The sequence below is a fragment of the Haemaphysalis longicornis genome, unplaced genomic scaffold, assembly GCF_048455015.1.
Source record: "Haemaphysalis longicornis isolate Haplotype H1 unplaced genomic scaffold, Haemaphysalis longicornis Haplotype H1 scaffold_1, whole genome shotgun sequence".
Lineage (NCBI taxonomy): Eukaryota > Metazoa > Arthropoda > Arachnida > Ixodida > Ixodidae > Haemaphysalis > Haemaphysalis longicornis.
Window position 1 is genome coordinate 129666079 of NW_027526203.1, and position 257500 is coordinate 129923578.

Genomic DNA, 257500 nt, shown 5'->3' on the forward strand with positions numbered 1-257500 from the left:
TTCCCGCAACAGAACGTATGATGTCATACCAGCCAGCTCTGCGGTTGGCGGAGGCCGGCAAAAGCAACCGCAAATTAGGCAGAGCTTATAAGCTTGCTGAACGAGCTATTAGCGCTTAAATTTAGGGCACATTCTTTTTAAAGCAGTAAGAATGGTGGGACAAACAGTGGTAGTTACGAAAGCACACGTAAACATAGAAGTACCGATGCGTACTGCTGTTGGTACTGCGCACTACGCTTGGTTTAGCTGCACAGGACTGCTGGGCTTTGGGGTAGTCTCAGACGACACTGGCCGATTGACGCAAGCAACGGTGTCTTATGTGACCATATTTGTCGAGCGAGCGCTATGTTTCACGAAACGATTATTTTCTCCATGAACAAAAACGACCCAGGTTTAAATACGGTCAAAAGCAAACCAAAGCCAGAAAACGGCTTGCCACGGTATGGTGGCGCCATCTAGGTTCACTAACGGTAAACCAGGCTTCCCAATCGGCTGCAGAGCGGTCGGTTCCTGTGATGTCATTGCAGATCACGAAAACACACAATTGAGTGGGAAAATCAAAATTTTAACTTAAATTGAATAATTTCTCAGTGAATAAAACATCGTTTGCATCCGGACGAGCGCTGGGGACACTATAAAACACGAAATCTTTCGAATAAAAGAAACTTGTATTTTGTATGGCTCCTTTAAAGGAGCCAGGAAGAGAAAACACAAGTTTGGTTCATTCGAAAGATTGCCTCGTTAGAACCATAACGACACCACTTATAACGCAAACTTCGCTCAAATCAGTTACATAATTAGGAAAAAAGGAAATGACCATGCGACCCACCGGCTCATTTTCCGCGACAGAACCTATGATGTCACTCGAGAATGCTCTGCGATTGGCGGAGGCCGACAAAAGCAAACGCATGTTAGGCGGCGCTTACAGTTTGCATAGCGAGCTAAATGCCCGTGAAACATACTGCACATTCTTTTTATGACAAAGAACGGTGGAGTAAACGGTTGAAGTTCCGAACGAACACGCAAGCGTGTGCGCCAATGAGTACGAAACTACTGCCGGCCGAGCTCGACATCTCGCCGTCGCGCAGACGAATTTTCGGGTTCCAGGCTCTTAGGGGCCAACGAACCGTTCCAGCACGTACAGCCGCGACCTTGCTTGGTATCTTAATCCCTCGGCAGGAGGTTGGCCGTCATATCGCCAACCAGCAAAGGTAAAAATAGAAACGAGGGGAGTAAGGAACAGCAAGAAGCGACGAGATAGTGCCAGTCGTCGCAGAAGTTTCGAATGGTGTTGGCTAGCTGCAGTCGTTACGAGCTCGTTTCCAGTTTACAACCACTGAAAACTTCAGTTTGTTCGAGTACTTTACAATGAAATTTCGTTGCTGCGTTTTGAAATGCCCATGTAGTACGGGCAAATCGTCGAGGGAGTGCGACATCCCCGCCGGTGAGGAGATCTCCTTTCATGTGCTGCCCAACGACGAACCTCGGCGAAGCAAGTGGCTACGTTTTGTGAACTTTGCAAACGGAAGAGAAAGAGAGCTAAAGGAAGTACGAGTGTGCTGGCTTCATTTCCGAGGAAGTGATTACGGCAGGGACCCTTACGTTAGCTCACTCCTGGGACATGCTGGCGCTCGTGGCCGACTTCGTCAAATCGCTCTGACCTTGGGGAAAAAAATGCCGTAAACACCGCGCATTGACGCTCGTATCTTTTTGCTCGAAGCAGAGAGCTCGCGCGAACAGCTTTCCATACACGACACCGGCCAACTGGCATAAGCGATACTGCTACTGAAATTGAACTATTATTAACCGTAATAAAAATACGGCACATACGTACCAGTCTGTATTCGTCCGTCGCGACGCGGCTGACGAGGCAGCGGTGCCGACGGCAGGGCGTTCGTCTGTTGTGGCTATCGCGGAATGGTCGCTTTCCCGTCCACCGCGTATCCCACAACTCTTGCCGCTCGTGCACTTAGAAGCATTGAGCATTCAAGTGGTGTGAGGTTGTTAAATGCAAGCCCGAGCTCCTCGGCGAGAGTTTTGTTCTCCGGATCAGGCGATTCCATGACTAGGGCTGCAGGTGCGCTAGGTTTTACTAGTATTTTTAAAATGGCCGCCGTCTCGGTCGACTCCCGCGTGTGGGTGCTATATGGAGTCGACATACTAAGTGTCTGTTTCATGGACCGGCTCGTATGTTCACGTGACGAAATGGGCGATTTTAGCGGGAGATTTAAAATTTTGGCTTAAATTGCCTTATTTCTCAGTGAATAAAGCATCATTTGCTTCCGGGAAAGCGCTTGGGGTACTATGAAACACCTAATCTTTCGAATAAAACAAACTTTTGTTTTCTCTTCATGGCTCCTTTAAGGGGGACCTCCAGCTGTTGCTTTTGGCCTGTCGGCGAATGCATTTTCCCATGGCTTTGGTGCACTTGAACGCTACAAGCTTGTCCGCAGTTTGGTATCTGCGAAGAATGCCTCATGCCTTGTTCTGTGCCTGGCGCGCTTGTCGACACTCTTCATTCCACCAGGGCCGCTTTAGGTTACTTGTGTCCCGCACCGGCGAACCCCTGAATTCATATTATCCGATTCGAAAACGGCCATTCGAAATTTTGCTGCGGGTGCCATCTCAACCCAGGCCCTAAAACTTATGATGCAAAATCCACTCACCACGCAAGCAGAACTGATCTGGACTCCTGCCCACACTGGGCTTGGAGGCAATCAGGTGGCTCATGCAACGGCCCGAGCGCTCACCTCCCGGGAATACCCCAGCCCCATTTCTTCCCACGGAGCCAGGTCAGCTCGCGACAGCCTCTTGGGCTACCACTAGATGACCACGTATTACCGCCTCTGTCGCCTCCGATACCCTTCCCTCAGCTACACGGAAGAAGGGCTCTGAAGACTCTTACAAACAGAATCTTTACCCAACAGAGCTCTCCATCGCCGTATTCACTCCTCCCTATTCTTCTCTCCCAACTGCACATCATGCGGCACGAAGGCCACCGTACAGCAGCACATGGGCCAGTCCCGACGACCCCTTACCCCCAATCGCCACTCCGGAGATATGGGAGGCGGCGCTGGGCTGCTCTGACCTGAAGACGCAACAAGCCCTGACAAACAGAGCAGCCAAGGTCGCTGAGCAGCTGCGGCTGCTGGCCACCCGCCCCGCCTAGCAGGGCCCGATTTCAATAAAGTGTTTCTCTCTCTCTCTCTGTCTGTTCCAACGAACGATAGCGCGTGCCTCAGAAATAAAACAAAAAAAAAGTCCTCATCGCCAATGCGTTCTGGGTGCAAAAACATTACTGTTAGTTGAACGTAATTAGGATGATGCCGCTGAGTGAGGCCAGCACGTGCCTCTTCATTTTGAAGCTTCACGGCTTCTGTCACGAAGAGTGCTTGGTGTTTTTTTTCTTAGGTGCGTCCGCTTTGCCCTTGAATGGCGCGGGCTTAATGAGCCACATGACGCGTTGCAGCCAATGGGATGTAGGCGTCGTTTCTCTGCTACCGACGCTGAAGCCGGCCTTTGCGCAGAAGGGGTCATGTGCAAAGGCACGTTGAAAGCGAAGAGTGCGGTGGCTGCTGCAGCGGCCGCTGTCATCTCGTTCAACGCCGCCTATAAAACAGCGCCTATAGTTCACCCGCTTTCAAAAGGGAGCAGTAGAACCGCCTGCATGCCCGCCGGCGCACGCCACACCACGGATCACGGCCAATCTAGGCGTCCTAGCCAAGGACCCTAAGCATGGAGGCGTAGAACCGCTACCTTGTGAAGTCTGGACAAACCGTATGTATCGTTCCGTCTAATTTTCCTGAAGCGGCACTGTTTGTCGGGCCTTACCTAAGCCGGAGGCCGTATTCTTGACTCCGGGAATTTTCCGTGAATTCCCCATATTTCCGCAGGCAAAGCGAAAGCAATCAGTGACGTGTGCAAGTGTACTTTTGAAAAAATGCAGTTTGATTTTAGCTTACAAAGACTACTACCATGCATTCTGGTAGAAAAGTTAAAGAATGTAAAACACCCTACGTATTCTATAAATTAAGACAGCAGCTGAGGCTGCCAAAAGAAACACATTTCTTAAGGTTACAACCACAAGGCGATCAAGTAATGTTATCCAATTAAGAGCGAACGAAAAGCGCGTGTTAAGCTAAAGAACATTACACAATATTTTTTCCGTGTCTATTCATTCTTTTCCATCGCTTTTAGCAGCATAGTTGAGCTCGCTGCTTCAATGTTAACTTGCCAGTTGTCTGTTGCGTTATCACCTTCCCTGCAGTCACGGCCGCCATGGAATCGTCCGCTGCTATTTTACAAGTATTTAAAGTGAAGCTTTGGTGTTCTGACTGATGGCGTCTATGACGGAAAAACTCCGAACTGAAAGAAAAAATTAAAACCGTTCCACTCAAGTGCAGATCAGTGATTCGGAAGTGCAGAGCAGCGATTCGCCATAATGGGCTGTGCACGCCGTTATCCGCTCACTGCAACCACCCATCACGCTCTTCGCCTCCCTGTCTCACTCCTCTCTTGATAAATTGATCGGAGGTTTGTCCGATGCAATTCAAATTTCCCGCCTTCGCAGTGCTCGCGCGCCCCCATCCCGCGCGTACAGGAGCCTTACGGCGCAGTTTTGAACGCGTGTCTTCCGCGATCACTTTTTTCGCTTACTCTCGTAAAAACCAACACAATGGGCGTTCCTAACTAAATGAACGCGGGGGCTGCCGGTTAATTACACAGATTTTGCCTCAAATGTACCTATAGTTTTCTTTGCGCTAACAAAACGGGGAGATGTATGACAAGTGCCAACGCTTCAGGACTTTCGAACGCTTATGACTACATAAATAACTTGTTTTTCGAAGCCTCTGTCACGGGCTGTACTTGGGTCCGTTATCTCGCTCTGCCGCATGACTACGGCAGTCGCTTGACATTGGGACATTGAAGGAGCTACGACGACGACGTGAACCCCTAAAGTACCATGCACTTAAAACGCTTCCAGTGGCCGGAATCGAGCCTGGGTCCCTCGCGTTATGAAGCCGGCATCCATCCGATTGCTCCATTTCGACATGGTCGAAGCAGTTTGGAAAACTTAGAGGACAATCAAAGAATCCGCCACGAGAAAGCTTCGCGTGCAACCATCGTCGTCGTTTGATAGAGGGATGCATGATTTTTACACGTTTATCGCGTGACCACAGAAAAAGACAGCCGTGACCATCGGTTGTACGACGCGGTAAAGGACAGCGCAACGCAACGCCTGATGATGGCAGAGCGTACTGATGCCGCCGATTCACTCATTCGTCAAGTTCGAACTTAATTAGCGCAGTAATTAATAAAACAGTCAATTTTCTTTGTTTTTTTTAAATTAGATAACGCCCCCTACAGGGCACTGTTATGACTCACTGGCGCCATGTTTGCGCGGGTCAGTCGCCCGCCGGTCGACCACCCCACCGCTTGTCGACGGAAACGAAAAGAGGCCGACACGACGCCGCGGCAGCCACTGATTGACAGCGGCTTTTGAGCGGTGTTGAGTGTTGTTGCCCCAAAAGGGATTAAGGAGCCGCCGGTTCCCCCGGCCTAAGCAACTGAACGCGTGTGCGCGTGAAAGCCCAGACGGCGACGACCGGACAATGGGACCCAGTGGGGGCGGCAGCACAGCGAAGAAGGCAGTGGCAATGGTCAAGCCATTAACCCTTCCCGGAGTGATTCCACGAACCTTGTTAATCTGTGCTGTTAGGCTCCCTAGGAACACAGCGCGCGGCAGACACCAAAAGGATACGCGGCGCCCGCGCGTCTTCCGTTCTTCCCCTCTGCTACAGGCTCCTGACGAGTGGCAAGGGGGTGTGTGTGTGCGCGTGCTGTGCATCTGCCGACATACCTGAAAGGCGTGTCCCTACCCGAGGGCGGTGCTTCACAGCGAGGAACGTACATATCACCATTGGTCCGCATTGTTTTGTATGGGGATCCCTAACCTAGGGAACTAGGGATCGGGGGTCAACAAAAAGGGCGTGCTGCGGCCCGCCAAGATCGGTCTTCTGTCTCCATCTCGACAACTCACAGTAAAAATGTAAATAAACCCGTTGAGTTTGCTCTAAGCTCTCCCCTAGTCCTGGCTCGACGGAACGACGGCGACCGGCCCCGCTATCAGCAGACTGCGGTCGCTACAACTCGCTACAAGACGCAACAACTGGATGGCAAGAGGTTGGATCTGAGCCTGGAGGACGGAGAGTGATCAACACGCCGAGATCACGGAGACTGACAGCTGTGGACTGGTGAGTGCTGGCTTTGGTTTTTTGGTTGCCAGGCTGATAAGATAGAAGTGCAATCTTTTCGCTGGTAGAGGCTACCACAGAAGCAGTTGTTTCCGGAACTTCTGGGTAGAGAGTGAGCCGCACCACACTAGTTCTCTGTCATGGATTGGAAGCGTTTGTTGAAGAATCAGCTGTTGATTCTGGGGGAGGAGCTAGGAGCAGAAGTAGATTCAGGGATGAAGAACGACGCAATTGTTCGCGCTATCGAGGGCTTGAATCTGAGCAGTGAAGATATCAAAGAAACATGGAACGAGATTCAAAAGCAAGAGGAACAAGAGCGCGAGAAAAAGCGTGAGGAACAGGAGCGTCAGGAAAGGCGAGAGCAACATGAACGCCAAGAAAAACGGGAGCAACAGGAGTACCAGTTAAAGCAAAAAGAACTGGAGGTAGAACAGTTGCGCCTGGAAGTAGAAGCGAGGAAGATGGCTGAGGTTTCAGGAGTGGAGGTAGCAGGCAGACAAAATCTTTGTGATTTATCTAAGCTAATGCAACCCTTCAAAGTAGGGCAAGATGTGGGCCTCTTTCTTGTGAACTTCGAGAGAACCTGTGAAAAAGCGATGCTTGGCCGTAGCACATGGGCTCGAAACTTGTTAAGTTTGCTGCCATGTGAAGCAGCGGATGTGATCGCGCGGCTTCCGGTGGAGGAGGCGGACAATTTTGACAAAGTGAAGGATAGCCTCCTAAAGAGGTTCAGACTTTCGTCAGATGCGTTCCGGCAGCGGTTTCGCAATCTGACAAAGAAGCAGGGCCGCACGTATTCTGAGTTTGCCTACGAGTTGAAGGTCAACTTGGTAGAATGGATGAAGGGAGCCGGCGCTTTTGGCAACTTCGAAAAGGCTCTTGAAGTAGTGGCTCTCGAACAGTTTTTTTCTAAGCTTTCCGAGCCAATGAAGCTCTGGATCCAAGATAGAGCCGGAGTAGTAACAGTGCAGGCAGCTGCCGACTTGGCTGATGAGTACGCGTCACGCCGGGGAGAAAGGGACGAGGTTCCTCCAGCAAAAGCGGGAGATAGAGGAAAACCTTCGACAGGAAAGCAGGGGGCTGGCGCAGGTATGACGGCACAGAAAAAGGCGGACTTCGCTGCAAGTAGCCAAGGATCACAAAACAAATAGGAGGGAAAGGCTTCGGAGACTTCTTCCAAAAAGAGTCCTTTTGACGCGCGGCAACCACCTACCTGCTACAAATGCAAGGAGGTCGGTCACATTGCCATAGGCTGTCGTAGGCCCAGGCCAGCCCTTTCATACACTTGTGACTCTGCTACTAGCGAGGCGCTACTTAGTCCTTACCTTTTTAACCTAACAGTGAATGGGAAGCCATGCCGCGTCTTACGAGACAGTGGGGCAACCATTGATCTGGTGCACCCGGACTATGTGGCACAAGCAGATTACAACGGCAAGTGCGCATGGATTAAACCGGTTTTGCCCCCGCACGGGGCACCTTGAGCAATCTTGGTGACGGTACTGGCGATACCGCGGACCCCGAGCCCCCATACTCACGCTGTATCCTACCGTGGCTAGGAGTTTTAAGGTGAAGGGTAGAAACCACAAACGGTGGCTGTCGGAGCCGTGGTCAAGCTCCGGCGGATGGGCTCCCTGTCTGTTTACCAGGCAGGGAGCTCCGGGACCTCTCTCGGCATCAGGGTAAACCGAGCGAAGGAAGTACCCCCGTTCCCTGCTTTTTTTCCATGCTGCATGGTTCTTTCAAAATTTTCTAAACCCACTGATCGGCCCCCCAAAAGGGGCCGCACCGAAGCGAACTTTCCCCCATTGCCTGCCCTATCATTCCAAATACCTGACAACTTTCCCCGGTTCTTGATCATTGCATCCGAAGACAATACAAAGCCAGTGACATCTACATCCGTTTTCTTAATAGCTAAGTGCATTGAACGTGTTGTGGGAAAACACTACAAAGCCAAGAAACTGACCTCTGGAGAGATCCTTGTAGAAGTAAACAACCCGGCACAATCAAAAAAGCTTCTTGAACAAACCCTCATTGGCGACCTGAAAGTCAAAGTCACTCCCCACCGAACGCTAAATACATCCCAAGGTGTGATATCCGAATCTGATCTCTGCAATGAAACTGACTCTGACATCCTCGAGGGCCTGCGCGACCAGGGCGTCATTGCAGTAAGGAGGATCACTATGCGTCGAGAAAATCAGGAAATCAAAACCAAACATGTTGTCCTCACCTTTGACCGCAGTACCTTACCCGAATTTGTGAATGCAGGCTTTCTTCGATGTACTGTCCGACCATATATCCCCAACCCGCGTCGGTGCTTTAAGTGCCAACGTTATGGGCACAGTACTAACAACTGCCGTGGGCGTTTAACGTGTGCAAAGTGCTCAGAGCACGACCACGCCAAAGAGAATTGCAACAGCACTTTGATTAAGTGTCCGAACTGCAGTGGGCCGCACACAGCTTACTCAAGGACGTGTGAAACATTCAAACTTGAGAAGAAAATACTCAATCTTAAAGTCAGCGAGAACATCTCTTACTTAGAAGCGCGGAAAAGGCTCAGCGCCTTTGCTTCTGCGAAGTATGCCGACGCAGCTCGCCGGGGGGCGGAGCGGCGTCTTGTCACTGCGGCCACCCAGTACTGCGAAGCAGACTTGGTGCCGCCCCAGCCCCCCAAGGTGCTGCCTAAGGCAGCCCAACCAGCTGACGCAACACCTGTGGCACCCGCAAGTGTTGCGTCGGCCACGAACGCCAGGAGTGACGGCTCTGCCGTTGGTCCCCTTCTTCCGGCTACCAGACCTCAGGTGGCCATGGATGTAGATGTGGCGGGTCCTTCGACCGCCTCTGCGTCCAACACGCAACAAACGATGGTGGGAGGAAATCCTTCCACCACTTCGAACATATTCCGTGTCGGAGGCCGCAAGGACTCCATCTCGTCGCTGTCTCAGCACTCAGACGAGGACATGGACATGACACCGTCTCGGCCAGCACCAAAGGCGGTGAAAGAACAGCGCTCCATGGCGGGGCGGGGAAAAAAGCCAGCAGCCCCCCGTGTCACTGGCCCAGATCATACCTGAGTGTGGTAGGTGATACATCCATCCCTAGTCTTCACCAGCCAAAATCTTCTTTAAACATTTATGGTATCACAAATAGTTACGCAGTGGAACTGTAGAGGATTAATTAAAAACCTAGATGATATATATGAAATCCTACACAAAACTCAAACAACTGTCCTGTGTTTACAAGACTCACTTGAACTCTAAGCATACCAACTTCCTAAACCAATACTCAGTATTTAGAAAAGACAGAGACAGCTGCTCGCACTGCTCTGGTGGTGTGGCAATAGTTATACAAAAAGCTGTCCCTTGTCAATCTATCCATTTGCGCACCGGCCTAGAAGCGGTTGCTGTTCGGGCAATTATATTCAATAAGTTAACAACAATTTGCTCACTGTACATTCCCCCTGAATATCGTCTGTCCAGTTACGAATTTGAGTCCCTTATAGATCAACTGCCAGAACCGTTTTTACTAGTTGGTGACCTTAATGCGCACAGCCCACTATGGGGATCGGAACGCACAGATTCCCGGGGCCGGTTGATAGAAAACTTTCTCTTGTCATCCGGAGCTTGTCTCTTTAACAAAAAGCAGCCGACATACTACAATATAGCACACCACACATATTCACACATTGATCTTGCTATAGGCTCCCCCGTTCTTTTTCCATCCATCGAATGGGAAGTGGGTACGAATCTCTACGGGAGCGACCACTTCCCAGTCACCCTCAGATATTTAGAAAAATGCCCCTACAGTTACACTTCACATGAAAAGTTTAAAGAAGCTGGTGCCGACTGGGCAACGTTTAAAGAGATGTCGAAACTTACTTACACATCAATAACACACTTAGGTATTGATGAAGCGTGCTTCTTTATCACAGCACATATACTTGATGCTGCTAGCGTTTCTATTCCCCAGACCTCCGGTACCACACGTAATCTTCAGAGGCCCTGTTGGAATGACGATTGCAAGAAGGCCAGAAATGCTCAGAATAAGGCCTGGGGGGTCCTCCGCAGGTATCCTACTACAGAAAACCTAATTTCCTTCAAGCGCGCAAAAGCCATGGGACGGCGAATCCGACGTCAGGCAAAAACAGATAGTTGGAGGTCTTTTCTATCATCAATAAATTCCTATACAGATGCGCGCAAAGTTTGGAACAGGATACGGAAACTGCAGGGGCAGAAAACATATGTCACACCTCTTGTCAGCACCACTGGCGATACACTTGAAGACCAAGCAAACACCCTGGGACAGCACTTTTACATATTTCCAGCTCCTCCCACTACACTGAGACATTCCTGCGATACAAAGAATCTATTGAAAGAAAGCGTATTCGTGACCACAAGAAATCTAATGATGGGTATAACTCTCCTTTTTCGCTGCAGGAACTTATGGTAGCCCTCAACACATGCCGTGCTTCGGCGCCAGGAGCTGATAAAATAACATACACAATGATTCAGCACCTGCACATAGATACCCTCAATACTCTTCTCTTTTTGTACAACAAGATATGGTGTGCTGGGTACTTTCCTCATGCTTGGAAAGAGGCAATTGTGTTGGCTATATTGAAAAAGGGGAAAGATGCCTCTTCTGTGACAAGCTATCGCCCTATTGCTTTGACAAGCTGCTTGAGCAAGCTCTTTGAAAAGATGATCAATAGACGGCTTATCTATTTCTTGGAATATCATGGTGTCCTTGATAGCTGCCAGGCAGGCTTTCGCTTGGGCAGGTCAACAACTGACAATCTTATAGCTGTTGAATCTTATGTTAAAGAAGCTTTTGCCCATAAGCAGCACTGTATATCTGTATTTTTTGACATCGAAAAGGCCTATGACACCACTTGGCGGTATGGCATCCTGCATGACCTTAAATCTTTCGGCATTTGTGGAAACATGTTGAACACACTGGAAAGCTACTTATCAGATAGAACATTCCGGGTACGAGTTGGTGCAGCATTATCCAGGACGTATACACAAGAAAATGGCGTTCCCCAGGGTGGAGTACTTAGCTGCACACTTTTCATTGTAAAAATGAATACGTTAGGGAGAGCACTGCCACCCACCATTTTTTATTCAATCTATGTAGACGATGTTCACATCAGCTTCAGGTCATGCAACTCCTCTATCTGTGAACGGCAGATCCAAGTTGCTGTGAACAGACTAGCCAAGTGGGCAGACAAAAATGGTTTTATCCTAAATCCGCAGAAAAGCACTTGTGTTCTCTTTTCCAGGAAGCGTGGGATCCATCTGCAACCAACCATACAACTTAAGGGAGTTGACATACCCGTAAAAAGAGAACACAAGTTTCTTGGAGTAGTTTTAGATGATAAACTTACATTCATCCCACACATTAAACAACTTAAAATGAAATGCATGAAGACTATGAACATCTTAAAAGTCCTTTCCCGCCAGTCATACGGTGCAGATACAACATGCCTTTTACGTGTTTTTAACAGTCTTGTCAGGTCCCGTATAGACTATGGAAGTGTAGTGTATGGGTCTGCTTCAAAAACAGCTCTAAAAATGCTGGACGCAGTGCTGCACTTGGGGCTCCGCCTGGCGTCCGGGCTTTCCGGACGAGTCCTATTGAAAGCCTCTATGCAGAAACGGATCAGTGGTGCTTAGAGCACCAGCGTACATACATGGCACTTTTGTACTGCGTAAGGGCAACATCCTTAAATAGTCATCCGCTAAATGCTATTCTTGAAAACAAAGCGTCCGAAAGGCTGTTTTTGAGCCGTCCGTCGCTTCCTCTGCCTTTCTCTATCCGAGTGAAGGTGGATGCGGAGGAATTTGGGGTTATTTTATCAGAATCTTACAAAGCTGACTTCGTTGAGTTCATGCCGCCTTGGCAACTGCGCCCTGTCACCTGTGACATGTCGTTCAAGGAAATTTACAAAAAACATTCACCCACACAACTCATCCGACAACACTTCCTGCACTTGCAAAACAAATTCCCGTACACTGCCTTTTACACAGATGCCTCCAAAACTGCCACTGCTGTGGCATGTGCTGCACACGGTCCCAACTTTGCCAGCACAAGGACACTAAACAGAAACACAAGTATATTTACGGCTGAGGCACATGCTATATTAATTACGCTAGAACACATAATACAAACAAAGACACAACAATCCATTATATACACAGACTCATTGAGTGTTGTGACAGCACTGCATTATGGAAAACCAAGTAGGAACATTGTGCTGAACAGGTTAGTTAAAGAGATAATGGCAGCCTACGCTTTAAAACAGGTCATAGTCGTGTGTTGGGTGCCTGGACACAGTGGCATTCCTGGTAATGAACTCGCAGACCAGAGCGCCGCTGCGGCAGCACTTCGCTGCAGCGTCGACGTTCAGCAGCTTCCCTATCTTGACTGGAAACCATTCATTCGAAAGGCAATCCGACAACGCTGGCAGCAACACTGGGACACTCAGACAGATAACAAACTCTACACTATAAAACCCCAATTAGGCAGCTATTACACAGAAAAACACAACAGAACAACGGAAGTATACATGTGCAGATTACGAATAGGTCATACATACGCTACTCACTCGCACCTTCTGCAGGGCAAACCACCGCCACAATGCGACAGGTGCGGACATCGCCTATCCGTCAGCCATGTCTTAGTTGAGTGTGGGTACTTCCACAAGGCAAGGAAAAAGCACTTCCGGGAACTCTACACTCACATGATTCCTCTTCATCCCTCGTTGTTTTTAGCTGATCAACCCTTAATTCCAAGTAAACGCCTTTTTGCTTACCTGGGAGACATTGGCTTTTTAAACCGCATATCATACCATGTGTAACCTCGGGGCCCCTCAGAGTGGGAGGACGCTATGAGTGTCTATTTATTTTTTACATTCTTGCCCTGCCATTCCCATTTCCCCAATTTTATTGCTGTTTTAAATGAGGGGCTGTATACACCCCCCACACTAACCTCTCTTAAAATCGTCACATTTACAGCACCATTTTATTAAAACATCATTCAAAATGATCAACCATTGCATTGGCGCTCTTTGGCCATCGTTGCCCTTGCGCCATAAAACAAACAGATACTACTACTAAACCGGTTTTGCAAGAGGGAAGCATTTGTCTCCCGGTAGCTCGAGTAGTCATCACTGGGCCGTTCGGAGAAGTAGAGACGGAAGCGGCGGTGTCAGACAAGCTGCCCTCGCAGTACTCCTACTTGTTCTCGAATCAGACCGACCGTCTGCTTAGAGAACAAGGGAAAAGTTTTCAGGAGGGAACAGTCCAAGCCTTGACTAGAGCTAAAGCACGCACGCCAGCAGCCGAACTAGAGCGGAAAGAACCGAGTTTCACCGGAAGTACAGCAACACCAGCTGGAGTCAGCACAGCGGAGTCTACTATTCCGTCGCCTACTGAAAAAAAGAGAGAGGGGTCAGAGGAGGAGACTCGCGCTGATATAGCTGAAGGGGAATCGGAAGAGGGGCTGCTCGTGTTGCCTGTATCCAAATCACTAGGCAATGTACAGGGGAAAGTGACAGGAGACGAGCTCATCGAGCAGCAGAAAAGCGATCCCAGCCTTAAGGAGATTTGGAACACCGTCAGGGAAGGGGTGGCGAGGAAGAATATCAGTTTTCCCGTCAAAAACGGCATCTTGTACCGCCACTACCAGGATGCAAAAGGTCGCACGTTTGACCAGATTGTAGTTCCGACTAAGTATCGGCATTACATTGTTGATCTCTGTCACGGAGTTGGTCGGTTGGGGCATTTAGGAGCTCGGAAGAGCAAAGTTAGGCTCCTAGCGGAGTTTTATTGGCCAGGATGCTTCACCGAGGTTGAGAACCACGTAAGAGCGTGTGAAACCTGTCAGAGAGTGGGAAAACCGCACGAGAAGGGAAAGGCGCCACTTGAGCTCCTTCCGCTCATTTCAGGGCCCTTTCGCCGGCTGGTAATAGACGTTGTGGGACCACTCCCAGCGACAAAATCAGGCTACCGGTATTGGCTTACCGCTGTTTGTCCACCAGCGAAATGTCCAGAGGCGATCCTAATGAAGGAGCAGAGCTCGGTAGAAGTAGTCAACGCACTACTGTCTATTTTTTCTAGAGTGGCCTTACCTAAGGAGATACAGTGCTACCAGGGTTCAGTGTTCAGCAGCGTTCTGACTGCGGGCTTCCTGGAGAAGTGCGGGATAAGGCTGATGAACCGAGTTCTGCAGGGGGCTGAAGAATACGCTGTTCCCTACTTTGTCGACCTTGCTATGTACTACAATACATGGGAAGACCACCTGTACCATCTTAGCGATGTCCTTAGACGTTTGACACACGCTGGACTGACAGCGAAGCCGGCTAACTGCCAGCTAGCTCGCGCCGAAGTACGGTACCTAGGGCACGTGGTAAGGCACGGCAGGAGGCGACCTGACGAGTTGAAAGTAGAGGCGGTTAGCGAATTCCCGCAACCAGAAATGGAGGGTGCTTCCCAAGGCCTCAAAACGGCTCTTGTTAGCTCGCCCGTACGGCATGCACCGAACTATGATCGTCCCTTTACTGTGCAATGCGATGCCCGCAACAGAGGCTTAGGAGTAGTACTCTGCCAGGAGGATGACAACGGGAACGAGAACCCGGTGCTGTACGCCAGCAGGAAACTATCGGTTCGCGAGGAGGCCTACAGTGCGCCAGAAAAAGAATGTGCCTGCATTGTGTGGGCCACCAAAAAATTGGCCTGCTACCTTTACGGAACTTCTTTCGTCTTCGTCACTGACCACTGCCCGCTGACATGGCGGTCGCAAATGTCGGGAAAGAATCCGCGACTACTACGCTGGAGCCTTGCGCTTCAGGAGCTTAAAGGGACACTGAAGTGAATTTGTCAAGCTCCCGTTTTTGCTTGCACTGCGTAGACTGGCTCAAATTAGCACACTTTTCATCGTTTATCCGGTTGACAAATCGGTAATTATTTTACAAAGCGCGAAAGAAGAAAAACTACCATGCGCGGTTTGCGGCGGCCGCACCAACTAAGGCTGTGACGTTGGGAGGAGGGGCGCCGTGATTGGACGATGCCCAAGGTTAGCAATCACACAAGTTTCGGTTTCGGTTTCGGTTCTGTAAAACATAACCAATGGCGTTGTTGGATGGGCATTCTCAATATCTCAGTAATCATCGTACCGCGCTTCTGCCATGTTGTCGGCTGTAAAATGCACAAGATAAGCCTTCCAGGACGGCTTGTAGTCGTAGCATTCACTAGCCGAGACCTACGCAGTGCATGAACGCCCTCCGCGTACCCGCAGACGCCCAAATGTCATGCGCTTTTCCCCCATATTTGGAGCTTGCCTCCCTCATGCCTGTATCGTAAAAAGCGTGTTCGCACCAGGCCAAGGGTCTGTTCATTCTGGCCTGTGCCCACTGCCTGCAAGCAGTCGGTGCTTATGGCAACAGCACGCCAACGAGAACTCGCTAGCGCGCCAGTGCCAGCCTGCGCGCGTTTTGTGAACTAGTTCGTGTAGCCATGAACATTGCGGCCCAAAAAAAGGTGAACTCAATATAGAAAACATCGGCGGAAAACAAAAAAGTTAACTTACAAAAAAAAAGCACGCACCCGCGGGGATTCGAACTCGTGACTTGCAAAATACTTGCGGTAGCAGACCTAGCAACCCAGACCGCTCGGCCACGGAGGGGGCTCCGCCGGAATGGGTAATATAGGGTATATATTGTACAACCAGTTTACACTTTTATTTAGTTTTGGCATTTCAAGCAGCTTAGGTGACTATTTGTTGTACTGCGATCGTGCAGTAAGCATCGCCCGAGTTTCCACAGTAGCTCACGTCTAGCAATTGCATTTCGTAGACGGAAAAGCGTTCGCAGATGCGTAGTCGTGCTGCTGACCGCTGTGCTTGTTCGCCCAGCGCAAAAAAGTGCTTCCCGCGCCCTAGTTTTACGCTGTACGGTAAAAATATCAGTTGATTTTATTTCCTTAGTACCTATATTGACTTCGCTGACTCTTCTCCCGCCTTCAAGAGGCCTTATATTTTCCTACTGGCGTACCAGTCAGCGAAGCGTCGCATGTGCGCTTGTGCAGCGCTTGTGTGAAGCGACCTTGACTTGGAGCTAGATACAGTGTACAAACAAACCAAGTAAAGAAAGGCACATTCTTCCATTCACAAACGCGTCCTGGCTTCGTTTCAACTAAGCGAACGAATTGCGACCAAGCAATTTTTTTTAACCTCCTTGATTGCGACGACCCGCCGGCGGCCGGCGGACGAAACGCTGGGCCGACTGACTCTGTCGGCCGGGGAGCCGTGCAGTAGCGCAGCCAATTGCCAGCTCATCCCCTCCTGACGTCACACGAAAACGCCACAGAAAATGGGCGAGCGTAAAGAGAGGAGGACAGAATTTTCGAATTAGTTTTTCTACTAAATAAAATCGCGTAAACGCGCCTAGAGTGGTCGAAACATGGCCTGGGGACTCCGGACTACAATTTGCGCTAGTAATCCCGCAATGTTTACATATCACTTCAGTGTCCCTTTAACTTCACTGTGAAGTATAAGAAGGGTTCCGCCAACGCCAGTGTTGACACATTAAGCAGAGCCTTTTAGCTTTTTCGCTTTTGCTTTCTTTTGTTTTCAGTTGAACGTTTTTCTGTAGTGATTTTGAGTAGTATTTTAAGTAATTCAGCCTAAGTTTTTAGCTGTGAGCAAGAGTATTAGTGTGGTTGCCATATGTAAAAAAAAAGCGTAGGTGCATTGTAGCACCTTTGAAAGAGCAGCCTGGTTGCCGAAAACTCATTGCCGGCGCTTGCTGGTTCGGGGAGGTTGGTCTTTGTGGTTTCAATGGTGCTGGAAGAATGCTGCTACTGTGATCTCTCCCGTCGAGCAGCTGATACTACACGACGTCCGAGACGTCCGAGATCTTCCCGTCGGCGGAGGAGCTGTTATGACTCACTGGCGCCATGTTTGCGCGGGTCAGTCGCCCGCCGGTCGACCACCCCACCGCTTGTCGACGGAAACGAAAGGAGGCCGACACGACGCCGCGGCAGCCACTGATTGACAGCGGCTTTTGAGCGGTGTTGAGTGTTGTTGCCCCAAAAGGGATTAAGGAGCCACCGGTTCCCCCGGCCTAAGCAACTGAACGCGTGTGCGCGTGAAAGCCCAGACGGCGACGACCGGACAATGGGACCCAGTGGCGGCGGCAGCACAGCGAAGAAGGCAGTGGCAATGGCATAGGTCGGCAAAACAGAAAGAACTCACTCAAACCCAATCACATTTTTTTTATTTACGCTGTACTCAATCAAACTCAGACTCAAAAAGTTCGTCTGTTCACAAAATCACTCGTACTCACTCATCAAATACTCATTTGTAATCGTACTCACTTGTACTCAAACTCATTTGTCCTCACGAGTATTCGTACTCAATCTGTACTCATGAGTACTGAATCTGTACTCAGGAGTACTGAGTCTGTACTCATTAGTACTCAATGAGTACTACTGCTCATGAGTACTACTCATGAGTACTACTCATTCTGCACTCATGAGTACTACTCATTCTGCACTCATGAGTACTCAATCAGTACTCATGAGTACTCAATTTGTATTACTCACGAATAATCAACTTATCTGCACTGTTAGCTAGGTCGTAGCTCGAATGAAAGACTAAGTAGAAAAAATAAATTGTTTAATTGATTAGAAAAACACAGGTTACATATAAATCAGGACAGAGGAAGAAAACGTCTGACACGGTGCTTTGTCGTTGGGCGACTTACTGTGCGAAGGCAAGTACACTGTTGAGAAAGCGAAATGGAACGTAAGCACTCGCGTTGCGCCTGGCGTCTCGTCTTGTTCTCAGGCCGGGTCGGGCTCAGGGGAGCTCGGGGCTTGTCGGTGCGGCCGTGGCCTTCTGCGTGTCTTCGGGTGGCAGCTTTTGTCGTCCGTTTTCGTTTCCGGGTGCGCTGATACCTATCCTAATCATGCTCTGAATCCGAAATGCGCCTGCCCCCAGGCACAATGAAGTGTTCGCGTAGATTGACGTCCGTTCGTATCCAGATCACTGTCCGATTGTTCACAGATGCTCGATGCTGGCGTTTGTTTTTTGTTGTTCCAGATACTAGAAACTTTGTTAAGAGGGTGTTCGTCTCGTTGAGTTTCGGTGAATTTCAAATCTGCTTGATTTTATTGTGTGTGTGCCGTGGGATTCACTTCGTCAGACCTAAACTTGACAGTGTTTACGGCGTTGCGTTGGTTGCGCCGCTTCCGTCGGCGATTGTGTTCGTGTAGCTCGTCGCGTGCTTGATGCATGTGGGGGCGTAGACGTCTGGTTTGTCCTGTTGCGAGCTGCGCTGTGTAGGGATGGCATAGTTCGGCGCGTTGAGGACGTTGCTTGAATTGACGCGTGCGTTGCTTATGGTGCGGGAGCCGTTTGGCTTTTCGTTTAGTGTGTGGTAGTGGGGCGTTTTTGTAGGGTGGCATGGCTGATCGGTCAAAGTCGTTGCGGCTCCGTGCTCGGAGTCGCCGTGGTTGTTTCGGAAGTGAAACTGTTGTGGTGGGGAAGCGGGCGTAGTTCGTGCCGTCCGTTCGGTCCAACATTTCTCGGCGTCGCAAGCGTGACTTCATCGTCACGGCATTCGATGCTTCGTCTGGATTGGGTTCATTCGTTGCCGTTCTTGCCGTGTCCGTGTCGTCGCTCACGACCTCGTCTTTTGCCCGTTCTTTCGAGAATGCTATAATCGCTATCTCTCCCATACAAGCAGGCTCCGTTGCGAGTCCGCTTGCTCGCGGTTGCGTCCTCTTGTACGAAATGGTGTTTGTCGTGTGAGTCTCGATCGGAGCGCGGGTGCCGGTGATCTTGTTAGTTCTGGCTCGGACATGCCGCATGCGCTGGCCGTGTCGTTGCTCGTTGACGGACCTACTTGCACGAGTGTCATGTCGTTGGTCCGCTGGACTCGGGAGGGAGCAGCGGGTGTCGGAGAGCTCGTACTTTCCGGTAGGGTTGAACCGCGTGCGCTGGGTCTTTTGTTGCTTGTGGCCAGGTGATTTCTGCGGTTGTAACATTCGCTGGCCAAGTCCGGATAGCACCTGCAGTGGGAGCGGAGGATGTCGCGAACAGCAGTTTCCTCCGTGTGTGCTGGCTTGGTGGCGTTCCGTGCGTTGTGCATTTCGTTCTCCGTGGTCAGCTCCACTGGTTCAAGTTGGATGTCGTTCGTCACTTCTGGTGCGTTTCGTGCGCTCTGCGTCTCGTTTTATCTAGGAAACTCCCCTATAATTGGGGTGCGGTCGTTCGCCACGTATGGTGCATTTCGGGCGCCGTGCGTCTTACTCGCTTGTCGTGGCCATATCCACAAATCCGGATGTGATGTCGTTGGTTGCGTGGACCCGCGCCGGGACAGCACGTGCGGAAAATGTACGTACCGGCTCCGTTGCGTTCCGTGCTCTCAGCGTTCCGTTCGTGTACGTCTGTACCGGAAGAGCGGGTGCCAGGAACGTGGTGCCTTCTGGCTCTTACGCGCTGCATACGTTGCGCGTCTCGTTGCTCGTTGCTGGAATGACCTGCGCGTGGGCGATGTAGCTCGTGGGCGATGTAGCAGAGCAACGTGTGTTCGTGATCTCGCCAGAAATGCACTGACCTTCGATGCGTCTCCGTAATCGTGGCGATTACCTGGGAAAGGTCCGGTGAGCACGCAATCACAATTTTGCATGCGTCGTCTCGTTCATGTGCGTGCCGTCGTGCATTCTGCCTGTGCCCGATCTCGTGCAGTCCATGCACCGTGGAAAACGTGCGGCCGACTCTCGCCAGTTGTCTCAGAAAACTTTCTCGTTCATCGCGCAGCCTTCTGCTCTCAAACAGCGCCGCTTGCAGGGTCATCTGCCGTTTGTTGTCGGAGGCAGCCTGAAGTAGCGTTGGCACATTCGTTCGTTTGGAGAGATGGCGACGTTCTTCGTTGTCCTCTAGAAGACGCAAGATGATGTCGTCCTTACGGCCAGAGCAGGGTACCCCTCGTAATCGTAGTGCGCTCACGAACTGCTGTTTCTTCGTAGAGCATAGGACGTAGCGTTCCGTTGAAGTCAGCGCTGTGTCGACCACCGCTGGCGTGGAGTGCGTCGGTGCCCCATGTCTGCGTGCTGCACTCTCGTAGTCGTGGTGCGGTCCGTCCAGGTTGTTCGTCCGTTCGTCCTCCGCTCGGCCTTAAATCATGATCCTGTCGACTGCAACATCTTAGCTACGTCGTGGCTCGAATGAAAGGCTAAACAAAAAAAAATAAAATGTTTAACTAATTAGAAATACTGAGATTACATATACATCAGGACAGAGGAGCCCGAGAAGAAAACGTCTTACACGGTGCATTGTCGTAGGGCTTCCCACTGCGCGAAGGCACGTACACGGGAGAGAGCGAAACGGGACGTACGCACTCACGTTTTGGATCTCGGGCTGAATCGCGGCTGAATCGCGGGGCAGTTGGCCAGTTGTAGAGAGGGCGCATTATGTACATGAAGCTACTTAACGACGACCCCAGTAGCTCCCATGTGTACAGCGGGGCGTGATATTAAGTTTCAATAATGAATTATCTTTATGGCGGACACAGACAGACAGACTGACAGGCCAACATTGTCGCGCTCAAGTGGCCAAAGAAAGACTATCGTCTTTAAAACCATCTGGAAAGAGACGCTGCCGCCGCTGTTCCGAATTCTGCGAACATTGCGCAACCGTACCCCTCGCAACCGCCGGCAGCCCGCAAAGTAAGAGATAAACAGAAAGACGAAAACCGGCTAGCGCGCGAAAAGCCAAAGAGGGAGGTCCTGCCGCGAAAAAGGGACACGACGGGCGCTACGCGTCGTTGTGTCTATTTCCGTTAACAGCTAGGCCAAAACCCACACGGGTCTGATCTTACTCACTAATTTTTCTATGCGTGTGTGTGCGGTTAACCAGAGCGCCCGACACAAATTTGCTGCACCTGGCGACGCGCCGACGGTGGGCCCGATTCTCGCCTCGGTCAGCCAGCCCATGGCAGACGTGCCGCAACTGGCGGCACACGGCGCCGCCGAGTCTACTATTCTCTTCCCATCGAGACGGCCGCACCAAATCATGCTTGGGACGACCGGCCCGCAAAAGACACGCAGCGACGAGTAGGCTCTGGAGACGGCGCCGCTGAGTCGCCTCCCCTTTCCCATTCGTGGCTCGGCTGACGCAATCACTTCGCCTGCATTCGCCGGATTCAAACTGCGGCCAATGATAGTCCTGATTGGGAAGATTCGAACTGCACGCGGCTGCGGCGGAACCCCGGGGGTATAAAACCAGCCCTGAAGCAGCGGCTGTGCGGCGGCATTTCATCGGAGGCACTGAGTTGAGAAGTGCCTTTGTGCGAGCCATGTAACGCTCTTGCTACCTTTGTATATATTACCCGCCGCGGTGGCTCAGTGGCTAAGGCGTTGCGCTGCTGAGCACGAGGTCGCGGGTTCGATTCCCGGCCGCGGCGGCCGCTTTTCTGATGGAGGCGAAAAGCAAAAACGCCCGTGTGTACGAGATTTCGGGGCACGTTAAAGATCCCCAGGTGGTCAAAATTAACCCGGAGCCCTCCACTACGGCGCGCCTCATCGCCTGCGTTGCGTCGGCGCGTTAAACCCCACGATCATCATCACCTTTGTATATATTGTATATGAATGCAGCTTAAAATCACCGTCGGCTCAACAACTTCATCGCTCTCCTCTGCGCCGCGTCGATGGCGGACTGAGCAGGGCAACGTCGCAACATCTATGCATCTGTATTGTTAACCTGTGGCTTTTGTATCTATGTTGTACAACGCTTCCCTTATGTAACACCCCCCTGTGGGGTCTTTAAGGAAATAAAGTGAAGTGAATCGAACAGTGGTGACTGAGCTAGAATGGCCCAGTCCCAACAGTGTGTGTGTGTGTTCGGGGGGGGGGGGTACAGTACTCATGAGTACTGTACTCACGAGTAGTGGACTTACCCCTGTACTCACTCGTCATCGTACTCACTGTTTTTTTCTGGGTGTGTGATCACTCATCATCGTACTCACTCGTGAGTTTGAGTACAAATGAATACAAATGAGTGTACTCACGAGTGAGTATGCCGACCTATGGGCAATGGTCAAGCCATTAACCCTTCCCGGAGTGATTCCACGAACCTTGTTTATCTGTGCTGTTAGGCTCCCTGGGAACGCAGCGCGCGGCAGACACCAAAAGGATACGCGGCGCCCGCGCGTCTTCCGTTCTTTCCCTCTACTACAGGCTCCTGACGAGTGGCAAGGGGGTGTGTGTGTGCGTGTGCTGTGCATCTGCCGACATACCTGAAAGGCGTGTCCCTACCCGAGGGCGGTGCTTCACAGCGAGGAACGTACACATCACCATTGGTCCGCATTGTTTTGTATGGGGATCCCTAACCTAGGGAACTAGGGATCGGGGGTCAACAAAAAGGGCGTGCTGCGGCCCGCCAAGATCGGTCTTCTGTCTTCATCTCGACAACTCACTGTAAAAATGTAAATAAACCCGTTGAGTTTGCTCTAAGCTCTCCCCTAGTCCTGGCTCGACGGAACGACGGCGACCGGCCCCGCTACCAGCAGACTGCGGTCGCTACAACTCGCAACAGCACCTTGTGTTTTCAAGGTGACGGTATTGGCGACAACGCGGACCCCGAGCTCCCATACTCACGCTGCGACCAACCGTGGTAAATGAGTGGAAAGGCGGTGGGACAGAAGCCTTAAATGGGGGCCGTCGGAGCCCTAATCAAGCTCCGGCCGATTAGCTGCGTGTCTGTTTACCAGGCAGGGAGCTGGGTAACGTCAAAGAAGAAAGTACCCAGGTTCCCTGCTTTATACTTAGGGTTGTTCGTTTTCGGATAAAAGAAAAACGATTTTTACGCCCCCACACATGTTTGAGGAGAATCGGTTTCTCCCCGAATCTAGCTAATGGAATCTGTCAAGTCTAGATAACTTTTTCCCAACTGAGATACGTTCAACAACCGGACAGGTCTCGAACGGAGACCGACATGTTGCGGTTGCAGGTGATAATGTATGTAAACAAGGATTTGTAAAAAAATCCATTAAAACTTTTCGTGAATAAGATGTTTCTTATCTTAGAAGTTTCAATGCTCCTTACTGTCATCATTACTGATTCTTTTCCAAACAAACGCCAATTTTTCCGAGAGCATTTGCTGGAAAACTTTGATGCCCCCACGATTACCAGCTTGAAAGAAACCCCAATTTTAACTCGCTAGAAAAGCTCGTGACACCTTCTGATAACATAGACTGAATCTATTACATAGCTCATATGTAGATTTGACCCGAAAAAACCCGACATTTGGAATGCTTTAAAAAAACCTGATTTCTCCCTGATCATCAGTTTGAAAAATAGCATCCAATTTTTACCACTCGATTTAAAACAAATGCCAAACCAGAAAACAAACAACCCTATTTATATTATGGCGCATGCCCACTGTGGGTGGCTGTGGTTTTGCCGCCAGCCACTCCGGCCGATCGCCCACTTCTATGACCACCCGCCCGGCTGTGGTTTTGCCGCCAGCCACTCCGGCCGATCGCCCACTTCTATGACCACCCGCCCAGCACCGCACACTTCACTGCACTGCACTGGCGGACAACTTTCTGTGCCTATGCAGTGGAAGCCATGAGCGCGAGGGGCCCGCTTCCGTAAAGGCCTATAAACGGTACCTCCGGTGAGGTTGTTCCGTTCCGGCCAAAATCATTCCGGCGGCCGGAACGCCCGGCGGATGGCGGAAGGGGTTTAAACGGTCTCTCCGGCACACCGCGCACTCCGGCGCCGCTAGAGCCATCTTATTGGTCGGCGAGTCCAATGACGTGCATGCAATGCTTTTACTTTTTTTTTTATTAATGCGTGCTCGATTCGAAGACGTTTATTGTGTACTTTCGGCGTTGAGAGGCCGCGATACGGATTTACGCCAACTTCAGTAGTGTGAGAGCAGTCTGGAAAAACTAACCTGACCTGGGCAATGGTCGTGCTTGCGCGAGAAACGCGCAGTGCCCCGCGTCGTATGTTGCACCTGGGCGTCAATATTTGTGTAAAGCACAAAGCTACATAACAAGCTGCCAGCCGGCGCCCGCGCGACTGCACAAAAGCAATCGTAGGTAAAAACTTTTATTTGTTTAAAAATTTGTTAAAAAAAAAATTGTTTAGATACCCTTATTTATCATCGCTAGGTAGCTACTCCAGGATACTGATTATTAAAACCAAACAAGACGCGGATCTCGTTAGGGGCGAACGGATCTGATAGTACAGTGAAGCGAGAAGTGTCTAGTTCATATCGTAGCATCGCCCCCGCTCCCCCGCCGACCTCCCGCTTGTCATATTCGACCCATAGCCGTAGGACACCGCGGGACGCTGCCGCTTCCCATCATTTATTTAGCCTCCGCAGGAATTTAGATCAAGGGTCATAATATAGTTTTAAACCTACAATTTCATTACCCAACAGCGCTTGCGCAAGTTTATTCAGCTTAGATTTGAAGTGACCCCAGTTTGCGAACTGTAGTGAAGCAATATTCAGTCAACTGGGGTGGGTGGATCGCCATATCCCCCCCTTAACAACAAGTACCCATCTTCCAGCCTCTATTACGTCGAGTGATCAATCGCTCCCATCACAACCACTCTCCTCCCGACTTGATCCTAGCAGTTGACCTACGCAAGGCTTTTGATCGCGTTAACCAATCTGCCATACTAGAGGAACTGGCGCACGCCTACCCAAGCACCCGGGCACAAATCTGGATCCGCAATTTTTTGAACGCTCGGCCAATACGACTTCAAGGATCTCACCCAGGCTGGACTCCTCGCACTTACTACCTTGACCGCGGGGTACCTCAGGGATCCATACTTTCCCCGATACTATTTAATCTCGCCATGGTAAGGGTCGCTCGAAATCTCGAACGTGACTCTGCTGCACGATTCACAATATATGCAGACGATGTAACCATATGGACTGAATCAGCCGACTTTTAGTGCTACGAAGACATGCAAACCGAACTCCAAGCCGCCGCAAATAGCCTTGAATGCTCCTTGGCCTCTCTTGGTTTGGAATTAGCCCCCGAAAAAACCGAATTCTTACCTGTATTTGGCCACAAACCCCCTCCACACTATAACCTTCCAACTCTTCTTCTCGCCGGTACTCCTATAACAGCTAGTTTTCAACCCATACGACTACTCGGAATCCCAATCGGACACAAAAACAGCCCGTCAATATGGTTACAGCAGCTCAAAGCTAAATGGAAAACAATTCAACATGCCATACATCGCCTCTCGAACAAATTTGGTGGAGCAAGCCAGAAGGCAACCCAAACTTTAGCCCACGCCGTCGCAATTGGTACCATAACTTACGCAGCCCAAACCTACGACCTCAACAAAACGGCCATGAGAACGCTTCAACAGCTGCACCGAGCCACCCTTCGCACCATCAGCGGACTACCAAAACATACTCGTCTGGAGAACTTGCAAGCTGCAGTTGCTCTTCCCACACTGGAAAATATAATTAAAGAGCAAGTGAATCAATCCCTTCATAAGCGCACATTAACTCATCAAGGTGTCTCTATCATCGCCTGGGATAATCTGAAGCCGCCTGAACCCCCCGACATCCCATCGCCTCTCGCTCCGTGGAGCCGCCCTTCTGTCACGGACTCTACGGCCACACATCCCGTCCCGCGCAACGCCCGCCCCGTCCGCGCTGCCCGCATCAACGCTCTCCGAAACAGTAAACTCCCCAATGAAATCGACATTTACACCGACGCGAGCATTTCTCCTCCGCTAGTTGGCACCGCATGGGCTTCTCCTGACCTCCCTTGCATCCAAGGCAATCGATCCCTTAATATTCCATGTGCTACCATCCTCGAAGCGGAACTCCATGCTGTTGTTCAAGCCATAGACTACCTCATGTTTGACTTTCCCTCCTCCGTGCCTTCCCAGATACGCATCCTGACAGACTCTTTTGAAGCCCTACAGACTCTAAAATGTCCTACGTCGACCAATACCATCGCCAACAAAATCATTCATCAGATCTCCATCCTGAAATCTAGCGGCATTCATGTTCGCATCGACTGGTCACCTGGACACGAGGAGTCATCACCGGGGAACCAGGCAGCCCACTCGGCTGCGCGGGAGTGTATAACCTCTAGTTCTCCGCTGCTACCCGACTTGGCTCCTCCTCCTACTGAGACATTACCACCAGCGATACAGCTTCTACGTTACAAAAAGGGAAAAAAAGACCGCCTCAAGGCCCTGACTCCAACCGGCTTTTTATCCGCCCTGCCCCCGCTCCCAAAATCAGCCGAAATTTTTATAAACAAATATTTTGCTAATGCTAGCCTTACCCCTGAGACCTTCCGTAAATGGTACACCCCGTCTCTACCGCCTCGATGTCCCTTCTGTGCCTCCCCCATTCCCGCCAATCTCCAGCACCTAATTTGGCACTGCCCGAAGTTCGCGCGCTACAGAACCTTCAAGCCTCCTCCAAATACAGCCTCTCTTTACATCGACCCTCGTACACTGGAACCCTCCATGCTGGCTTTAATTGCACACTTTTCCCTAAAAAGCGGTCTAGCGCGAGCAGTCTAGAGTCGTGAGCCTGCTCTCCTCACCCCACGCGGCCTCTTCAGCATTCTTAAAGGAGCCATGAAGAGAAAACACAAGTTTGGTTCATTCAAAAGATTGTCTCGTTAGAATCATACTGACACCACTTTTAACGTAAACTTCGCTCAAATAAGCTACATAATTAGGAAAAACGGGAATGGTCATGCGACCCACCAGCTCATTTCCCGCAACAGAACCTGTGATGTCACATGGGCTAAGCTCTGCGATTGGCGGAGGCTGGCAGAAGCAGACGCAAATTAGGTAGAGCTTACAAACTAGACGAACGAGCGATTTGCGCTAAAATTTAGGGCACATTCTTTACAAAGCAATAGGAATGATGGGACAAACAGTGGAAGTTACGAAAGCACATGTAAACATAGAAGTACTGATGCGTTCTGCTGTTCGTACTGCGCACAGCATGCTTTGGTTTAGCTGCACAGTACTACGGGGCTTGGGGTTGTCTCAGACGACACTGGCCGATTGACGCAAGCAACGGTGTCTTACGTGACCCCATTTGTCGAGCGAGCACTGTTTCAGGGAACGAATATTTTCTCCCAGAACAAAAACAAGCCAGGTTTAAATGCGGGCAAAAACAAACCAAACGCTTGCCACGGTATGGTGGCGCCATCTAGGTTACGGAACGTAAAGAAACGCGGGAACAAACGAACAAACCAACACCGCTGTACAGGGTGGAGACAACCTTTGAACGGTCCCGTGCCGCCGCAATTGGGCCAACGGGCTCAACGCGTTATTCTTTTCGTTTCCCACGAGACCTAGCAATGCGAAACAGACAATATGATTCAAACTTCTTCAGTAAACCGCGTTGCGGCGATAATTTTAGCGCGGTTTTGACACAATGACTTGCTTCGGAGGCGAGCGAGCAACCGAACATGGCGGCGCCAGCGTTACGTGTCTCTACCCTGTACGGCGGATGCGTGAATGAAGGTATTCTAGGCTGCAGAGCGGTCGGTTCCCGTGATGTCACTTGGGACCACAAAAACGCACGATTGAGCGGGAAAATCAAAATTTTAACATAAATTGTTTAATTTCTTAGTGAATAAAGCACCGTTTGTATTCGGACAAGCGCTGGGGGCACTATAAAACACGAAATCTTTCGAATAAAACCAACTTGCATTTTCTCTTCATGGCTCCTTTAAGGAGCCCACCTGTTTTGGGTCGAACTGTACGCATTTAAGATGTCCCAAGTTACAACCCCCCCTTCCTCTACTTCCCCTTCCCCCACTTGACGTAGAGTCTTCCTACCACAATAAAGGCTACCTCCTCCGCCTCCCTCACACTAACCCCTAACAACTCCAAATTCCGTAAATATTTTAAAATGACTGCAAACCAAGCAGCCTCATCAAGAAATGAGCATGACTAAGCCCTAGGAATACCCATGTACGCTCCAAACGAAAAATATGACGCGTTGGGTGCGCGCAACACTTTCGAAGAACAAATCAAGGCGCAAGCCGTGCAACACACTGCGCACCTAGAGCACCTCACCAAGATAGCCGCGAGCAGACACCTATTAGACAGCCTGCGCATTTTATATGAGAAGACCGTCGGCGACAACATCTCCACCCCTGCGGAGAGAGCTGTGAGTCCAGGAACTTGAGGAAATCTGCACGTTGTTTGTATTGACACAGCCACGTGGAGCTATGGTTTCAGCCGCTACCGACTGCTCGAGCAAAGTTCTTGACCCCTGCTCCACCCAAACACCCGAAGGAGGACGAAGAACTGGCCTTTGCCCTAGCCCTATATAGCAGCTACCCAAGTGCGGAAAATGATTAGCGATTCCCATCAAGCGATCTGCAAAAGGAAGAATTTCCAGCGGAAGGCACAGGATCTTTACCCGCCACGAGACGAACCAAAACACCAGACCCCCACACATGTGGCACTACAAGGCAACGAACGGGCCAACGAGGCTGCTCGAGATCTCACCCACCGAGAGCCCCAGCACACATTCCATAGACAACTCCAAAGATCGCGTCTGTTCTCGCCGAGACGTGCTTGTTCACTACAAAGGGGAAAGACGAAGCCACCCGGCTGCTAGCCCATCGCTCACCAAGAAACAAGAAGTGGCGTGTAGACGTCTCCAGATGATCACTTATCCTAACCCAAGGCTCTACTGGCCCTTCCATTTGGAAATACACAACGCTGGATGTAAACAGTGGCCTAAGCTTGCGACCTTGGCTCGCATGCTATGGGAACGCCCCAGTATACAGAGACATGGGTTCGAAAATTCGAAAGGAACATTTATTATCACTAGTAAGGAGCAATGGGAAACAGTGCCGCAAAGCGAAAAGCCTGAAATCCAACAGTGGACCATCCAAAGGAAGACATCGCCAGGAGCCAAGGCATCTTGGCTGTCGTCTAGAACGCCACAGGCCTGAATAGGCTTCCCCTTTCGACCGAATAAAATTATTTTCTCCTCCTCCAGACCGATCGGAGTTCTAAATTTTCTAAACTAGCCATAGGATTTACTTGAAGTGAATTTAGTGCTGCAAAATATCATGAGCTAATTGCTAATTGGGCATATTTCAGAAAACTTCAGTGACAGAGAAGGATAATAGAACACTCGAAATAAATTCAGCAAAACCCAAATTTAATGTCCACATGTGCCCAAATGCCTAGCTGTCAGTTGTACCACTGATGACGGCCTTTGAAGGTTGGAATTCCAGAAATGCACCCAGCATTGTTTGCGAAACAGACTACAAGTTTATAGTGGTATGGGAGCACAAAGGGAAAGACACGTGAGCGTTGGGGTGCAAAAAAAAAAAACATCTCTTGGTGCAACATCATCCACCCACCAGTTACGTATGCAGGATTTCATTTCGGGGGAGGATTGGGGCCAAAAAAGGTAATGGAAGAGCATGAAAGGATGAAAGTGCACACAAAAAAAATACAAGCCAGAGCAAGGAATTCATTACAAAGAAAAACGGCTTTGTTATTTAACTCAACAGCCCGCACAAGCACTGTTTGAATTTCCTGCACAGTGGACGAGCAGATATCACCCTCATACCGAAGATACACAAACCTCCAAGGACTACGCCTGTGTACCTCTTCTGCTGGCAAAACATTTGAACACTTGGTACATACACCAATCACCACGCACCTTGAACAAGCGGACAGTGTCCCTATGCCATGTTTGGCTTTTGTACTGGACTGTTCGCTCAATGCGCGCTGTTACAGCCAAAAAAGGCGAAGAAAAAATTCTGGAGGCTCCGTTACATCACCTCTCTTTTGCAATGCTAATTACTCCACTCACCCATAAGACTTCACCAAATCTCAGACCTTCATTACACTCTCTATGCCGACAACATCATACTGTGGACAATTCAAGGTCAGTTGGAGCCGACACGACACCCTACAGCAAGCTATAGATACAATCAACACGTATCTCATACCAAAAGGGCTACGCTGCCAAGCCGAGAAGTCTGCACTACTGATGCTTCGCTTACGCACGCGAGAAAGACCTGCCGAAACCCCATCAAATTCTACTCTGGCGATTCAAGACACTCCTATCCCCCAATTTCTGTTCTGTGTAATCTTGGCGTTCCTTTATATCATGATGGCCCGAGTGCTGCCCTTTGCCTCCAACTCACTAAAGCACGTTCGGAACTTACTTGTCTCACTCAACGTCTAAGACACCAACACGCAGTACTCAGAGAGGATGAACCTTGCAAGCAAGCTCAAACAGGCCCTGCTGCTTAGTCGCATCACCTACAGGATGACTTATACTCCAGTTGAACCGCCTGAATTAAGAAAATTTGATATGTTAAGGGGGAACATGGGTCTTTGGGACAAAAAAATTTCCCAAAAAAGCATATTTTTAGGTATCACTAAATGCACAAAGGTGACTGATACGGGTAGGGCGACGGTGAACGGTTGAAGCGGGCTGGTCCTCGGTTGGTGTTGGAGAGGTATTCTTCGATCTCAGCAGGGCGCTGGCCGTATCGGGGGCGTGGGGCGTCGACGGAGAACCCTCGCAAACCGAGCCTCTTGTAGGGACAGCGACGGTAGATGTGGTCGGCCTCTCCGCAGTGGTAGCACAGCGGGCGATTATCGGGCGTTCGCCACACGTCGGTCTTCCTTGGCGTCTGGTATTGGTCTACAGGGCGTCGGGCGGGCGGCATTGGACGGCGGTATGGCTCGGCCTCTTGACGACGGGTTGGAGCAGGGCGGGGTTGACGAACAGCCGAGGAGTAGGTCATGGCTTGTGGTTCGCGGGGTGCTTCCGACGGCGTAGAAGTTCCCAGTGCGTTTTGGACTTCTTCTCGGATTACGTCGGTCAGGGAAGCCACTTGAGGTTGCGGCGTCGTTGGAAAAAGCTTCCGAAGCTCCTCCCTGACCACTGCGCGGATGGTCTCTCGCAATGTATCGGAGCTTCCATTTGCGGCACCGATGGTCTCCGAGAACAGCGCGTTGACAGGGCGGTCGTACTGCCTCGTTCGAATTTCTAGCGTCTTCTCCATCGCGGCCGCCTCAGACGCGAATTCCGCCACTGTCTTCGGAGGGTTACGGACTAGACAAGCAAAAAGCTTTTGCTTCACTCCTCGCATTAGAAACCTGAGCTTCTTTTCCTCGGTCATTTCAGGGTCCGCACGACGAAAAAGTCGCTTCATGTCCTCAACGAAAATCACGACTCCTTCGTTGGGGTGCTGCGTTCGAGTTTCAAGCAAAAGCGCAGCTCGCTCTTTCCTCACCACGGTAGTGAAAGTCTTAAGGAACTCCCTTTTGAATTGAGTCCAGTCGGTCAAAGAGCTCTCATGGTTCTCGAACCAAGTTCGAGCAGCATCTTCTAAGTAAAAGAAGACATGCCGGAAAGTTTCTTCGTCGTCCCACCTGTTGAAGATGCGAACGCGCTCCAGCTTCTCCAACCATTCTTCGGGGTCTTCAGCGGGGGCTCGCCGGAACGATGGTGGTTCCCGGGGCTGCTGCAGGATGATTGGCGACGTTGTTTCTTGCACCATGGTGTTGGTTGCAGCGTTCCTTCTCTTGGGCCCTTCTGGCAGAAGACCGAACTCGGGTAGCAATCCTTGCAGTCGGGGGCTTTCTCTGGTTGGACTGGCTTGGCGGCTTCGAGATGTCGTAGAGAGCATAAAGGCTTAGTACCCAGCACCTCCACCAGATGTCGCGAAGACAAGGACGATGCAGTTGTCTTGAATGAGAAACACGTTTATTGGAGCGAACTTGTGCTCCCCTAACAACTCAAAAGAATACAGAGGCGGCGAAGCAGCAGTCAACAAAGTGACTTGCACAGGCGAGTGTCGTCGAATCGAATGCTCCGGCGTCCGCACTGCAGGCTTTTTATCTTTCGGCGCGCGTGGTTCTCGAAACGTCGATTCACATCGAGAACATAGTAGATCCAAGAAGATTATTCTGGGCTGTTCACGTTAGATCGGAATGCTCTCCCTATCACGACAGATAACACATGCGGCACAGAAAGAAAGAATGGAACACGTGCTTCCCTTGGCGCAGAGATAACACAGACCGGCGCAGCCGGGCGGTAAAAGCAAAACACAAATAAACAAACCCAATGTATGGTTCGCGGCATTACCCCCCCCTCTAAGAGTGCATCGACCCGATGCTAACATAAGCGACAGTCCGAAAATAAAAATAAAATTCGTTATCGTTCGTAGAAAGGTTTTAAGCGAACCACGTGGACGACTTCGGGCCGCGTGCGTCGTCGTGATGTTCCGGAATCACCATCGGGGATCACCTCGTAGGTAAGTTGGCCGACACGTCGTAGAATCTGGTAGGGTCCGAAATACCGTCGCAGGAGCTTCTCACTGGTCCGCGTCGTCGGATGGGAGTCCAAACCCACACACGATCCCCTGGTTGGTACTCGGCGTCTCGGCGTCGGAGGTTGTAGCGGCCCGCATCCACCAGCTGCTGGTCCGTTATACGAACTCGAGCGAGCTGGCGGGCTTCCTCCGCACGTTAAAGATATCCGTGGACGTCGGCGTTGAGGTCGTCGTCTTCTACGTGCGGAAGCATGGCGTCGAGCATCGTAGTCGGCCTTCTACCGCAGACAAGCTCGAACGGCGTCAGCTGCGTCGTCTCCTGGATAGCCGTGTTGTACGCAAACGTGATATACGGGAGCACTTCGTCCCAAGTCTTATGTTCAACGTCAACGTACATTGACAGCATATCTGCGATTGTCTTGTTCAGACGTTCTGTTAGTCCGTTCGTTTGGGGGTGGTACGCCGTCGTTCTTCGGTGATCCGTGTTGCTGTAGCGTAATACTCCTTGCATCAGCTCCGCAGTAAATGCCGTTCCGCGGTCGGTTATTAGGACTTCCGGGGCTCCATGTCGCAGCACAACTTGGCTTATAAAGAACTTTGCCACTTCTTGTGCAGTCCCCCTCGGAAGAGCGGCGGTCTCTGCGTAGCGCGTCATGTAGTCTGTCGCTACGACAATCCACTTGTTCTGTGATCGTGACGTAGGGAACGGGCCAAAAAGGTCCATTCCAATCTGTTGAAATGGTCTCGATGGGACGGCGATCGGTTGCAGAAGTCCGGCGGGTCTTGTCGGCGGCGTTTTTCGTCGCTGGCAGTCACGGCAGCTCCGGACGTAGTGGGTGACGTCAGAGGTAAGGCCGGGCCAGTAGTACCTCGCCTTGATTTTTCCAATAGTGCGGGCTGGGCCGAGATGTCCGGAAGACGGGTCGTCGTGGCACGCTTCCAAAATTTCGTCACGAAGGTCCGCGGGGATGACGAGAAGGTAATTCGCTCTTGTTCCGGGGCTGAAATTCTTCTTCACAAGGACGGAGTTTCTCAGGCTGAATGCTGGTAAGCTGCGTTTGAAGGTCCTAGGAACGGCAACGTTGCATCCCTCGAGGTACTCGATTATGACGCGTAAGTCGGGGTCGGCACGCTGCTGGGCGGCTAGGTCGCTCTCCGTCACGATCCCGAAGAACGCGCTGTCTTCATCAGCGTCTTGTGGTGGTGGGTCGACGGGGGCGCGGGACAGGCAGTCGGCGTCGGAGTGTTTCCTGCCGGATTTATAAACGACTGTAACGTCGAACTCCTGCAGGCGCAAGCTCCACCGCCCAAGACGGCCAGAGGGGTCCTTCAAATTGGCGAGCCAACACAGCGCATGGTGGTCTGTTACAACCTTGAATGGCCTTCCATACACGTATGGGCGAAATTTTGAAATCGCCCATATAATAGCCAGGCACTCTTTCTCAGAGGCAGAATAGTTTTTATCCTCCTTCGACAGACCACGGCTGGCATAGGCGATTACCCTTTCGCAGCCGCTTTGCTTTTGGACAAGGACGGCACCCAGGCCTATATCACTGGCGTCCGTCTGCATTTCCGTTTCGGCATTTTCGTCGAAATGAGCGAGCACGGGCGGGCTTTGCAGGCGTTTTTGCAGCTCGCAGAATGCTTTTTCTTGGTCGTTTTCCCAGCTGAAAGGGGTGCTATCTTTCATCAAGCGCGTGAGTGGCTCTGCAATGCGTGCGAAGTTTGCGACGAAGCGCCGGTAGTATGCGCACAGCCCGAGAAATCTTCGCACGCCCTTCTTGTCTTTCGGCCTTGGGAAGTTCGCAATGGCTGAAGTTTTTGCCGGGTCAGGTAGGACTCCCGCGGCGTTGACGACGTGGCCCAAGAACTTGAGTCCCCCGTATGCGAAACGGCACTTTTCAGGCTTCAGCGTCAACCCCGACGTACGAATGGCCTCGAGTACAGACTCCAACCTTGCAAGGTGTTCGTCGAAATACCACTACGTCGTCGAGGTATACGAGGCAGGTGTGCCACTTAAGGCCAGCTAGCACAGTGTCCATGACTCTTTGAAACGTCGCTGGTGCTGTGCACAGCCCAAACGGCATCACCTTGAACTCGTATAGGCCGTCTGGAGTTATAAATGCAGTCTTCTCTCGGTCTCTCTCGGCCACTTCAATTTCCCAGTAGCCGGTCTTCAGGTCCATCGAAGAGAAGTACTTCGCGTGGCAGAGGTGGTCGAGGGCGTCGTCGATTCGGGGGAGGGGGTACACGTCCTTTTTCGTGATTTTGTTCAGTCGCCGGTAGTCAACACAAAACTTTAATGTGCCGTCTTTTTTCTTTACGAGTACGACGGGCGCAGCCCAGGGGCTTTTCAATGGCTTTATAATGTCGTCGCTGAGCATGTCGTCGACTTGAGTCCGGATGGCTTCCCGTTCGTGTGAAGAGACGCGGTACGGTGACTGTCGGGTAGGTCGGGCTCCATCTTCGGTTATTATTCGGTGTTTCGCTAGAGGGGTCTGACGTAGTTTTGCGCTCGACGAAAAACATTCGCTATAGCGACGCAGCAAAGCCAATAACTTGTTCCGTTGTTCTTGCGGTAGCGCCGGATTCACGTCGAAGGGCTGCGGGAGCTTGAAGGTTTCTACGGGTGTGCGTTCAAAGTCGGCGACCGCGATCACGTCACTTGCTTCTTGCGCTTCTTCGAGGAATGCAATCGCCGCGCCCTTGTTTAAATCCTGGTACTCCTCGGTGAAATTCGTAACCAAAATGTGGGATTGGTGTTCCTTGAAGCGCGCAATGCCTCTTGCGACCGACACACCACGGTCGAGAAGCACCCTTTGATCAGTGTCTACGATAGCGTCGACGTCAGGAGCAGCATCTTCACAGTAGACTGCGACCATCAAGTTTGCGCGGGGTGGCAGGGTGACATGATCATCGGCAATCCTTACAGCAGCACGTCGTTCGGGGTTCGGTTCCGGCGTCATGGAGTGATTGGGGGAAAAAGTTATTGACTTGGTCTGCAGATCGATTATTGCACCGTTGTCCATCAAAAAGTCCATTCCAAGAATTACTTCGCGGGAGCAGTTAGGCAGAATGACGAACGCCGCAGGGTACGTTGTGCCGTCTATGGTGACGCGCGATGTGCACGTTCCACTTGGCGTCACGAGGTGGCCTCCTGCTGTGCGTATGTGCGGACCGTCCCATCTGGTCATAACTTTCTTCAGTTTAGACGCAAATGGTCCGCTCATTACAGAATAGTCAGCTCCCGTGTCTACGAGGGCGACTACGTCAAAGCCGTCGATGGACACCTTGACGTCAGATGCAGTCTTCCTCGAGTTCCGGGTTCGTCGGGGCGTCGTATCTCTGCTTGTACGTGTTGACGGTCGGGCACTGTGCATCGTCGTTGTCGTCGTCTTCTCAACGGACGTCTCGGTCAGGTCGGGTACGCGTCGCGCCGTGTAGCTGTCGTCGTGTTCAGGAGTCTCGTTAGGGCTAGGTCGGGTCGTCGGGTTGAGGGCATGTCGTGAATGATGGTCTTCAGCGAGTCGCTGCGTCGTTGGAGGGTTTTCATTTTTCCGCCGTTGTGCAACTTTACCTCCCGAAGTTGCTGCTTTTAGTTTCCCCCGCGTGGGCTGGAGGACCTTCCACGTGAGAAGTCAGCAGTGCTGCGGCGGTTGGGTGACTGATACGGGTAGGGCGACGGTGAACGGTTGAAGCGGGCTGGTCCTCGGTTGGTGTTGGAGAGGTATTCTTCGATCTCAGCAGGGCGCTGGCCGTATCGGGGGCGTGGGGCGTCGACGGAGAACCCTCGCAAACCGAGCCTCTTGTAGGGACAGCGACGGTAGATGTGGTCGGCCTCTCCGCAGTGGTAGCACAGCGGGCGATTATCGGGCGTTCGCCACACGTCGGTCTTCCTTGGCGTCTGGTATTGGTCTACAGGGCGTCGGGCGGGCGGCATTGGACGGCGGTATGGCTCGGCCTCTTGACGACGGGTTGGAGCAGGGCGGGGTTGACGAACAGCCGAGGAGTAGGTCATGGCTTGTGGTTCGCGGGGTGCTTCCGACGGCGTAGAAGTTCCCAGTGCGTTTTGGACTTCTTCTCGGATTACGTCGGTCAGGGAAGCCACTTGAGGTTGCGGCGTCGTTGGAAAAAGCTTCCGAAGCTCCTCCCTGACCACTGCGCGGATGGTCTCTCGCAATGTATCGGAGCTTCCATTTGCGGCACCGATGGTCTCCGAGAACAGCGCGTTGACAGGGCGGTCGTACTGCCTCGTTCGAATTTCTAGCGTCTTCTCCATCGCGGCCGCCTCAGACGCGAATTCCGCCACTGTCTTCGGAGGGTTACGGACTAGACAAGCAAAAAGCTTTTGCTTCACTCCTCGCATTAGAAACCTGAGCTTCTTTTCCTCGGTCATTTCAGGGTCCGCACGACGAAAAAGTCGCTTCATGTCCTCAACGAAAATCACGACTCCTTCGTTGGGGTGCTGCGTTCGAGTTTCAAGCAAAAGCGCAGCTCGCTCTTTCCTCACCACGGTAGTGAAAGTCTTAAGGAACTCCCTTTTGAATTGAGTCCAGTCGGTCAAAGAGCTCTCATGGTTCTCGAACCAAGTTCGAGCAGCATCTTCTAAGTAAAAGAAGACATGCCGGAAAGTTTCTTCGTCGTCCCACCTGTTGAAGATGCGAACGCGCTCCAGCTTCTCCAACCATTCTTCGGGGTCTTCAGCGGGGGCTCGCCGGAACGATGGTGGTTCCCGGGGCTGCTGCAGGATGATTGGCGACGTTGTTTCTTGCACCATGGTGTTGGTTGCAGCGTTCCTTCTCTTGGGCCCTTCTGGCAGAAGACCGAACTCGGGTAGCAATCCTTGCAGTCGGGGGCTTTCTCTGGTTGGACTGGCTTGGCGGCTTCGAGATGTCGTAGAGAGCATAAAGGCTTAGTACCCAGCACCTCCACCAGATGTCGCGAAGACAAGGACGATGCAGTTGTCTTGAATGAGAAACACGTTTATTGGAGCGAACTTGTGCTCCCCTAACAACTCAAAAGAATACAGAGGCGGCGAAGCAGCAGTCAACAAAGTGACTTGCACAGGCGAGTGTCGTCGAATCGAATGCTCCGGCGTCCGCACTGCAGGCTTTTTATCTTTCGGCGCGCGTGGTTCTCGAAACGTCGATTCACATCGAGAACATAGTAGATCCAAGAAGATTATTCTGGGCTGTTCACGTTAGATCGGAATGCTCTCCCTATCACGACAGATAACACATGCGGCACAGAAAGGAAGATTGGAACACGCGCTTCCCTTGGCGCAGAGATAACACAGACCGGCGCAGCCGGGCGGTAAAAGCAAAACACAAATAAACAAACCCAATGTATGGTTCGCGGCAATATCATCGCAATCTTCGTACAAATAACGGAGATATTAAAGAAAACGTGTGAAGCAGTCGCGACCCCCTAGCCAATTTCCCGCAACTTTTCTATGACGTCACGGAACCTTGTTTGTGTGATTGGCAGCCGCCTAACTAACCTGTGGCGACGACACATGACTGGAAGTCTGTAATGGGGCCTCCAGTTACATTTGACTGCATCACTTGAATGCTAACGTGCAGTTAACGCACTGAAAATTATGTTTTATTGTTGGTCCGTATGACGTCATTCTTGCTCATAACACGTCACTGTGGCGCAAAATTTGGAAGTATTTAAATATTTCTTGCTTTTTTTCATTAAAAAACATCTTTTGTGGCTGTAATGAAGCTGAGTGAGATAGTGAATCCTAGTTCTTTCAAATTAAACGAAGTTGTATTTTCTCTTCATGGCTCCTTTAAGGTTGCTAAAAAATTTGATTTCAGAATAACGTCTCATTTTTTTTATGGAGGATAATTTTATGGTGAAAAGTGGACTGTAATAATCTGATTCAGCGTCCCATTGTACGTGAGTCGTTTATTGGTTGTACTGCTTGTACATAGTTCATTTGTCGATTTCACTGTCATTCCTCATACCTTCTATATTCATTCCGTTTTCTTTTTGTCCCCAGTTCCATTCCCCCAATGGGAAATAGCAGGCCCAAGTACAGTTTCTCAGGCCGGCCTCTTCTCCCTTTCAATAAACATTTACTCTCTCAAAAGGTGACAATGACAATGACCGCTGTTAGAAGCTCATGGCCAATTCCCTTACTCATAACAAACCAAATCTCACATACCGACAGAGTGGGACTGGCGACTGATGATGAAAGGTGCTGTTAAAATTGACAGTGAATTCCCCAGTTTCTATTGGCTGTGATGTGAACATACCCACTTGAAGGAACACTCTGTGGCATTCTTCTTATTTATTTATTGCACAATTTTGCCAAAGGGCATCAAAGTAACACAGGGATAAAAAAAAGGAAAGTGAGGGGATGCAAGCGGCTTCATGACCTGCAGAATAATGTATAGGCCAGTCTCGGCAAGAAGTTCCAACAGCTGCTTGTAGAGAAAACCATGCGTGCAATGGGATACTAGTGCTTTTGCATTACAAACCCATAAGAAATGCTTCGGTGTCCTCGAACTTCTTCTCCTGTCACTTACACAACATATAGGTGTGCACACTTTAACACATTTAAGCGAAACAAAATTTTTGTTCATTGACATACACTTACAGGGCAAAGTGGAGGTAACCTGTGGCATCACTACTAGTAACAGTTCTATGTGCACATACAAGTTTACCCCAGGGTAGTATTTTTGGGGAAAATCACAGGCCTATATGTTGTGGTGTACAGCTGACAATCAAACCGTTCAAACTGATGGCCTAGTTTCATCACTTTTGTGGCAAATAATTTCAAAGCAGAAGCTGTTTTAGCTTATCACTGGACATAACTGTAGCTCTTTTCAAATAGGTACTTCTCTGACAGAATCTCTTATGATGAAAACACTTGATAATTAGCTCAGTTGTGGAAGTTGAAGCTATTTGAATGACATCTGAATTCAGTATCGTGTTTATATCTGTCGCACAGTGATGCCAACAGTAGAAGCTTTCTACATGTTTTGCCCACAGGAAAGCCGGAATGGGATGTGCAGTATACACTGCAGGCAAACCGGGAATATTTTCCTGCTAGTGCTACTTTCTTTGTATGCCTTATTTTCCTCACAAGATATAACCAATTCTCAGGACTGATCTAGGCAAGCTAAAAAAGTACGCAGTGGAACAGCAGATAACCTGTTACATTCTTTACCACAGATCAACAAGAAAAATTTAAGCAATGGGGAAAAAATATGCTGCACTTGTTTAGGAGAAGCTAATGTATGTATGGCTATTCAAGACTTCATTCGGGTTCATGTTTAAGTGACACACAAGAACTAAGACCACAAATGTGACAATTAGCGCCCATAGATAGTGGGCTTGTAGTGTTGTGGTTGGCCTGCGGGGGGAAAAGTGCATGGGTGATTACCAGATTGAGGGCACCAAGTGACATTTACTGGGGATTACCAACAACAAATGTTCTGACTCCTTTGTCGTGAGCCAGTAAATGCTATTCTCTTTTTTTGGTTTAGTTCCAGTTCAGGTTCGACATGCTGGAAAATGTTTGGGTTGGGTTGAGTGAAAGCAATGTTTACTGCTGTACGGTCAGACCCAATCCTCCTGTGCTCACAATGGTCTGCAACACAAGAAGAGCTACTCGCCAACGGGATCCTGGCACCTCCTAGTGGTGCGAGAAAAATTGTTCTTCTGTAATTCATGCTATGCACGACTACGCCACATCTGGGCATCGGTACTGTTCATGCACTCTTCACCGCACACAACAACATTATTTTTGCCCGAAAATGTGACAGTCGACCGAGCTGTACGTGGTGAGTTGCCCCCAGTGTCAACGCAACAAATGCCTCACGACTGCTCAGCCGGGAAGACTCCACCCTGCGAATCCCCCTCCCCCTTTACCAGTTTAAAAAGTGGGCATAGATTTGATGGTCCCTTTACCTCGGTCAAAGAATGAGAACCATTGGATGATCATGTGCATCGACTACCTTTCACGCCATAATGAGACAGCTGCATTGTCATCTGCAACAGCTGCCAAAGTGACGAACTTCATTCTCAGTCGCCGTATACTCATACCTGCCAGGTTCTCGAGATGGCATTAAGGAGCTCTGACAGGGGAAGGGGGGGGAGGCTAAGGGATCGAAAAATTAGTAGCCGCAGAGTGCAATTATTTACACTGCTTCGTCCAAACAACTAATGAGGTATGCACCACTGGTCAGATGCTAAATCTTTGGCGGGGCTGACGCCACCTTTTTCAGGAAGTGCTGGTAATACTGTAGAGCGTAACAATGTTCGTACCTGTGACTCCTCGCCAAAAGAACGTGGCTGAGGGTTGTGTTAGACATGATGATGATGAAAAAACGTTCATTGCGCAGAGTGGAACGTGTTACGGCCGCTCGCTGGTAGGATGGGTGCTCGGAACTGGGTGCAATTTTGCTTTACTATACTGAACTGCCTCTCACATTTCGCGTTTCTGTGTTACTAAGCAGCTTAATTTGCACGCATGCCCGACTACGCTTTTTAAACTCCTCACTTATCACGATGTCAGTCGCTGTAGGATTGTATTAGACTGTCGGGTAGCTCCGGCGCAATGTGTCCAAACTGGGAGAAAGGTTTGGCCGGACACGGGTGTGTATTCGGGAGATTTTCGTTTCGGCCGTACAATCGTACCAAACCATCAAAATTCGGGAGTCTCTCGGACAATTCGGGAAACCTGGCAGGTATGGTATACTTCAACATGGCCCACCTCATCTCTTCATCAGTGACCGTGGGCGCCGCCAGTTCACTGCTGACGTCGTTAAGGAGCTACTTCATCTGTCTGATTCTCAATTCTGCCATTCAGTGCCATATCACAAACAAACAAACGGTCTCACTGAGCGGACCATCCGGACACTCACTAACATGAGTGTCATGCCTGTTGCTTCTGACCACAACTGGGACTACATCTTGCCGTTTATTACCCATGCTTACCACACTGCCAAGCATGAGACAATGGGTTATAGCCCATTCTACCCAGTTGACGCACGTGTTCCCCCAACTACCTCAACACCATCTTTCCCTTTTTTCACGACGAGGCCAGCCTATCAAACACCCTCTGCGTTGCTGAAGAAACTCGGAAACTCACTAGTCTCCACATACTGCCGTCACAAGACCGCTCGAAACTCCGCTACAACAGCTGACATCAGGAAATTCGTACTCGTGGGGAGACCTGGTTTGGCTCTGGACACCTCAGCGACTGCATCGACTGTGCAAAAAGCTGCTGTCACATTAAGTCAGCCCATTCGTGGTCCTTGACCGACTTAGTTGTCTGAACTATGTCATGTTCAGCTTACTGCTTGAGGACAGCGTAGTCACAGAACTCAAGTGGCTCGCATATCTTGCTTGAAACGCTTTGAACCACGTGACACTCACTGACTTGCAGAGAGGGCTGCATCTTCGATGGGGGAAATGTTATGGCCTCCAGGGCCTTGCGATATTGGCCGCCTTAAATTTTGACACCAGCGAGAAAGATGTCACTTTACAATACTGAGGAGGAAGACGGTGAAGCTGGCTGGTAGCGCAGTCCGCCATCTTGGCTCGCCACCCCTTTGTAAATAAACGAGTTTTTCACTGTAATGACATCGTGGTGGCTGAAGCAAGCTTTGACAAGTGGTCTTGGGCAAGCAAGAATGATCCAGCTTCGCACCAAGCACTAGCCGAGACAGCATTCCACTCTTAACAGTTATGCTGAAAACGATAATTGTTTCACCTCGAACCGCTGGGTACAACAGTGGGTGTGAGGGCCATCCTCAAAATATCACTCACCGAGTTTAAACAATAAATACGGCATAAAGCTGCATTATCGCAACTGACCATGCAACTGCCAAGTGCAATCAGCAGTGTTTGATTGACAAACCAAAGCAGAGCTTTATATTTATGAGCGACGGTATAGCTATTGCTGTTACATCAGCATAGCTATTGCTGTTACATCTGTCAGAAGTGCATTGTGCCACCACCACTCACATCACATGGAAAGTTGACAACTCAAAATTCAAGTCTGCTTTTATCAGGTTGTTGGCACTGCTTACGCACTTGTAACGCTCATTAATGTCCAGGTGGCAACCGAGGAGGAAACCACTTTTGCTGAAAAATGTTTCTCAGTAGGAGTGTGTTAAGACATGACGGCCAGAAGGCAGCCGAGCAATCATGATCCTAGTGAAAGGAGTCATGAGGACAAAACACAAGTTCGATTCATTCGAGAGAATGCCTCGTTGGAATCATAACGCCACCACTGTTAACGCACACTTCGCTTAAATAAGCTACATAATTAGGAAAAAACGGAATGGCCATGCGACCCACTAGCTCATTTCCCGCAACAGAACCTATGATGTCATATGAGTCCAGCTGTGCGTTTGGCCGAGGACGGAAAAAGCAAACGCAAATTATGCACGGCTTATAAGCTTTAGGAACGAACTATTTGCGCTTAAGTGTAATGCATATTCATTTTGCAGCAGTAAGAATGGTGCGGTTAACAATGGAAGTTACGAAAACGCATGTAAGCATAGAAGTACCGATGCGCACTGCTGTTGGTACTGGGCGCACTATGCTTGTTTTATGTGCACAGCACTCCGCCACTTTGAAGTTGTCTTACAGGACACTGGCCGATTGGCGTAAGCGGCGTTGTCTTACTTGACCCTGTTTGTCGAGGATACCCCAGGTTTCACGAGACGATAACTTTTTACGGTAACGAAAACAAGCCAGGTGCAAATACGCTCAAAAACAAAGCAACGGCGGACAACGGTTCGTGGATGACTATAGTAGCGCCACCTGGGAGGGCCGACGGACAGCAAGGCCGCAAACCCGAATGACGCAGTGGAATTTCGCTTGAATACACGCGCTTATGACGTCGTTGCTGAAATTACGAAAACCTACGATTTGGCGGGAGAATCAAAATTTCAAGCTGAATTGATCATTTTTCAGTCAATACGGCATCATTTGATGCCGGACAAGCGGTGGGGGCACTATGAAACACGAAATCTTTCGAATAAAACAAACTTGTATTCTGTCTTTATGGCTCCTTTGTGTATACAACGGCCGTTCCCTTAATTTGAAGTCAGAGAAAGAAGCCAAAGTGCCCACTCCTTCAATTAAGCACAGCAATCCCAAGGCAGACACAAAGCAGGAACACAGAAGACTACACGAGGTTGCAGCTGTGCTATGACGATTCCTAAATGGCAACAAGCCAACTTTTTCCATTTCATTAATGTCGGCAGCAAAAGTGTGGAGTCCACACAAGTGGCGGCCAAAGTGTATTGCAGGGCCATCATGCGAAAGAGCTTCTGCTGTCGACACACTGGTTGTTCGTTCCATTTTAACTGCATGCACCTTCGTTGGCTCGCCTGAGTTGATACGCTTTTAGTGCGAAAAAGGACTGAGCTGTTTCGCTTCAGTTGCCCATGTGTCACACCTTCCCTAAGTGTTCTCGCTCAGCAATGATGAACGATGTAATTAGCGTAGAATAATATGCTGTTACTGCTTATCACGAACTCAAGCACACGACATGCTTCATTCAAACAAGGCCAGAGTATGCATTACTTTACTCTTGAGTCCCAGATGTATAGGAAGTGCAACGATGACTGAAGAAGACGGAGTAACAATAAAGAACAAAAACACAGATGACATTTAATGCGCACACATATAGCAACTGCAAATTCAGCCACTCACTGGGGCCACCTTTGAAAAGAGGCACAACATGTGCAGCTGAAGCAACACTGTTCAGTCGCTCACTCTGCTTACCAACACTGCATCAACGCATAGGTGCAAACTATGATGCGTGCAGTTAAAATAAGCGACACAGCCTTTTTCTCGGCAGCAGTCGCCCTTCCGCAAGGTGGCACTGCAGTGTGTTTTGGTTGGTACTGGCGTGGAATCCAGACTTTAGCTCCCGACAGTACACATTCGGCCATGTGGAAAAGTTATCGATTGATTTCAAAGAATGAGTTAGTTTCACACAAACACCAGTATACTCAGCAGGTGACGAGCCTATTGTATACAGTGGGTGTACCCCAGAAGCAACACAGAACAGTACATCTGCTTTACCCCAACGAGCGTGCACTCTGACTGCTTGAACACTCCTGACGCAAACAAGAGCACACTCAATCAGCCTAGCACACACCCAACCCAGACAAATGAGTAGACTGAGTCACTCACTGATGCTTCAATACACGGCTCTCGAAACTCCTATTGTCAGCTGTTAAGAGAGGTTTTGCATAGTGTTGCTTCATTGAGTTGCTACAAAGCATGCTACGGTTGCTACATGGTGTTGCTACAAAGCATATCCCTGCCTATGAAAAGCACTGCCCGTAGGATTACACCACCAGCGCCCGCACGCAAAACAGAACCCCTGGTAGCGTCAAAAACAGACTTCGGCGCAAGCGTGCTGTTGAGCACTGTTTCGCAGTGTACATAGCGCTGTCGGCGTAAATAAATGCTGCCGGCTGCTGTCTGCAGCAATCTTCGTGGATGTCTAGCTTACTGCAATAAAATTTAAAATCGTGCGCGCTTACACGAAATCTCGCGGTCAATGCGGTGAACAGCATCACGGCAGCACATCACATACAACGTCCCACCGCAATAATTTCTTTGGCTCGCTTCAGGGTGTATCACGGTCGGAACTTTTAGAAACCAGTGGCACACAAAAGTCGCCCGTACACAGCGCATCGGCGCGAGACCCTGGCCGTAGTCGTTGCCACACCGCTAACCACGGACCACGGTCGGAACTTTTAGAAACCAGTGGCACACAAAAGTCGCCCGTACACAGCGCATCGGCGCGAGACCCTGGCCGTAGTCGTGCCGCACCGCGAACTCCCACGGACGCACACAGAACTGACCGCTTGCTGGTTTGTCACTCCTTGGTCCATTTTGGCCGATGGTGAGCACAAATGACGCTGTCAACTTCTTCAAACACACTCACGTACACCCAAAAACAAGGACAGGCCAGCCGTCACCAACATAAACATCGGGGTATGCTTGCTGCCGTAATATCGAGGCACTGCGGATCTCAAACTAAGCGCCGTGCAGGTATGCTTCCGTCGGCACAAACAAATGCTTCGTGGATTTATACCTCGATTCAAGCAGTCACAAAATAGCCGCGACGTACTATAAGCCAGTGCGACTATTTTCCTCCGCATCGCTTCGCTTGAGCAACGCCGCCATGTTGTTTAGCCTGAAACCTTCTGATAGCCCTGATTGGCCAGTAGGAGGTCGGTAGGAACCAATCAGGGTGTCGGATGATGGCTGGCGGAACGCGTCATCATCGCGGACCGGCAAAAAGTTGAAGTTGGCCAACTTCTGGCGGAGAGCGATTTTCGGCCGGAAGGCACCGCGTTCCGGCCGCCGGAATGATTTTGGCCGGGACGGAACGACCCTGCCGGAGGTACCGTTTATGGGCCTTAAGCGCGCTGTTGTGGGAAAGTACGGACGCCTGGAGGAAGCGGCTACACATACTCACGAGTCAGAAACCCAGTCCGTTAAGATGGCGGGAAACCAGGGCATCACTACCCGAAGAAGCATCATCAGACGCGATGGCAAGGAGGTAAAAACCAAACGTGTAATTTTGACTTTCACCGAATTGTCCCACCTGAGTCAGTGACTGCAGGCTTCCTTCACTGCAGTCCGACCTTACATACCGAACCCCCGCCGCTGCTTCAAGTGGCAATGGTATGGGCACAGTACCGTTAACTGTCGCTGCATGCTGACATGCGCCAAGTCCGCAGGACTTGACCACCCCTTTGAGAACTGTGCTACTAAGAGTAATGAAATAGGCTAAATGTGAACAACCACATCTTGCATACTCCCGGTCACGTGGTAAATTCGAAGCAGGGAAAGAGAACATAAACATGAAGGTCACCCAGAATATTACGTATGAAGAAGCACGACAAAAACACTCGATCTTTTCACAAAGGTATGCCGACGCAGCTTGCCGGGGGCGGAGCGAAGCAGACTTGATCTTAACCCCCCCAGGTGCTTCCCAAGACAGCCCAACCAGCCGACACCGCACCTCTGGCGCACGCAAGGGTTGTGTCAGCCGTGAACATCAGGAGTGACAGTTCTGCCGTCGGTCCTCCTCTTCCGGTGCCAGACCGCAGGCTGCAATAAACGTAGATGTGTTGGGTCCCACGACCACGTCTGCGTCCGACAAGCAGCAGTCGGTGGCGGCAGGGTTTCCTGCCTCAACTTCAAACATATACCAAGGTGGAAGGCGCAAGAACACCATCTTGACGCGGTCGCACTCAGATGATGACATGGCGGTGTAACACTGTCTCAGCCAGCGCCAAAGGCGGCAAAAGAACAGCGACATGGCGGGGCGGGCGAGGCAAAAAGCCACAAGTCGCCCGTGTCACAAGCCCAAGTCCAACTTAATGAGGTAGTTGATACATCCAGCCATAGTTCTCACCTACGCCAGCCAAAATGTTCTCTCTAAACATTTATGGTAGTAAAAATAATTGCACAGTTGAAGTGCACGGGTCTAATTAGAAACCTAGGCGATATATATGACATCCTTCACAAAACTCAATCAACCATCATGTGTTTACTATAACTATAAGCGCACCAACTTCCTGAACCAATATTCAATATTTAGGAGAGACATAGATAGCTGCACGCACTGCTCTGGTGGCATAGCTATAGGGACCGGGCGACAGTTGTATGGCACCACCGTCCTTTATAAGCGAACAGCGCCGCCCGTGGCGAACCGCTCGACAGTAGACAAAAAAATTCAGTCAACCATCATGTGTTTACTAGAACTATAAGCACACCAACTTCCTGAACCAATACTGAATACTTAGGAGAGACGTAGATAGCTGACAGTAGAATGCCAATGGCGGTGGGCGAGGCGTACTTGGTGTATGGTTTCCTGTCGTTTTGCTGCGGTGCGGCTTGCAAAGCCTATATAACTACAAAGGCTTTTCCAGATCGGTAAATCCTGAGAGTGGAGGCGACCTTTGCGAGGCATGCCGAGTCTATGATTTACGCCCACACTCAGTAATTGCAAATCGCTGACGACGCTCAATGAGCCAAGCTGGAAGTCGAGCTGGAAGTGCAAGTCCGTCCCTTCGTGCAAATTTTTCATGCGCTAGTTTTGCCTGCGCGCAGTTTGGCAAATCGGAGAACACATTGCAGCTCAATGATCGTGCAATGCCGGCATAGGCAGCCAATCCAAGTATGCGTCGGCGCGGCAGCTGTCGACACAGCGCGCCCGTGAAGGGGCGCGCTGTGTCGACGGGAAAACCTCGCCGTCCGAGGCGCTTGTAGAGCACTGCACGGGCCGATTTTTTCTTGCCTGGGCCCGGCCCGGCCCGAAAGCGCCATGCTCTGGCCCGCCCAAGCCCGTACCCGGTGTTTTCAAATACGGCCCGTACCCGGCCCAGGCCCGAAAGGTTTAGGCCCGGCCCGGCCCGGCCCGGCCCGTTTCACCCAATTATGTCTTGAGCATAAACGAGGCACTGTCCGATCAGCACGCAAGATATATTTTGGACAGTGCTGTGAGAACTTGAGACAACATCACGATTATCAGTGGTACTGCGTATACCTTCGGTTAATTATGCTTGTAACACTTTTGCAAAATGCTTGCAGGGCAATATTACAAGCGGAGGCATAGGTGGATGTCTCATGCACACACTGCGAACCACGCAATGTTGTTATTGCATTTAAAAGAATGAGTACAACATACAACGCCCACATAAAGTGGAAAAACGGTGGACATTTGTAGTTGAGTTTACATTAATTTCTGACAAGCTGGGACTGTTGAGTAACAACAGCAGAAAATTCTCCCGCAAACCTCGTTTATTCCACAATGCAACGAGACAGGAAAAAAAAAACGCGCTGTAACTGCTCCTGGTGGGATTACGCCAGGCTGAGTAGCTGAGACCGACAGCCAGCCGGGGCATATAAATCTACCGCGGGCCTGAAAGAGGTGGATCTTCTATATGCATTTCGCGGGAGGAGCCCGACGAGAGGAGAATGTGGCATCAGAGGAGGTTGGCTTGCCAAAGCTGGGCCGCCTAACTTCATGTACCCTCCTAAAATTTTTCTTCGTCTCTGCATATCACGCGTTCGCCGTTCGGCGCCGTTGCGGCTAGAGCACTGCACGGGCCCGGCCGGCCCGAAAGCACGGGCCCGGCTGGCCCGAAAGCACGGGCCCGGCCCGGATCGCGGGCCGGGTAAGGAATCGTTCGACCGGGCCTGGGCCGGGCTCGGGCCCTTGAGCTTCGGGCCCGGGCCGAGCCCGCGCTTGTACGGGCAGCGTCGGTAGGTGTGGTCGAGTTCGCCGCAGTGGTAGCACAGCGGACGATGGTCGGGGGTTCCACCTCACGCCGGTCTTACTCGGGGTGGGGGGTGTAGAACAGCCCGTAGGCCACGGCTTGCGGTTCGCGGTGTGCTTCCGGCGTCGTAGAAGTTTCAAGCACCTGCGGCACTTCTTCCCTAATGACGTCGGTAAGGAAAGTGACTTCGGGTTGCGGTGACGTAAGGAGAAGTTTCCGCAGCTCCTCCCTCACTACTGGGGATTGGTCTAGCGTAAGGTATCTGCCGGAATTCGCATGCTATCGATGTATTTCGCATTGGCCGTGCCAACAAAGTGGCGGTCATACTACTTATCACGCATTTGGAGGGCCTTCTCAATTGTGATGGCCTCGGTCACGAATTCTGCGACAGTTTTGGGCCGATTGCGGACAGGTCCAGCAAACAGTTCTTCCTTCACGCCGCGCATTAAGAAGGGTAGCTTCTTTTCTTCCGCCATTCCAGGGTCAGCACGCCTGAAAAGCCGCTTCATCTCTTCGACGTACGAACAACGCTTTGGTTAGGGTGTTGTGTCCGCGTCTGTAGCAAGACTTTGGCCGCTCTTTTCGCAACACCGTGGCGAACGTCGTTAAAAATTGGGTACTGAATTCGTTCCAGTACTCTAGGGAGCTCTCATGGTTTTTGAACCACGTGCGTGCTGAATCTTCAAGATAGAACACTTTCCTCAGTGTCTCCGCGTCGTCCCATCAGTTAAACAGCCTGACCCCTTCGACTTGCGTTAACCAGTCTTCGGGATCCTCTGAAGGTGACCCATGGAATGATGGACGCTGCCTGGGTTGCTGAATAACGACAGCAGACTTGGCAGTGCTGGTCATGGTGCCTCCGTTGATCATTGTGGCGGTCACGACGTCTTCTTTCTTCGATTTATTCGGAAGAAGTCTAAACTCCGGATGAAGATTTTGCTGTCGGCGGCTGACACGAGTTGGGCTTGCTTGTCGGCTTCCCGGGGCATGTACTCAGCACCTCTACCAGATGTAGCGTAGCCAAAGACGTAGCCTCCTTCCCCACAATTCGTCTGTTTGTAAACACAAGCCAACGCTTCGACTGGAGAACTCAGACCGACCACGGAACATACCGCACAACCCTGTATCGTTCAGAAGTGAATTGAATTTTGTCAGGGCGACAGTTTTGATGGCATGCACTGATTTGTAAACTTTTCTGGAGCTCACAACTGGGCAGCACTACCGACATGTGTAGCGTACTTGCATAGCGCGGGCGCAGTATACCGAAAGAGCCGCACGCACGCACACTGTTAGGCCGGGTTCAGACTGTTGCCGCTACTGTCGTAGTAACTTTAAAGAATAATGTCATTTCACGTCTCAGCCAACCGAACTGCATGATACGCCCTTTTTTTTGCATCCATAGATCCCTATATGGCTTTTGCGTCGGTAGTCTGAACATAGCATTGAACATTTTGCCGTAAAATTACGGTAACAATGACCGCTAACTGTTGATGGTGGTATGCATCCGTAAAACAAAACAAAAAGAAAACACTACTGAAGCTGTAGTTGCAAGAGACGGCACACTTACCGTAGCAAGTGCTACGGTGAGAAGCCGTACCACGCAAGAACAGCACGACGCCGTACTTGAACGTCACGGCAACAGTTTCGTACTAGCTTTTACAGGTAGAAAGCCATAGCACTAGCCTACAGAAACACTATCGTGGACTGACATGTACGGAGGCGTTACTATTAGCTATGTTAATGTCCCGGCATAAAAATTAGCGGTCTCTTTTACCATACATTTACGGGGCTTGTCATGTGTGGAAAAACAAGAACGGTCGCAACACCAAAAGAAAAGACAGTACGCAACTGCTAATCCGCAAGCCATTTCTTTTACTGTGAGTGAGTTCATGAGGCCTTTTTGCAGCAAAATAAATGAGTTGGTAGTCAGCACTTGTGTTCAGTCTTTTCTGTTCGTGCCGCAATCACTTTTGTGCTATTACACCACAAAGCTTAGAAAACGCACCTGGCATCCAGCCTATGAGAGATTTGTGTATTTGTGCGCTTGAAAGGATACATAAGACCAAATTATTTTTGATGTCGACTATATTGTAATAGAGCAAATATCAAATACAACGCTCCTCTTCGAATAAGGTAGGCAGCTGCAAAAGATAACATTTAGGTGACACACCACAGATTACAAAATAGAAATGAACTTTCGAGGAATTTGGTGTGGCGCCTTTTGTCTGATGAAATTGCTGCCATTCTTCCTCGTAATGAAAAATTAAAGCCTGAAAAACACAAAAGAATTTAATCACGCTCCGAAGAAGTTTACTGCTGGGACGTTATACTAAGGCATGCATTTATTTTATATACTACATTACAAACTGACCTTTACCGGTATCTCAAATTTACCGGAATTCAAAACGAATTCTACCATACATATTGCTTTTTAAGACTTTAGAATTGGTGGGAAACTCCCCCCTGCTTTTGGTCAGTGAGTTTTTTTTTTGCACAGTTCTACATTCAAAGCACAGAATGGATATCAAAGATATCTGGGGGGCTAGTTGGTCATTTGACATAATCAAACGGATGCGCTAACAAGGATGGGGGAAGTAAGAAGAACACAACACAGCGCACCACCAAGAAAGCAGAAAGACAAAACTGCGCTCTGTGGTGTCTTCCTTCCTTGTCCCATCCTTGTTAGCGTATTCTGTTTCATTATTGCAGAGGGTGGAAGAAGGGGAGAGTGGGTAAATTAAATATAGTTCGTCCGCCAAACTTTTCAAAACCAGTAGAATGTTAATTACATCACTCAGCAGTCTGCGGCAAATAGTTGTTTTTTCACTCCAGCATTACCTCTGGTTTCAGTTACTTTGCTAGTGTAAACACTTAAAAATGCTGTTTTTGTACTTCAGAATCATTCAGTCTTTTATACTGGATTCTAGTACATAAATGAGAATGATGTCTTTCCTAGCCTTCTAAGCCATGATTACAAACTGATTGCAGTACACCTTACAGACAGACAGACAGACAGACAGACAGACAGACAGACATATCCATGTAAAGTACACGAAGGAGGAGGTTGGCTGGTTAGTAACATTCAAAGCATTCCACTTCGGAGAAATTTCCAGTTAAACAAGCTTGATGTAACAAAGTCAGACTGGTTTCGTGGTCTTGCAGACCAATGGCTCACATATACGGGCACACAAAGGTATTCAAGAGGTCTGCGAAGCCAACTCGGCAAGGTTAACACCCCACTCTTTACACTCCTTGCACAACAGCGTTGTGTTGCCTTTACTCCGTCAAGCATGATGTTGCTGCAAAAAGTTGTCGCCGCAAATTATGTCCAGTTCCTACATTCCTTTGTACAGCTGATCCTTTTGTGGAGTGCAAGAAATAACATGTAACATGAAACATTGTGAAAAATTCCGCAGAAACACACACAAAAGGAGAAACTGCGCGACACGGGCGCAGTGTCGCAGTGTCTGGCGCGCAGAGATGATTAGGGGAGAGGGTGTTGAATGTTCATGATCGTTTGTTGTTGTGTTGTGTATGGGTTACTGGTTAATCTGGGTTTTTTCCCAGGCTCCGTATATATATATTCTGTTCGTTTTCAATAAAACTGTAGTTAACTGAGCCCGTGTCATACGTTTTCTTCTTCTGTGTGTGTTCCTGCGCACTTTTAGATGCGACTGTATCTCATTCACTCGCCTTGTCCCTCCATACGGCGTTGTTGTTGTCCGTCCACACCTCTCCCCCATTCTCCTCGCCGCGCGAGCTGCGCTCTCCGCCGCTCCCCCCCTCTCCTCTCCGATAGCGAACACTCTCTCGCGATGGGCATTGGATTGGATTCGATTGGGTTGGCTTGGCTTGGATTGGATTGGATTTGCAAGGGATTGGATTAAAGTGGATTGTGTTGGATTGTGTTGCGTCATAGCCGCGCCACGTTGCGTCATAGCCGCGGTCGTTCCAGCAACGGCGTTCCGATTTCCATCGATGCGTTGAATGGAGCCTAACAATTCTGCTATCGCCCGCGCAACCGTAACAAGCACCGATCACTGTGATAACAGGAATGCTAGCACCACTGAAGACAAGGCTGCGAAGTGGCGTGAACGTGATGCTGAACGCAAACGATTGAAGCGGGCAGCCGATTCCGAACTTCGTAAACGTGAACACCAAATGAACCCCCAAGATGCGTCGCATCTCCACAGGGTTCCCCTCGTGGGAAGGTGTGGTAATTTTTTCACTATGTGCCAGTACCAACTCGCTCAGTTAGTCGTTCTTCTAAGAACATGAAACGCAGAGAATAGGCAACAAATGCTACACGCTTTCATAAAGAGCACAAATTTTGTACTGCTGCACCAAATATTCGTGTTACTAAGCGGCGACAATCGCTTTTCTTCCTGTCGCTGGCTTGAGACAAATGCATTTCATTACGTATTTTGCTTTCAAAACTTCGTAGACAGGACAATAACCAATATAGTTCAAACATAAAAACTCCATGCACTCATGTATGCCCTGCTCAAAACGTCTGAATGATACCAACGTGTTTGCAGACATTGGGTACAACCACACCTATTGCAAATGACGACTGGGATAGCTAATGAATGTACAGTTCATAGTCTAAGCAACAATCCTTTAAGAACCAGCCTGTTTGGAACAAGTAAACATGGTTGCAAGATGGCAGTAGCGGGTGAATAACTGCCATGTACCATGGGAAACGCTAGCAGCACGCTTGATCAACACCCTCTGTGCAACATCTTTACTATCTGATGAACCCCTGCACGTGCTTGTACAATGCTGTTTAGCCCAAAGTAGCCACATTTACTCTGCAGTGCCACGCAAAATTTTTAAGCCTCGTGAATGTCTGTGCATACGAAATAACAGCAAAATTTTTTTGTTCTCCCTATCAACAGCACCATGTGAAACGTTTTTTGCATTTAAAATTTTTATAGCTCTTTCGCCATAATCACCAAAATGTCGCTAGTAAATCATGCAAGCATGTTGTCAGCGCTGGCTTCAACATGTAAGTAAATAGAAAGAGTACAATCCTTAGGGTTCCCTCATGTGATGGCAGGCATCTGTGGCAGAGCAGTTACAAGTGTAAACGTCACACAGCTAGGTTAACAGTGAAAACACAAAAAGCTGCAATTATGCAGTATTTTTACCACAAATCATGTGAGCTAACAATGCATCACGGCACACCAATGTAAACGCGATTCTTGATGACCCGATTATATGCGCACGTGTATGTGCAGGGGTTACCAGAAATCCAAATGTGTTCTTGAAAACGGGTGACCGAAAAAACATATTGCTCAGTTTGGCCCCATGTTCCATGGGAGTTGTTTACCAGTTTCCAACACCTTGTGACTATGTTTCTGTGGTCGAACGAAAGAAAGTGAAAGCGTTGAGTGAAAGCATCAGTTGCGCAAAACCAGTAAACCAGTTGTGAGTTGACGCTCTCTTTGTTCACCTTCTTCGTCCTCGCTTTTTTGCGTCGAGGCCACGACGACTGCACCTGTACTGTTACAGACAACGTTCTGCATCACATTTTCCAGAAACAAAGGTTAGCCGAAACTCCTTATTGGGAAACTGACAAATAGTTTATAGCTTTCACAGAGAATCAGATTCGTCTTACTTTTTCCCAAGTGAACCAATAGAGTCGATCGTAACTTTGTTCTTTAGGTTGTCCAAATGCAGTTGCCCGTCATGTTTGGTGCTGCGATGACAGAGTGAGGCACTATCTTTATCTTTTGTTTTTGTTTTGCTTCTGCTTTGCCTCTCTCCAACACCTTTTTTAAACCCTGACAGGTAATTTTTGTTTTATTCACGTTGTGTCACACCGCCGGCAAGTCTTTTTTTGGGTACATTTTGTTTTTCATTTGCCTCTCTTCAATGCCAGTATTTAGCCTGTTTATTTCCTTAAAAGCCACCCTGATGATAAATTCTTCATAAAAAATACACAAATTCTTACTTGAGTACTTTTGTTGTTGCCTAAATGTTTTAAGTGCGCATGTGTGCTAAGAAATTTTTACATGAACCCTACCAGCAGTGATAGTAATTCAGAAAGATTTTGCTTAAATATACACGATCTTCGCTGTCACTATACAAAGCCGCATCATGTCACTAGTGAGGCTTACCATCAACAAAAGCGACTGAGGGCCGAAAAAGTTTTATTGGAATCCCCGGAATTCCAGTTTACTAGCCAAAAAAAAATTTATAAATTAGAGGTACTAATGAATTGGGTACACTTATGAGGGCTGTGCGGACCACCAAAATGTCTTTATGTGCCTGTATTCACAAGACAACTGTTCATTTGTCATTCCCATTCTTTACCTTTGTCCGTTGTCATGTCTTGTGCCTTTGTATCTAGCTGGTACACTAGAGAAGCCCAACAATATGCTTTAGTCAATACAGAAGATGTCCACAGGACTACTGTTGTACGAGGGGAAGAGGCTCACTCGCTTCGTAAAAAGTACTAACCAGTATTTTGTTGTAAGCTACACACTATTCTTCTGCGGTTTTGGCGTATGCTCTCTCTCACTTACATACAATCAGCTATCTTGCAATGCCTTTAAGAAAAGAAAACGAAAACAATGGGAGCGCAGGGTTATGCTCACAACATCTCGAAGTTTTTTTTAAAAATTTTCAATATATTCAATGCTGAAACGTTACGTGAATCCCCCCAGTAATTGTTTCGATAGACCAGAAAAATCCAACATACTATCCACATTTAAAACCACTGCTCTGAATGGTGCACAGGGCACAAGTTGTCATAACTGATGGACAATTTAGGCCGAGATTTCAGTCATTTTTAGCGCATAGCATTCTCTGGCTAGCAAGACGTAGTGTTGTAGGGTTTGGAACAAAGTTTTGCTCATGGTTTTTGTGCTACAGTGGATTTTCACAGTGCGAAAAACCTTTAATGCCACGATGAACGTTCCACAATAGTTAGCCCGAAGACAACATGCTTATAAGCAAAACTTTCCCAACCTACTACCACTGGTTGCGTTGTTATCATGTCAGCACTGCTGACAAGGCAGCCTTGAACAGATATATAGAGAAACACAAATGCACAAAGAAAAGTTACAGAGCCTCTTTGAACATGTTTGATTCGTTTTGAGGAAAGCAAATAAAACGCACGTGAAAAAAATCGCGCCAATCCACCCCGTGAATGCGGTTGGAAAACAAAGCTGTAAACGGCACCCATAACGATTACCCATGCGACATCACTTAAATTCACTCACATCGCTCTACAAATAGTAAAACAAGAGTGAAATGCACTTAACCACACCATTTATTACTTCAAAGAGATATTCTTGGTAAGGTTAAATCAATGCATGATGCATAAACGGTGGTTGGTTGAGTTGTATTGGTGTAGCACAAGAGTGGAAACTTTTTTTTATAAAATTAATGTAAGCTCCAACCCGGTGTTAGACTATCTGACTTCTCCGTCTCTGCGCCGCGGACGGAGGCAACGAGATTTGCGGCAGAGAAGAAGGAGGAGAAGGAATAAATACTTCTGTTCAGATTTCTGAACGGCACAGAGTGCAGCCCTGAGGAGTGATTCCTTCTTCTGTGGGGCCTGTCGGGCGCTTCGACGCACGAACTGGCGGGGGCCCTGGGGCGAGCAGCGCACAAATGAAATGCACGTGTCGCGCGGCGCCTTGAGACACCGCGCATTTCGAACGCCTGCGCGCACCGGATCTCTTAACCACCACCACATGCGATGGCCACCGACGGAGACAACTGGCTTTTCCTTCTTCCCCGGCCGTCAGCGTCAGGAGGAAGGGAAGATGAAGACAGGGAGACGCGGTCCGAGTGCAGGAGAGCTCGGTCCGTCGTCTTCGAGCTCCGCGCGAGTCCTGTTTTTTAGTCGCCTGCCGGGCTGTAAATAAATGTACAGTTTTGTATCGGAGGCTGAGTTTGTCGGTTGAGGATACCCGGGGTCAGATCCTCAGCGCTGCTGCGGCTTGGAGGAGAAGCCCCGGGGAAAAGAACATCACGAAGATAACTGGGCCCATATGCATTCCGCGTGGCCTTGTGTTCTGTCCACCCGCTGAAGCTGGGTAGGTAGAGAGGGCCTGGACAGCAGCATCACCCATTGCTCTTGTTGGGTAGTTGACTGAAAGAGAGGAGGGTGCTCAGGGCTTAAGTCGCACACCCCGATTACGGGGCGGTGTGTTCCTACTTCTGAGCAAAATTTACATTCACCGTCGTAGCGATTCCGATGCATTAAGTGAAGACGCGTAGGCTGTGGGAAGGAGCCCGGATTGTATGAGCCGTAGGGTAGTTTGTTGTTCTGTGGAAAGGTCAGGGTAAGGCGAAAATACGGTCTGTCTCAGAAGGCGATAATGCTGGGTTATCTCCCTGAACGTGATAGGCGATTGACTGTCCTCGTGCAGCTCCATAGCACGGGAGGTAAAAGCGCAGGCTTGTTGGGTGGGCGTATTCGTTGCCCTCCATTGAAGCGTGAGGGGGTGTCCAGATGAGCTGAATGCAACCCTTTGGGGGGTGGTTTTTTAGCACGTGCAGTGCAGGTCAGGACACCCAACCCGACTGGTAATTCCAGTAGGCTTGCTGGGAATCGGTGACTACCCTCCGAACCCCTGGTTGAGGGAGAGCAAAGGGGGTGGCTGCCTCTTCTGCTGCCATCATTTCTTGGGTCCTAAGCGAGGTACACGAGGTTGGTTCTGGAGGTAGCCACGATGATGGCGTATTGCTTCCCCTCGATATTTGGAGGCGTCTGTGTAGATAACTGCATGATCCCCACCGAGGGTGGTGTTTAGCGCTTGAGACCGTACTTTTCGGTGACCCTCGTCATGTGAGGGGTTCATATTTCTAAGCAAAGGGAGCATCTTTAGTTTTAGTCGCCAAGAGTCTGGGAGTACGTCAAGCGGAGTGACATTCTGGGCTGCCCAGCCAATCTGGTGAAGCATGCGGTTACCCACCGCAGTTCTGAGTCGGACCTTCGGGTTAGAAAGATGGCCTTCTATCAGCTCTTCCACCGTGTTGTGGAGCCCCGTGCTAAGCAGCCTCTGTGTGGACGCACTCATGAGAATACCAATGGCCTGCTCGACCGCCTCTCTAATCATTACATAAAGCATCTCTATGTCTTTCTTATCGAGAAGAAGACAGGGGGTTGACGTAAGTGACTCTCGAGAGGACAAAAGCTTCAATTAATCGAAAGGTACCGGATTCCGTTAGGCCTCGCTTCTTGGTGGCAACTCGCCTGATCATGTGTATGATTTGATTATTGCTGTTTTTGAGGCGCTGCAAGGAGACGTCACTCTTGGTGTTAGCCTCGAGATGTAGGCCCAAAATCTTGATACTGGGGCTTGGAGTGATGACCTGGCCATCAAGGAGTATTTGAATGTATTCCTTGATTTGGCGTGAGGGCGGACGACAAGGAGCTGGGATTTTTACGTGAACACTGGAGGCCACAGGCTTTAGCACATTGGCGTACTAGAAGTGAGATGCCATGCATTGGTGTGAGCTTCATTTCATTTTTGTAGCTCTTAGCACATGAGCAAGGTGCGCACAGTGCCGCTAGACGGGCGTGAGTGGTCGCGTGACGCTTTCAAGTGGCATTCAGCGAGAACGCAGGGGGTAAACCCGTAGATGTGCTTGGTGAGTACCCCACCTGTCTTTCCCGTCTTCGCGTGGGCTCGTAGCTAAATCGGTAAGACAACGGGCTCTCGCTTTTTTAGTCTATTAGTTCCAGGTTCGATTACCGGCGGTGCCGGTAAATTCTTTTATTTGTTCGCTGGAGTTTTCTGGTGACACCAACGGTCGCGAAAGAACCCTTGGGGGGTAGAGGTAAAAAGCTTTGCTTTAAAAGCTTTGCTTTAAAACAGTGTTGAAGCGGGGAGAGACAAAAGCGGCACACGGAAAGACCCTGCCTTGTGTTGTTGTAAAGGGTGACAAATTCAACAAAAATAAAGCAACAGAAAGAATGCGGTCTGTGTGGGCAGAGGTGAGCCAAATCAGAAGAAAAAAAAACAAACCGAGTAAACTGTTGTCTCGATGGCGTGTATCGCCTTTAGCCTCATGAGTTTTTGTTTTTATTTAGTTTCCTTAAACTTACGTGCGTGCAAAACGTTGTGATATATTGTGTAGGTTTTCGTATATATTACACACGGCAATAATTATGCACAAGTAGTTGATAATAAGTAAGGTTTGCGGAATCTTGTGCCAGGTGCTCTCGTTTCGTGTGGTCCCTACCTCTTCCACCGCTATTTTCGATCTGGCTTCGGTAGGTTTCCCATACACTGTCCGCTGCGTTGAAAAAGGCACGGAGACGTTGTGGTTGGCATTGTCGTTTTAGCTTTGATAATTACCGCAAAAATAGGTCGTGTCTAAGAAATGCTAACTTGAGGGCAATAATTTTACATCTGATTTGCGGCTTTAAAAGTTACCGAAATGAAAAAGCGCAAACGGCCACAGCAACGGGGCCCGATTAAGGCACAAGAGTGGCAAGAATAGTCTAATATGTGTCATTGAAATAAGAGACCGAACCTGGAACAGGTGTCAATGCTGGCGCTAGATGGCGCTAGCGGGCGCTGGTCAACCTGTAAGTACCTGTATATGAGGAGCGTGGACACGCGGTGGAGACGGAGGACCAGACAGCTGACCAAGCGGTACGGAAATTCGGTAGGGGAAAGTGGTGTTTACACAACAGTTAAAAAGCAGGGAAAGCAGGCAGAGACGACGAAGTGGGCACAGAGCATGGAAGCGAAAAAAACCCTGGAGACTTATAGGGCAGAGAAACGGGAAATTAAGAAGGAGGGATTCTATGACAATACGAGAGGCAGTACTTTGCTCTTCGAGGCACGGGCAGGGTGCCTGAGAACCCGGGCATACACGGGTAGGGGAGGAAAAAAAACGGGGGTGGGGGCGATGAGTTTTAAAACAGGGAAGAGAGGGAGATGGGAGGGAGGATGGAAATCTATTAGGTTATCTGGGAGTAGGGCGAGTAAGCGTAACAAAACTGGCAAGTCGGTTGCTGACAACTGACGCCCCGATTCAAAGCGAAAGCCACTAATCATCATCATCAACAACCCGTGGACGAAATCGCATATATACACTGGACATGCCATGGCGTGTCCATGCGCAATTCGCGTATCCTGATAGTTGTCATATGATTCGCAAATCTTGTTTCAGAAATGAAGTCCCGGCGAGGTGGGTTTAGCTTAAAGGGACAGACAACCGATTTTTGTCGAGTGCATATTCTCCATCCCAAATGAAAGGGAATCACTTAAAGCACCTTGACGAGAAGCGGCTTTGCTGATAACGCCCTAGATTTTTTAAAATCGAAATTTTTAGATCTACGAGCCATATGTGTCCCTCCCAAAAATAATGCTGGCAACCATGACATAGAGTAGCTCAGTAACATACTTTTGTCTGTATGCGAAATGAAAAACAATATTTAGCTAAAAAAGTTTGAATCGCAGGCTTTCCTGCTCCTTTAAGTGTTTTTTTAATGCAACGGTCTATTTTGCACGAATGCGCCATCTGTTGGGATAGACGATAGGTAGAATCTGGCTTCACGTTGTGGAGGTGGGAAGTTCGATTCTCCCCGGGCGCGACGTTTTTTTTTTTAAGCTGCAATTGGCGTATTTGGAAACTGAAATCGAATATTGTGGAAAAACAAACGCCCCTGACTCAGGCAGAAAGCTCCTTCACTGGGTCTGTTTACTGAACGCTGCCGTTGATTCTGGGCATGGAGGCTCAGTTAGCCACACTGAGAGCAACCCAGCGACGGTGGGCGCGGGCGGCGTGTCTTAAAAAATTTCAAAATAATGCTAAAAATACATATACAATTCAAACTTACACAAATATTTGTGTTCAAAGGATTTCAATAAGTGAATAAACGTTTCAGCAGTCACAGTAGCTGCTAGGTTTGCAGGTCACGTGACAGGGACACATATTGTAGTGTCAAGTTTCGACACTACAAACCGCCAACCTTCCGATTTCAGGAAGTTTGCTGCCAAATCAAAATTATTTCCGCCAATTTGTTTAGAAATTGCTTGTGGTTACCGAGCTATATAAAACGCTGGCTTTCATATGAGCTAGAAAACATATACGCGAAATAAATCGGTTGTCTGTCCCTTTACACAATGACATAGCCATGGTGAGACATAGATGTGGTTAAAATTCAAAGTGGGGTCGCTAGGCTGTGGAGGGTATAAAATTGAAGGTCTCGGTGAAGAGAATAACATGGGACAAATAAAAAAATTGCTTCCTGGTTACAGTCATGAAATATTCATGGTGGGTAATAAACGATTGAGAGAAAATTCAAAATATTGCCGCTAGGGCATGTGGCGTATCTAAATTGAAGACCTGGATAAGAGGAATCACGTGGGAGAAATAAAAAAAATGGGCCCATCTCCCCACGAGGGGGACTCGAGTAAATGCGTCGCATAGGGGGTGGGTGTATTGCGTTAACGTTTATTGTTTGGGGTGTTGGTGCTATCACGTGTACACCACGCAGCTATCACGCCGCTAGCACGCCGCTGAGTCGCCAACGCACGCCGCTGACGACAATGAGTCAAGGATATAAGGCGCGTTCGTAGCCTTTGATTCTGTGTCGGTTTTGTGGCGCAGTGGGAAGAGCACCATGTACCTCGCGTTCCGCCCACAGGTAGTGAATGCGTTGTATGAGCAGTTTCTTGACGTAGTTTGAATGAGTCAAGGATATAAGGCGCGTTCATAGCCTTTCATTCTGTGTCGGCTTTGTGGCGCAGTGGGTAGAGCACTATGTACCTTGCGTTCCGCCCGCAGGGTCGTGGGATCGAAACCAAGCGCCGGTAACTGTTATTTGTTTTTATAGTGTAGGGGGGGGGGCTGGCTGCTGCGGACGCCGACGCACGGGTGACATCGTGAGTTATACAAATGCTCTGCATTTAAAATGCTTCCTGGTTATAATCATGACGTAGCCATGGTGAGTCATAGATTGGGTTAAATTGAAATTGTTGCCGCTAGGGCGTGAGGGTATGAAATTGAAGTTGTCTATGAAGGGATTGATTGATTGATTGTAGGGTTTAACGCACCTACGCAACGTAAGCGATGAGGCGCGCCGTAGTGAAGGGCTCCGGATTAGTTTTGACCGCCTGGGGATCTTTAACGTGTACCAAAATCTCGCACACACGGGCGTTTTCGGTTTTCGCCTCCATCAGAAAAGCGGCTGCCGTGGCCGGGAAGCGAACCCGCGCCCTCGTGCTCAGCAGCGCAACGCCTTATCCACTGAGCCACCGCGGCGGGTTGTCGATGAAGGGAATCATGTGAAAAAATTCGTCCTGGTTTTCATCATGTTATAGTCATGGTGAGTCATAAATTGGGTTAAAAGTCATATCGCTAGAGCGTGTGGGGTATCAAATAAAGAACTCAATGAAAGGAATCACGTGGGAGAAATAAACAAAGCTGCCCGGTCATAATTATAACATAGTCATGATGAGTCATAGATTGGGTTAAAATGGAAAGTGATGCCGCTGGGATGTTTGGGGTATCAAATTAAAGGTTTATCTGAGGGGAATCACATGGGACAAATAAAAAGGGTGTCCTGCTGATCAGTACTAGCTAGGAGTCAGGAAACTTTGCAAAATCAGTGCAGATAAAATTTTCACACAAACAAATTTCTCGTGTCAAAGAGGTGGTTTTAAGAGCGCACCCAGGCAGTGACCAAATCGCAAATGACTACGTAGAGTAATTCCATAAGTACAAATCCTGAGTCGTGTCGTAAGGTCGTGGTGGCTGTAAAATTAAGGGTTTCCGGGTGGAGAGACGGGTGCAGCTGAAGCGAAGGCATGCCACTGAATTGTGGCGAGGTCAGCTTTGAAGGACAGCGATATTTAAAAAAAAACGCTCATCTGGTGCTTCAGGGGGATCAATCGCGCTTGTGGCTTTTGGCCATGCCATATTAAAACGTGGTTGGGTCGACACCCTGCTGCTCACAATGTCTGGAGAAAAGCGCCCTTATAGGCACATAAGAACAACGCTGGTGTACAGCCACAGGGGCAGGATGAGATGGCGATAACTTGAAACTTTTCTTAAGGGTCGTGAAGGGTCAGTATGCACGGCCACAGAACGCTCATCCTACCGCGCCTGTACAGCTTGTATGCATTATTATTTGTTGTGTCAATAAGTTTGAGTTATCGCAGGCAAGTGCACTATGTATTACCATTTTCTGAACAAAATTCTGAGTTGGCAATAGCGCGTCGTTCAGTGTTTTTGTATTCAAGGTCTGTTTATTTTCTTCGCATTTTTACACGATGAACAGCCATACCATTTAGCAATTCACGCTCTCGAGTGTTTTGCACTGCCCCTAATGTCGGTTGTGCCGATAAATAACTGGCTGTAATATGAAGGGCGCCCGCTTACTCAGAGACAATACCCATGCAGGCGCACATTCTGCCGTTGATTTTACGTTGGTACTTTAGGTTGATCTTCTGTCTGTTAGTACCTTCTGCCAGCACTATGGCTCAGTGCATGAAATATTCACAAGCTGTGGCATAAAAAAAAACACAATGTTAAAAGGAAAGGAAGCGCGTAGCTTTGCATATGGCAGACGGTGTTGGGTATGTTCATTTTCGCTCCAGGTATCTCTCAAAAGAGGATCCTTTCGGAAGTCAAGGAATATATTTTAACGGTTGTACCAATAGCTTCAAAGGAACTCTTTATTTGCACGGGAGAACCTGCGCCCACAAGCAAGAAGGCTGGACCAGCTCAAGCCGATCTCTCTTCTTATTCTTCGTTGCTATCCTCTTCCCACTGCTCTTCCTTCGCACCTTTTTCGTCGTCATTCGTTTGTGTCGTGCCCTATCCACCCGTCGGGTAAGTGCCACATAGCTGGTGCCTTCCATGTGCTTGCCAACGAGAGTGGTGGTGAAGCCCATGGGAGCCATATGGGTCGTGGCATCGCTCCCCCTCCTAGACGGCATTGGCGCGATGCCGTTGGGTTTAAAGTATGAGGAGTGACCCAGGAAGGAAGTAGCCGCTGCTGCAGCATGCTGTGGATTGGATTGGATTGGATTGGAAAAGACTTTATTTACAAAGATCCTGCAGTAGGCGGGGGCCGATTTACGGCTCCGCCTCAACGCGGCCTAACGTTGCATCCCCTTTCGCAGCCCTACTGAGCACTAGCTCCTTTCCGGAGCCCATGCCTTTCAAGCGCGGTGAAGATCTGCTGGATGGCCCAGTTTTGATCTATCTTGCTGGCTGACTCGATGGCTGCTTGAAGTTTCGCTGGATACTTCTCGAAACTGGCACTGTCCGGTTCGGTGGCACAGTCCCACATAACGTGCCACCGGTTGGCCGGTCCCTTCTTGCACACACTGCACAGGGCCTCGGGGTATTCATCCGGGAACATCTGATGTAACGCTACCGGTGATGTGACCGACGCTGTCTGCAGTCTTCTTAGCCACACTGCTTCCTCGCGACCCAGAGACCGATGTGGCGGCGGGTACGCCCGTCTCGAAAGCCGCATGTTCTTGAGTGTTTCGCCATAGCCTCTCGCTCGGTCCTTGGTCTCCGACCACCATTCGCACTCGGGACGACTCTCCACATTGGGAGCGCGGTGAGTAATAGCACGCGCCTCCCTGTGGGCCGTCTCGTTGTGGTTGGGTGTATTCGGAGAGCATTCACCCGCGTGCGCAGGGATCCACCTTACTTTTACTCTTCTTTCTTCCTGCGCAACCACTCGTTCGATTATCTTGGCTGCCTTGTCACTGATCCGGCCGTTGGCTAGGTTTCGTACGGCTTCTAGCGAATCGCTTAGGACGGTGTCACACCCCGGCTCGGCCATTGCTAGGGCGATGGCGATCTCCTCTGCTTCGGTTGCATTAACACACCGCATACTCGCTGACGTGGACACTTCCCCCGTTCTCGCATTGATGGTAACCGCTGCGTATCTGCCCTTTCCGTAGTCTGCTGCATCCACGTATCTCGTTCTCGGGTCACCGCTGTACTGCTCGATGAGGTACTTGGCCCTGGCTCGCCTCCGCTCCCGGTTGTGCTCTGGATGTACGTTCTTCGGGATGGGACTCACCCGCACGTTTTCTCGAACTTTATCACAGAGCTCGTGAAGCTGCCTCCCCGTGACCTGATAGCCGTACCCCAAGGTCTCGAGTATGGCCCGGCCTGTCTTGGTCCCCGCCAGCCTCTCTCGCTGTGCCGCCAGCTGCGCCTCGATGAGCTCGTCCAGGGTGTTGTGAACGCCCAACTGCATCAGCCGCTCGGTGTTCGTTGACTCCTTCAACCCCAACGCTCGCTTGTACAACCTTCTGATCATGGTGTCAATCTTGTTCTTGTCCGTCTGCGGCCACTTGTGGTAAGCTGCCGTGTACGCTATGTGACTGACAGCGAAGGATTGTACCAGCCTCGCGAGCCCTTCCTCACGCATGCCCGCCTGCTTGAACGACACGCGCTGGATTAGCCGCAGGGTACTTGCTGTTTTGATCGCCAACTTCTTCATCAGAGTATCCTTGCTGCCGTTGCCGCTGATCGGCATGCCCAGCACCCGGATCTCAGGAACCTCGGGAATTCTCTGACCGGTCTTAGTGATCAGAACCAGGCGATCGCACTCTCTCGGGGGCAACAGAGGTCGGCCGGCCTTGCGAGGCGAGTACACCAGGAGCTCTGACTTGGATGGCGAGCACTGCAGGCCCGTCCCGTCAAGCCGCTCTTCGATAGCAGAGACTGCTCTCTGCAGCCTCCTCTCAATACTGGCGTCCGTGCCGCCGGTCGTCCACAGCGTAATATCGTCAGCATAGATGGTATGCCGGACGCCCTTGACGCCAGCCACGGCTTCGGCGACCGGGATCATGACGATGTTAAACAGCAGCGGCGAGATAACAGACCCCTGGGGCGTGCCTACGCTGCCAATATCTCGTTCTGATAGCTCGATCTCTCCTGCGAACAGCTCGATCTTTCTCCCCGAGAGGAAGTTCTTGATATATTCATAACTTCTCTCGCCCATGTTGAGCTTCGTCACCTGCGCCAAGATGGCCGAGTGCTTGACCCGATCAAAGGCGCTTTGCAGGTCCAATCCTAGGATCACCCTGCTGTCTCTCGTCTCGTTCTCGATGATCTCTTGTTTCAGTTGTATCATCGCGTCTTGGGTGCTTAGGCCCCTCCGAAACCCGATCATCGAGTCAGGATACAGCCCCTCTTGCTCTAGATAATCTTGCCAGCGGTTCACCAACACGTGCTCGAGGACCTTCCCCACGCACGAAGTCAGCGAGATGGGGCGTAAGTTCTCGATGCCTGGTGGCCTGCCCGGTTTCGGTATCAATACCGTCTTCGCCTTCTTCCATTGCATCGGTAGCTTGCCACTCCGCCAGCACACGTTGTAGTATCTCGTAAGCGCCTCGATCGACAGGTCATCTAAATTTCGCAGGGCCTTGTTCGAAACTCCATCTGGTCCCGCCGCCGACCTGGTGTTCAGCTCCCGCAGAGCGGTCTTGACCTCGGCCGTCGTGATGTCGCGATCTAGTTTCTCGTTCGAGACCCCTGCGTATGCCGGGTGTTGCTCGGCCTGCGTTTCAGGTAGGTACTTGGCACTCAGCCTCTTAATCAGCTCGTCCCTGCCGAGGCTCTTTTCGGCCTCGTGCATGACCCGCGCCATGCGATTCTGCTGGAACGACTTGGTCTTGGTTTCGTCCAATAAATGGCGGATCAACGACCAGGCCTTGCCCTGATGCAAGCTGCCATCTATGCGGTTGCACAGGTCGTCCCACTGCTGTCTGCAAAGCAACGCGCTGTGCCTCGCAATCGCGCGGTTCAGTTCAGTCACCTTCTTCCGCAGCTTCTTGTTCCACTTCTGCTTCTTCCACCGCTCCTTGATCGATGTCTTTGCCTCGATCAAGTGCGCCAGCTTGCTGTCGACACTCGGTATGTCATCGTGAGTCTCGATCGAATTTGTAGCTCGCTTGACGTCCTCCTTGATGCCGGCCGTCCACTCTTCGATATTAACAATGTCTTTTACCGCCACCGGGTCTTCTTGCCTATGGTTGCGAAACGCGTCCCAGTCGGTCCACCTCTGCTCCATCTTGCGGCCGCCGCAGCCGACCAGCTCGATCTCCAAGATGTAGTGGTCGCTCCCCAGGTCCTCCCCGGTGTTACGCCACGTCACCTCTCCCCCGTTCTTGACGAAGGTCAGGTCCGGTGTGGTGTCCCGTTGAGTCGAGGAGCCACTCGTCCGCGTTGGCTGGTTGGGGTGAGTGATCAGGGTGAAACCCTGCTCGGTTGCGTCGTACATCAGGTCTTTGCCTTTGGCCGTATTATACATGTAGCCCCACGCTTGATGCGAGGCATTGAAGTCTCCCGCCACCACCAGTGTCTCTTTCTTGGCTTCGTTGCTCGCCGCTCTCATCAGGGTCTTGAACTTCTGGCTGTGGTCTTTCGGGTTACTGTATACGTTCACCAAGAAAACGGCGCGCTTGCAGCATTTACCTGGCGCGATCTCGACACACACTTGCTCGCACTTGCTCTTCTTGCCTTTGTGTAGTTGATGTTCAATGGCGGTTAAGCCCTTCCTTACCAGGGTACACACCCCTCGCCGACCGGACGTGTCAGCGTGGGCCCTGTACCCCGGCAAGGCAGGGTCCTTCACCACCGTTTCTTGTAACATGATTATGTCTGGCTTCTTCACCGAACCCCGCACATGCTGCTGGAGCGACGCTCTCTTGTTGTGAAGGCTTTGGCAATTCCACTGCCAGATCGTGAGCGACGTGGTCGCCGTCCCCGATTTTACTGTGCGATGGGACCGTTTTGGCATGGTTGCTGCTCTGCTGATTGCTGCACTTGGTCTTGTAGATACGGGTGGTTGACGAACTGCGCCGCAAACACCGGGCTTCTTACTATGGGCTTGAGCGTTTGCTCAACCAGCTCGAACCTCGCGTTCAAGTTCTGAACCAAACCTGCCATTGCAGTAATCGTTTCCTCAAGTCTGGCGAACCTTTGCTCTGTTGTCCCCGCCTTCTGCTCCGTCACCGTCGTCAGAGTAGCGACCGTTGCCGTTAGTTTCTCGAGCTGGGCTTCGAGGTTGACCTTTGTTGACTTGCGTGGCTTCTTTTTGGGCGCCTCGGATGCCTCTTCTTCCTCTTCGTCTCCGGCGACCTCCATCGGCAGCTGTTGCGATGCCACAGCTTTTTCCTGGTGCTGCTCTGCTTTTCTCTGCTGTTGTACCTGCTTCTGCTGCGCTGGAACCGCCACCTCTGCATCCGCTGGTCTTGTCTGCCCTTGATGCCATGGCTGCTGCCCTTGCGGTTGTGACTGTTGACACCCCAGTCTTCTTTCCACCTCTGCCAGCCGCTTCGCCAGCATCTCGATGGTCCGCTTCGCCAGCATCTCGATGGTTGCTCTTTGCTTTTCGTTAGTTGCTCTTAGTTGATCGTTGGCCCTCCGTAGTTGCTCGTAATCCTGATCGTTCTTGAATCCGTTCGCTGCTGTCTTGCCGTTGTCCTGCGCGGCAGCCGCCCAGCTCACCCCCGCGCGGAGCTGCGCCGACTGCTTCTGTCCGCCGCCATTGTTTCCGCGAATAGACTCACGTGACACATCGCGTGACCTTGACCGCAGGTGCTGTGACTCACCTCGTGATGCACGTCGTCCACGGCTTGCGTCATGTGTCGTCACGCCACCTGCGCTTCCAAGCCGCGGGAAGGAGCCCGGTGAAGGTGTCCGCTGCCGCTGCTGCCTTTGTTGTTGTTCGACGTTTCTTCGTTCCCAACGTCTTTTTCTTACTACGTACGGAATCTTGTATCTTGATTTACAGGCTCGGTCACCCGTTGGGTGACCCTCGCCACACAACTTGCACTTGGGTACACATGTATGGTCTTCCCTTGGGTTACTGACCCCACAGGCCAGGCAAACCTTCGCGCTGGGAGTCGGGCATACGTCGCCACGGTGTCCAACTGTGCCGCAGCACCTACATACCTCAATTTGCTTCCTGTACAGGCTACACTGGTAAAGCATAGACCCGTACCTCACAAATCTTGGAACCTTCTCGCCCTCGAAAGCGACAATAACCGTCCTCGACGTGCCAATGCGCTTGGCCCCTATTGCAGTAGGGTTATACTTTGTCACAATCTGTTCGTTGAGTTTGCTCTCAGAATCTTCTACTGGGACACCCCTAATTACTCCCTTGACGGTGCCATGTGCGGTCGTCCCGTACGCGTTGACTTCATGCTTCTTGCCTAGAACTTCTATCTCTCCTACTTGGACGTACTTCTTCGCCCTCGCCATGCTCGGCGTGCTGATCACCACGATGGTTTGAAGAAAATTAGGGCACATCATGTCTTCCGCCCTCTCCGCTTTCTCGGTAATACCGGCAGCCGCCATGATGGCCTCCGCCACACGCGCCGGGTCACTCTTTGCTATGTCTAACCCCCCGCGGGGTCGCACCACAACCTTGATCTCCTCTGCGGGCATACTTGGCATGCGGGCGGCCCGAATAACCTCTCTCCTCACGCTCTTGCCCCTGTCCTTCTTGCTGTCAAGCGCCGAACTCTCAATGCCGGGAAGGTCAGCCAGCTCACCTTGGTCTCCTCGCCGTCTCGATGTCTTGCCGTTCCCGCCGGCGCTAAGCCATCCGCTGGACTTGTGGAACTCTTCGGGAGTAATATCTTCTCCCTCGACTTGCACGAACATCTGGGTCACGAGCTCCGCCATTGCTGGCGAGGTAGACGCGGCTCCGTCCATCCCGCCCGGCGAGACGCCGGCAGTTAGGCGTAGCCTTCGTCGAGCGCGTTAGGCTTAGCCCCGCCACGCCGGCGGCGAAAATGAAAAGTGCGATAAATTGGTGAAAACCGCACCTCTTGCCGAAAATCCGGTGTCAGTCGATGACCCACACCTTTCCGAACACGATGGTACTAAAATCTTCGTGGATGGAAATAATTAACACTGCATAATTGGACATTAATAGCAGAGCCGACGTGAAACGTTCACACACCTAGGCGACCGCAGCGCCACCCCCCTGCAGCATGCTGTAAGCACAAAGAATAAGTGCGCAGAAACAGAGTCAGTGCCGCGTCACCAGACATGATACGGTTTGAGGGCCACATGTATAACTTCGAGGCGAGCTTGTCGTCTCTCAGAGCTGGACACGTTTCCCTCTGGTACGATAACGTAGCTGACATCGGACAGACGGGAAAGAATCTTGTAGGGTCCGAAGTAACGTGGGGGTAGCTTTTCCGAGAGTCCACGGTGCCGGACAGGTGTCCAGACCCAAACGAGATCGCCGGGCTGGTACTCCACATTGCGCCGTCTCCGTGTTCTACCGCAGCGCGCCGGTTGCTAGCTGTCCGCGAATTATACAGCGTGTCAGCTGGCGACCTCCTTCTGCCTTCTCAGTCAGGTCTTCAATATTGTCTTTGGTTATGGCGCCGTTGTTGATCTCAGCATTTATTTATTTATTTATTTATTTATTTATTTATTTATTTATTTATTTAGTTATTTACGATACCGTTAAACCTCGATATAACGAAATTGACAAAAATTCGAAATTTTTCGCTGCATCCAGGTTTTCGTTACATTCAGGTTTCGAGTTAAGAACTGAGAGGTTCGCGTGAATGACGCAGAAACGAAACCAAGATGCTATTCATCTGTGACCCTGAACACCCGCTTCAAGGCTTCATTCCACAGTGAAAACTGCGTGATTTGCGCCCGCTGCTTTCACACAAACATAGTCACTACATGGTAGTCCAAAGAAGCAAGATCAGTTACCCCCGTATTCACAAACGTAACGTCAGTATCACTTACGTCTTTTGACACTTTTCGATGCCGCAGCTCGTTTCAAGGACCAAACGTGTGCTGAAAAGCCGCCTTTTCGAGCGCTTGATGCTCTTTTCCGCACTCAAAATTGTTTACAGGGTTCTAGCTGAAATACTGTACCCGGGGCGGCGACGTTCTTTCTTTCCGGCGGAGACGGCATTTAAAATTGCAAGCTCGCCTCGAAAAGGCACACTTTTGTTTTTCGTTTTCTGGCAGCTTAACTCATCACCGACGATCCGGCATCACAGATAGCAGTGGAGACTCGTGCGTATACACGCCGACAGGCAGGCCTAGCTTCTAACCAGCACCGCACTGATACTGGAAACGCACAGTAGTTTGCGGTGCTGGCGAAGTTCGCTAAATTAGTGCATTTCTCCAACCGATTTTTTCAGAAAAAGTGCAAAAAACAATGGCTCCTTGGCGTAGCAAATTGGTTACATCCAGGCAAACACATGGGTTTCAATGGGGCTGGTAATGGGGAATTCCCTGGCTCACGAGTTACTCTCGCTAACGACGCAAGCGCTGCCAGACGAGTGAAAGGCGCAGCAGAATACGAACAACTCAAACAGCGGCAGTAAGATAAGTACCGGTACGAGAACAGGATACAGGCGTTTGTTCCCGTAGCTGGAGCCTGGAAGGAAAAAAAAAAGCCAGAACTCTACAACAGGCTCAGTCTGCAGCCGCCCAGTCCCGCGATTGGCTGTCCGTAATTTCAGCCCTACCCCCATTCTCTCTCTCTTTTTTTTTTCGGCCAAGCCCCGCGCCGTATATCAGAAAGAGCGGACATGACGGTCCCAGGTCAGTCCCCCTTAAAGGCCAACTGCATTCAAATTTTTCTTTGCCCAAATTTTGCTCGTGAAATCCCAATGGCGAAATCCTTTTTAGCCGCGTAAGCCCAGAGCACAATAAGCACAGCCTTTCAAAGTAGCTCTGCGCAGACGACGTTTGCACCTGGCGGACAGTCGCCGAAACAAGTTTCGAGCGGCCTGTGACGTAGAAGAGGAGCCTGACCCGTGGAGCTCGCGCTATTCCGGCGAGCGGCACCGCGCACTGCCGGGCGCAGGGATGCGTTCGGCGGGGAATTCTTTCTGCACCGCCGCGCCGTACCGCTGTCGGCATCACATGTCTAAAACTGACCGCATAGTTAGCACCATCTGCCATTTTTTCAATGCAATAAAAGATATTAGAAGACTACAAACAATTCGCGCGCTTGCGATGGTTGTGGAGCTGGCCAAATTTTCTGACTTGAAAATATCATTTTTACTCAAAAACAAGAAGCGCGAAACGTGTGCTCGCCTGTAGATTTATCATTCCTCTTGCATCTGTAACAGAAAAAAAGGACATTTTATAATTCATGACCACTACCACTTCCCCGCCCAATATTTGCCGTATTTGGCCTGGCCCAACGCCACCCCCCCCCCCCCCCCCCCCCTTAGACCTCTCTAAGAGTTCGACGACCTACCTAGAGTTGTTGTACGCGGGTATAAACATTTGCGCGGCTTTTGCCTCACTCGCTAAGTGAACGAATATCAGCCTTGCTCATTGTGACAAATATACCTACACGAAGATCGGCCGTTGTCTTCGCAAATTCCTAAAGCCAACGAAACTGCTTCTCGGAAACAATGAACTACATTATTTTTTCAATCACGAAAAAAAAGTATTTACTGTTGTAGAGTGTTAAATTTAGTGTATTTGAAAGTAAAATGTTATAAACTGCAAAGTAGAAAACCGCGGTAGGTATATAATAACTTTTTTGTGTTTTAGTGCATCATCTATAACTGTGAAAGCTGACGTACGGTTTAAGACCAATTTGACAATTCGGCCTCGATTTGCAGCGGCATGACAGCTACTGGGTGGATGTTCACTAAGCTATTTGCACCTAATGACACATAAAAAATAGTTTGTGACTGATCTCCGCCCGTGCGCGGTTTGTTCCCTTTAAAAAAAGCGGTATATGATAGCCAAGGGCGCTAGCAAACCAAAGCTACTTTTCGATGTCGTACGAACAAGTAGCTTTGTAATTCTGGACACGCTTTTTTACTCGCAATGCCAAGGATCGCTACGCCGGCAGTTATTTCGATGCAAACATAACTGTCGGGTGGTCTACTACATCTCGTTTGATAGCAACGCGATGTCGGAATTACGCCTAACTCCATAAGCCGGGGGCAAACGTTAGTGGAAGTTCTCTGAAAATAACAATGCGAAATGCAACGTTACCACGCGCATTTAGAGGCTGCTGGGAGCGGCCGCCGGTACTGGCGCGCCCGCTTCCGTTCCACCACCTACGTCACGTCCGGCCGCCGGTAATGGTCGCCTTTTTTTTCAGTTTCGGTTCCGGAAACACCAATCTTCGTGAGCCGTTTGCGTCGCGAGCGTTCCTGTTTAAAACGCAGTATTTTGCATTCCGCACTAATTTTGTGCGTACTATTAGATGAAAATATTTTTACGTTGTCGAAATTTGAGTGCAGTTGGCCTTTAATTAACAGCCCAGTATGGCGGTTGCGGTGGTCGCTTCATAGACAGCGCTGGCGTATTGACACAAGAAGAAAAATGGCGGCGCCAACGTCTACAAAGGAAAATGGTGTAAAGTGATGATGATGATGATGATGATGCTTAGTGGCTTCCCCTTTGTAACGGGGTGGCGTTGCACAGCGGCCTTAGTCGCAACGCCACTGTACAATCACCTCGCCAAAAAATACAAACAAAATAAATAAAAAAGTAATGTCAAAGTAAAAAGAAAATACTTTTACGAAATTTTTGCGCGTGCTGCGCGCGGCGCAGCACGCGCGCAGCACGCGCAAAATTCGTTCACTGACGACCGCGACCGCCGCGCTGCGGTGGTCGCGGTCGTCAGCCTTCTCACATCGCGTTGGAACAAAAACCGACGCCGTCATACCCCGACTCATTGCACTTAGCGCGCCGTAAGGCATTGACTTGACGCATCCGCAAATTATGCCAAGTTGCAGTTTCCTGCAGGACACGAAACAGCGAGCTGTGCACACAAGCAACAAAATGTGCAACAAAAGCGCTAAAAGCGTTATAAAACTTGCTCTACAAATAACCAAGAATAATCTCGACGAGCTCCCTTTAATTTCACTTTCTTGAAATTTTATTTTGGAATTTAAATTTATAGCGGTATGCCTTTTCAAGCTGGTACTGTACAATTTTCATTGTTTACACAATGATAAATTTCAGCACGAGTATGTAAGAATTGCGGACGTAATAAAATCTGAAAGTATGACTCGAAACATCAACAGAAAATTCAAAACGCTTTATTCCCGGCAAAATAAAAAAAAATGTCACGCATTCTTGGTTGCTTTGAAAAGTCGTTTAGAATACATAGCCACAGGATACGTGGCCCAAAGTGAAGGCGGAAAGGCACGCATTGGTGTAGCACCTTGAGCACAGCGGCTAAAACGCGCCCGCGTGTTTGCTGTGCTTTTTGGCGGTAACATACGAGAGGAGGGAGGTGTTCCTTCCGTATACACACATGATGTGTGCGCGAGCGTCGGCCAAGGTCGGTTTTTCAATCACGCGGCAAGTTGAGGGCGTCCTGCCACTATCGAGATCGATAGCCTCGTTCACCGTCGCGACCTCCACCAGTCTCTCCCAACGCCCTTAGGAGACGTACAGCAGAGAGACGTGGCCTTCTCCAACAGGCGCGAAAGGCAATTCATATCGCGACACTCCTCCCGCACAAGTTTCTCCTCCCTTCTGCTGCGGGAGACAAGTAAGGCAGCCGCAACGGTGACACCGAGCCGCGCTCTTCCGCCACCACGTTTTTGTTCCCATCATGTCCTGAGACAGTGACTCCCCGCACCTCTCCCTCCTTTCTGTAAACAGCCCTGCTCCCTGGAGCGTGGTGATCGGGCCGACGGCGCGGCGAAGGGAGAAAGACACCATTCTCGCGCCGCACCGGGCCCTTTCCGCCACAGATCCCCGCGCACTCTTCTCGAGAAGAAAGGAGCGCTGCACAACCGCGAAGCCCCGGCGCAGGCTCTAATGCCTCGCTTCGTCCTTTCTCCTTCCGCTTAGCCGCCATGGTACGGCTCTGTCTCGGCGGTGTCTCTTCTTGCTTCGTCCAAACCCGCACCGCCACTTGGAACTCATCTGAGGTAAAACAAATAACCAATGCCTAGGTTCGGTCAACTTTCCCCGAAGCAGTACATATAGAGGGAATCCCCGTCCACCGCTCTCTGGGGAACGCCCAACGAGAAAAAGACCCGATGTCGCGTTGCTCTTTTTTTGCACGGAGCGTGGGCAAGGAATGGGGATACGGCGGGGGAAGAGCCGCCGAAACGCGCGCACACGCGGGCCGTAACGCACGCACGCTCCTCGCAACCTGCTCTCCGGCAATGCCGTATAGAGCTGCTGCTTCCCGGGCAAGGAGTCTCTCTCCCTACGTTGCAGCTTATAGCGGACAGAACAAAAACACTCCAGAAGCGCCACCATTTCCCCAAGCGGCCGCAGCCTTCCCCTCTACGCTCTTTCGCTTCACTGATCCCGCAAAGCAAAGGGAAGTCGCCTGCCGCAATCTGAAACTCCGCTCTCTCTCTCCGAGTCCCGCCGCATGCTGGAAATAAAAAAGGAGAAAAAAAAAAAAACACATCCCCTTCTTTGCTTCCTTTCCCTCGGCTTCCTCATCTGCCTTCTTTCTCCCTTTTTGTACCGCATCGCCTTTTTTATGTCTCTTCCCGTTACTCTCGTTACCAGCCGCGGCACACTATAGGCGACATTCGCCAGGAGCTGCAATGACGCCGCTTAAAAGCGTTCGCAATTCGGCTGGCACTCCTACTTCGCCGTCCGGAGGAGATGCATTCCAACCATTACGGCCTCCACTTCAGCTCTCTCGACGCTCCTGTGCGCCCGCGTACCTCCCCGTTGCCCGCGTACTGTGATTATCGCCCCGTATAATATCCGTCTCTCGCCGCATTGTCACCTCGCCGAGCGTCACAAAGATTTCCCGCGTTCCGGCCCTCTCCTGTCGCTGCTTCCTTTTGGCCGTGGTTTGTTCCCGCGTTTCCCCGGGTGACCGCGGCACTCCGGCCGACCAATGGGGGCGCGCCCGGAGGATGGGGAGGGGGCGCCGCTCTTGGTCTTCTTGCTCGCTGCTGCTGTTGGCGGGAGCTGTCGGCGGTGCTTCCCTCGTGGCGGTTGCGCCGCCTGTGACGCCGCTCCCGCATCGACGCTACTCGGAGGACGCTTGTGTGGCTGGCGCGCGTGGTGGGAGCTTCCCAGCGCTGAATCTGCCGGGACCGTCCAAGGTAAGCTGAGATGGAGGGGATTTCACCTTTGAGGGGATGAACAAGATTGCGATCTTTTTCGTCCCCTTTTGGCGTGGCCGAATCGAGATACGATTCGTGCCGCACGTGCGGCCCCACCTTCTACATCGCCACTTTCATTTTCTCTTTGTCCATTTCCTCACTGCGAGCGATTTCCACTACTCTTTACGCGTTCTATTTTTGCCTGTTCGCAAACCGCTGATCATGTCGGATATAGCGGTCTTCTTTCAGGTGCTTTGTCTGCTCTGTATGTCATGGTGGGCCTTGTTCTTCGTGCCGTTTGAGACGACAATTCGGGACCTGCTTGCGCTCGAGGGACGTTGCTTTTAAGCCACTATTTGGGCGGATGTGTCTATGCGAAACTTACCGCGGCCGTTGGCGCTGCGCCGGAAACATGTGCGAGCGAGCAGGCGTACCAACAATCTCGTCGGCCATTCGTGCTTTATTCGTCGCAAACGAAAGCATCAGCCGGTTGGAATTTGTTTAAACTAGGAAAGCTTCGCCACAGTGGAATGCGGCTAACCCAAAAGACCAAGGCTTCCGGTGGAACAATACAGTAAATCACGTTGCCGTAGGTTTTCCTGGTTCCCACAAGAAACATATTCGGAACAATGTTTTCCTTGATCTCAACATGCGTCAACACTATAACACGCGTTGCACAGCTGCTCTGTGCAACGCCGTAGGTTCAGTTAAGTTTAGTTGCAGCCTCTATTTTACCGCGTAAAAATGCTGCCTGGAAAAATCCGCTGCTCTGATGCCCAGAGGTTTCGCTTTGTGGACAGGCAAAAGGGGGAGGAGCGCTTAAGCAGATCGTAGGGCCGGCTGTTGATTCCACGCAAAGGGTTTGGGCGCATGAAGCTGCCCCTGATTCTTCCATGGGCGCTATGGGAAGTGTTCAAGCAACCGCAGCCCAACGGTTAAAATGGCGGAAAATGTATACACTGGAATTCAACTCTATAGCCTCCATGGCCGAAACTACCCTAAGTTCAACACATATATTCTCCTGTTTATTTATTTATTTGTTTGTTTGCGCTGACCCGATGTGTGCTGCAGGTTGGAGTTGAATTAACAAAGCGCAAAAGAGACATCTTACGCGGTTATTAGTTATTGATTCTCCGTAAAATGCCTCGAGAGTGCTATTAATGAGGGGTGGGCTGTCGCATCAGCTGATTGGATGATCGATGCGTTCCTAGATGCGTACTCTAGCTTAATTAGGCCGAACTAGTGTTGGAAATGTTTGCCTCTTCCGAGAAGGGAGAGGGAGTTTTAAATATCGTCGTACGTAGCTAAAGGCACGGTTAGCGGGGTTACTGAGATGGGATATATCCGCGATGTATTGATGCCTAGGTATTCAAGCATGCTTACTTGCCGAATTTCTCAGCCACAACTGGTGTCCAGCTTCACTGTCAGGAACGAAATCAATTAGGACAGCTTTTCAGTGTTCACGCGTATTTACCATTTCTCGCACAACTTTTCAGTGCAGTGTGGATCTAACAGGAGATATGGCATAATTGGATGGATTGAGTACAGGGTGGTAAAGAACGCAATCAGCGGCGAATAGCTGGACATTTGACTGAATGTTAGTACAAATTAACTGATGTCAATCGAGAAACCTCGAGGCCCTCGGACAGTTCATTGCGGAGTGCGAGATTCGAAGAACGGTGGTCATAAGTGAGGTATTATTAGCGCAAATGAGCTGGAGCTGCTGACGGTTAGTCAAAAGTCTCGTAATCAATAAAAAAAGACTGTGGTTGATTCCTCTGTCATAGGAATCGGTAAAACACGAAAGTGAAATGTGCAGTGAAATCTGCAGCTGAGCATGATTTGCGGGTCGGCGGCTGTCTTGGGGGTGTGCTTGGCAAGCGACGTCCTGCTGGTGGGTCTTTTCGGCAAAGGCGTACTGGTGCCATTTCTGTGACTGATATGACGTCAGCGAAATCTTGGTGTATCCCGGCGTAAAACACTGTCGTGTTAAAATATAAAACCCGAAAACAAACCCGAAGTATAACGTACTCTTTAGTACTAAAGGTTGCTTCCGCGCAAGAAGACTCTGTGTGCAGGGGTGCACCTTTTGCAGTCCGGTTGCTTCGTTGTACTGGCGTCACTTCCGTGACGGATATGGCGTAAGTGATATTTTCGTGAATCCTGGAAAAAACACTTTCGTGTAAAATAGCCCGGTTTAAATTTAGGCGCCACCGCTTTAAACGGAATCACTTTTGCGTAACTTAATCGAAAGCTTTTTTTTTTTCGAAGTCTAAAAAGAGGCGTCTACTGCCGTGTGAGCACCTCCGCTAGAGCATACGTCATGCACGAACCGTGCGACTTGTGGGTTACAAGATAGTCCCTTCTGGTAGCAATCTTGTCTATAGGGAAAAATTATAAGTACTAGGAATTTTGCGATGTTAAAGCAGAGGATCTGTTAATTAAGTTTTAAAGAGGTGGAGGAGGAAAACTTTGTTATTGGACGTGGTGTTTGGCGGGAGTGGCTCCTCAGTTCGGGAGTCCATGTGCCATCTGCGCCAGTGCAGCTCTCTCCACCAGCGGAGCCTAGTCGGAAAGTTGCGAGCTAGACAGCATGATCTTCCACTGCTCGAGGGTAGAAGAAAAGGAGGATATGGTACACCTCATCATCTGGGAGGGCAAGAACTTTTGAAGAAACACAAGAGAAAGACATGGCACGGTAGTTGGTATTGGAAGTTGAGGTATCTCATTTACAACTGGCATAATTAGGTTACACCAGCGGCACCACTCCCCATAAAAGTGACTGCTGAATCGGCAACTGAAATGTTTGATGCTTCTGAGTATTTTTTATATGATTCCGCCAATGCCAGATGAAGATGTTAGGTACGATGATTCTGTAGCTTTCGAAATTCCATTACGCTGAAACCTTAGCGATGCCATTTTGAAGGCTGGAATACTGGGTAATTGATTTTCAGGTTTTCTCTCGAATATGAATGAGAAAGTTTTGTAGAGAATTTGGGCGAAATGGCGTCCTGGTACAGGGTAGTTTTGTTCGTCAGGTAATGAAAAGAATTCAGGATGACTCGGGTAATGGTCTATCGAAATCGCTTTCCATTATTACGTAACATGTCTGGCAATGTGGTCAAAAGAGCGGTGCTTAGCCTTCTGATTCATCGTTCACTTTTCTCCTTCTCCCTCTTCTGCAGCCCATGACTTGTTTGACAGTTTGGCGGATGGCCTTTTTTTTCTTATTACTGAGGTGTCCGAATGACTATCTGAACCGGAGGGATGACGATATTTCTTTAAAGGTAGCTTTGAATGTGCTTTTCAAATACCCCCAGCATTTTAGTCTTAAATTGGAGCATTCAAAACAGCGCCGCGAAAAGTCCGAAAGGGACCAATCGCAGAATGTTGTTAGTCGACCATTGGTGGCCTCGTTATTTTATGTATCGTAGAGCGTAATAGATTTTTTTATGGAATACATTGAGACGAACTGCCTCCTGGATTACTGCGTGATAAGAACTTATTACGTGTGAAATTGGCATTATGTTATCAGCATGCGGATTTACCAGTAGGTCCAATATGTTTAAAGAATGATTAAATTGTCGAGTTGGCGCAGAACCAAGTTTTGGCCGGCCAAACGCTACACATGTGTCGACAAAGGCACTTTTACATTGCATCTTGACGCTGTTAAAGCGGGGCCATACCAATTTATCGCTGGGAAGATGAAGTTGTTGAGTGAACATACGCACATGTGTGCACTGTGGTTGACATGGTAAATTCAAGGGGCTTTGAACTTTTTTAAGAATGTAGGGTCAGCGTCAGGAGTGCGGTACTTGCACTAACAACTAGAGGCGGATAAGAATTATTGCATCTTATGAATAGCATCTCTAGGGGTGTGTAGTGTTGAGAGCGATGCACGGAAGTCGGTGGTTAGCTGTTATCAGCCTCGCCTCGTTTGTTGACGCTCTCAAGTCGGAAAATATCGCGATGTAAGCAAGCGAGGATAATCGCGCTTATACAGATGCTAGGGATAAAGACTCACCGATTGCATTTATTAAGGGAAAAGTGGGAAGTGGTGGCTGCTGGGATAGAGTAACTTCTGCATAAATGATCGAAGATATAGCTGGTTTTATCAATGAAAAGGTTGTCATGACAGAGCTTGTATCGTTCATGCTCGTGCTTAGGCCTTTCTGCGAACGTCGGCTTGGCAGTGCCGACCGACGCGCGGAGTCTCAATCCTTGAGCTTCTTGGAAATCGAAAGACCATTTTACTTGTCTTTGCGTGTGTGGAACGCACGACGATGGGGCAGTTTTTGTTCTGTGTTAACCAGCCTTTTCTGCGATCTACCCTATACTTGATTCGAGGGGTATACATGGGAGGTTTCGTTGGAGACATTTAGTATGAATTGTTCGGATTGTGCCTATGTTTCATTTTTACCTCACCAAAGCCAATAAAAAATACATAAGATATGAACGGAGAGCACGGTCTTCGGAATTCTCGATCCTGTTGGCTGAACTTTCTATAGTACTGTATGGCGCTTTGCTCAATGAGAGCCTGAACGCTGTGGGATATCAGGGGTTCCTCTGGGACCTTGCCAGCACTCTGGGGTAGGCCACCACGCTAGCTCTCGGCGTGTCAACCACGCGGGCTCCCATGCCTACGGTGGTGCCCTATTCCCGCACAGATCGGTGGTGCCATCTCTCGGGGGACGCCGACGAACCAGCGGAGCGCCGGACCGGTTTCAGCGCTCAAGTCTCTCCCGAAGCGCGCGCCGGCTTGGGATTGTGGGTCGCGGTTCTCCACGATTCCCACAACGCCTTCAAACTGGATTCCCAGAGAGGCGAAAACGTGACAGTGGTCCACCAGTTATGTTAACTTTATCACCACATAATATCACTAGTGTGCGACACTAGTCCACCAATGTGCAGTATCACCAGGAGAGCTCAGGCTCAGCAGCGCTGTCACATAAAGCAGTGCCTACATAGAGCGAGTTCTCCCGACTAACTTGACCCAGCCACAGCAGCTGCCCAGACGCGCCGCCGTCCCTTGGACCGCCAAGGCCTACGTATTTACTCTACCTGGAGGAAATAATACTTTTATCCGTGACCCAGCAAAAACCCGTGACAAAAAACTTGGCTCCCACAGGGGCGCCAGAATAGAGAGTAAGGAGGGCCTATCAATTAACTTCACTCGAGGCCGCTTGTTAGCCACAACAATCATAGTCATGTGACCCAACTCTTCCTCCGATGCGTAAACTCAAGGGGGTTCATCGAGACACCTTAACGAACGAACAACAAGAAAATGAAACTGCAAACTTTCTACATTCTACACCGAGCCTTCAGATTGGTTCGTCTTACGTACCGTCCGGGGGAGGAAGGCCCATAATCAGGCTATGCGCCGAATACTATCCTCCTTTGTTAACACGCCCCTGCACTACCTAAACGAGGCGGCAGGAGCCGCTACCAAGCACGGCCATCCGTTTCTGACGCACCCCCGCCGCCAAGACTACATGTATAACGCCAGCAGACTTGCTGTCGCGTTTCCAAAGTAATATTTTCTGGCCCCTCGCAGCTCTCGTCTCTACCGAGGGCCTCGAATTACCGTCAACCCCTCCGTAGGCTCACCAAATTACCGGCCTCTTCTTCCCGCAAGACAACAAAAGTGCCGCTCAGGCTCCGAAAAAGGACACTGTTGACAGCATTTCCCTGGCTGTGAATGTTTCCGCGAAGCATGCCGTTTAGTGCGCACCACTTTGGCGGTCGCTTCTGTGGCTTGACAACGGCGTCGGGGTCGCAGCCGAGCGAACGAAGACAGAAAGAAAACGGCGGAGGAAAACGTGGCGCAGGTGTGAGGGGGAGGCAGTGAGACATGCTGGGGGTGGCGATGCGCTGCGAGATTACGCCATAGCAGCGCGTGCCGTCGTGCGCTCGACGATGAGGTGCGTTTACTTCCTGATGCGCTGTTCGCGCCGCCGGCGCAGAGGCTTACCAGAGGACCCACGAGTAAGTGTTGCCTCAGCGCACTGCAGAACTCAGGGGTGAGTGCTGAAAAACGAGTGAGGCAACCGGTGAATGTGCTTTGCGTCCTCCTCTTTGCGTGGCTCATTCGAACCGCGTGACGTTTGGGCGGGATGTTCAAACGCAATTTACAACAACATGCTCGACCGCTGCGACGCGCTGCGAGATAACGCAAAGTAGCGGGCGCAGCTGTGCGTTTGCTGATCACACGATCACTTACTAAGACACAGTAGCTATGCGCCGTGACCGAAAGACTGCAGGTCGCGCTGCGCACAAATTTCGCATCAGGGAGTGTAGTAGTCTTTCGGTTTACTTTTGCGTTTCGTATGCAATGTCTGGCCGCGCACGGCGGTGTTATCTGTGTTCTAGGCGGAGCGCGTATTATGTTATGTTCCCTTTCTTTGTAGGCCGCGCAGGCTATCGGATTTGACAGGGAGAGGGTCTCGACCTGTCGTCGGTAGACCAGAATAAACGGCAGTGTTCTCGCCTGGAACGTCGTCGCTTTGTTGACTGCTCCTGCGCCGCTTGTGTGTTCTTTAAGTTCTAAGCGGAGCACAAGTTCTCTCCAGTAAAACTTGCTCCTTGAAGAAACAAGCATCGTTCTTGGCCACGTGACGAAATCTCTACCGGCTACACGCGCGTCTCCGCCTCCCCAGAAACTACGAATGGAAAAAAGCGTTTTGACGAATGCGTTTTGCTCCTCCCGTAAACTACGACCGCCCGGCCGACATAAGAACAACAAAACACAAATAGCGGAACACGCTATGCTTGTATTATACTTGTACCTGTGGCTATACCTTTAGCTGTACTTGCACTATATACTAGCTGCCGGCTGTCTTCATTAGTAACGAAACATAACTCCCGGTTTCACATCCCATCGCATCAAACGTGTTTTTTTTACTCTTTAGAGCGGCGGTAATTTTCTTGACCGTACAACAAAAACAGCAACAGTTCTTCACAGAATAGGGCGCTTAAAGGGGCCACGAAAACAAAACGTAAGTTTGGTTTATTCGAAAGTTTGCTCACTAGAATATCACTGACACCAATTTTAACGCAAACTTCATGCAAATAAGCTGTATAAGGAGAACAGAGAATAGGCACGCGACACCCTACATATGTTTTCGCGCTGAATTTAGGGCGTATTATGGCAAACAAAATCGAAGCAGTCAAAGTCAACCTAAGTTTTATGTACATCGCCAAAGAGAACGATGCGAGTCGGCCCGGCAAAAAATGATAAAAAATCAGTTGAAGGGCGCCTTGAGGGACGCCTTTAGGGAGGCATAGAGGGAGCGAAAACGTACAGTGCGTATATGACATTATTATCAGGGGTATTTACAGGAAAAACACAATCTAAGATTAATTTAGAAACAAAGCATATAAACAGAGCAAAAAAAAAAAAAAAACTCAGGATAAACCTAACAGTGAAAAAAAGAAACAGAAAACGGGTATGCGTAGCTAGAGGGAAAAATAGTATGTAAACACAACTTTAAAAATGAAAAAAATAGACAGATAATGCACCTCTTAGGTCAACTAGTGAACATGTTTTGGGAATTATATTTCTTGAGAATAGCTTATTCAAAAGAGAGGGCAGGGTATTCCGGAGCATTTGTTGTCCGTACATTGTACGATAAAAATGAATGTGGCATTTTTTTGTGCGTGAAGAATATTTTCACAGGGTACTTAAAGTTGGTAAGACCGGGTAATCCAAGAAAACTAAGTTGGTTGTGTTGGATACATCGCTTATATTTTCAAGCTAAATAATATTCGCACATAGTTTTATTAGCTGATTTAATTACCGAGCTAACAGTTCTTCATTGTGAGCAAGGTAGTCTACGTTTGCCATATAGCGTACAGCTTTCTCCTTTATTATGTTTGTACGTTATGAGTTTGCTTTAGCAAGAACATTGTTTATAACAAGAACCAAAGCTTCGGTGGAGCTACCTGTCAAAAACAAACTTGTATCGTCTGCATAAATGAGAAATGTCGGCTTGATGTCAGTCGCAACAAGGCCATTTATACATAAAATAAAAAGTAGTGGCCCTAAAATACTACCCTGTGGTACACCAGCAGTAATTGTATGAAATGAGGATGTATGTTGCCCTATTTTAACGCATGGTAGACGACAACGTAAGTAAGATTTCAAGAGTTCATGTGGAGTGCCTCGTATGCAATACGGTTCTGATTTTTAAGTAAGGCATTATAGTTAAGGTGATGAAAACCCTTTGCGAAATCTATAAAGGCGCTAACACATAATTGGTTGTTCTCAAAAGCGCTGAGAATGATTTCTTATTGAGACAGTAAAGCTGACTTAGTAGATTTACCTCGAAAAAAAAAACATTAATGAAATTCGGTTAACAGTTTAAACATATTGCAAAATTTAACTAACCATTTTTGAATAATTTTTTCTGAATGCTTTGGAAAAAAAAAATGGTAACATAGAAATCGTTCATAACCCTGCATGCGATTTTTATCTCTGCCTTCATGTAATACAATTACCTCAGATTTCTACGAATGCCTCTGAAAAGTACCAGTTGGTAAGGCAGGGTTATAAATAAGGGTTAATGCACGGTTTATTAGAGTGAGGACAAACTTTACAGGGGTGATGTGAATGCCATTTATATCCCAAGACCCGTTGTTCTTAAAGGAAGTAAAAATGTGGCACACTGCGGTGTCATCAGTCGTTTCCAAAAATAGGGTCTTGTTGTTTCGTCGTATAGTATTGCGAGCAAAATCAGAACTCATACCAGTATTTATAGTATATTTGAAAACCGTATTACATTTCTCTCCAAATTCCACACCCGTAACACATTCAGCCTCAAAAACAAGGTCTGGGACTCCTGATACAGATTGGCCCGATTTAATTATTTTTTAACTTTAGCGAAACGACTGCGCTACCAACACAGAACTCCGTGGCAGACTCATTATGTAGAAAGTTCCTTTTTTAGTTTTTGAGGAAAAACGTTAATTCATTGCGGTATCCCTTGTATCTGGGACTTTGTTTTCATAAATTTCTTATATAACTGTTTTTTTTTCTTCTCTTCTTAAAAAAATTCCCCATTTACATGGCTTACAATTTTTGTAGACTTTCTTGCTGTTTTCTTGGGAAAATGGTCATGGGATATGCGTTTAAGGCAGGTAATAGGTGCCTGGTACACCGCGCCAGAAGACCCAGAACAAAAGACGTGATCCCAGTGTTGATTTGAAAGAGCAGAGTTAAAGTACGTTAGAGTGCCAGGCGTAATCTTTTGGGGTCTATTATGTGCTGGCGATTCACGTTGTTTACCTGTGGCACGTTTCACGAGCACCTAAATGTTAAGGTGATCGCTGATTGCTAGAGACCGGACTTTAGGCAAGGGCCTTTTCTGTTCCTGGCGCTCCTATCGCGCCATATTGATATATGAGCACGAATTAGAGGCTGTTTTATAGTGCCTATATAAATGCCTATTTCGGCATTGGTGCCTAAATACCGGAAAATGCATTGAAATACGTATTGTCAATGCCGATTTTCAATAGCAGCACCTATACGAGCACACATTTAGCCTCAAGTTTCGTGGTCGTGTGCAGTTTGATATTGTTATTTACGCTTCCGGGCAGCGTTTACTGTTCAGAACCTTATAGGCTGCAATACAGTCCTCTAGTTCAACAAACTCTCGGAAAACAACCAGTAGCGCGAGTAGAATGAGACGCTCATTCTCAGGGATAAGAGGCACAATTTCAAATAAAAAATCTGGAGATGATGTTTTTTTTATCATTTCCACAATTTTCGCAGTGACTCTTAGAGTGCGTTCCGCGTGCTCTCCAAACATACTCTTCAAACATGAGCAGTCGCATCCTCGTTTCTAGAAGCATACTCAAATCGAACTTCATTTTCAACGCAACGGTTGAGCATCGAACCCGCATTTGTGAGCAGATCACTCCCATAATGACGGGACAAGGGCGAAACATCACTGAGCAGCTGCATTTCCTTACGCCTTAAACGTCACACTGCCGAAGGTCCCTGAAACGCGCTTTTCGACCAATCAGCTGTTCGGCTGCTAAACACCTCTTGAAAAACGCTCTTCAAGTGTGTGGAAGTATATTTGACAGTGGTGGGACGCCTTGATTATGGAATCGGGATATAATTGTATATGAGAAAATTGATAGTTTTGCCTAACAGTCCCCATGTACATAATGTGTTAATTTCCTGATAAATCGTAGTCTCTCTTGCGTTTATTATTTGTGTCTGTTTCTGTTGCGTTGTAATTAAGTTGCATCAGGCAGACGTCAACTATGGGCCTCGTGCGCTGGTATGGTGCCGCCACTGATGTGCTGCGTTCAGCGCTATCTGGCGGACAATGATAGCATAACTTATGAATTCCGCGAGAAGACGACGTCCTTTAGCAAGGCATTCAGCGCAGTGCGATTATCAGCAAGAGAAAGAACGAAAGGCCGCTATTCTGTTGCTATGTGATGCCAACAGCTAAACGGTACCGTAATAAACAGAAAATGGTCCGCAAGGGCGACAGGAAAGCGATTCATCACACCAAAACCAGTTGTATACAAACGCGGGATTGTCTCGGCGCTGCGCGCGGACACGCTGTCATTTCGCAACAGCTTCAACTGAACACCAGTGGCGCCATCTCTATTGCGGCGCCGACGTAATGTAAGATAAAACACGGCCTCCGCGATCCGATCGCGGAGGCCGTGGATAAAAATAAAGAGACGAGAACTCGCCAGCCCACTTACGAGGAGAACGAGAGGACTGCAGGTGCGTGTGTGCGTGTGTGCGTGCGTGCGTGTGTGCGTGCGTGCGTGCGTGTGTGTGTGTGTGTGCGTGCGTGCGTGCGTGCGTGCGTGCGTGCGTGCGTGTGTGTGTGTGTGTGTGTGTGTGTGTGTATCGCCTCTTTCAAGCTGTACTGTGTGTGTGAGAGTAGGGGCGATCGCTCCACCAATCCAGAAACTCCTGTCTGTGGGGTCCCCGGCCCCCGCGAGAGCGTTCGCCGACGGCGGCGTCCCAACGGCGCTGGAAACGTTTTCATTTGTTCAGCTTTAGGTCGGGCGTTGCGCTGCTGAGCACGAGGTTGCGGGTTCGATTCCCGGCCGTGGCGGCCGCTTCTCTGATTCTGGTGGAGGCGAAAAGCAAAAACGCCAGTGTGTACGAGATTTCGGTGCACGTGAAAGATCCCCAGGCGGTCAAAGTTAATCCGGAGCCCTTCACTATACGTCGCGCCTCATCGCCTGCGTTGCGTCGGCGCGTGAAACCCTACAATCAATCAAATCAGCTTTAGGTCGGGGTCAAGGCATACATAACTGGAGCAACTGGCAGTTGGCGGACGGCTTAGTGAAGAGAATACCGACGACGCGACTTTCACGGTGCTTGTAGAAGCGAATTTCTCCCGTGTAAACTTCACTGTGCGTTGCTGGTGCCAGGAGTGTTCTTTGTGTGTGTGAAATCTCGGCGAGGCTTTCGTGTGTATATTGCGACACCAAGGATGTACGGCTTTAAGCGCCCGAGGATTCAGGTTTGTAGAGGCAGGTATTTGAAAATAAAATTCAACTGCGCAGCAACACGCTACCTTAAACTGCTGAAGCTACGATGAGTGTTAGTTGGATGGGCTGATAAAAATATCTCTTTACGCTTTTTTATATATGCTTTCATAGGTTGGTAAAAGCGTGCTTAGCATGCCAATATTTGTGGACGTAGATGCGCGAGCAAGCTTTCATGAAAGCCTCTAAACGTTTATTTACCTTGTTGTTTACCCATGTATCGCTCGACATAGCCACTGGCGCGGACTTAGTAGAGCGCACAGCGGGAGCTATAATTTTGCACAAATGGTTCCTCTCGCATTTGCAGTGCCGATGAAAAAAAAGACCACTTGGAATAATGGAGATTGTTTCATAACTGATAGCGTTGTACGTGATGTTCGTGTAACTACATGCCGGCGTGAATAGTTGTGCTCCTGCATGTTGTCTGCCAGCAAATATATTTTGCGCAAAAAGCTCTACTTAACCTCGTTTCCTTACACCTGCTGTGCAAGAAACGCAAACTACAAGTTGTACAGGGCCGTATATTTGAAATATTTGAGTCATTTCAATGAAATTGTTAATACGAGTCTCGAAATTGTGGCTGGTGTGTGCCCATCTGTTTATTATTGTGCCGCTGCGTAGCGTTCCTTCGGTTTTCGTTTTAAGGCAATCTTTTTATTTTCCCGGCATGGCATTTTTCGCTATGGTTGCACGCCAAGTAGCGTGCAGATACGCAAATGCAACTGTGGTTCTGTTGTTTTTATTTCTTTTCGGGTACAATGCGCTTTGTGCATATCGCCGTCGCAAGCAGCTGGTCCGTGTATGTTTATTCTATACTTTGGAAAAACCTCCCCCGCCGCTACCAGGTGGCGCCACGTGTTTACGTGAAACTGCAGTGCACGAGGCCCATACTCGGGCACACCAAAGTAAGTTGCCACTGCGCCTCATCACAGCAGCCGGCTGTTCCTCCGCGTGACGCAAAGTACGTCTTACTGCATGCATTTTGAACATGACACGAGTCGTTTCAGGGATTTGTCAGGCTGAATCTGCTTATCGATTACTGCAGCGACGACAAACTACGTGAGAAAAAGCAGGCTATGTCACGCATTAAGCGCAACGTCCTTTCAAAACACGCGCCCGCACTGACATCCGGGCCGTCGTTTCGGCAGAGTGATACATGAGCTAATCGTTCTGAACTTGCACCCGAGTATGGCGCTTTTTTAATTCAATATTCCCAGCACTGCAGTATTCTTTTCCATGCCTGTTTCACTATATCTGACGCTCCAGCAAGCGATAGGAGCCATTGAACATGAATATGAGCACTGTGCTTGTTCAGTTATGCCAATAATCGCCATTAGTTTAGCAGTTTAATTGGACAACTGAACGGCTATATTCAATTGTTAGCGTCTTTGTGTCATCATGGGCAATAACAATTTTGGATTTCCTGTCGTTAGATACAGGTCGCGCACGTCTTCGTTTGAAATTATTCGCATTTATTTAAAATTTATAGTGCCCATATCTCCGACGTTGGAAGCCTAAAACTTTGTTTTCCTGCCTGTTTTTGACGAAAAACCCGACGTCTACTGATTGCACTGTGTAGTACACCTGAAAGTAAATTACTGGTATTGATGATAGAGATAAATATATCAATAAGTGTAGCTGCCTGCATCGTAACGCTTGTAGCCGTCTGTGTCAGAATTGAATTGCAATTCAATTAGTACCCGCCGCGGTGGCTCAGTGGGTATGGCGTTGCGCTGCTGAGTCGAAGGGCACCGGTCCTTTTCCCGGCCACGGCGGCCGCTTTACTGATGGAAGCGGAAAGCGAAAACGCCTGTGTGTTCGATACTTTGCGCACGTTAAAGATCCCCAGCTGCTGGACAAACTTAATACGGACCCCTCCACTACTATCGCCTGTGTAGCGTCGGAGCGTCAATCAATCAATCAATCAATCAATCAATCAATCAATCAATCAATCAATCAATCAATCAATCAATCAATCAATCAATCAATCAATCAATCAATCAATCAATCAATCAATCAATCAATCAATCAATCAATCAACCAATCAATCAATCAATCAATCAATCAATCAATCAATCAATCAATTTCTCCGTTAGTAAAAAACCTTCCTGAGCGAAAGATTGCTTCAGGAGATTGTCAAAGTCGCTTCTAAGAATTAAATTGAATTTGTGGTTCACGTAGCTGAAGAAGCTGTCCAGGGGGTCGGTACGCTTGGGATATATATAATTATGGGATATAACGGTTAAGCATTTAACTGCTTTGAATATAAAAGAGAGTGCGTGATTTGATTGATCGTAGGGTTGAACGTGCCGACGCAACGCAGGCGATGAGGCGCGCCGTAGTGGAGGGCTCCGGATTAATTTTGACCACCTGGGGATCTTTAACGTGCGCCGAAATATCGTACACACGGGCGGTTTCGCTTTTCGCCTACGTCAGAAAAGCGGCCGCCGCAGCCGGGAATCGAAACTGCGTTCTCGTGCTCAGCAGCACAACGTCTTTAGCCACTGAGCCACCGCGGCGGGTATATAAAAGAGAGACTGAAAGAATGTCACCATTGAACATATGTTTAAGCAAGATAGCCGTCCACCTCTATTTCTCCAGGATTGATCCACAAAAAAGCTTCAATATGCGTCACGCTTGAAAATTTCATCATTGCACGTTTGCAATGTTTCTGTTAACATAACAGCCCAGAACTAAAAAGTAAAGCCGTCCAGAAATACTGATAATTTGTCTCCCTTGTGTCTCGCCGATGGAATTTTAAGGTGTATAAGCGAAGCGTACATTGGTAATGATTTCAACTACAATGGTGTTGTCACGCTGTGACTCCTCAGGCAACAAAAGCCCGAATAGTTTACGCAATCTTTTCTACGTCATGCGCGCTTCGAATGTGCACGGTAGGAGATTTTTCACCTTTTCGCGCATAGACCTTGACACCACGTGTCCAAGCAAAACGCCAGGTTTTCGCTTTTTTTATGCAATCGCCATGCCCAGCAACTGTTTCAAAGCGGGGCAAAGGTGCTCGTTGATGAACACAGGTTCGCTAAACTCGTGGCCAAAGTCACGCGTCCAATGGTTCATTTTTCTTGCCTTCTGCAGAACGGTGTCACGCTTTGAACGGCATTTGAACTGCACAACTATGTATGACTATGGAGCGACATTCGGGGTTTTCGCTGGGGCACGGTGGCAGACACTAATATCTGATTCCGAAATGGGCTCGTTTACAAGCTTTCCGATTACGCTGAGGATGTCAGCAAGGCTTTTATCCTCAATTAACGGTATACCCTTCACCCCAAGGTTACACTTTCTGGAATACTGCTCCTAGGCAGTGGTGCGTTGCTGATGTTAAACACGTGTTTGCAGGGCTTTGCAGTTCAAAAGTAGAGTTTCGCTGTTTTCCTTCTCAAGGTCGTTTCGTTCCTGCTTTTCTTTCTCCAATCGCTCGTCGCAAAGTTCTATGCTTGTCTTAAGTTCGTGGAATTCTTTGCGTAATTCACGCTCCAACCTTGCCTTAAAGTCATTTATTTTTCTGAGCTCATCTTGAAACCGGACAAAGTCAGCCGTGGTATGTGACAGAAGAGTGGTTTAGAGACAAAGAAGTAGTATTTAGAACTCGGCAGCCGTCAAGGCAGCAAAACAAATATTTTCTGTTGAAAAAAAAAAAAACGTGTAGAAAAAATTAGCCCCGTTCCACTCTGTGAAGGAGGACGACGCAGTCAACGGAGTGCACAAAACAAAACACATTTATTTGTACTTCGCGGTTGAGGATACTTCCTAGCCAATTAGCTGAACGAAAATTGCAAGGACCTGAACTTCAATCTCCCGGACAAACATGGAGCTGTCTGTTTCCCTCCAGCGTCGTAGGCATCTTACTGTTAGTGTAACACACCAGCCCAATCCGCTCGACCAGTGAGAGGACACCGGACAAGCCGCATCGGGCCATTTGACGTGCTCGTTTAAATCTCCCGCCAGCACAACATAAATGTTGTGGGCTAATTAACGTACAGGATAGCAGAGGACCCCGGCTAGCTTCGCTAGAGAAATTGAAGAGGTCACGACTCACGTGACGCGCCGGCTGCCCGAAATGGCGGCCGTAAGCTCGCCCAAAACTTGCGGAGACGAGGCGCAGGGACACCAGGATCCCCACAATCAGTAAGGGCGTGAAACCTATAGGTTAGCATGCACGCCTCCCCCCTCCCAACCGGTGCACGCATAAACCGGCAACCAGTTTTGTGCTAAGAAATTAAAGAAACCATCAAAATGTCGCTGTGAAAGCACTTCAAGCTGCACAAGTAATTGGCGCGCGTCGGCGTTCCACGTAAGCAAGTTGCTGCTCATCCGGGAGGAATTCGCAGCTACTCGACAGGCTTGAACTTGAGGTGGCAAAGGCGGCGGAAGCGGCTTTCCGTTGTTGTCGCGCCCATTCGCGCTTCTGTTCTGCCCGACGCTTCTTCAATTCCCTCTCTTCTTCCTCCAAGTGAACGACATGCGCCCGTCGCAGAACGAGTTAAAACTTGGAAGGCCTCGATAGAGCTTTATTCTAGAGGACAAAAATGTGACTATCCGTTTCCCTTCCTCGTCGTAGGCATCTTACTCTTTGTAATACACCAACCCATACCTAAACCGCTCGATTTCGGAGCACAACTCGCAGGTCGCATTGAGTCAAAAGACTGCCACATTTAAATCGGGCATGTGTTGCGGCATCAAGCCCAATTGTGCGAGCATGCCGCCTTCCTTCCACCCCAAGCCCGTGCACGCATAAACCGGCAATCGGTGACGGTCACATACTTCGGCGTGAAATAAACCAGCGAAAATGTCGCTCTGAAAACCTTTCAAGCTGAAGAGGAAATATTGGCTCACGACCGGCGTTCCAATCGGGCAAGTTTCTCTTCAACCGGAAGGGATTCGCAGCTACTCGGCGAGGTGGAATTTGAGGCAGCAACAGTGGCGGCTTTCGGTTGTGTTTGCGCCCATTCGCGCGCCCGTTGGCAACTGCTATACGCCGTTGTCAACCAATTGCGCAACAAGTGAAATAGTCACGGGCGGTGGAGAGGGGAATAGCAGTTGTGAAATTGGGGTCAGCGGTGGCTAAAAGGAACGCCGGAGCAGCGCCGAGTAAAGCGGCTTCACCGGAATGAAAACTGGAGGGGGGGGGGGGGGAGGGGGGTGAGACACATACTGCTTCGCTGTAAAAATGACAACCTGACAAGATGGTAGGCGTAGCGATCACGTCAATTGTCCGTGCTGCCTCCGCTGTTCCGAGTGACCGTGGCCGTAGTTCTGGACACAGTCGTCTTTATAGCGCTTGCTTTACCTGGCGGTAACTTGCTTGTGCTGCCTGCAGCAAGCAGCATCAGCCATCGCTTGAAGGCGAGACAGTCACCTCTCGAAGGAAGGTTCCAGGGAAGCTGCTCAGTTTGCAGGCGTGGCGATTACGTCGATTGTCCGTGCTGCCTCCGCTGTGCCAAGTTTCCAACTCTTTGCAATTGGCTGAGGTCGACAAAATCCAACGCAGATTAAACAGCAATCATAAGCTTGCAAAACGAGCTATTTGCGGTTCACTTTAGTGCACATCCTTTTTATAGCAATAAGAGTTGTCGGGTAAACAATCGAAGTTACCAACGAACGCGTAGAATGCATGAAAGCACCAGTGACCACTGCGCGCACTATGCTGGCCACAGCTGCCCAGCCGTCCGGTGCGTTGAGCTTGTCTGACGTGACACTGGCCAACTGGCATAACGGGCATCGTATTACGTGACCCTGTTGGAAGATCATACTCAATGGTTCACGAAACGATTACTATCAACCGTAACAAAAATGAGCCAGGTACAAATTCGGTCAAAAACAAAGGGAGTGCTGATAGCGGTCCTGAGCTATGGTAGCGCCGTCTCGGAGGACAGATGGTCAACGAAGGACGTTTCGCCGTTCGCTGTAGCCTTAGTCAATATACTAACACCGTTTCAGATACATGCACCGGATACGTGAACGCTGACGTCACAGAACACATGGTGCAGCGCGAAAAGTAAAATTTTGCTAGAATTATTTTATTTGTCAGTCAATCGTTAACTGCCAGACAAGAGCTGGGGCACTATTTCACACCAAATCTTTCAAATCTTTCCAGGCCGTACCGTGCACAAGAAAAACTGTTTTTTTATTAATCCGTGATGAGTGTATACAGAGGTGGGTGTCAGTAGACGGCTTATAACCTTTTATCTAGTTCAAGCCTGCGTGACCCGGAAGTACCTGCCGATGTTTATACAGATGACACTGCGTTCTAGGCATCTGATGACGGCCTCCAGTACCTCTACAACGCCTCGACAACTATGTTGATACCTTGACTAGATGGCTCCGAACGCTTCACTTAGCTCTAAACGCAAAAAAGTGTTGCCTTTTATTTTTTCCCTTTACCACATCACGTGTTAATTCCTTTTATATACCAAAATGAGATCACTAAACAAGTGAGAACGTTGAATTTGTTGAAATACCTTAAAGTTATGTATGATCCCTCTTTGAGTTGGAGCTCACACATCGAATCCGTACTTTTAAAACGGAGACTGGCTGTAGGTCGACTCAGAAGGCTGGCTCACACAAAATCAGGAATACGCCGAGAAACATGGTTAATTTTGTACAAACTGTACGTTCGCCGAATCCAGGAATTTGGCTCTGCGCTCTACTCTGGTACTGCTGCCTATAAATTAGGGCGCCTTTTTATGCTTGAAAAGCGTACCCTGCGCTTATTTCTTGGGTTGCCTAGATTTGTTGCTGACACTGTGCTATACAACTTCCACCACTGGAAACGCGATTCCAACATTTGTCTGTAAAAACATACCTCAAAAGGGTAGGCTCCCCAATGGGTAGAGCGCAGCTGTGCAGGCCATATTTTCGCAGCAACCTCTTACAATCTCGATGACGCCATGGCCTATAGGATTAGACACCCTCCGCTCCTGTTTGACAATTCAGAATTTTTGCCTCTATTGGCGTTGACTTCTTTTCTATTGATGCATTGACTGGAAGTGGCAAATAGTTCCGGTTTATGTTGACAACATATTTACAAAGGATGCCAAGCTACTTCCTCGACACAATGAATTTTGAAAGGCAACGTTGCTCATTTTCCGGATCATGTTGCCCCTGATGGCTCGCAATAAGAATCAAAATCAGCGGTTGGCATTTTTTCATATGATCGAGATTGGAGTTTTTCTTTTAGATTGGCCGATTGCGCTACCATACTTGAGGCATGGCTACTGGCCAGGGCTCTGTCCTTGAGAAGAAATCCTAGTTCCGTATCGCATGTAATTTTTCTGACTCCCTGTCCCTTTTCACTTCATTTCTCAAGTGTTAAAATTATATTCATCGAAAACATTCCGCCACTTTTTTTTTTCAAATCATATCGGCATCAGGCTGAATCCGGCCTTAGGCAAGGGTAAGAAACATAGTGTCATTTAAGAAATATGCGCTAGGCAACGTTTCACGCATTGTGTAATACAGACATTAAGGCTACTGTCTTTCCGATATACCCGCGATAATAGGACTTTGCTCATATCCAATATTTTTTAAAATCAAAGGCAGTTGTGAGAACTTCAGCTACTTCATCATTTTTCGAGAGCAACCATGCGTGTTCCGTTTCTGGATATTGCAGAAAATTTCATAATTTCCGATGTAGAAATTGTGCTTTTGCAAAATATTTTCATACGGGAGAACTGTAAAGTTTCCGCAAAAAATATCAAATTGCAGAAAACCATGCATGGCGGTGTGTAAATTATTCATAAATTACACCATGACGCGCCCTAAGGTAAGGGAGAGTCGAGTTCGTCTACAGACTGCGGAATCTCAATGACGGGGAGCTGTAGCGCTGCTTGGCCGTTGTAGCATGTGGACACACGGTGATAGTTTGCTCTTTGTCGAGTTAGTTTAGTCTCACTGCAGTCGCACCTCCTTAATGATAGGAAGCTTGGTCTTTGCTTTGCCGCTCGGGATACGGAAGATTTGCCACAGTTAACTCTTTCGGGACCGCCGCAAAAAGTGATGAAAAAGGGAGGTCTCGGTACAAATTTTTTATTACATAAAGCAAAGGCACCATCCTGCCTTAGCATACACCAAAATGCAGCTAATTATATGTTCTTTGACATAGAATACCAAGTTTTCCTTCAACACTGACGACAGAACCATGAAAAAATCTGAAAGTAAGAACTTCGTAAAAAAACTAAAGAAAAAGATAGAAAAAAGCGCAAATATAAAAACATTAATAAAGAATAAAATTATTTCAGGATATACAAAATCCAACACAATGCTTTGTTTCTTTCTCGCAAAAGTTTGATGCGGCTAGGTGTAACTCGTTTTTTGTTTTGTGTGTGATCTCTTTGGCACTAAGGCCTTGGCTACGTCGTCGCCCCGGTACACGCCTGGCTCTCGTCTCGGCGAAAACTTGACCTGTTTCTGCGCTGGTGGCAGGAGATCACTACCATAGGTAGTTAACACCCTAGCGAACAAATATAAACCAGCCAGAACATATTTCGAGCGCACAAACCTACTCTAGAGCCAATTGAAACTAAAACGAACACCCACCTTTGAGCGCGATTTGATGTTCCAGGCTGATCGACACCCGAAACCTCACTCGAGCTGAAATCCGATCTCTAAAGCCGCATTCCGACTCTTCACTGCCACTCTCATCGTTAAAATCAACAGTAGAAGGCAGAGATATGCGAGACGAGACGAGGCGGATTTCTTATCGCGCTTGCGCGAGTATGACGCCATGTTTGTTTACATTCGAAACCACTGCCCGTCAGAATAAAATATCTGATGCGTTGCCACCTGGCGATAAAAAAAGGAACTTCACAGAACAGAAAACTCCAGGTTTCAAACTATCTCCTAGATGTCGCTAGGTGTTCCATCGAGCGAAAATTTGTATTCTGCAGGCTCGCGAAACCATCGATCATATGTGATCGATCGCCTATGGAGCGGTCCCGAAAGAGTTAAGAAAGGCCCGTCTCTTGCACGAGTACTAAAATTAGGTGAGTTCTGAATATGTACTTTCTTTTGGTAATACTTGATTTCCTTATATCGCCTATTAAGTTTTATGAGGTCGTGATGACTCTTACCACATTGTCGATATTTACTGGTGAGAGGTTCAGCTGCTGGAAGCAACCTATTGGTTCTCAACCTCGACAGTACCGATGACTGATCCCGCAGGACTGATCCGAGCAAGAGCGTCGGACACGACATGAACGAACTCGAAGAGGTCTGGCTGGCCATTAGGTTGAAAGCAGGGTCAAAAGAGATTCCAAATTTTTATGGTACACCTATGTTTTCAGCGAAGCTTCTTACAGTGAGGCGGAGAAAGATGGGGAAGTGGTCGCTACCCCAAATCTGACATTTCTGATAATACCAGGGAAAGTTATCCTGAGGTCCGGTGTGGTGCCCTGTTCAAAACAGAGTTCGTCTTTTAAAGGCGATAGTCTTTCTTGGGCTACTTAAACGCAGAAATTTTGGTCTATCTGTCTGTCTGTCTGTGACTCGATTCAGCCACCCGGCCAAAGTTAAACAGAAACTGCGCAATAGTCTTATATACTCACTGTCAAATCTAAACGTCTAAGTCCGGTTGTAATGTTCATACTTGTCAACATCTCTGAACAATAACAAGACATTACGAAAATATAAGGCAGGAAATCAATACAAGAAGTGATATTTGCACTGTTCATTGATGAAACAGTTCACGGATGCTTGGTTTTCGCAATAAAGTACTATATCAACTGCAGAAAACCGTCGCCTGCTGTTGCCCGCGCTACGTGGCGGAACTGCAAAGAAAGGTTCCACTAAATATGTTCTACTTTCCGCTTGGAACGCTTGTGGTTCTATAAACGTTGTACTAGGGTGCCTCGACTCACGCGTGTCTCTATACGTGGTTCTATAAACGTTGTACTAGGGTGCCTCGACTCACGCGTGTCTCTGCCGTACGGCAGCGCTGGAATCGAGGCAACCCACTTGGAGCAGTGGAACGCGGTAAATTTAAATGGACTTGAGCAAACCTCTAGCGTGTTATCTTGGGAGTAACAAGACGGGAGAGGAAGAGCATGAGAGGCGAGCGGAAAAGAGAACGGAGGCATATACCTGCCAGGGGCGCCAGTCGACTATCGTCTTCCGTTGACATTTGCAACGAAAGGAGCAGATACGCGGCCAATTTTTTAGTTCGAGGGTTTGCTATGATAGTTTTTCTCGTAGGTCGGAGTGAGAGATTCCCCGTAGGATACTTTTTTGCTTGAGTCTCCTCCAACAATAACTGGACCAGAAAAACTCAGTGATAGAGGTGAGGTGTCCAGTTGTAGGTGTTTCCCCATTTTTAAGTGCATTGTGGCCGGTAGTAAACGAAGGCGACAAGCATGGGTTTGCCTCCCGAAGGTTGGATTCGCACGGTGATAACCTCCCTATTAGAGTACGCAGCAGCGTCCCATTTAGTTTAATGGCGTGGCCGGTCTTTTGTACGAATACTGCCGCATGGCCAAGGGCCGCTTCTGGTTTTGCCGGATCTTCGGAAGCATGAGCAATTATGGGGTCCATAAAAGTTGTGTAATGCGAAATATTTGTAGTGCGGGATTTCAAATGGTCCCCTTGTTTCTTCTCACGTGCTGTTCTCCTCGCCAGTTCACGTGCGTTCGTGCCTGAAGTGGGGAGTGCAGACGCGGAGTTCGCGCTTCAGACGCCGAGTTAGCGAAGCCGGTTGCCGAGAGTTTTAGCGCGTGTGGTCCACTTTATGAAAGATGTTAAAGGCTGCGGACAAAACTATCCGGGCCGGCCAGTCATGGAGAACTTCCAGCGGCAACATCGGAAATCCATATCAGGTGGGACAGCGGGGTCTCCGACGAAGGAAGAGGGGCCGCCAGCTGTTCTATTTCTCCAGCCTTTCACCACTAGTGCGAAATGTGCCAATTTTTTTTTCGAATCTTTCTCGCCCTTTGGCAGCCGGCTGTATGGCAGACTTTGCTGGTAGCAAGGTGCCCTGTTGGCAGTGGAGGTTAGCAGAGGGCGAATACAATCTAGGGTAAAGAAAAAAAACCTGAAACGGCGGTTACAGGGCTGTTACGCAAAAATTTACCTTCAGCGCATGATCGGAAAAGACCTGCGTGAGACCGACAGACAGAGAGAGAGAGAGAGAGAGAGAAAGAGAGAGAGAGATCTCCTTATTTTTTAAGCAAGTTGGCTTAGCAACGCCTCGTGGCCGCCGGCAGGAGGCTGCAGGCGACGGTGGCTGCTCGGTTAATCAGAAGTAGTTGCCCTCCCGGTGGCGAGCTGCCCAGCGCGTCCTCTCACTGCTCGATGCTGGAGATGGGGAGGAATGGTTTGAAAGGACAGGCCCACATGGCGTGAGTTAGTGTCCAGGGAGTCAGAGAGGGGACAGTTCGGGAACGGGAACTGAGAGGGATCGATCTTGTGAAGCACGGAGCGACTCGCGAGGGAATCGGTCTGGAGGAGTCACCATAGGCGCTCCTGATCGTTGGGGAGGGGTGTGTGGGCAGGGGTATAGCGGTGGGAGAAATGGTGACTTCTCCGTGACTTCTTGTTACGAGAGCAGTCCATTGCGGTCCGACCGAGTACCGTGGTGGGGAGTCGGAGCTAGCCCTGCGTGCTGCTCTGTGGGCCGCCGCATTGCCTCCCACCCCAGTGTGGGCCGGGGTCCAGACGATCACTACTTGGATAGGGGTATTTTGGAGGAGAATTTTGAGTGCCGCAACCGAAATGCTACCGCGAAAGAAGTTTTCAACGCCGTCTTCGAATGAGTGATTACAATATGTGTCGTTGCGGCCTGGTGATAATGGCGTGCGGTATTGCCGTCTCCTCCGCCGTTTCCGGGTAAGAGGTGCGTACGGGGAGAGAAGTGCCTGGGTTAGAGTTGGGGTGTGTAACTACTGCCAGAGTGAAGCCGTATGTGGGTTGGTACTGCGCGGCGTGGTCATGGTGGGGGACATGGGGTACTTATCTATAAGGACAGTTGCAAGTTGGGTGAGTTCGTATACGTGCTCATATCTAATCTCAGCGCAACAGACGAGATGTGCGGCTGCCACCTGTTGTTTGAGAAAACTGATAATATTTATTTATTTATTTATTTATTTATGATACCCTCAGGGCCAAAAGCATTACAGAGGGGAGTGGTGTGAGAGCAAAACAAAAAAAAAACTGCTAAAAGACGTTAAGATACAGCACACATTAGAATCATTAACATAATGTAATTAAAATTGAAACTGCGATTTATGAAAAATAAACATTAGAAGAACTCCTGATTATACACTGTTAGCTAGGACATTTCGAAACTGGTGGACGTCATTAATGGGTGCAGTGTTAAAAGGAAGGCGATTCCAGTCGCGACTTGTCCGGGGTAAGAAGGAATGAAAACAATCCATTGTTTTGCGCATATAAATTCCAACTTTGCGCTCATGGTCGACGCGACGGGATTGATAATGTGGCCAAGCACCCGAGCACCCGAAGCAGTTACATTGAGAGATTGTTGAAGCCTATATCATATTCTTAAGAGGGGCGAAAAGTTTGTAAGTCACCCTTAAGTGGCGCTTTCTGATAGAGGCTCAGTTCCTGGATAACAACAGATAATTCCTGTTTTCTTTTTTCTATTTGCAACTTTGCCACGTGTGGCATTGTTCGACTTTGGTATAAATGTGTTCAGTTCGACTTTGGTATAAATGTGTAATAAATTCAGTTGAGAGTCAGCGCTTGTCCTGTGGTTACTCTCCTGTATGTCTCGTATGTCGCGCTGGGATAAGATATTATTATCTCTAAGACCACGCGCGCGCTGGCACCCGTGCTAGGCGTGGTGTACTGGGTGCATGTTGCGCGGGAGGGGACGTATGTGGAGACAGTCTCGGGTGCCTCGAGGCAAGGAAGCTTTGCTTTTCACAATGGCCGGGATGCCGATTCGCAAGCTGTGAACAATGTGCCGCCGTGTATAAATGGTAGACAGGCGGTGTAGCTGACTGATACGATGGATCTATAGTAGCTCGTGGGCAGTGTTGTATAGTCCTGCCGAGGCGAGTCTGGCAGCAGACTCGCGGAGGGGGATTTGTAATGCTGCCTTGTATGCCTTTCGGATGACGCATTCAATTTTGTCTGTGTCGGAGGTGATAAGCTTAAGGTAGGAGAGAGAGCACGTGATCCGACTGATGAAAAGGGCCTGGACTACACGGTTTTTTTCTGAGTGAACTGGAAGTCTGGGCCTGTTGGTTCATATTGTCCAGGAACTGTCCTTGTGCCTTGTTCTCCTCTTGTGTAGAGTGTTTTTTCACTAGTGTTGCTTCCTGGGAATTCTTTCCCTTTCCTTGAGCCCATGGTGCCGCTTAGCGATTCGACGAATTAAGGCAATTGTCTGACTGACTTGAGATTTAAGTAGTGGACGGAATTGACCGTTACCTCAATTGTGTTGTATACTGAGGTCTAGTACCTTTAGTGTTTGCACTTCTGGGATGATCGGATTGCCGAGTGCCTCGTATGTTCGGTGAATCACGGCAGGACGGGGCAGGGACAATGAGCAGTACAAATTTTCCAGGAGAACAGGATAACCCAACGAACTGAGCCTCTGTCTCCACGATACGGGCACCTTGTTGAATGATGTTTTCAATCGGAGCACCGCTGCCTCCAGGCACCCACATAGGAATGTCGCCGTCATATAGACTGTATGTGAGACCAGGGACCCAGTTCAACTGTTTAGGATGCCAGGATAGCTAAATTGAATAGAAGAGGGGACAACGCTGAACCCTGGGGTGTGCCTATGGAAGGAAGATGGGTACAATCAGAATGGAACTCGCCTATCTGGAGTGCGGCGGCACGTGTGGCGAGAAAATCACGCACGTAGTTTTAAGTTCGCTCGCCCGGCTGGATAAATCTAAGCCTCTGCAGGTGGCACTATGGGGACTCTGTCGAACACTGTCGTCAAATCGAGCGCAAGGACTGCTGCCGCGTCGCGATTATGTGTTTGGGAAATTATCTCTTGGTGTAGCTGGAGTAGGGCATCCTGAGTGGAGAGTTTAGGTTTAGGGCATCCTGAGTGGAGAGAGAGAAAGGCCTGTGTGCTTGGGATGCGAGCGGTGAGTCGGATAAAAATTACGTGTTCTGCGACCTTGCCCATACATGAAGAGAGATCTGGGCGAAGGTTTTCGATGGTGAGAGGTTTGCATGGCTTGAGAACTAAAGACCAAGTGCAATGAAAATTTCGGGCTCTTAAATTCATTGTTTCCTGGTAGTATTACTTAAAGAGGTGCTAACTGCAAAATCTCGATGCCCAAATATGCGTCGCTGCATTTGAAACGAAGACCAAAAAGTGATCTTTCAAGAACCGAAACTGGAAAAGGGCGGCCATTACGGCCAGCCGAGTGGTCGCGGCCGGTGGATTGGCACACGGCTGCCTCCGAGTAGACGGCGTGCATTCAAGGTGTTTCCGGTCGTCCGTTTCTTCAAAACTCAAAACATGCGCAAAAATGGTATGGAAAGTCCGTGTACCCATTAATGCTTCAGTGTGAGCGGCTGAGACGCGCCTATAGTCGTCCGGTAAAAGGTAAACACAGACATCGCGAGGGGTCACTGTGAAGCTGCGAGCTAGTACATAAACAGCAGTGTTGAGCGCTAGATGGGCGCTCCCACAGTGAATATTGGCTGTGCTTATCGAACTTATGTGCTTATCAGGTGCGCCTGTGAGGAAAAAAAAAGAAAAGCTACCGTGGGAGGAAAACGCCAAAATATGCCGCAGAATGTACGAATTCGGTTTCAGCACATATGATCAACGTTGAAATCCAGAATTTTATTGTTATTTTTGTTTACACGGGCAGTTAGTTTTGTTCTTGATAGCAAGGTGGCCGCGCGAAAGCTTTAGATAAATATTGATGCCCTCCTATATATAAAAAATGGGGTTGATTCCTCTGTCATAGGAATCGGTAAAACACGAAAGTGAAATGTGCAGCGACATCTGGACCAGAGCATTATTTGCGGGTCGTCGGCTGTCTTGTGGGTGTGCTTGGCGAGCGACGTCCTGCTGGCGGGTCGCTTCGGCAAAGGTGTACTGGCGTCATTTCCGTGGCGGATATGACGTCAGTGAAACCTTGGTGTATCCCGGCGTAAAACACTTTCGTGTTAAAATAGAAAACCCGAAAACGAACAACCCTAAGTATAAAGTACTCTTTGGTTCTACGGGCTGCTTCCCCACAAGAAGACACTGGGTGCTGGGGTGCACCCTTTATAGGCCGTTTGCTTCGTTGTACTGACGTCACTTCCGTGACGGATATGACGTCACTCAAATGTTTGTGTATCACGGAATCAAACACTTTCGTTTTAAAAGCCATGTAGCGACAAAAGCACTGCATTGTCTTCGCAATCCGACCTCTCCCGAGACTCAATGTTGCCAACCTTGTTCTTACCCATCTCGCCAAATGTATCGCCCATTTTTCTTCTTTTTTTTCTTACCGTTGAGTGAAATGTTGCCAAGAGCGGCACGTTCTTATTTGCTTTTTGGCGATGTGATTTGAACTTAATTCAGTGCAGGGCGCCGCGTAGCTGTCGGTTTTGTTCGCGCCGCGACCGGCCGCGACAAGAGTGTATTGCCTTCCGTTCTCCGTTCTCGCTTATCGCGCACATATAGAGCCTCCTGGCCACGATCGTGCAGTGCGCCGCACAACTAGCGTACTCCTTCGCATGCCGACCAGCCGCGCTAATACCGTATCGTCTCGCTTCGGCCGTACTCGCGTCTTGCGTACTCGTACAGTTGACCGAGAGCTTGCTGTCGCCGTAGCGACCACGAAATCAGCCGTTGTGCAACTGCCGCTGGCGGCGTAACGCCTCGCGTCGACCGGCCCCGGCTGTTCGAATTTACTAAGGAATTCATCGAACTAGCGAGCATTAAGACAGGGACAAAGCTAACACACGCTAGAACTTCAACTCAGTCTATGACACCAAGAAGTACATAATATTTGAAGGGGTTATCATAAAACGCAGTGAAAACAAGCAAAACACTATCGCTCATATCACAGGCCACATTACAGCGCCTGCCCATATCACATGGCAGAAATTAAACCCACATGTGCGAACATGCGAACAGCCTTCATCCGTCGCCCATGCGCAACCACCTTCCCCTCTCTAAAAATTGAATGCATTTTCGGACAGCTCCAAGGACGGTGCACTGACGCACCTTTCCCCTTCTCTTCCTACCAAGAAAGCTTCAACAATTTCTCGGTCGGTTTGGGAGGACGACCTGTACATGATGCGGGTCTGGCAGAAATCAGGAGTGCAACCCATGCACCTGCGGCAATGATCAGCCAGGTGGCCAGCCCCCATCTGCGCATTCACAGCCGCATGGTGCTGTCTGAGCCTTACATTAAGGCACCTGCCTGTTTGGCCAATGTAGCGCTTTTTGCACGACAGGGGGATCCTGTGGACCCCCCCCGTCGCGCAATTCACAAGATTACTTGTGTGCCTTACGGCACAGCTGGGCATGGTGCAGCCTTGGGTTATTCACCCTACGCACCATCTTTGACAGCCTGTACACCACCTGTACACCACACTTCCCACCACCCTTTTTCAGGCGGTAGGACACTTGGTGTACGTAAGGCACAGCCACCACAGGAACTTTCTGTCTTTCTTTCTTTCTGTCTTTCAGGAAATAAAGATAGAAAGTTTCTGTCTTTCTGTCTTTCTGTCTTCTTCATCCATTGTCCCTGCAAAAAGCACTTCGAACAAAAAGATACACCTCACATCATCTCTGTTTTCAAGAAAGGAAGGCTCACACGTGCAAAAGAGGCGCTTCCGCAGCGGTACAGCAGCGGTACGCCTCTTATTTACGAGTTTCCTAGCTTTTCAGCTGAAAAGAGGCGTGCTCTCGAGATTCGCGACGCCGTCCCATTAGCCAGGCAGGCGTCACCCTTCAACTGCTCAAACACCCGCAGACCTCGTCGCAGCCATGCAGCGTAAACGACGTCGCTGTGTCATACATATTTCGGGGACTCGGACAGAGCTGCTGACCTGCAACGGCGCTCTCCAACCGCATACTACATGCGAATGGAGAGCAAGGATGAAAAAGAAATCAACCACGAAGACGTGCAGCCGAGCAAGTGCGGGTAACGCACGCCGGGAAGCGACATTCTCGGCCGCCGATCGTGTCCGAGGGCTTATGGCGGCTCGTTTGTACATCTCGTCCTGCGCTCGTGCCGAGAGCGCTCCTAACGCAATAAGCAGCGACCGCCGTTGTGGCAAACGATGCGGCCGGCTAGCAGGCACCGCCCCTGCCTGAAGATCTTGAACAAGGGCGCTTGGGGAGCATAATCGAGTTATACATGGGGGCCCTCATCATCACTTCTGGCGCGTCTCGGCGCAGACGCGCAACGTTGTCGATGGGGCCCCGGGTCCCCGGCGGTCCCGCCTCCTCTCTGTCACGTCATCATTTCACGATCAACAGAGAACCCGCGATTGAAGGCACGCCTATCGCTTTATGCGTCCACGTTTCGCCAATTCGCGCGGCACCAGAGCGCCTCAAAGATCGCGGCGTAAAGATGCGGGGCGAGCCTAAGGAGAGGAAGAACAAAAAGGTGCGGCCTAGTTTGCGGTAATTACTAGGCGTGCTCGGTGTGAGCGAGGATCGGATAACTCGCCGACGTTGTGTTCACGGCTGCACCCGGCGACTCCAAAAGCGAGGCTGTCAAGCATGAGAACTCAAGCTTGCAAATGATGAACGGCACACGGGCGCCGCTGGGAAAGAGGGAACAAAAAGGCCGCGGGAAAGCGATCTCGGGGACCGAGAAAATCAAATTGCTCGGAGCGCCAACCGCCCCCTGGGTAATGTGGACATACGACAAGAGAACCTGGCTAGAGCAGAAAGAGGGAAGGGGGAGGGGGTGAACAACGAGGCTGATCACACGATGAAGGGAAGTTGCGAGATGGCTCAGCCGTGGGGGAAAACCAAAGTGCCACAAAAAAAAAAAAAAAAAAAAGAATACGGCAGCCGTCTTTTAATCTGGAGAAGAGGCATCGCGGGCGATTGCCGGACGAATATACGAAAGAATACAGAGGTCAGGTCGCTACCCTGTCCCCCTTTTCCTTTCTACCACGAAGGAGGGAGGGGCATATATCTGCGAAGACGGTTTGGCACCTGACACTTTTGCATATTGTGTACATACTCTGGTGGACTTACCCGCGCAACTAAGATATAAGCTTTGCTGAAAACTTTTCTGCACGATGTCTCGCGAAAAGCTCGCACAGTTGCGGCATATTTATGCTATGGTGTGCAGAAGTCGATCGGAAACCGAAGCCGCCATCTCTCATTGGCTCGACGCGTGCTGCGTTCTCGTAATTTGGTTAGGCGTCACTTCTTCAGGAAAGGGACGTGTCTCCATTGATTTTCTAGCTGGCTGCTAGTGGTATTTTTCCTCTTATGTAGCATTCCGTTAGATGTGCCTCAGTTGAGGGGAACGTGGTCTATATGTACTTTTGCGGTGCCGATATGAGTCCGTAATTATGAGTGACACTGGTGGAATAAAAGGAAGGCGCTTTATTTTCTTTTCATAATTGCAACAATTTTTCGGAGCAGAGATCGTCTGGAGGTAGCGCGAGGGGTGGATTTTTAAAGCGAAAATCCAGCGCCCGGAGAAAAAAGAAAAATTTCCGTTGACCCTACACTGAGGTGCACCTTCTTGCCCCGATGCCGATACTTGCAGCGTTGTAAATGAGGACGGCAAACTATCCTCATTTACCAATACATGTAATGGCGATGCAGTGATTTTTACGGAAACGTGACTATCTGCGAAAGTATTGTGCAGCGAAAGTTTTGAATGTCAGAAATAGTTTTTCTTTTATCGATACGATAGGGGCACAAGTTATGGAGATGGTGTCCTAATTACGGTGGGTGATCATCTTACCCAAATTTGCAATCTTTCTTTTAGGCGACTTCAATTACCCTCAAATAATTTGGCCCGGAAGCGGCCCGAGTTTTTCTTGTTCCTCCCGCGAAGCCACTGAATTTTGTGACCTGTGCAGCACTTTTAACTTCTCAGAGCTTGTAACTCAACCGACAGGCACCTCTCTAGCAAGTGCTGACGTACTCGACGTTGTCTTGAAGGAGCCATGAAGAGAAAATACAACTTTGTTTAATTTGAAAGAACTAGAATTCGGTATCTCACTCGGCTCCATTACAGCCACAAAAGATGTTTTTTTAACGAAAAAAAAAGCAAGAAGTATTTAAAAACTTTCAAATTTTGCGCCACAGTGACGTGTTATGAGCAAAAATGACGTCATACGGGCCAACAATAAAACATAATTTTCAGTGCGTTAACTGCACGTTAGCATTCAAGTGATGCAGTCAAATGGAACTAGAGGCCCCATTACAGACGTCGAGTCATGTGTCGTCGCGACAGGTCAGTTAGGCGGCCGCCAATCGCACAAACAATGTTCCGTGACGTCATAGAAAAGTTGCGGGAAATTGGCTAGGGGGTCGCGACTGCTTCACACGTTTTCTTTAATATCTCCGTTATTTGTTCGAAGATTGCGATGATATTGGTATCATTGTTATCGGGACTAAGCAGTCTTTCTAATAAACCAAACTTGTATTTTGTCTTCATGGCTCCTTTAACCACTTTTCCAGATCTTGTCAAATCGCCAGGTCTTAGGGATCGCTGTTTTATTCTCTTTTCGGTAAAAACAGATGCCAATCAGTAAAAATAGATGCAGCACACGCACGTGTCCAAGCGTAGATTGGCAGTGTGGGTCCCTACAACCTTTACGCGATCCAGAAGCCTGTCACACCCACAGCGCCATAGGCGGCTGTGTATTTGAGAAACAAATTTGCATGTGTAATTAATCCGCCGCTGCACTGGCCTGTGCTGTATTAATGTCTGGCCCATTAGCATTGAAGCCCATTTAATTAGCATTCAAGCTAGCTAAAGTGTGCCTGTCGGCTTGAGATGTTCCTCCAAAGCACTGAACCAAGCCAGCGATTACCCTCTCCGAACAAACTGTAAGTTTGTTGTAGTTTCGCGGGCAGAACAGCCATTTTCAATAGAAAAAGTGACTTTCTTAAAATTGTTGACTGCTAGCTACTAACGAAGTTATTAACGACCTCGGATGTTATCGCCATTCTAACAAACGGTCACTTGGAGCGGGCCAGAAACTGACGGCTGGCTTGGGGCGGCATTGCGGTGGAACCTCATATAACACACGCCGTCACTCTCACTATGTCCTGAAGGGGAGACCATAGTGGTCGAGGTCAAGCAGCCCGGCAGGCTGAAGTTCCTGCCCTTGAACGACAGCAGCATGGGCGCACTTATGCAAGCTCCTGAGAGAGGTCACTCGCTGGCACAGGTGGTCACTCGCTGAGGTCACTCGCTGGCAGAGAGGTCACTCGCTGGCACAAGCCAATCCTATTCAGGACTTCTTAACCACGGTGGTGCGTCTGCCAAATAGTCTTTCGTGTTAGAGCCAGAGCCGACTCTTATGCTGCAAGTAAATCAGCGGGATTGTGAGCGCTCACGGAAGGCCGCCAGGGGTACCCTCTCGTTAGTCGTTGAGTATCCGCGACTGGATTTCTCCCAAAGGTCTCGCCACTCTTAGGCAAAAGGGAGCAAAATTGGGACCAAATCGGGCCGTTATTCTTCGCGAGCAACCGTTAATATTTCAAGTGGAGTAACGGTGACAGAGTGTGTGCCGTGTGCACAAATGCGGACTAAATGTTCGTCCCCGCCGATCTATAAATAGTAATGGGAAGCCGAAACACAACATCCGGTCTCGTACGTTGCTGCGTCATTAATCCCCTGTAATGGCGTCGTTCTTGCCATTTCGCGCATATTTCTGGAGACAGTTTTAGATTTCCAAAACACAAGCAATTGCAGTCAGTGGGTCTTTTTCATAGCGCCATGGGAGAAAATATCAATGTCAATTATAAGAAAAACGCCGGGTAACGGCAAGGAGCGGCGAAGTGCGATGGAGAAACGCTTCTTGGTAAGGTTATGTTAATACGCTGTGTTGCATAGGATTCGCGCGAGGTAATAATGGCCATTGAAATATTTCAAGCGCGTCAACAATAATATAAATATTAGGGAAAATGGCAAACGTTGATTCCTAGGCGTAATGAATACGTATATTTTTACAGACGAGGAAAACTCATTAGTTGCTGGTGACAACAACTACAAATTAAAAATGCTCTCTACAGCTAAGCGTCTTGAAGTTACCTTTTACACGACGTACCTAATTACCTTGTGCATCAAAGCTATGACAATGCTGCAACTACTGTATGACCAAGCTGCATTTCCCAGTCCCGATCGCCCCGGACGTGGCGCCTTGAGTAATCTTGGTAACGGTACTGGCAACACCGCGGACCCCGAGCCCCCATACCCTCGCTTTAACCAACCGTGCTAACGAGTTTTAAACTGAAGGGCAGAAACCACAAACGGTGTCCGTCGGAGCCGTGGTCAAGCTCCGTCGGAGGGGCTCTCTGTTTGTTTACCAGGCAGGAAGCTCCGGGACCTATTCAGCTATCAGGGTAAGCCTGCAGAAGACAGTAACCCTGTCCCCTGCTTTTATTACATGCTATATGGTATTCTCTAAACCCCCTAACCAAATGATCGGGCCCTGAAAAGGGCCAGCGCCGAAGTAACTTTCAAACCTCTTCCGAACATTGATCTCCGAAGCAATGACAACTTTTCTCGCTTCATTATGCAATCCGTTAACAAATAAACCCCTGTAAGTGGAAAATGAGTCTTTCTCGTTGCAAGGTTCATCGATAGTGTTGCTGTAAAAAGTACAAGGCGAAAAAATTTACTTCTGGAGATGTGCTCATTTTAGTCAGCCACAAAGAGCAGGCAAATAGGCTCCTGAAGCAAACTAACATCCATGGTCTTGAAATTGCAATCACACCTCACAAAACCCTAAACTTCTCTCACGTGTCATCTCTGAACTCAATCTAATCAACGAAACCGAAACCGACATCCTGGAAGGACTGCGTGACCAAGGGGTCCCAGCAGTCAGGCGCATCACAATAACACAAGACGGTAAAGAAATCAAAACAAAGCACGTAATACTGACCATGGACAGAACCCCACTACCATAATCCGTCACAAAAGGTTTTCTCCGATGTTCCAAGTACCCGTACGTGCCAAACCCACGCCGAAAGTCACAGCCCCGAAAAACGACACATAACAACACATTCCAGTAGCTCCGAACACTTCATAATGGGAAGAGAGAACATAGTACAATGGAACTGCAGAGGCTTTCTGAATAATCTTGACGACGTGTATGAGATTCTGCATACCAATCAGCCAAGTGTAATGTGTGTTCAGGAAACACATTTGAATTCTAAACACACAAATTTCTTGAATAGTTACCTGGTATACAGGAAAGACAGGGATGACTGCACACACTCTTCTGGCGGTGTGGCCATAATCGTCCGGAAATCCTTAGCATGCCACCCTCTCACTTTAAACACTATCCTTGAGGCTGTAGCAATACGCTTAATAATATTTAATAGGTTGATAACGGTATGCTCCATATACATTCCTCCTGATGTTACACTTTTGAGCTCTGACTTCGAGGCGCTGGTTGACCAACTGCCCGAACCATACATTCTAACAGGCGACCTTAATGCTCACAATTCTCTTTGGGGCTCTTCTCGTACGGATGCCCGAGGTCGCCTGATAGAGAGGTTTCTTACATCCTCTGGAGCATGCCTTTTCAACAATAAACAGCCTACATACCATAACATAGGTCACAACACATACTCACATCTTGACCTGGCTATTGGCTCTGCAATTCTCTTTCCATGTCTTGAGTGGGGTGTGGGCACGGACCCATATGGTAGTGACCATTTCCCCACTTCATTAACGTATATAGGTACAGGCCCGAGCAGTCCATCTTCCCATAAAAGGTTTAATGAAGCAAGAGCTAACTGGAATACATTTACAGAGACATCCAAACTACACCACACATTCATAGCACACCTACACGTTGAAGAAGCTACCAAACTGCTCACGGCGCACATCCTCGACGCCGCCGAAAAGTCCATTCCCCACGCCTCTGGTGCCCCGCGCAACCAGCGGAGGCCGTGGTGGAATGAGGACTGTAGGCGGGCGCGAGAGGCCCAGAACAAGGCGTGGGGTGTCCTTCGTCGGTACCCCACGTCGGGTAACCTCATTTTGTTCAAACGGGCCAAGGCGTTAGGAAAACGTGTGCGCCGTGAGGCAAAACGAGAGAGTTGGCGTTCCTTCATAACATCAATAAACTCCTACACAGACACACGGAAAGTATGGACAAGAATACGCAAACTGAAAGGACAACAAACACACAGCCTGCCTCTGGTCAGCACAACAGGGGACACACTCGAAGACCAGGCTGACACCCTCGCACAACACTTCCAACACGTGTCCAGTTCAGCACACTACACAAACACTTTCATGAAACACAAACAAACGGCCGAAAAGAAGCCTATACTAGATAACAATAGGTCAACATCTTCTTATAACTCCGAATCTTCATTTCATGAGCTGAGGGCTGCTCTGAGCACGTGTAAACCCTCAGCTCCAGGCCAAGACAACATCACATATACAATGATACAGTACCTACATTCAGACAATCTTCAAACACTCGATCCTCCACCTATATAACAAGATATGGCTTTCGGGGCACATTCCAAAGCTTTAAAGGGAGCCTATAGTTGTAGCTTTCCTGAGAGAGGGGAAGGACCCTTCCCCTCGCGCTAGCTATCGACCAACTGCCCTGACTAGTTGCCTGTGCAAGCTTCTCGAGAAGATGATAAGCCGGAGGCTTGTGTACTTTCTTTGGTACAATGGACTTCTCGGGAGCTGCCAGGCAGGCTTGAGGGCCGGGCGATTCACAAACGAGCAACTCGTCGCCCTTGAGTCGTACATCAAGTATGGTTTCATTCAGAAACAGCTTCGCGCAACGGTCTTTTTTGATCTTGAGAAAACCTATGACACCGCTTGGCGATACGGGATCCTTAGCGACCTTAAACACCCGTGCTAGTTACTTGCCGGATAGAACATTTTGTGTAAGAGTTGATAGTGCACTCTCAAGGGTTCACGTGGAAGAAAATGGTGTGCCACAAGGTGGAGTGCTAAGCTGCACACTTTTCATAGGGACGATGCACTCTCTTGGAAAGTCACTGCCACCTACAATTTTTTACTCTATGTATCTAGACGACGTCCAGATATCGTTTAAATAATGTAATATGTCAATCTGTGAACGTCAAGTCCAGCTTGGCGTCAAAAAACTTGCCAGATGGGCATACAAGAATCCAGAAAAAAGCCCTTGCGTTTTGTTTTCCAGGAAGCGTGGGATCCATCCGGGCTCAGACATTACTTTGAACGGTGTGTCGATTTCTGTTAAGAGGGAGCACACATGTTTAGGCATAATATACTTGATAACAAACTGACATTCCTTCCACATTTAAAACAGCTTAATAAAAAATGTCTAACAACAATGAACATTCTTAAAGTCATCTCTCAGCAATCTTATGGTGCAGACAAGCAGCTCCTTCTGGGTCTTTATACTGCATTAGTAGGATCTTGGTTGGACTACGGCAGTGTCGTGTATGGGTCGGCAACAACAACGGCACTAAAAGTGCTTGATCCGGTGCTACATTTGGGGCTTAATTCGCCTTTCCTGTGGCGCCTTCCGCACTAGCCTTGTTCAAAGTCTATGTAGAGTGCGATAAATGGTCCCTACATCACCAGAGGGTATACATGGACGTGTTGTATGCCTCAAAAATATGGTCTATGACAAATAATCCTTTTAACTCGACCATTAATGATACATCCTCACAGCAACTCTTTTTAAATCGACTATACATCTCCATGCCGTTTCCTTTCAGAGTGAGAGAGGGAGCTTCTGAGCTAGCAGTCCCGTTTCCACACATGCACAAGACACGCATCATTGATTTTCTTCCACCATGGCATCTTCACCCTGTGTCGTGGGACCTGTATATCACGCAACTTGACAAAAACAGGTCGCCAAGAATTGGGATTTTACAGCATTTCTTGTTTATCCAGGATAAGTACCGGTGTGCTGATCTTTACAGTGACGCGTCCAAGAATGCTACTGATGTGTTTGGTGCTCCGCATGGTCCAAACTTTGATGTCATAAAAATGAACTTTAATAACAGCATATTTACAGCTGAAGCGTGCGGTATTTTAATAGTCTTAAATCGCATTGTCCAACTTCAAATTTTAGAGTCCATCGTGTTCACGGACCCTCTTAGCGTCTTGCGCGCGCTTGCATCCGGAAAGCGTCCTAAAAACTTTGCAACTAATTTTGTTTTTAAGACTATATTATAGTCTTATTATATAGTATATAGTATATAGAATATAATATAGTATATAATATAGTATATTGTAGTATAATGTCCTCATATGCATCAAACCTTGAAATAACTTTCTGTTGTGTTTTGGGGCACCCTGGGATTGCCGGAAACGAGACCGAGGATCAAATGGCCACTGCTGCTATCCTCACGAATACAGTACACGTTACAACAGTGCCCTACAATGACCTCAAGCGACACATTAAACAACACATTTGTAAAACATGGCAAACAGAGTGGAGTGAAAAGACAGACAAGAAATTACACACAATAAAAACCACACGTGTGACCATACACCACCGACAAACCCAACAGATACACAGATGTCGCCTTGGCTAGGCTACGGATAGGGCACACTTATGCAGGGCACTCGTATCTGCTCACGGGATCTTCAAGACCCCAGTGCAGCAGGTGCGGAGACGCCCTATCCGTAGTTCATATAATCATTCAATGCAAGGCACTCGACACCACACGACGCAAACATTTTCCTGAACTGGGCCCCTATTCTCGACTGCACAAATTGCCGGCAATTCAGGCAATTTTCCGGAAGTCTTTTCTGATTGGCTTTCAATTTTGGTCACGTGCTTCCGGTTGACAAAGCGGTTGTGTGTGCTGTCGTCATTTTGACGTTTCATGTCGTCTACGGACACCAGTTCTAAAGTTTGCCTTATTTCTCGTTACTAAAGGCGCATAATTCTTGGCCGGCAATGAAAAACCAGACAAAATGCGGCGGACATGACAACGTAAGCTTGTATTTGCTATTCAACAACAATACTGCTTGTAATACACACCCCCTCTGTGATTGGCTGAGAAGGCGTGACGTAATTTAAACAGTTGGCGGGAACGATTACGTCATGCATTGGCAACTTCAGCCTGCGTAAAAGTGACGTAATGTTACGTAACAGCTTGAAAATGGCGGCTGTTTTTGTCGCAAAATACAAGCAAAATATGGCACAATATTGCCCCGGCTTACGGCGCCGCGAAATGTGCGGCAATTTGCAGCAGGCGCAGTTTCGCATGCGCGCTGTTTAAAGCATGTTTCCTACCGAAACAAATTATAGCTTCAACTGCTTCCAAGTCAGCGATCATGGGACATACAAATAACATGCAGTATTTTGCTTTTATGTTTGGCAATGAAATAAAAATTATTTGTTTGGCGTAACCGCAACATAAGAGGGCAGTACAAGCCTCTCCATGCCAAAGAGAACCCAATGCATGGCATTTGTCCATACTTGTCCTAGTAAGCTGTTGGGTCACATGATCGAACTCAAGAGAAAAATAACAATGAAAAGTGACTATTTAGTTCATTACAGCGCTGATTGCAGTCGAGCTTGAAGAATGAGTGAATCGGCGACATCGGTGCGCTCCGCGGTTATCAGGCGCTTCGCTGCTCTTACATGTGTCATAGAAGCGATGGTCGCGGCCGTCTTTTTCTGTAATCACGCCATAAACTTGTAACATAGCAGCAGACGATGGCGTGGCGGCGGTGGCGGCAGGGAAGGTGATAACGCAACAAAGCTTGCATTGAAGCAGAGAGCCTTGCTATGTTAAAAAAAAACGATTGAAATAAATAGATACGGTAAAAAAATTGTGTGATGTTCGTTAGCTCGACATCCGCCTTTCGCTCGCTTTTGGATCAACGTTACTCGATCGCCTTGTGGTGTTGGCGCCAAGTTTGACCTCCAGAAATGTGTCTTTCTTGTCAGCCTCAGCTACCGTATTAATTTTTATAGTACATGCCAAGTGTTTTTATATCTTTCTTGCACAATATTTGATACCTTGGTAGCGATCTTTATGAGTGAATCGTCAAATTACACTGCATGTCGTCATAGCTATAGGTGCAGTACGTCACTGATTGTTTACGTCGTGCTTACGCAAAAAAACATGGGCGAAATGCCGGCAATTTGTGCAGTCGAGAATAGGGCCCCTGTATAGATAACACATCCCCCTACGCCCATCATAATTCTTGGCCGACAACCCGATGTTTTCTAGTAAGCGTGTTTTTCAGTTTTCATCAGACATCAAGTTTTTACAGCTTCTTTCATATCGTGCATAATCATCCTGGCCCTGTACACCAGCCAACTTCATGGATTTTAAGTCGCTTCACTTTTGTTTTTACTGATATAATTTAGTATTGTACATCTGTGTCATCATCAAATAACTTTGTCTTTGGCGCTCTTTGCCCTTGTTCGCCTTGGGCCATTAAAACCAATCATCATCATCAACAACCAGTCCCGATCGTCTAAAAACGCTAACTTGAAGAGTTCAGACAAAGCAACACCGAATTTGGTTTCGCCTAAGCAGAAAAATATGGTATGTTCCCCTATTCTGACACTCATACAGACGACCGCTTTCATATACGATACCTAGAACACTTAACATATGTAGCGAACACCAGGACATATGTAGCGAACATTAAGAAAATACTTAGCGGTAATTTTTGCGGAAACAAATAAGTCGTTCGATCGCCCAACCATTCGTCGCAACTAGGCGAAAAGTTGATTGTTTTTTTTTTTCAAGAAAAAAACTGTGGTTGTGTGGCTGTACTTAGAATCGAGCTTAGCAATAGTCCCCAGCGTAAGCAAAGCGCAAAGTGCGGTCACGTTCACTTGCATGATAGAAATTCGGACACCAGCTGCAATGAATCGTCGCGCTGTCCACGGTACTGCACGTTTTCCACTTTAATACGCATTTTCAACCAAATCTCCTATCTGGCCGCGTCTCAATGTCCTGTCTGGCCACGTGGCCTAGTGGTAATAATAAAAAAAAGGCCCCATGGTCTAGTGGTAGCGCATTGGATCCATTGGGTGTTGTTGCGGGAGTCGGTGGTGCCATCTCTGCTGGTGCCAGTTTTTTTTCTTTCTGCTACCCCCTTATGCAGTTCGGCCTTGGAGAGTATCGGAACAGAACAAGCGGGTGGCGGACTAACAGTTCGTCCGCCTCACATTTAACCCCAAAAGGGTGTAATACTTGCGGCAAAGTCAGCGGTCCCAGAAGACGAACTTTTGGTCCTTTCTGCGTAAGAGTGCAGTGGCTTGTTTCCCCCAAATTCCAGTGCAGCGATATCACCAAATCGATCCAGAATGAAGCAAGGCAATATGCAAACTCTGGAACTTGTATGTAGCTCCACAGACTCGAAACGAGAAGACACGCTAGTATCTCGGACGGGGAAGCGAAACAAAGGTTTCATTGGCGCGACACGGCTTTTACTCATAAGAAGCTTCGTTGTTGCCGTCCTAGAGCGGTTGCCGGACAAACACAGCCACATCGTATGCTAGAGGGCTTGCGTCAGAAAAAAAAAAAAGGCCGCGTATCTGCTCACTTCGTTGCAAATGTCGACGAAAGGCGATAGTCGTCTGGTGCCCCTGCCTCCTTTCTCTTTCCCGCTAACCTCTCATGCTGTTCATCTCCCATCTCGCGCCTCCCAAGATAAACACGCCACAGATTTGCTCAAGTCAGTTTAAATTTACCGCGTTCAACTGCTCCACGCCAAGTGCCTCGATGCCAGCGCTACCGTACGGCGGAGGCGCGCGTGAATCGAGGCGCCCTACTCCACGTGCTTTCCAAGCGGAACGTGTAACCTATCCAGTGAAACGTTTCGTTACTGTTGCCGTTTGATTTCTTAAATCCCGGTTGGGAAACCGCGGGCGACCGCTTTTGTATTTTTCTGGAATCAGCCATCCGTGTATTTTTAATAAAGGAACACTGCGAATACCACATATGTATTGATGTCTTGCCTCAGATATGCGTAATATTTTGTTTTGGCTAAACGATGCTTTGGTCGACCATTTGGTCTTGGCCTGGCTCATGCATAGGCTGTAAAGTTACCTCTGGCTGCAAAAAAGCAACGACATTACCATTACTGTGAAATATTTTTAAATTAGTTTTGTTATTATAAAATTCAAGCTCCAAAAATATTTATTTTTCAGTGATTATTTAGAAGCTCCATGTAAGATGAGCAACAAAAAACGTTACTCTTTTGTGTTGATTCCGCTTCGAGACAAAAGAAGCCAAGTAGGCGAGGAACGTCGCTAGCTGCAATTGGCGATGAGCGCGAACACGGGCGGCGCTGCGAAGCGCGCCTCCGTGACGTCAGCTTAGGGATTCTCGCATATGTCGTCTGCTTCACTCTGGCTCGCTCTCCCTGCTGTTTCTTTGCGCTCGGTCAACGTCTGATGGTTGTCCGCACCAGATTTTGCTCGTGCGTAACTTTTGATCTTTATAAGACTTAAAATCACATACACTATAGCTCAAGGCGTGAGTTAAAATGTAGTTTTGTATACCGCTACGGAATAAACATTGCTGACGTCGCCCCCTTCGTTGCGAATCCGGTCCTGTGCGGAGCGCGACGAGTCGGACCTAGGCGTCAGCTTCTGTATTACGCAATCTTTCGAACAAAGCGAACAGCCAGCTGCTAGTAACCGACAACAGCGAAAATGGAAGACCAAAACAAATTCTAGGCCTTCAGGGCTATCGGCTTTGGCAGAAGGCATTACGATTCCCGGTAATCATATGCAAGGTAAAACAGTCTTTGCGACCTTGCCGAACGCTCGAAAGTATTGTACCACATCACTTTACGTTGTCATGGCATGAAAGTTTGCCACAATGGGCTGCAAAAACTGTAGGTTGAGTTCCAAATAACCCACTGTGTGTATAGGCGCGTGCTGGTTTTATACCAGGCTTCTAACCAGTAGGAGGTTTATTGAGCAAAACGAGTCACGTCTACGTTAAAGATAAAATAACACTCTGTTTGCTCAGACCTGAGGGGATATTTGGGTACATTTTCCACAGCCATATCTTCCCGATATTCGGATATGCGTAATAGGAAAACTGCGCCCAAGAGGAGGAGTAGCAGGAGGAGAAAACTTTATTTAACCGTAAAATCGAGATGATTAGTGGGCCGGGTCCTCAGTCCAGGACAAGAGAGAAAAAATAATTTTCTTCAATTCATTGAACGCCATCCCGAGTAGAATAGGATTTGGTCTTTGCGCCTGGAAGGGTTGGAAAGCAATAAAGAGCTACTTGGGATTATTCTTCGGTTTCGGTTCTTGTAATATATGCACGTATACAAGTTATTGCGTTAGCTAGCGAGTATATCATGCCTTCAACACCGTAATCATGTCATCATTGTTCGGGTTGACAGTCAGTTCCTTATGATAACGATATGATTACGATAGAAATTCGGAGCACAAAAGCCGCCTTCGACTACTGTGGATAACTTTGTTTAGGGCGCGATCGCGGTGGCGTAGCAAAAACCATCTCATAGTATTTGCATGTGAATAAACAAAGCACGCTGCGGATATGCACCTTCTTGCACGCATCCGTAATGAAAGCCAATTTGTGAAGAAGGGAATGTATGCCATACAACATGAAAGAAATATCCCCACGATCTTTGTGAGCCTATACCAAACATCCCAAAACCTCCTAATAAGATGTTTCTGACGGCGCAGAAAAATTAATGCGTCGGGCACAAAAAAAAACACATTCATCTGACACAAGTCAGCAACAATGAAAGAAATAGAAGCCTAGCTGCTTTATTTCCTGCTGTGCGATGTGCGTGTATGGGCCCGGTGTTTGGTACGTAGCATTAGACTACTAAGTCTTCGTAAAAGCATCTCAAAAATACTGTAGGGAAGCTACGCATTTAGAATACTTTCTGGAGGAGCTCTGAGCGCTGATCCTCTAGATTAAGCTAGAAAGAACGTGTTACACACGATTTTCTGACCGATGCCCTGAAGAAAATTCTCAGTCTCCTCGCGTGTTGCAAACTTGCGGGGGTACAGCAAATTATTCAGGTGCATTAGAAGCTGACAAAATAACTGAATCACTAGAAATACGCTTTTTAATGCACTACAGCAACAAAGCGGGCTATTTCTAGCAAAGACACTGCTGCCCCTCACAAGCGGAGTGTAGCAGACGACAGCGGCGCGAGTCCCTAGCCGACGTCAGGGCCAGGGGGCGCCACTCAAACACCTCACCGCCAATAGCGGCGCCGACGACAGCCCGCGAATGCAGCGCCAAATTTCCCTCTACAGCAGGGGGACCCAAGAGTCGCTGGATCCGTACAGGCGGCCTTTAGAACTTGACCAATCCGATCGAGGGATGAAATAAAGAAATTTGGGGTAAATTGTGGACTCGAGCAGCGCAGGACAGGATGAGTTGGAGGTCAACGGGAGAGGCCTTCGTCCTGTGGACCTGGATAGGCTGCTGCTGCTGCTGCTGCTGATGATGATGATGATATATCACTATGAATATACACCTGTACGACTACACCTGTACGACTGTGTAATTGGTCATATCATTATCGTTGTACCACCTCCCACTCCTGCTTGGGCCATTTTTATGGCCTGCAGTATTTCATAAATAAATAAAATAAATAAATGAAACACTATGACAGACAGACCAAATTTTCGCATTCAAGTAGCCCAAGCAAGACCATCGTCTTTAAAAGTGCAACTCGAATTTTGCAAAGTCCGTGCGATTCGGTGTAGCTGACGCATCTACGAATGCACAGAGGAGACAGGGCGCGCACCTTTGTTAACGCTTTCTACAGCTCCCTAACGTCTTGCGGTAACGGATCGTCCCATGCACAGTTGTGTAGCCACAGATGTTGAAAGATGAGTCTAGCTCGTACGTAAAACAGGCTTATCAAGCCTATATAGCCTAAAAGTCGCGCAAAGGCTTGTAGCACGGTTCGCTTGGTGGATGGCTACTTCGAAACGTGGGAAGACACGGTTTGAGTCGTAAGTATTATGTCGCCCGCCATGTGATCGCAGTGCAATCCAAGTACCTTCGAAGTTCGCTTGCTTTCTCTAATGGCCTGAAGAGAAACGGAGTCCGCGAAGAAACTGTCATTCAGTATGCTGGAGTTCGAGCACCACTTCCGCAGCTCCGTACTGGAGTCGTTGATAATGGTGATAGCTGCTTCGTAAAGCTCTAGCGCTTCCTTGTCGGTGCGCCGATGGCAAGGTAGTCGACGTACAAAGATCGGTGTAGTCGAGGTGATATTTCTAGATACCGGTCCTTCCAAGCTTGGAGATGGTGTTGCGAGGTAGCGGCCCGAAGAAACGGGCTAGGAGAGTAACCACAGCGCAAAAAAGACGACAGGGCGGCAGAAGGAAGCGCTTCGTGCGCGAAGCACTGACTTGCAACTGAACTATTTTCTCCGGAAATACCAAATATAAACGGAACTGAAGAAACAAAACATAAAAAAACATAACAACAGGCATGAAAAAAAGTTGCAGATGACATCTACATTTAGGCCTTAAGATGTACGACAAGATTGCGTTACTTCGGCGTCGATGAAGTGTTTTGGAACGGAGTTGCTGCATTTACAATGAATACTTTCCAAGCAATGGTGGCCATTGAAGACAGAGAAACTAGCGGCCAAGGTTTTTATTCAGCGTGGCACAGGAAAGACAAAGGCCATCTGCGCTTGTGTAGCTATAAGTAGCTATAGATGCCAGGTTGCGGCTGCAGGGTGTTGGGGGACAAGCCGACAGTGCCTGTGTTTCAAAGGTTTATTCTCTAGTGTCGTGGCCAGCCTGAATTTTTTGGGTTTTCTTGCTAAGAGCGACGGAGACAGAGAGTAAATCTTTATTGAGTATATGATATAGTGTGAGTTTGGGAAAAGGGATAAACAGATAGTAGGGAGTTCAAGGGTGAAACCCGAAGTGCAGGGTCCAGATGCAGCGGCTGTTTTCCTTGCTTCCTGAATAAGCTCATGCTGATCTTCTGGTGACTAGGTGGTCAGGGCTGCCTCCCATGTTTCGACGCAATGGAATATGTAATGTTTGATTAGGTATCTTCTGAGCATATGCTTATATATGCCCAGGTTGAACGGAGGAGGCTGCACTTTTCCCGTATTTATCAGTTTTATGCTGATGTCGGGCGTCTTAAACAAGACATCTTCGCCCATCTAGATTTGTGGATATATGTGTTGGTTTGTATCCTGCGCAGAGCTTGCGATTTTGTGGTGCTGAGTTCCACATTCCGTGGAGGGAAGGATGGTGTGCGTGGGATCAGGAGGCGTTCTCCATATTTGTTCGGGGAGCCGAGTCTTGTGCTCGCGGTCGCAGGGAGCGTGGTATGCGAGTTCGCCTGCTTGTTGTCGGAGGAGGGGGAATAGACGTGCCTCAAAAGCAGTCAGCCCTCTGGAAGAGTCCTCATTCCAGGACCCCTTGAGACCGTCCGGCTTCTTGGGCTCTCTGCACCAGCTGTCGTCAGGGTCCGAGCTGGACAGTGCTCTCTTCCAGTGCTCAGGGGAGAAAAAAGGCAGGGGTCGGCTTCGGCGTAACCTTCTAGACCATCGTGTCCGGGTATCAATGTGATGTGAACTGTCATCATTGTAGATGGAAGAATCTTCTTTCAAGCGTTTAGGTGTTCTGCCTGCAGGCACACAGAGTGCAATAGCCTTTTGAGAGTGAGTAATGATGTTGAAACTGATATTTCGTAGTTCCGATAGGCGGATTGCCGACATTTTTAGTGATTGTGAGAAGTGGGATGTTGAGGGCTGTCTCATATACGCTGGCCTGGTGATGGTGTTATTTCATTTTATTCAGTGTCGGTAACTTTCTGGAACGGCAGGCTGTACGGTATACGTCTCGTGATCAGTGACTGCACACGTATTGTTGTTTCAATTATATTTTTCTAGCTCTTCCCTCGGCTAGGTTCAATGTTTCAAGGTTTATTCAATAAATGTTTGGTTTACAAAATGCGTTATTGATGTTAGTACAGAAGGAGGTCCCGAAGTAAAAACTGTCAGGGGGACCTCCTGGCTCAAAATTCACACAAGACAAAGTTAATATAATGGCAGAACGGAATGCACACGAAGTAATAAAAACCATTAGCATGTCAGGGTCAGGCGAAGAAAATCAATTCTTTTAAATAACATTTCATATTTTTGCGAGAGTTTGAGGCACAACGATTAGGAAGTATACAATACTACACGAATAAGCAAGGAATGCAAATAAAAATGTATATTCAGGTTGCGAACATCAAGAAATCAGGATAACGTGATAGTACAATAACCCATAAATATCTAAGCAATCATCGGTATAAAAAACGACAAAAATCTGAAGTTAAATCCGGAAAGAAGTATACAACCAAAAGATAAAAGGTGCACAGAAAAACAATTTTAAGAATCACCTAAGTACATTTCGAGTAGGTATGTTTTCAGACACTTGGAAAATGTATGTTGAGAAAGCGATGACTTAATTGATACCGGCAAAGAATTCCAGAGTGCTATGGCTGAAAAAAGGGCAGTTTGCTTACCGTAGTTGGTTTTAGCTTTCGGCAGTAATAAGTTATGCTGTTCAGAGAACCGGGTAATATTTGTATTAGTAAGGGGAGATGTGGCGAAAGCACCAGCAACGACACTGTTTTGGCGGGCACGGTAAATTAGGAGACGTAATGTCAGCTGCAAAGAACACGTCAGAGGTAGGACCTTCGGGCTATCATAGATGCCTGTAACGGAGGCCCTGAAGGGGCTGAAAATTAATACACGAACCGCTTGATTTTGGAGGCGTTGTAGACAAGACAAATGGGTGAAGTATGTATTGCCCCATGACGACAAACAGTAAGTGAGATGACTATGACTAAATGCGTGATACAGTGACCGAAGAATATGTGGCTGGAAGTAATGCCGTGTTCTAATTAATACACGTATCCCGAATGCTAATTTCTTTGTAACTGATTTAATGTGTGCATGAAATTTTAACTGCCAATCAAGCACAACACCAAGAAATGACGCTATGCAGGATGCAGAAATAGCCTGATCACCAAATTTTATTTGCGGGTTGGTGAAAAGCCGTTTGTTAAGGTGTGGAAAACCATAAAATTAGTTTTGGTAGGATTCATGCACAGAGAGTTGTTTTCGCACCATGAGATGATGTTTTGTAAATCCGAGTTCAGTTTTAATATTAGATTGTTTAGGTCTTTATCGTGCGCAAATATCGTGGTATCGTCTGCGTAAAGAATACAGTGCGAAGTTTTGAGGTAAATCGGGCGGTCACTAATGTATATTAGGAAAAGAAGCGGTCCTAGAATAGATCCCTGGGGAACGCCTTGATTAATATTACTGGGGCAGGAAAACGCGTCAGAAATTTGACAACCTGTGTTCTATCAGACAAATAACTGCGAAGTACTCTTAAAGCTGGCCCCCGTATTCCAATTGATTCAAGTTTCGCAAAAAGTATTAAGTGGTTTATTGTATCAAACGCCTTCGTGAAATCTATGAAAACTGCACCGCACCAAGACCCGTTATCAATAAACTTTTTAATTGTATCGGTGCATTCTATTAGGGCGAATTCTGTTGAGTAATTTGGGCGGAATCCGAATTGTTTTGGTGTTAGAATTTTAAATTTATTGAGGTAGTTCATTAGGCGGATTACAATAAGTTTTTTCAATTAGCTTGCTAAAAAACGGCAGAATAGTTATTGGACGGTAATTACCCATGAGGGTAGAATCCCCCTTCTTAAAAACATGACAACTTTCTCTTTTTTAAGCTTTTCGGGAAAAACACCACTTTTGAATATATTTTAATAATAATTGCCAGAACGCCGGATAACTGATGAGCAACCAATTTGATTTTCGAAGCTGTTATATTATCTAATCCGGGGCTTGTATTTTTTAAACTTGTTATAACCTTAAAAACTTCTTCCGGTGTTGTCGGGCTTAGAAAGGAAGACTGAACGCAGGAGTAACCATAGTTACAATTAAGTTGTGGATGTTGGCCGCTGCTGGAAAAGAATCTGTTAAACGCATTGGCAATGTCGAATGGGTTAGTTAAAACATTATTGCCGTCAGTAATTTTCGATAAAGGGGATGTCGTTTCAGACACATGCAAGAACTGTTTAATTAGTTGCCAATTTTTGTGGGTATTCGTGCCGTTTTTGAGTATCTCATTTTGGTAATAATTTCGATTAGCCTGTTTAGTTAAAATGGGGAAAGTATGCGAATAACGTTTAAAGCGGGCGCTAAGAGCAAGGTTATAAGGTTGAGCTTTAACCTTTTTATGAAGGTTATCTTTTTTCCGTATGCTGCGTAGTAGGCCGTTTGTTATCCACGGGTTTCTGGGCGCAGAAAACCACCGAAAATTGGAAGTTACGGTCGTGAACATGTCAATGCATTCGGTTATTTTTGCGCAGAACAAATTAAAAGCGTTTTCAGCATCAGTGTTTCGCAATAAATTATTCCAGTGGGTACTTGATAGAACTTCTATGAATTTATTGTTATCGAACGCACGCCTTATAACTGTATTCTGTTTTGCTTTGTGAGCGCTTTCTGCCAAAAGAAAGACGGGGTAATGATCAGTGATGTGATGGTGAACGACACCCGCTTGTTGGGACGAAAGGATGTTTGATAAAACATGATCAATGGTAGTGCCCGTGCCATGTGGGTTACAACGGCTGGGCGTGTTTATCAGCGAGTCCATTCCATGACCAAGTATGCAACCTGTGTAGTCTGAACAACTGCCGTCATTATTATCCGTAATGTCAATGTTTATATCACCTATTATTACAATGTTTTTATTTTCAGCATTCAAGGAAGTAATGATACGGTCAAGGTGTATTACAGTGTGGGCGAAATGGGTAAATATTTTCTTTTTTTTCTGGTTGTGAGATTGCTTCCGCCGCTTCTGCGTGGGTCCATGCGGATGATCTTTACGTGACCGCTGACTCGGACGACACCCTGGCCGAATTTTAGGGTTATTTTTATATTGGCCGCGTGGCGCCATCCTTCGTTTTCCGCACAGAGCTTGCAGCGGTGACGTGGCCCCGAAATTTGAGAAGTAATTTAAGAATTGTCTCATCAGATTCCCTGTGCCAGGTTTCATTTTAGTAGGAGGCAGTTTGGTTAGTTCGTGGTCTTAATATATGCCTTCCTTGGTTTTGAGATCCTGAAGTTGTTAGTAGCGCCTGTCACGTTTGCCACCGTCCTCGTCTTTTTTGCGCTAAGCCTCCCATTCAGTATGAACCAACTTGCCCAACAGCACGTCCTGTTGAAGAGATCCTGGCGTTCATCTTTTGCCACGCTTTTTAGTTACGTGACACAGTTTTGTGCCAGCATGATAGTTCCATTGGCAAAGACGCTTTAGGGTAATGGCTTAAGTTGCGGGAGCGGCTGGGCGTCGTATCTACCAAAGATGCGACTACCGACGGGGCGTAGAACAGACTTTACTCCGCAGGCGCGGCACCTGTTGAAATCACGTATCTTTTCTTTCGTGTCCGGGGTACTATTATTGTGTTCCTTTCCACATTCCAGTTGCCGCTCTGCTGTATTCGAGGTTCGCGCGAACCCTCGTATCTGGCTGCACCAGCAGTAGTTTCCGGTTGGAAGCGGTGGCGTACTTCCGCGGACGTTTGATGGGCACGGCTGATAGTGGATGGCTAACAGGTACGGGGAAATCTCAAGATGAACCTAATAACACTACCGCGTTAAAAGTGTGCGCGTGTCTTAGGGATTACCGCCGTGTAGGAAAAAGCTTCGCAGGACATCCGTGGCCAGAATCGCGAGGTAATTTTTACCGCGAGGCTGTATTCATCTTCCCTCGCATGGATTTTTCATGTCCGGCCGAAAGCTCCCGGCGCCAAAAGAAAAGAAACCCTTCGATTTGAGTTGGTATTGAAGAAGGGTGTCAAGATGCGGGCACGTTGCCAGCGCCGCAACGCGAGCCGCACGCCTGTCGAATTGGCGCCGGAACAGGAGGAAACGGAAGGGCACGCTTTAGCAGTGAACAGTTATGGTACTCTGATGAGTACCTCTTGGCTTTAGCCTTCGAGGCACGTAAAGTAGATTTGATTGCCCGAAGAATTTCTTGAAGAAAATAAGTTACAGATGATTAAACGCTATCGTAATAAAGTACCCTAGGAACACTTGCAAATGGGCTGCGATAATTTGCAAATGTTCCACAAACCGCAGAAAAATTTGAAAATCATAACTGGAAATGATAAAAAAGGCGTCATGCAGTTGGAGCAGGTGGCCGCTTGTTTGTCGGTGCGCGGACACCTCGGTTGTGTTCACAAACCCGGCGTTTTTTTTTTTTGCAGGCCTTCCAGGTGTTGACGCCTTTGGCGTTGCCATTCGGAGTAACGGCCACAATCTTTCCCGTCAGGACGACGCAGCTCTTCTGCAAGACGCTCCCCAAGTTCTGTCAAGTAAGCCACTCCTTCTTGGGGGCACTTCAATCGCTGGCCACAAGAAAGCGTGGGTCGGTTCCCGAACAGTAGGCACGGGAGGGAGCTACGAGTTGGCATCAGGTGCAGGGGAGTAGAAACTTCTCTTCGGCAAATCTCGAGATAATATTGGGAACAAGAATATCAGAAATTAAGAATATTAAGATTTGTGTGTGAAATTAGCTCGAACACAACATTTCTCAAGTATTCAGACCAACACAAAAAAGAAAAACAGACAAAAATTAGCTGATGATTACTATACCCCCTACTGCTGAATTCTAGCGCACTGCAAACTGCAGTCTTCTCGGCGACGGCGCATGGATGCTGCGTCTTAGGAAGTGATCGCGTCAAATGCACGACGGCGCGCGCTGCTCTGGCGTCGTCTCGCAGCGCGTCGCCGACTGCGAGCACGTCTAGAAGGCACCCTCAACATCCCACTTCCCCGGCACACTTTCGCCGTCCTTTCCTTCTCCTGTTTTCTGCTCGCTCTATCTTTGGTGTCCTTTTCGTTCTCTAGATAACAACGAAGCCGACGGCGGGGGACGACGCGAAACCAAACCATTAAAGCCTGTTTCCTCCCCGCACGTTCCGTAACCTACGGAACACTCTTCCGTAGGCCCAAAGGAGGACTCTTCCGGAGCTCCAAAACCATTTTTACGGACCACCTACAAACAAGAGGCCGAATTCAATCGAGGAATGAAATGAAGGTCTTCCGTTCGGACTTCCGTACTGGCTAGGCCCGCCTATCGTTTTTCGGCAACGGGGAGGCGACGAGTAGCGCAGTTGGCGTGCCTCGCGGAGTTTATATGTTGACGCAAACGTAACAAGCACTAGCAGACATAACGAAAGACCATGCAAGTCGCGAGTTGGTACTGCGATACGTCTTTAGCGTTGGACTGTTTGAAATATTCCGGCTTCGTGCGACGCCGAGGCAAGCAAGAATGTACAGCCGCCGAATTTTTTTTCAATATCGCAGGAGCGCCGGCCGGAGGGTGGGTGAGCGCCTCATCACGACAGAAAGCGGCGAAATGAGCGAAAATAGATCGCATTTTGCATGCGCACAATGGTTTCGCTAGTGCAACCGTCGTCTGCTGGGGTGGTAAAAGAACACACCGGAACACACCGAAAGAACAACCCAGTAGTAAAAGAACACACCGGGACACTTGTTTTCCAACGCCTCGTGCTACAACGCTTCGTGCTTCAAAGGCGCGAGACTTTTACAGCAAAGCTGTATATCTCTACCCCACAACGGTTTTGTCTCCATGGGCAAGAACGCCAAGGCGCCAAGGCCTAAGACGCCGAGCGCATGCTTCAGGCTAATCAGGCATACAGCATAGAGCTCAGAAATCGTTTAAGAACACCACAAAACAAGCATAGAAACCGCATTATGGATGATGAGGCGCCTGTGAACAATGGAACCCCCACCCCCTTCTCCAACGAGTTCCTGGTTCCGGGCAAAGATTATGTTTGCAGAATACATTTGAAGGCTAGGCAGGACTAGTGTCACTAAATGGAGCATCTTTGGACACACTTCTGCTGCTTAAATGCTGTTTCACGCGTTATCTTTGATTCGCATTCGGAACGACGTCAGTCGCGCGCAGCTGCAGAACAGGGAGGACAAAGTAAGCCTACCAGAGTTGACCGACTAAAACGAATAAACAACAAAATGGCGGCGCCCATGAACCGTCGGAGGGTAAACAAATGTTATGTAATGCCAACCGACCAATGGTCATGGCGGTGGCACGGAACAATAGGAAAAAAAGAGTGCCGATACTTTGTAACCTTATCTAATGAAGCTAACCGAGCGCAAGTGACGTCAAGCCCGCCGAGACGACGAGAAACATTTCATGCCCTCCTCGATCACCCTTTGCAGTGGTTTACAACAGCTTTGCTGGACATCCACCTTCGCAGGGCGGGATGGCAATCAATTTTTTTTAGGGGCGAAGCTCCTTAGGGCGTGGGTCTGTCCATCCTCGACGTATGTATGTAGCCACCTCTAGTTTAGTTCTTGGATTGTTTACTAGATGGCGTGGCTACCTCTAGTTTAGTTCTTGGATTGTTTACTAGATGGCGGTACTTGTATATGATGAAAAGATGCGCTTGGATTGTTTACTAGATGGCATGGCTACCTCTAGTTTAGTTCTTGGATTGTTTACTAGATGGCGGGGAGCGTTGTAATAAAATCCGTTCGCTGTTGGCGCGCGCTCGGTCTCGCCCGATGGATAAGGCTGCAGATGTGCGAGCCCGCGAGGCAGAAGCGCTCCGTGAAGCTGCGCGACGCCGCCGCCAAGATCCTCCCGTACGAGAGCGGGAGGCCGAAGCGTGTCGTCTGGCTGCGCGACGACGCCGCCAAGATCCCAGCGTTCGAGAACGAGAGGCCCAAGCGTCACGGCAACGGCGCGAGGACCCTGCCGTACGCGAAGCGGCACGGCTGCGGCGCGAAGAGGATCTCCAAAACGTCAGAGAACGGGAAGCGGCGAGAAAGCGCGCGTATCGGCAAGCAGACCCCGATGCAGTGAGAGCTCGTGAGGCGTCTGCAAAACGCATCATGCGAGCTCAGCCCCAAGGTGCCGACGCGCGGTTTAAGCGAGACTTTCTAGACGTTACGTTCGGACACAGATGTAGTGGGCGAACTTTCACTGAAGAGTCACGGTTTTACCGATGATTTCCCCTCAGGAGCTTCGCCCACTCATCATCATTCACCCCGTGGATATGCTGTGAATTTTTTCGTAATTTCTTAAAAAGAACTACCTATGGAAAAAAAGATATTGGAACTGTTGCGAGTTGGACCCAAGCGGCGTATCGGTGTCCCATTGGTCGACCGCTTGTATTGACGATCGGTTGCGAGCAAGACACCCTCTAGCCAACGTTGCGTTTGAGGGTGCTCTCAGAGATCTACGTAATGCTCACAGCCAGTCGCTCCCACAAAACATCAGGGATAACCGGCAACGCAGACCGCTAACCCTGAACAGCCCTGCCCTGTTAAATACACAAGTGTACAAAGTTGACTCGTCACTTACCTGAAATCATCGGCGGTATCACTTAGTCGAAACGATAATCCATAGTCTTCAAAGCAACTAAAACAACGGCAGCCGACAAACAAGCGCGAGCAGCTCGCAAGCCATCGGATAGTGGAAGCGATGGCCACAGCGATCATGCAGAAAGAACCAGTGGAGCCTCCATGGTGCCAGCGTTTCGGTTTCGGCTCTGCCTCTGTTTGGCAAAGAAGTTCTACAACTAGACGCAAACTCAACAAAATGCGCCGAAAAAAATTCTGGTTTGAACATAGACGCACAAACCATTATAAATAGGGAAGCCAGGTTCAATATCTAGCAAAAAGTTGAGAGTTCGTTGTGCTATCCTGTGCATGAAGAAGTGGTGGAAATAAACCTGCGACATCACTGAGAGATGTCGCAGGTTTATTTGGGATAGAAAAGCAAAGCAAACAACAAGCACATTTCCTGGGTAAATGAAATTATTATCCTGCCAGCGAAAAAAAAATATCGACCAAGCGAGGATAGAACCACTAACCTTTGCAAAAAAAAGCGAGTGCATAACCACTGCACTGCTGTCGCAAATGGAGGAGTGCAGCCAACAGACGGTATTAATCCGGGGCACCAAATCGGGTCGTCAACAAATAAATATCGTCAGTTATCTTTACTTTTTTTGCATGTCAATAATTTTGGCAGTCATACCGCTTGTTTTTCACGCACCGATCTCTAAAACGAGCCACATCTTGAGCAATGTATCTAGCCATCTCAAACTCAAAAAGTTATCGCACATCCCCGTTCTCACGGCTGAAAGAGAACGTAGCTACGATTGAAATGGAATGCGTCACTGGAATGAGAATTGTCCTATGTAATGATACTGGGGTTGAATTTGTCTTAAGATAGCGTTAACGTGGGCTAAGCTCGTGTTAAAAAAATAGAAGCACTACTTAAAGATCGCGATTCGGACCCTGTCGGAGTGAAAAAAAGCTGCCCATGTTTTCAACGCGGGGCTGGCACTGCTTCCTCCAAACACAAAAGAAAGCGAATAAAGGGTATGCAGTTAGATATAATCTCTCCAATAGTCTCCAAGACGTTTTTTAGATGCAGAGCATCTGATTCACTCGCCTTGTCCCTCCGGCGTCGTCGTCGTTGTCGTCGTCGTCGGCGGCGGCGTTGTCCACCCCTCCCCCATTCTCCTCGCCGCGCCAGCTGCGCTCTCCGCCGCTCACCCCTCTCCTCTCCGATAGCGAACACTCTCTCGCGAGGGGCATTGTATTGGATTGGATTGGATTGGCTTGGCTTGGCTTGGATTGGATTGGATTAAAGTGGATTGTGTTGGATTGTGTTGCGTCATAGCCGCGGCACGTTGCGTCATAGCCGCGGCAGACGCGCTGGGGCCAGCGCATGTGCAGTACTCTCTCTTCCGCGGTTTCCTCTCCTTCGGGCGCTCTGCGCATATAACCGGTGTTCCGTTCTCCGGCGAAGCAACATCCACGCTTGGCTCAAACACTTAGAGTCCACGCCGGTTTACAAGTACGCCAACGTCGTCATCGACTGGGACCGGCTTACGCAGTCCCCTCAACGTTATGCGCGCTATAAAACGCGGTCCCTTCGCCGCTCCGCCTATGCGTCGCATCTACACAGGTGTTCCCGCGAGGGGAGGTGGGAGCTTTTTAACGAAAAAAATGCTAGAAGTATCGAAAAACTCAAATTCCCCGCCACAGTGACGTCTTATGGAGAAGAGTGACGTCATACGGTCCAACAATAAAACATAATTTTCAGTGCGTTAACCGCACGTTAGCATTCAAGTGATGCGGACAAATGGAACTAGATGCCCCATTACAGTTGTACAGTCATGTGTCTTTGCGACCGGTCAGTTAGGCGGCCGCCAATCGCGCAAAGTTCTGTGACGTCAGAGAAAAGTTGCGGGAAATTGGCTAGGGAGTCGCCCCTGCTTCAAACGTGTTTTTTTTTAATATCTCCATTATTTGTTCGAAGATTGCGATGATAGCGGTATCATTGTTATCGGAACTAAGCAGTTTTTCTAATAAACCCGACTTGTATTTTGTCTTCATGGCTCCTTTAAGGAACATAGTCTAATGCCTGATTACAAGTCTCCTGAGCTTGTTGCATCGTTTGCAACCGAAAAAATCACTGTCGGTAGTGAATAGGCGGAGTAAGTGGAGACTTAAAATGTCGGTAGGGCCAATTGCCCTTCTTTTGCCACTTTTCTGGGCAAAGTCCGTCGTTAAAGGAACAATACAAAAAAATGGGGGAAGGTGTATCGCACATGCCTGAGACTCGTTGGAAGAGCTGAGTAACCGGAAAACGTGCGTGCGCCGCAGCACTTCTGCAGTTAAAAATGGCCATGCCCCGACATCATCAGTTTTCCTTTTTTTCGATTCGAAGAACTAGACAGATTAGCAATAACAAGAAAATTGCAGGAAATCCTGGGTGAGAGCGTAAAACCACTGCAGCCTGTCTAGGCGATACTAGACTCCACAGCAAGGCCTCTAACGTACTACGCCAAGGCCCATCCCAAATATGAAAACAGTCGGGGTCCTTCTTACTCTCATAATTTCGCCTTATTAATCAATTTCTGAAAACAAAAGAAAAAAAAACTCCACATATTCCAGTATTCTAACCCTAGGCCGTTGAGTGGCAGGTGGAGACTATTCACTATTTTTCTGAGAACATTCAACTGCAACTACTCCAGAGGATTTACCGTTTTTTTTTGCTTCAGTGCCACGTTTAAAATTCCCTTGCTTTTTCCACTAGTAAAATAAAGTTACTGTAGAGTAGGCATATGGAATGGCTCTTGCTTCATTCATTGTTGGCTGATGGCGGCGACATGTGTGCTCTGTCTGCGGTGGCTCAGCCAACGTGCTGCTCACAGCAGCACAAAACCACACTGGGTGACTCCTGCAAACACCTTTCCCAACCTAGCCAAACTCAGCCCCACACACCGTTCCCCTCACCAAACTGTAAAGCACACGGATCTCTCGCGACCCTTCCTTACATCATATGGGAATGCATCAAAGACCCCATGCCCACCAATGAGCAGCGGGAGGACACGCTGGTGAGCTCAGACCAGGAGATCCAAACCTCCCTGGTCACGAGAGCCGCCCACGTCGCTGCAGCCCGTCGTAAACCGGAATGCACGACAGCCTTGTAACCGCGCAGATCTCAAATAAAGTGCTTTCTCTCTCTCCTCTCTCTGCGGTGGCTGATTTTCTTACGCTAGTTACGTTGTGCCAGCGCTTGAAATTGGTGCACGAACCATAGCTGAGTTGCAACAGCTGTTGTGCGGGAACATTTTCTGCCACTTTCGTTTGGCCCATTTTGGTCTCAAGGCTGACCAATTCGTTGAAGGACAGCGATTTGGGCTAGCTGCTTGACGCTTCTGGTTGAAAAGCATCGCGAAGGAAAGAGGCAAAAAGAGGGAGGGGACACGACGGCACAGTTTGTCCTGTTTCCCGAAAACAGGACCAGTTCGTGCATGCCTGCGTCGTTTATTGACTGGTCGCAGAAATATCATGCTTTTCACTAGCCGAGTGATTTTTAGCATCATTTGGGGTAAAGGAAATTGGACCGACACTTCACCCCAGGTGTCGTCTTGTCCCTAAGCTAACGTCGCCAGCTGAAATGCGCCGATTATTGCTCTCCCTTTCATGAAAATAACGCCATGAGCACTCCTAAGATTAATAGCAAGTGGCTAACCGAAGTCTGGATATCATAGAAACTTGAGGTTCTTGGGTGCCTGTGACTGCCGTAATTTTAGATGGCGATATAACATATTTGCGTTTCGTGACAGATTTGGTCTTCCGGGCGACGTCCGCGAGACGCAAGCGGAAGGGAGAGGCCATATTTGAGCAAAAAAAAAAAAAAGCAGCCGGCGTGGCGCGAAAGCAGTGGACGGCATTCTGTGTGAAGTGCGGAAGAGTGCCGGCTTCACGCACGCAGCAAAGGCCGCTTGGGAGGAAAATATCGGAGCAGCAAAACTGAAATGCTAAGATGGACGCCAAAGGCGTAACAGACGCGTCCCGAGTTGCCTCATGTGAATTCCAAATGCGGCGTCTCCGTCCCCAACACCGCCTGACCGCTCCCCGCTGCTCGGCAGCGGAGTGGCAAGTTTGCGAAGGGAAACCCAGTGTGCCCAACGTTGGGCTGTGGCGGGGGAGTCCGTGAACGCGAAAAAGAAAAAAAAAACAAAATAAAAACGCCCGCTCGGGCTGTTAGCCGCCGGGGCCGTATACTCTTTCCGATGAGGAGAAAAAAAGCTTCCCCTGCAAAGAGATGCGACTCTGCCGCCGGCGATTTTCTTTTTCTTTATATTTCGCGAGGCAAGGAGACATGCGGGGCAGAGGGGCTTCATTTGGCACCCGTTGGTGACACGATTATACTTTCGGTAGCCCGAAAAATACGCGGGGTCGTGTAAATCCTTTCGCCGCGGTGCCTACACACTGCCAAAAGAAACTGTGTAGCAGAATCTACACCACATTGCGCATGTTTCCAAATTTAGGGCTAGCGTAGAATAAAGCGTATAATTCAGAGGAGAACCATGAAAACTAAGGACTCCGTTTTCTTTGACGCTCTCTCTCTCTCTCTCTCTCTCTCTCTCTCTCTCTCTCTCTCTCTCTCTCTCTCTCTCTCTCTCTCTCTCTCTCTCGGCCTGTGGTACAACTAGGTGGCGTGCCTGGAATGAGCATTGAATTGGAGGAACGTCGTGTTTAATCCGCAAAAAAAAAAAAAAAAAAAGACAACAACAACAAAAAATCACGCCATATCCACGGAATGAATGATGATAAGTGGGGTGAAGCTCGAGAGGGGGAGATCATTGGTAACCGTAACTCTCCCGTGAAAGTTCGCCATTACATCATTAAGAAAGACGTAAGACTGTGTGCGTACATTGTACAAATCAACTTTTATTTTCGGAGTCAATGCTCCCAGGCCCAGACCTGGTGAAAGACCCCGCGCCATCGAGGACTACCCCGTACCTCCACCACAATTTGTCACGTAGGATGGGACACAACGGTAAAGAAAGAACTTTTATTTAGGGCGAACTTGTGCCCGAACAAGACGAGAGGAAACGAACAAAGGTCCTTGCGTCTCGTTCGATCTCCGAGAACGACTGCCTGCGTTCGTGGCGTGATCTCTTGCGTGATCTCCACCTCGCAGTGCACGTGCGCTCGCGCCTCCGTTGGCGAACACAGACAAGCTCGCGCTCCCGGTGCCGAGTTTGCGCTGCCGGTTGCAGCCGGTTCTTGCGCGTGCAACGCGGCCCACTTTGCGACATCTCCGAAAGCATGCGGCGGTCACGTACCACGAGACACAAGGGATGGACAGACCCATGACTTAAGGAGCTTCGCCCCTAAAACACTTCAAAGGAGCATTGTGGGCCATGCGAGGATGGCCCGCAATTTTTACAATTTTTACATTCCCCGTTCACATTCTGTGAACGGGGAAACCATCACGGACGATCGCTCTGAAGCCACGTGACATGCAGCCGCTGGTGGACCACTTTACACTCATTCGGTTATCGATTCTTATAGGGGCGCATTCCACCCCGAACATTTTAGATGCGACTCTAGACAAAAGGTTTTCAGTAAGTTTTTATTGATGAATCACGATGAATTTCGCGGCGTTTTGAAGTTCACTAATTCCGAAGAGCAGTTCGATACCTGCTCTGGCAGTGACACAATACTCGATCTAAGATAGCAAAGCGGTTTGGCACCCCTTACCTGGCCTTGAAACGCTCGTTTCCGCTGTTCTAAAACTAACGTTCCGACACGAGCACGGCCGACGCGAGTGTGTCAGGCCGACCGCCGACCGGCCCCGGTCAGCAGTAGTGGCAGTAGTAGGCGGAGCATGGCCGTCGGCTGCTAAAAAAAAAAGCTTGACGTACCGCCGAGTGGAGCCAATGGCTGCGCGCATCTCGAACCATCAAGGGCCTTGCCCTGTTTCTCTAGGTGGTCTTGCGCCTGGTCGGTGACGCGACAGCTTCCACAGTGCTTTGGAGGCGCCACGAGACGGTAAAAGCTCAAGGCCTTATTGCTGGCCATTTTTAATGAACGATAACTTAGCACATACTCAAGGCCTTTGAACCATTTTTCGCGGCAGGACGTTCCTTAGTGATTGCGCACGTAAAATCGCAACCTTTGGAACCCTGTTTAGGTCCCCTTTAATAAGGCGGACCTGCCCTGACGGGTTTTACTGGCTTGAGTTGAATTATAAAGGACATTAGTAGTGCTTTCGGCAGACCTTTTCGTGCGCTCTCCTTTTCTCGTGGCTAACAAAATTCTGTGCACATCGTACTACATCGTGCGTTTACAGTTTTCCGGACATCACCAATAATAGAGCTGAGGAGCGTCTTGCATTTGAAATGAAGCACCTTTTCAACGGTCAAAAATAGTTTGTGGCTACGCCTAGGTATTTATGAACCTTACAGCGCTAAACGGCCGTACGCCGGGAATTCGCGTGTTTAGGCTTGCGTGGCCTTGTCGGGAGGACCTGACGAATCCGCGTTTTGGAAGCGTCCCATGACAGATTCCCCCCCGGCCCGAGGAGCGCGAAATAATGCAATTGCGGCCTTTCGGTTCGCTCTGTCTTGTATTTTCATAGATGTCGCGCCGTCTTTCGGCGAGGTGTTCTGCCTAATGCGGTTCCTCCAAGCAGGGCCGACTCTCAGCGCCTTAAGAAATGCTCGCAGGAAGCAGCCTCCCGGTGCTAATGCGATTAGAGGACGCACGGACAGCGCATTTAAACTGGGGTCTCTCTGCGCCGCGGATCTCTCTCTACGGTGAGCAGTGTATGTCTGAAACGAGAGACGGAGTAAACCCACCGAGTTTGTACGCCCTACAGGAGCGGCGCAGCGAAAAGCTGTCTGCGCACCTTCATGCCTGCTCGGAGCACATCTCGTTCCACGTGCGCATGAAGGATATGCGAGCGAATTTGCCAGGTACAGTGTCCTCGAAGCGCAAGCGGTGGGGAAAGGCGAACTGCCCCGCACGGCATTCCCACCACCATAGTTGTGTGAAACCTTCTCCACAAAAGGAGAGCGAAGAGTATCGATCACTGCTATATAAACGCACGTAAATGTACGGAAAAGATTACGACTCTCTCTTGATGCTGCCATGCGTTCATAACTCTCCGTGACGCCACCATGGCTGTTTCTGCCTATAATAACATATATCGAATATCTTTATATTCTATTTGTATTCTGTGTATATTTAGAACAGATATAGCAATTCAGGCGCGCGTAAAATGACCTAACCGCAGTTTAGAGGTGTGGTAGAATTCGTTGCATGTTGCGTGATTCGGAACAGAAATTTTACCCTGTAGAAGCAGAAAGCGGAATTGTCGTATCTTTGCAGGCCGTGCGGCGTTCCACGGTAATAAATTTCCCATGAATCGCGTTTTCTACACCATTCGGAGGCGTGAATGATTTTTATGCAACAGTAAAGGATCAACGCGGACGGACTTGATGATTTGAAGCTGTTGAACGTCTTCGCTCCATGCAACCGCAATAGAAAAAAATATTACTCATGAAGCCACAAAGCGCATAAATGATAGTGCAAAGGGTAATTTTCAGATTCTTTGGAACTATGCGTCCACACTGCAATTAAGCAGAGAAAGTTTGGTGCCGCCTTTTATTTCTGAACAGGCTACGTCTTTACCTACGACCACGACGACAAAGAGTTCACAAGTAAATATTTGGGGCGCTCAGTAACAGAGGACAACCGATGCATTGCGGTGAGCAACGTCAACTTGCAGGAACCTGTCTCAATGCGAGGAACACGAAGGGTATTGAAATACGTGCGTACTTCCCTGATCTGGCACGGACCGTGTCGTCGGCCGCGGCCTGCTAATTTCATGTGTCTTTCACTTATATATACTGGTGAACACGTTCGGCCCACAGAATCTCTGTCTTGTGTGCATAAAAACACATAGTATGCTATGCAAACAGACTTTATTTTCTCAGGAAGAAACACAAATACAGACTCGGTGCATGTCACAAACGGATGCCCGGCATCGAGTCACAGGTTCCTCTCCAAATACGCAAATTATTTTCGGCGATGGACGCATTTGTCTCCACGTTTTTTTTTATTCAGTGAGCTTCCATCATTTCTCGTTATTACAGAACGCCACAATTTCTACAATCTGCTGGGAGAAATTACGATGTTTGTGGGGTGTGGACACGATCTTCGTTTCACCGTTGAGCGCCCTAAGGAGTGCAAAACTGCAACTTCTGTAGAAGTGATGTTGGTGATGGGGCCGCATCACGTGTGCCGGAGTTACCATCCTAAGCACTCGCGTAACCAAGGGTTGTGTTTTGTTAACTTGTTAACAAAAGCGCCCCCCCCCCCCCCCTTTGAAATTTATGCATGCAGAAAAATGACCGGCATTGTTCAGGCGTCCCGTGGTGTCCCTGTTTCTTTTAATTTCTTCCCGAGTGGCGTAAAAAACCCTGAAATATATTTCTGGCTACGCCACTGACCCCAGCACCAGCAAGCCGTTGTTGAAATGGAAGTCTGGCCATTTTAAACCAATCAAAGGTGACATAGCGGTGTCATGTGTACGGGCAGCGGTGACAAAGTCATGCTGGCATGACATGTTTACCAGCCTCACACAGCAGATGACGGGATTGAGATAGGCCGGGTGCCTTGAACACATATTCATGCGAGATCGTGAAAAACAGCCAAATGGGCAAAAGCAGATGTAGAAATATCTAGCTCGGGATAGGGAAAAAAAAAAAGAAACGAGCACATGGGCCGACTGCGTACGCAAAAAGGCTTTCACATGGCACTGAGCCCAAGGACGCGGGTTTGATTCCCAGCCTCGAAAACTGCCCGTGTGTTCGAGGCGCACGTTATCCCCAGGTAGACAAAATTAACTCGGAGCCCTCCACTACGGCGCGCCTCATCGCCTGTGTATCGTCGGTGCGTAAAACCTCATAATCAAGATGAATTAATCAGGCTTTCACACGGACTGAAGAATGTGGCGGCAAGTAATGGAGGTGGGGCGGTGTTCGACTCACTAGGAATGTTGGCAGGCATTTGGGCGTCTGTGGAAAAGAAAACAGAATCAAAGGGCGCAACGCGAAACGGAGGCTGTGACATAAAACACGATCGCAACATATTTTATGTGCCAAAGGAGTAGTGTACAATATTAAACTGTCATGTGACACAAGCTATATCGGGCATTCTGGACGCTGTGCAGATTAAAGGAACACGAAATGGACTTCAAAGACAAGTAGCTGTCGCATTTCTACGCTCATTGCAGCGAGTGCGGTTGTTCGGAAAGATTTGAAGCCACCAAGTGCAAGAACAACCATAAAGGTCAACAAACGAGGGATATAATGGAAGCTCACACAATAAAAAAACGCAGAGACAAATGCGTAAGCCAGCCGTCACTCGCACTATCTCAAAAAGAAATAGCGTATTTGGATAAGAATATGTGACTCTGACGTGGTGCAGGGTATCAGTTTGTGACATCCGCCGTGTCTGTATATCGCGGAAATAATTTAGTTGTGAGTGGTGCCTTCTTTGTTTACTCCTCAACATTTGTCTGTGTTTTTTTTTTCGCCTTTATAATCATGGACGCAAACCACCTCCGTAAGCTTTCTGTTTTGACTGATAGCCGAGCCTGCAATAAAGCATGTCGTTGTTTCAAACCCTCGTTCTTGTTTCGCCTTTTGTATATCTTTATTTTCGCAGGTGAAATACCAACAAGCCTCTGTCGCATGTGTTGTTTTGTTAAAAGGATTTTGTACACTGCAACCATTTGTACACTTATAGAAACGGCAGATTGTTGCCCCTTTAAGTATTTCACATAAGCGCGCTGTTGCGTTGTTGCGATGGGAAATTTGACATCCACCTCAATGGCGCCGTACGGCTATTGTGGTGCCTTTCGCTCCAGTCCTCCCTCTATCGTCTCCACCTCCCCCTCACCCTTCGTCGTGCTTTACTCTTCCCCTTCTCCTCTTCGTCCCATTCTAATCTCCTGCGCCGCTCCTTTTCCACGCTACCACGACGCGGGCCGTGGTAGCAACATTCCGTTATACACGGAAGAGTTATACGGCTACGATTTCGGCTTCCTCTTCCGGAGGCGACGATTTACTCGCCACCACACTTCACCTCCTCCTCGGCACGGGCGACACTTCTTTCGCGAGTTTTATACCCCTCGTCAGCAGCGATGCGTCCTTTGACAAGTTGCGCCATCGGCGTATAACTGCGCTAGCGCCGTTAAGAGCTTCAGTAGTTGCCCATTAACATCGCTATGGGACGGACGCGTGTCGTTCGCTCGAATGACGAGTGCGAATTGGAGGAGCGCGCACAGAAGTGCGAATGGGCGCGACAATAACGGAAATGCTACTTAGAAAAATACCACTAAAAACGATACGACAGGAAGAAAGACACACACTGCGCTGTGTGTGTGCGAAGTGTGCGTCTTCCTGTCGTATCCTTCTGGCGCGTATTTTTGTAAGTAGCATCATGCACCAACTACCCCGTCTCAGTTCACTTGTTCAATAACGGAAAGCCGTTGCCGTAGAACCTGAAGCCGCAGCCGTTGCCGCCTCAATTTACACCTTGTAGAGTAGCTGCGAATCCCTCTCGGATGGAGAGCAACTTCCCCGTTTGGAATGCCGACGTGAGCGAATAACGAGAATATATAAATTTACTTTCGGAAAACCTCACGATAGCGAAACTCGCCATAGCTACGGCTTCTGTTGTGTTTACTTCTTCAAAGGCTCCTGGAATGACGTTTTGTCTGGTGTTGTTCCAGTCCAGCTTGAAGTGCTCTGGGAGCGCCGTTTCGGCAGGCGTCTGTCACGTCTAAGCACGCGCGCATCAGCGGTTGCTCATTTACACGTGCATTTGAGGGAGGGGAGGGTGCGTGCACGCGCTGGCCGGCTTTACGCACTCATCGCTGACATACCCGCTCTGCTGTGGGGAGGTTTCAACATGGATATCTCATGGCCCGATGCGACCTGACAGCTGTCCTCCGTGGTCGAGCGGCTTTGGTTGGTGCGTTACCTAGGTAGTAAGATGCCTACGACGCGGGGGAGAAACTGACAGCCGCATGTTTCTCCCCTAGAATGAAACTGCAGTGCTTTCAAGTTTCGTACAGATAATTAGGCAGGAAGTAGGCTCAATCTCAAATTGCAAACAAGCGTGTTTTGTTTCGTGCACTTCTTGCACTTCCCCCAGCTACGCTGGTCATCTTTCTTCACAGAGTGGGAGGGAACTGATTTCTTTTTTTAGTGTTCACGAGGCTTCGTTCCGCACCGTTCTCACCGGGAGCAAGCAGCAGTTTGTAGTGACACTATTACGTGAGAAACCTCATCAGCGTTGGCTGTACTCCCCGGTGTAATAGAAGGCACCTTCCGCCCTACATCACCGTTGGAAAATATGAACCCAGTGCAGTATTACCGTTGAAAACTGATCCAATTTCTACAGGTTGCAACGTCAAACCAACAAAAAATGAGTGTAGCCCACGCAAATTTCACTGCATGCCTGTTCCCCAAGGTCTTTTTCGCTGGTCGGCTGTGAGCGGCGGCGCAGCGAAGCGATGTACAGAGAGTGAGTGCTCCGTTGTCTACTTCTCAGTGGATAAAATTGTGTGAGTAAACCGCTCTGATAACATTGAACTTGGCACCGATCGTGCAGTCCTGCGTCCGTGGTGCTTTTTTCTTGTTAGGAAACTGATATGGTGCCCAGCACTTGGGCACGTAGCAAATGGTTGCATCGTTCCTGTGTGGTCACATTGTTGATGCGGCGATGACGGACTCGAGCGATTTTCATATGCGTGGGCTAAATTGGTTTATAGTGCTTTGCTCCTTATTCCATAGCACTTCAACTCTACAGTTACCCGTAAAACGTTGCAGGTGACATTTACGTTTAGGTCTTAAGATGTATGACGCGATAGCTTTACTTCGGCGTGGAGGGGGTGTTTTGGATTGGAGTTTGTCCATTTACCATGTATGCTTTCCAACTTCAGTTCAGCGAAGAGACCTAGAGTAGCAGCAGCGATTTTTAAATCACTGCGGTGCAGGGAAGGCAGAGGCTATTTACGCTTTTGTGCCTTGAGATGCGGGCGGGAAATTTAGGTGGCGGCTGCGGTGTGTTTGTCAGTTTGAGGAAGAAGGGGACAGTGTTAGTGTTTCAGTATTTATTCTCGAGCGTCGTGACCTGGCTGAACGTTTCGGGTTTTTTTTTTGTAACACACATACTATGAGAAACCTTTACTGAGAAAGACTTAAAGGAAGATGGGGAGAAGAGAGTAGACAGAAGGTAAACCCCAAGGGTGGAACCCAAACTCTAGGGCCCCAGCATCAACTGAGGATGATCTTCAGGCGACGAGCTGGCCAGGACAGCCTCGTATGTTTCGATTCAATGTTTGAGTTGTTCAACCCTGAGAATATTCTTCAATATGAGCAGGTTGTGTCACAATATGAGCAGGTTTGTCACAGAGCACCGGGCACAGCAGCGCGCAATAAGGAACGCGCAGTGCACTTCCGGCCGCGCACTTTGAGCGTTGCCATGTCAGCCTTTTTTCATAGTTTCTGTGCTAAGTTTAAAGATAAAAGCCTTTCTGGGGGCTACGTAAACCTTAAAAGTTTGGTTTGTATGTCTGTCTTTAAAAAAAGCTTATTTGGCAATTGAAGTGAATGTTTTTGTGTGTATTAATACACACAAAAACATTCACTTCAAACGCGGGGCACACAACATCCATGCCTACAGGTATATACAAACACTGACAATGGTCAACACAATCACGCTAAGCGCCGTAGGGCGAATGCTATTGTACACATCCTGTACAATAACATATATGGCTATATACAAAAACAATTGGGATATATATGTTGCAAAAAGGAGAATCAGCTATGACACACGGGATTAAAGGTTAGGGCTACTCGCCCTTCCTGTACAGAAACAAAAGCACGTGTCCAATGTCTGAGGAACTCCTTCCTCCTCTCCAAGGAAGAAAAGCTCCTCCGACAGAGAAGGCAGAACTTCCTGTCGCGTGCGCCTTAGAACAGGCCACACAGCCCGACGACAGTGGCCATTCGCGACCGCTTCACCGCGGTTTCGCCACAACGCGAAAGCATCCGTCACTCTGAGCAGTCACGCAAAGTGGCCTCTGGGACGGTAGCTTCCGTTTATATATCGCCTGATTCTCAGTCATCAAAATCCACAGTACACAACACGTGAGCGTACACGTGAGCGTACGTGAGCGTACCAAGACGCATTTTTGGACCGTCTCTCGATTCAGGCTCCCGGCCAAATGGTACGAGAGGTTTATATAACCAAGTCTCTTGCATACTACCAAATCTCTTGCATACTACCACGTCTGGATACAAACTTCGTACTTGCCAACATTGTCCGGGAAAAAAAAACATTAGGCAAATTTGAGACAAAATATCAATATATAAGTGCCATTTGCAGTATTCTTGTAATTAAATACACGAGGATCATTTATTATTGCGATACATTTTTTTTTCAATTTTGTTCTTTGTGGCGCTACAAAACATACGCAAAAACTGTTTGTACCTATAGCCAGTGGCTAGTAAGGGGTCGAATAAAAAATGCTAGAATTGCAGACAACACATGTCAGTACAAATGGTCGACTGTAAACGTAAAAAAAGAAACGGTAAAAGACACTCTAAACACTCCTTAGAGTACGGATTCCTTGAATCAATACAATTCTATGAGCGAATGAACTAAACAAGAGCATGTTGAATTTTTACCAGCAATATACAATGGCAATTGCATTTGTCACTCTGGTTACAATGAATACATCGAATCAAAGCACAAGAATCACTTTAAATGCAGTAGGCTATCACATTGTATAAGGAGTATTACGTCATTCGATAATGGGGTATAAGTGTGGGAGTACGTACAAATAATAGCTGCAAGCAAGATTTCAAATTGCGTCATTAATTTTAAGTTAGTGCGTTTTTATAGCAACAGAAAGATTGTTAGGAACTTTTACGTCATGCGACAGGCTGTTCAAGATCTTTACACCAGTAAATTCCAACATACGTTCACCCTAAACGTTTCTTTTTAGGGCTAAGTTCAAATTTCCAAAGGTATGACCCCGTGTTGCGCGTGCAGGAGTATTAAACGTCAAACGGAAGGTTGTTTCTTATTACGTTGCGGATGCATTCATCAGTTTTTCCTCACGAAGGAGACCAAATGGCAAGACGCATAGTTGAATAAACAGCGCCTTGGTGTGTCGAGAGTAGCCAGAAAGCGTAATTATTCTGAGAGCTCGTTTTTGTGCTCGTCTCAGGTGCTCTAGGTAAGTATTGTATGTCCAGCCCCGTGACTCGATGCAATACCTAAGATGAGTGAGCACTAACGTGAAGTATAAGACTCGCAGAACGTCGGCGTCGAAGTATTCACGTAGCTGAATTAGAGCAGAGCAGCCAGACGCAATCGTCGCGTAAACCGCGTCGTCCTGATGTTCCCAGTGTATGTGCCTGTCTAGGTCACACCGAGGTACGTAAACAAGTTGGTTGATTTAAGCTGGGCTTGGCAAATATTGTTGAACCACAGCGCAAACGACGATAAATAAATCCAGAAAATAAAATCCAGTTGTAAGTCAGTGCTTCGTGTGCCCTCTTGCTATCGTCCTTTGTCTCGTCGTTTGCGCTGTGGTTCAAAATGCATCACCGACTCGCCCAAGTTTTCACGTTGCTTGGCAAATAGTTAATCTGATATCAGCCGAACCGATATATCTGTTGTGTGACTGGAAAAGTACATACTTAGTTTTCTTCGTGTTGACTCAATTTATTCCTCAGATACCAGTCTGAGATTTTTTTCAGCTGAGCGTTTGCGATGCTTTCGAGTTCGGTAGTATGATTGGCAGTAATTATAATGGCGGTGTCATCAGGGTACATGAGAGAGCTGGCTGAGGTTAATATCTGAAGCCAGTCGCTCACGTAAAGGCAAAAAAATGAACGGACCAAGAGTAGAGCCCTGCGGTACTCCTGTTCGCAAGTACTGCATGGATGACGTCACATTTTTCATTGAGACAACTTATGAACAATTTGTAAGATAGCCAGCCAAAATTCAAGTACCCTATCATGAACCCTATATATTTTTAATTTGTTTAGCAAGATCTCATAGTTTACCGTATCAAAGGCTTTTTTCATATCTAGAAAGATAACAGTAGCCAGTTTGTTGTTGTCTAGCGCACTGTTGATAGACTGGGTGAGTGTAATGACGGCTGAGCTAGTGGAATGCTTCGGACGAAATCCATGTTGCTGTGGGCAAATAATATTATATGTATCTAGGAAATTGTGAATGCGTCTAGCGAGAATTTTTTCGAATATGTTATTTATAACGCTTAGTACAGAAATAGGTCTGTAGCTGAAAGGGTCAGAAGTATCGCCATCCTTAAATACCGGTGTAACTCGGGCTAGCTTTAAGGGCGACGGGTATGTGTATTCAACCAAAGAATGGTTGAACAGACGGCACAAAAGGGGTCCTATGATATCACTGTTTTCCTTGATCAGCTTTAACGAAATGTTGTCCAAGCCTACTGCTTTCTTTGTTGACAACTGCGCAACAACCGACAATACTTCCTCGACTTCGAAGAGCGAAAGAGTTAACAACTGGCGGTAGAGAAACACTGTCCAAACTTGCGACGGGAAGCTTCGAAGATAGTTCAGAACGGACATTGGAGAAACAAGTATTAAATAACGATGTCTTTAGTAAGGATAGGCGGAAGGGCGGAGCATTTTTTTTTTAATTTCTCGTGACCTCGTTAACCACTTCCCACATTTTTTTTTTTCGGATTCCCTGAGGCATCTTGAATGCGGCGAGTAAAATATTATTTCTTTCTGGCTCTCATTAAAGCCACTAATTTATTACGCGGGCATTTAACGTGGTACAGGTAATATTCGTTTCCCTTATGATGTAGCCAATTCTGATACCAATAGTCCTTTTTTTCTTAGTATGTTTAGAATTTCTTCGGTCAACCAGGGACAATTTTGTTTTTTTGCGACAGTATGCCCGTTGGCATAAATACTATGCTACAAGTATAGGTTAACTCCCGTTTCGCGAACAAACGCAAGGAGGGAGCGGTGGTGGGGTCCCCATATCCACCGATGGAGGTCAGGTGGTCTGCCAATGTGGAGGCCTGTGCCTCGAAGGTGTCGTGTTCTGGCCGCTTGCAATGAATGGCACGTCCACAGCAAATGTTCTGTGTTGGCATCTTCGGCAGGAGCCGTGCAAAAGGGGCAGCTCTGGTCGAACGGGGCATGGTAGCGTGGTGGCCACTCCCGGGTAACAGCGGGAGAGAGGGCTACACCAACACGAAGTCTTCGCTGCAAGACCTCCTCCGAGCGAGCGAGTCGGCTATCCGTTCCACACGGTGGAATTAGAGCTCGTGTGGCGCGACGAAGATCTTCTTTCCTTTGTAAAAACTGTCCTGGGGTATCTAATGTCAGTAAAGGCAATGGTCGTGGAACAAATGCAGTGTGGCAGGCACCATCCGCCGCAATGTGAGCGGGAAGGGTATTTCGCCGGACCCACGAGAGCCGCAGAAGGCAGGGGTACGTATCCAGTATGTCATGAATTTGTTTATAGCGTTGCGACGATGCTACATTTGGGCTACTGCAGTCGATAAGCTCATTTAGGGTACTAATCAGGTTCGAGAACTATGTATTTACGTCTTGACGATAGATATGATTCGGTCTGATTAACAACAGCTTTTTACGGAATAATTCATAATTTATATTGGTTCTGCGTGTCGGCATAAGCGTTTTTACCATAGGAGGTGTGTTAACCTGTACGAAAATTGGCAAGTGGTCCGAAATTGGTGTTTGGTATACGCCTGCGTTTATACCTGTATCAATGTTTGTAAATAAAACATTACGCGTCTAAAACATAGTTTTTAAGGAAAATACAAACAGCGCTTGCTCCCTTGGTGTCTGCCTCGCGGCGGCATTCCAAGAAGTCCCACAGTAACGAGTGGAGCCAGTAGATGGCGTTCGAGTAGTGGAGCGCGGTGAAATTGAATTCGCCGTGTTTAGCGTAGTAGGTGCGAGACGGGAGGGGGGGACAGGTGGCCGGGGGAGGGAAGTGAAGCATTTGCTTTGCAGAGGTGGCTCAGGACCGTCGTCTTTCGTCGACATTTGCAGCGAAGTAAGCAGATACGGGGCCAGTGTTTTAACTCAGCGATTATTCTACTGCTAAAAAGCCAAAACGTCGTCTGCAGCGTACGTGCTCACAACAGTTACGTCGGATTTCGCCTTTATTCGCGGTATTTCCCATTTCGTTTTCCTCTTCAGATTTTAGATAAATTAGCTTAACTCATTAAAGGTGATGCGCACGATGTGTCAGAAATTTTGGCATGTCCAGTGAAAATCTGATAATAACGTGTTCAACGTATGTGCGCGGAAAGAGTAGCGCCAAAATGCGGGTTAACTGCGGCTTTTACCAATTATTTTTTCCTTGGATTGATGAATTCAGCTTTTTCCTCTAAAATCTGGTGACTAGTAGATTCCAGGAATTTACATTACACTATTATCCGCAGGTACGTATTGTTAAATTCCTTAAATTTTGTAGAAGTTGTATCGGCAATTCCCAGTTATAAGTAAACTCGGTTTAAACTTTTTTTACTGTTTCCAGAATTTTTATCCGCTTAAAACTTTCTTTGCCTGGTTCTAGTTGTCGTGGATTACTTTATTGTTTTATCATAGGTATTGTATACTCTAATTTACCCTTATTTCTTGAAAAAAAAAATACACCGCTCACAGAAGTCTGCTTACGCGTGTTCGTTCAAGGCAAACGCCTAAAGGCCCGACCACATGGACACATAAAACTGACGTACTCGCGCATCGACGTGGGCATGCGGCGACGTACGCCGCTGCCTTAACGCCGTCCGACGCCGCCGGAGAGGGCGACTAACCACAAAGGCTCCACAACGCGCGCATAAGCCTAGCGCACTCCACTGCGCATGGAGGACTTTTCTTTCCTCCATGCCACTGCGTCACGCAGTGTGGCTAGACTACCCCGGACTCAGCTTTGTGGCGACCAGTTCACCTACATTTTGACTGAACTAACAGAAACAGTGCAAATTCTCACAAAATTACATATATTTGAAGCAGAAACAACTAAAACAGTATTTGCGACATCGAAAAAAATGCGTGCCCGTCCACCATGTGAAGGTGGTTGGAAAGCGAAGCTGTAAATGACACCCACAACGATTACCCATGCAATGTCACTTGAATCTACACTCGTGGCTCTACAAAGAGTGAAATCCGAGACAAGTGAAATGCCCTTAACCACACCCTTTATTACTTGAAAGAGATATTCTTTACTAAGGTTAAATCAATGCATGATCCATGAATGGTGGTTGATTCAGTTGTATTCGTGAAGCACATGAGTAAAACTTTTTTTATAAAATCAAAGGAAGCTCAAACCCGGTGTTAGACGAACTCACTTCTCCGTCTCTGCCGCCGCGGACGGAGGCGACGAGGTCGGCTGCAGCTCAGCCTACCTCGAAGTGAGCAGTGAGATGCCATGCGTTGGTGTGAGCTTCCTTTAATTTTTACTAACTCCTAGCGCATGCCCAAGGCGCGCACACGGCCGCTGCACGTGCCGTAGGCGGAGCGCACAGCGGCGCGAAAGGTCGCGCGACGGTATGTGGTGGCATTCAGCGAGAACGCAGGGGGTACACCCGCAGATGTGCTCGGTGAGTGCACCGTCTGTCGCCCCCGTCTCCGCGTGGGCTCGTAGCTCAATCGGTAAGACAACGGGCTTATCGCTCCGTTTGCCTGTTCGCTCCAGGTTCGATTATGGGCGGTGCCAGTAAGTTCTTTTATTTGTTTGCGGGAGTTTTCTGTTGACACCGGCGGTCGAGAAAGAGCCCTTGGGGGTTAGAGGTAAAAATATCCGCTTTAAAACCTTATGAATTAATATATATGCTTAGAGGGCAGGCACAAAACCCTCCCCTTTATTTGGCCTAAACTCCCTTGCTGCCATAGTTATTGTGTCTTCGAGCGTTTTCTGCCGTTAGCGCTCTCCGTATTTCACATATTACTAAGTTTTATCACATCAAAAATAGTTAAGGTAGCTTATTTATAAATTGGCTTTATTTTCTATGTCACCTGACAGCCAGGTAACATCACCGCCGGAGGTGGACGTCAACATCGTGCGTCCTAAGTTTGCATCGATGTGGCTGGCTCTGACTTTGGGGTAACAAGCGCGTAGCAATGCATTCGTCGTGTGGCGCAGTACGCCGATTTTACGCGCGCTTACTCCGAGCTACGTCTTTTCGCGAGTACGTAGATTTTACGCGTCCACGTGGTTGCGCCTTCGTGATACTTACCAAAAACGTCTGTGCTGCACATCGTGTTTGCGTTCCCGTGTCCGCTTCCGTTTCTTCGTCTTCGGCAGACCTACTGGCCTCACTTCAAGCGACAGCTTCTTCAGAATCAGAGCTCTCTGTTGCTGGCGCGCGCTTGTTCTGCTCAGTGGCCGACCTTGTTCACCTGTTACGCGGCACACAGTGCAGGGACTCGTTCCGCCAGTGCCATAGCGTTGTGGTGACGCACTTGGCTACTAACCCGTAGGCCCAGTTTCCATGCCTACAAGAAACTAATGGTGGGCTTTTTTTTATTTTCTCTTCGGGCGTTGGGAGTTGTGGGCCCCGGAATTCAAAAATCCATGGGCGGGAATCATAATACATCTGCGATGTAAAATGAAATGCTGCTAAAGGCGTGCACCAGCCAGGGTCTTTTGCAGCCGGGGTAACAGGTTTATATCCGTGGCAACCATGCATTGGGCCAAAAAAGGCCTGTTCTCTCGACCGCAGATCCAACCAACAGTGAGAGCGCTCCTTGGTTCGAAGCAGCTGTGTTCCACGCTAAAACAAAACGAAGCAACTCAGAAGAAAGGAAATTAACTTTATTTCTCCAAGCACCCTTTCTCCAGTCCACGGTGCCTTCTTTGGAAGCTGTGGCCAAGGCTTCCTCCGCCATGGATGTCAGCAGCAGCTGCGTAGCTGTGCTGCTGGGGTCAGCCAGCCGTGCCCCCAGACGCCTGTTCTGTTAACAAGGTTGTTGCGTACTCGAAGAGATTATTATTATTATTAAGATGAAGCGCTCTGGTGCGAATCAGTTCGTTCAGGAGTTCCGGCGCCTACGCGCCCTATGCAAAATATTGCACAAACGTGATCATGCTTTGTACCTGGCGTCAGTTGAAGCTAAAGCAACTCATCAGCCGGGAGCCTTCTGGAAGTACATTCATTCTAGATCTAATACAACGAAAGAATCTATTCGTCTACTGGATTCCAACGGCGATGAGGTTGCAGATGCGGCCGACTGCTTTGCTCGTCAGTTTTCTTCTTTGTTTGGGCTTAGCGGTGGTAGTGATGACGGCAGCGTCTCTTGTCACCAGGACGGTTACTCCGCTTGTTTCCAATTGGATGAGAACATCGTGCGGGCCAGCATCAAGCGGCTAAAGCCCTCGTTTTCTTCTGGGCCAGATGGTATTCCTGCTGCAATTCTAAAAACGTATTCAAATATATTTGTTCCTGTGTTCACCTCAATATTTAATAACTGTCTCCGGTCTGGCACGTACCCTCGATCATGGAAAATCTGTCGTGTATTCCCTGTTTTCAAGTCAGGCCCAAAAACCGACCCCATGAACTATAGGCCAGTGTCGCTTCTTTGTTCTGCCTCTAAAATATTCGAGTTATCTCTTCATAAGGTCTTGTCTTTCTCACTTAAACACGTCCTCATTCCTAATCAACATGGCTTCATGCGTGGTCGCTCAACTTCCACAAACCTCGCATGCTTCATGGAGCAGGCTGTCCCAGCAGTCATTGGTAGAAGCCAGCTTGATGCGGTCTACTGTGACATGAGCAAGGCCTTCGATGTAGTCAACCACTCGTTATTGCTTGCCAAGCTCATTCTGTTAGATGTTCACGCTTCCTTAGTGGGTCTTATACGTTGCTATCTCCAGGAGCGATATTGCTATGTAAGTGTTAATGATCAAACATCATTTAGGTACAAAGCAACCAGTGGTGCACCCCAGGGCTCCGTTCTGGGCCCCCTTCTTTTTTCCATTTTCATTAACAATGTTGCTTCTGCCATTAAAAATTCTCCTTTTTTGTTGTATGCTGATGATGTGAAAATCTTCAGAGAAGTGCGTAATGTTCAGGACTGTAATTCTCTTCAGGCTGATATCGTGTCATTCCATCGTTGGTGCACCAAAAACGACTTAATTTTGAACCCCTCAAAAACGAAAGTTGTTTCCTATAGTAGGAAAACTCAACAGCTGCAATACTCCTATAAAATAGCAAGCACTGCACTGCCGAGGGTGACCGAAATTCGGGACTTGGGAGTACTATTTGATTCTTCACTGACTTTCTCTTCCCACGTTACACAAATTACCGGACGCTCTCTTCGATGTCTGGGTGCTGTCTGCAGGTATTCTAGAGAGTTTAAAAGTCCTCTTCCTTTCTTAAAGTTATATTCGGCTCTGTGCTTACCTCTTCTCGAATACGGTTCTGTTGTTTGGAATGGAACTTGCAAGTCCAATAGTGACCGCATCGAAAGGGTTCAAAATAAGTTCCTTTCTATCTTTAGGCACCGTTTCCGTCATGTACAAGAAGACGCAAACGGCAGCACGTCTTGTCTCAAAAGTATTCCTTCCCTTTGGTGTCGACGAATGAGAGCTGACATTATCTTTCTTTATAAACTTCTTCATGGTGATATTTTGTGTGATGACTTGGTTGCACTTATCAATGTCAACTTGCCGAACAAACTTTTCCGAAGATTTCGAGCTTTCAGAACAGATGCTTTAAGTAAACGATGCTCGTCCATCTGCAGAATACAATGTGCATATAATGAATATTCCGATCGTCTTGATATATTCCAGAGCTCTTTGTCTTTGTTCTCTAATGAATTGAAAACTGTTGTAACTTAAGTGCCTTTATGTCATTTATGTGCCGTATTTCTGTTCCGTATTTATTTTATGCAAATCATCATCTTGCTTGTTTGTTTTTCACTTTTCCTGATTTTGTGTTGCTTGAATTTCTGTCGGTTTAAGTGTCAGTGCTTGTAACGCTGAACTTCGTTTTTCCATTTTGAAACTTCCTGACATTTTGTTACAAAACCTTTGTTTTATGTGTATAATCTATCTCCGTCATGTGCATTGAGTATTTGCTTGTGTATTTTCAATTTTTCACGTGCCTTCAACGTTTTGCTGGCCGGGTGTCATGGCTTCTAACACTAGGCTTCCTTTTTTTTTGCTCTTTTGCTTTCTGGGATCTCTGTAACTATTTTTATCTTATTGTTTCTTTCATATATACGGTTTTCTGTGTTGTGTTGTCTTGATTTTAGTTTGTTTTTATGAATGCTTGTATATGGTGTACCAGTACCAAGACCCTAGGGTTGTTCCTGGGCACCAAAAATAAAGGTTGATTGATTGATTGATTGATTGATTGATTGATTGATTGATTGATTGATCATCATCATCATCATCAGCCTATCTACGCCCGCCGCAGGGGAAAGGCCTCTCCCATTAATCTCCAGTTATCCCGGTCCTGTGCTAACTGTGACCAATCTCTCCCCGCAAACTTCTTTATCTCATCTGCCCATCTAACTTTCTGCCGCCACCTGCCACGCTTGCCTTCTCTGGGGATCCACTCTGTTACCCTTAATGACCAACGGTTATCTTGCCTTCGGATTACATGCCCTGCCCACGCCCATTTCTTAATCTCAATTTCTACTAATATGTCCTTAACGCGCGTTTGTTCCCTGACCCACTCCGCTCTCTTCTTGTCCCTTAATGTTACACCTATCACCTTCCGTTCCATTGCTCGCTGAGTTTCTGCCCTGTAGGTGAGTACCGGTACGATGCAACTGTCATACACTTTCTTCTGCAGGGACAATGGTAGGCTGCCATTCATTATATATATGAAAGTAAATGGCGAAGAAGACGGGACTTGTACTGCGCACGCAGTCATGATCGAAGCCCCTGTGGGGTCGTGGAACGTACGACACCGACTCCACACCGCGATAGCGAGGACCGCTTTGCCTAGAGCTCAAGTAGCACCTTCTCAGAAAGAAGACTTCGGGGTTGGAGGGCTTCGGAGCAACGGGGAAAAAACGGAAAGGGACCGACACTTGCAGTGACAGCCACGAACTGGTCATTTCCCCGAAAAGTGTACTTTGTGGTTTAAAGGGAAAGCCAAGAAATAAGGTTTCAGTGTTGAAAAAAAAATTGATGCAGTTTTACTCATCGGGAAAGCTGTCGGAAGTGCCGAGCAGTGATTCGCCAGTGTTTCTCTTGTGTTATTGTTGTGAGTACCTTGTGTTTATCTTCAGTTTATTTGAGCCTTGTATTTGTTGTTCTGTGGTTCGCTTTTCTTTTTGTGCGTGTTGCTTTTTTTTCTGTGTTTATGTTTTCATTTTCGGTGTTTTGCTTTCGTTTATCTATTTTAATCTACTCGGATGCAATAAACGCTCAAATATCTTGATTTCTGGTCAGTATCCAACATGGCCACGTGCTGCGAAGCGAGGAACAACAGCAATCATCGGAGAAGGCTGCTGGAGGCTCGTGTGCGACGCGAAGGCCCTGCCATTGTTTCTTCCAGTGCTTTTGTCTTTCGGGGCACAAAGAAACTGGGCCACTGCCATAGGGATGTGTGCCACGCCGTCCACTCATTCGTTGCAGATTGGAAGAGATGGCTCATCTGCCGTGCAGAACTATTCGTGTGAGGTTCACTTTTATTTTTTCCCCTCAATCTTTCTTTTTCCTCTGAACTTACTCACTAAATAATTTTTTCGGCTCCCCTATTTTGTCTTACCTAATTGGCTTTCACGACAAAAAACTTCGTCCGAATCCCCCTAAACGGGTATGCGCCATTTGACTTGCGTGACGCCTAACGACATTGCACGGGTGACAACCCGGTCCCCGGCCCGCACTTAAAATACACCGTCCAAGCATGGAGTTACGAACAGAAGGGCGGGGGTTTCTTTTTTCTTCGGCCCCTTTCTATCGTTTTCTATTCCATTTCAAGATTTATGCACCGACAAATCAGTGCTATGTTACTGGACAGCTCAAGGGAAAAAATCTGGATGCCGTTTGCCTCGGCTGCATCTCTCAGAAAAGGTACCGTCGAGCGGCAATTTTCTCGGCACGAACCATTCATCCTCTGGTAAGCGTGTACCCAGCGGAAGCGGGCGGGCTGGAGGCATTTTTGCGTCGCCGCCGTGTGCGTGGGAAGGACGGAGCCCATCGCGAGTATTTCAGCCAAAGTTGTCGAGGGCAAAGAAAGCCGCACAGGCAAATTGAACCCGGCCGAGCGTTGCGGAAACTGCGTTTCCGCCTCGAGTGATTGAACGAGAGTAAAGAAGGAGCGATAAAAGCGTACACTTTGCATCGGCGAGCCGTTCAATCCCCAAGGGCCATTCGCGGCTGCCAAGCGAAGTAGGAGGCTGTATAAGAAGGCGTCACAAAAAAAAAAAAAGAAAAAAGCCGGCACACTAGCGAAATCGAGGCGAACAGAAGCACGAGAAGCGGTGGACAAGATGCAGTCAGGCTCGGACGACAGCTCGAGATGAAGAGAAGGCCGCAGATACGAGTGGAAGCGAGAGCACACGTCTGCCCGGAAGCGTCCGGCAGAAGCCAGCCTCATCAAGAAAAGGCGGGGGCCAGTCCAGATTCTGACATATAGGAAGCAACGACTGCCGGAAGCCCAAAACGAACATGAATAAAACAGGAACGCCGTCAGACTACGAGCCGCGGAATAGGAGGCGGGTAAACGAAAAACGGTAAGGAAAGGATACACGGCCATGTGCCCACTGAGCAATAGCGGCGAAATGAAAGGCGAGGACAGAGTAAACGGGTGGGTGGGTGGAAGGGAAAACTTGGCGTATGTGCGAAAGAAGATGCGGACACGGCTGGCAGACAGCGATTACGCAGACCGCCCCGGAGCAGCTTGAACTGGCGCCCACTCGACGAGCACACAAAATACTCACAACACTCTCAGCGTCGTCCTTGTTATTTTGCGCGATGACGTTGAGTTGATGGAGGCGAGTAGGGGAAAACAAGCAGGGGGACACGACAGGCGCCTATCTACACACAACGCGGGCATTTTGAGTGATTCAGTGCTCTCGGCTGTCTCGGGTGTGTTTGCACAGATCGTTTTTCTTTCCCCCTCGCGGTCGCTTTTTTCGGCTGTCTGCTGCTTCGGGCCGCCTGACGCTTTCCCGCTGATTTGTAGTCCCGCATACAGATTGCTTCGGTGCATCGGATACTTGGGGAGCCGCCTTTCCTCGCTGCCCTGATTGGCCCTTCCCGCAACCGAAGGCTAGACGCGTCGAACAAGCTTGCGGCTGCAAAGGCGCCTCCAATTTGGGCAAAACGCGCTCCTCAATAATTAGTCTCGGTCAGCTTCTATAGGCGAATTGGCCGGACACGGTAATTATTCGCCCATTTGAAAGGGATGAAAACTTGAGTGCCGCTCTTGCTGCTCCAACAGCGCAAGCAGTGTACATTGCTGTTTAGAAAGCGTTGGCCAGTCTCTAACCTCGGCTATGGGATACCTCTGTAGCACTTCGCTCCGTTTCAGGGACGCCCACCCTATTCAAAGTACCAACACCAATATTGGATCCTAAGCAGCCAAAAGTGGCACATCACTAAGCGAACAATTAAAAACTCCTTACGCATCAATCAAGAACTCACAACAAATCGAGACCCTCCGGATAGCCCAGGTTTCATCAGTACCCTTTCCTCCCTATCGAGAACCAGGCAGTACCGCGTTTTATATAGATATAACCGAACCTCAAGCCAGAGCAGCCCTGACTCGTCTTTGTCCAGGATGTGCGCCAGGTATAGATGGCGTTACCAATGAAAAATTACGAAACCTCGGTGCTCACTTCCTTACCATGCTAACTCGGTACGGTAATCAGTAACGGTCTACGGGAACACTAGCCCTGTGTGGAAGCTTGCGAAAAGATCCGAAATTTTGAGAGGCCCTCAGCCTAGATAGATCACCTACGGTATATCTCCCTCACTTTCGATATAGGAAATTGCTGGAACACAATGTTCAAGCACGATTAATCAAACAGGTGCACTTCCCAACAGTATTTTGGCTTCAGGACAAACTCTCCCCACAAGATGTGCATCTCCAATCACTTCATGACATAATCACCCGCGACCCCTCAAAGGTCGATGCGGCGGCCATACGCGCGCTAGACCTCACCAAGGCTTTTGATAGGGTATCCTATTTATCCATACTCCGCACCTTGGAATCGCTATAGCCCCGGGGCGTCTCACATACAAATATATGTAAAAATATTACTAAAGAGTAGAGCGGCAATAGTCCCGATACGTGTCACTACCTCGGGCACCATGACTGTTCCCCCGATGAGCACCCCACACGGAGCAGTTCTATCACCACTGCTTTTCAATCTTGCTCCGCTAAACGTCCCTCGGCAACTTTCACTGGTTCCCAACCTGCGACCTACGATGAATACATTACCATGTGGGAGTCAGGAGGCAGTGGTGACTAAATCGCAGGTAACCTCCGAATTGGTACCGTAATGGACCTTTTCAATGCCTTTATATGCGCATGCTCAAGAGCGCGTGCAAGATTGCACGCACCGCCATTACTTTTGGTGGCTCGCTCTTATCGGAGTCGGTTCTTGTGACGGATCCGGTGGACATGCCGAACCAAGCTCCAAACAGATGACTTTTCGAAATGACTGTCACGGGAAATTGGGGTATCGGAACGATTTCTAACGCTTGGTGAGACATGCATCGGCATGGCCTGTAGCACGTTGTCCGAAAAACAACTAAAATTTTTACACATGCGTAGATGAGTCACTGATTGGACGGTTGTCTAATATTGTGGTTCATTCGCAATAAAACCAGTTGGAAGCTCAGCGCAGCCCGTGTCGTCCTCTCTCTGCCCTTGTTTCCTTTTTTGCGCTGTTTTTTTTTATCATGCACCAACACACGTGATAGTGATTATGGGCTTTAACGCGCCGACGCTACACCGGCGGTGAGGCGCGCCGTAGTGGAGGGCTCCGGATTAATTTTGACCAGCTGGGGATCTTTAGCATGCGCCGAAACCTCCAACGCACGGGAGGTTTTTGCTTTTCGCCTCCATCAGAAAAGCGGCCGCCACGGCCGGGAATCAAACCAGCGTCGTTGGGCTCAGCAGCACAACGCCTTAGCCACTGGGCCACCGCCATGTACCTACACGCCCAGTTTTCCATGTTAATCATAATAATGATTTGTGTTGGTGTCCTCGGCAAGGCGAAGGCCTCCCCCAAATATTTCTGGTCTCTTCTATTGTGTGTTTTCCGTGCCTCCGAACTTGCCCAGATAATCTCCGCATGGAAATCTAGAACTTCACCTGCCCCGTCTACCATCCCGTGGTAGCCGTTCCGTTAAATGGATGGTCCACCTGTTGTCGTTCGTTCTCCTATTTTCGACCAGAATGTCCGCCCCCCCCCCCCCTGAACCCGGTGTCTCACCGATAAAGTGCTTCTCTCTCTCTCTCCCACCCGCGTGTCTTCCCTGGCTCACGCTGCTGTTTTCTCATGTGTAAGTGTTATCCCTAGCATCTTTCTCTCCATGTGGTTAGTGACCTCATCTAAGTTTTCGTTCAAGGTCTCTAGTGAGACCCCATGATTCTGCCCCGGTCATAATCGGTAGTACACTCTGGTTACATACCTGTTTTTATAATGATAGAGGTTGGTTACTGCCGAACACTTCAGGATTCTTACCGAATGCTGTCCAGCCCAAATTTATTCTCCGTCAAATTTCCTTCTAACAATGTGGATCTTCGCAAGGAATCGGCCCAATATAGTTATAACCATTGACTTGCTACAGTATGTCACTACCTTTATGAAGGGTTGTTGCTACGCATGTTTGTTTGAGTGTGTATATTTTGGGTTCTATAGCTAAGCTTTCCAAGTGGAGTTCCCGAAGCATTTTACTTAATTTCCCGTGGGACCGACCAAACAGGACAATGCCATGAGCGCATTTCAAATGGTTGTACATTCCTATATGATTAGTAATCCTGATTTCCGCCACTTGAGTTTTCTGAAAACCGCTTCTAGGCATGCTGCAAACAATTTCGTAGATATTGAGTCTCCCTGCCTGACTCCTTTTGTGATAGCGAACTGCTGAGTCTTCTTGTGAAGAGTTAAGGCACACATACACTGTTCGTCATACCCTCGAACAGCGCTATGTAGGCGTCCTGTATTCTATGATGGCTCGATGCTTGCACCACCGGGCAAGTGGCCTTTTCATAAGCGATAACAGACATATATAAATGTTTGTTATACTCAGCAGATTAATGTGATTTCGGAAGACCGCTTGTTTTGGAAATCTACCGGCTCACTTTTTCGGTTAAGTATTACTCTTGTGAATAGTTTGGACCGAACAGAGAGTGGATTGAAGAGCGTATCAAGCTTTACACTTACTTGTCTTATGAGTTGAAATTGGCATTGAATTTTTGCACGCCGTTGGCCCCATCGAGGTCATAATGCAACGCGAGAACAATTCCGCGAGTTTTTGGATTATTATGTCTGCACCAAAGACATTTCCAGGACCGTTTCCTTTTTTCACCCCATCTCTAGCTACGCTTGGGGCATGTTCAACGAAAACAGTTGAATGGAAGCCTTTTTCGGTATCAGATGCGTACAGATTTCTCTAACATTTTCTCCACTATGTCCAATACAACCTCCACGTTGATGGCTACATGGCCGTTTCAGTCCTTGAGTGTGTATGTACCAATGGCTAGTTTCCTCCTATATTCCAATCTCGATTATTTTATAACGAATCACGCGGCCCCACCGAAAATCGTTAGTTATTTTGAAACATCGTTGTAATAAAAAACCGGCGGTTACAAGCCAGTGCTCAAACCTAGGAATGAAATTGACGTACGTTAGCACTAGACGCGTGTGCAGACAGGCAAACTCTCAAATAAAAATCTTGAGCTCACTTCAAAGCTATATACTTTATTCGAAGAAATCAGTTATTTTCTTCTCGCGCCTGCAGCTCGAGCGCACGACCGATTAGGAATGCCTCTACATATTCCACATTGCACCATACCTCATTGGGTACGTCATATTGCACCGAGCAATGAACTTGCGGAATTTGTTCGTGTGCACTGGGATATCAATGTTCGACACGATCTCATCTTCGTCTGTGTTCGGTGAACCACAGCCGTCTTACTTCGCGTCGTCATCGTCACTAAAGATGATGACTGTTCTCGCTTCTTCTTTGCTTTGTTGGCTAGCTGCATTCGTCTTGAGATCTCGCACCAACTTCGTAGCAAAATCACCCACAACAAAGAAATACCTGCCCGCACACGTGATTAGCGTGAAGAACGACCGACCGGCCACTGTCACACAACACGAGAGAGAAAAGAGGCGAACGCGGCTAGGCCAGCTAGGCTACTGTACATTAAACCGCTGCTTTATGGTGGCCCTATAGCTGTTGACTCTCGATATGGTGATCATGATGATGATGATGATAGCTGTTTCACTCAGGGAACACACAGAGAAATAGCGGTTTCTGTTTCACGCGAGAGTTGCGAAGCTGTTACTTTTAGCCGAATTCCTGATACTGATGTTTTTCCATTCTGATAATGAAAATAAATTACGTGCGTTATTCTGAAATTGGCGCTACACTGAAATTCGTAGTTCCGAAATACTTTACTTTGACAATGTGGGCAATCAGGAGTGGATTCTTAAAATATTCGTAAATTTGAGAAATCCGTTATTGTGGGGTTCGTAGTAACGAGATTTCGCTGCATTTGTTTTCATTCTGACTTTCTTATTTAGTCTTTCTTGAATTTTTGCCACGTCGTACGAACGAATGTCCGCAACCTCGCTCTGGTTAATTAATTTTGACTGCCCCTCGCACTTGATAGCGCCATGTGTCCACGTTTTCGAATTATGTTCTTTGTTTCCCCAAAGAGCGTACCAGAATCGCTTTCAGGTTCCTCTCGGCGCACATAAACCTCTCACGTGAAAATGTGTACTTGTCAGAGAGCTGCCGCGTCGAGCCTGCACCGAACTGTATCGGTGCAGTAACCAGCTGAAAGCAACTGTAGATGGATTCAGTGCCTGGACTAGGGAAGCCACCCCGAAGACTCCATTTTATTTTTTTTTTCTCAATAAAGAAAGTTTATTCAGTGCCTGGGACCGCAAGTGCGGGGTGGGCCATCTAGCTCGGGTAGATTTGTGGCTCTCGCCATCGCACTGCAAATTGAGTGTTTTTAAACATTATTTGTTCTATATAAGTGCAGTTGCTTATATGTCTGCCGCCGCAGCATACGCGCAGCATGGCCGGAAAAAATACAACCACCGCCTTATAGCGCGTTTTAAAAACGTGGAAAAAGCATGGCTCCGAAATTGCCTTTCAAAAGCGGTGGTGGCGCGGAAGGCAAATGGCACAGCTTCCGGCAATGCCTACGTGTGGCGTCTGACATGAAGAAGAGGTTCGTTGTAGCGGCACTCGAACGGGCTCCAACGCAAGCGTATCTGGGGCGCCGGGGATTTTCACAAAATTTCCTCGACACTAGGAAATGATGCTCCCCCCCCCCCTCCCATGGGTATGCTGACTGCTCGGTGCGTGCCACATCAAAATCAGCAAGTCTTGTCATGAGTGGTTTGAATAGCCAGCCTAGTGGTGTAAGCAGACAGTGGCTGTGCATGAAAACTAAGGTTATTCGAGGAATTCAAAAACGAGAGCGGCGCACATGCGAGTGGTGGTGGAGGCTTTACAGATGGAGCATTCATTGCCCAGAACAATGGCGATAGTAGCAAGTTGTTCGCGCAGCTGATTCCTCTGAAAATACACTGCGTGTTGTGCGTGCCGAGGAGGCCTCTTGTGACAGGTCCAGGGGGAGAGTGCGGACTCAGTTCTGTGCAGAGCCTGTCACACGCAGCTCGTGAAAGAAACAGAGCACACGGTGCGCAGAAAGCCAAGTGTTCTTTCCGCCCACTCTTTTCTTGGCCCGGCTGACACCGTGACGAAGTGCTGGAAGCCCGGGGAGAATTTGTAAAAAAAGAGGATGTAACAAGCGAGAAAGCGAAACGGGTGGAGCGCACACGAGAGCATTCTCAGTAAGAGGGAAGTTTCCCTCGGAGAAGAAAACCTTCTCGCGTCAGTCGACAGGAGCGGAGGAAGGAGCCGAGTCGATGGCCTCGAAAGAAGGGGGAAAATGAACAAGAAGAGGGCGCACCGGAACAAGGTTTTGCGTCGACGCCGTCCTCTGAGAAAAAGCGGTGCTTGAATTCAGCCATCCCCTTCGACTTGTTTACCCAACCGGAGCGGTAGTTCTCCAATCCGGATTTCATGCCAGAGTTCTGCTTGATCGGTTTTTATTTTTCCCGCTTCTGTTTCCTTTTGAGTGCAGAGCACTTTAGGGGCCCGGCTTGTCGTTGAGCCCGTCTTTGTCGTTCTGCTGACCCGCAACGACGCCCTTCCCCGCGGTATCGTAACCATACGGCAAAGCTACGTCTCCTTAACTTTTTTGAACATGGCATTCCACATCGAAGTTCTTCCACAAGGAATGACTGTCACCACTCTTTCTCCGGTCTCCGATTTCAAAATTTCTGCTTTCACCGTAGACCCCATATCCAATTTGCTTGCTTCGCTGTACTACGTGCCAGCCCACCACTAAATTCGACGCTATGATCAACCCTGAGCTTCCCCCAGATTTGGTCCACCTTCTTCATCAGCTCTTTGCCACGTACAGGGACATATTTGACTTGAATATCGTGTTAGGCTAAAATTACTGTTAAGAAATAAAGATGCGCAGGCAGGGGGGACAGTAGGAGAAGAGGAAGAGGATGATCGGGGGGCGCTCACTGCCTCGCTAATCGACTCGATCACCACATCGGTAGCCAGACGCTGGTCTTCTTTCGCTACACATTTTCTGGTGCCGTGAAACCCGGGAAACGAGGCACGAGCGGACCCACGTTCGACGGCGCAGCGGCTCCGAGGCACGCGAGGCTTGGATACCTTCGTACTGCTTTATCCTGGGAGCCTTGCCCTCGGCCGCCGCCCCTTTCGGCTCGTGCCCAAGCCCGCCCTTGACCCCTAGTATTCGAAACCCCAGCGTTTTGCTTCATCGGCTGGTGCCATGGACGATCTTCGTATTCGCCGAGATTTTCTGCGAGCGACCATCTCCGGGACCATGACAGTCCTCGACGCCTTGCTGCGGAGCCAGGCAACAACGACCCTTGACAGACAAAATGTTCTCGACCTCATCTTGCGTGACCAGGTGAGCCTTCACAAACTCGACGCTCAAGTTCAGGAGAACATAAAGGATGAATAATTTGATACTGACGTTTTGGAAGCGATCGTTTTGGAAGCGATCGATTGCGACGAGCGTATCTGTGCCCTGCGAACGCGCGTACGCTTCTCCGCCAGCCAAGACTCTTCCGCAAGCCCCGTTCTTCAACCTCAGGCGGCCCTGTTTACCACCCGCATCCCAACCTCGACTATTCGCTCGCTTCCCGAGAAGGCCTGGCGGACAATGGTCCCGGGTGACGTGCCGCCCGTCCGGGAAATAACTGGTGCGGCGGTAGAAGAACAGGACAACGACGACAGAGGCGCTGCAGCCTTTCAGGACGCCAAGCAAGACCCCGAGGGGTTCAGCCAGGGAGAGCGGCTCCAGCGGCCTCCCAACCCTGGTGTTGCCGTGATTGCCCTGGTGGAGAAATCTCAGGGACCCTGCCGAGACCTCGCCGTTGCTGACGCGACTATCGTTTCCGAAATGTCTGACCGGCCTTGCCGCAGCGCTGGCGTCGCCGACACGGCTCTCACGTCAGAGGCGTCACTACAGCCCTTCCGCAACCCTCGCTTCGACGCCTTGAGTACCGCTCTGGAGACGTCTGACCCGTTCTGCCACGGCGCTAGCGTCGATGATGCGACTCTTGTTTTAGATATATCCGAGCTTCCCTGTGGCGACCATTACGTCGGCGATGCGTCTCTCGTTTCGCAAGCAGTTCAGAAACCCAATTTCGAGTCGAAGATATTTTCATTAGGTCGAGGAACGAAAAGACTATTCGTGCAGAAGGTGAACTCGCTTCAGGGGATAACGAAGCGCCGGCTCCTCCGACGCTCCGTGAACAAGTTTCAACGCCGGAAGCGAGCTTCGGCTGCGCTAGTCCAGGCCCGGTGGGGAGGCATCTTGAACAAAAGCTTCGATGGTGACTACCCCTTTTTCAACAAGAGCAAGTCGATGCTGGACGCCCCTTTCTATAGTGTTTATCGTACCGAAGAGAGCGAAGTACCGTGGTTCGCCGAGAAACCGGATGTGCTGCTGGAGCACACCAATTTCATCACGGAAGGCGTATCAGACGTGGACGCAACGACAATGCCACTACACTCGCCGCATGATCTCTGCAAATTTGACCGATCGCAGCAGTTGTTCCTGTAGGGGCCGCTGGCCACTCTGACACGTGTGAGCGAGCGCGCGAGAGCGCCTGGCGTGGAGCGCGTGCTCCGACGCTTCTGGAAGAAAGGGGGTTCCATTCTTGCTGCTGAAAGGGTCGGTCGTCTCTCTCGTGGGCTCCGAACATGGTGTCAGAAGTGTTCAGCCATGCCTAGCGACCCAGATGTTCCCGTCATCCGTGTCGGCACCTCCGGACTACAAGCGCCGGCCCCATTTGTGTTCACAAATCCGGGAGAATGGCCTACGTGGATCGCCACATTCGAAGATTATGTCTTCGAGTCTGGCCTCGACTCTGCGGGCGACGAACGAAAGGTTCGAACGTTACTCTACGTCATGGGACCGCAGACGCGGACCTTGCTTGCTTCGCTGGGACTATCGGCACCGAATTCGCGACCCTTTGCCACAGTCAAGCAGACATTGACCCGTCATTTCGTTCATCCCGTCAACGAGATCTACGAGAGTAGACGCTTCCACCGCCGAATGCAGCAGCCTGGTGAGTCAGTAGATGATTTCTACGCGGAGCGTCAGAACCTTGTCAAGCGGTGCGGCTACAGCAACTCAGAGGTGGAAAGCCGCTTGGTTCGAGACAGATTTGTTGTTGGCCTGTTAGACGAACAGCTTTCAGACCAGCTTGAGTTCGGAGTCAAGTCTCTCCGTTTCCTCGGGGTTGTCGTCAACGAGAACGGAGTGTCACCAGACCCAGACAAAGTCAAGGCGATTCAAAGTCTTCCGCCACCAACGGATACCAGCGGAGTACGCAGGCTACTCGGTATGGTCAATCACGTTGGTCGCTTCCTTCCGCTCCTCGCAAGCCTGACTGCGCCTATCCGAGTTTTACTTAATAAAAACAGTCACTGTACCTGGGGTGTGGATCAAGATACCGCATTTAAGAAGGTCAAGGAGATGCTCAGCTCAGACTGTTGCATAGCTCTATATGACCCGTCGTTTCCAACCGTGGTCTCGGCGGATGCAAGTTCGTATGGTATCGGCACCGTGCTTCTCCAAAGTCAACCCTGTGGGGCTCGACGCGCTGTCGTCTTCGCTTCGAGATCTTTGACTCCAACAGAAGCCCGCTACAGCCAGACAGAGAAGGAGACACTGGCGATAACATGGGCTATAACGCGGTTCGACCAGTACCTGCGTGGTGTCTTCTTCACGGCGGAGTCTGACCATCAACCCCTTGTAGCTCTTCTCGGACATAAAGACCTCGATCAGCTACCACCAAGGATTCAGCGGATGCGCATAAAGTTGATGCGCTACCAATTTCAAGTAAAGTACGTGCCGGGGAAGTCGCTGGCAACTGCAGACACGCTGTCCAGAGCTCCCTGCGATACCGCTCCCCCCAAATTAGTAAATGCTGTTGAACTCTTTATTGGGGATGTCTACAAAGGCCTCTCAGCACCAGTAGCAAGCCGCCTTGAAGAGATTCGACAAGCCCAGCTACACGACGAGGAATGCCTCGCAGTCAGTGGTTTCATAGAAAATGGCTGGCCAGACAAGAGCAAGCTTCCAGTTCACCTCATGCCATTTTGGAAGGAAAGGGCAAGATTGAGCACTTTCAATGGAATTATACTTTTAGACCGCCGCCTAGTTATCCCTCGGGCGTTGCGAGCCGATTTGCTGGCCCTCCTTCATGATGGACATCAAGGACCTCGCCGGTGCAAGGAACGAGCAAGAGAAAGTGTCTGGTGGCCTGGGTGCAACATGCACCTTGAACACATGGTTACAAGCTGCGAACAGTGCGCAACCAGATTCTGATCGTGGGGTTTTAACGCGCCGACGCAACGCAGGCGATGAGGCGCGCCGTAGTGGAGGGCTCCGGATTAATTTTGACCACCTGGGGATCTTTATCGTGCGCCGAAATCTCGTACACACGGGCGTTTTTGCTTTTCGCCTCCATCAGAAAAGCGGCCGCCGCGGCCGGGAATCGAACCCGCGACCTCGTGCTCAGCAGCGCAACGCCTTAGCCACTGAGCCACCGCGGCGGGTCAGTGCGCAACCAACAGAGTGGTGAACCCCGAACCACTCATGGCTACAGCGACACCGGATCGTCCGTGGCAACATCTTGCGATCGACCTATTCCAATGCAAAAGCCGTGAACACCTTGTCGTCGTAGATTACTACTCGCGGTTTCCCGAAGTAGTGTCCCTCACTTCCACGACTAGCGTAGCAGTGATAAACGCGGTCAAGAGTTGCTTCGAGCGGCACGGGATCCCAGATGTCGTTCGGACAGACAATGGACCCCTATTTTTATCAAACGAGTTTGCCAAGTTTGCTCAAACGTACGGTTTTCGCCATAAAACCAGCAGCCTGCGGTACCCGCAAAGCAATGGCGAGGCGGAACGCATGGTACGGACGGTAAAGTACCTTCTGGAAAAAAGCGATGACCCGTACCTGGCACTCCTATCCTATCGTGATACACCGGGACCATCCGGATTTTCCCCAGCCCAGCTTCTGATGGGACGCAATCTTCAGACGCGCCTTCCGAGTCTTCCAGAACGCTTGAGTCCACATACCCCAAGTCATCGGGAGTTCAAAAATAGGGATGCTGCCTATAAAGCCCAACAAGCCAAGGCGTTCAACTCTCGACACCGCGCTAGTCCATTGCCACCTTTAACAGCAGGTGACCGTGTATGGGCGAAGGATCTAAATTGCCCAGCGACACTCCTCAGCCCAGCTCAAAGGCCTCGCTCATTCGTGGTCGAAACACCAAGGGGCGTCGTGCAAAGAAACCGCCGCCACTTGGTACGGTTCCAGCCCAACGCGACGCAGGACTCCACGTCACACGAGGGAGAAGAGTGGATGGTACACGAAGAGGAAGAGAGTACGGGAAGATCGCCAACTTCGCCAACTTCTGGGACAGTTTCTGTTCCTGATTCGGCGCGGTCTCCAGTGGTCCGGCCCCCGCAAAGACTGAACTTATAGCGTTTCGAGTGTACCCCTTTGTTATAGTCTAAGAGGGGAGATGTAGGGGCCGCTGGCCACTCTGGCACGTGTGAGCGAGCGTGCGAGAGCGCCTGACGTGGAACGCGTGCTCCGACGCTTCTGGAAGAAAGGGGGTTCCATTCTTGCTGCTGAACGGGTCGGTCGTCTCTCTTGTGGGCTCCGAACAGTTCCCATTCGATCCCGGTGGCCGCATTGACAAAGCTGTTTACAGAAATCGACGGCACCGAGATGCCCAGCCAAATTCTCCATTGGATCCCCGAGCCAGCCTGCAAGCATCGCTGCTCTGAAATCATGCGCCGCAATGGAAGTCGAAAAACTGGTCGTAGTGGGGCCCGGACTTTGCCACTGACCGTGCCGCGGCCAGCTAGGTCTTGACGAACTTGGCGGCGGCGGGAGTATGTTAAGAAATAAAGATGCGCAGGCAGGGGGCGACAGTAGGAGAAGAGGAAGAGGATGATCGGGGGGCGCTCACTGCCTCGCTAATCGACTCGATCACCACATCGGAAGCCAGACGCTGGTTTTCTTTCGCTACACTTACCTCGTCGCTCATCTCATAGACTCCGGTGACGCCAGCCGCATACACAGGGGGCCGTAACGCGTGTCTCGCGCGGAAACAGACGTAATCCAAGCCGAAGTAGACACGATGCTCTCGAAGGATGTCACTGAGCTTTCGTGCCGATTCTGGGCCTCGCCATTTGTTCTGGTAAAGAAGAAAGACGGCACCTGTAGCTACTGCGTTGATTACAGACATCGACACCATATTACAAAAAATGGCGTCTACCCCCTACCCCGGATGGACGGTGTCCTCGACTCTTTACATAGGGCCACGGAGCAAGAATGTATAGGAGGCAAAACGGCCCATCGCGATAAGCGCGGGCGAGCGACCCGATAACGACACAACGAAAACCAAGGCGGAGTGCAAAGCTTCGTCGCTGTGACGATGAACGAGAGGGTAGCGGCACCTGATGGACAAAATGATAACGGCCGCACTTCTTCCCGTGGCTGTGCAGTGCAATGACGAAAGCGGCACCCCCGCAGTGTCTTCACCCGCGGCAGATGCCGCTAGCTTAACGTATGACGAGCGCTTGTGGCATTATCTGGCCGCGTTAGGAAGCCTAGTTTCCCCTCCTATATTGTTCTTGCTCCGTGCATAGGGCTAACTTTTTCTCTTCGATTGACTTTCAATCTGGCTACTGGTAATAGATGTTGACGAAATGGGCCGAAAGAAGACCGCTTTGTACACATCAGGTGGCATCTACCAGTTCACAGTGATGTCGTTCGGACTGCAATGCTCCCGCACCGTTTGAACAAATGATGCGCTCTCTTCTGCGCAGTTTGAAATGGTCGACGAGCCTATGCTACCTGGGTGAAGTCATAGTAATTTCGCCCTCCTTTGAAACGCAACTTACGTTCTCGTAAGTTTCAACAGTGGATCTTGGACAAGTCGTAAGTTCGGCGTTGCAGGAAAATAATGCCAAGAAAATATCAAGCGCTCGTGAGCACGTGATTTGCGGCGACCGCCGAGCGTCCTTGGCGCGCGCAGTGGCTTTAGCAAAACAACTGGCGAAAACCCTGAGGAACGAGAAAATGGCGAACGCTCGTGAGAGCGTGCCTCGCGGCGACCGCCGAGTCCCTGGCTCGCGCAGTGGCTTTAGCAAAAAAAAGACACTCCAGCTGTGTCGTCAAGCGCTACCGCGCATATATGTAATGCTTGGCATGAGGAACACGAGGATATCGATGCATGTCACGATGAATACTACTATCACCGCGCAAAGCAAGAACGGAACATGTAAATAAACAATTTCAAACTTGCACAAATTCGTGGTTAAGTGCCCTTCAGTGCTCACGTATCAAGAAATCCTGCAGCTTCGCTATGGTTCAAGCCTTGCGCGTCTTACTGCAAGCTTCGCCAGTTGAGCTGGCGGAAGTCTACAATGCTGAGGATGACTTTGCATCCGCCACTCGCCGTGAACAAGACGACGACCTCTTCGATGCATATGACAACGATTACTAGCACCTCAACTGTGCAAATATACAATGATACTGCAACTAAACTATGTATTCGGCAATGCTCACCTACAATTGCTTCGACATTCAAGTCTTGCTTGTGAGTGCAAGCTTTTATCCTAATTTTTTTCGCACATTCTTGTAATGTTTAGACGTGCGGGCCTTCAGCTGAACTCGTCAAAATGTCGCTTCCGCGGCCGATGAATACTATCCTTGGCAAACTTCTTGGCAATAATGGAGTTCAACCCGACCCTGAAAATGTACGTGCCGTCAAGCAGTTCCATGCGCCCCGTTTATCGAAGAGCGTTCCAAGTTTTCTGGGACGATGCTCTTAGTGCTAGTGTTTTATAAGGGGATTTGCTGATATTGCGCGCCCTCTGACGGTCCTGCTTAAGAACAATGCAGAGTTCACTTGGGGCGCACCTCAAGCAGAGGAGTTCGGTAAGTTGCTGTCAGCCTTCACCAGCTTTCCCATACTGCCCCGCTTCGACCCCACTGCCGCCACCGGAGTCTGGACTGATGCTAGTGGACATGGCATCGGTGCTAAACTAGCCCAGTGACAAGGCGGCTTAGACCATGTTATTGCAAACGCCAGCCGCCTCTTTATGTCTGCTGAACAGAATTACTCAATTACAGAAAGGGAGTGCTTAGCCCTGACATGGGCTGTAGCAAAATTTCACTCGGACCGGAATGGCCGCCCCTTATCGGTAATAACCGACCCCCACGCGTTACGCTGGCTTTGTTCTCTGAAAGATCCAAGTTGACGCCTAGGTCGCTGCAGGCTCTGCGCCTACAGGAGTATTCATACACTATAATATATAATCCGGCCTGGCAGCGCCGCGACCATTCCCTGCGGGCAATTATCAGCCATCTGATCTCTGCCTCCCCTGAGCCTTCACTGCGCTTGTTCAAGTTATGCAATTGTGTACTGTATCGCTATAACGTCCGCGCTGGTGGTCCAAAGCCTCTTCCTACATGTGCTCCTGCAAGATTTCCGCGTGGACGTTCTCAAACAACTTCATAACTTGTCCACTGCCGGCCACAACGAGGTTCCTCAATTAAATATAAAACAAGCGACCAACACATCCCTCACTTCAAACAAACACGTCCGATCACCCAATCCGACCCCTTATGCAGTTCTTTAACCAGCATTCACCTCAATGCTAGTACTGCGGAAATTCAGGCTCCCTGTCTCACTTAGTCTTGAAATATTGCCAAAACCCAGACTTGCCGCCCCCTTTCCCAAACCACAACCTCGAGCACTGCGCTGCCCAGCTCACACCTCGATGACCAGGTCATGCTGGCGAAGACGGCCGAAAGTGCAAAGACGACGCTTGAACTTCTGGACAGAGAACCCACCCCCACACATGGAAATGCTCAATAAAGTTGTGCACTCTTTCTATCTCGCACCTACGACCGTAGGCGGCATTGTTACTTCTGGCCTGGATCGACCGGAATTGCCGGAGTTATGTTGCCTCTTGCGACCTCTAAAAACTCCGTAAAAGCCTACGACATCCCCAGTAGGCCTGCGTTAATCGTTGGACATACAACCCGAACCAGTTCGTGTAGGCGTCGATCTCCTTCGTTCCCTCCCGGTGCCTACCTCTGGCAAAACGTTGATCGCAGTAACCACTGATTACGCCACACGTTACGCCATCAAATGCGCTCTTCCCACCAGCTGTGCCTCTGACGTTGTTGATTTTCTTCTCTGGGACGTCATCTTTTATCATGGCGTTCTTCGCCAGCTCTGTACTGAGCGGGGCCACTATTTTTTGTCGCGGGTTGTTGCCTACTCTCCGTGCTTGCTCGACGCAGCACAAGATCAAGACTTCTTACCATGCTCAGACGAATGCGCGCACTGAGAGACTCAACAGAACACTTACATACGGACTATCACTCTAAGTCTCCGACGACCATCGCGATTGGAACGTGGCGGTACCGTACGTCACATTTGCGTACAATGCTTCCCGTCACAATACCGCAGTATGTTCTCCGTGTTTCCTGCTCTACGGCCGCGACCCCGCTTTGCCACTGGACACTCTTACGCCGCCTTGAGTTCCAACTGCACAATATGCCCGAGCTGCAGTCTACCGTGCTGGCCATCATCGCCAAGTTGGCCGGTCTCGCCTCTGCTCATCGCAGTTCTCATAGTTCCCGGCAGCGATACTATGCCACTACTAGTAACTCCCGGCACCGATACTAATAACAGGTACTCTTGTTATTTTGTGGTCGCCGTCCTGCCGCGTGGGGCTCTCTGAAAAATTGCTGTTCCCGTAGTCGGGACCCTACCTTCTGATACGTCAAGTGACCGCTCTCACCTACGAGATATATTCAGCCGTTCCTTCGCCAACTTACCATCCAGGCTCTGGCAAAACAGACATAGTTCACTTTTCTCGCCTCAAGCGTACCACAGCCCCCACACAGCTTCGCCGTAGGAAGCATCGAGACGGCGCTTTTTGCCACGGCGGTTATGTCACAGTGTGTGTTAGCAACTGAAGAATGGGACGCTAGTACATAGGCCGAGGCGTTGTGGACATGTGCTGGGGCTCAGATATGAAGATTCTGGGCACGCTGGAGCTCCGAGGCGCTGCTGGAGTAGAGTAAGGTAAGAAGAGGTTCGTGCTATGGCCATCACGCTGCTCTCTAATCTATAAACACGTTGGTTAAATACACATTTGTTTATGCCAGAAAATGCCAAAAGCGTGGCAACAGGCACCGCTCTCTCTTCACTCAAATTCCGACGCTATGTGTTACACTAAACATTTTTACACCATTTTTGGCCTAATAGGGTGTAACAATCTTGTATCATGCCGCGCACCATTAAAAGTTGTTTTGTCTAAAAAGGGGTGCGCTTGTAAACGCCCTAAAATGAGGGTGTAAGGTTGCTTAACACCCTAAAAAAGGGGGTGTGGTTAGCGAAGCTACGAGTGATCGGCTGAGCATTCCTCGCGCTATTCACGCTCGACTTGTAGTCCGTCCTGTACCACGCAACATGCACCCTGTGTATCATGCGGGACGCAGAATGCAACGAGCGCAGGCTCTTCAGCGACGTCTACCTGTAAGACCAGATATTTTATACGTGGACGCGGCAGAATACCGTCACCGCGATGCTTATGCTCTGGCCATTGTGAATCGGCCTGACGACCCCCCGTTATGCTCCCTCACAGTTCGCACCCCTTGCCCTGCCACTGCGGAGGAGGCGGCAATTGCACTCGCCCTGTCACAAAGGCCGACCCCCACGATCGTAATCTCTGATTCAAAGACGGCCGTTCAAAATTTCGCACGTGGTCTCATTTCGCCACTGGCACTCAAAATTATCTCTCAAAATCCTCCAACTTCCCCGGTAGAACTGCTATGGACCCCGGCGCACTCGGGACTCGGGGGGAACGAGGCGGCCCATGACGCGGCTCGAGGATTCACAATCCGAGCGGGAGCCAGCCTAGTTCCTTACCACGGGGCCCGATCCGCCAGAGACCGCCTAATTGCGTATCATGACATACTCACACATTACCGCCTCGCCCGCCGAAAATACCCCCCGGCGCATCCCCAGCTCAGCAATGAGCAAGCGCGTACCTGGCGACTTCTGCAGGTTCAATCCTTTCCCTGCAGGGCGGTGCTCCATCACATACACCCTTCCCTCTACCCCTCACCTCATTGCCCCGCGTGTGGCCAGCGCGCCACACTTCCCCACTCTATGTGGGCCTGTCCATCCAATCCCTTCCCTTTAATCACCCGTGACGAGCAATGGGAGGGTGCGCTGGGTAGCTCCGACCCGGGCGTTCAGATCGCCTTGGTGGAACGAGCTGCCATCGTCGCCGCCGGCCTCCAACCGGCGGCCACCACGCTTCCCTAACCCCAGTCGCTCAATAAAAGTTTTTCTCTCTCTCTCTCTCTCTCTCTCAGCATGACATACAGACACATTGAACACGCACAAGTCACACTTGTACCACAAATGAATTGAGCGAGGAAACCAAAGGGATGAATGGGGGCACCCGCCGCGGTGGCTCAGTGGCTAAGGCGTTGCGCTGCTGAGCACGAGGTCGCGGGTTCGTTTCCCGGCCGCGGCGGCCGCTTTTCTGATGGAGGTGAAAAGCAAAAACGCCCGTGTGTACGAGATTTCGGCGCACGTTAAAGATCCCCAGGTGGTCAAAATTAATCCGGAGCCCTCCACTACGGCGCGCCTCATCGCCTGCGTTGCGTCGGCGCGTTAAACCCCACAATCAATCAATCAATGAATGGGGAGAGCGAGTACATACTCACTTAGAAATACATCTGCAAGCGGGGGGGAAAATTGGTTGCAGTTAGAACAGGATCGGGATAATTGCAGATCTATGGGAGTGGCATTTGCCCTGCAGTGGGCCTAGACAGGCTGATGGTGATGGTGACATCTGCTCTTGCTTTCATAACCAACAGAGGAAAGTCCTCTGATAGAGTCGGTGCGCTTGTCGCAAAAAATCAGATATTTTAGCGCTAATTTTGGAATTATGCAGTTTAATGTGAGCATGTACAAGTCAGTGTACGGATTTTCAAAAACCTTTTAATGGGGAGGTGGTTTTATGTTCAGTAAATCATAGAATTTTATTAAATACCAAACGCCTATTCCACACTAATTAAACACCAACCAAGAAAGGGGTTCATTATTTCAACACCTTTTTTTCCCCACAAGGGTGTAAAGCTACATGCGGGGGGATGCTTTGTACCGGAAGGTGTTTAAAGCAATATGAATTAACATAATTTATTACAAGCGGGGCTGTTTGAGCTTGAGCTAGGTCAGGTGAAGTTTAGAAATCAAATGCCAAGAAAAAGAACTACGCCGCCTGTAAAGGGTGCTCCGCCGCAGATAGGCTATTACAACAGTGACTCCGGCTTTGATACTTTTCGACTGGGAGGAAAAGAGGCGCACGCGTATGCGTACCTTTTACTCTACCATTTGAAAGTTACTAGTTTTTTTGGGATACTAAAACGTAAAAATCTTGGCGCAGCTTACACTGGTGATACAGTGGAGCTTGTTTCCCCCTTGGGTCCGCTATCTGTGAGTGGGACACACTGGAACAGCCTTGCAAAACCTGGCTAAAGTTGGCCTCATCCCTCAGCACTTGCAAAACGTAACAGAACTTAGTAAAGCCTAGCAAAACCTAGCAAAACGTAGCAACACCGCAAGAAGCTTGGTCGATCCCCAGCTCCGCTGTTCTTGTTTTTTGCAGCTGAACATCTGTTTCACACCCTTTCAACAGCCTAGAGAAAACCAAGGGTATTGCAGTCGGTCAACACCCTTTTCGTCAAACAAAAAGAGTGTAAAGCTACAAATTAGGGTGTTCGAATCTACGAAAAAGGGCGTAATGACTTCCCAACACCCTTACTTCATTTATACTACACTTTTTTGGCAATAATGGCGTAAAAACGTTTTGTGTGTATATACAGTGGAACCCCTCTGTTACGTCCTCCAGACTTACGACTACCCGCTTCTTACGACGGATTACCGCGGTCCCGGCAAACCCCCCATAGAAACAATGCATTCAAAACCCCGATGATATGACGCTCGGGTGCACGCCGTCCGCTTCATACGATGGACCCTGGCGCGGATAAACAGGCATTTTTTGCGGGGATACGGGGCACGGGACTTGTGTGCTCGCCGACAAAGTCGGAGCTGCTGATCGTGCCGCCGCGAGGAGTAAGAAGGAGCAGGGCGGCGGAGCCGGACATCACACTACGAACGAGCGACGGAACGACCATCCCGAGGGTGAAAACGGTGCGAGTGCTCGGGCTACACATGGACGCCGGGCGCAGCAACGGACTAACGATTGCAAAGCTGGACGCGAAGGTGTCGGCGGCGATCCGACTCATCCGCAGAGTGTCGACGAGATGTGCGGGCATGAAGGAAGCCAGTCTGCTGAAGTTGGTACAATCGTTTGCGGTCAGCCACGTGGCCTACGTCGCAGCTTTCCACGACTGGAAGGCGGCGGAGCGCCAGAAGGTGGACGCGATTATACGCAGGGCATACAAGGCAGCGTTGGGGCTTTACACGTATACTAGTACGGAGCGACTCTTGGAGCTTGGGGTCCATAACACGCTGGACGAGGTGGCCGAGGCGCAGTGGACGGCGCAGCGGGTCAGGTTAGCGAGTACCAAGACTGGGCGCTACATACTGAAAAGAGTGGGATATCGCGGAGGGCTGCAGGGAAGTGCGGGCCGATCGCCGTTGCCGCGCGGGTTGCTCAGCTCGTTGCAGGTGCCGCCGATCCCGCGCCACATGCACCCAGAGGTGGATCGAGGGCGACGGCTGGCGAGGGCGAAGGCCCTCACGGCCACGCATGCGACGGACAACGGAGCACGATACGTCGACGTGGCGAGGTACCCGGACAAGCCGGGAGCCTACGCCGTGGCGGTGTGTGCGGCGACTACCGGAGAGCTACTAGCGTCATGCAGCGTGCGGGCGCGAAACCCGGGACAAGCGGAGGAGCTGGCTATCGCGTTAGCCCTGACGGACCCACACTGTACCACGGTGCTGAGTGATTCGAGGAGCGCGATCATGAACTTTGCAACGGACAATGTGTCCCCGCGCGCGGCCAGGGTGTGCGGGGCCCTGAGACACAGAACGATGCCGGTCACCGTGAAGTGGTTCCCGGCCCACATGGGGCCGGTGAGCACCGGAGAGAACCGCAATGAGGGAGCGGACCGGGCGGCGCGTGCGCTCACAAGTCGCGACGCGTGCCCGAGCGCCCGACATGCAGAAGACGAAGACCACGACGAGGTGCTGCCGATCACCTCCTACCGGGAGGTGTTGGAGTGGTACCGGGAGGGCAGGCGAGTGTACCCGCCGCCCCACCGACAACTCACGAGGCAGGAGGCGACGACGCTACGTCAACTACAGACCCGAGCGGTGTGGACACCGGTTGTTGCAAAAGACGTGTGCCCTGAGGTGTACGCGAGTGATGTGTGCGCGGTGTGCGGCAAGGGCCGGGCGACCATGGCGCACATACTGTGGAACTGCAAAGTGAGCGAAGGGACTACGGACGCGTTGCCACCGAGCCTGGAAAAGGCGGTGGCAAAGGTTGACTACGACGCCCAGCGCGAGGCCGTCCAGCAGACGTTGGTGGCCCTCGAGCGACAGAGGCCGAAAGCGCAGCCCTGCGAAGGGGCGGTGCGAGTAGGCAGCTGAAGCCGAGCGTCCCGCCAACGTGACGTTTAGGCCGCGTCACAACTTGCCGGAAATAAAGATGTTGTTTCTCTCTCTCTCCATATTTTACGCCGCTTCGCCAACTCACCCCGAACGTTTTGTTCTTAACCGCAGTTTGACGCAGCTTTATGATTAAAGGTCCGTAGGCGGGCCATACCACTTGCTAAACAGACGCAAGCAAGGAGGCGGGTACCTGCGGCAGCCCCACGCGGCAGCACTACGCCAACGTGCCAACCCCGAGAAGTCGAAGTTCATGTGGCAGGCGAACCCTGAATTTGAAGCTCCCGTCGAGCCGTCGACAAACGCGAAAACATACGAGGCAACCCCACGGCGGTGACCGAACACCCGCTTTCCCTGATTGCTGGATCCAAGTTTCGTCCTTTCACGGCCTTCTATATCCTTTCACGACGCTCTATGTCACTATATCTCTCCTCTGGGCTTATCAACGTTTTTCAAAGCCGCGTTGTCGCTCCACTCATTTATTTGGGAGAGTGTCCTCAATTCACGCGCGTCCGCCGCAAGGGTGGAGACACGTGTACGGTGGCACCGCCATTTTGGGTCAATAGCTGGCCGCTGCAGCCAGTCATTGTAGAAAGACCGCGCAATAATTTTTGCCGCAACATGGTTTACGCGAACGTTTGTATAATCGTACTTACCTATTCCGCGTTTCTGGGTCGTTTGGGAAACGAAAACAGCCATGTGCTGAGCACTTTGACCCAATAGCGGCGGTACGGGACCGTTCAAAGGCTGTCTGCAGCAAATACGGGAACGTCTTTTTTTTTTCAATTCCGCTTTTTACTAACGTTCGTTTCGCTTGGCCTTAGCAGTTCCACACTCGCATTTTCCCCTCTCAATTTTTCCGGCCACGCGGGCATTATCTCGCGCGCGCATGGTGCCATGCTGGCGGAGTATAAATAGCGCGGGATGGCACGGGTGTTAGTAGCACGCAGCGCTTGTCCAGCGGGATAGCTCGGACGCACGGGGGAGAGGCACAACATAGGCGTAGCTTTTTTTAAATTGGAATTTCACCTAAATCTTGGCAAATCACACAAGAACGCGCTAAATACAGTAGTTTAGTTTAAATAAGTTCACATCCCTCCTGTCGCGTGAGGACGTCTACTAGAACGGCATTTAGCCTCACCCCGGTCGTACGTCACCCCGGTCATACGACGCTTTCTCGCGGTCCCTTGAAAGCCGTAATATCGGGGTTTCACTGTATAGCTTTTTAGTTTTAAAACTTCAAATGGACGTTTCACGTGCCATATAGCTAAACTTGGGCCATGAGGTGCAGTGTATATGGAAACGAGCGATCATTGCAGACGAACATTTTTTTTCTTTTGAACATTTCTTACGAGGTGGGGAGGAGGGTATGAAGGGATGTCTTGGACTTCGCTGTGGAAATATAAATGCACGCATAGCCTTAATCAATCAACAGCTGGACACATTTTCCCCACCCTTACCAAAACCAAGCATGTTGAAGTTGCTGAACACCCTTTTTTTCCGCACAAGTGTGTACAGCTAGAAATAAGGGTGTTAAGATTCAAGAAGGCTGTAATGGCCTCCCAACAGCCTATTCCCACTTATACGACACCATTCTTGGCCAAAAAGGCTGTAAAAAAGTTTAGTGTGATATGGTTTGTGGCATCACAAATCTTGAATGGTGCAGCGCTGGTTGGGTGGAGCTTGCGCAGGTGTTTTTTACAGCGAAGCTGTCTACGGCTAAGGTATATGATGTATATGCAGGTGAGGGAGCTAGCAGCGTTTTCACCAGTTGCACTTTCAACTCGCTGTGGAGTGGACGCGTGTTATTCGCTCGGAGGAAGAAGAGCGGAAATGGAACGATCGCTGGCGCGCACAGAAGCGTAGATGGGCGCGAATACAACGGGATGCCGCTGCCGCACAACGTGCAGCCGCTGTCGTTGCCGCGTCAAGTTCTACCCGCGGAGAAGGTACAAATGTTTGAATTTGGCCTGTCCATCCGTGAAACCGCCTACCCGCTGTCTGTCTGTCTGTCTGTCTGTCTGTCTGTCTGTCTGTCTGTCTGTCTGTCTGTCTGTCTGTCTGTCTGTCTGTCTGTCTGTCTGTCTGCTTGTTAGAAAAGATGTTTCTGGAGTGTGTGACGGGAATGAAACACAATTCGTATGCGTGGGTTGAGCCAGTGCAGTCGAGCCCACATATAATGGCCCCACTTAAAACAAACTTTCGCTTATAACGAACAAAACCCGCGTGACCGTCAAAATATACGTTATTTCAATGGCATAAAATTCCACGTACAAAGGACGTCTTTGATCCGTGCCGATCGGTTACAGCGAACGGCCGGCGCCGCGATGTGGGTTGAAATGACGGCCTGTGCCCAGCTCTGCCGGCGCAAGTCGCTTTCCAGAACCTTCTCGCAGGCAAACCGGGCGAACGGAGAAGTTATTTCAAGCCACGGTTTCAAGCTATGCGAGAGCGTGACGTCTATAACACGGATGAAACTGCGTCATTTCACCAGATGTTGCCGGATAAAACGCACGCCATGAAAGACGACACATACACTGGCCGGAAGCATAACAAAGTGCGCGTCACAGTGTTTCTGTGCAGTAACGTGGATGGCAGCGACGGCCACGTGCCCTTCGTCATCGGAAAATCGAAGAAGCCGCGTTGCTTCGGGAGCTATGTGCCCGTGCGCTACAGGTATAACGCTAAGGGGTGGATGTCGCGCGATTTATTCGCCGAGTGGCTGAGCGAGTTTGACCATGACATGCAGAGACAAGGCAGGCGCGGGGCCGTCACCTCTGTTTGGACGATTTAATTTGTGCCGAGGAAGATGCTGACACTGCGGAACCGTGCACTGTCGAGGGCATCGTTAATGAAGTGCGGGGCAAGGGCGATGCGACGGAATCGGACGCGGATGACGACGAAACTTCTGAGCCTGCGCCAATAAGCGCGCCTGTTGCAACGGGCTACATGGAGGACTTGTTTACGCCAAGGGCCTCGGCGGAGGGCACGTGGCTGGTCTAAAGAAACTGGAGACCGCCCTCATCAAGTCTGCACTGCAGACACAGACAGCCATCACGGACTTCTTTGCGAAAGCATAAATTGTGTTTTGACTTGGTATTTTTTTACTGGGGTCCATTTACTACGAACTTCGGGGTATAACGAACGAAGGCCGCGTGACGCTCAAGTTCGTTACAAGCGGGCTCGACTGTAACGGGATCTAACGGTGAGGCTTACGATGGTGCGAAGTGCAGTGTCATATTCAGTGGCGGTGACCATGCTTCCATAGGCAGTGGCACTCCACAGACCTATTCCATAGGAAGTGGGGGCCTGGTCGCGCAATAAGAACCGTGCAGGTATTGACGTTTTAAATCTTTCTTACGCTATTCACGCCGCGTAGCGAGGCTGTCGTTGCTGAGCTCTGGGATCCACTAGTGCAGCGAATGGGAACCATGGTGGATCTCACCAGCAGCGGTGGCTCGGTGGCAAGAGAATTGTGCTCTGCGCCCAAGGACGCGGGTTCGATCACGGCCGCGGCGGCTGCTTTTATGCTGGAGGCAAAGCGGAAAAGCCCGAGTGTCGAGATTTGGGCGCAGTTTAAATATCTCATTCAGGTGGTGAAAATTAATCCGGAGCCCTCCACTACTGCGCGCCTCATAACCGACGTGCAGCTTCGTCGTGTTAAATCCTAGAATCAAGAAGTCTGAACTCTTCGCTACCACAGGGAATGCAAGGTGCGCAGCACGAATATGGCATATGCCTCGAAGCAGGAGATCGCGTTTCGATGTGATTGGCAGAGTTAAGTTTCGACTTCATGATGTACACCTGGACCTAATGGTGTACTTTGAAAATTAGGTGCGCAGCCGTGAACGACATACACTGTGTTGCCATCGCTTTTTACATTAGAGTGCCAGAAACGGAAGCATTTTGATTGTCGTGGTACCAGCGTAAACGTGGTAGGCAGCTTCCAATATGAGTGAGGCTCTGCGAGCATTGCATGACCCCGAGAAGTCGCAGGCAATCTTGTAATGCCCCTTTTAACACGGTCGGTCGTCATCCCAAACCTTTAGTACTCGCTCCTCGGTTTAAGGGGAAACGACAAGCAGAGGTGCTAGCAGCCGAACAAAAAGGCTGCTAATGTGATCGTTAAGGGGTGGTCGTTGTGCTGCCTACGACGGCATTAAGACTCATCGACACGAAAGAGGAGAATGTAGCGGCGAGAATAGTCGTAAACGTCACTTTTTTTTTCTTTCCGGACGAGCCTGTTTGCGCCACGACAGTCACACGCCACCCCGGGCGCACACAGGCGAGAGCACAGCACGCTCGAGGCGCGTCATCAGGCCGGAGTCGCGCCGTTGTTGCAGCGAGACGTGATGACAGCCAGGGGGATGAGGCCCACGGTAGGGGAGCAGTGCGGCTCCGCAACGAGAGGAACGAGGGGCCCGTCGTGTAAAACTTCCGCAAGGCGAGCAGGAGAATCAGATCATGCAGAAAGCCGCGCCGCTACCCCAGCTTCGAGAGACGCCGGCGTGGACAACAGACAACGGCCGAGTCTTTCAGCCACCGCGGCGGCATGGAGCGACTCTCCGGCAGCAGTGATTAGCGATATTGAGTTCCTACTGCGCGTGGAGGGTCGGCACTAGCGAGATCAGTGTGTATCGTTTCCACCGACGCGGGCTGCTGGAGCGGGAGGGCAACGGGGAAGAAGAAAAAGGGCACGCCACAAAGTGAGTGGGCACATCAACACGCGCTCAAGTGGCGGGACACGCGGCCGAAATCGAAAGATAAGCACCTGAAAAGATGTCATTGCCAGCAAATAAGAGCTCTTTTCGCTCGATTCACTGCTGCGGTGAGGCCTCCTGCGGTTAGCGGCCATGTTTCCGGATTTCTGGCTACCGAAGTTTTTATTTGTTCATTTACAAATATTGCTACTTCCGTTTAATGCGACCTAGCAAGAGTGGGTACAAATGCGCTACACAAGTACAAAAAAAAAGAAATTGTAGTGTTATGATGATACTGGTGAATAAGCGTTTATTATAGAGCAAAGGGGTGAGGGAAGGTGGTGTGGTCGGCCTCCTATGTCTGGGAGGCCACAAGAGGACGCCAGCAAAGCTTGATCTTTCCTGTTGGAGCTGGTCGGCAGCCTCTCCCACTGCTCACAGGAAGGGGTGGGGGTTCAAGTAGTAGTAGTAGTAAACTCTATTGGGTGAGTATTGATCTCTGAGGGGGTAGCTCCCTTAGTCCAGGGCCCATTTGCAGCTGCGATCCGTCTTGCCTGATCGATCAGTGTGCGCTGGTCGTCCAGGGTCACGATGGGAAGAGCGGCTTCCCATCCGGAAAGGGAGGGGTTGGGTATGGGAGTTTGGGTCGGGGGTTTGTGGCATTCTTATCCGGAGTGATAAATGTTTGGGTGTCCTCCGCAGGACGAGCATCGAGCTAGGTACTTGGTGGGATAAGAGGTGTACCGGAGGGAGAGGCTAGGAATCCTGTTCGCTTGGAGCTGGAGCAGCCGCTTCTTCACGGATGAGTTGCGCGTGTGGTGGAGGAAGTGTAATACGGGGTAGTGTGTGGTGTTGTAGTCTATGTGTGTATGTAAGTGTGTGCTTTCTGCCTTGTCTCGGTTGGGTTGGTCTTCCGCTAGTGCCCGGAGGGTGAGGCCTCGGGCTATCACGTGAATGCGCTCAGTGCCAGGGAGAGACGCATGCACACGTGTCCAGATCAGGCGGACTGGTGGAATGTGTCGGTTTCGGTGCAGCATGTGATGGGCGGTCGGGAAGGGGCGCTCTTGCGCATAATTTCAGCATGCTTCTTGAGAGTCGGATATAATATTTATTACGTTGCCTATGAGGTGAGTGCTGACAGCGAGAGCCATTGCACACGCTTCCGTCCGCTTGCGTGCTATTCCCGGTGAGTACGGTGGCTGATGTTAACGAGCACCCCTCCAATCGGCTAACGCTGCCACCTTAGCATTCATGGCTGGACAGCCTGCATCATCCTCACAGAGGCTGACGGAGCTACTGCCGTAGATGTGGAGCAAGGACTCGGCCCGCGCTGCGCGCCTTCCGGCATGGTGTTCTGGGTGCATATTTCTGTGTATGGATGCTGCATATCCAGTCGCTCTGATTTCAGGGGCTATTGGTTTTGTCTTGCGAGGGGCAGATTCGGACGTCGCATAACGTAGCTGTCTGAGGACGTGTCTACCACTAGGGAGCTTTCAGTATTTCTAAATGACTGACTTTTTCCGCTTCGGTTAAGTCCATCATCGTGTTATGTTCGCCCACTTGTAATAACAGGTTCGTTGAGGCGTTGATAGGGCAATAAGATTTCACTAGATCACTTAGCAATTTAATTTACTAGATTTATTACTCATTTCCTAAGTTCACAGAACAGGAGCTTTTGTTCTTTTGTTTCTCGTTTTAGTGTAAGCAAAATAGCAAAATGCAGAGCAGTAGTAGTGACTTACGCTACGCTTATATTCCACACAACATCACCACTTGTTCTGTTTCCCCGCTGTTAGGTCCGATATAAGTTTCAAAACCACTCCCAAAAAACCTCTTATTCTTGCATGCAGTGCATCGACTTGTATTTTATTTTTTTAAGATGCGTACTGAAAAGAGAATGGGCGTTAATCTTGAGGTAACTCTGCCACGTTATACTACTTGTTCCAGATTAATGCAACACTTATGGTGAAGTGATGTTTTAAAAGACGCGGTTCGAGTCCCCCAGCCCGTTGAACTCGGAGCAATGTACACGCATACGTCTAATGCCCGATATGCGCCATCTGAATCGGGACATTTGGCGCAACACAGCAGCTTTTGTTGTGGCGAGCCTCGATCTTTGAGAACTATGTTATAGAGAAAACGATTAAAACACGATCGACATATAAAGCTTGCGTACGCAGTTCTTGGTAGCAGCATCCAGTTCAAAGTTCTATTCCCTAAAAAGCAAGCTGTTTTAAAGAGCTGCTCGGCGGAGCGCGAACGACTATCAGCTGACGCATCCGTAGAAGCTACTTCCAAGCGTACGAAGTACCCGGGCTTCTAAGCTGCTCTACCCTCCAAAGAACTCAACACTGCATCTAACGCATTAACGAGGCCTACTAGTGGGCTACCTATCCCAGGAACAACTTTTCACAACGTTTCGACACATAAAAGTTATCCCTGCGGATTCACCGCAACGGAGGCTGCCATGTTGGAATGTTCTTCAGTTGGCGGGTGAATACCCATTACTGCCACCAACTTTAGTGGGCAGAAAGATAGCGGGCAACGCTGTAAGGGTGCCATCGTAACTGCAGCCGGGTTTGGCCCGCTTCAACTCACGGGCTGGCCGGGCAGCTTTTCGTATAGATGTTAGTGTTAACTCTATGGTGGTGAGACGTAGCCAGCCACCTCGGGTGCTCCGTGCGTAGGACCAAGAGAAGTGCGGTGTGAGCCGGGATCTACAGCAGCATTAAGGACTCATAGGGAGGTCTTCTGAGGAGAATGTTTGGCGAAAGATACGTCCATACCTTCCGGATATCGCTGCAGCTTATATCCCACCGATACGTGCTTGCTGCGAGCAGGCGCCGGTGTTATTAAACCCGCAAAGGGTGCTGCGTGCTTTCTCTCACTCCAAGCTTTTCGTCGTTATTGCGCCCACAGTGGGAACCACCAGCGGAGCTCATACGCTCACAATCATAACGCTCCACTCGCGCAAGACATTCAAAAGTGCGGTTTAGTTTCCGTCCCACCTTCGGAAATACAGTGTCGCGTTGGTGGGGACGTGGTGCAGCCGCCGACACAATTCCGCATTTGGTAGCCGCTCTGCACGGTTGTACGCAGTATGTCGCATTTGTGCGGCGTCGTGGTCTTCCGAATATGCGAAGAGGACTGTCTACGGAAGCGAGCGGGGCTGACACTACACTCAAAATTTTTTAACGATTAGCAAGCGTGAGTGTCGGCGATTTTTTGCACGCTTGTTCCAAGCGTGATGTGCTTTCACGCTGAAAAATCACGCTTCCTAAGCGCGACTCGCGGGATGTGTAACGCTTACGAAGCGTGAGTGAAATGTATTTTTTGCACGCTTGTTTTAGGCGTGGTGAACTACCACGCTGAGCGCTCACGCTGGCAATCCGTGACTGGCGACCTTCTTATCGCTTAGTGAAGGGGAAAAGATCATGATTTGTACTTACCCGATTCGGCATTCTCCAGCTGTTTATAATTCGCCTCTCTGACCGCCAGGAATCGTTTAATTGAAAGCTGAAATAAGATGATAGTTGCTGTGCCGTATTTATGGTCTGTGTAGCTTGGAGCACCCACCAAACCCATAAATACGGCAGAGCAACCATTATCGTCTTTTAACTTTCTTTTAAAAAGATTTCTGATGGTAAGAGGCGTATTATACACAGCTGGAGAAAGAATGCCGCATCGGCTAAGTACAAATCCTGTTTTCACATTCCCTAAGCGATAAGAAGGTCCCCAGTTACGGATCTAGAAGACTCGCATTGCGATTGCGGCGTTAATTCTTCGTTATACATGACCCTAAACTTAGTAGTGTTAGCAGAATAAGGGGGTTAAGGATTGCCTCTGAATTTCGGTTGACATACCTAAGCACCGTTGGAGGCAGTGGAAGAAAAACGTTCATGAAGCATCTTGAACAAATGTAACAAGTTACTCCCATATATTTAAGCTAGTGATGTTCATTCTTTCAGGGTAATTATCTATACGTAGGTGAAGTAAATTAAGTGAAAAAGTTTGTGAGGATTGCTGCGAAGGTCGAAATTTTGAATCAAAGCTGAGGGACAACACAAACAAGAAATTTAAACAAATTTTAAATTTCACTGAAGCTTCTTTATTCAGAGTAAGTTACATCCTTGCAACTGCCGAAAAGCAGACGGATACGTAACGTCCTCCATGTAATACACACAAACACAGCACCAAAGCTTTTTCCAGTGATATGTCCAGTTGCAACTTCACGATTTCTCTGGGTTCTGCAGCGTACCAGCTGCTTATGGTCGCCTCATACAGTGCACCGGCAAACGATGTCCACGGGTGAAATCTGGCGAAGATAAAAAGATGCTTCAATATAATTGTTATACACGGGGTACCAGCAATCATGCACCAAGATTTTTAAAAACAGCAACGGCGTAAAACTTAGTGCATAATGTTTCCAGTACAGTGAAGTTGCGGCCCGCCCGCGTCGTAAACCAGCGCTTTCAAATAAGCTGATTGAAATACCTGCTTTGCCTGTAACACGCCCAAAGAGGAAGCGCATCAGCTTGATGATGCCATATATGGAAGAAGCAGCAACAGTAAGTTTCGCGGGGCGCAGGTGGCAGAAGGCACAAACTCGGTCGCGATTTGTTCTTTCTTTCTCTTGTTGATTGCATTCCGGCTAACTCAGAGGGAGCCTGTTCGAGGGCAATGCTTTATGATGCGGGCTAAAGCGCAGTCACGTGTTATTTTTCATATTTCGCGGGCTTTCCTTATCAGTCAGAATAAATTAGTACGCAATAAGCACGTGCGTTAAAATAGATGTCTCTCGTGGGTACCTACAAGTGCCTCATTGACACTTTAATGATTGGGACAGTATTTTTCAAGTTTTAAAAATAATTACAATTAGCTATTTAATGTCATTAACAAAGAAATTACTGCCCGCTACTCCACTGTACTGGAAACATTATGCACTAGGTTTTCTTCGCGTTACGCCGTTGCTCTTTTTAAGGAGCCATGAAGAGAAAAGACAACTTCGTTTAATTTGAAAGAACTAGGATTCAGTATCTCACTCAGCTCCATTACAGCCACAAAAGATGTTTTTTTAACGAAAAAAAAGCAATAAGTATTTAAAAACTTTCAAATTTTGCGCCACAGTGACGTGTATGAGCAAGAATGACGTCACACGGGCCAACAATAAAACATAAGTTTCAGTGCGTTAATTGCACGTTAGCATTCAAGTGATGCGGTCAAATTGAACTAGAGGCCCCATTACAGACGTCCAGTCATGTGTCGTCGCGACAGCTCAGTTAGGCGGCCGCCAATCGCACAAACAAGTTTCCGTGACGTCATAGAAAAGTTGCGGGAAATTGGCTAGGGGTCGCGACTGCTTCACTCGTTTTGTTTAATATCTCCGTTATTTGTTCGGAGATTGCGATGATATTGGTATCATTGTTATCGGGACTAAGCAGTCTTTCTAATAAACCCAACTTGTATTTTGTCTTCATGGATTATTTAAGTATCTTGGTGCATGGTGCCTGGAACCCCCTTGTAGACTGATGCGTTCGAACTTTCTTACAACACACAAACTGCTGCCGCGATGTGCAGCATAAATGCACACATTTTTGTAGAATGCGACACGATTTTCGACGCTTCGTAATGTGCACGTCGACTGTGTGAATTGTGGTATACAATATTTTATGTCGTTTTCTGGGTGCTCTGCGGGGGACGGAGAAAGCAGGCGGCTCTTTCACCGGAGGTGTCGCACCTCCTCGCCCGAGAACGGCCACCGACGAGAACCGCGAGCGCGGCCGCGAAATTTACCTCCAGTGAGCCAAAGATGACTAGCGCGAGGCGCCGAGACCGGCGGAAACCGGACGGCGAAACGGAGAAACGACTCACAGCTACAACAAGAAACGCATTCCTTCCTTCTTTATGGTCATATTTCCCGGTCGACCGCATGACCCCTGTCAAACAGAAGCTTCAAAGAGAACTAGGACTGGCACTAATGCGACGTTCCGAGGTCAATAGGATGCCCTACACAATACACTAAAAACATCGTTATTCCGAAAATAGCTTTAAAATACATAATGAGCAAAGACGTCAGTAAATAATTCGCTTACCTGGATGTTCCAAGTGACCGCGGATGACAACTGACTGTCCACTGTAACAACGCCACCCGGAAAGATAAGTGAAGTTCGCCGTGCCACCCGAGAATTCCCGGCAGTTGACACTCGGTGCTCTCGCACCTACTGCGCGGCACACCACACGGGCCAGTCGGTGTCAAGTTACTCATCACGTTGTTCCTTTTTCGCCACTCTTTACCGCAAGAAAGTGAGCACTCCGCACAGCACACACTTGAATGGCAGACACAACGCACAAAGCGGCTGCTTTGGCCGATGCCTCCAACGGGTCTGCCTCTAACTCCGTTTTCCCACCAAAATCACTGAAGCGAGCTCCCCCTTTTAATGCCTCCGCGTTATAAAAGAAAAAGAAAAAAGAAACAGAGGAAGCGTGAGTCGCACCCGCATGCAGCAACCCGTCGCACGGCACCATCGGGGAGTGTATCCCGGCATGTATATGCGTGATGAAGGAGGCGCGATCGCCGGCGCGGGGTTTTCTTAAAGGAGCAAGGACACTAAATCTCAAAGCTGAGACAACTATGTAAAATGTTTCCTTTTTATCAGGCAAATATCTCCCAGCAAGTTTCAGCAGCAACCGTTCGGCGTAACATAATTTAAATCCATTTTAAGGTTCGCCCGAGAAAGCCCAGAGCGGACCGACATGACATCACTGCTACTTGCCCCAAACTGCCGACGTCGGGGCTCCCGTGACGAAGCCGACGCGGTGGCTGCGGTTGGCGCGCGCTGCTCCGGCGTGTGTTCACGTCATGGTTTTGGGACTGACGTCATGCTGCCCGGGCGCGTGTGGGCGGTGAAGACCTTATTATAGTGCCTAATTCTAGGCACTATACCTATATCTTGCTCCGTGGTGAAGACCTCGGCCTGTCTGGCTGCGTGCATGCGCTGGCTCGCGCGTGCGTCCTGAGCGGCAGCGGTACGGCAAGAATGGTGGTGTCACGTGATGCCGCCTCTCATGGAGGCCGCTCGGCGTTCGTTTTGTTGGAACCGAAACTGACACGAATAAACGACGCCGTAAATGAATGTTTACGCTGCGCTCGACCGTCTAATGTGTCATTCTATGCTTAGTGGGCTGGTAGGCACGCATAGCAGCGAAAAAAAAAAACGTAACACGAAAATTTCGTGTCAGTGCTCCTTTAAGCGTGATTTTTCCGGTTCAAACGCATACAATCTTGCATCTCGCGTAAAAGAAAGCGAATGTGGGTTTTCTCGACCCGCTTCAAGCTTAGAAGAAAGAGGACAACGCGCATTTTGAGACGCGTGGTGCTCAAAAAGAAGTTTGCGACGCCAAGCAGCGTGTTTCACGCTTACTACGCGTGACCAATTTTATAGTGTATGCCAGCTTTTCGTCCCAAGCCACAACTGAAGAACGTCGCCCATTTTTTAGAACAGTTGTTGAACGTTGTATGTTTGATAAAAGTGCACGAGAGAGAGAGCTGTGAAAGCTGCGCCTTCCGTATCTTTTCTAGCGTTTCTACGTACAATGCGCCTACTTATGACGGCTCTTGGCCACCAGAGTAAACTGGTAGTTTTTCTGCCATCATACTACCGAACATGGAAAGAAGGCGTCTGCCGTCAGGAGTTTGAAAGACTTATTTCGGCCAAAAAACTCTTTCGGGCTAATTCGCGTTTTGTGTATGTATTCTTGCGGGTGCCCCGCTCGGTTCTATCTTACACCAGCTAGCACTCCGTTTCATACCTGAGGGGCCAGAGGGGAGGCTGTGGAAGACCCCTCGTCATATGTGTGTACCACCACGTTCCCTGCGCTTGGAGCTGGTGGCACATTCGCCAGAGAGCTGTAGACGTTGAATCTTTCCCCTTGCGCCTCGTACTTCCCTCTCCAGGAAAATTTCACCCTCCAGGGCTAACCGTTCTGGAAAATTAGCCACCACGCCCAGCACATGAGCACCACAAATTCTAAACGCATGCTAATTTCGGCCAAAATGCGCCATCGCGTCGATTCCCACGTACGTGTGGAACCCGCCAATTTTTTCGTCTTCTGTTCAATCATTTTTTTGTAATTCGGGGTTGTCCCACGAGCTTTGAAAGCATGCGGGAAAATTATTCCTGTATTTTTACGTTCTAGGGAAAATCTTGGAAAAAATTTCTCCTGTTTCTTTTTCTCAGTTATCTTAAAAAATCAATCTACTTTTGACTTTGCAATTTGACTTTCATACCCGCCTACCCTGAACGTAGGATTTTACAGATAAAATTAAGTGTTTTATTACCCGTAGTGAGCGGAGTCAGCCGTTTTATTGATTTTTCATAAGTTTACGACACTATTAGCTACAAAATTCCTTTCATAAAGTAGAACGCTTGGGTATAGCAGGTTTTTACTTAACTTTATTAAGCTGCAAGTTGAAGACAAGCTCGACGACGACGTCATACAACACTGGGCGGCCCTAGTTGTGCTTTTGAAGACAAAAGACGTCACAATGAGCTTTTACGTTCACTACTGACAGTTGAACAGAGTAGAAAAAAACCTGTACCCGCTCTCGCGAATTGACGAAGCCCTCGATCACTTTTGCGATGCGAAGAAATTCTAGCCGATGAACTTGAAAACCGGCTAGTACTGGCGAATCGAAGTGGACGAAAGATACCGTGAGTAGACTACGTTTATAATGCCGAACGGACTGTACGAGTTAAAACTGATGCTGTTTGGGACGAGACTTGCCAACTCCTACCCAACTGGCCGAGTGCCTGCAGGGTTAAAAGTTCTCGCATCGCTCCTTCGGAAGTCTCATCCTGCCCGTCCTTCTCCAAACGTGCATCTTGTGGGAACGTCAGACCTTCCTAGACCTTCCGAAAAAGTGCCGAGCCTCGGGCTAAATTTCGGCCAGCACCCCAGCCTTGACAGGACAGAGCTCCTGTCCTTGGCCAGCAGCACCGCTTCACAGACGTCATCAGCTTACAGAAACAGGTGCGTTAGCGCAGGCTTTGATGTCTTACCGAGGGAAGTGAAACTCCACCGAGAAATTCGTTCAGGCAGAGTGGTATCGTTGCTTCGAGAGGCCGGGCTCAAGTTCCTACAGGCATACAAAGAGCGAGAAGTCATGGTAATTTCATGAACTTTATATAACGAGAAAGGGGCAGGAGACGCTGTGCTTGCGAGCTTTCGCTTAGTCAAAGACATTCAACCCGCCAGATTGAAGAAGCGGACAATGCACCTCTGCATCACCTCGGGGCTTGACAGCCTGGCCACGTCGATAAAAAAAGACAATACCCCGAGTCTGGCGGTCTTTTTCTCTGCCAAGACGCATAAGAAGGGACGCCTGTTCAGGGTCATTGATAGCGAAAGAGGCACTTGGCAGCACTCCCTAGGTGTTTACCTCCAGCGGTCGCTGTCGGTCTTGACCACAGATGACCCGTTTCTTGTCAGGAACCCGAATGAAGGGGACCGGTTGCTGAGCCCTCTTGTCAAGAAAGAAGTAGGAATGTTTTCGGCGGACGTAAAAAACCTGTACTACTCACTGCTTTAGGACCCCATGCTTGAAGCTGTGGGTGAATGCGTAGACGAATATGGATCAGTTCGCTTCCAGAATTCATGCGGCACCAGCGTGTCTGCTTTCTTGTGCTGCTCAGGTATTACCTACGCTCGACTTTCATTGGACACGCAGGAGGCTTGTGCATCCAAAAGAAGAGATCTGCATTGGATCGTGTCATGCTCCTGTCTTGAGCGACTTGCTACTTGCTCGCTTGGACAGGCAGTTACAGGGTGCCCTTTCAGGGCATAGACTCCTCAAGGTATTCCAGTTCGTGAAGGATTTCGTTGTCATTTTTGAAATTTAAAACCGGACAATCAGTGAAGGGGCTGAAGCGAATTTTGGAGTGTTCCAATCGCACCTCACATCTTTCGCCTTGACGATCGAATTGCCCACGGACGGCCAGATGAGATTCTTAGACCTCGCCCTGTTTTTTGAAGATGAGCCCACATGCTGGGAGTATGCGCCTAGGTTCCAAAAGGGCTATTATTATACAGCTTAGCACATACAAAGCCTGTAAATAGGGGAGTTGCCACGAGCGTGCTAAGAAGTGCCCTGAAGAGGTTATGCCGCCACCGTGTGCAACAATGTTTTGTTGTTCAAGTCTGCCATTTGAAGTGCGCCGCGTATCCGACGAACCTCCGGTGTGCCTGGGTAACCAAGATGCAACGCGAACTTACTTCGAAGGCTCCGGAGAAGTGGCCTCAGCCGGAAGGACAAAAGACAGCCGTCACTCCGTATGTCCACGGAGTGAGCCACGCGAGCAAGAAAATTGTTGGCAAGGCGGTCGTACGGCTGGTATTCTTTGCTCCCAAGAACTGGGCCTCCTGTGTAAGCGTGTAAACGCAGAAAATCCAAAATTGCGCGCGTGCTTCAAAAAAAAAAAAAATACACGAAACACGTTACGTCGACTGTGTGAACAACGTCGTCTTTGAGATTGCGTTGTCAAGTAAACGCTCCTACATAGGACGAACAGGACGCTTCCTGAATGAACGCCTGAGGGAGCTCGCGTACAAGGTCAGGTCGTCGACAGGCGGTACGCTGTCAGCGCACTGCGCCTCCTGCGGGTGCACCCCTGCTTCAGTGAATATGCCGCCTTCACCACATACCGTGGCCGAAGGAAGAGAGGGATTTTCGAAGCCTTCCAAATTAACAGGAAAGGGAGCGATTGCAATAGTTTACTGTCCGTGTCACTGCTAGATAAGGAGATCGCATACTCGACATGACTTGTCGTATATAAATCGGCACACCGCGGATACAGATATTGTTGCCATATTAACAAATCTTTTGATATCACTTTTTATGTCAAAATTTGATTTCACTTTCCTTCGTTTTGTTGAAATAAAATGCGCACAGCTGTTCGTCAGTGCCTTTGTTGTGTGTCTTCGTCTTGTGCGCTGTTGTTTGACGCTGGAGAGTAATCGATTACACCAGCCGTGGTCTATCATAACAAGAAACTATTTGGCCTCTGAAAGACAGTGCCTAGCCTTAATATGAGCCATTGCTAAGTTTCGCCCGTATGTCTGCCGCAGTCAATTTAACGCGTTTACGGATAGCATTATGTTGGCTCGCAAGTTTCAGAGACCCTCCGGCCGCCTTGGGCAATGAAGCTTGCGACTGCAGGAAGGCGACGTGACCACCTTTTACAAATTTGGCAGAAATATTCGTACGACCACTGCCTGTCACGCGCCCCTGTCGACCCATCGCCACAGGACTCCAACGAACACGCCGCGTTCTTCGGCATCGTGGCGGGGGGCGACCTAGCCGTCCTGTAACTGTAATGGCCGACCCCGATTTCCGCATCATGATGAACCACCTCGAAGGACGCGACGTCGTCGTGCCAAGTGCTTTTAGGCGGAACGCCGCTACGTTCCTGGAAAAATTTGACGCTGTTGAAAAAAAACTTCGACCCTACAACGAGAACCAAGTACCTTCTCGTCACCCCCCCGTCCACCGCGATGAAATCTTGAAAGCGTGTCACGACGAACCACCATTGCGGCACCTCAGAACTGCACGTGCGTTCGGGGAGGTCAAGACGAAATATCACTGGCCTTGCCTTGCATCTGGTGCAACCACTACGCACGGAGTTTACGGGATATGCAAGCGGCGGAAAACGCCGCCGACGAAACCCGCCGGACATCTAGAGCCCATAGCTGTGCCACCACGGCCCTCCCTCCCCACAGATTGGAATAGATCTTCTGGGCGCGTTCCGTACGTCTCGAGCCTAAATCATGGGGATTGTTGTATCCACAGGCTACATGACGCGCTATGCAGAGCCCCAGCTCTTCTCAGGGAGAGTGCGGGAGTCGCCAAATGTTTCATGCACCAGTTTTTGCTGTGGCATGGATGATCCGGCGTACCACTCGCAGACGAAGGGACTAACCATTAACGCCTGAACATGACGATCGCGGATATACTGTTTATGGTCTATGTACGTCGACGTCGAACATATGACATGGAATGAAATACTTATGCCACGTTACGGTGCAATACAGCTATATAGGAAACTACGACGATGACTCCATTCGAGCTTGTCTATACGGACGACAGCCGACGACGACGCTCGACTGGGTGCCTCGAGACTGAGTAGTATACTTTGGTTGTAACCTTTGCTGCAACCTTGATTGCAGTGACGTCTTGAGGCTCTTCTTCTCGTCCTGGATTGAACAGTTTTAAGTTTGTCCCTGGCACCTCGTCGTCTACGCGGAACCAACTCTGGCTGGCAACAAGCTATCCAGTCACGCTACCTCTATACGGGCTGCCATCGGGATACTGGTCGCAACTACGGTTTTAATACGAAAGCGTGGAAGCTGCGCAAGACGCCTTTAAGTTCATCTTAGCTTTCACATTCTTGTTTCCCTTGGTATGTAAAACCACACCGGATACCGAGCAACGAAATTGTGAACTGCCCGCCACCTTGACTTTTTTATTGTTTCTGTTTTTGCTTTTCTTGATTAATTACTGCCGGCAATGTCCACGCCGAAGCTGTTCAATTTGGGTTGAATTCACAGCTCGTTGTTTTTATGTTCGTATAGCTCCTCCGACAAAGTCCTCCTCGTGGGTGATGAAGGAGGCGAAATAGGGTCCTCATCAATCGTAACTTTTTCGACATCTGATAAAGCCTTGAAGGGACTCGGGGCCCGTAAAATCCTGAAAAGGCGGCCCGATAGCTATCATTCTTGCTTTGCGAAAACGTTACCCCCTTCAATGACTTCTTTTGCCTATTCGCTTTTTCGCATGCCGTAGCAAAGAAATTAGCCTGTCTTTCAGCTTTCCCGCAGGCCTGCTCGGCTAGAAAGCAGGGGATCGATATATTGGGCGTAAAATATATGCGCAAGAAGTGGGGCCATTTGGCCTATGCTTGGCGATTTCCAGGGATAGGTGGTCGAAACCCGGGAGAAGAACTGGGCTGTAGGCAGAAAAATTTGGAAGGAAAAAATAGTAACTGTGTTCAAATAGAAAAAGGAGTGATAGATATCCCCCTTTGTAGTACCAGTGCTCACATAGCGCGCGGACGAACAAATTTCACAAAGAGAGGGAGCGGAAAAAAAGGCGGCGAGCTCGCCACCTCGAGGCCTCGACAGTTCATTTTCTTTGCACGCCTTTATTTTGAAAACCATCGCATGGTGGCGGGAGTGGAAAGATGGGCCAACCGGCTTTCAGAGATCACAATCCATAAGTGAAAATGGCGTTCATTTTCCCTTCGGACGGGTGCGTCGTGGGCGTTTTTTTCGCCATTCCTTTCGCATTGATCGCTGGAGCATTGTTCGTCCGCAGATAAATACGCGAGAGGTCAGGCTACTGCAGCAATGGCTCTCCGCTCTCATGAATGATACTGCCGCGATAATTGCAGGAAGAAAAGGAGAAAAAAAGTACATGTACTAAAGGAAACGGACAGAAGTGAGGCGTAGATTAGAGCCAAGAAAGGAAACGTGGGGAGTTCAACGAATCTTAGGGGCAGCGACGATAATTTTAGCAGAGGTCAGGCTCGGCCAGGCCACTGTGGCGAGCTATCGCTGCCGGGTGTCCGTTATTACGGCTACAGTACTCTTGGCGTGCCTGAGCTGTGCTGAACTTGTCGCCGATCCCCATAATATTCGCGTTTCCTCTCTTCGCAGTAATCTGCGCCTCACTTCGGCCCGTTTCCTTCTGTGTCAACTCGCCCAGTCGTCCGTTTTAGCTTCTGTCTGCACTTCTTTCTCCTCCTTTTTACCCTCCAATGTTAAAAGTTTATATAACCACGATGAAATGTACAATCGTGATGCGTTGAAATACGAAGAACAAAGTGCGTGGCTTTCACTACATGCCCCGCATCCTGGCGACGGCCCGCGCATGCGCCGTAGTTACGAGAGTTCGTGACTAACCTTGGTGTACTAAGACCATCGTCTTACCATCGTTGGTTGGACGCTCGGCATGACATAACAAAAAGTTGCAGATCACATCTACGTTTAGGGTCTTAAGATGCATGACGTGCTAGCGTCATTCCGGCGTCTAGGCAGTGTGTTGGAACCAAGGGAGCAGAGTTGCTGCATTTAGGATTTACGCTTTCGAAGTACTGGAGTTCAGTGACGAGGGCTAGGCTAGCCGCAATGGTTTTCATCACCGCGGCACAGGAAACTCAGAGTACATCTACGCTTGCGTGGCTTAAGGTATTGCCGTTGAAAGCTGCGGGCTGTGGGTTGTTGGTCAGTTCTAGAAAGAAACCGTGTCAAAGTTTAAAGGTGTTTATCGGAATGGCCTGTCTCGGTTTTATACAAGACAAACAGAGAGAGAGAGAGAGAGAGAGAGAGAGAGAGAGAGAGACAGAGAGAGAGAAGTGTCTTTGTTGAGTACGATTCATTGAAAGTTTGGGAAAAGGGGATAAATAGATTGTAGACCCAATAGGTTGAACCCGACCTGCAGAGCCCCAGATTGAGCTCACGCTGATCTTGAGGTGGCAAGCTGGTGAGGGCAGTTTATCATGTGTTGATATAGGTTGAATATGCAATGTTTCAGTTGTTCACCCATGAGCATATCGATAGTGCCTAGAATATATTGGCTAGTGTGCCGAGGGCCCGCTCTCTCCTATGGGCAGGTGTGTCGCCGTCTGCGATGGATGCCCATGGTGGCCGATTGGGGGCGCTGCTTATACGGAGCGTGTCACCGCCGCCGCTCCGCCGCGGTTTTCCATGGTGGTGCGTTTGGTTCGCTGGCTGCGTTGGCTCATTTATTGTGGTCGTGCTTTATATAGCGGGTGTTTGGTTCTGGGAGTGTGCGCCTTCTTTGCCTGCAGTATTTATTTGTTGATTGTAGGGTTTATTTGCGCGCCGAGGCAACTCAGGCGATGAGGCGCGCTGGTGTGGAGGGCTCCAGATTTAATTTTGACCGCCCGGTGATCTTTAACGTGCGCCGAATTCTTATACACATTGGCGTTTTTGCTTGTCGCCTCCATCAGAAAAGCGGCCGCCGTGGCCAGGAATCGATCCCGCGTCCTCGTCTTTGCCTACAGTGTTTTACTTTTATGTGGATGCCGTTGTGCAGCTGTTTATTGATTCCGCTTGTGCCAACTTCAGCACTAGCATAGGCACTATACCATAGCTAGGCACTAACTAGGCACTATAGCATATCCTTGGATATGACTAGGGTTGGCAGAAGGGAGTGTGCGTTTGCCCGTAATAAGCACAGTTGAGTGCGTTCAGATAAGGAAAGCGAAAATGGTGTCATGACCATTTTTTGTTTGAGATGAAACTTCAATATTGTGTACAAAACTGCATCCTCACCATAGAACTGTCAATGTTTTAGTGATAAACACCATAGTTGGTTTAATAACAAAATATTTAGAACGCGATCGGGCAGGCCTGCTTTCCACATTGCTTGGTGGGGCAACTTTGGGGACCTGTAAAACAGAGCAAAATTTTTCCAAATCTTCCTAATTTTTTAGTCAAATATTTGCAAGCTGTTCTGTTGGATTCAGGAAATTGATTTCGTCGTACTTATACTTTTTGTTTTGAGAAAACATTTCTGAAGCTTAGTAGCGAGAGCAATGTCGTTCAAAAGTCCCACTTCTAACAAATTGTTTTACACATCGGCCTAAAGGCTTAAAGTTTTTTACACATCGGCCTAAAGTTTTTTAGACTTGTTTAACAGGGGCTGCTAAACACATCATACCCTACTCGTTGCTCTAGAAAAAAAGTTTTCAAAATACTGCTTCGTAAAGTGCGACAAAAAATGAAAATTTGGAAAAGCCACCTGTCGACGTCAAAAAAAAAAACAATGTTGATCAATTTTTTCTAAAGGAGCCATACTGACACCACTTTTAACTTAAACTTCGCTCAAATAAGCTACATAATTATGAAAAAAGTGAATGGCCATGGAATGGAAAGGAATGGCCAATTTCCTTGCGATTGTTGGGCTCTTTGAACTTTCTATTCCCATTGTGTCCCAATTCGCGCCCTCCTGTGACTGCCCAGCGGCGCACACAAGCCATGCGGCTTATGCGGGCTGGTTAATGCTCTGTATTTTGAAGTGTGAATAAACATTATTATTAATATTATTATTATTATTATTATTATTATTATTATTATTATTATTATTATTATTGGTTCTCTAAAGAACTTCGAAGTTCGCTTAAACTTAAGGACAGCGCCCACAAAAAGGCCAAGCGTTCTGGGCTCGACAAGTGGAAAGCGGAGTTTAGTCGGTATCGCTCACTTTGTAAAAGCCTCTACCGGCGTGACCACCAGCTCTATATAGAGTCGTTAGAGGCTTCTGCGTCTCAGAAACCGGCTGACTTCTGGAGGTATGTACGCGGCCGTTCTAAGGAGTCTAAAGAACACATTAGCCTGCTTAATTCCGATGGGGAACAGGTTGAGGATGTCGCCACTAGCTTTGCTCAGTACTTTCATTCTGTCTTTCAATTGCCAGATGGTCACGACGAACGCCTGTCGTTTAATAATATGTCTAATTTTAGTACACTTATGTTCGATGAAAAACTTGTCAATGATAGCCTTAAACGGATGAAACCGTCATTTTCCTGTGGTGCAGACGGAATTCCAGCAGCCCTCATGAAGGTTTACGGCAACATTTTTGTGCCTGTCTTAACTTCCATTTATAATAACTGTTTACTTTTCGGCAAATTTCCTCGTGCATGGAAGATTGCTCGAATTTTTCCAATATTTAAGTCTGGTGATAAGTCAGCCGTTACCAACTATCGCCCAATCTCACTCCTTTGTGTCGCCTCAAAACTCTTTGAGTCAGCTCTGCACAACGTTCTTGCTGCCTGCGTCAAGAACGTTGTGATACCAAATCAGCACGGCTTTTTCTCGGGTCGATCGACGGTTACAAATCTTGCAAGCTTCATGACTCAGGCTTCGGCTGCAGTTTGTGAAAACGGCCAGTTGGATGTTATTTATTTTGACCTCAGTAAGGCGTTTGATGTAGTGAACCATAAATTATTAATTAACAAGCTTACTATGTCCGGTGTTGATGCAAGTCTTGTTGCCTTGTTGTCCAACTATCTCCTTGACCGGTCCTTTTACGTAGATGTAAACTTCAAAAGGTCTAGTGTTTACACTGCAACGAGTGGTGTACCTCAGGGTTCTGTGCTGGGTCCACTATTGTTTTCTATCTTTATCAATGATGTGTCAACAGTGTTAACAAAATCTTCATTTCTTCTCTATGCTGATGATGTCAAGCTATTTAGGCACATTAGCAGTTTTCAGGACTGCTGCGCCTTGCAGAGGGATGTGTCGGAATTATCGGTCTGGTGCAGCAAGAACTGTCTAATTTTAAATCCAGCTAAAACAAAGGTTGTCACGTACAGCCGGAAAACCCATCGTCTACTGTTTTCCTACAGTATAGGGGGAGCTCCTTTGCAAAGGGTTGAGGAGATTAGGGACCTCGGGGTTCTTTTCGACAGTACCCTCTCTTTTTCTTCTCATATTAGGCTCATCACCCGGCGAGCGCTCCGAAGTCTTGGAAATGTGTGTCGGATTACAAAGGAATTCTCTTCTCCAGATGCATTTCTAATGCTATACAATGCAATATGTATCCCCCAGTTAGAATATGCTTCTGTTGCCTGGAACGGCATCTCCAAATCTAGTAGTGAATTAATAGAACGTGTGCAGAAGAAGTTTTTATCCATATTTAAGCACCGTCATCACAATCACAGTTTTCATCCTGATTCTGACTTACCCATAGTTACTTCCATCCCTTCGTTGACCTGCAGACGTATGCGTGCAGACCTTACATTTCTTCACAAAATTGTTCATGGTGACTTTTCTTGCGCAGACCTGCTTAACTGTTTAGAGTTTAGTGTTCCACAGAGGCCCACCAGGTCGCATCGCCCTTTCTTGACCGCTGCGCGCAACTCCAATCATTCTCCAGTGCGCAGAATACAGAATTGCTACAACCGCTTCTCTGAACGCCTTGACATCTTTCAAAGCTCCTTTACGATTTACCGTAGTGCGCTTTTGAACACAGTATGTTAAACATCTATGATATCTCTGTCGTTCGTTTTTCTTTTTATTATTGCTGAAATTTGGTTTCTCTGTGGTTTTGTTTAACCAATATAGTTGCCTGTTTTTGAAACTGTTTACTTATCATGCTTGTCTTATCATTTGTCTCTATACTCTTGTCATTGTTTTTGTCGTCTTACTGTTAAACTTTGTTCTCTGCTTGTTGTGTATTCATTACAATAAGCTGAGCCACAAAGGCATCTTCTTTTTCTTTTTTACCTGTACCCAGGCTCTGCCTGTACTTTATTTCTGTAATTTTCGCTACTTCAGTTTGTGTTTCTTGTCGCTTGTTTGTTTCTTCCAATATGTTTCTTGTATTTTGTTTTCATGTAACTATCCGTGCGCCAGCACTCAGGCCTCTGGCTGTTCCTGGGCACGTAAATAAACATGATTGATTGATTGATTGATTGATTGATTATTATTATTATTATTATTATTATTATTATTATTATTATTATTATTATTATTATTATTATTATTGCACAAACGTGATCATACTTCGTACCTGGCGTCGGTAGAAACTAAAGCAACTCACCAACCGGGAGCCTTCTGGAAATACATTCATTCTAGATCTAGTACAACTAACGATTCTATTCGTCTTCTAGACTCCAACGGCGATGAGGTTGTCAAGGTGGCCGACTGCTTTGCTCGTCAATTTTCTTCTTTTTTTGGGATTAGCGGTGGTAGTGACAACAGCAGCGCCCCTTGTCACCAGGGCGAGAACTCCGGTTGTTTACAACTGGACGAGAACATCATTCGGACCAGCATCAAGCGGCTCAAGCCCTCGCTTTCTTGTGGGCCAGATGGTATTCCTGCTGCAATCCTAAAAACATATGCAAATATATTCGTTCCTGTGTTCACTTCAATATTTAATAACTGTCTCCGGTCGGGAACGTTTCCTCGCTCATGGAAAATCTCTCGCGTATTCCCTGTTTTCAAGTCAGGCCTAAAAACTGATGCTATAAACTATAGGCCTGTCTCGCTGCTTTGTTCTGCCTCTAAAATTTTCGAGTTATCTCTTCATACGGTCTTGTCTTTCTCATTTAAACATGTCCTCATTCCTAATCAACATGGATTTATGCGTGGTCGTTCAACTTCCACGAACCTTGTATGCTTCATGGAGAAGGCTGTCCCAGCAATCGTTGGTAGAAGCCAACTGGATGTGGTCTACTGTGACATGAGCAAAGCCTTTGATGTTGTCAACCACTCGTTATTGCTTGCAAAGCTCACTCTGTTAGATGTACACGCTTCTTTGGTGGGTCTTATACGTTGTTATCTCAAGGAGCGATATTGCTATGTAAGTGTTAACGGTCAAACATCATTTAGGTACAAAGCAACCAGTGGTGTACCCCAAGGCTCCGTCCTGGGTCCCCTTCTTTTTTCCATTTTCATTAACGATGTTGCTTCTGCCATTCAAAATTCTTCTTTTTTGTTGTACGCTGATGATATAAAAATCTTTAGAGAAGTGCGTAGTGTTCAGGACTGTAATTCTCTTCAGGTTGATATTGTGTCATTCCATCGTTGGTGCACCAAAAACGACCTTATTTTGAACCCTTCAAAAACTAAAGTTGTCTCCTATAGTAGAAAAACTCAACAACTGCAATACCCTTATGAAATTGCAGGCACCACACTGCCGAGGGTGACCGAAATTCGGGACTTGGGAGTACTGTTTGATTCTTCTCTGACTTTCTCTTCCCACATTGCACAAATTACCCGTCGGTCTCTTCGTTGTCTGGGTGCTGTTTGCAGGTATTCTAGAGAGTTTAAAGGTCCGCTTCCTTTCTTAAAGTTGTATTCGGCTCTCTGCTTACCTCTTCTTGAATACGGGTCTGTTGTCTGGAATGGAACTTGCAAGTCCAATAGTGACCGTATCGAAAGGGTTCAAAATAAGTTCCTTTCTATCTTTAAGCACCGCTTCCGTCATGTGCAAGACGACGCAAACGGCATCATGTCTCTTCTGAAAAGCATTCCTTCCCTTCGGTGTCGACGAATGCGAGCTGATATTATCTTTCTCTATAAACTTCTTCATGGTAATATTTTGTGTGACGATTTGGTTACACTTATCAATGTCAATTTGCCAAATAAACTTTTCAGAAAATTTCCAGCTTTCAGACCAGTTGCTTTAAATAGCCGACGCTCGTCCATCTGCCGAATACAATGTGCATATAATGAATATTCCGTTCGGCTTGATATATTCCAGAGCTCCTTTACTTTGTTCTCTAATGAGTTGAAAACTGTTGTAGCTTAAGTCCTTTATGTCATTCCAAATTTATGTACCCTATGTATTATGTGCAAACTGTTCTTGCTTGCTTTTCACTTTTTCTTGTTTTGTGTTGCTTGAATATTTGTACGTTTTTAGTGTCAGTGTTGGTAATGCTGAAGCTTTTCCCCCTTTTTTTTTTGGAACTTCCTAATATGTTGTTAGAAAACCTTGGCTATATACGTATACTCTATGTCATGTTGATTCAATATTTGCTTGTATAGTTCCTATTTTTCACATCTACTGAACGTTTTGCTGGCCGAGTGGCATGGCTTGCAACACTAAGCCTGCCTTTTCTTTTTTGACTGTCTGTTCTTTTTTTTTTTCCTTTTTTGCTTTCTAAGATTTCTGTAACTATTTTTACTTTATTGTTTATGTCATACATATAGTTTGTGTATGTTGTCTTGTCTTCATTGTAGTGTTTTTTTTTGTATGGTGTACCAGTACCAAGACCCTAGGGTTGTTCCTGGGCACCGAAAATAAAGGTTGATTGATTGATTGATTGATTACCCACTATCTCATTTCCCGCTACAGAACCTATGATGTTATACCAGCCAGCTCTGCGATTGGCGGAGGGCGGCGAAATCAAACGCAAATTAGGCAGAGCTTATAAGCTTGTCGAAAGAGCTATTTGCGCTTAAATTTAGGGCACATTCATTTTAAAGCCGTAAGAATGGTGGGACAAACAGTGGAAGTTACGAAAGCACACGTAAACATAGAAGTACCGATGCGTACTGCTGTTGGTACTGCGCGCACTATGCTTTGTTTAGCTGCACAGGACTGCGGGGCTTTGGGGTTCTATCAGTCGCCACTGGCCTATTGAAGCAACGGTGTCTTACGGAACCATATTTTTCGAGCGAGCACCATGTTTCACGAAACGATTATTTTTTCCCTCTACAAAAACAAGGCAGGTTTAAATACTGTCAAAACCAAACGAAATGCAGAAAAAAGCTTGCCATGGTATGGTGGCTCCATCTAGGTTCACTAACGGTAAACAGGGCTTCCCAATCGGCTTCAGGGCGGTCGCTTCCGGTGATGTCATTGCAGACCACCAAAGCGCATGATTTAAGGGGGAAATCAAAATTTTAACTTTAATTACTTAATTTCACTGTGAATAAAGCATCGTTTGCATTAGGACAAGCGCTGGGGGCCTCTATAAAACACGAAATCTTTCGAATAACACAAACTTGTATTTTGTTTTTATGGCTCTTTTAATAACTGAGTATTCAAGAAAGCCAGAAATGTATTCCATCATTTTTTGTTTTAACTTGGAACAATGACGCCACATTCAACAATTTTTTTAATGACCGATCGAAAGTTGAGTAGCCGTTCACCGTCAAAAAAGACTAATCATTATGGCTGTTTTTACGGCCCCTGCCTGAAACAGCGCGTTCTGTTGTTTCCGTGCTCGCTTTCATCTCGCCCGTGCCGCAGCCTTAATGTGCAGTTTGGAACGTGACGTTTTTGGCTGCCACTTTTTCGCTTACTATTGTAAAAACCAACCCAACGGGCGTTCGTAACTAAATGGACGGGAGGGCTACCGGTTAATTACACAGATTTTGCTTCAAACGTATACCTGTAGTTTTCGTTGCGTCAAACATCGCGGAGATGCATGACAAGCGGCAGAAGTTCAGGAGTTTCTAACGGTTAGGGCTATGTACACCGCTTGTTTATCAAAGCCTCTGTTTGGATCTGTTGCTCCGCTACGCCGTGGGGCTCTGTTCTGGTCCGTCACGTCGCTACGCCGCCTGATTGCGGCGGTGGCTAGGCAGCGTGACAGCGAACGAGCTACAGCGACGAGGCGGGACCCTAAAGTGCTCTGCACTTAATGAATGAATAAGCGCTTCATAGCATGGCATGTCCACACACGTAGTCACCGCATAGTGGACGCTTTTCTATGACGTCTGGATGTCACTAGTCCACCGGCTGACGAGCCATGTCCGACCGTCATTTGCGATTGAATATCATGTGCATTGCTAGAACGCCTGCACCTACTACTCGCTCATTTGCTCGAATATAAGTACAGTTACGTATTTGCACAGAGGAAATGTGTTCGAGACCATTTTATTGGATTGAAATTAATCAAAAGGGCTGAAGGGAGCGTACAGGGTGGAAATCTACAGCACCTCTGGCCGAAAGAAGTGTGGAAGACGAGGTCGCCCGTACACAGCGCCAATATGTATGTTCCCCTTCCCCCCTGATATTCCCTACTCGTGGTCTAGCTGGGCCGCTCCCCCTGAAAACCTACGGGCAGCCCCGTGGTCCCTCTTGGCTGCCCACATTGAAACTCTTTGTGCACCTCCGCCAAGCCCGTTACCGTCGGAGGACAATGGAACACCCCCTTCCTCCGAGGACTCATAACTCCGCGGCTCGGACTTGAGCTGCAGAATAAAGTTTCATCTCTCTCTCTCTCTGGCCGCAAGCTATTCGACGAAGTTCAATATCTGCTGGCAGTTTCTGCCCCGTAAATAACCGAATATATACGAAATCTGATGTAATTGGCCGTATACAATCCCAACTGACCATGTTTTCTTTGGATTACGTTTAGCTGCGGTTAATTTCGAGGGGTAAAATTATTACGTGCACGCCATTGGTGGACGCGGCTTACACGCTGTCCGCAGACAGACGCCTTGAATAAGCAGGGTGAGCGTGGTATTCTCGCGGCGAAGGTGGCAAGAAAGTGGGCCACTGTCGCGCAGGCTGTCCTTGGACGCGCTTCTTGCCGGCCATGGCCGCCGAGCGCCGCCTGTCGCTGGTAGCTGCCGAGCCACTGAGCCCCGGCGATTCCTTGGGACCCGTGCCTCCGCTGGGGCTGGCCGGAGTGGACCCCCTGGCAGCGCTCGCCTGGCGATGTCTGGACGAGCTGCCCTCTCCGCCGAACGCCGGCGCCGTCAAGGTACGCAGGAAGCATGTTTCATGGGGCGATTCAGAAGCGACTTTCCATTCCTCGTCGATGCTCATTTTTAATAAGAAAAGTTCTTTGCAACTACTCTTGGAGACGCATTTATGTTCCCACTTGTCCCATTATTATTCCACTCCTCAGGAATCCGAACCGTACATTGCCTAAGCACACGGTTGTGCTAGTTTTAGAAGCCGCACTCTCCCGTGTTTTAAGAAAATGTCGGGCCATCTCCACTAACGTGAAACCTGCGGAGGGGCGAAGCATGCAGTGTATAAGTGTATTCAAAGATTGTTAGCCTCTCTCTTGCCATACGGCGCGCGCTGATTGGGCGCCGGAGAAGCGCCGGTGGGAGGAGCAATTGCGCGCTTGCAGAGGTAATGGCGCCGTCTCTTGCGTTGAACCGGGTTTTAACAATCAAATGAGAGACAGACTTGCCGTAAGTTGTCCTCGTGCCACACGCCGCACCATGCTAAGAAGTACGCTAAGTCGTAGAGCGAGGCGTTGGAAAACGAGTATCCCGGTGCGTTCTTTCAGTGTGCGTTGCGTTCTAGCGCGAGGCGTTGGAGAACGAGTGTCCCGGCGTTTTAGTACCGTCACTGCATGAGACCACAGAAGATTCCGACAGCCTGAGCCCCTAAGGCGCTTCGCCCCTAAAAAGGATGGACCACTGAAAGGACTTGAAGGCGAGGGAAATTACGCTTCTTCGTCGTAAGAAAACTGCCGTCTTGCCGTTTGGGTTCCCCCAAAAGGATCACCCACCCTTCGTTGAGTGCCATCACATCTACGCTTATACGTATACTCCTCAGTGGGTTTCAAACGCCGGTCAAAATTCTTCATGATAAACTTTACACTTTATCCAGGGGGACCGGATGGCGGTTGCTTCATGGCTGGTTTAGTCGCAAAAGATGAAGATTATAAATGTTTTACTCTTTTCAAAGTTATGATGCCTAAGACATGTTCCGAGTTTTTTTGCCCAATATGCAGGAATTTTCCACTGAGAAGTATGCTTTAAAATGTGCCGCCTCTCTGCGGCACTTTTGAATGCATATTTGAACGCAATAAGCCATGCCCGTCGATGAGCTGACGTCTGCTGTGGCGACGCTCTGGCCCGTCCGCAAAGCTAAATTGAGGGGACCTGCAGACTGTTTGACCGCTACAGCCTGCGCGTCATCAAACGAAATGACAGGAATCAATTTTTTTCGTGTCGTAATTGGCGCGGTGATTGGTAAGGGTGCATGGCGTTTTCTATTAGGCTAATTACCGATAACATAAACGTAGAATTCGGCTAACAGTCTTCTTATTAATTACGCGTTGTGAACTGCCCATTCGAGCCACAAAATAGGATTTTCACTAGGTGACTGCAGTGTCACTGGCATCTTACATAGGGACATTATGGCTGAATAACTTTAACGCCTATTTTATCGGTAATTTTAAGCCTAATTTAATGCGGTTCCCACCTCGTTCTTTGTTGTTGTTAACACTTTTTATGACTGTACATGCTTCCTTGTAGTCACGAAAAATTCCAGCTTTAAATATCTATTTCTCATTAAACAATGCATAGTAGAGAAAACCCGAGAGCGCTACAAAACACATGACCTTTCCTTAAAATAAAGAGTTCGTGGCATGAAGGGGAGGTGCCCGCTTGAACCCGTTCCCATTTAAACCTTTCTGCTTGTTCCCTCTCGTTTCAACCCGGCGGAAAACGACTGAGTTAAACTTCTGCCCCTCGCCATGCCAACAATTTTTTCCGGACTATGATACTTCCACTCCTTTGCACGTACTCACATTCGCCCCGCCCCTCATGTTTCATCTCGCTTTGATCATGCGCATAAAGTTAATCCGAAAATACCCGCTCTTGCTCAATATCGCATAATGGGATTCCTTGCCATCACACTTAGCCAACTTAACCGAGACGTCGTCAATTCAAGCTGCCCTTTTAGCCTTCTTTCGAAATGAACTTTTGTGATGCTTATTGGTTTATTGCGGGTTTGTGATCGTGTAGTTTTGCTGTTTCGATGCTTGTCTCCTAAAATATTTTATTTCTTTTATTCTTTTTAATGTCGGTTTTACTGATGGTATGGCTTATTTCTCCAAACATTGCTGTCAATAAATGTTTTTTTTTTTCCTGTATCGTATAAGCTAATCCCACCTATGTAATGCCCCCGGGCACTTAGAGTATGTATGTAAATAAATAAATAAATAAATGAATAAATAAATTCAGGTGACAAGTAATTTGCATGAAAGGCCACACCCTCGCGCCTGCGCACAATCAGCCCGTCGTCCTCTCAAATCACAACAATGTCAGAAAAGTTAGAGAAAGTAGGCATAAGACAAGTGTCGTGCTTCCATGCATGGGGCGCCCTTTATTGCCCTCTCCGCTTATAGAAAATCAAGAAGCGTTATCTTGTTCTATTGTTCATCAGTGAACACATCACTAAGATGCTTATCTAAAACCTCGGCGCACTCGTTGGGTGGTAGTAAACTGCCATCGAATTTTTTCATGCAGGGGCTGAGTTAATGGTCTTCGGGCTCACTATACCCCAGCACGTCTTTGGGCCGGTCTTTAGTAGGGTTGGTAAAGTCTAAATAAAGGATATATATCTTTTGCTTGTACAAACGTCGTGTGCGCCACTTTACCAAACATTTTGTATTGCAGCCAGTCGCCCACTGCATTGGTTCGCGAAGCCTTCCTGTATTTTCTGTCTCCCTTATTTAGGCAGAGCTTAAGGCAGGGTTCAGACGGACCCGCCGTGGTGGCTCAGTGGCTAAGGCGTTGCGCTGCTGAGCACGAGGTCGCGGGTTCGATTCCCGGCCGCGGCGGCCGCTTTTCTGATGGAGGCGAAAAGCAAAGACGCCCGTGTGTACGAGATTTCGGCGCACGTTAAAGATCCCCAGGTGGGCAAAATTAATTCGGAGCCCTCCACTACGGCGCGCCTCATCGCCTGCGTTGCGTCGGCGCGTTAAACCCTACAATCAATCAATCAGGGTTCAGACGGTTGCCGCAACTGTCGTAATAACTTTAAAGAATGACGTCATTTCACGTCTCAGCCAACCGAAATGCGTGACACGCCGTTTTTTTACGTCCATAGATCACAGTATGGCTATTGCGTCGGTAGTTTGAACATAGCATAACATTAGCGTAAACCAAGAATTGTTGCTTTTTATTTGATCAAGCAGTGTGGGAATGCACGTATTCACTGTTTGCTTATAGTTTATCGCGATAGAGGCGCCAGTTTTCGTTGATTGATCTACTCTCAAGATTACTTTGAAAGTGAAGGGTGAAATCTGCGACCATGCTGTTCATTTTATCAAGGACCGCGCATGCGCAGTTCGGAAGTGTTTTACTTTTACAGTTTATCCGGGCGTGGCAGCGATAGCAAGCAAATGAACCCGTTTGTGATCACTAATCTCCTTCAAAACATGACATTAACTGGAGCGTTGACGGGGTGATTAGTTAAAATAAAATCTAACGTATGTTTTCCACGTGTGGGTTCTTGCACAAGGGGAGCGAGGATCTGAAGTTGAGTGAACAGAAGAAAGAGAACGTATTCTCCTCGGTTGTCATCATCAGCCTATCTACGCCCACTCCAGGGCAAAGGCCTCTCCCATAGATCTCCAATTATCCCGGTCCTCTGCTACCTGTGACCTATTTATTTCCACGAAATTCTTGATCTCATCTGCCCATCTAACTTCTTGCGTAGCCCTGCCGCGCTTGCCTTCTCTAGGGATCCACTTTGTTACCCTTAATGACCAACGGTTATCTTGCGTTCCCATTACATGCCCTGCCCACGTCCATTTCTTTTTCTTAATCTCTACTAATATGTCTTTAACACCAGTTTGCTCCCTGACCCACTCCGCTCTCTTCTTGTCCCTTAATGTTACACCTACCATCTTCCGTTCCGTTGCTCGCTGAGTTGTCCTCAATTTAAGTTGGACCCTTTTAGTGAGCCTCCTAGTTCTTTACCCGTAGGTCAGTACCGGTAAGATACAGCTGTCATACACTTTCTTCTTCAGCGACAATGGTAGGCTGCTATTCATTATCTGAGAATGTCTGCCATATGCACCCCTTCCCATTCTTATCCTTCTAATTATCTCAGCCTCATGGTTGGGATCCGGGGCCACAACTTGGCCTAAGTAGACATATTCGTTTATCACTTCCACTGCCTCGCCATCTATCTCAAACCGCTTTGCTCTCCCGAGGTTATTGAGCATTACTTTAGTTTTCTGCATATTAATTTTCAGGCCCGCGGTTCTACTCTGTTTGTCCAGTGCGGTAAGCATGCTTTGCAATTCGTCCCCCGAGTTACTTAGCAAGGCAATGTCATCAGCAAATCTGAGGTTATTGAGGAGTTCTCCATTAACCCTTTGGCTCACCTGTTCCCACTCCAATCCAATCTGTTCCCAAGCCTCGGTTGTAATGGGTGCTAAATGATTAACTCAACGAGGCAATGTCCGGATAGTTCAAGTCACCACCTAAAATTACAGTACGATTCGAGAACTTAACGGACACGTGCTACAGCGATTCATTTAGAAAATCAATAAAATTGCTCTGACGATCTTAGGGGGGGGGGGAGGAGGGTGTACGCTTCAGTAACTCAATTGACAGAACCAATGGTGGCAGATATCTAGACTAGTTGGAGAAGGGTGTCAGTTGTTATTAGTGTTGGCTGGTAGCCCTGTTTTTTTTTTTTTTTTTTCACGGTAATAACGCGTCCTCCCTGTCCACTTCTGTCTTTGCGAAAGACAACAAACGGGGGAGGAAACGCGAATTCGCTATCTGTTATGACATCCGAAATCCAGGTTTCTGTGCCAGTGATTATATACGATGAGCAAGTATGCATATAGGTTTTCAAGGAATCTAGTTTAAAGGGACCCTGCAACACTTGCCATCGACTACTAGTAATGTTCTTTGGGATAAAGTCTATTGTCCCAGATATCTCCTCCCGCAAGAATTATGAAAATCCGTTCACAATTAACGAAACCACGCGCGATGAGAAATCGCGCATGATCGTTCCCTCTCAACTCGACCGCGGTCAACGCTACGAAAGCTGCGCGCTCTCTCCCGGAGAGAGGGGCGACTCGCGGCGTTCTCTTCGGCGGCCTTCGATATATCACATGCCGGGTAGTTTTCTCCTTTTCTCCGCAACGCGGAGGGGCCTATTTCCGGTCTGGTGCCACAAAAAAGCAGGCAGCATGGGTGCCTGCTCGCAAGTGCGCGCTCGGGCTGGTAGGGCGTTTTTGAAGCAATAAACGTTTGCAGTCGAGTGGTCCCGTTGAATAGGAAGTATTGAGCTCATCACTCAAACTCCGCGCGCACTCAAAATACAAAAGAAACGGCAAAACTGTGCCTACAGGTTCAGCCATAGAAGGGGTTCGTAGACAGCGATGACGACGACGGAAATGGAAGAATCTAGCCGCGAAGTTGACCAGTGACATCCGATCGGGCAGCCATGGCCTATGTGACGTCCCTTAGGCCATGCCAGGGGTTGCATAATGAGGACAACTGAAGAGAGAGCGGTTGGTTTTTCCGCGTCTTTCACATCGATTAGCGCGCTCACTGCTTCACGTGCACGTGTAATATTTGGCTCAGGTATTCCTGGCAGTGTCATCTAAACGTCGCGCAGGTTTGCTTGCACTGCTCAAAGAGTGTTGCAGGATCCCTTTATGGAGCAAGCTACGAAAATTGGCCAAAATTGTCCATAGTTTTTTTTTTTTGGTACGGTGAACGGGTGAGGAACTGAATCTGACTGTCATTCTGCGATTCTGCAACGGGAAATACTTCGACAACAGAATCTGAAGAACGATTGTAGCGGTAAACACTGTCACGAAAATGGAGGCTATAGTCTGCATTGTATTGTATTGTATGTATTGTATTGTATGTATCTATATCCTGTATTGTATGTGCCTCTTTCTTAGCCCTAATTTTACTACCCAGTTATAAAATGAGGGGTTCTAGAAGGTTCAATTTCCACTCTGGGCACGTGTTGCTTTTTCTTTGTCAGAAATGCACCGATGTTAGCTGGTGTGGTTCCGCTCCAGTCTCAGGCTTTTCAGATACAAAGGTGGCGGCATCATACGCACTCATCACGAGGCTGTTGTCTGCCTGTTCCCACTGCATGCCGAGCACATTGAAAACGGGCTTATATATATAATGGTCTCGAAATTACGAAAAGTTACGAAAAATAACGAAAAGCTTCACGTTTCGAAGTTACGAAACGTGAAGCCCTGGCTCTTGAATGAGAACACTTTTTCCCGATCGTTTCGTTTGCGAACCCCCTGTTCGAGCTGGTGGACGGCGGGGGCATTGAACCCGACATTTTCTGAAGCGCCCAGGATTCCGGCGGCTTCTACGTGGCACATGGGCGATACATCAACGTCTGCGGTGGTGTCATCTGAGGCCAATTCCTTAAGAAATAAAAAGAATGCGTTCGAGTGAGCGGCTTGGGCTGTCGAGTTGTGCACCTTGTACGCTCTAGCCCAATACTGTCTCTACGGCGGTGAGAGCGGAAGAAATTCGAGACGTTCCTCCTTTCGCCTCGACACCTTCAAATATCACCCGACCCGATCAACACACTCACCTGTTTTTCTAGAAACTTTGGTTCCAGTCGGGAATCAGCAGCAATTTGACCCTTATCAGCCTTTAAGAACGATTTACGCGCTTACGGGTGGGCTTGGGATGGCGCAGATGCCTGGGCCTCGATTGTGACGTCCTGGTGATCGTTCTGGCTTTTAAGGGTCAGGGAGACTCTGTTGCACGTTACACGTGCCCTCGGGCGAGTGCTTTCGAACGTAGCAATGGTGAGATGTTTGACACCGTCGACTGCACAAGCAAGGGCGGGGTAGGTATCACGTTGGACGAAAGTTGTCTGATTCCCGATATCCAGTAAATGACGAACGAGCAGCTGGCGGCCTGTGCCGAGGCCACGGCCTGTCCGCAGGAGTAGCGGCGTGGACCATGCGCCACTGGTAGATGCGGATGTCACTGCGCTGGTATTATAAATTGTCGCAAAGAATGGACTCGAGCGGCGCAAGACAGGAGCGGTTGGAGGTCGATGGGAGAGCAGTGGACCTGGTGGGCTGTTAATGATGATGATGACCTGCAACAGTTGCTCTTTGCCTGCCCGTGGTGCTGGGTTCTCGGATAGCCATTTCCTAACATTCCTGAACCGCTTGGCCCAAATCCAACATTTATTTAATATTGCGTTGCAACGCGCTCACCGCTCAGCACAACCCTGTTGTGGTTTTGCTGCCGGCAGTGCATTGCTACCGGAGCTACGGTGGCTGCGGCCCTGCGCTGACTCTTCGCGTGTAAGGAGGGCATCACCCCGAAATCTCAGGTTTTTACGACTGCAGATAAGAAAAATCTAGGGATGTGTGCACTCAGATGTCCTAATGGCTTCCACCAACACCATATAAGCCGGTGTTCCGGCCTAACGTAACTTGATACGTGCGAGCAGTTCCAGTTCAAGCGACGAGTGGCTGTCTAGTGTTTGCGAAATACGAACCGCGTGCCTTTGAGGGGTCCTCTGCGAGTTTCTCCCCTGGCTTTTCGGCCTCTCTTTATGACCTGCCGGTGACACACGCCACCGGCAACAGACTCCGAGGTTGTTTCTGGTTACTGATTGCTTGAATCAAGAGGGCCCCTTTTTTCCAAACTGTTACCAAGCCGATGCTTGCAGTCGGTAGAGCAAAATGATTGGTGTTTGAGACTATGGCGCGACACAAAGTACACCGTGTCTGGAACACAGCCAGATGGCGCAATTTGTCTGGATCCTGTTTCCCAGTATTGTAGTTATCCGGCGTTTATTGTCCATGCCTTTTGGGGTCTTGGTTTTCTTCAATGTACAAAGGTCCTTGCGGAGATCGTCACTTTCGATGCCCTGAAAATTTACCCGGCAAGATTAGGTCTTCGCGCGGCTCTCCGTTGGTCGTAATGGCCAGCGCATGCAAAATGAGAGACAGCGGGTGACAGCGCGTGTGTCGTCCCCACGCTGTTGTTTTGTGGGCTCTGGCCATCCCAAATACTCGCCTGAATAGGAAACATGCGTGATAAAAAGAAACGTGTTTTCAGTAAAACAAACGATTAGAAGAAGAACTGAACCTACGGGATTTGAACCTAGTTTATACCATGGCTAACCAGAAGCGGAATCTTATACCACAAGAGAAGACGAGATGCGCTCATTTAAACAGAGTATATAATGCACGTAGATATATGTTAAAACGCGCCTCTAGATGGTAGAAGAGTTTGGTGTTGAGTCTGTTGCTACATACTTTGAAGAACGACGAAACCCAGCCTTGAAGACGCGTACACGAGGAGAGAGTAGACAGCGTGTGTGTTGTCAACTCTCTCCTCGTGTACGCGTCTCTTCAAGGCTGGGTTTCATCGTTCCTCTAGATGGTGCCACGTGTCATGGGCCCCAACGAGATATGGAATGTGACTGCGCAACCGGTCCCGCCAAGGGCGCTATCGACGGCATCAGACTGGCAGATGACAACTGCGATTTCACCATCAAGGTCATGACGAACCGATTCAGGCGTAAAGATCTCCCATGGATGACCACCGGGACAAATTGCTCGGTACAAATCGGGACAAATTGCCCGGTACATAGCTCGGACGGCGTCGAAAAACTGCCGGTCTTCTACGATACGCTGACGTTTCGCATTAAACGCGTTGGTCGGCCTGGGAATCTCCCCGAACCAATACTCTGTGGGTCTCCATCGCGTCCACGCTACGGACCTTGCCACGTGAACTGGGCCTCCTGTATCTTAACGAGTCGCCGCAGGACGCATTTGAGGTCTCTGTGTCTCCTTCCGCCAGGTCCAAAGAAATCAAAGTAATCTTCCTCCGTGCATTCAGTGGACTGCGTCCAGCTTCGCAGGCCATCCTTCTGTACACAGTGGAAGGGCGCTACGTATTTCTTGTGCGGTGTTTTTAAGAGACATATACTTCAACCGAACACCATTAAACTAAGGTGCTTATCTGGTGCTGCCCACATCCGTCTGCCATCGGCTTGACCACGTGCTCAGGATGAGAGAAATGCCCGCTGGATCAAGGGCTTCTGTGAATTCATTTCCCCGCGAACCATCAAATCCAGGAACCAGCTTCGCCGAGACATTATCCAAGTTGCAAGCGACAACGAATTTCCCGCGGCTTAGTGCAATCATCTTCAAGGCTAAAATTTGTACGCTATTCTTCCTAGCGCGCATGTCTGTTTACAAACTTTTCCGCTTTATACGTGGGTTTATGCATATTACGCAATGTGTATATATGAATATGTATGCATATTATGCAATACGTGTCTGCATGCGTGTGTTACTCTGAATGCAGAGCAGTGTTACCTTTGTAGCGAAAGCTACACTACGCTACCTCGGGAAGTCTTCGCGCGGGGTGACCATTTTTGACCTTGAGAGCAAGGGGTCAAACCACACTCCCTTCCGCATGCGCCCGGCACCGTCGCGCCGGGCGCATGCGGAAGTGCTCCGATGGCGGGAAGAGATAGGCGGCAGGGGAGATATAGGCTTATCCTTGTATGAAACCTGCGCGAACTTAAACGAAGACAAAGGAAGTGGAGCAGAAGGACAGCCGCTGATCTAAAAACTAAAGTTTAATATCAAGGAGGGTGAATATAAACACTTAACACAAAACAATAAAAAATTGGATCCAATGCATGCTGTCTTTTGCAATGCATGCTGTCGCCTCTTTTGCACGAGTAAGAGCTCGGATTGTTTTTTTCTTTCTTTTTTTTTGGGGGGGGGGGGGTGCGCAGGTTAGTACGCAACCTCTTGCATATACCTGAACTACGTTTGCGGCCTGTTGGAGGCGGTCTTGCATTATTCCTGCCGATCGTTTGTTCATCTACACCGTGAACTTCACACGGGGGAGTGAGCGGAGGTTGTGGACCCGCCGCTGTGCTCGTTGAGTGCACCGCCTGTCTCCTTGTCTCCTCGTGTGGGCGTAGCTTAGTGTAATAAAGAAAAAAATGGGCGTAGCTTAGTCGGTAAGACGACGGGCTGTTGCTCCATTACTCTATTCGGGTCCGGGTTCAATTCGTGGCGATGCCAGTGATTTCTTCTACTTGTTTGCGGGTGTTTTCTTTCGACGAGAACGGTCGCAAAAGAACCCTTGGAGGGTAGAGGTATACTGTTTTGCAGTAAAACACTGCGCATGAGCAAAACAAGTTTACAAAAGCCACGGCGATGAGGCAACTAGATAGACACACGCTTGCTTAGCTGACACAATTGTCTCCTCTTTCTGCTACGTGGAATGCTTCCAAAATTTCGCGGGGCGTTGGTTCACGTGGCCGAAAGAAAATGTCAGGGGCAGGAAAATAAGGTTTACATCCGCTGCGCTTAGTACAATGTGAGGAAAGTTGGGATTCATGCTCTCTCAAACGCACGTTCATACAACTTGCGTTCCCCTTCCTTTGTATTTGTTATATATTCGAAAGATTCCGCGTTTTATAGTGCCCCCAGCGCTTTTCCGGCAGCAAATGATGCCGTATTTACTGACAAATTAATTAATTTAGATTAAAATTTTGATTCTCCCGTCAAATCGTTGGTTTTCGTAATGTCAGCAATGAAGTCATGTCTGTGTATTCAAGCGAACTTCCACTGCTTTATTCGGGTTTGCGGCCTTGCTTTCCGTCAGCCCTCCCTGATGGCGCTACGATAGTCATCCACGAACCGCGTTGTCCGCCGTTTCTTTGTTTTTGAGCGTATTTGCACCTGCCTTGTTCTTGGTAGTGTGGAAAGTAATCGTCTCGTGAAACATGAAGTATCCTCGAAAAACAGGGTCACGTAAAACAACGCCGCTTACGCCAGTCGGCCAGTGTCATGTAAAACAACTTGAAAGCGGTGGAGCGCTGTGCAGCTAAAACAAGCATAGTGCGCCCAGTACCAACAGCAGTGCGCATCGGTACTTCTATGCTTACGTGCGCTTTCGTAACTTTCATTGTTTACCGCACCATTCTTACTGCTGTAAAATGAATATGCAGTGCACTAAAGCGCAAATAGTTCATTTGAAAAGCCTATAAGCCGTGTCTCATTTGCGTTTGCTTTTCTCGGCCTCAGCCAATCGCACAGCTGGGCTCATATGACATCATAGGTTCTGTTGCGGGAAATGATCTAGTGGGTCGCATGGCCATTCCGTTTTTTCCTAATTATATAGATTATTTGAGCGAAGTGCGCGTTAAAAGTGGTGTCAGTATGATTCTATCGAGGCACTCTTTCGAATGAACCGAACTTGTGTTTTGTCCTTATGGCTCCTTTAGGTTCGTGCTTGTTTCATCCAAGAATATGTCTTTCCAACTAGTCCAGCTTGCAACCCTTCTGCAGAGAGATAGGCGAGGAGGGAACGAAGCCATGCGCGGTACCTGTGTCGCCACCTGGCGGTGTGCCTGGCATGGAGCAACGGCGCGATGGCTCGGAGAGATAAGCGAGGCGGGAACGAAGACATGGGCGTAACCTGTGTCACCACCTGGCGGAGGAAGGCGACGAGGGCGCCGCCGCAGCGATAAGCGCGCGCCACAAAGGAAGACCAGGAGGCCACGTGCGGCGCAGAACCGTGTGCGAAGAAGGACGAGCATCCAGCTGTGGTCACTCGTACAGCGGGGAGGCTTAAGCAACGCCGTGTAGTGGAAAAAGAAGATGAATAAGCAGTATATTTATTGCAAGCATGTCTGCATATCCCTGACAAACCACACCTCGACCATGCCGCGACAATGGGTCTAGCCAGGGCAGTGAATTGATTGACTGATTGGGGGGTTTAACGCGCCGACGCAACGCAGGCGATGAGGCTCGCCGTAGTGGAGGGCTCCGGATTAATTTTGACCACCTGGGGATCTTTAACGTGCGCCGAAATCTCGTACACACGGGCGTTTTTGCTTTTCGCCTCCATCAGAAAAGCGGCCGCCGCGGCCGGGAAACGAACCCGCGACCTCGTGCTCAGCAGCGCAACGCCTTAGCCACTGAGCCACCGCGGCGGGTCCAGGGCAGTGAAGCTGTCGCTATCAACTAGGATTAACCAAAGCTAAAACACAGCAATTTTTTTTGTGCAGGCATTTGTACATTTTGTCTGCTATTTGTTTCCCTGTTTCTTGTAATTCTTTTCTCCTTTCACCTTTTGTTGGCTCATTTCATGTGAAAATGCGTTCTTACCCCCTACTGTAATGCCCTCTTGGCGAAATATAGGTACGTGAATAAACAAAGAAATACAATAATGAGAAATATTTGCCGTTTTCCCCATCTCAGTGTTTTCCCCCTAATGAATGTTTGCATGCAGTCTGTTTCTGCAGAAAAACGACTTCAGGATGGCAGTAGGGATGGCGCCTTTCGCGGAATGTTTTATAATTAGCTCCTCCGACAGGTATTTCGGTGTACTCATGTTACATCAGTTAGCTTTGCCCGCCGCGTATATCCTTCGCGAACATTTTCCTCCGAGGGGACTCAAGACACGCTCAACCGTTCCTGTCTATTGATACCATTTCGGGCACACTTCTGTAAAAAACTCTAACAGCCTGTACTAGACTCAACAGCCTAGAAGTCTTCATAAAAATTTTCCCATTAGATATCGCATTCCGGTGCCCGGTTCATAGCTAACGTCATTTTTTGTGCTCTACTTATTGTTTCGCAAATACCTGAGATTTTTTTCCCTTCCTCAGAATTTTCAGCACTGCGCCTGCTTGCCCTTCATGTAAACAGAATGGCGGGAATATTCAGCACCCTAGTTGCCAATGAATGTGAACCGTTCCTCTATCCGGAAAGAGCATTGCGCTTTGTGCTTCTCCGACTTGAAATGATGCCCGTGTCTCCACGTCATCCTTACTTCTCTGAAGTGATGAATACAATGTCGCGATTTGTATCTTAACACGGTCATTCAGCTCATATTGAAAAGGTGACGCTAGAAAAACGTGCACATTCAAAGAAATATGGCTACAATAACAACTTTTCTCCTCCATCCAAAAATTGGTTCTGGTAAAAATCAGCGCCAGACAGCAGCCCCGTCTGACTCGGGATTAAAAGGGCTATGAAAACAAAAGATAAGTTTGCTCATGCAAAATACGGCATTGGTCCAGTAGCAACTGTATGACAACTTTCAAATCCAAATATTTCATTCAAGACTAGGTATAGAAAAGGGGACTCATGGCGGGTCATTTTGTCGCCGGCTCGTAATATCGCACATGGACTTGCTTGTGAGCTTCGCTTGCGGCCGCCGACTTAAGCAACGGTCAAGAAACACGATTATGTAATTATAGTGGTGTCATTAGTTCCGTTTAATCGTAGCTCTTGACGGCCAGTGTGCAGTAAGTGCACCGATAACTCTGTTTTTAGTGTACTCCTATTTGATTACTGGCTCGTCCTGCGGTGAGGAGTGGAAACCTTTCCAACGCTTCTGACATTTCTCCCCTTAGGAGCATCTTTTGGATAGGCAATTGAGAGAATGGAGTTAGCGAGGGCAAGTTCTTTCAAATTACTCAGCGTTGTTCTTTGCCCCCCCCTTTACGAGAAGCCACGTCTCCCGTTTGAATAAACAAAGCCTGTCTTAGCTCGCACGATCCCGGCGATTTTTCTCACAAGAACTTGCGTCCTTATGCCACGGGTAAGAAAAGGACGAGATTGAACCATCCTCAATGGGGTCGGTATTGAAAAACCAAAATGAACGACCGAAGGGCTGATTACAGGGAAAACTATTTAGCGACATATGTAAACAAACAGGGCCCTGTCCCAAAAGGGTAATTAAGAGGCCGCCTTTGTGTAGGCCCTGGTGTCGCGATTAGCGCCGCTTGGTGCGCCAGCATTCTTTGTTTCGCCTCCTCCGTCTTTTGCCTGCCCAAAGAGCTTCGGTTGTTTCTTTTCCCCTGGCCCTATAAAACTACAAAAACAAGACCATATGGGCTTTTTATTGATCCGCACGCTTCTTTAATCGGTTGGTGCGAAGAATAGATTGCCGGGGTTGCTCCTGGAACTTCCACAACAGCGTCTAGTTCTTGGCGCTATACCCGTCTTTGAAAAATGGTTAGACCAAAGGATCAGAGATTTGCTTCTTCCTCGCTTCGCGGACATTTATGCATTTATGGCCAACATAAAATGAAATAGAAACGGAATCTGGCATTCCACGCCCACCATCCTCGATAAGCCTGTGCGGCTTATTGTTTCATGATACTTCTTCACAGTGTTCTCTATTATTCTTCTGCTGAAGGTAGGGACGTTGCATACTGCAGCATCACTTCTCCGTTTGTCTAAATGCACAAAATAATGAAATTAGCTTCCATAAGCAACGCACATTCATGAACTCCTTCAGCGCAAACGGAAACAAAATAGGGTGTAAGACCAGCGATTGCGATTTACACCAGAATTCTTCGCGGAATACCTAAGATTGGTTTGGGATATGATACTCAAAATCCAAATTTGGATTTCACACGCCGGAGCTGAATATAGGTTATTTTGCGTACTGTAGTAGAGGGCTCTTTATTTATTCGTGCGAAATGCCAATATTAAAGGGCTTTCATATTTAGACACACAAGAATTTTCACTTTTCGCCTTCATCCGATAAACGGCCTAACGGCCGGGATTGAACCGCGCGGCAATAGTTGTTCCACGACCTTTTTTTAAAAGCTTCATAGGGCGGGTGACGCCACCGGTTTTTGTTGTGTATGTTTGTCTGAATTCAAATGGCATCATGAGTTTAAAGAGAGCACTATTTTTGTTCCCGGTTCTGCCCGGCTTATACCATGGAACTATCCAACTTTGGTTTTTCATAAAATCCAGAAGCGCCGATGCAGTGCCAAGAGTCGTGGGTAAAAGGACGATGAACTTGCGGGATAAAAGTACGAACCATTTATACCAACATCCATGTTGCACGGAGTATTCTGGAAGCGTGTGACATGGATTTTAGGAGGGTGGCGATGTTACAAATTGACTTTGAAAAGGCGTTTGATAAGGTGTCTCATTCCATTCTTTTCAAAATCTTGGAACGCGCAGGACTTGGAAAAGTTATACTTGACGGAGTTAAAATGGCCTACCGTAAGTGCACAACTAAGATTTTGGTCAACCGACGACTAACACAGAGTATAGATGGGTGTGCCTCAATACGACAAGGCTGAGCACTTTCCTCTCTTCTTTTCGCGCTTTACTTGGAACCTTTATGTAGAAGAATTAACAACAGTACCAGCATACAGGGTCACAGACAGACAGACAATGAACTTTATTGAATGTCCTGAGGAGCACTGCTGCCGTTCAGGGCGGCAGCGCTGCGGGCCGCTCCCACGTGGGGACGGGGAGGCCGAGCCTCACCGCCGCGTCGTGGGCCCTCTGGACGGCCCTTAGCTGGTGCATTAGATCAGGGCTCTCCAAGTCGGAGCGCCATTCTTCCTCGGTTATGCGTTGAGGGCCCCAAAGTGAGGGACACCGCCAGAGCATATGATCTAGATTGCTACGTTCGCCACAATCCGGGCAGTCCGGTTCAAAAGTGTCCGTGTAGCAGCTGAGAGTGGATAGACTAGGATAAGACCTGGTCTGCAACATTCTGAGTGTGGCTGCCTGCGGCCTGGAGAGTTTCTCGTGCGGAAGAGGAAACGTTCGCCTGCCCAGCTTATAGTGCTGAATAATCTCGTTGAACGTGAATAAAGTGTCTCTGAAGACCTCCCAACCAATCCCCGAGGAATCGCCTCCGTCCGACCCGGCGCGGTGTGTTATCTCGCGCGCGCGGGTGTGGGCGACCTCATTGAGATTAGTTAATGACAAGTGCGACCCTAGGTGAGCGGGAAACCAGATGATAGTGTGTGAGGAAATGACCTTATTTCTTAGGATGTGAGCTACCTCGGCCGAAACGGAACCTGACGCAAAGGCCCTAACGGCTGCGCGGGAATCGGTGTAAATTCGATGCCGGCTGTCGTCAAGTAAAGCAAGAGCCACCGCGGCCTGCTCGGCTCTAGCCGGGGTGGTGTTTCTGAAGGACGCAGAATTGAGAACTTTGCCACTGTGATCTACCATAACTGCCGAGAAGTTTGCCGAGCGTCCGTACTGCGCGGCGTCCACAAAGCACGCGGAGTGCGGGTCGTCACGAACTTGTTTTAGTAGGGCCTCGCCTCTGGCCCTTCGCCTGCCTGCATTGTGCTGAGGGTGCACGTTGCGGGGAAACGGGGAGATAGTTATAGCAGCTCTCTGCTCCTTAGTAAGGCCAACCTCGCGCTCCTCCTCTAGGGATGGAGAACAGCCCAGAACCGCCAGAATTTCCCTGCCAGCGGGTGAAGACGACAACCTGGCAGTCTGAGCCGTGTGCTGCGCTTCAATGATTTCCTCTAAAGAGTTGTGCACCCCGAGCTGCATGAGTCTTTCTGTGCTGGCATTCATCGGGATACCCAGCACGCGCTTGATGCTTTTACGAATTAGTAAATTGAGCTTAGCCTTTTCGTGATTCTGCCAGCAGTGCATGGCCGCCACGTACGTGATGTGGCTCATCAAGAATGCATGGAAGAGCCTCAAGAGATTGTCCTCCTTGATACCTCCTCGACTGTTCGAGACCCGAGTAATTAACCGTATCATGCTATCAGTCTTAGCGGTGATTTTGGCGATGGTGTGCCTGTTACAACCGTTCGACTCGATGAGCATACCGAGAACCCGGATAACCTCAACTCTGGGAATGGGATGTCCCTCACTCGTGCGGAGTGCAAGGTTCACCTCTGACAGTGGGACCCAGCCCTTGGGCTTAACCCCTCTCCGACTAGGTCTGTACAATAGGAGCTCCGACTTGCTCGAGGAGAGGCGAAGCCCCGTCCCAACGAGGAAAGCCTCTGTGCGATCTAGCGCTTCCTGAAGTGCTTCCTCTACCCTACCATCGCAGCCTCCGACGCACCATACGGTAATGTCGTCAGCGTAGAGTGTGTGGTTGATGCCCTTGACCTCCGACAGTCTCTGAGATAATTTACACATGGCAATGTTAAACAGGAGCGGGGATACCACCGACCCCTGTGGCGTCCCCCTCGTGCCCAGCTCGACAGGCTCTGAACTGAGGTCCCCAATCTTTAGCGTGGCCTTTCTATGTCTAAGAAACGAGCTGATAAACGCGTGAAAGTTCTGACCAAGACCCAACTCTGAGATGGAATCGAGTATGTGGGCGTGCGAGACGGTGTCGAAGGCTTTCTCTAGATCTAAGCCGAGGATGGCTCTAACGTCCCTTGTGTCCCTATCGATGATCTGATACTTGATCAGCTTCATGGCGTCCTGAGTCGAAAGGGACGGTCGAAAGCCGATCATGTTATACGGAAAGAGACCACGGTCTTCGATGTGCTTGGAGATGCGGTTGTTAATAAGATGTTCCGCCACTTTGCCTATGCACGATGTGAGCGAGATCGGTCTGAGATTAGTCATGTCTGGAGCGCGCCCCGGCTTCGGGATCAGGACGACCGACGCCAGCTTCCACGACTCCGGAACCGCGCCCCGTTCCCAGATGCGATTTATCTCGTCCGTAAGGAATGTGACCGACTCGTCATCCAAGTTTCGAAGAAGTCTGTTTGAAATTCCGTCCGGACCCGGAGCAGAACGTCCGTTGAGGGCCGCGAGGGCCTCCCTTACCTCGGGGACGGTAAAGGGCTCATCCAGAGCGGCCATTGGAGGGACTATAATCGTCCGAAGTCAGAGTAATGGCATACGCAGATGATGATTTTTTTTTTTTGCGTTAACAAACAAAGTCTTTCAAATGCCTTGGACATAACACAGGAGTTCTGTGATGTCACGGGCAGTTCAGTTAATTACAAGAAGTGTGTCGGCCTCTGGCATGGCGATTGGCTGCAATTTCCACGCATCTTAAAGGGTGTCACGTGGTCATCAAAACCAACGTCTTATCTAGGAGTACAGCTGCAGCATTACCGTGATAACAAGACTTACTGGTGTGAAAAGGCACAGGAAATACGAGAACGGACAGGGAACTGGGGGGGTCGTAATCTGTCCATCTTTGCTCGTGTCACAATCTGTAATGTTTTTCAAGTGGCCAAGATTTGGTATGTTATGCAGGCTTTATTGTTCCTGTTTGAATATTCAGAAGTGTCACCGCATTTTTGCCGTGTTCGTTTGGAATTCAACGTTCGAAAGAACTAGTCGTAGCAATCTTTTTAGAAAGCTCAAAGGGGGTGGGCTAGCTTTGCCCCATCTCTTTTTAAGACAGGTTGTGTCGCGTTTTTTCTTTTTGCGGGACCAGTCTAACCCTTTTTTGCGAACTTTTATGCAGTTTGCTTCGGGTGATACTTTGCCTGACTTTCTGGTTACTTCTGCTATTGTGGCTCGTTACAGCGTCAGTCGTTTTTTGAAGGAAGTGGTTTTTTCTTATCGGTTTCTCACGGCACGCTTCTCGCGTGATTTTCTTTCTTCCGTGACACGTAAAAAATTGATGGGGGATTTGATCGAATGTTTATTTCCCGAACTTTTGTATCGCTCTATTTACAATGCGGGCCCAGGTCAGGATGTCTTGCAGAGAGTTAAGAAAATGCCAGTGCCGGGGGGAATTAAGACTTTCTTCTTTAAGATACACACAGAAACTCTTCCGGTTATGACGTGGATGGCGGCCAAGGAGCTCTTCTTGCCGTGGGGTGCGGACTGTTCGCTCTGCAGGAAACGTATTCCTGGACTGCTGGGACGCAGTTTTTTTTTTTTTTTTTTTTTTGGGGGGGGGGGATGTCCTGCAGCGCACTTTAAAAAAAGAACTGCCTTTGACGCCCCATGGAATTCGATACCTCGCTATAGGTCCAGATGTTTTGCCCTACGACGTGTTCTTCCTCCTGGGCCTACATGCTATATGGAGGAGCCGTATGAATGTACGTAATGCAGATGTAAATGCTCGTTCTGTATGTTGTTATTTTGTAGAAAGCATATGTAAATTACGCGAGGTGTTCCACAGAGCAGGCTATGATGAAGAAATATTGTCTCTAATGGATGACTTGGCTGTCATGAAAGTACATTTCTTTTAACTGCTCGCTCAAAGCGATGCAGTCCCCCCTTTTTCTTTTCCTTCTTTCCTTTCTTGTTTTATCAGTCACAGCGGCTGGTATTGTTGTATATGTGCTGTTTTGTCCATTTCGGCAATAAAGAAAAAAAAAAGCCGTGGGTGTGCTGATGATTGCACTTAATGGCGGACATGAACTTACGGCGTCGAAAATGCTCCCGCTCGCGAATATTTGTTCACAGTGGTTCACTGCTGCATTTGCCCGCCTCTGTCCCCTCCCAATATCCATGTAGGGCACCCCGGAATTTCTTTTACATTTCTTGCTAGTGGCATCACAGTCATCCTACGAGCAAGCGCAAAATTAAGAAACACAGCCTGTATAGGTTTGCTCTTTGGTGCACTTGCAATCTACTCACACTAGTATCGCGTAAATTTGTTAATGTGTTAACAGACTGAGGTGTTGTAGCTCATAGCAATACCGGCCCACAACAGTATTTCGGCCGTTGTCGACAAAAACAGAAGCGTCGGTTTAATGCAAATCTAAATGGGAGGCTGACAATGTCGCTAGACATTGGGAACCTCGTTTCGAGCAATAGGGCAATAGGTTTGGTGCAATGGGGAATATACTGGACTGGGTTGAGGCCTTCCGAGCTATACATTATGGGCCTTTCTGAGCTGGTAGGTTCTTTTGAGACTTTTATCGATTCACGTTTTTTCGCTCGGTTCACGCGTCTGTTACCTCAGAGAACTCTATCTCAAGCTTCAGTGAGGCTGCAAGGCTGAGTAAAGTGATTACTAGTGCGACGCTTAACGCCAAACAAGGCACGTCAGCTGCAGGAATACGTGGGGCAGAATAGCTGGCAAACTTCTTTTGTTGTTTGCAAGGCTGCATATTCTTTGAACGATACGTGTATGGGGTTCCTGCTAGTGCGATCGGTTTGAATCGTATTAGCTTGCGGTAGGAAAGGCCATCGAGTTTTATTCGACCCCTCTACAGTTTACTCGGAGGCTCCTCCTTGATATAGATGTCACATATCTCGAATTTAAACTCCTCTTGCTGGGACCACATCGGCGCATACAGGCACACAGTCGAACGAAGGAGCACGGATTGCTTAATGGAAAATTTAATAGTCCGCCCACACCTTTTGACTTGACTAAGCCCTTTAACGCGACTTTAAAATAGTTCTCCGTGGAGTTTTCGCCCCAGCCCAAGCTTAAGGTGCGCGCGTGGACGACCGCAGGCTTTGTCGCCCTGGCGAGGCGAGGATCCCGGAGAGGAGGAGGAGCGTCTCCGCTGGCTGTCCCAGCTGCCGGCGGCCCGGCATCCCGAGGAGCAGAACCTGGAAGTGGCGCTGTGCTCGCAGCAGCTGCAGCTGCGCGCCTGCCGGCCCGTCCAGAGGGGTGAGCCGCTGCTCGCCTGGTTCTCTCGAGAGCTGGCTGACCTGCTCAGGCTGCCCACCACGCCGCCGGCTACTGCACGGAGCAACGCGCACGGTACGCCCGCCTTACCTTCGCCGCCCAGCTGTTCAGAGTACAGGTGCAGTGCCCCTATTCGCACTTTCAGGTGGCGAAAAGGCTTACCGGTGCCCGCTGTGCAGCGATTCCTTTGCGCATCCATACCCTGTGGTGTCGCACCTCATGTACCGCTGCCCCGCAAGGCATCATGCGAGCCCGTCTGAGGAGGCAGTGCCTCGGAGGGCCGAAGAGGCACCAGATGCCCCCGGAGAGGGCAAACCACGCACGCTGGCGACGCAACCGAAGAAGGTGAAAGGCTTCGACATCGCGTCACTCACAGACTGCTGCAGTACGGAGACGAAACTGCAGGCTTCCAGCACCAGAGAGATCAAGATCGCGCTAGAGAGGTGAGCCAAACTTACCGGCGCCCAACCGATCGCCCAGAGATGGCGAAGGGGCTACGTGGTGAAGTGGCCGGGGTCCGCGCAGGAACGCCCATTAAAGTATCACCAAGCTTGCTTTGGTGAAAGGGGCCAAAGTTTTTTTGCAAACGGAACCAGTCCTTCTGCTAAAGAACAGTAGCATTGGTAAGCTAACTGCCCCATCTTTCTCGTCATACCTTGATTGGCTTATGTTAACATGCATATTATTGTGAGTCAAGAAGTACGTTCCAATGAAAAAAAACGCATGGCAAACTGCTCCGTAGTTGCGTGCTGGCAATGTGGAACGGCCCGCTTAGCGCAACGCTGGCCTCGGTCTGGTCACGCTTCTCTGCGGTTGCCAAGCGGCTAACTTCTGCTATGCTTATAAGTGCAACTACAACGGGATCCAAATCTCCCCAGGTTACACATGAATGTCTGCTTGCGCTATTTCCACTTACTAGTAAAAGTCATTCTCTCCCACCACAAGTCATACTATACGTCTAGCCCGGAAATGCATCGCTCTAGGTTGCTGACGTGCTGGCAAAGAATTGACACATCAGAGTCTATTTCTGGAACAATTATCAGTAGAACATATTACTTTGACTTAACAATTAGTGCAGCAGATTGGACATATTTCGTCACTGGTGGTCTACTTGGAAGCCTACACTACTCTGTCCTCATATGTGGCGTTCACAAGCAGGCTACGCGCTACACAGGGGGTTTAGTGGAGGATGAATACCCGCCGCAGTGGCTCAGTGGCTAAGGCGTTGCGCTGCTGAGAGCGAGGTCGCGGGTTCGAATCCCGGCCGTGGCGGCCGCTGTTCTGATGGAGGCGAAAAGCAAGAACGCCCGTGTGTACGAGATTTCGGCGCACGTTAAAGATCCCCAGGTGGTCAAAATTAACCCGTAGCCCTACACTACGGCGCGTTCGGTTGCGTTGCGTCGGCGCGTTAAATCCTACAATCAGTCAGTGGTAGATGAATGAGCAATGCTTTACCGCCGCTAATTAATGCCCCCACGATATTTTAGGCAACTAGCCTAGGAGCAATTTGCGTTAATAAATAGCTGTAATAAAATCTATCCTTGCACGAGTTGGGGCGTTTGTTCTAGATCATGGGGTCTAACGCGCCAATGCTACACCTTTACGGGACGCGGGGTAGGGGAGGGACCCGGAATGATTTTTCTAGGCTTTCGACTTCCCACTCTTAGAAACATCCCGCGTAGTTTTTTTTTTTTTTTGTATACCAAAAAAAAAACCAACAAAATAATGAACCAAAAGCTTACGCATATATGCGTAAGCTTTTGGTTCATTATTTAACTAACTGGCTTTTTTTCTAAAATCTAATTTCCACAATTACCCCAGTTACGTCCAGTCAACTATAAATATACAGTAGCTTTATTGGTGTGCGTTTTTTTTTTCACTTTACCGATCATTAGTGCTTTGGTGGAAGTGAGACGATCTGGAATTGATGCCGGCGTTAGTTAATTTCGCCACTGTGGTACTAGCAGCATGTGTTACGGGGGGAAATTCGAAAGGGCCGCGGACGCTCAGAATGTGGGTACATGGCGATACATGGCGATCGAGAACTTGGGCTACAAAAATGCTTGCTCGCAAGTGATACCGCCGAAAGTGGCGGTGCCCTTAGGCACTGCGCAGCCTTTCATGTTTCTTGGTTGAAATTGCACTTCCAATTGACTAGAATTCCCGCCACTGACCCACAGGCTGGCAACGACGAGGTTAGAAGGGCCATCTTCGGCAACGCCGGAGTACGCGGTCTGCGTGCCCGACGACCTGTCCTTCAAGCGGCCTTCCAAGAAGAGAGCCAGGGCCGAGGACGACGCGGCCGCCACAGCGCCACCTTCAAGCGCCTTCAAAAAGGTCGACAAGACTGACAGGCAAGTGAAGCGAAAGGGCTTAGCAGTACAGGCAACGTTTTCACTTGAAAAAGCGCCCTGCGATTCGAGCCTGCGAATCGCCTTTATTGGCTGACGCTACTGCCTTAGTCTAGCCCATGGCACAACCTTTTTCTAACGTTTGAAGAGCCATCTTTTCGGGTTCTTTTGCCGTCTGAAGCTATTACGTGAACAGTAGTCGTGCACAGTTCTCCTGCTTTTTATGGAGATGAAAACATACTTCGATGGAGTCACGTCAACTGTCCGAAACTCACCCTTCCGCAAGCCTGAACGCTTTAGCATACTAAACTCCACATTGTACAGTGAAGTTGCCAGCACCCTCTTTACCAGGGTCACCGAGGATATCCATCATTCGCAAGAAAATTCACAAGGCCCAATGACAGTCTATTACGAACGTCCCAAAAAATCCAGTTCCTTAAAATGCAGTTCAGGGCCGAATTGCCTCACTAACGTGAGGTGTGACTCGAAAAGGTGCCAACTTGGCTAAGCACAGGTGACGGTCACGCAAAATTCTGGTTTCATAGGGCTGATTCACCTGACGGCCAGTTGCTGGGGTTGTTCTCAACGGTAATTCACGCTCTCCCCGCTACCACAATGCGTTCAGGGTGCCTGTCCGGACACCAGCGAAGGTTAATAGGGGCGACAAAGTTTTGTGACCGCAAGGTAAATTTGTTCCGATTTTAGCGTGTGTTCTAATGAAGTGTGTCCGAAATATGCTTGGAGCGCATTATGATGGCCGGTGCCATTATTAAGGATTATTAAGGATGCCTCACTAGTAGAAAAATCTTATTGGCTCCACATCGAATGGCTGGAACAACCAACGTCATGGGCGCCGTCATCTGAGTAAAGAAACCGTGCGCTTCCCGTGGCTCTGGAGCACGCGGTTTATGAAACTTGTGGGCATATCCTATGCTTAATCCTTGCCATTAAGGGATATAATAGAATAGAATAGCGCGCCGTCGTTATTCCCGTTGCCCACAACGCGTTCGAGAGCGAGCCACGCGTACGACTCTCGCCGCGCGTGTACGTTGTCAGTCCCTTCACATGGAAGCGATACCTTTCATAGTACTGGGGTTTATTACGCGGACAACCAGGATACAAACACTGCACTGCACTACGCACCTAGCCCCGGGGGCATACACCCGTCAGCGTGTGCCGAGCCCGTAGTCGGGCAGCAGTTAGCGTCCGCCGGCGTTGGCCGGCCGCAACACTCGCTGACATAGAGAAGTGGGCTCTCTGCGGCCGCTACACATTTCAAGCCACTGGACTCGACCGGAAGCATCGGCGCTCGTCCGCTGACCTTAGACGGCGCAAGCCGTCACAGCGCGGACGCGGGAGCAACCCACCGAGGAGTGGAATATGCCCGCGGAAACTCGCTGGACATCCCAGATAAACGCACTGACGCAAATCGAGGCATGCGCAAATCGACATGGTGGGTTCCGTGACCCTAGGAAGTGGGAAACAACGGCCAATGCAAGAAACGGCCAAAAGTGACCGAAAGGCATTTACGTACTCGCTGCGCGTCCCAAGGGCGGTCTCCCGGGGAGTCTCCTGCGCGCATCCCCCGTCGCCTCGTAGGGAGAGGAGGGAGGCGCGCGAGGATCGATCTCGCCCCACCAAGGAAGAGGACATCGCTAGCGCCTCCTCGCCCCGATTGGAGGGGCTTGGCCCCCACAAACTGCAACGTCGTCGCTTCACTTCCCTCTATTTATCCCCATTGCCTGCCACACCTAACACCATTAGGAACTCCGTACGGGGAAGCTACGAATCTGCCGTGTGTTAGCTGCACGGAACTTGCCCAACGCACACGCCACGTAGAGCGAAGAGGTCCTTCATACGTTTCGCCTGTGGAAACCGTAATAAAATCAAACCAAAGTTTATTTAAACATAAATGAATTAGGTTTAAGCGCCAAGCACAACTTCAGGAAAAGCGGGTTAGCTCACGGAGGTTAGCTCACGGGTGAGGTGCTGTTATTTTTCGAATCGATTATGGTAGTCAGCCTGTAAATCAACCGTAAGCGAAACAGCTGTTTTGTTACTCTTAAATTGTGTTTAATAGGTGCTCGTAGCCACATGTACAAGGAAATGATTTGGCTCGAATATTAATGGATACGCATTGCGCATTTTCTATGTTACGGGATCCCACCGCCGTTTATCGCATTAATGGGAATTGGTGTGATGGGAGAAACGCTCGCAAGGAAATCAAAAGAAAAAAACAAGCCAAAAAGGCGACGAACGTGGCACAGCCTCGTCAAAAACTGAGTCAGTCAACAGAGAAATTCTGGCTCGACTACCCTTCTCAGAAAAGGTAATCCAGAACTACGGAAAGTCCTTGCCGAAAAGACGAAGCCTGCACCTCCGGCTCAGCCACAGCTACACGCATCCGGGGCCCCACCCTTAAACGCACGCCCACGTCGCAGTTCAGTAGTAACCCTGGCCTCGTGCAATTTCTCGCAATTGCCCGATCGCACGCGCAGAAGGAACGTGGCGCCACGCAAGACGAGGTAATGGCAAAGTCAGCATCTTTCTACACGGACACGTAACACAACTAACGGTGTGATCAAGCACCTCACCAGCATTACTGAACGTCACCAGCACCTCCTGCTGCCGTAGCAGGCACCCGAATAAGAACCACGTCGCAAAATTCCTCCTCGGGCCAAAAAGCGTTGCACCTCTTTATTGCAATACAATGCACTATCAAGCTTTTCTAAAGCTTCACCGAAATTGGAAAATTCAAAAGAATTTAGTGATTTGATGGCGGAAGAATAAATTCAACGCGCTGTTTTTGCATCTCAGTAACCCCGAAGCATTTCCACGGTCAGTGGGTAGAACTTCACTACAGGCCTAAAACACCTACACATTCAGAAGGAGACACAACTGGTCACGGCTCCGATCCTCTAAGCTGCCTAAACGTCTATTCCGCGGGCCTCTGGAGTCCCATCTACACCAAGAAGGCCGTGGTGTCATATCCCTTGTCACATACCGCGCCTGGTAACGTTGTTGTTTTCAAACGCCCGAAGGCTGTTTATTGATAAGCACGTTCGCCGTGAGGCAAAAAGACAGTGGGCGCGCATTTCTGACACCAACAAATTTATACACGGACTAGCACAAATTATGAGGACGTATGCGGAAGCGGAAAGACGAGACAAATATCCTACCCCTGGTTAGCACAACGGGGAAAACAAATGTAAACCAGACAAGTGCACTTGCACAACACGTAGGACGCCTGCCCAGTTATTTCCACCACACGAACACTTACAACACAACACAATACAACACAAAATATACTGTAAAAAGAAGTCTGTACGCGGAAATAACAAGAGTACACTTTTGACGGCCCTCGGTTTTCTCTTCATAAGCTGAGGGCGGCGCTTATGTAAGCTTCAGGCACATACAACACTTGATAGACGCTGGTACAACACTTACATACAGACCCTCTTGAAACGATTCTACTCTTATATAATACCCGGTGCTTTCCAAGATCTTCGAGGGAGGAAAAAGAGCTGAAGGAGGAAAATGATGCATCCTCCTCGACCGTCTCGCCGCACCAACGAGCTGGCTTTCGAGAAAAGGATCAGTAGGAGACTGGTGTACTGTTTAGAGTCAGTGGCCTTCCCGAGAGCTTCTGGGCAGGCTTCCGTGCAGGGCAATTCGCGAACAAATTATGCTCTCAACATAAACGATTTCTTCGCTATTAGTTATTGCACGACGGTATATTTTTATCCCGAAAAGGCCTATGACACCGCTTGACGCTGCGGCATCCTCAGCGGTCCAGAATCTGTGGTTCATTAATAACATGTCAAACACGCTGGGAAGCATCCTATTCAAAAGAAAATTCTTGGTGAAAGTTGGTTCAGCAATTTCTACGGGAGCATTTTTAAGGAAATAGTGTACCTCAGTATTCTTTGTAGTGAATATGAACTGAGTTAGCAAGGCATTGCCACTATCAATTTGTTATTTAGTATACGTAGAGGACGTCCAAATGTCTTAAATTATGCAGCACGCCGATTTCCGATTGCCAAGGTCAGCTTGGTGTGAACAAGCTACCTAGGTGTGCGGATAATACTGGTTTTAAGCTTAATTCGGAAAACTGTAATTGCGCTGTATTTTCCAACAGTTGCGGCATCTGTCGGGGTCCCTACATCAGGCTCTCCGGTGCTGTAAAAATTGAGCACGAGTTTTTTTGGCGCTGTGCTTACCAAATTCCCACATTCATCCCACACACAAAACAGCCGGAGCATAAAGGTTTAAATACAATGATTATCCTGAAATACCTCTCGCCCCACTTATACGGTGCAGACAATTCGACGGTTTTTACGAGCCTTGTAGGGTCATGGTTGGACTACGGGACTGTTGTATATGGGTCAGCCACGAGAACAGCGTTAAAAAGGCTGGACCCACTGGGGGTTTCGCATTCCGTGTTGCTCTAGCACTAGCCAGTTCGAAATCTCGTGCGTCAGCGCAACAAATGGGGTTAAAACATCAGAGAAGGTACGTAGACTTGCTATATGATTTCCGATGTCATCAAGCACTAACCATTGTTTTAAGTTTGTCCTTAATGACATATTTTTCCCAGCCATTTTTAAACCGTTCATCAGTTTATATAGCCTTCACATTCACAGTGAGATAGGAAGCGTTTAATATCGCTGTTTTCTTTTTGGACACCTGCAGAGCAACTGTCGTTAATTTAATTTCACATGGCATCTCCGTCCCGTCTAGAAAAAGAAAGTGCCAAGAGAGAGACACAAGGAGATGTGGGCAGGAAGACTCTGCTTCAAGTGACGGAAGGGGAAGTAGAAGTGTATGGCGAGATTGGTGTGCCCCTTTTTGAGGAGGCGGTACAGGCCGTGTGGGATCAAGAAAGCAGACGCAGGGCTCTTAACTGCTCAGGCTAGACCGATTTCTATATAGTAGTGTGCACTAAGTGTCAGTGTGCCAATGTAGTAGGGTTGGCGTGTGAATAGGAGTGTTGAATGTTGTGTAGCACCTTATCTGGCACTGTGTCAAATTCAAATTGCCAAGGAGTGGGATTTTATGGCGTTTCTTGTTTCTCCAGGGAACATACTAGTGCGTAGAATATTACAGCGGTGCCTCAAAAAGTGCAACCAGCGCAACTCTGCAACTCTGATGCGCGCACGGACAAAACTTCGCTAAATGTAAAACTACGACTGTAAATAGCAGAATTTTCACGGCAGTTTTCTCACTGCAACTCGTATTGTCCAAAATCATGTTCCCTAACCCATCGTCTACGCAGATTGCGAGGGCGTTGTGCCAGCATTATCTTGCAAAAAGCCTTTTTTTAAACGTCGTTACATCACGTATGCTCAGCAGGTCCAACTGACCATTTGCTCAGTTTCTGATCACTATGGTGTCGCCGAAACGAGGTGGCGGTTGAAAGAGCGGCCGCCGCTCCTGCACTCTGAACCGCAGCCAACATAATAACACTTCCCTACACTGACATAAGGCCACACATAAAAAAAAAACTTTACAAATAATGACAAGAATAAAGTCATCATGCAGACAACAAGCTGTATATAATAAAACCACGCTTGGGACGATGCACAAATCACGCGCAAAAGAATATCTCGGAAGTTGCCTTAGCTAGGTAACGCATGGGCCAGACATCGGCAACACATTCATACCTTCTCGGAGGAACTCCAAGAGCCCCACGTAGCAGGCAGGTGCGGCGAGAGTCTATCCGTACCTGCGAGCCTAAAAATGTCATTTTCGGCGAGAACAATTCGACTCGTATTATCTCCTTTTAATTAAGTGGTGACCGAACTTGAGCTTTCCCCGCTTTTGCGCAGGTCTGCCCCAGGGCTGTCACCGGTAGCCGGAGGTTTCCCTTTCGCCTTCCCGTACGGCCTTCCACCATCCAGTCCCCTTTGCACACAGTTCCCGCTGCTGCCTGTTTTCGGGCCCCTCCTGGACCCCCAGATGGAGGAGGACTTCGACAAGAGCCCCTCGCCGGCCAACAGTCACTCAGCCGCGGCAGCTGCGCGTCGCTTCCTACCCGCCGCCGCAGCGGCAGCGGCAGCCGCTCAGTACCCGGCCGCCGCAGCCGTCCTGCCGTACCTGCCACCGTCGCTGGCGGCGCTCTCCTTGCCGTCTCAGAACTGGTGCGCCAAGTGCCAGACGAGCTTCCGAATGACCAGCGACCTGGTATACCACATGCGGTCGCACCACAAGCGCGAGCCCGACCCGGCCAAGAAGCGGCGGGAGGACAAGTTGCGCTGCCACATCTGCCACGAGAGCTTTCGCGAGCGACACCACCTCACCCGACACATGACATCGCATCAGTGACGTGCCGCTGTGCACGTGCCAGCGGGGATTTGGCTCGTCGCTGGATCCCCATAGGACTCCAGAGTGCGCTTCCAAGCTATAACGTGGCATCACGATTCTTCGGACTCTTCGAGAGCGGTTATCTGAACGGGGAGCTCATGTGTTAGTGGCCAAGCTCCCCGTCAGCCCTCGACGACAGGCTCAACACTTGCGCTGTCGAGACCTTCAGCCTTGGAACTGCGTCCTCGGAACACTCGCCAATGTGCGATGGCAGCGTGTGCGCACACTGGTCGCGCAGACCGCCTGTGGTGATCCGTTCCTAAATATCGTCGATTCCGCCGTTCCAACGGGAACATTGGACGTGGTTCCAGTGGCCTGGAAGAAACTTTGCCGTAGATATTTGCCCAAATATTGGCACATCTAGTCCGTTGAGCGTTGTTTTCGTGTCCGTGCTTAAAAAAGAGCTTTTGGCTGCCTTTATTTGTCCTTGACGTCATTAGAACTTGACATGAGTGGCACACAAAGCTTGTGTTTTTGTATGCCGTCAATGGTTTGTATCCAGGAGGCCACTACACTTAACTGCTGAAGAAAACTGATAACTGTTGGCTTTGATATCGCCTTGACAGTGTGCCAAGTTTCTGGGCCCAATAGTTTTGGAATCGGTTAAGAGAATACATTTATGCGAGTTTAGTAGGAAATGGTGAGCGCATGCGAAACTCTAGTATATAGTTCTCTAACTTATGAAGCAAGTCTTAAATATGTACGCAGAAATATTGTTTTGCGGCGTGAAAAAATCGTTATAGATCGTGATTGCTAGCAAACAACCTTGGCTTCAAGACACGGCAACGGGATTTTCTTACCTGCGCTTAATTAAAATTATTTCAAGCTTACTTTTCTCAGGCATTTTGTAAGGGATTTCGATGCACATATCAAAAGGATGCAGAGGATACTATATGCGTCTTAAGATGTACGACGCGATAGCGTTACTTTGTCTTCGGGTGAGCGTTTTGTAACGCAGCTGCTGCATTCATAATTCATGCTCTGCAAGCACTCAAAATCAACTGAGGGAGCGAAACTAGCCGCCAAGGTTTTTAAACGCCGCGCACAGGAAAGACAGAGGCCAGGATGGAGCGTGTAGAGATGTGTTGGTCAGTTAACAAAGAAGGCGGCAGTGTCAGTGTTTCAGTGTTTAGTCTACAGCATGGTAGCGGCGCTGAGCGTTTGGTTTTAGAGTTTGAGCTCCCAAGCACCCGCTCCTGTGGTGTAGCGGCGCCATCGTCCCTCGATGTAACCGAGCGAACGAAGAGGACACCAAAGGTAGACGAGATTGGGCGACCAGGAGCAGAGTAGGGAAGTATGGTGAAAGTGTGATAAAGAGGGCGGTATGCCGTGGCCGCGCAAGACATGAATGCAAAAACAGCGCCTTGGCGTCTAGTAGCGCCAGAGAGAGGGGACGCAAAATCAGGCATACAAGAAAGCAAGCGTGTTCTTCTTTCAACTTCCCAATAAGCACAGAAGCCCAACACGTGGTGCATGCTGCACGTACATTGGTCGTTCGTCGTCCTCTTCGTTCTGCGGCTCACGCGAACCACGGGATAATTGCGCGGGAGGTTCAAACACGATTTACAACAACATGCTCGGCGGCGGTGACGCGCTGCGACATAACACGATAGTAGCGCGCGCCGGCGTGCGTTCGCTGATCGCGCGAGAACTTCCTGAGAAGCGGCAGCTATGCGACATGACCGGAAAGACTGCACTTCGCTCTGCGCTCAATTTTCGCATTATGGAGTATCCGTAATCAACAGACAATTTTTCGCCGACGCTTCACTGCATAGTGCCATTCATCATTTGCGAAATAAAATTTGTGGCGACAACTGGGGCACGAGAAATTCGAAAACTAATTGGCAAATTGGCGTACTGGCATGCTACCCACTGCGTTTAATCTCTAACTAGAACACACCTTAGTTCGTTCCTTATCCTGAAGGAGGCACTGGTTTTTCAGTGCCTGGCGCTAATTTCTTTGCCTTTTCTGGTGTTATCGCCGGCGTCGGTTGTGGTGAGGCGTTTCTGCGTACGCCCAGTGCCCACGAAAGATCGAGCCCGGAGACGCTCTTGCGTTAATAATAAAGTCAATAAGGCAGTCATCTTGTATGTTTCTCGCTATGCACTGGTATTACATGTCGGCCTAAAAGCCGCTGCCTCATTCCACGTACGTCTTGTAGTTTTACAAATTCCTATTATTTTTTTGCCTGAAAATATCACACATTGCAGTTTACTGTAGGCTAATATTTATATTTGCATTTAAAAGTTTTGAGCACCGGAAACTTGACCAACACCTTTAGAGTTCGGGCATCCAACAACCATGAATTACCAGGGCTCTGAGAACACAGGTGGTTGTAGCAGCAGCAGCAGCAGCAGCAGCAGCAGCAGCAGCAGCTGTAACCCGAAATTACTGTAACAATTTGGTATCAATTTGATGTGCTTAGTTTTAATGCATAGTCTGACAGTGACCACCTCCTTAAGGCGAAACTGGGCCACTGTTTCCCGTTTGGGTGGGTCCCCGCAGAGTTGAGAGCTAAAGAGGCACAGACACTAACGGGTATTAACAAATAACAAAGTTTATTAAAACGTTTGAGCGGTGCCGCCGGCGCACATCAGCGGATCAGGTAGACGGCTCGTTGTGGGCCGTGGAGGCCGGATCCCTCACTTTGGGGCCGAGACGCACGGGAAGCGCACGTACGCAGCTGGGCCGGTAGCTGGAACTCTCTAGCTGGGGAACTACGGTGGGCCGTGGAGGTTACCCCGGAGTGCTGCTGATCCGGAAGTTATAGAGGAAGCGGTGATCCCCTCGTCATGATCTTGGGCCGGATCGTAGGTGCGCGGTTGACTCCTCAAGTCCGGCAGTGCCCGACGTCGATGAGCGGACAGGGCGACCTGGAGCTTGTTTGCGCGCCTTAGCCGTCAATAGCTGCATTTGGGCCAGACACTGAGACATTGTTAGAACCAGCGCGTCCACATTGCCTTTTCCGCAGCCGCGTTCATCATGCTTGTCAAAGTCGTCTCCTTGAAGGGCGTCTGTTTCGAAGTGACACCTGCATAGCTACCGGTGCGTTCTTTGACAACAGCTACAGCTTCCATGCGTGAGCACCGGTGCTTTTCAGTAATTTCTACAGTGCTTTCTTCTTGCGCACGTGCCACGCAGCTTAGGAAGTCTGCCGGGTGAGCCTCCCCATACAGACAACACTCAACACCTCGAGAGCACTCTGCGTCCGCGTGCTCTTCCCCACACGTACACGGAATCGATCCGCTGATCTGCAGCCTCGCTGACTGTGTCCGCAGTGCCAGCACTTGCGCCATTACAACGGTGGAGGTTTGATGGGTTCAACCAAGAACACAAGCGGCCACACTTCGATCTCTGAAGGGCATGGCATGAGCGTCCCGCAGAGGTGAGGATTACAGATTCAGTGGGAACACTGGTCGCATTCACTAACCGATTTCAACGGTAGACTTAAATGGCACCAGCCATCGAAAATTGTTAGAGCACATCCCGAGGAGTCAGGGAAGTGCTAACACCGTGTGTCAAACGTGTGGTGCAAGCAAGATGCGACGGGATAAACGCGCTTACCGGAACTGATGCTAACATCGGGCAGGCAATCAGATACGCAATGCATGCTTTGTATGAGGACAGGCACAAGATTCCTCCCCTGCCGAACGGCCTCACTTCCGTGATTTTCTTGAAATTCCCAGTGTCCGTTCTCATATCGTTTTGCATGGACAGCTGTGGCTCCGGCGAATGAAGACGCCGTTAGGAGGCACTAGGGCCGCAGGGATGCTTGTCAAATATCCACTAAGAAACTCCTGCAGTCCTGGGTTGGAGGGTATACGCCACCACGAGTCGCGGCCGGGAGAGTCCAAATTCACCGCTTTTCTGCAATCACTGCCTCGCCTGCGTTTCCCACGAAATAGGGAAAAACCAAAGCGAACGTAAAAATAAAAGCAGAAATCGAAATAAACAACTCCCGGTAGAGCAGCCCCGAACCTGGCCAAGATCATGACAGCGTGGCTGCGCGTGTCAGGCATTCCAGCCAGCGTCCTTGGTACTTCTTTGCCCCTGTACTTTTGTTTGCTAGTGAAATTCAGTCAGTAAATAACCAACTAGCCAAACTTTCTGCCTTAACTGTAACACTTTCTAATTGTATGGGCCCCGTTCTTCCTTGTTTTTTGTGTTCCAACCCGTCGGCAACCTACGTCAACTTTGTAGCCATCGCCAGCTGTCGATCCACAATGCTACCTTCATCCTGAGCAATGGTTTGGCTCCCCCTGAAGTGCAAGTGCTGTTTCTGCCCTGTCGAGCCTCAACGGGTCACAGAAGAATAGTCACAAGGATCCTCAGGTCAGAGTTTAGGAGGCAGATCCAGTTCCAGCACGTGTGCTTCCGTGTTTTAGCAGTGACGTGTTCTACGTGTCCCGTGACCAGAGAGGCCCTGTTGCGTGCTTGGACCCGTGATTCAGTGAATATGACTGAGTTCCTGCGGTGGAAATGTCTACCAGCATCGTGTGCTTGGAAAAAAGAGCGCTTTGAAAGTAAGTTTTAGGCCCCTGCAAGTCACGCCGCTTGCGCAAGAGGCACTGCCTGATTTTGTTGAGGACGTACTAAGTCGTGGCCCTAAGTCTTGCATAGTGTCAAATCAAAATCATGAGGGTCTTCTTTCTATATTAAAGAAAATGGCCTATCAAGTGCAGCCCGAAGAAAAGGAAGGGTGTATTTTCGAGGGTGTAGATTGCCGAATGGGTGGAAAATAGGTGACTACAAGTAAGCCGTGGAGTGCCAAAAAGACTGTTGACTACCTGCGTAACAACGAACTATCCCTGCTAACGGCTGATAAAGGAGGAGGTTTTGTAGTTATGCCAGCGCCTTTGTACGAATAAAAAGCCATGCACGTCCCTGGAGAAACTTTGTTCCTTTCGGCCGACAAGGTCCTGGGCCCTGCGGGATCTATTGGGAGGCCGACGCAGCGTTACAAGGCCTTGAAATGACCCAGCTCCAGGCACTTGCTCTGCGCGTCGCTGAGGTTTGCCAGCGGGAGTGCGTAGAGGACCCGAGATACCGCAGAGGCCCTGTAGCTACGGAGAGCCCACTGGTGCGAGCACCTCCTCCCCTGCGCGAGACGCTGGTTAATTCACCTGACTGTACGGGTCATCTGGCCCAGTTGTGCCTCGACTGCAGCCCTCCATGGCAGAGTTTAGTCGATTGTCAGGCCAGGGTAAATGTCGTTGCGTCGCCAACTTTGCGTTGCGACTTTGGGTGTGCCGTTGAGATGCAGTGGAGCGGCGCTTTGCGCTTTGGCTGGGCGCGGGTGGATCACTATGGCCTCCGTTTTGGCCTCAGACTCGAGAAAGCGAAGTCCCCTCCTTGCCGAGTGCTTCGCCACTGTAATAATGGGCCATACATAGGGTTCCAAAGTTGCGATTTTACGTGGGCAATCGCTGAAGTACTATTCAAGGAACGTACTGCCGCACAAATGGTTTAAAAGAGTTGAGTAGCAGCCGCCTGATCGTTCATTTAAAGGGCCAGCAATAAGGCCTGGAGCTCTTACCCTCTCATTCGCCTCCAAAGCACTGTGGAAGCTGTGACGTCACCGACCAGGCGCAAGGCCACCTAGCGTAACAGGGCAAGGTTCGAGATGCACGCAGCCATTGGCTCTGCTCGGCGGTACGTCACGCTTCGTTTTGTAGCCCTAGCTTATACTACGCTACCTCGGGCAGTCTTCGCGGAATGACAAGTTTTACCCTTGAGCGCAAGAGGTCAAACCACACCCCCTTCCGAAAGCGCCCGGCACGCAGCAGCAGCCCGATAACGGGGAGAGATAGGAGAGGAGGAAAGGAGATGGGCGCGGGACCCGTGCGCGACACGGGGCGGAGGAAGGCGAGGAAGCTGCAGCTGCAGCGATAAGCGCATGCCACGAAGGAAGGCAACAAAACCACACACGGCGCAGAACCGCGTGCGATAGAGGAAGACGAGCATCCAGCTGTGGTTCCTCTACAGCGGCGAGGCTTAAACGCCGTGAAGCGAAAAGGAGTAAATACACTACTGCTGCGTACAGCTTCCCTACCTTATGTCTTACGCATTAGTGTGAGCTTCCTTCTCTCAAGAAGCATAAGCTTCATTCTCTCAACTGCTCTCAATATGGCGGCCATGATACCTCCTGAACACGCTGCAGGAAGCGCCAACCCGCAACCCCACCGCAGTCAGATGGGGGGAGGGAAGCTGGCGCATGAGTGCCGCCCCACACAGAAACAAAACTAATACACAGATCATCATTCAACGACAATCAGGTTATGTCCCCCCGAGCGAAAAGGGCTGGTTCTTTTGTTTTCTAGCAGCGGCACCTATGTGGCATCTCATCATGTTTCAAGGCGAGGGGGAATCCCAGAGCGATCAAAAACCTACCGCAGTGCGCATTCACGATACGAGCGTCGCACGAAAACCGGCGATCAGAGAGAAGCATCAGTATGTGCTTAGCCACCAGCGAAGCAGTAGCCAAGCACTTAGCGAAACACTAGCCACCATAGCATCAAAAAGTGACCGATATGTTCCCTCGCCCTCCCCCTCCCCGAGAATGACAGCCGGTCGAGGCCTTGTGAACGTGAAATCCTCAGGCACGAGCCGTCGTTGCTCGCTTCGCAGGTGGAACCAGATTTCCTTCCGTACTTCGTGGACGGCTGGCCGCCGGTCGGGGTAAATAGCGTCGCAGCGGGCCAGCCAGACCCGATAGGAGCACTCGACGAGAAACGAAACAATCTGGTTCCCCGCCGCGCGTGGCAGCGGGTTGAGAAACCTGAGAGTGGGGTACGGAATGTCGGTTGTTTGGGACGCGTCGCGGAAAAAAACATGTAGGTCCGCAACTCGCCACTCCCAAGCGAGAAAACTGCCTACGATAGAAGGGGAGGTTCCCACACGCATAGAGCCACTCAAAAGATACTCGGCTGGGTTCCGAAAAACCTGCCAGAATTAGTTTGCTACTGGGGTTGTGCACGGTTTGCAAGCGAGTACTTCTTTAGGGGAGGAGGGAGGCTAGGGGACAGCATTTCGGCCAACTCACTGAGTGGAATACCGAAGAGATACACGTCGGGAACAATTATTTGGATATCAACGAGGGAGTTAGCTGCGCCGTTACAAAAGGGCGACGCTCTGCCCGCTGAGAGGACGTTGTTTCTAAGGAGCTCTGCACGAACAATCGCGATTGAGTGCTGAGGAAGCACGAGGCGAAAACGCCGGGCAGGGTCATATCACAGTCCCGTCCACTTCCCGTGCAGTGCTGTCGCTATCACGCCCGAGCCTGTGAGGCCGGCGTCCCCCTTACGCCTCTGTAGTTGTGTACGACCTGCCTCTTGACCTTGTGTGACATGCCGCCCAGAGGAAACGGAACGCAAGGCCTCCATTTTCGTTCGCGCCAGCACGACCATAACAGAGGAGGCGTTGCGGATCAGCAGCATGAAGAGCAAAGACCGAGTGGTCGTGGCGCCAGCAGTAACTGGGCCGTTGATAGTTTCATAGTACCGGGCCTTCCTTAGGAGCCTAGTGAGAACTGCGTGCCAGTACTGAAAGAGGGACCTGAAGGGGAACCGAAAGCCCCGCATGTGGACCTCCGAGGGCCCGAGTTTTGGTGGCGGGGGCGCGCAGCGAAAGTACATGAACGAACACTGGCAGTGTTGACCCGGTTGAACCCTGCTCCGCCGGCCCGGTCGTACTGCCAATGGCGTCCTGCGGGGAGCAGTGAGCTCTCGTCTGCGACGACAGTCGTCGAGTCACTGGCGTAACCGAGGACCGTCGACGCAAACACATTCTGATTTTGGATTAACTTATCAGGAGCAATTCCATCAATTATAACAGTGAAAAGAGAATTTATTATAACCCACATATCAGAGCTCAGCGACTAGTGGTAACAGCACTGCCCTACAAACAGAATTATCCTGTCAGTTTTCATGCAACATGGTCATACCACACACTGCACAACAATTGTATAGAAGGGGCAACAAGCTACTAGAAAATCAGTCCACCGAGAGTTCACCAGCTCAAGAGAAAGGGTTCATAAACTATGCTGACCTCAATACGGCACAAGAGAAACGCTCGGGAGGTTGCGCCTGACCACAATAAAGCACGTAGACTAGTGCAAAAGGAAAGATTCCTCCCCTAGAACTGCCGACTCGTGCTCCAAGTGACTCATGAGAATCGACCGTACCCGCCACAGCAGTGGGAATATTGCCCGTTGCGGCCGGGCTCGAAGACATGCAGCACCACGATTTCTCCACAAAACAAAAGCAGCATCATATATCAGAAAATTCACCAACACATCATTTGAACGAGTATTCGTTCGAAGCGCGAGTCCGAACATCCTGCTTAATACAGTCCAAAACATTGCCGCTACACGACAATGAAACAAGGCATGTTATAATGTTTCAGTGTGGCCGCAGTGCGGACAGCATGCGGAACGCACAACGCCGAATCTCACCAGACGGTCACACGTCAGGAGAACTTCCCAGCCCCGTAACCATCCGAAATCCCGAACATCATCCGGAAGTGCCGCCGAAGTCAGCTGATGCCAACGCACATCGCGTGATCTTCCTATCTGTTGGTTGTCTAATTGGGTTATTGCCAATTTTTCGCACACTTCGCTTGCCGTACTTTCCCTGAAATTCAGGCTTGGCAAGAAAGACTGTTGATTTCGCAATGTTTTTAGAACATACGCATAATAATGGGGGCGGCTGCTCAGCAGAAGGACCGGTGATACAACGCCGGGTATCGACCAACACACTTTGCGGTGTATATAGATAAAAAAATATATTTCTTCTACCCACCAAAAATAGACCTAGCATAAAATACCGGGGGTAAAGTTACATAAAACAAAACAATTCTCTCAGACTTTGTTAATTGTTATTATGAAACATAAAAAAAGTAATTCATTTGCTACCTTTGCGTTGTTTGTTTTGTGTGATAACTATGGGCAAACTAAAGAAAATAAATATAAAGAAGGCCTTCGCCGTTTGAGAGCAACGGTCTACTTTGGGATCCACCAGCGGTGCTTAGTTCGGTGAGCGAACCACCAGATAGCGCGAGCCCATTATGATATAGAAAGTTGTAGATGGCGCTGGCTGCAGCAGGCGTCCCACAGTGACGGCCAATGGCAGCCTGGCCGCGCGGCATGCCCGCTCGCTCTGCTGGTGGCTAGGAGATGGTACGCGCACTTCTTTCTTTGAAAGGCTATCCTTCGCAGTTATTTAAGGTGTTTTGTGAAAACCAGATGCCACAAAATTGAGAAATGTGATTACTGACGGTAAGCAAGCATATTTAGACTGTAACAGACTAAACTTGTGCAACCAACCGGTAATTTGTGGTAGCGGTAAGGGCATATTTGGATCGTCGTACCAAGAAGCTGTGTGCATGCGGCCACTTTTTGGTACCGCTAAGAAGAATATATCGCTCATGTCTCACCTGTAGCTCCCTTCTTAGCTACCCCCGCCACCTTAACAAAAACGCCATCGGGTGAGGTTAGCCACACTCCGCGCAAAATTCAGGTGCACACAAATCACGGCACGCGCGGCAGGAAGCAGCGACGAGTAGAAAAGACGTCGACCGCCGAGGAAAATCGCTCCAAGGCTCAATCGCCTGAGTGCTGGTCGTTGCTTGAGTTCCGCGCAAGTGCTGAGGCAGCGGCCTCAACGATGGCCAGGGTATCGAACCGGAACCGAATCCGAATTCTTTCCCAGAACCGGAACCGAACCAAACCCATATTTTCTCCGCCATTTTGGAACTGAACCCAAGCCGGAACGAATCCAAGGAACCGTTCCGAACAAGTTGCGGTGATCCAAAGCTCTAATTTTATAGGTTTTACTAAACTTCTTTACACCCTTTTAGCCAAAAGGGTGTAGCATCAGTGGAAAAAGGGTGTTGGGAGGTTTTTACACCCTTTTTCTTGCATCTCAACACCCTTTTCCTAGCTCTACACCCTCTTTGTGCAAAAAAAATGGTGTTGATCAACTTCAACACCCTTGGTTTTTCTTAGGGCGTTGAAAGGGTGTGGAAAAGGTGTTCAGCTGTTCATTGAATAAGGCCATGCTTGGATGCATAATAGCACTGTAAAGAAGAAGACATCCCCTCATATACACCGCTACTCGCCAGAAATTTTCAAACCAAAAAAAAATAATTGCTCGTATACAATGATCGCTCGCTTCCATATGCGGTGCACCTCATGCCCCAAGTTTAGATTTGGCACGTAAAACACCAATTTGAACCTTCAAAATTAAAAAAACTATAGTCGTGTGGCGAAAAGGGTGTTTACCCACTGCAACATGGTTGGCTTTCTGTAGGTTGTTGAAACGGTGTGAAATAGGTGTTCAGTTGCAAAAAAAAAGAATAGCGGAGCTTGGGGTCGACCTAGTTTCTTCCGGTGTTGCTAAGTTTTGTTATGTTTCCTAAGCTTTGCAATGTTCTTGCTAAGCTAGGATGACCGCTGAGGGGTGAGGCCAAGTTTCACCGGATTTAACAAGGCTGTTCCAGTGTGTCCCCCCCCCCACTGCCAGGGGATCCAAGGGGGAACGAAGCTAGGTCGGCCCCCCATCTGTGCTGTTTCTCCAGCCTTCCACCACTATTGCAAGCTGCGCCAAATTTTTTTGCCTTTTATAATCCAAAGAAGACTGGTATTTTGAAATGGTACAGTAAGAGGTGCGCACACACATACGCCCCTTGTGCTCACACTCTAACAAACTCGAAAACCGACTTCACAGTTATAATACCCTATCTGCGGTGGTGCACCCTTTACAGGTGCCGCAGTTCTTTTTCTTTGTATTTTTTTGCTAGTGCCACCGAAACTACCTCCTGAAACTTAAAGAGCTTCACTGGTAATAAATTATCGCTTTTCTGATGGAGGCGAAAAGCAAAAATGCCCGTGTGTACGAGATTTCGACGCACGTTAAAGATCCCCAGGTGGTCAAAATTAATCCGGAGCCCTCCACTACGCCGCGCGTCATCGCCTGCGGTGCGTCGGCGCGTTAAACTCTACTATCAATCTGGTAATAAATTATTCCAATTCATATTGCTTTAAACATCGTGAGGTACAAAACACCCCCCGCTTGTAGAAAATGTTCAGTCCACCCATGTAAACAGGTACAAAATGCCTCCAAAGTTGGAGGTCTCACATTTTTTCTTAGTTGGCGGTCTTTTCTTACACACTTTTTCTTACACCCTTATTTCTTCACTCCATTTTTCTTAGTTTCGAACACCCTAATTTGTAGCTTTACACCCTTCTGGGAAAAAAGGTGTTAAAATAATGAACACCCTTTTTGAAGGGTGTTGAGGTCGCGGGGAAGATTTGTTTGGTATTTAATAAAATTCTATAATGTACAGAACACAAAAACTACCTCGTGATTAAAAAGTTCTTGCAAATCCGCGTGTTGATTTGTACAGTCTTATAGTAAAATGCATACTTCCAAAATTAGCGCTAAAATATCCGTTTTTTGCGACAAGCCCACCGACTCAATCAGGGGGCTTTCCTCTGCTGGATATAAAAGCAAGAACAGCACACGTATTACTAAGTGTGCACTCCCTGTACAGCTTGCATCCCGTTGGTTTTCTTGCTCAATTCATTTGTGTTCCAAATGGAGCTTATGCGTATTCACAGTTTGTGTTGAATGCTGCGTGCTCCACCGATTCACATTGCCACTGCGCATGCCATCACCTTAAAAAATGTGTGGCTCAACACCCTTATTTTAGGGTGTTGAGCATCCTCAACACCTTTTTTTTTCCATACACCCTTTTTTGCCAAAACACCTTTTAAGGGTGTTAGCCATGGGACAAGAATTCTACACCCTTTTCGACCAAAAACGGTGTAAAAAAGTTTAGTGTGCTCTAACTCGCGTCTGAAGATATTTTTACCACTCGCCTGACAGCTCCGCCAAATATTATGCATAGCCTGTAGTTTCACGACCCATCAGGTTGTTTTCGTACCCTGAATTTATTGCAAAGTTGTACGTATGTACTATCGGTTCGCATTAGACACTGCCCACCTCCCCCAGTTTTTTTAGCAGCCGACTCGCAGGCTCTTCCTACAACTGTCGGCCCCTTCGAACGACCCGGCGGCCGGGCTCCTCGCGTCGGCAGTGTCCGCGTCGGGACGTCAGTTTTAGAATAGGGGAAACGAGCGTTTGAAGTCCAGATAGGGGGTCCCAAACACAACACGTTCGCTCACGACAGTAATTGAAGATTGCCACCGACGACTAGCGACACGCTAACGTTTCCGGATGCGGCGCTGTCGCGGCGAAGAGGTCCCTCCGAGGGTGGCAGAAAAGGCTTAGCATCACCGCAGTTACTCATTCACTGTTTTACGGGACCGCGCCGACAACGATCACCTGCGCTATCTTTCAGTGCACTATTACCCGCTGTCACACATTTATAAACATATTTTCAGCAATAGTCCCGCTCTGGCGGTCGATGACAAGCCTTAGCTGCTGTGGTGTATGCCGTATCGTGCATGTATACACCGCAGGGTGTGCCCCTTGTCGACCGTGCATGCAGATGCTTGCTGCGGTCGCGCGCCTAGCAGCGTTTCCGCCTGCAGAGACTCTCCGTGTTTTTAGATGCGACGCATCTCATTCACTCGCCTTGTCCCTGCACACACTAAACTTTTTTACACCCTTTTTGGCCGAAAAGGGTGTAAAAACCTTCTCCCATGGCTAATACCCTTAAAAGGTGTTCTGGCAAAAAAAGGGTGTACGGATAAAAAAGGGAGTTGAGCTCAACACCCTTAAGAAAGGGTGTTGAGGATGCTCAACACCCTAAAAAAAGAGTGTTGAGCCTCACACCCCTTTTCTGGGTGATGGCAGGCGCGGTGGCAATGTAAATCGGCGGAGCGCGCAGCATTCAACACAAACAGTCAATACGCACAAGTAACAGTTGGAACACAAATGAATTGAGCAAGAAAACCAACGGGACGCAAGCGGTACAGGGAGTGCATAGTTACTAAGTAATACATGTGCTGTTCTTGCTTTTATATGTTCTTGCTTTTATATAGGAAAGCCCCCCGATCGAGTCGGTGGGCTTGTCACAAAAAACATATTTTAGCGCTAATTTTGGAAGTACGGATTTTACTATGAGAACATACAAATCAACACGCGGATTTGCAAAAACTTTTTAATTACGAGGTAGTTTTTGTGTTCCATAACTTATAGAATTTTATTAAATACCGAACAAATCTTCCCCGCCACCTCAACACCCTTCAAAAAGGGTGTTCCTTATTTCAACACCCTTTTTCCAGAAGGGTGTGAAGCTACACATTAGGGTGTTCGAAACTAAGAAAAAGGGCGTAAAGAGAAAAGGGTGTAAGAAAAGACTGCCAACTAAGGAAAAAGGTGAAGAGACCTCCAATTTCGGAGGCATTTTTACCTGTTTATACGGGTGGACTGAACATTTTCTACAAGCCGGGGGTGTTTTGTACTTCACGATGTTTAAAGCAATATGAATTGACATAATTTATTACCAGGAAGCTCTTTAAGCTTGAGCTAGTTTCGGTGGCGTCAGCAAAAAATATAAAGAAAAAGATCTGCGGCACCTGTAACGGGTGCACCACCGCAGATAGGGTATTATAACAGTGAAGTCGTCTTTCGAGCTTGTTAGAGTGTGAGCACAAGAGGCGTATGCGTATGCGCACCTCTTACTGTACCATTGCAAAGGTACTAGTCTTTTTTGGATTCTAAAAGGCTAAAAAAAATTGGCGCAGCTTGCAATAGTGGTGCAAGGCTGGAGAAACAGCATAGCTGGGGAGGTTGTTTCTCCTTTGGATCCGCTGCCAGTGGGGAGGGGGGGGAGGACACTGGAACAGCTTTGTCAAATCCGGTTAAACTTGGCCTCACCCCTCAGCGGTCATCCTAGCTTAGCAAGAACATTACAAAGCTTAGCAAACATAACCAAACTTAGCAACACCGGAAGAAACTAGGTCGACCCCCAGCTCCGATGTTCTTTTTTTGCAACCGAACACGTATTTCACACCGTTTCCACAACCTACAGAAAGCCAAGCGTGTTGCAGTCGGCAAACACTCTTTTCGCCGCACGACTATATAGTCTGTAATTTTGAAGGTTCAAATTGGTGTTTCACGTGCCAAAGTTAAACTTGGGGCATGAGGTGCACCGCATATGGAAACGAGCGATCATTGCATACGAGCAATTAAAAATATAAGGGGTTGTCTTCTTCTTTACAGTGCTATTATGCATTCTAACATGGCCTTATTCAATGGACAGCTGAACACCTTTTCCACAACCTTTCAACGCCCTAAGAAAAAGAAAAGGTGTTGAAGTTCACTAACACCCTTTTTTTCATACAAAAAGGGTGTCGAGCTTGGAAAAGGTTGTTGAGATTCAAGAAAAAGGGTGTAAAGGCCTCCCAACAGCCTTTTTCCACTTATGCTACACCATTTTTGGCTAAAAGGTGTAAAAAAGTTTAGTGTGCATCCATCCGGCGTTGTTGTCGGCGTTGTCGGCGTCCACCCCTCCCCCATTCTCCTCGCCGCGCCAGCTGCGCTCCCCGCCGTTCACCCCCTCTCCTCTCCGATAGCGATTGGATAGGATTAGATTGGATTGGCTTGGCTTGGCTTGGATTGGATTGGATTGGATTGGATTGGATTGGATTGGATTGGAACTCTGCGATGCTTCGCATCACCTCAGGGTTCCCCTCTGGAAGATGGTGTAATTTTTTTCATCTTTATTCGTGCCTTGTAAACGGCGCGCTATATCTACAAACTCAGCTAAGCTTGTGTGACGGATAGCAACGATCGACATTCATCCCGACTAAGATACGCCATGCCGCAGGTGCATGCCGGAGCGCCGCTCGCTGGAACCACACCCGCGTTTCTGCCAGACCGGGAACGCTGATTTAAAGAGCATTTAAAGGATCCACCAATAGCGGCGCCGTACTGTTCAGTGCTTCGTGCATCATAGAGGCTGCGTCAGAGCATTCGGCCGCACGTCAGAGCACGGCTGTACGGCAGCGAGGAAGCGATAGGTAAGCAAGGAAAGAAAGAAAGGATCTTTTTTTGCGTGTTTGTGCGACCCCAGCTTTACGCAGAGGCTCAATATTTGGTATCCGTTGTCGTGAAGGGGTACTCCAGCGATTGCGCGATTGAAATGGCGCCCTTCGGAAGCCTATTTAGGCCCTATTTAGGCGTCAATACAGGTGGCCCTTTCATGAGCCGCCTGTATTGACGCACGTACCCGCTTGCCTACTCTGGTGGCACCGCGGGTTCAGAGTGGCACGCCGTCGGCATAGGTGGCCACCTCTACCGGATACTCCAGGGACCTCGGAAGCCAGCTGGGAAGGTCTGCCATGGCCGGACCAGGAGCGGGCGCAGTATGCCCCCTTGCGAAACAGCGCTTCCCACTCTACGGGCCTTGGTGTACATAAAAGTTTCTCTCTCTCTCTCTCTCTCTCTCTCTCTCTCTCTCTCTCTCTCTCTCCACTTCCCGAGTGACAAGTGCCACCTTGCAAGCCAAGTTTGAAGGCTCAGTACTGTCGGTGCAGTTGTAAAGGATCTTCGATTGATTGATTGATTGATTGATTGATTGATTGATTGATTGATTGATTGATTGATTGATTGATTGATTCTGATACAACAAAAATGGTGGCTAACATTTCTTGGTGGGCAGCGAAATACAATGTAATTGAAATACTTTGTTCTCCGGTTTATAAAAAAAATTGGCTCCAATCAACGCTGTGAAGGTGGTTGGAAAGCAAAGCTTTAAACGACACCCACAACAATTGCCCATGCGACGTCACTTGAATTCAGACACGTGGCTCTACAAAGAGCGAAACCAGAGATTCTGGCAGCAGTTACCTGGAATTCGCGGGGGCGGCGTCCCGATCGCAGGAGCGTCGGCTACAGCCGGGCTAGAGCGACTGACGCCGCCGCCGCTGTAGCCCGCGGCCGTGAGTCGGAAGGGAGAGAAAACGGAGGGGAGCGTCTTTCGAAGGGTGATACAGCGGAACCTATAGCCATCCTGATGTGCTAGCTCGGGGCTACACCACCGCGCGACACAAGACCGAAACTATTCGGCATGTGAACTTAGTGATTCCCATTCATACAGATTTAAACTAGTTAGTTTAGTAAGTCTGAGAATTGCGAGATAGCTGAGGGAGCTTTTATAATCGCTATTGATCAGAACCAGTTGCTCTTTTCGCATTTTCTATAATGCCTCTTAACACACAACAGAACTGGTATTCACCAATTTAGAAAACGGAGTCCCATTTGTGGTGAGCAGTGCGCAAAAAAGTAGCGTTACTGTAGCGGCCAGATGTATGTATGTATTCTCTATATTTTGTTTTCCTGCGCTGCAAACCAATCCTTAACGTATATTTGCCGTACTGCTACTTAATTCGGTCAGGTCCGGGTTACCCAGGAGGTGCTGTCGAACAAGTTAATCAAGCCGTGCGGAGGAAGCGCGCAATGGACGCGAAGCACGCCAGAACAGGCCAAACAAATTCCCCCGCACCTCCCCGAAGGGAATCGTGCAGAAATGCGAATGCATTGGGTGCACCGATGAGTGTGTTGCGAGTAATGGCGTAATTAATGACGAGAGTGTGAACGTAATCATTTATTCATCAGCACCTGTTTGTGTTATCGTTGTACCTGACGGCCACAATCACTGCCTTGTGATCGCTAATCTGCACGGTCAAAGGGTCTTTGAGAAGCATACGCGCGTCACAGTTTCGCGTAAAGACCAGATCAATGCAACTCCCGTGAATGGTAGTGGGGCTCGTGTCGAAGCCGGCAGAGAGATAATGCATAGAGTGCCTGGTCTGCATGTACTCGACCAGCCACTCGCCACTCTTCTTGCGCACGTCAACGTTGAAGTCGCCAACCAAGACTATGGGGTCAGAGGGTTTGGAGCGCACGCGCACACTTTCCATAGCCGCGTCCAGCTGCGCGGCAACGGCGTCTCGAGCCCCCGACTAAGAAATGCATTCGCATTTACGACGACGACGACGACGAAGGCAGAACTACGAGGCGCGCGCTCACGTGCGCTCGCGCTGGAGGAATGCAGGCGCACGCCGGCCAACGGAGCAAGACAACCCCCGGCTAATAAATGCATTCGCATTTAAAACAACCGTCGCTAAAGCAGACGACAAAGCCGTTCTTCCAATGGACCTGTCGGTGCGAGCAGGCCGCTGCGCGCGGGGAACGCCGGGTAATATCACCCTATCGCCGCGCCATCTTCACTGTGCTCCCGGAGGGAAAACCGCCCTCCCCTTCAACGTTCGGAGTTTCTTGTCCCGCACTCCACGAAGGAATCGTTGGCTGGTAGAGGCAGAAAGCTTTGCTTTAAAAACGCAGCCGCAATTAAAGTTCCCGTTAACTCTGTCGAATAATTGGACAGCACGGTAAGGGCAGCAACGACGCAGTGGGGCATGATTTCGCGGCTCGCCTTCAGTTCGAGGAGGTTCTCGACCGGAACCGGTTAACACCGTGTTGAAAAACCGAGCTCGGAGTGGACCTCTTCGCACAGTCTCAGCTCTTTACCGTCGTCGTCCACCAGCCTGTAGTCACTGGATGGGAAGTGTGGCAGTGACTGGCGCGCATTACGAAAGAGGCCAGGCGCCTGGATTTTTGTGCAATGCCAACAAAGCGGGTCGGAGGCTTTTCTGGCGGAGCGAAAATTGGACCATTTCGCCCACAGTAATTATGGCCATGGCGATATGGGCTTCGCGTACACTCTTAACAAAAATGCTAGTAAAAAGGTTGTATTTATAGTAACGGGTTGTAGTAACGGGTTGTAACGGGTTATAGTAAAGGTTGTAGTAACGGGTTGTATTTACTAACTCCTTACGAACTTTACTACTCACAGAACGGTACGTAGGTTCGACCACTAAGCATGGAACCTAAATGCTATCGTTACTGGTCTAGACAACTAACTGCTGCTTGTTTGATACTAACATTCACTGATAGCAACAAAATTCTATGAATTATTAAACTACAGAACTTTTCCCACTCCACATCACGATTAAAAAGTTTTGCAAATGCATAGGCTGACTTGTATATGCTTACAATAAAATGCATAATTCTAAAGTTATCGTTAAAAGATTTGATTGTTACCACAAGCCCACGGACTCTATCGGAGGACTTTCCGCTGCTGGCTATAAAAGCAGGAAGAGCAGATGTATTTGTAAGATAACTAAGTTATACTCGCTCTCCTCGAGCATCCCGTTGGTATTCTTGCTCAATTTATTTGTTGCCTAGGTGTGATATGCGCGTGTTGAATGTGTCTATGTCGTGCTGCGCGTTCAGAAGATCCACATTGTCACGCGTAGCTATTTACTAGGTTATGCATGGCCAGTTAGCAAAAGCACTAAGTACCTAGTGGATACTGTGACAAGTGACAGGATAGTGTTCTGTGAGTTAGTGCCACGACCTTGTTTGTAAGAGTGTATGTCACACCGACCTCCTGCCTATCACGATGTAACGGAGATGCCGTGACGAAAATAAAATGAAGCAGAAATTACTAGGCTCACAAAGCGATTGCACACGACACCAGAAATTTGTGCGGTCCCCAAACTGTGGGAACCCTGCCGGCCAATGCAAGCAGTTTCCCTGCTCTGTGAAGCAACATGAAAGAACTATATGGGCGTACTGTGTAAGCAGTGAGCTATATAATCGTTACTCCTTAACTGATTAATCAACGCAGGAAAAAAACCTTCACGCAAACGAGCTAAATATTTCATTTAACAATAGGGAGAACGCAGCAAAGCGAAAGTTTACCAGCATCCACAGCAGCTCTTTGCAGACACGTCAGACTCGGTATGTTATTACTTCCTCCTCTCTTGGGTACTTTGTGGAGATTGTGCTGTGTATACAACCCGTAACGTACGAGCGCGTAGTAACCTAAATGTCCCCTTTTCACCATCCTCTGCGCGGTATAAAAGAAAAGCGGCGTACAGAAATAAAAAAAGCGATTTTGTTAGCGTGATTCAAGTATGATGGGCTCCTTTTGTAGCGCACACGCTTTTGCAATGTTGCAGTAGAGAAAATGCGCCGCTTAAATCGCGTGTTCTCAATCATTCAGGACGATTAGGAGGGAATTCAAGAACCAGTGCCGAAATGAACTGTGTTAATGGTCCCTTTCGACGCAAATGTCTCAGTTCCATCGGCATTGCCTTCGGGATGGTTCGTAAATATCGTGCGACAATCGCTCCTTCGTTTAAACTAGATGCGGGCATGGTGAAAACTTGCCGACATAGAGATCTCAGCACGGTAGGCGTAAAAGGCGCGTGGCGATCTGCTACTCGTGCCTGCCATTGCGACACTATTAGCGTCCCACTCGAGTTCCCATCAGTTATTTTTTAAGGCCGTTCACAAAAAATATCGATTTCCATCGCTAATCGCTTTTGTGTGTGTGTGTGCGGGTAAGAACATCGCTCTCTGTACGCGCACGGGTACAAAAACATAGCGAATGAATAACGCGCGCAAATGTATTCTTTAAATCTTTCATCTTCGCTTATGATGTGCCAACGACGATGACGACGGCAGCAGAAGATGCATAAGGAGCCGTTTTAAAGGGACACTGAAGTGATACGTAAACATTGCGGGATTACTGGCGCAAATTGTAGTCCGGAGTCCCCAGGCCATGTTTCGACCACTCTGGGCGCGTTTACGCGATTTTATTTAGTAGAAAAATTAATTCGAAAATGCTGTCCTCCTCTCTTTACGCTCGCCCATTTTCTGTGGCGTTTTCGTGTGACGTCGGGAGGAGCCGAGCTCGCAATTGGCTGCGCTACTGCACGGCTCCTGGCTCCCCGGCCTTCAGACAGAGTCAGTCGGCCCAGCGCATGCCCAGCGTTTCGTCCGCCGGCCGCCGACGGGTACCTCTCCCTGTATGTAAACAACGTGACGTCACTAAGCGCACGTGCGCGACGGGTGGCGCCTGCTGGCGGCCGCGAAGTGAGGTGGTGGTTGGCAGAAAGCGCCTGCGCCGACGGCACGGCCTGGCCGCGGGGCGGCCGTAAGGAACGATGTGCCGTTGGTTCGCGCCGTCACTGGCTTCCCACATTGCAGGTGGGGGTCTAGCTATCCTAGCTGTGGCCGTCGCACCTCCATGTAGCTTTCCGCATCTACAACCTCCGCAACACTTTCGTTTACCGCACGGTCAACTGAACGGCGACGCTTTCGGATAATCAGTGCGCGGCAAAACAGCCTAAACGAGTCATTCTGAAGGTTGGTGCTGTTACGACGCATCCCAAAATGTTTTTTTAAGATTCTTTGTGTTCGGACACATACCAAGGAAAGCTAATTTATTGTTGCTTTCGAGGTCCGCTTAAGCTAAGCGCGGTGCCTCAGGCAGCTAAACGCTCCCTGTTCTTGGTCTCTTTGCGTCGCCCGGAGACAGTGGCGTACACACGATTTCATGTCGAGGGGAAAAAGGAAAGGTAAAGTATGAAAGGATTAAATAGTGAAATAAGCAGCAACGAAACAAAAATATGAAGAGCAAAAGGCGAAACTTATTCCAATAAAAATATCGCGATGATGTCGTTCTCTACGAGATTTACCGATTGTTTTCTTACCTTTACCCCAGTGAAATCTCGAAATGGTTCATCGTCATTGTGAGAGTAACATAGCAGCCACATATGGTTAGTGCGTATATATCTTGCGACAGTGAACTGAAATGTTTTCGGTAGCCATTATTTCATGATAGTTAAAGTTAGTGTCCATGTACGCCCGCTGCATACGCCAGCGTCGGGAGGCCGCAACAAATGAATACATTCACTGAGTCTGTTCGCTAAGGGCAAATATATTTTTCGAGTCGCGTGAGCGGCCCATCTCGCCCCGAAGGCACGATGCTACATGTGAGCACGGCAAGCATCTCAGTTTTCCGGCATCCTCAAGGCAGAATATAATTGATCAAGGTAAAAATTTATTGTACTTACAAGCAATGAATTTTGTTCGTCTTGAACAGATCCCCCCATAGCAAAAGACCAAACTTGTCGTTGTCGATCAGGCGGCAGGCCGGTATCGCGGATCCCTCGTTGAAACATTTATTTCGCGTCGCATAAGCAGGTTAGGCATTCATTGTGTTTTTAATACAGTGCTCTACCTCCTCAAAACATGACAATATTTCGCAGCAAGAAAATTTCCGTCTGCCCCCTCCTCCCCCCCCCCCTATTTCACTTGAGCAAATTTCTGCTGGTGCTGCATGATAGCAGATGCGCATGGTTCATAAACAATATCATTTCATTGCACGAATCAGCGCGGACTGCCAATGTAGACGGTATGACTGCGCTTTGGAGAACAGCTGAAGTTCGAGAATGCGAAATGTTGCTACGAGTAAGAGCAGACTATGTCGCTGCTTTGGCTGCCAGCCTCTTCGGCACATTGCGCGCATCCACAATACACGCCGAATTTACCTCTGTGGGGACTCCGAAAAGTCTGATGCCGCTGATTTTGCTCGCAAAATTTGGGCAGCCGAGAGCACAGCAGCCCACCGGCATCAGAAAAGCCAACACGTAAACAAAAATCCCACTTTTGCGCGCGTCTAATGCAGCCTCACTGCATACGCGCTGCGCGCCGGTCCGAATGTTTTGCCAACCACCCTCCCGGCCACACCCAGCACGTGCGATTTCCGTGACGTGACGGCCGCCGCGTGACGTACCCCGGGAGAGGTCCATTCGTTCGCTCAGTTGAAACGAAGCCAGGACACGTTTGTCAATGAAAGAATGTTCCTTTCTTTACTTTGTTAGTTTGTACACTGTATCTAGCTCCAAGTCGAGTCAAGGTCGCCTCACACAAGCGCTGCACAAGGGCACCTGCGACGCTTCGCTGACTTTACGCTAGTAGGAAAATCTAAGGCCACTTGAAGGCGGGAGAAGAGTCAACGAAGTCAATATTGGTACTAAGAAAATAAAATCAACTGAAACTTTACTGTACAGCGCAAAACTAGGGAGCAGGAAGCACTTTTTTGCGCTGGGTGAACAAGCACAGCGGTCAGCAGCACGACCGCACACCTGCGAACGCTTTTCCGTCCAAGAAATGCAATTGCTAGACGTGAGATATTCTGGAAGTTTGGGGGACGCTTACTGCACGGGCGCTATACGACAAATAGTCACCTAAAGTACTTCAAATGATAAGGCTAAATAAAAGTGTAAACTGGTTATACATTATATACCTTATATATCCAGCCTCGGAAGAGCTGGCCTGTGGCCAAGTGGTTTAAGGCGCTAGCTTACCCTTTTGCAAGTGGCAAGTTCGAATCTCCGAGGGTGCATCGCTTTTTTTTTTTTTACCAGTTGATTTTTTTCGTTTTCGGCCGATGTTTTCTAAACTGAGTTCACCATTTTTGGGCCGTAACGTTCACTGTTCCACGAGCGAGTTTGCAGAACGCGCGCAGACTGCCACTGACGCTCTAGCGAGTTCTCGTTAGCGTGCTGCTGCTTGCGGGCAGTGGGCACAGGCCTGAATCAGCACACCCTTGGCCTGGTGCGAACACGCTTTTTACGATACAGGCATGAGTGAGGCAAGCTCCGAATATGAGGGAAAAGCGCATGGCATTTGAGCGTCAGCGGTGACGCGGAGGGCGTCATCCCCTGCGTAGGCCTCGGCTAGTGATTTCTACGATTCCAAGCCGTCCCGGGAGGCGTATCTCAGGCATTTTACAGCCGACAATATGGCAGAAGGGCGGTACGGCGATTAGTGAGATATCGAGAAGGCCCATCCAACGATTCCGTCGCATGTCAAACATGTTGTTTTACAGAACCGAAACCGAAACTTGTTTGAATGCTAACCTCGGACATCGTCCAATCACGGTGCGTCTCCTCGCGACGTCACAGCTTTAGTTGGTGCGGCCGCCACAGACCGCGCATGGTTATTTTTCTTCTTTCCCGCTTTATAAAATAATTAACGACTTATCAACCGGATAAACGATGAAAAGTGCGCTAATTTGAGCCAGTCTACGCCGTGCAAGCAAAAACGGGAGCTTGACAAATTCTCTTCAGTGTCCCTTTAGGCGAGCTATATTTTATTTCATCTATGTATTACAAATAATGTTAACCGATTGCAGGCCGGTACATGGGTGGAGAAGAACAATTTTCAACAACAGATGCATTTAGGAAACACATATAATGACAGTTTGCTCTCAAGCGATTCCATTGTTTGCGCGTCAGTAAATACACTGAAGTCAAACTGGTTCCAGCCGACTCTGGTTTTCACAAGAAAAGAAAATTTCGAAGCATGAACCTGTGGTACATGAGGAACCATCCGAATCACAGCATGATGGTGACCTGGTCGTGGGAACACTCGTCCTGGGGAGTGCAAGTATACCCTGGAGTTCAAATTAAATTTATTGTTATAGAGTTGATACAAGAATTTCAACATTGCTAATTTTCTGCTCTGCGCGTTAAAAGTTCGGGCAAACCTGGTACGAGATAACGTAGTTACAGACTGCGCCCTTTGATGAGCATTAAAGATAAACCGTGCCGCTAGTCTTTGTATCCCTTCCAATTTATTTGTCAAGCTCACTTGATACGGTTCTCAGACTATGCGGGCGTATTCCAGTGTGGGCCGTACAATCATTCCGCCCGCCTTGAGCTTTACGCCTGGAGCAGCAACTTTCAGTTTTCGCCTCAACAGACCGAGTTTGCATTGGGCAGATTCACAAATGTTTCCGATGTGTTCGGTCCAATTTCAATTATGCGCGACTGTCACCCCCAGATACTTAAGCTTACTGGCATGTTGAAGTGGGCGTACTGTTCATTGTTCAAGTAAAAAGAAATAGTGTTAGCCACGGCAGCGCGAGCTCCCCTGACGCACGGCACGCTGAGCGCTCGCCTCACTTGCCGTAGCTGTCCTGCCCGTCCGCTAACCTTACCACGGTTTTGGACGGGGCCGTTCGTGAAGCCAGCACGTCGACCATGCCGCTGCACAGTTTGCCGAGTGTTCACCCGTGCGCAAGCCTGGACAACGCAGGGTGGCGCCGCGAAGCACACGCTCACGTGCGCTCGGGGTTTTAGATGCGAAGCATCTCATGCTCTGGGCTGTGTCCCTCCCTCCCTCGTTGTCATTGTCCGCCGTCCGCACTCTACTGCGCATGCGCGTCTCTTCAGCCCCGTCAGCGTTTGGGCTGATGTCAGCGCAGTCCACTATAAAAAGAAATAGGCGGCGCCCGGTTTCGATCCCACGACTCTCTGGCCACAACGGGAGGTACGTGGCGCTCTTCCCACTGCGCTACAAACAGAGAGGGAAGCATGGGCTACGAACGCGCCTTATGTCCTTCATCCATTCAAACTACGTCAAGAAGCTACTGATACAACGAAGGCACGCGAAGCTGAACGACAACGGAAACGACGAACTGAAAACTAATGGGAACTTCAGTCGACCCCATGGCTGCTTCGCATACTACTCAGGGTTCCCCTACGGGAAGATGGTGTAATTTTTTTCTCTCCGTCGGCGATTTGTGTCGGCCTAAACAGCTCTGCTGTCAGAAAAAGGAAGGAAAGGAAAGCCAACGATTCCAGGTGATATGTAGGAGAGAGAAATAATTCAAAGAATTAATTTACAAATAGTTTACAAAGATATTTGCGGAATGCGAACCTTGTCGTGGGTATCTGCTCTGTGTCGTCTATATGTTTCTGAAGGCAGTTGAGCAGGAGTCACAGATATTGGCCCTAATTACGCCGCGGCTGACAGTAGCTGCTCTACGTTCGCCGCCTTCAAGCTTTCTTCATGATGGCGGTGCAGCGCGTGCACAGTGTTTCCAGAGTGGCTTACTGCTCCTCTGCTAGCGCTCGGGCCATTCTGCAAAGGGTCTATACATCCGCATTTTTATCACCGGAGCAGGTGTACACCTACGTAGACCCCGAAACCCCTTCGCCCATTGGAGCGAAGGGGCAATTACACGCTTTCCTCCGGGAAACCGCAGTAAGCAGTGACTTTGCCATGGCTCATATTGACGCTACGAGCCGTTTCACCTGGTGTAATAGAGCTTTCGCTGTAAAAAGCAGTTTGTTGTGTTCTCAAGACGTTTCTAATTATTTGAGCCGCCACAAATCGTGGTGCCGCCAAGTGGCCACACCAGATCCTCGCTTTCTCATTTTATAGGTAGTATTCACTGGCGAGGCACGCATGCAGGCAACTATGTCAGTGCGCCGTCACTGGTTGCGTCGGGCTCCACAAGATGGCGTACTTGTCAGTACTAAGCAGATGATGTTCCACACTCTACACCACCGAATGCGAAGTAATGCCTGGACTTCAATGTGACTGCGATTGATAACATCACTGTTGACACCACCGTTGAGAATCGGGTTGAAACAGAGCAGACGACGCATGCCGGGGTTTTTTGAAGACGATGGTCTTTCTTGGACTAATTAAACGCAGAAATTTTGGTCTATCTGTCTGTCTCTAAACGAGAACTTATTAAAACTAGTTATCTGAGGCTCGATTCAGCTTGCCGGCCAAAGTGAAACAGAGGCTGCACAATAGGTTTATATATCCCAGCCGAAAAACGCAACGGAAAAATACGACAGAATGATCCTGTGAGGGAATAGGAAATTCTGGGGTGCTATTCCAGAAGGCCCGAGATTGAGCCAAACTTGGGAAACAATGAACTCTAGTGACGCCCCCATAACGTAACGATAATTTTTCGAGGCGGAGTTTAAGCGCTTTAAAATGCAATTCATGCTATTTGCTGATTATTGGGGTGATGTAATCGGTCCAGAGCAGCGCGTTCCAAGAAGGCGCGACTAGGGCGTGGCGCGCTTTTCACAGCTGTCTCTCGTTCCACTGCTGCACCGGTGGCTACTGGGGGAAAGCAAATCCAACTTCATTACTTTATCGCGCTTTTATTGTAATAATCTGTATTTCACTACAAACTTCATTATATTTTTTTAATTTTAGGCGTACTTAAGAGCTTTTTGTTTGAAATTTGCCGTCCTAAGCCGCAGTTTATGCCCATTTCTGCCGTCGGTGGCTGACAATGCAATCACGTGACTAAGGCCGACTGGCAAAAAAAGAAAGCTAGTGAT

At 48.9% G+C, this 257500-nt stretch overlaps 1 protein-coding gene across 1 annotated transcript; it reads left to right on the plus strand.

The window, feature by feature from the left end:
* Positions 1–75562: 75562 nt before the first annotated feature.
* LOC144165856 (uncharacterized) lies at positions 75563–233639 on the plus strand. Its single transcript, XM_077695619.1, has 7 exons — positions 75563–75892; positions 125798–125905; positions 202246–202442; positions 222624–222876; positions 222947–223244; positions 224982–225155; positions 230981–233639. The coding sequence occupies exons 1-7, from the start codon at positions 75682–75684 to the stop codon at positions 231474–231476; spliced, it is 1737 nt and encodes a 578-aa protein (XP_077551745.1). The 5' UTR covers positions 75563–75681; the 3' UTR covers positions 231477–233639.
* The last annotated feature ends 23861 nt before the right edge of the window (positions 233640–257500 follow it).

Excerpts from the sequence above, each read along its gene's own strand:
- LOC144165856 (XM_077695619.1), top strand. The coding sequence starts at position 75,682 with ATGGGGGCGCGCCCGGAGGATGGGGAGGGGGCGCCGCTCTTGGTCTTC. Across the intron at positions 75,893-125,797 it reads ATCTGCCGGGACCGTCCAAG|GCCTTCCAGGTGTTGACGCC; the intron begins GTAAGCTGAGAT and ends TTTTTTTTGCAG. Across the intron at positions 125,906-202,245 it reads CGCTCCCCAAGTTCTGTCAA|GCTGTCCTTGGACGCGCTTC; the intron begins GTAAGCCACTCC and ends ACTGTCGCGCAG.